Source organism: Schistocerca cancellata, chromosome 3 (genome assembly GCF_023864275.1).
Source record: "Schistocerca cancellata isolate TAMUIC-IGC-003103 chromosome 3, iqSchCanc2.1, whole genome shotgun sequence".
Classification (NCBI taxonomy): domain Eukaryota; kingdom Metazoa; phylum Arthropoda; class Insecta; order Orthoptera; family Acrididae; genus Schistocerca; species Schistocerca cancellata.
Window position 1 is genome coordinate 20,854,076 of NC_064628.1, and position 288,358 is coordinate 21,142,433.

A 288,358-nucleotide genomic window follows, 5' to 3' on the forward strand; every position below is an offset into this window, starting at 1 on the left:
AGGTCTGGTGGTCGACCAGGCCAAGGCAACATGTCGACACTCTGTAAAGCATGTTAGGTTACAACAGCGGTATGTGGGCGAGCATTATCCTGTTGGAAAACACTGCCTGCACTGCTGTTCATTAATGTCAGCACAACGGGTCGAATCACCAGACTGACGTGCAGACTTGCAGTCAGGGTGCGTGTGTAACAATTCTGCTACTAAATGTAACTGGGTTTTCTCTTTTGATGCTAGTCAATTGTCAGGATGAGCATTCTAAAGCATTATGTCAGGGTGAAAATACTAAATTAATTAATTTTTCTCTCTTAACAACATGTGGGCTGGGTGGGTTCTTCCTTGGCTCGGGTATGAGGTAGAATGAAACAGCATTTTTACATAAGATAACTTTTATTGAAGATTTGTAGAACTGTTTCCTTACTCGATGTTCTGGCTCAGAGAGCGGCAGCCGTGTCCTTTGCGGAGCCTTCTGCTGCGGCAGCGGCAGCGGCGGCGTCTGATTACACGTGGCAGTGTGTATCTCGTGTCGCCGTCTCGCCCAGCTGACCTGAGACGCGCAGCGCGAGGTGGTCCGTTTAATTACTGCGAGCGAAGTAGTGCATCAGATGGTGATACCTTGGATGTGGCGTCCCAGTGTTTCTCTTCTCTAAGCGGCCGCGTGTGTTGTGCGTCGGCCAGCGGAGCGGCGCGGCGGGGGAAGGCCAGTGTCGCGAACTCGAACCACGGACTCCCGCTTGCCAGTCTTCGGCTGTCAGGTCTTCATCCCAGCTCACAGGTGACTGCTGATGTGAGGCCGTCTCCTTCCCGTCCTCACGAGTCACCTGGGTATGTAAAAATCAGTCTTCAAATACCTTTTAACTTCTTCTGTCTTCTGGCGCCAAGGCTGCTGCTTGCTATTCCATTACAGCGGCGGACTTGGTGTGTCTGTGCATGATGTAGTCTCTTCTTGCATGACGGTCTTCAGCACCGAATCTGACTGAAAACTACTGCTACTCTCCTTCACTTCTTTCCCTTCGTCTGTCGGGCCCACTGCGTCTCGCGTATTTATTCACTTCAGTTCACTGGAGGTGAACGACTTCACGGTCATTGCCTCTTCTGTCACGTTGAGAAGCTTCTCAAAGAATCTTCTTAACGTCGGTCATTGGCTCTTGGAATGTAGGCGAGGGCCTTTGATCACATGCGACAACTGAGGAACACGTGAGCCGGTCGGGCGATGCCCTGACGGCTGAATCGACAGTGTCCGCTTATGTGGAACTTGCTGACTTCACGGTCATTGTCTCTTCTGCTCTGCTGTTCTGCCCACTGTTTGCCAGTGTGTAATTCTTCTAAACTAAACTAAGTTTTTCATTTATATTCTAATTTCTACTCCACTTTGATTTCACTAATTTATTTACTTACAGGGTGTTTCAAAAATGATCAGTATATTTGAAACGGCAATAAAAACTAAACGAGCAGCGATAGAAATACACCGTTTGTTGCAATATGCTTCGCACAACAGTACATTTTCAAGCGGACTAACTTTCGAAATTACAGTAGTTACAATTTTCAACAACAGATGGCGCTGCAAGTGATGTGAAAGATATAGAAGACAACGCAGTCTGTGGGTGCGCCATTCTGTACGTCGTCTTTCTGCTGTAAGCGTGTGCTGTTCACAACGTGCAAGTGTGCTGTAGACAACATGGTTTATTCCTTAGAACAGAGGATTTTTCTGGTGTTGGAATTCCACCGCCTAGAACACAGTGTTGTTGCAACAAGACGAAGTTTTCAACGGAGGTTGAATGTAACCAAAGGACCGAAAAGCGATACAATAAAGGATCTGTTTGAAAAATTACAACGGACTGGGAACGTGACGGATGAACGTGCTGGAAAGGTAGGGCGACCGCGTACAGCAACCACAGAGGGCAACGCGCAGCTAGTGCAACAGATGATCCGACAGCGGCCTCGGGTTTCCGTTCGCCGTGTTGCAACTGCGGTCCAAATGACGCCAACGTCCACGTATCGTCTCGTGCGCCAGAGTTTACACCTCTATCCGTACAAAATTCAAACGCGGCAACCCCTCAGCGCCGCTACCATTGCTGCACGAGAGACATTCGCTAACGATATAGTGCACAGGATTGATGACGGCGATACGCATGTGGGCAGCATTTGGTTTACTGACGAAGCTTATTTTTACCTGGATGGCTTCGTCAATAAACAGAACTGGCGCATATGGAGAACCGAAAAGCCCCATGTTGCAGTCCCATCGTCCCTGCATCCTCAAAAAGTACTGGTCTGGACCGCCATTTCTTCCAAAGGAATCATTGGCCCATTTTTCAGATCCGAAACGATTACTGCATCACGCTATCTGGACATTCTTCGTGAATTTGTGGCGGTACAAACTGCCTTAGACGACACTGCGAACACCTCGTGGTTTATGCAAGATGGTGCCCGGCCACATCGCACGGCCGACGTCTTTAATTTCCTGAATGAATATTTCGATGATCGTGTGATTGCTTTGGGCTATCCGAAACATACAGGAGGCGGCGTGGATTGGCCTCCCTATTCGCCAGACATGAACCCCTGTGACTTCTTTCTGTGGGGACACTTGAAAGACCAGGTGTACCGCCAGAATCCAGAAACAATTGAACAGCTGAAGCAGTACATCTCATCTGCATGTGAAGCCATTCCGCCAGACACGTTGTCAAAGGTTTCGGGTAATTTCATTCAGAGACTACGCCATATTATTGCTACGCGTGGTGGATATGTGGAAAATATCGTACTATAGAGTTTCCCAGACCGCAGCGCCATCTGTTGTTGAAAATTGTAACTACTGTAATTTCGAAAGTTTATCTGCCTGAAAATGTACTGTTGTCCCAAGCATATTGCGACAAACGGTGTATTTCTATCGCTGCTCGATTAGTTTTTATTGCCGTTTCAAATATACCGGTCATTTTTGAAACACCCTGTATAAGTTCAGTACGACGCGCGAGAGCCATACTCCAACACGATGCTCTTCCCTCTCGGTAGTTCCATATGGCCGTCCGGAGCGCAGTCTCCTTGCGACCGTACATTCTCACGACCACCGCTGCCGACAATCATGTACAGTGGCAATATTCCTGCCAAGACTTTGATTACAAGACCTCGTTGAAACCGGTGAAGTGTTGATAGTGTTGTCTTCGCCACCTTAAAGGTGTTCTTGACTAACATCAACTCACCACGTCTAGTCTCAAAGGTAACATGCTCACAACCGTTACGACGTGTATTTAAAGCAAACCTGATGCGCATCCTCATAGTGGCGCTATTAGCAGCTGTCTCTTATGCTACTGGCGCGAAATTTTAATGGGCATCATCTATCAGATGTGGAAACACGCCTACAGACGTTTGTTTATATCTCGCAGCTCCTTCCTGGTGTTATTTTTTTCCCGTCGGTGTGTGTATACCAAATGCCAATAAAATTAAATGTTGTTGTTGTGGTCTTCAGTCCTGAGACTGGTTTGATGCAGCTCTCCATGCTACTCTATCCTGTGCAAGCTTCTTCATCTCCCAGTACCTACTGCAACCTACATCCTTCTGAATCTGCTTAGTGTATTCATCTCTTGGTCTCCCTCTACGATTTTTACCCTCCACGCTGCCCTCCAATGCTAAATTGGTGATCCCTTGATGCCTCAAAACATGTCCTACCAACCGATCCCTTCTTCTAGTCAAGTTGTGCCACAAACTTCTCTTCTCCCCAATCCTATTCAATACCTCCTCATTAGTTACGTGATCTACCCACCTTATCTTCAGCATTCTTCTGTAGCACCACATTTCGAAAGCTTCTATTCTCTTCTTGTCCATACTAGTTATCGTCCATGTTTCACTTCCATACATGGCTACACTCCATACAAATACTTTCAGAAACGACTTCCTGACACCTAAATCTATATTCGATGTTAACAAATTTCTCTTCTTCAGAAACGATTCACTCGCCATTGCCAGTCTACATTTTATATCCTCTCTACTTCGACCATCATCAGTTATTTTACTCCCTAAATAGCAAAACTTCTTTACTACTTTAAGTGTCTCATTTCCTAATCTAATTCCCTCAGCATCACCCGACTTAATTCGACTACATTCCATTATCGTTGTTTTACTTTTGTTGATGTTCATCTTATATCCTCCTTTCAAGACACTGTCCATTCCATTCAACTGTTCTTCCAAGTCCTTTGCTGTCTCTGACAGAATTACAATGTCATCGGCGAACCTCAAAGTTTTTACTTCTTCTCCATGAATTTTAATACCTACTCCGAATTTTTCTTTTGTTTCCTTTACTGCTTGCTCATTATACAGATTGAATAACATCGGGGAGAGGCTACAGCCTGTCTCACTCCTTTCCCAACCACTGCTTCCCTTTCATGCCCCTCGACTCTTATAACTGCCATCTGGTTTCTGTACAAATTGTAAATAGCCTTTCGCTCCCTGTATTTTACCCTTGCCACCTTTAGATGTGGAAGAGAGTATTCCAGTGAACATTGTCAAAAGCTTTCTCTAAGTCTACAAATGCTAGAAACGTAGGTTTGCCTTTTCTTTAAATTAAATAAAAGTGTTAAATAAATGTCAGACTGTGGGCTTGAGCTTTCCGTTGGAGTCATCCATCCCTGTGAGCCTCTCGCTTTGGGTCACTGGCGGCCAGCGGGTTATCGACGGCAGGGTCAGGGACGCCTCAGCTGGACACACAGATAATGTCGAGTCCTGCATTCGCCGTGTTGTGTCACACGCGATCAGTGCTGTGCGGGTTGTCGAGTGCGTGTTACTTTGTGTACCAAAGAGCATCTGTAAGTACTGCGATTTTTCATAAGCTTTTTTTCCGTGACTTTTATTTAAAACTCGTGTTTATATTTGGAGAAAAGAGCTAGCGACAGTGGAGTGTGTCCATTCGCATTCAAATATGCGCACAGTATCCAGACGAAAGTATACAACAACAAAGCGTAAATGAAAAATACAGGGTGTTTCAAAAATGACCGGTATATTTGAAACGGCAATAAAAACTAAACGAGCAGCGATACAAATACACCGTTTGTTGCAATATGCTTGGGACAACAGTACATTTTCAGGCGGACAAACTTTCGAAATTACAGTAGTTACAATTTTCAACAACAGATGGCGCTGCGGTCTGGGAAACTCTATAGTACGATATTTTCCACATATCCACCATGCGTAGCAATAATATGACGTAGTCTCTGAATGAAATTACGCGAAACCTTTGACAACGTGTCTGGCGGAATGGCTTCACATGCAGATGAGATGTACTGCTTCAGCTGTTCAATTGTTTCTGGATTCTGGCGGTACACCTGGTCTTTCAAGTGTCCCCACAGAAAGAAGTCACAGGGGTTCATGTCTGGCGAATAGGGAGGCCAATCCACGCCGCCTCCTGTATGTTTCGGATAGCCCAAAGCAATCACACGATCATCGAAATATTCATTCAGGAAATTAAAGACGTCGGCCGTGCGATGTGGCCGGGCACCATCTTGCATAAGCCACGAGGTGTTAGCAGTGTCGTCTAAGGCAGTTTGTACCGCCACAAATTCACGAAAAATTTCCAGATAGCGTGATGCAGTAATCGTTTCGGATCTGAAAAATGGGCCAATGATTGCTTTGGAAGAAATTGCGGTCCAGACCAGTACTTTTTGAGGATGCAGGGACGATGGGACTGCAACATGGGGCTTTTCGGTTCCCCATATGCTCCAGTTCTGTTTATTGACGAAGCCATCCAGGTAAAAATAAGCTTCGTCAGTAAACCAAATGCTGCCCACATGCATATCGCCGTCATCAATCCTGTGCACTATATCGTTAGCGAATGTCTCTCGTGCAGCAATGGTAGCGGCGCTGAGGGTTGCTGCGTTTGAATTTTGTATGGATAGAGGTGTGAACTCTGGCGCACGAGACGATACGTGGACGTTGGCGTCATTTGGACCGCAGCTGCAACACGGCGAACGGAAACCCGAGGCCGCTGTCGGATCACCTGCTGCACTAGCTGCGCGTTGCCCTCTGTGGTTGCTGTACGCGGTCGCCCTACCTTTCCGGCACGTTCATCCGTCACGTTCCCAGTCCGTTGAAATTTTTCAAACAGATCCTTTATTGTATCGCTTTTCGGTCCTTTGGTTACATTCAACCTCCGTTGAAAACTTCGTCTTGTTGCAACAACACTGTGTTCTAGGCGGTGGAATTCCAACACCAGAAAAATCCTCTGTTCTAAGGAATAAACCATGTTGTCTACAGCACACTTGCACGTTGTGAACAGCACACGCTTACAGCAGAAAGACGACGTACAGAATGGCGCACCCACAGACTGCGTTGTCTTCTATATCTTTCACATCACTTGCAGCGGCATCTGTTGTTGAAAATTGTAACTACTGTAATTTCGAAAGTTTGTCCGCCTGAAAATGTACTGTTGTCCCAAGCATATTGCAACAAACTGTGTATTTCTATCGCTGCTCGTTTAGTTTTTATTGCCGTTTCAAATATACCGGTCATTTTTGAAACACCCTGTATGAAAGAGTTAGAAAAAGGTGTCGAATATTTTGAGAGATGGTAGTAACCATCAAAGCAAGAAAAGAGTCCAGTATATGTGGGCTCTAAAAGAGATATGAGAACTTATTTATCTTCGGTACTGTGAAACAATCTCTCTCTCCGTTAGCACTTTGCTTTCCAAAACTTGGGAGGAGGTAGTGTGGACCAAAATAAGAAAAAATGTCCAGTAAACATAGGTTCCAAAATGCATACCTTAAGAGCTATGAGCAGTTGTTCATCTTCTATTGCTTTCTTCTTCTTTCGATGGTTACTACCACGTCTCAAAATACTCGACTTTTTTTTTTTTTAACATCCAGTGTTTCAGCCCGAAATCGATAGATTTGACAGTCGTAGAACGAACTATAGTACTGCTTTATTTTCTTTCCTTTTTTTTCGAATGAACGAAAGGAGCAGCTAGAAGCTATGTACAAGAGTACTATCGTGCTGAATTAAGCAGGCAAAGCATAGCTGTTTGGAGTTTGTTACGGCATAATCTTACTTACTATTTCCATCAGTGGCGTGACGTTATATAGGGTGTCCCAGGAGGAGTGGTCAATATTCAGGGATATGATGGGAACGATGATTTGAAACAACAAGCTTCATATGGACATATACTCCACTCCGAATGGATTCCGAAATAGGACACATTTAAGGTATATTGTCAGGTTTACGGAACCACACATGTCCAATAGTTAGTAAACATTACAATAGACGTTTTGCAAAATCTCAATTGAGAAATATGCTTTTTAAGACATTCACCTCTAAGCATCATCATACACATGACGTTACAGCTCTTGTACAATTCACAATCAATGTTCGAATATCCCAACGTCAACTTCGATGCATTTGTGCACTCTTGGGAGAACATGTTGTGTTGCTTGTGTGAGTGCATCTGCACGTTCTCTAATGAGGGCAGCAGCATCCATCATGCGCTCCACTAGCCCAGATAACTCAAATATCGAGTGAATAGGGCCTCCCGTCAGGTAGACCGTTCGCCGGGTGCAAGTCTTTCGAGTTGACGCCACTTCGGCGACTTGCTTCTTGAAGGGGATGAAATGATGATGATTAGGACAACACAACACCCAGTCCCCGAGTGGAGAAAATCTCCGACCTAGCCGGGAATCGAACCCGGGCCCTTAGGATTGACATTCTGTCGCGCTGACCACTCAACTACCGGGGGCGGACACTAGCTCAGATCAAATGTACATTAAATGTGTTCTGTCTCGGAAAACATTCGGAAAAGGGTATATTTCAAATGAGCGTTGCTGTCATATTCCTGAATGTTAATGGGACGCCGGCCGTTGTGGCCGAGCGGTTCTACATCTACATCTACATCTACATGACTACTCTGCAATTCACATTTAAGTGCTTGGCAGAGGGTTCGCCGAACCACAATCATACTATCTCCCTACCATTCCACCTCCGAACAGCGCGCGGGAAAAACGAACACCTAAACCTTTCTGTTCGAGCTCTGATTTCTCTTATTTTATTTTGATTATCATTCCTACCTATGTAGGTTGGGCTCAACAAAATATTTTCGCATTCAGAAGAGAAAGTTGGTGACTGTAATTTCGTAAATAGATCTCGCCGCGACGAAAAATGTCTTTGCTGTAATGACTTCCATCCGAATTCGCGTATCGTATCTGCCACATTCTCTCCCCTACTACGTGATAATACAAAACGAGCTGCCCTTTTTTTGCACCCTTTCGATGTCCTCCGTCAATCCCACCTGGTAAGGATCCCACACCGCGCAGCAATATTCTAACAGAGGACGAACGAGTGTAGTGTAAGCTGTCTCTGTAGTGGACTTGTTGCATCTTCTAAGTGTCCTGCCAATGAAACGCAACCTTTGGCTCGCCTTCCCCACAATATTATCTATGTGGTCCTTCCCACTGAAGTTGTTCGTAATTTTAACACCCAGGTACTTAGTTGAATTGACAGCCTTGAGAATTCCAACGGATTTATTTTGGAACTCATGTGGATCACCTCACACTTATTGTTATTTAGCGTCAACTGCCACCTGCCACACCATACAGCAATATTTTCTAAATCGCTTTGCAACTGATACTGGTCTTCGGATGACCTTACTAGACGGTAAATTACAGCATCATCTGCGAACAACCTAAGAGAACTGCTCAGATTGTCACCCAGGTCATTTATATAGATCGGGAACAGCAGAGGTCCCAGGACGCTTCCCTGGGGAAGGCGCTACAGTCTGGAACTACGCGACCGCTACTGTCGCAGGTTCGAATCCTGCCTCGGGCATGGATGTGTGATGTCCTTAGGTTAGTTAGGTTTAACTAGTTCTAAGTTCTAGGGGACTGGTGACCTCAGAAGTTAAGTCCCTACCGAGCGGGGTGGCGCAGTGGTTAGCACACTGGACTCGCATTCGGGAGGACGACGGTTCAATCCCGTCTCCGGCCATCCTGATTTAGGTTTTCCGTGATTTCCCTAAATCGTTTCAGGCAAATGCCGGGATGGTTCCTTTCAAAGGGCACGGCCGATTTCCTTCCCAATCCTTCCCTAACCCGAGCTTGCGCTCCGTCTCTAATGACCTCGTTGTCGACGGGACGTTAAACACTAACCACCACCACCACCACCACCACCACTTAAGTCCCATAGTGCTCAGAGACATTTGAACCATTAATGGGACAAGATGTATAGTCAGTGCCACAGGAAGAGGACGAATAAGGTCTGCCTTTCACTTTGGTGTTGTTTTCCATCTGCAGTCGGTTGTGGTACACTATTCTGGGTTTTCTTGTTGTATAGTGTTTCTGGGGAGTAGCTCTAGCTAGAAAGTGTTCCGGATCGAACGGCTAAAAGCGATTAAAAACGGTTTTAGAATAAGGAGGCTGTGTCTGTTCTGCCACCCAACACTTATCAGTAAAACCCTGCATTTGTGTACAACCGATGTCTGAAGGTTAACCAATCTGACGACTGCATAAGCAGAGGCATGTGGTCGATATATCATCATCCGTCTTAACTCTGTTATCTACAATCAGCTTTCTGTACTGAAATACATATCTAGCTACGAAGCTGATGTTTCTGTTGGGTCGTTTGATAGTGATGTCACTGTGGTCTTTGATATTTTACTAATGCAAAAAAAAAAAAAGTTCAAATGTGTGTGAAATCTTATGGGACTTAACTCATAAGGTCATCAGTCCCTAAGCCTACACACTACTTAACCTAAATTATCCTAAGGACAAACACACACACCCATGCCCGAGGGAGGACTCGAACCTCCGCCGGGACCAGCCGCACTGTCCATGACTGCAGCGCCCAAGACCAATCGGCTAATCCCGCGCGGCTTACTACTGCAGTAGGGACACATCGGAAATGGCGTAACACGACCAGATGTTGCTCTTCTCAAGTGTGTATACTGTTATGGTCCACTGTGTTTCAATAACTTTGCTGAAACTCCACATTAATACTCAGATGACGAACAAAGTAAGAACGAACGACAACACAGCATCTTATGTTTTGGAAAATATGACTCTGTAAATATTGTTTTTGTTAACTTAAGAAGGGCGTTCATAAATAATGCAACATTCTTTTCTGAAAGCAGGTCGGTTTTAATCAGGCTTCCAACACACCATATCATTCCCCACTCTTTTGGACACAAAACTCTGTTTTTCAACATAAACGCCGTTCTGTGCGACGGTCTTTTTCTTTGTCATCAGTCTACTGACTGGTTTGATGCGGCCCGCCACGAATTCCTCTCCTGTGCTAACCTCTTCATCTCAGAGTAGCACTTGCACCTACGTCCTCAATTATTTGCTTGACGTATTCCAATCTCTGTCTTCCTCTACAGTTTTTGCCCTCTACAGCTCCCTCTAGTACCATGGAAGTCATTCCCTCATGTCTTAGCAGATGTCCTATCATCCTGTCCCTTCTCCTTATCAGTGTTTTCCACATATTCCTTTCCTCTCCGATTCTGCGTAGAACCTCCTCATTCCTTACCTTATCAGTCCACATAATTTTCAACATTCGTCTATAGCACCACATCTCAAATGCTTCGATTCTCTTCTGTTCCGGTTTTCCCACAGTCCATGTTTCACTACCATACAATGCTGTACTCCAGACGTACATCCTCAGAAATTTCTTCCTCAAATTAAGGCCGGTATTTGATATTAGTAGACTTCTCTTGGCCAGAAATGCCTTTTTTGCCATAGCGAGTCTGCTTTTGATGTCCTCCTTGCTCCGTCCGTCATTGGTTATTTTACTGCCTAGGTAGCAGAATTCCTTAACTTCATTGACTTCGTGACCATCAATCCTGATGTTAAGTTTCTCGCTGTTCTCATTTCTACTACTTCTCATTACCTTCGTCTTTCTCCGATTTACTCTCAAACCATACTGTGTACTCATTAGACTGTTCATTCCGTTCAGCAGATCATTTAATTCTTCTTCACTTTCACTCAGGATAGCAATGTCATCAGCGAATCGTATCATTGATATCCTTTCACCTTGTATTTTAATTCCATTCCTGAACCTTTCTTTTATTTCCATCATTGCTTCCTCGACGTACAGATTGAAGAGTAGGGGCGAAAGGCTACAGCCTTGTCTTACACCCTTCTTAATACGAGCACTTCGTTCTCGATCGTCCACTCTTATTATTCCCTCTTGGTTGTTGTACATATTGTATATGACCCGTCTCTCCCTATAGCTTACCCCTACTTTTTTCAGAATCTCGAACAGCTTGCACCATTTTATATTGTCGAACGCTTTTTCCAGGTCGACAAATCCTATGAAAGTGTCTTGATTTTTCTTTAGCCTTGCTTCCATTATTAGCCGTAACGACGGTCTTGCGATGCCTTAATGGGAGGTCTTGATGCCCGCATGGCACCACTCTACTGGCTGAAGTCAGAGCCAACGACTTACTGCATCACGAATCTCCCCATCGTCCACGTACTACTTCCCGGAGTGTTTGGCCAAATACACTCCTGGAAATTGAAATAAGAACACCGTGAATTCATTGTCCCAGGAAGGGGAAACTTTATTGACACATTCCTGGGGTCAGATACATCACATGATCACACTGACAGAACCACAGGCACATAGACACAGGCAACAGAGCATGCACAATGTCGGCACTAGTACAGTGTATATCCATCCACCTTTCGCAGCAATGCAGGCTGCTATTCTCCCATGGAGACGATCGTAGAGATGCTGGATGTAGTCCTGTGGAACGGCTTGCCATGCCATTTCCACCTGGCGCTTCAGTTGGACCAGCGTTCGTGCTGGACGTGCAGACCGCGTGAGACGACGCTTCATCCAGTCCCAAACATGCTCAATGGGGGACAGATCCGGAGATCTTGCTGGCCAGGGTAGTTGACTTACACCTTCTAGAGCACGTTGGGTGGCACGGGATACATGCGGACGTGCATTGTCCTGTTGGAACAGCAAGTTCCCTTGCCGGTCTTGGAATGGTAGAACGATGGGTTCGATGACGGTTTGGATGTACCGTGCACTATTCAGTGTCCCCTCGACGATCACCAGTGGTGTACGGCCAGTGTAGGAGATCGCTCCCCACACCATGATGCCGGGTGTTGGCCCTGTGTGCCTCGGTCGTATGCAGTCCTGATTGTGGCGCTCACCTGCACGGCGCCAAACACGCATACGACCATCATTGGCACCAAGGCAGAAGCGACTCTCATCGCTGAAAACGACACGTCTCCATTCGTCCCTCCATTCACGCCTGTCGCGACACCACTGGAGGCGGGCTGCACGATGTTGGGGCGTGAGCGGAAGACGGCCTAACGGTGTGCGGGACCGTAGCCCAGATTCATGGAGACGGTTGCGAATGGTCCTCGCCGATACCCCAGAAGCAACAGTGTCCCTAATTTGCTGGGAAGAGGCGGTGAGGTCCCCTACGGCACTGCGTAGGATCCTACGGTCTTGGTGTGCATCCGTGCGTCGCTGCGGTCCGGTCCCAGGTCGACGGGCACGTGCACCTTCCGCCGACCACTGGCGACAACATCGATGTACTGTGGAGACCTCACGCCCCACGTGTTGAGCAATTCGGCGGTACGTCCACCCGGCCTCCCGCATGCCCACTATACGCCCTCGCTCAAAGTCCGTCAACTGCACATACGGTTCACGTCCACGCTGTCGCGGCATGCTACCAGTGTTAAAGACTGCGATGGAGCTCCGTATGGCACGGCAAACTGGCTGACACTGACGGCGGCGGTGCACAAATGCTGCGCAGCTAGCGCCATTCGACGGCCAACACCGCGGTTCCTGGTGTGTCCGCTGTGCCGTGCGTGTGATCATTGCTTGTACAGCCCTCTCGCAGTGTCCGGAGCAAGTATGGTGGGTCTGACACACCGGTGTCAATGTGTTCTTTTTTCCATTTCCAGGAGTGTAGATGGAAGGTCAGAGTGGGGAAGTGGCGTGGCTTCACGCTATGGATTGCCGTTACGTTTCGATTCGAAGTGATCGCCTGTGAAGGTAGCGATCAGCCTCGTAACACTCAAGCAATTCCGCACAGGGGATCCTTCGTTGTTCTTCCTGGTCTTCTGTTAGGCGGCGAGGAACCCAGCAAGTACACACCTTTGAGTACTCCAACTGATGGTAGGGTGCGTCAGCACTACTAACAGAGACGTCCAGTTGAAAAGCAGGGTGTTTGATTGTGATCCGTCGATCATCTCGAGTGAGACTGTCCTTACGTTCCAACAACGCAGGGGTCCCACACCTGTGTCTGGCCCGCCGACACGCGTGGTCTAGGGTTAGCGTCTTTGATTAGTAGTCAAAACGTACCAGGTTAGAAATCCGCCACTGCTTGTGTTTTGATTAATAATCAGCATCTGCGGCTGAAGACCGGTATAAGAAGTCAGCCTCATTCTGCCAAAGACCTTGTCAAAGAGGGCGGAGGAGCGGATAGAGGTTCAGGGCACTCTCTTGTCGTAGGGGTGGGAAATTGCCCCTAAAGGCGGAAGAATCAGCAATGATCAACGACATGAGGATGCAGAAGGCAATGGAAACCACTGCATTAAAGACACGTAACGTGTATCCACAGGACATGTGGCCTGTATTTCAAGAAGAGTCATGATGATCTCTCCATTGGCAAAAGATTCCGGAATAGTCCCTCATTCGGATCTCCGGGAGGGGACTGCCAAGGAGGAGGTGCCCATGAGAAAAAGATTGAATAAACTACGAAAGGATAACGTTCTACGAGTCGGGGCGTGGAATGTCAGAAGCTTGAACGTGGTAGGGAAGCTAGAAAATCTGAAAAGAGAAACGCAAAAGGTCAATCTACATATAGTAGGGGTCAATGAAGTGAAATGGAAAGAAGACGAGGATTTCTGGTCAGATAAGTATAGGGTAGTATCAACAGCAGCAGAAAATGGTATAACGGGAATAGGATTCGATATGAATAGAAAGCTAGGGCAAAGAGTGTGTTACAGTGAACGGTTCAGTGATAAGGTTGTTCTTGTCAGAATCGACAGCAAACCAACGCCGACAACTATAGTTCAGGTATGCATGCCGACGTCGCAAGGTGAAGATGAAGAGATAGAGAAGGTATATGACGATACGAAAAAGGTAATACAGTACATAAAGGGAGATGAAAATCTAGTAGTCGTGGGGGACTGGAATGCAGTTGTAGGGAAGGGAGAAGAAGAAAAACGTCACGGGAGACTATGGGCTTTGGACAAGGAATGAGAGAGGGCAAAGACTAATTGAGTTCTGTAATAAATTTCAGCTAGTAATAGCGAATACTCTGTTCAGGAATCACAAGAGGAGAAGGTATACCTGGAAAAGAGCAGGCGATACGGGAAGATTTCTGTTAGATTACATCATAGTCAGATAGACATTCCGAAATAAGATACTGGATTGTAATGCGTACCCAGTAGCAGATATTGACTTAGATCACAATGTATTAGTGATGAACAGTAGGCTGAAGTTTAAGACATTAGTCACGAAGAATCAACCCGCGAAGAAGTGGGATACGGAATTACTAAGGAATTATAAGATACGCCTGAAGTTCTCTAGAACAGCAATAACGAATATCTCAGTAGGCAGTATAGTAGAAGACGAATGGACATCTCTAAAAAGGGCAATCACAGAAGTTGAAAAGGAAATCATAGGTACAAAGGAGGTAACTGCAAAGAAAGGAGGGGTAACAGAAAAAATACTTAAGTTGATCGATGAAAGATGGTTCAAATGGCTCTGAGCACTATGGAACTTAACGTCTGAGGTCATTAGTCTCCTAGAACTTAGAACTACTTAAACCTAACTAACCTAAGGACATCATACACATCCACGCCCGAGGCAGGATTCGAACCTGCGACCGTAGCGGCCGTGCGGTTCCAGACTGTAGTGCCTTTAACCGCTTGGCCACCACGGCCGGCTGATCGATGAAAGAAGGAAATACAAAAATGTTCAGTGAAATTCAGGAATACAGAAATACAAGTAGCTGAGGAATGAAATAAATATTCTACAGCGAACCTAAGATGAAATGGCTGCTTAAAAAATGTGAAGAAATCTAAAAAGAAATGATTGTTGGAAGAACTGACTCAGCATACACGAAAGTCAAAACAAATTCTTCTGACATAAAAAGCAAGGGTGGTAACATTAAGAGCGCAACAGGAGGGGAAATGATGACCGTACTGCTTGAAATAAAGTCTTCAGTCCCTTCCCCCCTGCAAAATCAAAGGACGTGAATTACGTTACTATAAGTGCAGTTTATTGTTTGACGCGATTATGATGGGCTACCAGTGAAAAAAGATAAGTGACAGAGAAAGCTCGTACATGTGATCAATTATGGTGTTGGGGATTTGAACTTGTGATAGGTTTTTGTTATGGATGTAAGGAGAATGGCTTTCTCACCGAGAAAATCGGACATCTTGAATAAATAATAAATGATAATAATACATAGCAGTACAGTTTCCGAGAGAATATCGTGTTGGAATTTGAATTTGGCGCAATTTTCTAGTGGAGGTAGGCCTATAATAATAAATGATAATGAATGATGATAAATGATGATGAATGATAATAAATGACAATGAATGATAATGAATGTTAATAAATGATAATGAATAATAATAAACAAAAGTAAGGTTTTGCAGCCATTATCGTGTAGGAATTTGAATTTAGAGGGAATTTTCTAGCGGAGGCAGGTCAATAATAATATATAATAATAAATGGTAATAAATAATAAAAAATGATAATAAATGATAATGAATGATAATAAATGACAATGAATGATAATAAATGTTAATAAATGATAATGAATGATAATGAATAATAAACAAAAGTAAGGTTTTGCAGCCATTAACATGTTGGAATTTGAATTTGGAGGGAATTTTCTAGTGGAGGCAGGTCAATAATAATAAATAATAATAAATGGTAATAAATAATAATAAATGATAATGAATGTTAATAAATGATAATCAATAATAATGAATAATAATAATAATAAAGAGAAGTATGGTTTTGCATGCATTATCATGTTGGAATTCAAACTTGCTGCCATTTTTTCTTCTGGAGGCTTAGGTTAGAGGACGTAGCACAATTGGCCTATTTTCCCGCTAAAATTCAAACTTCCCGCCATTTTTTCTTGGGGTTAGGTTAGTGGACATAGCACAATTGGCCTATTTTCCCGCCAAAATCCGCCATCTTGGATGACGTCATGCGCTGTTGCCAAGTCTACATGCCGCCATCTTGATGACGCCATCGCCACCATCTTGAATAAATTTGGCAACAATGGAGAGTGTGGTGGCACGAACCTTGTCCCTCTACTTCTGGTATCTGAGAAGTGAGAGTACTCCAGATGGCAGAAGCGAGGAAAACATTTCCAACAATGAAAAACCTGTACTGGTGACCAATGTTAAGATGGCATCGAGGAAGAAGTTTGGAAATTAGAAATGCTGGGAGGGGCTTATGGGACCAATCTGCTGAGGTCATCGGTCCCTAATCCTACACACTACTTACTCTAACTTAAACTAACTTACTCTATGGACAACCCACACACCCAACCTCCGCCGGGAGAGCCGCATAGGCCGTGACAAGGCGCCCTTAGACCGCGCAGCTACCCCGCGCGGAAGAAATTTCCGAGACTGTAAACGCACTGCATTGTACAGAGCTAGGAGGGGAACTGAGAGCTATAAATAATCATAGTTCGACGCTGAGGGTCGGTCCATGAAGTTTTCTAAGTAGGTTCACACGGGAAATACTGCGTCTTTCTTCGAGTGTCTGACACTTCACATTTTTCAGCATTTGTGTTACACTGTCTCACCAGTCAAACAAGTTGTGACTATTCACAACTGCTTTCTACGTACACTTTCGATGCCCTCTGTTAGTCTGGTATGATACGGTAGCCATATACTTCATCATAATTCAAGTATGGACCGCTCGCCTTTGTATGCAACATCTTTTGTAGATACACTGCAGTTTCCCAGCATTCTACCAATGAACGAAGGACTGTCATTCGTTTCAGCTACACTTGAGCGTGCATCGTCATCCCACTCCACATATCTACATATTGTTACTCCCAAATACAGTATTTATTTGACATGTCTGACTCCTGTTGTGCCTCATCATTCCAGTAGTCTAAAGATGAGGCGGGAAGGTATCGTGATGAACTCAGCTTCGCCCTTCCTTATATTAAGAGCAAGTGTCAGTCTTTGCACCTGCCGTATGGTCGGTATCTGACTATACCGGATTCCTCATGTACAACAGAATTATCTGCGGAAATCCTCAGATAGGGACTAATAAAATCCGCTAAGTGAATAATGTATATGAATTAGCAACGTCCCTCTTAGGTTCCCTTAGTGTACACCAGACATTATTTCAGTGTTTTGGATGTCTCTCCATCCAGGATAATGTAATGCGCCCTGACCATCAGGAAATTTTCTTTAGAAGGAAACAAGACTCTGAAAATCACCCTAAATGCTAGGAAAGAACATGTCGCTGAAGAAAGCACACCGTGTAACAACTGCGACTAGCTGATTTACAAGTCACAGATGACCTATTATTTCGAAAGAAGCAAAACATTTGCTTGAAACAATATACGAGGGACCTTCAATAAGCAACGTAAAACATTTCTTTCTCGGACAGTTTCGGTTGCAGAAATGCGAAATTTGCTATCGAACATCGTGGAATAATCCCGCTTCAGCTCCTATAGTTCATTAAATTCCGGTAAGTGGCGGCGCTATTATACACCTTCAAAATGGCGTCTGTAAAGGAGATGCATTCCAGACAGAGAGCTGTCATTAAGTTTCCTTTGACGAAAAAACAGAGTATCGTAGATATTCATAGGCGCTTACAGAATGTTTACAGAGACCTGGCAGTGAAAAGAACAGTGACCGTTGGGTGAGGCGTCTGTCATCATCGCAATTTCTTTTTTTTCTTTCCTCTCCTGTGCCAACCTCTTCATCTCAGAGTTTCCCTTCCAACCTACGTCCTCAGTTATTTTCTGGGTGTATTCCAATCTCTGTCTCCCTCTACAGTTTTTGCCATCTAGAGCTCCCTCTAGTACCATGGAAGTAATTCCCTGATGTCTTAACAGATGTTCTACAATCCTGTCCCTTCTTCCTGTCAGTGTCTTCCACATATTCCTTTCCTCTCCGACTCTACGCAGAACCTCCTCATTCCTCTCCTTATCAGTCCACCTCATTTTCAACATTCGTCTATAGCACATCATCTCAAATGCTTCGATTCCCTTCTGTTCCGATTTTTCCAAGTCCATGTTTCAACACCATACAACGCCGTGCTCCAGACGTACATTCTCAGAAATTTCTTCCTCAAATTAAGGCCTATGTTTGATACTAGTAGACTTCTCTTGCACGGCAATGCTCTTTCTGTCAGGGCTAGTTTGCTTTTGATATCCTCCTTGCTCGTCCGTCATTGGTTACTTTGCTGACTGGATAGCAGAATTCCTTAACTTCATCTACTTAATGACCATGAATCCTGACGTTAAGTTTTTCGCTTTCCTCATTTCTGATACTTCTCATTACTTTCGCCTTTCTTCGATTTTCACTCAGTCCATATTCAGTACTCATTGGATCGTACATTCCATTCAGCAGATAATGTAATTCTTCTTCACTTTTACTCACGATAGCAATGTCAGCAGCGAATCGCATCATTGATTTCACTATGATTTGCAGTTCCATCCTGAACCTTACTTTTAATTCCATCATTGCTTCTTCGATGAACAGATTGAGCAGTTTAATAAGCCACAGCTGCAAAATACTAACACGAATACTTTACAGACGAATGGAAAAACTAGTAGAAGCCGACCTCGGGGAAGATCAGTTTGGATTCCGTAGAAATACTGGAACACGTGAGGCAATACTGACCTTACGACTTACCTTAGAAGAAAGATTAAGGAAAGGCAAACCTACGTTTCTAGCATTTGTAGACTTAGAGAAAGCTTTTGACAATGTTGACTGGAATACTCTCTTACAAATTCTAAAGGTGGCAGGGGTAAAATACAGGGAGCGAAAGGCTATTTACAATTTGTACAGAAACCAGATGGCAGTTATAAGAGTCGAGGGACATGAAAGGCAAGCAGTGGTTGGGAAGGGAGTAAGACAGGGTTGTAGCCTCTCCCCGATGTTATTCAATCTGTATATTGAGCAAGCAGTAAAGGAAACAAAAGAAAAATTCGGTGTAGGTATTAAAATCCATGGAGAAGAAATAAAAACTTTGAGGTTCGCCGATGACATTGTAAGGACGTGGAAGAGCAGTTGAATGGAATGGACAGTGTCTTGAAAGGAGGATATAAGATGAACATCAACAAAAGCAAAACGAGGATAATGGAATGTAGTCGAATTAAGTCGGGTGATGTTGAGGGTATTAGATTAGGAAATGAGACACATAAAGTAGTAAAGGAGTTTTGCTATTTGGGGAGCAAAATAACTGATGATGGTCGAAGTAGAGAGGATATAAAATGTAGACTGGCAATGGCAAGGAAAGCGTTTCTGAAGAAGAGAAATCTGTTAACATCGAGTATAGACTTAAGTGTCAGGAAGTCATTTCTGAAAGTATTTGTATGGAGTGTAGCCATGTATGGAAGTGAAACATGGACGGTAAATAGTTTGGACAAGAAGAGAATAGAAGCTTTCGAAATGTGGTGCTACAGAAGAATGCTGAAGATTAGATGGGTAGATCACATAACTAATGAGGAAGTATTGAATAGGATTGGGGAGAAGAGAAGTTTGTGGCACAATTTGACCAGAAGAAGGGATCGGTTGGTAGGACATGTTCTGAGGCATCAAGGGATCACCAATTTAGTATTGGAGGGCAGAGTGGAGGGTAAAAATTGTAGGGGGAGACCAAGAGATGAATACACTAAGCAGATTCAGAAGGATGTAGGTTGCAGTAGGTACTGGGAGATGAAGAAGCTTGCACAGGATAGAGTAGCATGGAGAGCTGCATCAAACCAGTCTCAGGACTGAAGACAACAACAACAACAACATTCATTATCATTCATTGTCATTTATTATCATTCATTATCATTTACTATCATTTTTTTAGTATTTATTATTATTGACCTGCCATTCATTATCATTTATTATCATTTTTTATTATTTATTATCATTTATTATTATTTATTATTATTGACCTGCCTCCACTAGAAAATTCCCTCTAAATTCAAATTCCTACACGATAATGGCTGGAAAACCTTACTTTTGTTTATTATTATTCATTATCATTTATTAACATTCATTATCATTCATTGTCATTTATTATCATTCATCATCATTTATCATCATTCATTATCATTTATTATTATAGGCCTACCTCCACTAGGAAACTGCGCCAAATTCATATTCCAACACGATATTCTCTCGAAAACTGTACTGCTATGTATTATTATAATTTATTATTTATTCAAGATGTCCGATTTTCTCGGTGAGAAAGCCATTCTCCTTACATCCATAACAAAAAGCTATCACAAGTTCAAATTCCCAACACCATAATTGATCACATGTACGAGCTTTCTCTGTCACTTATCTTTTTTCACTGGTAGCCTATCATAATCGCGTCAAATAATAAACTGCACTTATAGTAACGTAATTCACGTCCTTTGATTTTGCAGGGAGGAAGGGACTGAAGACTTTATTTCAAGCAGTACGGTCATCACTTGTTCTCCAACACAGTCAGCACACACATCTTTGATATCGCAGTGCAGTCACCACGACGTCCGCACTCCAACTGAATTAGTTCAAATCCTCGCCACCCCCTGGCTAGTGCGCGGAGACACTGGCTACGCTTATCACGTGAGGCGGGGGGCACGCCCAGCGATCGCTCCAACGTTGTAAACATATTTTTGCTGGACATGCTGGAACCTGTCGAGTTTGACGTTACAGCGGCCCCTTGTCCGCTCGCCACGGGTATTCGTCGCCTCCGCACGTTTCCCGCCAAAATTGTCTCCCTCGGAGCTGAATCACACAACGGTCAGCCATTTCCCTGCAACACTTTCGGTGCCACGTTCAAACCTGTCGATGCCGACCGCTCACCGTCCACCACGTGTCCCTGTGCGAGCGAGAACGCAGTGCTACACTTTTGGCGGCAAAGTTTGATCGACAGTGGAATCCGCCATGACTATATAACAGCACGTTTGGACCGCACTAGAAAGCCCGCTAATTGACTCGCTCTCGCGCGCGCGTAATAACTGTACAATCGCTGCGCCGCCGCCCCGCTTACGTCACACACCCTCCATACACGCGACGGACATAGCCTTCTGTAAATACCTGGAAAATGACTCTATATTTCAGACATTACGGTCATGCAGGTGTGTTCCAACTGACTTCTCCATGCTCACACAGCGAAACTCCAGAGCGCAGCTGATGTACGCGCGGCCGGCTGAGCCCACTCCATCGGCAGCTCCCTGGCCGTCTGACGTCAAGCACACCCCCTCGGCCAGCGCACCAGCTAGACGGCGAGCGCCGCCTCAGAGCCCCGCCACAGACGGTCAGCCGCGCCCGCGAGCACTTAACGCTGGACACGATGGAACCTGTCGACCACGTGCCAGACAAAGGATACGTTTGGCGCCAGAGTTTCACCGACAGTGGAATTCACCATGACCGTATAACAGCGCGTTTGCTCGTCGCGAGAACACTCGCTAATTCACTCTCACCACCCCGCTATATTAAATAATTCAATTTACAATTTCATATACGTATGCAAACGTGTTCAACTCCATAATTTCAACTACTTTTTGAGGACCAGACCGCCACCTCCTTGTGTGGTGGCGGGTGGAATAATTGTTAATGTTCCTATTATTTATTTAATGCTGTTGCTTTCCGTTCTCAACACTGGCTCTCTAACTACAATATTGGCAACCAGAAAGTGATTAGCAAAACGTGAAGCCTGTAATTAGAATTCCTAGTGCCCACTTCATCTGAGAAATACATTTATAGCTACAGCTTATTGCTCTGAGGAATTAGGAGATTGTCTAGGACTCATAACCAAAAACCATTCTCTCTAAAATGTTCACTATATTCTGAAAGTCACAGACCAAAAAGTATCCACACAATCCAATTACTAGAGCAGTTCAGAGTCTAATGCGCTGATGCAACTATAACTGTTCAAATTAAATGTGATTGCTCGCCATAATTTGATGATAATGTTCATCAAACGCCACGCTAATAATGGTAGAATGTCTGTCCTGTGGCGGCACGTGAAAATACGACATACGCAAACTAAAGATAGATCATTAACGTCATCCCAAAATTAACACTTCACTCGAAAACGATTTCATGGTTACGCGTATCCCGAGTAACTTATTACTGCATCCGAGGCTGTTTACATCAACGATACCGACGCGACGCGACTCCCGGCACAGGTGGTGTGCTAATTAGCGTCTGGGGAGAACTGGGGCCTTCCTTCTTCTCGCGCAGCGTTCTTACATATAAAGCCGCGGTGCGGACGGCTAAGGGAACGCCTGATCAAATCTGCTCTCCCGACTAGCCGCTGAGCTAGTAATGCGCCACTTTAAGTTATCGAATAAATCATTGCTTCCTTTGCTGATGGCCGATGAAGCTCTCAATTTAAATGTGCAATCAGCACACAGGTAAGTAATCATAATAAAAGTCTGACGTGGCTAAGTCAAATATTTTGGGCGAGATAATTAATTTGATTACACTACACGCAGTAGACGAGCTCTGAACTTGCCCTTTGGAGATACGCTGTCGCTATAGTTTTATAGTTATTCAGTTGAAACTTCTCACATCTTTATGATTATAGCGGATCTCCTTTCTACTTAAATACACTCCTGGAAATTGAATAAGAACACCGTGAATTCATTGTCCCAGGAAGGGGAAACTTTATTGACACATTCCTGGGGTCAGATACATCACATGATCACACTGACAGAACCACAGGCACATAGACACACGCAACAGAGCATGCACAATGTCGGCACTAGTACAGTGTATATCCACCTTTCGCAGCAATGCAGGCTGCTATTCTCCCATGGAGACGATCGTAGAGATGCTGGATGTAGTCCTGTGGAACGGCTTGCCATGCCATTTCCACCTGGCGCCTCAGTTGGACCAGCATTCGTGCTGGACGTGCAGACCGCGTGAGACGACGCTTCATCCAGTCCCAAACATGCTCAATGGGGGACAGATCCGGAGATCTTGCTGGCCAGGGTAGTTGACTTACACCTTCTAGAGCACGTTGGGTGGCACGGGATACATGCGGACGTGCATTGTCCTGTTGGAACAGCAAGTTCCCTTGCCGGTCTAGGAATGGTAGAACGATGGGTTCGATGACGGTTTGGATGTACCGTGCACTATTCAGTGTCCCCTCGACGATCACCAGTGGTGTACGGCCAGTGTAGGAGATCGCTCCCCACACCACGATGCCGGGTGTTGGCCCTGTGTGCCTCGGTCGTATGCAGTCCTGATTGTGGCGCTCACCTACACGGCGCCAAACACGCATACGACCATCATTGGCACCAAGGCAGAAGCGACTCTCATCGTTGAAGACGACACATCTCCATTCGTCCCTCCATTCACGCCTGTCGCGACACCACTGGAGGCGGGCTGCACGATGTTGGGGCGTGAGCGGAAGACGGCATAACGGTGTGCGGGACCGTAGCCCAGCTTCATGGAGACGGTTGCGAATGGTCCTCGCCGATACCCCAGGAGCAACAGTGTCCCTAATTTGCTGGGAAGTGGCGGTGCGGTCCCCTACGGCACTGCGTAGGATCCTACGGTCTTGGCGTGCATCCGTGCGTCGCTGCGGTCCGGTCCCAGGTCGATGGGCACGTGTACCTTCCGCCGACCACTGGCGACAACATCGATGTACTGTGGAGACCTCACGCCCCACGTGTTGAGCAATTCGGCGGTACGTCCACCTGTCCTCCCGCATGCCCACTATACGCCCTCGCTCAAAGTCCGTCAACTGCACATACGGTTCACGTCCACGCTGTCGCGGCATGCTACCAGTGTTAAAGACTGCGATGGAGCTCCGTATGCCACGGCAAACTGGCTGACACTGACGGCGGCGGTGCACAAATGCTGCGCAGCTAGCGCCATTCGACGGCCAACACCGCGGTTCCTGGTGTGTCCGCTGTGCCGTGCGTGTGATCATTGCTTGTACAGCCCTCTCGCAGTGTCCGGAGCAAGTATGGTGGGTCTGACACACCGGTGTCAATGTGTTCTTTTTTCCATTTCCAGGGGTGTATAAACATCCTAGCTTTATTTATTCGCCTACTTAACCTTCTTGTTTCCTTAATTTTTAAGATAAAAACCAGAAAATCATGAATTTCAACTGATATTTTAATTTGATAGATCCAGAATACTGTTTGTACTAAATTCTTGTGCAAAAGGAATCTAAATATAAATTTTTAAGTTTCCATCTCTTTCTGTTGCGCCAATGATTTTTACAGAAAAAAGTCCAAGTTTCGAAAATGGTTAAAGTTATTGAACTGATATTCAACACATATTGATTTAGTATTACTCCTGACATACTAGAAACGTTTCAGGTAATTTACTTGATTTTTAAAGTATTGCGCAACATTTATGACGTCAGAGTTAGTTACAGCGGACTGGTTGGCACACAATGGAAAGACTGATGTGAATTTTATAAGGCGTGAGTAGGCTACATCACCCTATACTTAATTTTTTTGAATGTAAATGAAAAAAAATAATTACAAGAAGTGAAGCAAGAGTACAGCTTAACTCCCTATGAAAAATTAAAATTGAAATATAAACATAAAGAAATATTAAAAGAAAACTTATTACCTACTACAATTAGTTAAATTGCTGGCATGTTCACTGCCTCTTAAGCAACATTATCACTCAAAATTTAAGCAAACTCAATGAAACACTTTGGCATACATATTGCCTTAGACAGATAAACACATAAAAATATGTAAAATTATGATAATCTTAAATCCATTAAACTGTCTGTAAATATTTTTACATACATAAATTCAAAGAAAATAACACAGTTATTCATGATACATAAACAGATAATTATATCTTAGCAGTCTTTTCTAAACCTGAAAGAAAATTTCACAAATCATGACAATTTCATTTTTACACACGTGGTTGTAGCCGCTTTGGCTGGCGTTCTACACTTCCATTCACAAGGGTAGAGGAGGGGAAGTTGCTATGGTGTGCGTCCCTCACATTCACTCTAAACTACATGGGGAAAGGGGAGGGGTCACTGTGAGTTGTGTCCAAGTCACTCCACGCTTTCACGCAGCTACCAGGCTTCCATTATCTGGTTTGTCCTGTAGAACAAACAAAAAGAGTGCCTCAGACTCTGTTCACTTAATATCTAAGGGTGGGTCACAATGAAATGGGGATATATACATTTTATCTTTCAATATGTTACTGGAACAAAGTTAACAGAACTTTTTCAATTTTACTCTCGCGGTTACTTAACTGTCATAAAATCGGTAAAAAAATGGCTCAAAACGCCGTTAGTCACGTACTAGAGAAAATTTATGCTCAAGGCATACAATCATAAATCATATTTAATCTCAATTTATTATTTCTGGGCCGGAACCTGAACCAATGCTCGGTGCATTCCTGAAAAATCTGTATTTTATTTACTTAACTGACTCATCTTTGAATTCCTTATTCTCAGAGATAGTATGAGTGTATTTGATTGGCAGTTGTCTTCTCAGCCTCTTTGTACATGTGAGTAACTTGTGGTAATAGTACAGTTCTGAATGTTCAAAACATACTACGTTTAGTTGACTACTAAATCCACTTATTGGTCCTCTGCTGCTGTGTCAGTTCCACATCTGCAATTATGTACTTACTTCATCGAAGTGTATTTATGCTGAGCTATAAATAATGTTCACGTCTGCCATTATGTTACTCAATTATGTTGCTAGTGTATGTACTTATTTAACACTCACTCTATTAACATTTAACGCATAGGATAGCACATTTATTTCATAATAGAGTATTGCAGCTGATCAGTTTGCTCACGTTGCAATCCATTTCCACTTGATTGGATGCTGAAACCATAGGTAGTCTCTCTCGACCAACCACTAAAATGCACACCATGAGCTGCTCTGTCTCATCTAACATAAGGGTACCTATGGTCGCATTCACGCCTCCAACTCATAACCTCAATACGTGTAGGTGTGTCCTGTCACACACTACACCAAACAACGGTCAGCTCCAACATTATAAATATTTCAAGGACGTGTCCTTCACGTCTCAACCACAAACACTGTTCAATTCTATTACACTGCCATTCCTTGCTACACAAGGTGAGTTCATTCTTACAACTTATCTGCATATTTTTTATAACACTAAGCAATCTCTTTTACTATTAATTAGTTAAATCTACAGCATACAAAAGGTTTCACTGCCACTTCAGATCCTGCTTGTACACGAATTTGTATATCTTTTTAAATTACTGTTGGTAGACCATTTCCAATAAAATAACAACTTTGTACTTATAATATTACCAGGGTTCTATACATACTTGTTACTCAAATACCTTTGTATCTTTATTACATCATACTTCTCTGTTGTTTATGTCACTGTTAGATTTGTCACATTAGGTATTTTCTTCACTAATCGGTGGATAGAATGGTTACAGAACTCATGGCTTGATAGCCATGACGGAAAATTTTTGTATTGCAAAGAAGGAGTCGAAACTTTGGTGGATAGGAAAGATGAAGAATGAGTGAGACCTGAGAAGGAAAGAAGATCTCACACAGCTGGGACTGCACAGCTGCCACACTGTGTAGAGGTTACAGAACAACCTCCTCCCTACAGAATTCATTCGCTACCTATGAACTCCTTTAGGTCGATCACGTTCCTGAGACCTAATATCTTTTTACTCTTAGGGTACTCTAGCCTATATGCATTGGCATGTGGTTTTCCTATGATCCTGAAAGGTCCTTGGTATACGAACATGAATTTCTTTGTTTCTGCATTTATTTTCTTTGATTTTTCCTTGGTTTTGACAAGGACTTACTGACCTATTTCAAAACTAGTGGGTACAGCTTTTGCGTCATGACGCTTCTTCCTTTCCAATTCTCTTTTTCTTATATTTGCCCTAGCCTTTAACTTCTTCTCGTCTGTGGATATCTGCGTTAGAATAGGGAATTCTACCATATCTGCAATCACATTGTGCGGTTCTTGGCCAAACATCAATTCGCAAGGCGCAAAACCAGTTGCATCATGCCTTAAGTTGTTAATTACATTCTCAAAATACTTCATGTGCCCTGCCCAACTTGAGTGTTTCCGAGCACAATAAGTCCTGCAGAGCCTATTCAGTTCTCTCATAATACGTTTACTCATATTTCCTTGGAGGAAATACGCAGATATTTTTAGGTGTTTCACTCCGGCCTTATCTAGACATTCCTTAAATCTATCAGAAGTAAATTGAGGCCCATTGTCTGACAGCAAATTCTTCGGAACGCCAACGGTTACGAAGAAATCTTTTTCCAACTTTTCTACCAACGTTTTTGCATTTGCTCTTTTAATTGGGTATTGCTTAACATATTTACTGAATCCATCCACAACAACAAAAACATGGGTGCACCCACCTCTCGAAGCAGGAAGAGGGCCAAACAAATCACAAGCCAGTAATTCTAGGGTTTCAGTTGGCTCTACTGAATGCATATCCCCTTGTATTCTTGTGTTAGCAGCACGGACTTTCTGGCACACTACACAAGATGCTAGACGCTTGGCAACACGGCGGTACATGTTGTCAAACACAACCTTCTCTTTTAATTTTGAAATGCACTTCTTTGCACCATAGTGCCCATACCTCAGGTGTACATAGTCGATTAGTAAGTCTACATGTTGTGAGGGAAAGCACAGCTTCCATTCAGAAACACCTACCTTTTTCCTCCTAAACAGAATACCTTTATGCAGACAATAGTATTGCGAAACCTTAGGATAGTTCGCATTTCCTAAATAGTTCTTCACTAATTACAGCTGGTCATCTGCATTCTGCTCACGTCTCAAGTTCTTAATCACCCACTTTAATGCACTTTCTTCCTTTACTTCGTGCAACGCAAACATTCGTACTTCACTTAGGTCAGTTGCTATAATTCCCGCGTCATCACAGAGCTCCGCACTTCTAGATAACCCATCAGCTACCAGATTGTCTTTCCCTTGAATATATCTAACCTCAAGGTCAAACTGCCGGAGATACAATGACCATCTTACCAAACGAGCATTCCTCAACTTACAGGTCTTTAAAAAGGTCAACGCCTTATGGTCACTGTAAACAATTGTCTTGTGACCTAATAGATACTGCTCAAACTTCTGTACCCCAAATACAATTGCCAATGCTTCCAGTTCTGAGATGCCATAATTTCTCTCTGCTACCTGTAACGATCGACTTGCGAAAGCTATAGTCTTGTGCACTTCTTGTTCCTTCTCTATTTCTACTTGGAATACCTCCACAGCTATACCATAGCCACTAGCATCAACAGACATACAGAATGGTTTTTCAAAATCAGAATGATGTAAAATAGGACTATTAATTAAAGATTGTTTAAGCACCTCAAACGCCTGTTGACATTCTGCTGTCCAAACCCAAGGGGTATTCTTTTTCAGCAGGAGGTGAAGACAGGGTGCATTAAAAGCCTGATCACTAACAAAACGCCTATAGAAGCCGAAAAGACCGAACATCGATCTCAACTGCTTCTTGTTTCTGGGAGCCTCAAAGTTTTCAATGACTGCTAGCTTGCCTGGGTCAAGCAGAATACCTTTTCCACTTATCATATATCCCAAGAAACCTATTTCCTCTTTAACGCACTCTGTCTTTTCAATCTTTAGTTTCATGCCACCTCTCTCAATAGCCTCTAACACTTCCTCTAATAAAGCTATGTGTTCTTCCCAGGTAGGAGTTGCTATTAACAGATCATCTACGTAGACTGTTATTTTATTACTTAAGGCTGGTCCTAAAACATGGCACATCACACGTACGAAGGTACAAACAGAGATATTAAGTCCGAAAGGTACCACACGATCTTGGCAAGAAACTCCTTCGTACAAGAAAGCTGTGTACTACCTTGAACTTTCCGCCAATGGCAAATTCCAATATCCACACGTGATGTTCATAGAAGTTAAGAATTTTACTCCCCAGAACTTTTGCAATAACTCGTCCATGTTCTGCGGTCTATCACTTTTCCTAACCACTATTTCATTCAACCAACGAGCGTCCAAGACCAATCTGACACTCCCGTCTCTTTTTGGTACAACAACAAGAGGATTATTGTACTCACTGACCGCTTTTTCAATCACATCCCACTCTAGCATTCTCTGTATCTCCTTTCGAACCGCCTCCTTCCTAGCTACATGTATTTGGTATGGCTTTCTGAAAAACACTTGGCCAGGTTTCACCTTTAATTGACATTCATAATCTTTGACCACGTCAGGTCGATTTGAAAATACCTTATGATGCCTTTTTAAAACCTGTCTCAGTTCTTCCTTCTGATTAGCTGAAATTTTATCGATTTCCTGCAATTTAGCTTCTATCTTGTCCAAAATAATTGCTTCTTCTTCTTCTTCTTCTTCTTCTTCTTCTTCTGTGTTTAGCTTACTTTTACTAAGATTAACACCTTCGTCCCAATATCTCCTATTTTTCAGAACTCGTATAGGCAGATCCCAAGTTTCATCATTACTTACTACATGTTTATCAATAAAATGTACTGTAATTACTCCGGTTATCGGCAAGACCATTTTCAACTGGCTTCTTTCAAGATCAACAACACTCTGATATTTTGACAAGAAATCTATGTCAATTAAAACCTCAATACTGAGATTATTTACAATTAAGCATGGATGATCAATTAAATTACCATTAATGTTAAAGGGCAGTAAAGCTTCTTGTTTTACCGTTTTTGACACCTTGCCAGTAGCACCAATTATTCTTAGTCCTGATACCCTCATTACTGTAAGCTTGTCTTTACCAGGTAATGCATCAAAGAAGGACTGAGATATTGCACTCACCTCACTTCCACTGTCTAAGAGACAACGTACATTGACACCCAACATATTCACTATTATTATAGGGTGGCTTATTCTAGGTTGTACAGGTGGTTCCTCAAACTCATCCAATAGTTCCTTTTGGATTTGTATCCAACTAAAGTGATCGACATCTGTCTTCATTACATTTAGGTCAAAGTGTGTAAGGGTTTCCTGAATCACATTTTCAGCTGCCTTTTCCAGTCGGTCTATTAATTTTAAATCGAAACACCGCACGACTTCATTACATTTAGTTTGCTGAACATGACCCTAATTACTGTAGTCTGAGCGATTCTGCGCCTCCAGCTAGTTACAGCTAAACCACTTTCACTATTATCGTCGGGTTCCTTCTCCAGTGACAACTGGTCACAGCTTCTGGGTTCATCTACTCCCAACAGGCTATCCTCTACATTCTCACTTACCTCCTGTCCTAAATCTATTAGTACAGTACCAACATCCTGCACAGGCACTTTAGATAAGAGCACATCATCCTCATCGTAAATATAAGCATGAATTTCTTCTGCTTCTTCACGTGACAATTCAGTATTTTGTAGCTCTTCCCTACCGTTACACTGCTGCGCCTTCTGTTTCTCTTCCCACTTAGAAAGCGTCTTTGACACGGTATCTATCAAATACTGTGAGTGGTTTAATATTTCTGCAGTATCATTGGACGCTACCGACCCATCATCCGAATCCTCAGTTTGAATATTCTGATCTGTCTTACCAATTACTGTAATTACTGGCTTAGGAAAAGCAACCGCCTGGTGAGCGCCAGTATCCTCATAGACGGGAACTAGTTTTCCAGCCTCTGCCTACTATTGTTACCTTTATTTCCATTATAGTTAACTGGCACAGAATTGCTTTCAACACTGTTGTTTACTTGCACATTTTTGTTAGGAACAAAATTACTATCATTTGGATACCATTGTTGGTTCTGGTAATTATTTCTCCAATTCCTACCTTCCTTAGGATGGCGAACACCTACTGTTCTGATGTTTACATTGCCATTCTGCTCGTTCTTTAAATTACTACTAGTGTTATTAGCATTTCTGTTATTACGTGCTTGCTCCTCATTGGCAGCCACACGCTCTACACGTTCCAAATATTCAATGAAACGATCCAGATTGTCTCTAGGGGCAGATATAATTCTAGTTTACCAATACCATGGCAGTTTGGCTTCAAGACCTAATATTATCATTTCAGGTTTCAGCTTTTCCGCCAAATGTGACAAACGTGAGATCTATGACCTGGCAAATTCTTTAATACATTCCTTGCCTGCATTGAAGCGTTTTCCACTCCAAATTTCTCTCAACACTTCATTTTGCTTATTACTAGACCAATACTCATTAATGAAAGCTGTTTTAAATTCTGCTAATGTTTTACACTTCAACATAACATCAGCTGACCAACGCATGGCGTCAGTTGGTAAATGGCTTCTAATAAATGAGATTTCCTCTCGTTCAGACCAAGTTGGTGGAATCACATCTTCATAATCGTTCCAGAAATCTAGCGGGTGGATATTTTTATCTGGATCGAAATGCAAGAACTGCCGACACCCGATAAAAGCGGCGTTTGCAGCTACAACTTGTTGCATACTACCATTACCAGAAGTTACTGAAGCTACTTTATTCTCAATGTTTGCAATGTTAGTACTAATATTTTCTACTCTCATTTCAACATTATCTACTCTTTGCACAATATGAGTAGTATCAGTTTTGATTGCATCTACTTCTGCTTGACATATGTTTACTTTTATATTAACATCTTTAAATCTATCTGAGCACAGGTCAGATTCCGCCTCGATCTTTTCAGTTAATTTGTGCTCCAGCTTCGCATCTTCCATTTGGAAGTCTTTGCGAACCTCAGCAACTTCGGATTTTACTGTCTTATACATTTCAGAAAATTGTTGAGCAACCTTTTTCTTAATATCCTCATGATTGTAATCAATTTTATAATTCAAACTGTCCAGATCCTCTTTCAACTTATTGCAACCAGCCTTGAAGGTATCTTCCAATACCTCCAATCGTTTATTAAAATTAGTTTGGCTGGCCAAAGTCTCATACTTTCATTCAGCTGTCATTTTAGCATTACTGGTAGCTATTGCTTGTAATATAGCATTTAAATCAATAGCCTCAGTATCTTTGGGTTGCTCACTAGCTGGTTTTTTATCACACTCAGGTGACAAAAAACTAACTCCAATACCATAATCATCAAAACGAAATGAAACATCTGAATGATTAGTCATATCTAACGTATCCTTTTTAAACTCTGATGACTGTTTCGTTTTTAACTCATCAGATAAACTATCATCCAATAAATTAACAATTTCTGATTTCTGCTTTACTACAGGGGTCTCTATTATTGAATCATTGCCCCTTTTCACACTACTGTCGGGAGACAATACTTCATATTTCACTTTAACATTACTATTTTCATGCATATTTACATTTGAACCGTTGTCTGGATTTACAGTTCCCTCAACAGACATAGGTTCTGATTTAAGTTTAACCTCAGTTTCTTCTGGCAGTTACGTCGCCGACAGTCTTTTAGTGCAGGTAAGTAAAATTTTTAACAGCTTTTCACTTAACTTAGTTCCTTCTGCACGACGTATGGCGTTGCCGGCGCGGCGTACCAGGATTACTGTTGCGACGCGGCGCGCTGAACTGCAGACGGCACTTCGACGGCTGCTGTGTGTTTGCTTGCGTGGCCCACAACTGCAGGCGCGGCTCCGGTTGCTCCGGTGGACGACTGCGGTGAGGCGAAACTGGCTTCTCGTGATGTCGGCAGTGCTGTTAGACTCAGTGCCAGCTCCGTTAATCCAAATGCGTTGTTAATCCAATTGCGTCGTCCACATGCACACGTAACACTACCACTGTTCTATTACTCAGTTGCGTGTTGCATTTCACTCCCGAATACGAATATTTAAAAATCACTTTCACTTTTACTCAGTTTCTTTCCCGGCCGATGCACCATACGTGGGGCGACGGGTGGAATAATTGTTAATGTTCCTATTATTTATTTAGTGCTGTTGTTTGCCGTTCTCAACACTGGCTCTCTAACTACAATATTGGCAACCAGAAAGCGATTAGCAAAACGTGAAGACTGTAATTAGAATTCCTAGTGCCCACTTCATCTGAGAAATACATTTATAGCTACAGCTTATTGCTCTGAGCAATTAGGAGATTGTCTGGGATTCATAATCAAAAACCATTCTCTAAAAATGTTCACTATATTCTGAAAGGCACAGAACAAAAAGAATCCACACAATCCAACTACCAGAGCAGTTCAGAGTCTAATGCGCTGATGCAACTATAACTGTTCAAGTTAAATGTTTAAGTGAATGCTCGCCATAATTTGATGATAATGTTCATCAAACGCCACGCTAATAATGGTAGAATGTCTGTCCTGCGGCGGCACGTGAAAATACGACATACGCAAACTAAAGATAGATCATTAACATCATCCTAAAATTAACACTTCACTCGAAAACGATTTCATGGTTACGCGTATCCCGAGTAACTTATTACTGCATCCGAGGCTGTTTATATCAACCATACCGACGCGACGCGACTCCTGGCACAGGTGGTGCGCTAATCAGCATCTGGAGAGAACTGGGGCCTTCCTTCCTCTCGCGCAGCGTTCTTATATATGAAGCCGCGGTGCTGACGGCTAAGGGAAAACCTGATGAAATCTGCTCTCCCGAGTAGCCGCTGGGCTAGTAATGCGCCACTTTCAGTTATCGAATAAATCATTGCTTCCTTTGCTGATGGCCGATGAAGCTCTCAATTTAAATGTGCAATCAGCACACAGGTAAGTAATCATAATAAAAGTCTGACGTGGCTAAGTCAAATATTTTGGGCGAGATAATTAATTTGATTACACTACACGCAGTAGACGAGCTCTGAACTTGCCCTTTGGAGATACGCTATCGCTATAGTTTTATAGTTATTCAGTTGAAACTTCTCACATCTTTATGATTATAGCGGATCTCCTTTTTAATTAAATTTAAACATTATAGCTTTATTTATTCGCCTACTTAATCTATCTTGCTATCTTAATTTTTAAGATAAAAACCAGAAAATCATGAATTTCAACTAAAATTTTAATTTGTGAGATCCAGAATACTGACTGTACTAAATTATTATGCAAAAGGAATCTAAATGTAAATTTTTAAGTTTCTAGCTCTTTTCTGTTGCGCCAGTGATTTTTACAGAAAAACGTCCAAATTTCGAAAATGGTTAAAGTTATTGAAGTGATATTCAACACCTATTGGTTTTGTATTACTCCTGATATGCTAGAAACTTTTCAGGTTATTCACTTGATTTTTAAAGTATTGTGCAACATTTATGACATCAGAGCTAGTTACAGCGGACTAGGCTGGCACACAATGGAAAGACTGATGAGAATTTTATAAGGCGTGAGTAGGCTGCTTCCCTACATCCTCCTCCTCCTAGGAACCAGCGCCAAGTTTCAAATCTGCCAGTAAACAAAGCTCACTTGCGCTTCCGCCACCAACCTAAGAAAATTGTTTCAAACTAAGCCACCAGCACTCAACCTCTCCCTACACGCTTCTGGTAAAACGGACTCACCCTGCATTAAGTCCATGGATGGAAGAACGAATTTACTTTATTTAGGATTGGAGTATATCTATCACACCGACATGTCCCCACATCACAAAGACCTGCAAAACACTCCTACATAACTCATTTATAATGTTCTACACACACGATTGCTAATTGTAAACAGTTAAAAATAAGTCATAGCACAGCCTACAGACATGCGAACCGCTCGTAAATAATGCAAATCATTTACCTCCAAATAGCCAAACAACTGCTAATTTTCGAAAATAATTTCAGTTCATAGGCTGATGGAATGAGGAACGAGTGTACTTTATTAATTTGCAACATATCTTTTTGAAACTTTTACTTCTCATAGGTTTCGATATGTAAGGCTGACATAAGGCAGTTTCTGAACTCCAGTAGTGCACTACACTTGGCAACACAACCACACCCATCAAGATATTCATTCCAATCCAGACCTGTAACTCCTCTACAGATAAATGCGTCCAGTTATTTGTCTGCTCACTCACATTCTGACCAGATTGCTGTTATTGCGCAAAAACAGCTCAGACTGCGCTGTGCTGCTTGGGGAAGTAAGGGAGGGCTGCACTCTATTTATTTGGAGCCCTTTTATTTAGTCGTGGAGTATATTTGTCACAAAACACCCGCACCGATCCCACTGTGGTCATCTGACGCAGGCCACAAACACGTAAACAACTCCTAAGTTCACCACACAATACCAAACAGCTCTTAAATAGTGCAGTACACAATATCAGCAGATGAGCTCTGTACTCTTAAACTCTCCAAATAAAGCACCGCACAGTGCACAGACATGCTCGCAAAATAGTGCAACAGACGCGCCCAAACACCACCAGCTGCCAAATCGACCAAACGTCTCTGCTCGGCCTCCTCCAAACATGGCCTCAACACAGTCGCATTAGGATTGTATGTGTGTTTATGTTCTCTCTCTCTCTCTCTCTCTCTTTCTCTCTCTATCTCTCTCTCCTACCGGAACCTTCGATGCACCGATCATGGACTCTAGAACAATACTTTACACATGATAGGTTGGATGATTTGCTTATAACTCTATCGAACTACATTGTGTATAAATATCGCTACGTTCCTGTTCTTCTTAACTGTATGCTATTCTCCAAGACTTGGTTACATTTCGAGAAATGGGTTAGGACTAGGAAAGCTCTATTCAGTCAAGAGAGGTGGAATGTAGCTGTATTCGTCTGCTCGGTTCAGGTATAATTGGTTAGCGATGTTGCGGGGTAGGTAGGTCAATCAATGCCGAGGTGAGGATGGTCTTTTAACATAAGAGGACTAGATAGCTATGTGACCGCCATACGCAGAGAGATTGATCGAGTACTATGCGCGAGGTCTTAGAAATATGCATAGCGTTGTCTGGTATAATTCGATCGTCTTTATGTGTTCGAGAATTAAGTGTGAATGGACGTGCTGAGCAGTCATCTATGAATGGTCGCAATGATACTTGCAAAGTAGAGGATGTATGGTTTAGCTATGATACTGAAATTAAGAAAAACAACCTGTCACATGATTGGCCAGTGTTGGAATTACTGTAAAATTTTTCGCGATATCAGCTGTGATGGATAATATTACAGTAGATCGGTGGTATCTTATCCATCGCATCTGTGCATTGGGTACGACATATGATTGACTGACAATGCTTGCTTGAGTTGGGGGAGAAATTTTGGTTGATGGACAGCGACTTCCAGGGTTGCTAGCACCGAAAACGGTGATCCTGTACTTGGGTGCAAAAATGACCAGTCACTAGAAGTTGAATGCAGAGTTATAAACTATTCGGTCACTGCGACATATGGGTTTAAATGTAAAGGTGGTCAATCACTTTCGAGGGAAGTGGCTACAACGCCAGCAGGTTCTTCTATTTTCCTTGTGTTGTGGGTGTTCTTTCTTTAAAATCATTCAATGTTATGCTATCGACTGTAAGAATATGATTTACAAGGTGGAAGGTATAGTTTCCTGTGAGAGACCGTGCATCAGTCCGTGTTAATGTCTGTTTAGAATCAGATAATGACTTTGAAGTCGCGGCAGAAAGACGAAATGCTCGGCAGTGTGCAAAAGCGTGTTAGAAAACACTGTTGGAACAAGGGCCATAGGCAGCTTCTCATTCGCTTAGAGTATGGATGATCAAACTTTAAAGGGGTCTCTGCAGCGTCTGTGTATATTTAATATGATCTTGTTCATATAGACATTTGTAGTTTGAGGTGTTGGATTTGGTGAGCTGTTAGGAATTCTTGGATGGTTGCACTTTGAGTTATTCGGGGGGAGTATTGTGAATTCCGTTTGTCCGTGCTGGAGGTGGATTGCATTGGTGCATTCGTGATTTTTTCACTGTTTGATGGTAGAGGATAAAGATGATACGGTGTTGAGGATCTGTTGTACGTGTACGTAGTTTGAGGTGTACAACATTGCGCGCATTCCGGCGAGTGGTCAAAACGAGGTCCTGTTGTAGTAACTGAGATCGTTCTGTTTATAGACCGGTTGCAGAAGGTAATAGATATGTCTTTCTCCAACTTAAAATGCAGAGATAAGATGAGTGGAGTTAATGCATACTCATCTATGCTTGGAAAGGGAGAATGCTTTTTTATTATTAAGTGAGTTTTGGCAGGATTGAATATGGTTTTATATATGTGAGTGGAAATTGTGAGTGATATGTGAATGACGTCAGGTTCGCTGGCTGGGAGAGACACTGTTTACGTGTCCTGTTGGAGATGCAAGGGGGAGATAGAGATCTGCGCTGTTCAGGAATCCATTTGTGCACTGTATGTCGTTAGACAATAGCTGGAGAGCAGGTATAGGGAGAGCCCACTTCAGCATTCTGGTCCTGGGGCTGCGTGGACGGCTGTTTAGATGGACAGCTATGTGGCTTTGACATGCCGGCGGCGGCGCTCGGACACGCGCTTTGTAAGGCGCTATGGGATTAGTTTGAGCATTTAGTACTTGTTTCGGTGGTTATTGGATTAAGAAGTGTAATATTGAAGGTCATGTCCTCAGCGGGACCGCTGTGTAATTGAGTAAGTGTGTTTACGTATTTGAAGATATGTTTAGCGAATGGTGATGTTAAGTTGATGGCTCAGTTTAGCTACCACTGTAAAATAAATAGCTGTCTGCTGCTGAAAGAAAGAAAAGAAGGAAAGAAAGGGATAACCTTGCCCCCAGACCTGATGGATGAGTTATTAGATAAGAGCAAGTGATAGTTGAATGACGCTATGTGCTTGGATATAGGAGTCTCTAAACGGCGGGGCGAGATTTTTTTTTATGTGGAAATTTATGCAATCTATAGATAGTGGTATTCGACCGCTAGTGACAACAGTTAAGAGCGGAAAAATAGGTACAAATCGAGCGCTGGCAGAATGTTGGGGCAATGGTAATAATATTTAATTGAAGGTGGAGGTGGTAAATATGGACCGGGCTTTGAATATTGTCGTATGTGCTTGATGATCTGCATAAAAGTTTGACTCTTTAATTGCGTTTGGTATTTCTGGGTGTGTGTAAAATTAATTTTACTGTTGAAAGTGCGAGAAAGATGAGTTGATTGGTGTTTAGATAGAGGCTACGTTTGTAATTCGAAAAGAGGGGATGAGAATGGTAAATTGATTGATAGGCATGCTTTGTTGGGTGATATATGAGTGTCAAGATAGGGTTGAGGACGTTTGAGTATGTTGATGGTGGGTTGGGTGTGAGGTTAGGTGTGGTGGGAGGTGTAAATTACATCTTATTTTTTTTAAAAAAATGTTGTGAAGTAAGAATAATATTGAGAAGGTTTTTAGATGGCTGGTCACGCGACTAGGCGAGAGCAGGGATTAGTTAAAGGGCCGTGTAGTGTCATGTGAGGAGCAATGTGCAGTGTGCTACAGTGTCATAGGAGGTAAAGACACGTGCTGCTATGATGTGTCTAGCGTATGGAGGCTGCGCTTTGGAATTATGCTACGTTGTGAAACGTCCCCTTTGAATAATTTATACAAGACTGTGCTTAAACTGACACACAATATTTTTAGCGCAACGCAATCTGACTTTCAAAAATCCCTACAAAAGAATGGCCCTGACTAACATTAATCTATACCTTTCACAAATCACTTACCTCACAAAAATCTTCGTTACTCGAACTACTGCAATACGGCGAGCGCCACTACTGCCAGCTAAATAAAAGATTCAAACTACTGAAGGCACTAACTACTGATAGGCATAGTTAGCAAATGAAAGATTTTAATAGAGAACAAACAATGTATTTACCTTAATAGTCATAATATATATAGCAGTTCATACATCCATTCTGTACTCAAAAATCCGCCATCTCTCTCCCCACATCCACCACTGCTGGCGGCTCACCTCCAACTGCCCAACGCTATGCGCTGTTCACATCCAGCTGCCACTGCGCAACACTACAATGGCAGACAACAATGCAAACTAGCCACAGACTGCACACAGCACAGCCAGTGATTTTCATACAGAGCGCTACGTAACGTTGCCAATAAGAAAACATAAACAGCCTACTTACATAGCCCCCATGCTCCCCACAAAAAATTTTACAAATTGTTTTGGGCAGTGGCCAATAATGATTTGATAAAATTTTTCATAATTACAATAACAAAGATATCAAATGCATACACTTATTGATACAGTGTTGGTCAAAGGTAAAATTTTTTCACAGTCCATAAAGACATCACAGTAAAATTGCAGTGTTTTTCTCAAAGTCTGAGCAGTAAAAGAAAATGCACACGGAAGTAGTGGATTTCCATGCAGTCCTAAAGAAGTAGTGTTGTCCTTCCAACGAAAAGACAGTGCTGACTCTTGACATGCAGACAGGTAATGGGCCACATCAGAGCAAACCCACCGCATAGTCTGTCGAAGTTTTGAAGAATATTGGTAGGTAGGTCATCACAGAGCAGACCAACTGTACTCCTGGTAGAGATTACGGTATTGGTGGGCCACCAGAGGTGCAGACCCACTGCAGTCCTTAATAGTGTTGGAAAGTCATAATATATGTAGCAGTTCATGACATCCGTTATTACAAATGTACTGTTTCTGATGGACACACGTCCAGATCATCCGCTTTCAAAACTCCGCCATCTCACCTCCCTACATCCACCACTGCTGGCGGCTCACCTCCAACTGCACAGCGCTACGCGCTGTTAACATCCAGCTGCCGCTGCCCAACACTACAATGGCAGACAACAATGCAAACTAGCCACAGACTGCACACAGCACAGCCAGTGATTTTCATACAGAGCGCTACGTAACGTTGCCAATAAGAAAACATAAACAGCCTACTTACAGTTGATATAAAGTTGACTTTCACTCGCGTTGGGTGGTCGCGGCTCGGGATCGCGGTCCTGGACAGACGTATGTGTGTGCTTTGACCGCTGACGAGCGTGTTGACCGCGCCAACTCACGCTTGCGGAAGCCGAGGAGGGGCTGTGCGAGGTCTGAAATCAGACGGATGTGTGACTTCACGATCCTGTGGGCAGGGTGCAGAGTGGGGGCACCTGCGCACGTTTGCTGAGTTATTTTGCGAGCGGATCTGCAGGCTCTGCTATGCGTTATTAGGATAGTTTACGAGTACTGAGCGTATCTACATATCTGTGTGATGTATTATTTAGTAGCAGTTTGCTATAGTGTGTACTGAAATTATGATTGGATGCGTGTCTGTGGGCTGTGCAACATGACAAAGGGCACATCTGGGATTGGTGTTTTGTGATAGTGTGATAGATACACTGTATGGTTAAATAAGTTGTTAAAAAATAAATAGAATGTTCTCAATGATTACACGCACCTGCAGCGCAGATCAGAGTGATTGGTTTTCCGTCACCATCTCGGTTGCATGTGAGTAGTAAATGTTTTCCCGGCCGCGTTAATCGAGTGTGTCAACGAGCTATGAGCTATTCTGAGAATAGACGTGAAGGCAGGTCCAGACCTGAGACGCCGGCGGTATACATGAGAAGAACAATGCAGCTTTCACACGTGTCGGCTGTCACGAGCGCTCGGAAGCTGAACTTGGCTGGAGACTCTGGAATCCCCTTCCCCACCGACCGCACGCGCGCGAGGCCTGCCTTGGAGCGTAATCAAAGGTGCATAGGCGATATCAGTTCCTCCGGTGATAGGTGCGAATGCGAGTGTGTTGAGGTCATGTTTGGGGGAGGCCGAGCAGAGACTTTTGGTCGGTTTGGCAGCTGGTGGTGTTTGGGCGCGTCTGTTGCACTATTTTACGAGCATGTCTGTGCACTGTGCGGTGCTTTATTTGGAGAGTTTAAGAGTACAGAGCTCATCTGCTGATATTGTGTACTCCATTATTTAAGAGCTGTTTGGTATTGTGTGGTGAACTTAGGAGTTGTTTACGTGTTTGTGGCCTGTGTCAGATGACCACAGGCGGATCAGTGCGGGTGTTTTGTGACAAATATACTCCACGACTAAATAAAAGGGCTCCAAATAAATAGATCACAGCAGCACAGCGCAGACTGAGCAGTTTTTGCGCAATAACGGCAATCTGGTCAGAATGTGAGTGAGTAGACAAAAAATGGATTGGAATGAATATCTTGATGGGTGTGGTTGTGTTGCCAAGTGTAGTGCACTACTGGAGTTCAGAAACTGCTTTATGTCAGCCTTACATATCGAAACCTATGAGAAGTAAAAGTTTCAAAAAGATATGTTGCAAATTAATAAAGTGCACTCGTTCCTCATTCCATCAGCCTATGAACTGAAATTATTTTCGAAAATTAGCAGTTGTTTGGCTATTTGGAGGTAAATGTTTTGCATTATTTACGAGCGGTTCGCATGTCTGTAGGCTGTGCTATGAGTTATTTTTAACTGTGTACATATAGCAAGCGTGTGTGTAGAACATTATAAATGAGTTATATAGGAGTGTTTTGCAGGTCTTTATGATGTGGGACATGTCAGTGTGATAGATATACTCCAACCCTAAATAAAGTAAATTCGTTCCTCCATCCATGAACTTACTGCAGGGTGAGTCCGTTTTACCAGAAACGTGTAGGGAGAGGTTGAGTGCTGGTGGCTTAGTTTGAAACAATTTTCTTAGGTTGGTGGCGGAAGCGCAGGGGAGCTTTGTTTACTGGCAGATTTGAAACTTGGCGCTGGTTCCTAGGAGGAGGAGGATGTAGGGAAGCAGCCTACTCACGCCTTATAAAATTCACATCAGTCTTTCCATTGTGTGCCAGCCAGTCCGCTGCAACTAGCTCTGACGTCATAAATGTTGCGCAATACTTTAAAAATCAAGTAAATAACCTGAAACGTTTCTAGCATATCAGGAGTAATACAAAATCAATATGAGTTGAATATCAGTTCAATAACTTTAACCATTTTCGAAATTTGGACGTTTTTCTGTAAAAATCATTGGCGCAACAGAAAAGAGCTAGAAACTTAAAAATTTATATTTATATTCCTTTTGCATAATAATTTAGTACAGACAGTATTCTGGATCTCTCAAATTAAAATTTTAGTTGAAATTCGTGATTTTCTGGTTTTTATCTTAAAAATTAAGGAAGCAAGATAGATTAAGTAGGCGAATAAATAAAGCTAGGATGTTTAAATTTAAGTAGAAAGGAGATCCGCTATAATCACAAAGATGTGAGACGTTTCAACTGAATAACTATAAAACTATAGCGATAGCGTATCTCCAAAGGGCAAGTTCAGAGCTCGTCTACTGTGTGCAGTGTAATCAAATTAATTATCTCGCCCAAAATATTTGACTTAGCCACGTGAGACTTTTATTATGATTACTTACCTGTGTGCTGATTGCACATTTAAATTGTGAGCTTCATCGGCCATCAGCAAAAGAAGCTATGATTTATTCGATAACTTAAAGTGGCGCATTACTAGCCCAGCGGCTATTCGGGAGAGCAGATTTGATCAGGCGATCCCTTAGCCGCCCGCACCGTGGCTTTATATGTAAAAACGCTGCGCGAGAGAAGGAAGGCCCCAGTTCTCTCCAGATGCTGATTAGCGCACCACCTGTGCCGGGAGTCGCGTCGCGTCGGTATCGTTGATGTAAACAGCCTCGGATGCAGTAATAAGTTACTCGGGATACGCGTAACCATGAAATCGTTTTCGAGTGAAGTGTTAATTTTGGGATGACGTTAATGATCTATCTTTAGTTTGCGTATGTCGTATTTTCACGTGCCGCCACAGGACAGACATTCTACCATTATTAGCGTGGCGTTTGATGAACATTATCATCAAATTATGGCGAGCAATCACATTTAATTTGAACAGTTATAGTTGCATCAGCGCATTAGACTCTGAACTGCTCTGGTATTTGGATTGTGAGGATCCTTTTTGGTCTGTGACTTTCAGAATATAGTGAATATTTTAGAGAGAATTGTTTTTGATTATGAATCCCAGACAATCTCCTAATTCCTCAGAGCAATAAGCTGTAGCTATAAATGTGTTTCTCAGATGAAGTGGGCACTAGGAATTCTAATTACAGGCTTCACGTTTTGCTAATCATTTTCTGGTTGCCAATATTGTAGTTAGAGAGCCAGTGTTGAGAACGGCAAACAACAGCACTAAATAAATAATAGGAATATTAACAATTATTCCACCCGCCACCACACAAGGAGGTGGCGGTCTGGTCCTCAAAAAGTAGTTGAAATTATGGAGTTGAACACGTTTGCATACGTATATGAAATTGTAAATTGAATTATTTAATATAGCGGGGCGGTGAGAGTGAATTAGCGAGCGTTCTCGCGACGAGCAAACTCGCTGTTATACAGTCATGGTGAATTCCACTGTTGGTGAAACTCTGGCGCCAAACGTATCCTTTGTCTGGCACGGGGTCGACAGGTTCCATCGTGTCCAGCGTTAAGCGCTCGCGGGCGCGGCTGACCGTTTGTGGCGGGGCCCTGAGGCGCCGCTCGCCGCCTAGCTGGCCGTAGGGGTGTGCTTGTCGTCAGACAGCCAGGGAGCTGCCGATGGAGTGGGCTCAGCCGGCCGCGCGTACATCAGCTGCGCTCTGGAGTTTCGCTGTGTGAGCATGGAGAAGTCAGTTGGAACACACCTGCACGACCGTAATGTCTGAAATAAAGAGTAATTTTCCAGGTATTTACAGAAGGCTATGTCCGTCGCGTGTATGGAGGGTGTGTGACGTAAGCGGGGCGGCGGCGCAGCGATTGTACAGTTATCACGCGCGCGCGAGAGTGAGTCAATTAGCGGGCTTTCTGGTGCGGACCAAACGTGCTGTTATATAGTCATGGCGGATTCCACTGTCGAGCAAACTTTGCTGCCAAAAGTGTAGCAATGCGTTCTCGCTCGCACATGGACACGTGCTGGACGGTGAGCGTTCGGCGTCGACAGGATTGAACGTGGCGCCGAAAGTGGTTGCAGGGAAACGGCCGACCGTTGTGCGATTCAGTTCCGAGGGAGACAATTTCGGCGAGAAACGTGTGGAGGCGACGAATACACGTGGTGAGCGGACAAGGAGCCGCTGTGACGTCAAACTCGACAAGTTCCAGCGTGTCCAGCGAAAACATGTTTACGACGTGGGAGCGATCGCTGGGCTCGCGCATCAGGACATCGCTCCTAATTGCGTCAGAATGGCCTGAGAACATTCCGTTGCCCATGAGAGAGCTTATGAGCCAGGCAGGTCAACTGACCTCAGTTTTGGTACTCTACTGTCCCCAACGTGCGCGCTTTAGACTCACCTATGACGAGCATCCCTAATTTGTGGGAATGGATCAGTGGTCGTGGATGAGGAGACTACCTCAACTCTTTTGATGCCTCGTACAGTCCATGCTAACTGCACTTCTCCACAGGATCTCTTCTTCTCTGGATTTTTGCTGAAGGTTCAGCTCTACAGGCTCTTGCCTTAGAGGATTGATGTTCATTTCAGTTCTTCTTTCCTCTTCGACGGACCTTTTTGGGGTCGATTTGAAACACGAGAAAAAATTCTACGTTAATATTTTTAAAAGATGTATATTCTGTTAATAAGTGTGGCCACCTGGTGTCGTTATGGCGCTGCCCCCATTTGCCCTCGCTGGGGTGTGTCGGTTCTGTGACGTCCTATATTTCTTCCAGTACTCACCGGGCGATCACCTAAACGTCTTCTAGAGGTAAGGTATTCCGACTAACTGAGGGAATTCCTCCATCGTGGAATGCCGAGGTAGGTGCAAGATGAGCGTGATAGCTCCATTTTACGCCCCCTGTTGTTGTTGCTGTGGTCTTCAGTCTGAGACAGGTTTGATGCAGCTCTCAATGCTACTCTATGCTGTGCAAGCTTCTTCATCTCCCAGTATCTGCTGCAACCTACATGGTTCTGAATCTGTTTAGTGTATTCATCTCTCGGTCTCCCTCTACGATTTTTACCCTCCACGCTGCCATCCAATACTAAATTGGTAATCCCTTGATGCCTCAGAATATGTAATACCAAGTGATCCCTACGTCTAGTCAATGTATGCCACAAATTTATCTTTTCCCCAATTCTATTCAATACCTCCTCATCAGTTATGTGATCTACTCATCTAATCTTCAGCATTCTTCTGTAGCATCACATTTCGAAAGCTTCTATTTTTTCTTGTCTAAATTATTTATCGTCCACGTTTCACTTCCATACATGGCTACATTCCATACAAATACTTTCAGAAACGACTTCCTGACACTTCAATCTATACTCGATGTTAACAAATTTCTCTTTTTCAGAAACGCTTTCCTTGCCATTACCAGTCTACATTTTATATCCTCTTTACTTCGACCGTCATCAGTTATTTTGCTCCCCAAACAGCAAAACTCATTTACTAATTTAAGCGTCTCATTTCCTAATCTAATTCTCTCAGCATCACCCGATTTAATTCCACTACATTCCATTATCCACGTTTTGCTTTTGTTGATGTTCATCTTATATCCTGCGTTCAGCTACTCTTCCAGGTCCTTTGCTGTCTCTGACAGAATTGCAATGTCATCGGCGAACCTCAAAATTTTTATTTCTTCTCCATGGATTTTAATACCTACCCCGAATTTTTCTTTTGTTTCCTTTACTGCTTGCTCAATATACAGATTGAATAACATCGGGGAGAGGCTACAACCCTGTCTCACCCCAAAACCACTGCTTCCCTTAGATGCCCCTCGACTCGTGTAACTGCCATCTGGTTTCTGTACAAATTGTAAATAGCCTTTCGCTTCCTGTATTTGACACCTGCCACCTTTATAATTTGAAAGAGAGTATTCCAGTCAACATTGTCAAAAGCTTTCTCTAAGTCTACAAATGCTAGAAACGTAGGTTTGCCTGTCCTTAATCTATTTTCTAAGATAAGTCGTAGGGTCAGTATTGCCTTACGTGTTCCAACATTTCTACAGAACCCAAACTGATCTTCCCCGAGGTCGGCGCCTACCAGTTTTTCCATTCGTCGGTAAAGAATTCGTGCTAGTATTTTGCATCCGTGGCTTATAAAACTGACAGTTCTGTAATTTTCACATCTGTCAACACCTGCTTTCTTTGGGATTGGAATTATTATATTCTTCCTAAAGTCTGAGGTTATTTCACCTGTCTCTCACATCTTGCTTACCAGATGGTATAGTTTTGTCAGGGCTGGCTCTCCCAAGGCTATCAGTAGTTCTAACGGAATGTTGTCTACTCCCGGGGCCTTGTTTCGTCTTAGGTCTTTCAGTGCTCTGTCAAACTCTTCACGCAGTATCATATCTCTCATTTCATCTTCATCTACATCCTCTTCCATTTCCATAATATTGTCCTCAAGAACATTGCTCTTGTATAGACCCTCTCTATATACTTCTTCCACCTTTCTGCTTTCCCTTCTATGCTTAGAACTGGGTTTCCATCTGAGCTCTTGATATTCATGCAAGTGGTTCTCTTGTCTCCAAAGGTCTCTTTAATTTTCATGTAGGTAGTATCTATCTTACACCTAGTGATTTACGCCTCTACATCCTTATATTTGTCCTCTAGCCATCCCTTCTTAGCCATTTTGCACTTCCTGTCGATCTCATTTTTGAGACGTTTGTGTTACTTTTTTATTTTCTTCTTTACTCAATTAAATTCAATATCTCTTCTGTTACCCAAGGATTTCTACTAGTCCTCGACTTTTTACCTACTTGATCCTCTGCTACCTTCACTATTTCATCTCTCAAAGCTACCCATTCATCTTCTACTGTATTTCTTTCCCCAATTCTTGTCAATCCTCCCCTAATGCTCTCTCTGAAACTCTCTACAACTTCTGGTTCTTTCAGTTTATCCAGGTCCCATCTCCTTAAATTCCTACCTTTTTGCAGTTTCTTCAGTTTTAATCTACAGTTCATAACCAATAGGTTGTGGTCAGAGCCCACATCTGCCCCTGGAAATGTCTTACAATTTAAAACCTGGTTCCTAAATCTCTGTCTTACCATCATATAATCTATCTGAAACCTTCCAATATCTCCAGGTTTCTTCCATGTATACAACTTTCTTTCATGATTCTTGAACCAAGTCTTAGCTATGATTAAGTTATGCCCTGTACAAAATTCTACCAGACGGCTTCCTCTTGCATTCCTTACACCCATTCCATATTCACCTACATCTACATCTACATCTACATCCATACTCCGCAAGCCACCTGACGGTGTGTGGCGGAGGGTACCTTGAGTACCTCTATCGGTTCTCCCTTCTATTCCAGTCTCGTATTGTTCGTGGAAAGAAGGATTGTCGGTATGCCTCTGTGTGGGCTCTAATTTCTCTGATTTTATCCTCATGCTCTCTTCGCCAGATATACATAGGAGGGAGCAATATACTGCTTGACTCTTCGGTGAAGGTATGTTCTCGAAACTTTAACGAAAGCCCGTACCGAGCTACTGAGCATCTCTCCTGCAGAGTCTTCCACTGGAGTTTATCTATCATCTCCGTAACGCTTTCGCGATTACTAAATGATCCTGTAACGAAGCGCGCTGCTCGCCGTAGGATCTTCTCTATCTCTTCTATCAACCCTATCTGGTACGGATCCCACACTGCTGAGCAGTATTCAAGCAGTGGGCGAACAAGCGTACTGTAACCTACTTCCTTTGTTTTCGGATTGCATTTCCTTAGGATTCTTCCAATGAATCTCAGTCTGGCATCTGCTTTACCGACGATCAACATTATATGATCATCCATTGTAAATCACTCTTAATGTGTACTCCCAGATAATTTATGGAATTAACTGTTTCCAGTTGCTGACTTGCTATTTTGTAGCTAAATGATAAGGGATCTATCTTTCCATGTATTCGCAGCACATTACACTTGTCTACATTGAGATTCAATTGCCATTCCCTGCACCATGCGTCAATTCGCTGCAGATCCTCCTGCATTTCAGTACAATTTTCCATTGTTACAACCTCTCGATACACCACAGCATCATCTGCAAAAAGCCTCAGTGAACTTCCGATGTCATCCACAAGGTCATTTATATATATTGTGAATAGCAACGGTCCTATGACACTCCCCTGCGGCACACCTGAAATCACTCTTACTTCGGAAGACTTCTCTCCATTGAGGATGGCATGCTGCGTTCTGTTATCTAGGAACTCTTCAATCCAATGACACAATTGGTCTGATAGTCCATATGCTCTTACTTTGTTCATTAAACGACTGTGGGGAACTGTATCGAACGCCTTGCGGAAGTCAAGAAACAGGGCATCTACCTGTGAACCCGTGTCTATGGCCCTCTGAGTCTCGTGGACGAATAGCGCGAGCTGGGTTTCACACGACCGTCTTTTTCGAAACCCATGCTGATTCCTACAGAGTAGATTTCTAGTCTCCAGAAAAGTCATTATACTCAAACATAATACGTGTTACAAAATTCTACAACTAACAACTACGTTTCCTTCTCTTCCTTTTCCTACTATCGAATTCCGGTCACCCATGACTATTAAATTTTCGTCTCCCTTCACTATCTGAATAATTTATTTTATCTCATCATACATTTCATCAATCTCTTCGTCATCTGCGGAGCTATTTGGCATGTAAACTTGTACTACTGTGGTAGGCGTGGGCTTCATATCTATCCTGGCCACAATAATGCGTTCACTATGCTGTTTGTAGTAGCTTACCCGGATTCCTATTTTTTTAAATTCATTATTAAACCTACCCCTGCATGACCCCTATCTGATTTTGTATTTATAGCCCTGTATTCACCTGACCAGATGTCTTTTTCCTCCTCCCACCAAACTTCACTAATTCCCACTATATCTATCAGAAGATTCCAGGTTCGTATCCTGGCAGGGTCGCCATATGAAACGTCCCCTTAGAATAATTTATACAAGACTGTGCTTAACCTGACACACAATATTTTTAGCGTGACGCAATCTGACTATCAAAAATCCCTGCAAAAGAATGGCCCTGAGTAACATTAAACTATACCTTTCACAAATCACTTACCTCACAAAAATCTTCGTTACTGGAACTACTGCAATACAGCGAGCGCCACTATTGCCAGCTAAATAAAAGATTCAAACTACTGAAGGCACTAACTACTGATAGGGATAGTTAGCAAATGAAAGATATTATTAGAGAACAAACAATGTATTTACCTTAATAGTCATAATATATATAGCAGTTCATGACATCAATTTTTACAAATTTCAAACTCCGCCATCTCTCTCCTCACATCCACCACTGCTGGCGGCTCAAAAAAGGAGGCCTATACCCCCGCTAATGACATCTCCTTGTTGAAAGCATACTGTGGAGCTCGTAATTTATGATATTTACTGAAATGCCTAATGAAACGATGAGAAACATTTCACAGCTATTGTCTTGCTAGTTGAGAAAAATGCCATATGGCTTGCTTTATGTATTTATTTACACATTTTGTTTAATATCAAGTTTCTAGCTGTACTGCAGCATTGGTTAAAATAAAATTTAATATATGTACTAACATAAATATTTTCTGCCTACAGATCCAGTAAATAATTTTATGATCTATTCAAAAAAAAAGGAGGGAGCACAAAAAGACATTTCCCTTCACAGGAATTGCATAAATAATTTTTTTACGATTTGGTAACTTATCTACTAGCGTTGCGCAGTTGGAGGTGAGCCGCCAGCAGTGGTGGATGTGAGGAGAGAGATGGCGGAGTTTGAAATTTGTAAAAATTGATGTCATGAACTGCTATATATATTATGACTATTAAGGTAAATACATTGTTTGTTCTCTAATAATATCTTTCATTTGCTAACTATCCCTATCAGTAGTTAGTGCCTTCAGTAGTTTGAATCTTTTATTTAGCTGGCAATAGTGGCGCTCGCTGTATTGTATTTGTGAGGTAAGTGATTTGTGAAAGGTATAGTTTAATGTTACTCAGGGCCATTCTTTTGCAGGGATTTTTGATAGTCAGATTGCGTTGCGCTAAAAATATTGTGTGTCAGGTTAAGCACAGTCTTGTATAAATTATTCTAAGGGGACGTTTCACCACCAAACTTCACTAATTCCCACTATATCTAACTTTAACCTATCCATTTCCCTTTTTAAATTTTCTATTCTACCAGCCCGATGAAGGGATCTGACATTCCACGCTCCGACCTGTAGAACGCCAGTTTTCTTTCTCCTGATTACAACGTCCTCCTGAGTAGTCCCCGCCCGGAGATCCGAATTGGGGACTATTTTACCTCCTTCTGTAAATGATAGATATGAGCATAGGCCGCATGCTCCCAGACAACAGCTACGTACTCTAGAACTGGATGCAGTAGCGTTTAGTACAGAATAACCCCAAGATCCTGTTGGAGTGTGGACGTCGAGTTTAACAAGGAGTATGGGTTGTGCAGCCGGTACTCTGATGACAAAAAATTTGTAACCATTGACGTGAAGCAAAGGAAATTTATTCTGTATTCGGGTCACTGTGCAATACAAGACCACGTCGCAGCTCGTAAAAGTACGTAGTTTTTGTCGTATAGATTTAGACTTTAAGATGGCAAGGAAACTCTGGGACGCATAGTCCTGTCTGTAGGAATCGGTTTTAAAAATATGCTTAGATTTTACGAAAAATGTCCTTAGATTTTACGAAAAATGAAGCGTCAGTGTTAAAGTGAGCAGTGATTTATTCACATTATTCACAGGAAGCGTGTATTATTTCGTATTACATTCTGTATAAATATTGTTCACAGTCATAGTATATGAGGTGTATTGCCAAACACAGGAACCAGTCAGTGTTTAATTGTACTATGTAGGGCAATGGCGTGGCCACGCTCCACTTGTGAGAACACGGGTTGCGTACGTTATTACTGCCTTTCCTCCCTATTTATTTCGTGTCTACACAACAGTGTTGGCCAGATCTACAATTTTCTTTGCCGAGTAATACTTGGACGGTCGTGGTAGATGCGCGAAGCAGCTGTGAAGGGCAACACCATCTCTATGTGGCTTTTGTAAAGCCCACTAGGAGCAGCACACCGCATATTATAAGACAGAGAAAACAGCCGCCAAAGACATCACCACCTCTTGATGGCTTTGGCAAATCCCACTGCGGACAGCCTACAGTGGATCAAAAGACACAGGAAGCAGCCCCAAAAGACCACATCACCTCTAGATGGAGGAATACACCGCCGTTTGACTGTATATTTCTGTATGTTTCCTGGGTACATTCTAGATTTCGGCTTCCAAGCCATTATCGAGTATGATGATTTTAGACTATTGATGTATTTTGGTGTGTACTGTACACTATGACATATCATTTCAGACCATTATCGATTACAGTGTTCTTAGACCATTAACATCACTTTGCTGTGTACTGTGCCGTATGACATATACATAATGCAACACATTTGCTTAACGTGATATGAATGGCACAAAATAAACATCTTGTAGGAATGCAGCACATTGTTATACAATCATATCATAGCTGGGAAAATCCATCCAAATCAGGCAAACACAAGAATAGCACTGCCTTTAAGAAATAACTGCGAAAGTGATGTCAAAGAATGAAATATTCGGAGGTATGAAAGACATTTGTAGTACAGTGGTGAACATTTTGAGCATAATTTAAGCAATGAAGTATTTCGTCCACTGTATTCAAAGTTTACTAACACGATATGAAAGTGTGTAGCATCCTATCTTGCAGGGAGCATGTGTGCAATGGAGATACAGACTCCACATTGTATAATGTCATCTTCATAAAATGCGTTAATTACATTAGTCACTCTCAACATATTCGGAATCAGGATGAGTCTCAAAGCTCTCTGCAGCTTAGAACTACCTTATTCTTGATGTAATATCCGTGCTAAGAAGTAACTGTATAATATGCTGATGGGAGCTTGTACACAATTCCACTGAAGGAAGTATGGATTCAACTAAATGTACTCCCATCGGTTATCACTCTAGACAAAGAGTAAATGAACACATGGGAGCTGACTAACAAAGCATAATGAATTATGTTTTTGGAATGAGAAGTAATTAAAGAGAAACAAGTATAATTGTTATAATAATGGATCACATATTGTCATGAGAGACCCAGAAACTGTTCAGATTTTGTATAATGATTATTACTAGCCTCCTCCCCATGACTTCACTTGTGTATTAGTTCGGTGCATATACGGGACACATATCATCCTTCCCCTCTCTGTCCATCTCCTCTTTCTCACTCTCTCTGTCCATGTCATCTTCCCCCTTCCTCTCTGTCCATTCCCTACTTCCCCATCCTTCCTCATTACCTTGTCCCACCTCTCTGCTCATCTCTGCCTCACCTCCTCTTCTCCCTCTTTCTGTCCATACCCTCTTCCTTCCCCTTGTCTCTTTGTCCATCTCCTTCTCCCCCATTCTCTGTCCATCTCCTCTGGTCCCCTCACCCTTTCCATGTCCTCCTGCCTCCCTCTCTCTGTCCATCTCCTCCTTCCAATCTCTCACTATTCATCTCTTCCTGCCTCCTCTCTCTGTCTGCCTCCTTCTCCCCACATTTCCCTATTCATCTCCTCTGACCCCTCTCTCTACCCATCTCTTCCTGCACTCACTCCCTATCCATGCCATCCAGCCCCTCTCTGCATCCCCTCCCTCCCTTTCTCTCTCTATCCATCCCCTTCTGCCACAACTCTCTCCATCAACTCCTCTATCTATCTCAACTTGTGCCCCTCCACAGGTGTTGGCTGTCTTGCAAAGCAGGTCAATAAGCTGAGCTGATTCTACTTCCACACAACATGCCAGTTGTGCAGGGCAGTCTACATATCAGGAGATGAAAAAACCTTTATTTGACTATTTCTCTGCTTCTATGAGAGCTAGGAGGTTCTTACCCCATAGTGCTGTGTGACAAGCACTTCTTTTTTTGTCATCAGTCTACTGACTGGTTTGATGTGGCCCGCCACGAATTCCTTTCCTGTGCTAACCTCTTTATCTCAGAGTAGCACTTGCAACCTACTTCCTCAATTATTTGCTTGACGTATTCCAATCTCTGTCTTCCTCTACAGTTTTTGCCCTTCTACAGCTCCCTCTAGTACCATGGAAGTCATTCCCACATGTCTTAGCAGATGTCCTATCATCCTGTCCCTTCTCCGTATCAGTGTTTTCCACATATTCCTTTCCTCTCCGATTCTGCATAGAACCTCCTCATTCCTTACCTTATCAGTCCACCTCATTTTCAACATTCGTCTATAGCACCACATCTCAGATGCTTCGATTCTCTTCTGTTCCGGTTTTCCCACAGTCCATGTTTCACTACCATACAATGCTGTACTCCAGACGTACATCCCCAGAAATTTCTTCCTCAAATTAAGGCCGGTATTTGATATTAGTAGACTTCTCTTGGCCAGAAATGCCTTTTTTGCCATAGCGAGTCTGCTTTTGATGTCCTCCTTGCTCCGTCCGTCATTGGTTATTTTACTGCGTAGGTAGCAGAATTCCTTAACTTCTTGACTTCGTGACCATCAATTCTGATGTTAAGTTTCTCGCTGTTCTCATTTCTACTACTTCTCATTACCTTCGTCTTTCTCCAATTTACTCTCAAACCATACTGTGTACTCATTAGACTGTTCATTCCGTTCAGCAGATCATTTAATTCTTCTTCGCTTTCTCTCAGGATAGCAATGTCATCAGCAAATCGTATCATTGATATCCTTTCACCTTGTATTTTAATTCCACTCCTGAACCCTTCTTTTATTTCCATCATTGCTTCCTCGATGTACAGATTGAAGAGTAGGGGCGAAAGGCTACAGCCTTGTCTTGCACCCTTCTTAATACGAGCACTTCGTTCTCGATCGTCCACTCTTATTATTCCCTGTTGGTTGTTGTACATATTGTATATGACCCGTCTCTCCCTATAGCTTACCCCTACATTTTTCAGAATCTCGAACAGCTCGCACCATTTTATATTGTCGAACGCTTTTTCCAGGTCGACAAATCCTATGAAAGTGTCTTGATTTTTCTTTAGCCTTGCTTCCATCAGAATTGCCTCTCTCGTCCCTTTACTTTTCCTAAAGCCAAACTGATCGTCAACTATCGCATTCTCAATTTTCTTTTCTATTCTTCTGTATATTATTCTTGTAAGCAGCTTCGATGCATGAGCTGTTAAGCTGATTGTGCGATAATTCTCGCACTTGTCAGCTCTTGCCGTCTTCGGAATTGTGTGGATGATGCTTTTCCGAAAGTCAGATGGTATATTGCCAGACTCATATATTCTATACACCAACGTGAATAGTCGTTTTGTTGCCACTTCTCCCAATGATTTTAGAAATTCTGATGGAATGTTATCTATCCCTTCTGCCTTATTTGACCGTAAGTCCTCCAAAGCTCTTTTAAATTCCGATTCTAATACTCGATCCCCTATCTCTTCTAAATCGACTCCTGTTTCTTCTTCTATCACATCAGACAAATCTTCACCCTCATAGAGGCTTTCAATGTATTCTTTCCACCTATCTGCTCTCTCCTCTGCATTTAACAGTGGAATTCCCGTTGCCCTCTTAATGTTACCACCGTTGCTTTTAATGTCACCAAAGGTTGTTTTGACTTTCCTGTTGCTGAGTCTGTCCTTCCGACAATCATATCTTTTTCAATGTCTTCACATTTTTCCTGCAGCCATTTCGTCTTAGCTTACCTGCACTTCCTATTTATTTCATTCCTCAGCGACTTGTATTTCTGTATTCCTGATTTTCCCGGAACATGTTTGTACTTCCTCCTTTCATCAATCAACTGAAGTATTTCTTCTGTTACCCATGGTTTCTTCGCAGCTACCTTCTTTGTACCTATGTTTTCCTTCCCAACTTCTGTGATGGCCCTTTTTAGAGATGTCCATTCCTCTTCAACTGTACTGCCTACTGCGCTATTCCCTATTGCTGTATCTATAACGTTAGAGACCTTCAAACGTATCTCGTCATTCCTTAGTACTTCCGTATCCCACTTCTTTGCGTATTGATTCTTCCTGACTAATGTCTTGAACTTCAGCCTACTCTTCATCACTACTATATTGTGATCTGAGTCTATATCTGCTCCTGGGTACGCCTTACAATCCAGTATCTGATTTCGAAATCTCTGTAATCTAATTGAAATCTTCCCGTATCTCCCGGCCTCCTCCTCTTGTGATTCTTGAACTGGGTATTCGCTATTACTAGCTGAAACGTGTTACAGAACTCAATTAGTCTTTCTCCTCTTTCATTCCTTGTCCCAATCCCATATTCTCCTGTAACCTTTTCTTCTACTCCTTCCCCTACAACTGCATTCCAGTGGCCCATGACTATTAGATTTTCGTCCCCCTTTACATACTGCATTATCCTTTCAATATCCTCATACACTTTCTCTATCTGTTCATCTTCAGCTTGCGGCGTCGGCATGTATACCTGAACTATCGTTGTCGGTGTTGGTCTGCTGTCGATTCTGAATAGAACAACCCGGCCACTGAACTGTTCACAGTAACACACCCTCTGCCATACCTTCCTATTCATAACGAATCCTACACCTGTTATACCATTTTCTGCTGCTGTTGATATTACCCGATACTCATCTGACCAGAAATCCTTGTCTTCCTTCCATTTCACTTCACTGTTGCACTATGTTTGTCAAATTTGGTTGAAAATGATGCAATAATTTGGGAGGAGATGCTGCACCCACTTATATGTTTGATGTGTTGCACACATTTTTTCCTCTCCACTCTCTTGACCTATCTCCTTAACTACCTTCTGTCCGTCTCCTCCTCTTTCCATCTCTCAGTCATCTTTTTACCTCTCTCTGTCCATCTCCTTATCCTCCTCTCTTCATTCATTCCTGCCCTGAGCTCTCTGTCCATCTGCTCCTGTCCTCTCTCCCTGTCCATTTCCTTTTGACCCCCCTCTGCCCATCGACCTTCATCCCCTCCTCTCCTCCACCTTTTAAAGAATTTAAAGAATTTTCGCTTCTCACAAGTGGTGATTAATCATACCTGAAGGTAATCATTAAATATTATTGAAACTCGTCACCAAGTATAATATTTGCTGCTGACACTGTTACAATAAATATTTTAAAAAGGGAATAATGGTTTTTTTTATCATTCAAGAAAAGCAACACGATAACTCCGCAACAAAATTGCAGAAGCTCTCCATGGGACCACGTGGAATACAGTGACCATAAATCATCAAAATCACAGCAAAAGAAACCCCGCTCCCCATAGCTTTTAATCTCCGTAGTAATATTAAATGAGGAGGGTTCTTACGTGAGCCTTTGATACATTCAGGGATTAGTTAATGAAAGACCGATATGTATCCTTGAACATGGAAAAAAGTGTTTTACTCTGAATAACGGATTTGGCCTTAGTCACGAAGAAAGCAAATCTATAAATCTCAAACATAAGTAGAACATTACGCAAAGCGCACTAGCAGTGAAAGTTATAAACACAGATTCATGTAATTTGCAGCTCAGAAATGGTCATCGATGTGAAAAACTGGACAAAGTCGTCGAATATGAACCAGTAGGAGCACGCAACACTTTTCAGCACGATCACGCATATGGAAGAGTCATTGACAATTAGAATAAATCATTGCTTCAGTCACATAAATATAGTTTTCACGTCTAGTTTCGGCCAAGTGTTCAGAAAGCATTTAAAACAACAGGAGTTGTCAGTTCATCAGTATTCGGGACACACTTGTGTTCACAACAAAACTTCAGCTGTTTAGAGGGTTCCTGAATGCTTGAGAAAATGGTTGTGGCGAAAAGCATACACTACTGGCCATTGTAAGTGAAATGTCGAAACGATGATTAAGTTTGTGGGTGCTTTAGTCCGTATAGAGGGTGCAAAGTTAATATACCAGCTGCCCCCTCCGAGTGCAAAAGTGCTTCTAATCTCCCTGGGCATCGAGTCAAACTGAGACTGGATGTCAGGTAAGAGTACGTTATCTCATGCTGCTACAACTCAATGCCGGAGTTCATCAGTCATAATGGCTGGTGAGTGGTGGCATGTCAGTCTCTCGGCAACCCGTGATCGGACGTTTTCAGTCAGTGAGAGGTATGGAGAACGTGCTGACCAAGGCAACAGTCGCACACCACCTGTATCGAGGTAGGTCAGCGCAGTTCAGGCAACATGAGGTTTAGCTTTGTCTTCTAAGAAGATGATGTAACTGAGGTGTCAAAGATAGGAGACATTAACACGTGAAGAATGTAATGCAAGCAAAATCATGCTCGTGTCCTGGCCCAGTTGGTCCAATCTAGACCGACCGATCGCCGTGTCATCCTCTGCCAACCGTGTCATTGGATGCGGCATGGAGAGGTGTAGTCGGGTGAAACGTCCCCTTAGAACATTTATACATGACTGTGCTTAAACTGACACACAATATTTTTTTAGCGCAACGCAATCTGACTTTCAATAATCCCAACAAAAGAATGGCCCTGACTAACATTAACATATACCTTTCACAAATCACTTACCTCACAAAAATCTTCGTTACTCGAACTACTGCAAATACAGCGAGCGCCACTACTGCCAGCTAAATAAAAGATTCAAACTACGGAAGGCACTAACTACTGATAGGCATAGTTAGCAAATGAAAGATTTTAATAGAGAACAAACAATGTATTTACCCTAATAGTGTTGAAAAACCATAATATACATGTTCATGACATCCAGTCTTACAAATTTCCAAACTCCGCCATCTCTCTCCCCACATCCACCACTGCTGGCGGCTCACCTCAAACTGCCCAACGCTACGCGCTATTCACATCCAGCTGCCGCTGCCCAACACTACAATGGCAGACAACAATGCAAACTAGCCACAGACTGCACACAGCACAGCCAGTGATTTTCATATAGAGCGCTACGTAACGTTGCCAATAAGAAAACATAAACAGCCTACTTACATAAAGAAAACACAAACAGCCTACTTACACGGGTACACGCCTCCTCCGGCCGTTCTCGGCTTTGTTGACCACGGAACCCCTACATCGCACTCAATTAGCTCCTCAGTTGGCATCACTAGCGTGAGTGCACGCCTTGCAGTCCTACCACCAAGGAAAAAAACATTGACGTTACAACGAATCGAACCCAGACCCACCTCACATCAAGCAGAGACGCTGAGCACTGAGCTACAGCGGCGGGCAGCACTGTAACAGCTGCTGTCGAAATTACCGGCTGTGCTTACCAGAGGTGATCATGTTGTGTACCCAAAGACGCTCCATACCATTGTGCTAGGTCTGGTCCTGTGTGATGAAGGCAGTCTGGCAACCCTCGTTCTCCTTGGACCCTCCACACTTGGGTAAGCCCACTGTGATGGTGTACGTATAAGAGGCGTTAAAAAAGTTTCTGTTCGAGGACGTTCCTGCGGCTCTTATACAACGCAGAGCGTGCATATACAGGGTGTTTCAAAAATGACCGGTATATTTGAAACGGCAATACAAACTAAACGAGCAGCGATAGAAATACACCGTTTGTTGCAATATGCTTGGGACAACAGTACATTTTCAGGCGGACAAACTTTCGAAATTACAGTAGTTACAATTTTCAACAACAGATGGCGCTGCGGTCTGGGGAACTCTGTAGTACGATATTTTCCACATATCCACCATGCGTAGCAATAATATGGCGTAGTCTCTGAATGAAATTACCCGAAACCTTTGACAACGTGTCTGGCGGAATGGCTTCACATGCAGATGAGATGTACTGCTTCAGCTGTTCAATTGTTTCTGGATTCTGGCGGTACACCTGGTCTTTCACGTGTCCCCACAGAAAGAAGTCACAGGGGTTCATGTCTGGCGAATAGGGGGGCCAATCCACGCCGCCTTCTGTATGTTTCGGATAGCCCAAAGCAATCACACGATCATCGAAATATTCATTCAGGAAATTAAAGACGTCGGCCGTGCGATGTGGCCGGGCACCATCTTGCATAAACCACGAGGTGTTCGCAGTGTCGTCTAAGGCAGTTTGTACCGCCACAAATTCACGAAGAATGTCCAGATAGCGTGATGCAGTAATCGTTTCGGATCTGAAAAATGGGCCAATGATTCCTTTGGAAGAAATGGCAGCCCAGACCAGTACTTTTTGAGGATGCAGGGACGATGGGACTGCAACATGGGGCATTTCGGTTCCCCATATGCGCCAGTTCTGTTTATTGACGAAGCCGTCCAGGTAAAAATAAGCTTCGTCAGTAAACCAAATGCTGCCCACATGCATATCGCCGTCATCAATCCTGTGCACTATATCGTTAGCGAATGTCTCTCGTGCAGCAATGGTAGTGGCGCTGAGGAGTTGCCGCGTTTGAATTTTGTACGGATAGAGGTGTAAACTCTGGCGCACGAGACGATACGTGGACGTTGGCGTCATTTGGACCGCAGCTGCAACACGGCGAACGGAAACCCGAGGCCACTGTCGGATCACCTGCTGCACTAGCTGCGCGTTGCCCTCTGTGGTTGCCGTATGCGGTCGCCCTACCTTTCCAGCACGTTCATCCGTCACGTTCCCAGTCCGTTGAAATTTTTCAAACAGATCCTTTATTGTATCGCTTTTCGGTCCTTTGGTTACATTAAACCTCCGTTGAAAACTTCGTCTTGTTGCAACAACACTGTGTTCTAGGCGGTGGAATTCCAACACCAGAAAAATCCTCTGTTCTAAGGAATAAACCATGTTGTCTACAGCACACTTGCACGTTGTGAACAGCACACGCTTACAGCAGAAAGACGACGTACAGAATGGCGCACCCACAGACTGCGTTGTCTTCTATATCTTTCACATCACTTGCAGCGCCATCTGTTGTTGAAAATTGTAACTACTGTAATTTCGAAAGTTTGTCCGCCTGAAAATGTACTGTTGTCCCAAGCATATTGCAACAAACGGTGTAGTTCTATCGCTGCTCGTTTAGTTTTTATTGCCGTTTCAAATATACCGGTCATTTTTGAAACACCCTGTAAGTACCGATATGTTCTAAAGGAGCTAGTGTGGCATTCTTGTCTTTCCGACGTGCGCGCGGTAAATGCCGAAATGTGAGCTATGGTGAAGTTATTATTAAATGCACCCAAACAGGGCCAACGTGCTGTTTGCTGTTATTATTCTTTTGACTGTAGACATCCATCTGGGAATGAAGAATGTGTAAGGAGCAGAATGTCTATTGAAAACCATCGTTATGAAATGGTGAGCGAAATTTCGTGTTGGTTGATATTCTACACAAGACGCTGGTCGATCTTGGAGGCCAGAATCGTCCATTGCCTATAGATTTCAAGGAATCTGGTGTCTCCATCACTGGAGGATGATAGTGCGCAACGCAGGAGAAATTACGGCTCGCATTCAAGGAGAAACGTCCAGAAAAACTGCGAGAAGGAGTGCTGCTGCTTCATGATAACGCACGTCCCAATAGATGTAGATATTGTCAGAGTAGTGAAGCAACTTAAATCACTTAATAAAAACAAGTCTTCCGGTCCAGACTGTATGAGTATGCTGATGCAATAGCTCCATACTTAACAATCTTATACAACCGCTCGATCGAAGAAAGATCCGTACCCAAAGGCCGGAAGGTTGCACAGGTCACACCAATATTCAATAAAGGTAGTAGGAGTAATCCACTAAATTACATGCCCATGTCATCAACGTCGATATGCAGCAGGATTTTGGAACGTATATTGTGTTCTAACGTTATGAATTACCTCGAAGAGAACGGTCTATTGACACACAGTCAACACGGATTTAGAAAACATCGTTCTTGTGAAACACAACTAGCTCTTTACTCACACGAAGTGTTGAGTGCTGTTGATAAGGGATTTCAAATTGATTCCGTATTTCTGGATTTCCAGAAGATTTTTGACACTATGCTACACAGGCGGCTTGTAATCAAATTGTAGGCTCATGCAATATCGTCTCAGTTATGTGACCGGCTTCGTGATTTCTTGTCAGACAGGTCACAGTTCGTAGTAATTGTTGGAATGTCATTGAGTAAAACAGAAGTGATTTCTGGCGTTCCCCAGGGTAGTGTTGTAGGCCCTCTGCTGTTCCATATCTATATAAGCGATTTAGGAGGCAATCAGAGCAGCCGTCTTTGTAGATGGCTCATTTAATGTCTCTGAGCACTATGCGACTTAACTTCAGAGGGTATTAGTCGCCTAGAACTTAGAACTAATTAAACCTAACTAATCTAAGGACATCACACACATCCATGCCCGAGGCAGGATTCGAACCTGCGACCGTAGCGGTCACGCGGTTCCAAACTGAAGCGCGTAAAACCGCACGGCCACACCGGCCGGCCTTTGCATATGATGCTGTCATTTACAGTCCAGTAAACTCATCGGAAGATCAAAACAAATTACAAAACGATTTAGAAAAGATATCTGTAAGGTGCAAAATGTTGACCCTAAATAACGAAAAGTGCAAGGTCTTCCACATGAGTGCTAAAAGGAATCCGTTAAACTTTGGTTAGACGATAAATCAAATCTAAAGGGCGTAAATTGAACTGAATACCTAGGAAGTACAATTACGAACAACTTAAATTAGAAGTAACACATAGAAAGTGTTATGAGAAAGACGAACAAAGACTGCGTTTTATTGGCAGAACACTTACAAAATGTAACAGATCTACTAAATAGAATGCCTACACTACGTTTGTCCGTCACTTTTGGAGTACTGCTGCGCGGTGTGGGATCCTTCCCAGATAGGATTAACGGAATACATCGAGAAAATTCAAAGAAGGGCAGCACGTTTTGTATTATCGCGAAATAGGGGACAGATTGCCACTGACATGATACGGGATTTGTGGTGGATATTGTTGTGGATTGGCAAGAGAGCCAACCCACTATGAGAGGAAGCCGAAAGGCACGCGTTTTAGCGCACGCAGGCTGGCGTGAGGTCTGGAACAGGTCAAGGAAATGAGACTAGCAAGAAACGTATGTTGTTGTTGTTGTTGTGGTCTTCAGTCCTGAGACTGGTTTGATGCAGCTCTCCATGCTACTCTATCCTGTGCAAGCTTCTTCATCTCCCAGTATCTACTGCAACCTACATCCTTCTGAATCTGCTTAGTGTAGTCATCTCTTGGTCTCCCTCTACGATTTTTACCCTCCACACTGCCCTCAAATGCTAAATTTGTGATCCCTTGATGCCTCAAAACATGTCCTACCAACCGATCCCTTCTTCTAGTCAAGTTGTGCCACAAACTTCTCTTCTCCCCAATCCTATTCAATACCTCCTCATTAGTTACGTGATCTACCCACCTTATCTTCAGCATTCTTCTGTAGCACCACATTTCGAAAGCTTCTATTCTCTTCTTGTCCAAACTAGTTATCGTCCATGTTTCACTTCCATACATGGCTACACTCCATACAAATACTTTCAGAAACGACTTCCTGACACTTAAATCTATACTCGATGTTAACAAATTCCTCTTCTTGAGAAACGCTTTCCTTGCCATTGCCAGTCTACATTTTATATCCTCTCTACTTCGACCATCATCGGTTATTTTACTCCCTAAATAGCAAAACTCCTTTACTACTTTAAGTGTCTCATTTCCTAATCTAATTCCCTCAGCATCACCCGACTTAATTTGACTACATTCCATTATCCTCGTTTTGCTTTTGTTGATGTTCATCTTATATCCTCCTTTCAAGACACTGTCCATTCCGTTCAACTGCTCTTCCAAGTCCTTTGCTGTCTCTGACAGAATTACAATGTCATCGGCGAACCTCAAAGTTTTTATTTCTTCTCCATGGATTTTAATACCTACTCCGAATTTTTCTTTTGTTTCCTTTACTGCTTGCTCAATATACAGACTGAATAACATCGGGGAGAGGCTACAACCCTGTCTTACTCCTTTCCCAACCACTGCTTCCCTTTCATGCCCCTCGACTCTTATAACTGCCATCTGGTTTCTGTACAAACTGTAAATAGCCTTTCGCTCCCTGTATTTTACCCCTGCCACCTTCAGAATTTGAAAGAGAGTATTCCAGTTAACATTGTCAAAAGCTTTCTCTAAGTCTACAAATGGTAGAAACGTAGGTTTGCCTTTTCTTAATCTTTCTTCTAAGATAAGTCGTAAGGTCAGTATTGCCTCACGTGTTCCAACATTTCTACGGAATCCAAACTAATCTTCCCCGAGGTCGGCTTCTACAAGTTTTTCCATTCTTCTGTAAAGAATTCGCGTTAGTATTTTGCAGCTGTGACTTATTAAACTGATAGTTCGGTAATTTTCACATCTGTCAACACCTGCTTTCTTTGGGATTGGAATTATTATATTCTTCTTGAAGTCTGAGGGTATTTCGCCTGTCTCATACATCGTGCTCACCAGATGGTAGAGTTTTGTCATGACTGGCTCTCCCGAGGCCATCAGTAGTTCAAATGGAATGTTGTCTACTCCCGGGGCCTTGTTTCGACTCAGGTCTTTCAGTGCTCTGTCAAACTCTTCACGCAGTATCTTATCTCCCATTTCGTCTTCATCTACATCCTCTTCCATTTCCATAATATTGTCCTCAAGTACATCGCCCTTGTATAAACCCTCTATATACTCCTTCCACCTTTCTGCCTTCCCTTCTTTGCTTAGAACTGGGTTTCCATCTGAGCTCTTGATATTCATACAAGTGGTTCTCTTCTCTCCAAAGGTCTCTTTAATTTTCCTGTAGGCAGTATCTATCTTGCCCCTAGTGAGATAAGCCTCTACATCCTTACATTTGTCCTCTAGCCATCCCTGCTTAGCCATTTTGCACTTCCTGTCGATATCATTTTTGAGACGTTTGTATTCCTTTTTGCCTGCTTCATTTACTGCAGTTTTATATTTCCTCCTTTCATCAATTAAATTCAATATTTCTTCTGTTACCCAAGGATTTCTATTAGCCCTCGTCTTTTTACCTACTTGATCCTCTGCTGCCTTCACTACTTCATCCCTCAGAGCTACCCATTCTTCTTCTACTGTATTTCTTTCCCCCATTCCTGTCAATTGTTCCCTTATGCTCTCCCTGAAACTCTCTACAACCTTTGGTTCTTTCAGTTTATCCAGGTCCCATCTCCTTAAATTCCCACCTTTTTGCAGTTTCTTCAGTTTCAATCTGCAGTTCATAACCAATAGATTGTGGTCGGAATCCACATCTGCCCCAGGAAATGTCTTACAATTTAAAACCTGGTTCCTAAATCTCTGTCTTACCATTATATAATCTATCTGATACCTTTTAGTATCTCCAGGATTCTTCCAGGTATACAACCTTCTTTTATGATTCTTGAACCAAGTGTTGGCTATGATTAAGTTATGCTCTGTGCAAAATTCTACAAGGCGGCTTCCTCTTTCATTCCTTCCCCCCAATCCATATTCACCTACTATGTTTCCTTCTCTCCCTTTTCCTACTGACGAATTCCAGTCACCCATGACTATTAAATTTTCGTCTCCCTTCACTACCTGAATAATTTCTTTTATCTCGTCATACATTTCATCTATTTCTTCATCATCTGCAGAGGTAGTTGGCATATAAACTTGTACTACTGTGGTAGGCATGGGCTTTGTGTCTATCTTGGCCACAATAATGCGTTCACTATGCTGTTTGTAGTAGCTAACCCGCACTCCTATTTTTTTATTCATTATTAAACCTACTCCTGCATTACCCCTATTTGATTTTGTATTTATAACCCTGTAATCACCTGACCAAAAGTCTTGTTCCTCCTGCCACCGAACTTCACTAATTCCCACTATATCTAACTTTAACCTATCCATTTCCCTTTTTAAATTTTCTAACCTACCTGCCCGATTAAGGGATCTGACATTCCACGCTCCGATCTGTAGAACGCCAGTTTTCTTTCTCCTGCTAATGACGTCCTCCTGAGTAGTCCCCGCCCGGAGATCCGAATGGGGGACTATTTTACCTCCGGAATATTTTACCCAAGAGGACGCCATCATCATTTAATCATACAGTAGAGCTGCATGTCCTCGGGAAAAATTACGGCTGTAGTTTCCCTTTGCTTTCAGCCGTTCGCAGTACCAGCACAGCGAGGCCGTTTTGGTTTATGTTACAAGGCCAGATCAGTCAATCATCCAGACTGTTGCCCCTGCAACTACTGAAAAGGCTGCTGCCCCTCTTCAGGAACCACATGTTTGTCTGGCCTCTCAACAGATACCCCTCCGTTGTGGTTGCACCTACGGTACGGCCATCTGTATCGCTGAGGCACGCAAGCCTCCCCACCAACGGCAAGGTCCATAGTTCATGGGGGGGAAACGTATGTAGCTGCTGGAATACTTAACTTTAATCCATAATTGGTGAACATCGCTCTTGACGGTACATGTTTTACAGCATCAATAGTAACTGGTAATGGCGCCTTGCTAGGTCGTAGCAAATGACGTAGCTGAAGGCTAGGCTAACTATCGTCTCGGCAAATGAGAGCGTAATTTGTCAGTGAACCATCGCTAGCAAAGTCGGCTGTACAACTGGGGCGAGTGCTAGGAAGTCTCTCTAGACCTGCCGTGTGACGGCGCTCGGTCTGCAATCACTGATAGTGGCGACACGCGGGTCCGACGTATACTAACGGATCGCGGCAGATTTAAAGGCTACCACATGGCAAGTGTGGTGTCTGGCGGTGACACGACGGACATCATTAAAACAAAGACGTTTTTTGTTTCGGCGGAATCCTTACGAAATTTCTATCACCAACTTTCTTCTCCGAATGCGAAAATATTTTTTTTTGACGCTAACCTACGCAAAGAGGAGCGATCATCATTATAAAATAAGGGAAATCAGAGCTCTCACGGGAAGATATAGGTGTTCGTTTTCTCCGCTCGCTGTTCGAGAGTGGAATAATAGAGAATTATTGTGAATGTGGTTCGATGATCTCTTTGCCAGGCACGTAAGTGTGATTTGCAGAGTATTCATGTAGATGTAGATCGCAAATGTTGTAACGGAGGAGTTACGCCAACTCAAGTGGGAGTGACTCGAGCATAATCCGCCCTATAGCCCTGATCATCTCCCTATGCAATTACCACTCCTTCGGTACCTTAAAAAAGACCTCGAAGGGCCGACGATTCCTGTCGGACGGGAATGTGCAGCAGGCATTTACGGACTTCTTCACACAGCAGGACACGGGTTTTAACTAAACGGCTCTCTTCAATCCGGTGCGTCAGTGGAATGACTGCCTCAGTGCTCACGGCAAATTTTCCTGAATGGCTTACCGATTCTGGAGTGTGCGGCCTTCGAACGGAGACTTTTTGATTTCCCATTATAGAACTGGTACTCGTCTGAAAAGACTACGTGCTAGCACTCGTGTGCCCGGTGTGGATACGTCATTGTCGACACGCCTCTCTTTGCAATGCAAGCTGCAACAGTAGTCGTCATGCTGAGGGTCCGTGATACTCCAAATGTCGACGCACCGCCCAGGTGGATATTTGTATTGCGCGAACAGCCATTTCTTCTGGCTCAATCTTTTCTCTCGGGCGCTACCCACGTTGGCCGTTAAGGACCAGCATGGCGTTGAGTATGGGCCTGCTAAACGCATAGACTGCAAATTCGCACTACAATCGAGGAATCCCTGCCAACACGAACAGCGTTGTTACAGAACCATAAACCCCAGTGTTGTTGCGATTAGGAACCGAGCAACTTCATTCTACACTACTGGCCATTAAAATTGCTACACCACGCAGATGACATGCTACAGACGCGAAATTTAACCGACAGGAAGAAGATGCTGTGATATGCATTCACACAAGGTTAGCGCCGGTGGCGACACCTACAACGTGCTGACATGAGGAAAGTTTTCAACCGATTTCTCATACACAAACAGCAGTTGACCGGCGTTGCCTGGTAAAACGTTGTTGTGATGCCTCGTGCAAGGAGAAGAAATGCGTACCATCACGTTTCCGACTTTGATAAAAGTCGGATTGTAGCCTATCGCGAATGCGGTTTATCGTATCGCGACATTGCTGCTCGCTTTGGTCGATATCCAATGACTGTTAGCAGAATATGGAATCGGTGGGTTCAGGAGGGTAATACGGAACGCCGTGCTGGATCCCAACAGCCTCGTATCACTAGTAATCGAGATGACAGGCATCTTATCCGCATGGCTGTAACGGATCGTGCAGCCACGTCTCGATACCTGAGTCAACAGATGGAGATGTTTGCAAGACAACAACCATCTGCACGAACAGTTCGACGACGTTTGCAGCACCATGGACTGTCAGCTCACAGACCATGGTTGCGGTTACCCTTGACACTGCATCACAGACAGGAGCGCCTGCAATGGTGTACTCAACGACGAACCAGATTGCACGAATGGCGAAACGTCATTTTTTCGGATTAATCTAGGTTCTGTTCACAGCATCATGATGGTCGCATCCTTGTTTGGCGACATCGCGGTGAACGCACATTGGAAGCGTGTATTTGTCATCGCCGTACTGGCGTATCACCTGGCGCGATGGTATGGGGTGCCATTGGTTACACGTCTCGGTCACCTCTTGTTGGCATTGACGACACTTTGAACAGTGGACGTTACATTTCAGATGTGTTACGACCCGTGGCTCTACCCTTCATTCGATCCCTGCGAAACCCTACATTTCAGCAGGATAATGCACGACCGCATGTTGCAGGTCCTGTACGGGCCTTTCTGCATACAGAAAATGTTCGACTGCTGCCCTGGCCAGCACATTCTCCACATCTCTCACCAATTGAAAACGTTTGGTCAATGGTGGCCGAGCAACTGGGTCGTCACAATACGCGAGTCACTACTCTTGATGAACTGTGGTATCGTGTTGAAGCTGAATGGGCAGCTGTACCTGTACGCGCAATCCAAGCTCTGACTCAATGCCCAGGCGTATCAAGGCCGTTATTGCGGCGAGAGGTGGTTGTTCTGGGCTCTGATTTCTCAGGATGTATGAACCCAAATTGTGTGAAAATCAAATCACATGTCAGTTCTAGTATAATATTTTTGTCCAATGAATACCCGTTTATCATCTGCATTTCTTCTTGGTGTAGCAAGTTTAATCGCCAGTACTGTACATTATACACTCCTGGAAATTGAAATAAGAACACCGTGAATTCATTGTCCCAGGAAGGGGAAACTTTATTGACACATTCCTGGGGTCAGATACATCACATGATCACACTGACAGAACCACAGGCACATAGACACAGGCAACAGAGCATGCACAATGTCGGCACTAGTACAGTGTATATCCACCTTTCGCAACAATGCAGGCTGCTATTCTCCCATGGAGACGATCGTAGAGATGCTGGATGTAGTCCTGTGGAACGGCTTGCCATGCCATTTCCACCTGGCGCCTCAGTTGGACCAGCGTTCGTGCTGGACGTGCAGACCGCCTGAGACGACGCTTCATCCAGTCCCAAACATGCTCAATGGGGGACAGATCCGGAGATCTTGCTGGCCAGGGTAGTTGACTTACACCTTCTAGAGCACGTTGGGTGGCACGGGATACATGCGGACGTGCATTGTCCTGTTGGAACAGCAAGTTCCCTTGCCGGTCTAGGAATGGTAGAACGATGGGTTCGATGACGGTTTGGATGTACCGTGCACTATTCAGTGTCCCCTCGACGATCACCAGTGGTGTACGGCCAGTGTAGGAGATCGCTCCCCACACCACGATGCCGGGTGTTGGCCCTGTGTGCCTCGGTCGTATGCAGTCCTGATTGTGGCGCTCACCTGCACGGCGCCAAACACGCATACGACCATCATTGGCACCAAGGCAGAAGCGACTCTCATCGCTGAAGACGACACGTCTCCATTCGTCCCTCCATTCACGCCTGTCGCGACACCACTGGAGGCGGGCTGCACGATGTTGGGGCGTGAGCGGAAGACGGCCTAACGGTGTGCGGGACCGTAGCCCAGCTTCATGGAGACGGTTGCGAATGGTCCTCGCCGATACCCCAGGAGCAACAGTGTCCCTAATTTGCTGGGAAGTGGCGGTGCGGTCCCCTACGGCACTGCGTAGGATCCTACGGTCTTGGCGTGCATCCGTGCGTCGCTGCGGTCCGGTCCCAGGTCGACGGGCACGTGCACCTTCCGCCGACCACTGGCGACAACATCGATGTACTGTGGAGACCTCACGCCCCACGTGTTGAGCAATTCGGCGGTACGTCCACCCGGCCTCCCGCATGCCCACTATACGCCCTCGCTCAAAGTCCGTCAACTGCACATACGGTTCACGTCCACGCTGTCGCGGCATGCTACCAGTGTTAAAGACTGCGATGGAGCTCCGTATGCCACGGCAAACTGGCTGACACTGACGGCGGCGGTGCACAAATGCTGCGCAGCTAGCGCCATTCGACGGCCAACACCGCGGTTCCTGGTGTGTCCGCTGTGCCGTGCGTGTGATCATTGCTTGTACAGCCCTCTCGCAGTGTCCGGAGAAAGTATGGTGGGTCTGACACACCGGTGTCAATGTGTTCTTTTTTCCATTTCCAGGAGTGTATTTACGATGTATAAATATATGCCTTTGTGTTCTGTTGGTTGGCGTTGATTTCAGACGTTACTCGAGCTCTACAAATGTGATTTTACAGTACAAATAATATGGTTAGACACTGAAATTTCAGCTACTAGTATGGTAATGTAGTTTTCTGTTCAATACGGAGCTGATTGTGGTGAGTACCCAAACTATCGGAATGCTTGATTTCGGTGGCCACCCTCGAGCCCTACCATAAGGAGACGGATCTATGTGTGTTTATCCACCTAACCGCCTTAACTCTGGTGCTGGCAGCCACGCTGCTGCCGGCGGAATGGAAACCACGGCCACTGTAGTAAGGAAAAAAGTAAATGAACTTATTGCGACAGATGCACGTGTCATAGATACTCACCGAAATCAAGCACACACCATGGTGAACGGCAAGGGGACTTCCTGATATCAAGCATCCAGACGGGAACCGAAAACTATTCATCCATGTCGTTGTTCCTGGATCACACTAAAAGTAGTTTCTAACCAGACGTTGAAACAGCTATACAATCAAATGTGCAACAATACAGTAAATTTCGAACATAAAATCAATCGTTAGAACACAAAGGTTTACATTTACATTGTAAATGAAATGTAGAATAAAATGCGTCGGTTCTTAATTGTAAAAAGGGCGCATTTTTTATTGGTCAATTACAACTATATATTTCACGAATAGAAAACAATAGCTTGAGTAAACCGTACCTATTTTTTGGCGTAGAATCCTAATGTGCAATTAATATGGGGTTCCCATTTGAAAATACAAATTCGACCCCCGCACGGAGGAATTGGAGCACAGACAAATGTCCCCTTTACTAATATTAACTTTTCATTTAGAACATTTTTTTTCGTGCGATGCGTCGTTTTCGAGAAATTTCGTTGTCTCAGTTTAAAGCAAACACGCTGTGTATGAAAAGTAGATGCACGTAAATGCTAAAACTCTGCAGTTACAAACCTGTAGGACATTTTATGTCAGTTTAACGTTGGATACACACCGAGTTTACGGTGGTGCAAATTTAATCGTCAGCAGTGTACTTATGCAAATGCTCCTATGATTTGTCCCCATAAAGAGGATTCATGTGAGCTGTGCAGTTGTAAGTGCGACCCATAAGAGGCGTAGTCACGATTCTTTAATTACCAGCTCGGAAAAGCAAAGTTACGTATTTATTTTGTTATTGTTTGTACTTCTTTAGCCGTCTGGATTTGCCTGACTCAGTTGCAACATTTCCGCTGTTGCCGCAAGCTAATTACCGCAGGATATTCCACTCTGTAAACAGCCAGTAACATTTTGTTTCGGAATCAATAGTGGCGCGCCACAATACTGAGGCGCAGGTATTTGAAAGTGTACCACAACTGCTGACATGTACCTCCAGACTTTCAAAAATTATTTATGAGGATATAATTGGAACTTCGTGAGCATTACTCATTTTCGTCGGTAACTGGGGTCATATTCCTTATCCGGCTATATCGATTTTGGTGTTCGACACTTTCCCAATGTCACTTAAGTTCAAATTAACGACGTGGTTAGTATAAAAAGGTCCCCAACGATTTTGCGCCACATCCTTGTACAACCTGTGTTCGTGTGGTGACAGGGACTGGACTATGTACACCGCTTACAGTTCCTACAACACCTTCTGCTAGCTTCTAAGAAATTCCGCCGATAATCTCCACATAAGAATACATTTCGCCAGCAATAAGAGAAGAGTCGCACAAAAATATCGCTTATAAATTCCCACTGGAAGTAATACAATTTACTGGCTTCTAAAACAACTTAGTACATCTTTCACTAAAACACGTCTACATCTACATCTACATCTACATCCCTACTCGGCAAGCCACCTGACGGTGTGTGGCGGAGGGTACCTTGAGTACCTCTATCAGTTCTTCCTTCTATTCCAGTCTGGTATTGTTCGTGGAAAGAAGGATTGTCGGTATGCCTCTGTGTGGGCTCTAATTTCTCTGATTTTATCCTCATGGTCTCTTCGCGAGATATACGTAGGAGGGAGCAATATACTGCTTGACTCCTCGGTGAAGGTATGTTCTTGAAACTTCAACAAAAGCCCGTACCGAGCTACTGAGCGTCTCTCCTGCAGAGTCTTCCACTGAAGTTTATCTATCATCTCTGTAACGCTTTCGTGATTACTAAATGATCCTGTAACGAAGCGCGCTGCTCTCCGTTGGATCTTCTCTATCTCTTCTATCAACCCTATCTGGTACGGATCCCACACTGCTGAGCAGTATTCAAGCAGTGGGCGAACAAGCGTAGTGTAACCTACTTCCTTTGTTTTCGGATTGTATTTCCTTAGGATTCTTCCAATGAATCTCAGTCTGGCATCTGCTTTACCGACGATCAACTTTATATGATCAATCCATTTTAATTCACTCCTAAAGCCTACTCCCAGATAATTTATGGAATTAACTGCTGCCAGTTGCTGACCTGCTATATTGTAGATAAATGATAAAGGATCTTTCTTTCTATGTATTCGCAGCACATTACACTTGTCTACATTGAGATTCAGTTGCCATTCCCTGCACCATGCGTCAATTCGTTGCAGGTCCTCCTGCATTTCAGTACAATCTTCCGTTGTTACAACCTCTCGATATACCACAACATCATCCGCAAAAAGCGTCAGTGAACTTCCGATGTTATCCACAAGGTCATTTATGTATATTGTGAATAGCAACGGCCCTACGACACTCCCCTGCGGCACACCTGAAATCACTCTTACTTCGGAAGACTTCTCTCCATTGAGAATGACGTGCTGCGTTCTGTCATCTACGAACTCTTCAATCCAATCACACAACTGGTCTGATATTCCATATGCTCTTACTTTGTTCATTAAACGACTGTGGGGAACTGTATCGAACGCCTTGCGGAAGTCAAGAAACACGGCATCTACCTCTGAACCCGTGTCTATGGCCCTCTGAGTCTCGTGGACGAATAGCGCGAGGTGGGTTTCACACGATCGTCTTTTTCGAAACCCACGCTGATTCCTACAGAGTAGATTTCTAGTCTCCAGAAAAGTCATAATAAGTGTTCCAATATTCTACAACTGATCGACGTTAGAGATATAGGTCTATAGTTCTGCACATCTGTTCGACGATCCCTTCTTGAAGACGGGGATGACCTGTGCTCTTTTCCAATCCTTTGGAACGCTACGCTCTTCTAGAGCGTACTCTTCCTAACACCTGAAGCCAGGGAGAAACAAAACAGTCCAGCCAAAATATACATTTTAAGGCTATAGCATGATTATTTCGATGAGTGCTCCGAAAGAGTCTTCACTAGAAGAAACAGTTGGTACAAAGTCCAGTTACATTAATGTGATCAGCTTCGAAATGCGTGAATAACCACCTTTTGCAGCTCAGATGTGGAAGAAGAGTGTCAGTGAGGTTCTGGAAGGTGCCGACAGGGATGTGCAGCCGTGTCGACTCCAGTGCCGCGGTCAGCTTTCTCGGTTGAGTATCTATGGCACGGGCAGCCCAGTCGCCATGTTACCACAGATTCCCGATTGGGTTTGAATCCGGTGAGTCTGGTGGCCAGGGGAACACAGTAACGTCATCCTGGTGCTCTTCGAACCACGCACGTACACTGTGAACTGTGACGTGTGGCATTTGTAACCTCCCCCTCACTTATCGACCTTAATGACAGTGAAAAATTAATTTGCGTGTACCTAATGGAAATTTGGGAATAGCAATCGTCACCGAAGTTAATCTGTCGGTAAAGAGGGAGGAAAGGGTTACATCTAAATGAAAGGAAAAATGCAAGTGAAACTGGTGGAAATTAATTTTGAAAAGGGGTAAAGTTAATAAAGAAAGTAAATGTGCGGCCGTTACGTCAACAATTAACTAGCGGTAATTAGATATTTGAGATTTGGGGGAAATTACGGTCGCCAGTCCTAAGGACAATTACTATAGTAACTGAAAAAGAAAGGTTATTACACATATAATTAGCACTAGAAGTGTGGCAACTGAAGGTTGACACGTGTAGTGTGAAAACTGAAAGTTTATCAGAAGTAATAAATTTCGCTACACTCTGACTTCATTTAGCAAAAGAATTAATAAAACAGGAAAATCAAAAGTTAATTTAGTGACTGAAGTTAATAGTGAGCTTTCTTTCTGAAGCACATCGAAATTCAGTAAAACACGGTTAGTCTTGGACTACCTCAACAATCATTTCAAAAGCTACTTTAAGCTAACAATTTAGAAATAAGAGATTTAACTTTGAACTTGAATTAAATGATTCTGAACAATTAACAATAGTAAAATTTAGTATGTACCAAGCTGAGCTGCAGTCACAGGTAAGCTAAAATACGGTAACAAAACTCGCACTCTTAATTTGTGCTAGTGTAATCTAAATATTGTAGCCAGCTATGAATACCTTAATTGAAATTTGAAATTAAAGCGGTGAAATATAATGATGCTAGCGTTTGAATTTCGACACTCGGGTTCATTTCGGTAAAGGAAGGGACCCTGCTTGGTAATGCAATTGGGACAATGAGCAACAAATGTTCATGCTAAGTTGCTGTAATTATAGTTACGAAAATGGTACAGTTTGAAAAGCTGAGGTCTGCCATACAGTTCTAAAACTTTACGTGCTCCCAGTCTTCCTTGTTGGTTGATTGAAGGTTTGAAGCCGTCGATCGAGGAGGTGGCGACAGTCACTCATTGTCGGCCGTCGCTGTTGCAGAAGCTGGATGTTGGCGCGCCTTCTTCTCGACACGGTCACCAGACGAAACGGGCTCTTGATGTCCTCCGGCTAATGCTTCCCGTCCGCGACACCATGTCAGAAACTATCATCGCAAGTCGAGCGCAATTACATACTGCCAAACCCCGAAAGCGCGGCAACTCGCGGGAGCGTCACACAACACACCTGCTCAACCGCACTACTCCAGCCAGACTCTGTCTGCTCAGCCCGCGCTCCACGCGGCAGAGTTAACACTACCAAAGATCCTACACACTTTGATTCTTCACACGACCTATCGACGTAATCGTTCGATAGCAGTCTTCCCTAGGCAAGACCCAGCGTAAAAATACAAATAATATTTACGAAACAAACCAATTATACATCGACATAAATGTATAAATATAAATATATATATATATATATATATATATATATATACAAACAGTAAAACAATTACAATATACAAAGAGACAGAAATGTCATATCTTGAGGTAACAAAGCAAGGAAAAAAAATAATAGTACAATAGATGGAAATAGGAGGATATGCATTTCCGGCGTTACACATTGACCTGTTGGTAGATGCCATTGTGCCGAGGAAAAACAAACAGCATGTAAGGGTGGACACTGTCCCCAACCATAGATGCTCACTTTTGTTGATGCATTGTGCCTTCCAGAACGACGAGATCACCCACGGAATGCCACGAAAACATTCCGCAGACCATAACGCTCCCTGCTCTGGTCTAGACCCTTCCAACGATTGTTGCCAGGCCGGACACGCCAACAGCCACCTGTCCAATGAAGCATAAAACGTGACTCATCTGGAAAGTCCATCTGTCGCCACTGAGTGGACGTCCAACAGCGATACTGGCGTGTAAATACCGTCGTTCGTTGACGATGAACAGCAGTCGGCATGGGAAAATGAACCAGGCACCTGCTGCTGAGGCCCGTATACAGCAACTTCGCTGAACAGCCGTTAAGCAGAGACTGCTGGTTGCCCCTTGGTCCATCTGGGCAGTCAGTTGCTCAACAGCTGAACATCTAGAGACGAGATACTGGCGGAATTAAAAGCTGCGAGGACGGGGCGTGAGTCGTGCTTGGGTAGCTCAGTTGGTAGAGCACTTGCCCGCCAAAGGCAAAGGTCCCGAGTTCGAGTCTCGTTCCGGCACACAGTTTTAATCTGCCAGGAAGTTTCAGCTGAACATCTATTCGTCAGCTGCATGCTGAAGATAAGGTGGGTAGATCACGTAACTAATGAGGAGGTATTGAATAGGATTGGGGAGAAGAGAAGTTTGTGGCACAACTTGACTAGAAGAAGGGATCGGTTGGTAGGACATGTTTTGAGGCATCAAGGGATCACCAATTTAGTATTGGAGGGCAGCGTGGAGGGTAAAAATCGTAGAGGGAGACCAAGAGATGAATACACTAAGCAGATTCAGAAGGATGTAGGTTGCAGTAGATACTGGGAGATGAAGAAGCTTGCACAGGATAGAGTAGCATGGAGAGCTGCATCAAACCAGTCTCAGGACTGAATACCACAACAACAACAACATCTATTCGTCTGTGCACATCTTCGCAACTGTCGTTGAACCCTCTCATCTATAACCCATAGTGCACCACAGTTGCCCTGGCGAATGTTTTGAATTGTATCATATTTCCATAGCTGCCTTAGCGATTGTATTGGATGGCATAACATTTCCGTGCATGGTATACCTCAACCACGGCAGCAAGCGAACAGTATACAAATTATCCGCTTCAGAAATGCTTCCTCCCCTAGCACAAAAGTCAATGATTATGCGAGTTTGGACATCAATAAGAGAAAAGTCACACAATAATATCGCTTATAAATTTCCATTCGAAGATAAATAATTTACTAGTTTCTAAAAGAACTTAGTGTCTCTTCCACTAAAACACTTCTGTCCCTTTAGGTATTTGCTCCATGATTGGCGATCTGGTACAAGGAGTCTGCCTGATGGCCACACACATTCGCCTAGGAAATCGGAATGTGCCTAAGCAGAATTCGAAATTGTCTCACTGGAACACACTTTTGATTACCAGTAGATTTTCCATACTGGAAAAGAAGTTGACCACTCAAGATCACCAACTACTAACTTCAGTTTTAAACACCAAGTCTACTCCAGAGGCCCCACTACATCACATACACCTGGGAGGGCTGTCAGCCGATGCCCAGATTTCTTGAGCTCCAGTCCGCTTCACGAAGTTGCTTAACATGTAGCCCTCCCAACCACTCAGAACCAGGAGCATAATGTAGGCGGTTCCTGCTCCAATTTATAATGCTTCTGCAAGGTGCTCCTTCCTAATTTCTATATTTCCGCCACTGCTAGTGGTGCTACCTGCCATCTGTGAATGGCTATTGGTTGTTGACGTCAACACAGGTGGTGGTGCCGGCCGGTGTGGCCGTACGGTTCTAGGCGCTTCAGTCTGGAACCGCGTGACCGCTACGGTCGCAGGTTCGAATCCTGCCTCGGGCATGGATTTGTGTGATGTCCTCAGGTTAGCTAGGTTTAAGTAGTTCTAAGTTCTAGGGGACTGATGACCACAGATGTTAAGTCCCATAGTGCTCAGAGCCATTTGAACAGGCGGTGGTCACATTAATATGACTGGACCGCGCAATATCAGGACTGTAAAGACTGTAAGCTTTGTAAGTGTACATTTTATGTTGATGATGTCTGGATACGAATAATCGCGTAGGCAGCGCTTTTAGTTAGTGTTTTGAAGTTGTATTTTTATTGTGACAATAGCTACAGACTTACACATTGGAAGTGTAAATGAACAATGCTTACGTAAATTCATTACATGTCTCACCCTGTTGTTTGCTAAGTGGGATGACGCGTATTATGTAGCTGTCCGTTTTCTGAGTGGTGTAATCAGATCGTCGCTGATGTGGTCGCGATTGTGGGGTAGACTGTTTTTCATCTTGGAGAATGTAGTGAGACTTATTGTTAAGCAGGTCCAAAACTACCTGGAACTGAGTTTCCAAGTTCCGTGTAGCAGCAACAGTGTTCTTGTAATTTTATACTGGAGTCGCTATTTAGATAAAGTTAGATATGTCTTGTAAGTTGGAATTAGAATCTGCCGTATAAGCTCCACGAATTCTGATGAATGTCACTCGTAGCTTTGAGCGTAAGTTGTAACTAATGTACAGCAAACACATTGGTAGGTACAGGGCCGCAAAAATATATCACAATTTTACTAGATTAGCTCGTTACCAGGAAACTTTCTTCTCCCCTCCCCCCACCAGCAAGTTTTTAAGGAATCGAGCTGTCATGTGTAAAACAATTTGAACGTCTGATTACTTTGCAAATGAGTTAATGATCGAAAATACACGGTTGCTATGAACTACTGTGTGTTTCCCAGAGCTTCTCGTAGAGAAGGTGTGATTCTTACGGTTGAGACGACGATTATCGCATTCACAGATCTGACCTCATATCGTGTAAACGGTGTAGTCTTACACTTTTAAAAAATGAATGCTGTGACGCCAACAGTGAAAATAGTCGATGTAGTACTACAATCAATGAAATCTCCAGGTAAATAAACGTAAACTCACTCTCATGGTGTGAACTTTGAAACGTTGAAACGTCCCCTTTGAAAAATTATACATGACTATGTTTAAACTGACACACAATATTTTTTTAGCGCAACGCAATCTGACTTTCAGAAATCCCTACAAAGGAATGGCCCTGACTAACATTAACCTATACCTTTCACAGATCACTTACCTCACCAAAAATCTTCGTTACTCCAACTACAGCAATACAGCGAGCGCCACTACTGCCAGCTAAGTAAAAGATTCAAACTACGGAAGGCACAAACTACTGATAGGCATAGTTAGCAAATGAAAGATTTTAATAGAGAACAAACATTGTATTTACCTTAATAGTCATAATATATATAGCAGTTCATAACATCCATTCTTACAAATATCAAAACTCCGCCATTTCTCTCCCCACATCCACCACTGCTGGCGGCTCACCTCCAACTGCGCAACGCTATGCGCTGTTAACATCCAGCTGCCCAACACTACAATGGCAGACAACAATGCAAACTAGCCACAGACTGCACACAGCACAGCCAGTGATTTTCATACAGAGCGCTACGTAACGTTGCCAATAAGAAAACATAAACAGCCTACTTACAACTTGTGCTTGATACAATAAATGTTGCAGCGAGAACATTGAATCTTGTGTTGAATATACAACAAAATTAGCACTTAAAACCATCAAAAACTCCTTAAACATACATCTAGCTAGCAAATTTTACACACTATGGTTAATAGAAGACTTCGCCAATAACATAATGCTGGTAGGACCAAACAACAAAACGATAACCAATATTGAGCGAATGTTCCGGAATGGATAGACGTGTTTTTCTTGTGACTGGTACCAGTGAGTCTTAGGAGGAGAGAAATGTAGTCCTCTTATACATGAGCGACTATAAAAAAAAAAAAAAGAACACGCACATACAATAGCAATGACTATATTATGCTATGTGTGCACCCTGGCCTTGTTCCTACAGGAAGACAAAACATTGTAATAACATCACACAATTATCAGAAAAAGAACCTTACAGCAGAACAATGCATGTGTCTTTACCTCGAAGTGTGGATGCAACTACGCAGTTTAGAACCAGTCTTACTTCCCCCTTACCTCCCCTCCTCCCTCTCTCTCCTACTCCTATACATAGGGATTCTGGTTTACAAGGCTTGTTCTGACCTGTCGCTGATGGTACACAAAGAGGTCCATCCACTACAGGTGCTCTGCTTTGGCAGGTGCTGGGGTTGACAGTGATGTATCATTTCAGCTCTGCAGAAATCAAACGTATTTCTAGGAAATGCCAATCTCTGGAACAATAGTGAAATACTTGACTATTCATCATAGGTGAAGAATTGAACAGCCAACAGCATGCTGTGGCCCTCGGCTACGTCTTGTGGTGGGCAGAGGCAGCTCCACCAGGGAGTCAGGCAGTGTGACCAAAGACAATTGTGATCACTGCAGGTTGTTGGTTGGTTGGTTTGGGGAAGGAGACCAGACAGCGTGGTCATCGGTCTCATCGGATTAGGGAAGGATTGGGAAGGAAGTCGGCCGTGCCCTTTCAGAGGAACCATCCCGGCATTTGCCTGGAGTGATTTAGGGAAATCACGGAAAACCTAAATCAGGATGGCCGGACGCGGGATTGAACCGTCGTCCTCCCGAATGTGAGTCCAGTGTCTAACCACTGCGCCACCCCGCTCGGTCACTGCAGGTGGTCGCTATTCAATATGCTGGAGCCGATCACCTCCCCTTGCTGCTGACAGCTTCAGGTGTCAGTGGAATGAGGGAGAGAGGGTGTGAGAAGTCCCAGCTTCGGGACCCAACACACGAACTAGCGTAACTGTGATCTGCTATCTGTGTATTTACAACGGAATAAGGTCAGCGCCCTGTCTCACCACAGAAATCCATTTGTGTGTGTGTGGATTGTATGATTACAAATAGCAAGCCACACTCAGTAAGCAATAAGTGTATATAATATCGATAAATATCGAAAGTAGACTTAGAGAAAGCTTTTGACAACGTTAACTGGAATACTCTCTTTCAAATTCTGAAGGTGGCAGGGGTAAAATACAGGAAGCGAAAGGCTATTTACAATTTGTACAGAAACCAGATGGCAGTTATAAGAGTCGAGGGGCATGAAAGGGAAGCAGTGGTTGGGAAAGGATTGAGACAGGGTTGTAGCCTCTCCCCGATGTTATTCAATCTGTATATTGAGCAAGCAGTAAAGGAAACAAAAGAAAAATTCGGAGTAGGTATTAAAATTCATGGAGAAGAAGTAAAAATTTTGAGGTTCGCCGATGACATTGTAATTCTGTCAGAGACAGCAAAGGACTTGGAAGAGCAGTTGAACGGAATGGACAGTGTCTTGAAAGGAGGATATAAGATGAACATCAACAAAAGCAAAACGAGGATAATGGAATGTAGTCGAATTAAATCGGGTGATGCTGAGGGGATTAGATTAGAAAATGAGACACTTAAAGTAGTAAAGGAGTTTTGATATTTAGGGAGTAAAATAACTGATGATGGTCGAAGTAGAGAGGATATAAAATGTAGACTGGCAATGGCAAGGAAAGCGTTTCTGAAGAAGAGAAATTTGTTAACATCGAGTATAGATTGAAGTGTCAGGAAGTCGTTTCTGAAAGTATTTGTATGGAGTGTAGCCATGTATGGAAGTGAAACATGGACGATAACCAGTTTGGACACGAAGAGAATAGAAGCTTTCGAAATGTGGTGCTACAGAAAGAATGCTGAAGATAAGGTGGGTAGATCACGTAACTAATGAGGAGGTATTCAATAGGATTGGGGAGAAGAGAAGTTTGTGGCACAACTTGACTAGAAGAAGGGATCGGTTGGTAGGACATCTTTTGAGGCATCAAGGGATCACAAATTTAGCATTGGAGGGCAGCGTGGAGGGTAAAAATCGTAGAGGGAGACCAAGAGATCAATACACTAAGCAGATTCAGAAGGATGTAGGCTGCGGTAGGTACTGGGAGATGAAGAAGCTTGCACAGGATAGAGTAGCATGGAGAGCTGCATCAAACCAGTCTCAGGACTGAAGACCACAACAACAACATCGAAAGTATCGAAAAATGTCACAAAATCAGTAAAATTCTGCTACGACATATTCTTGCTGGATATCTGTATTTATACACTCCTGGAAATTGAAATAAGAACACCGTGAATTCATTGTCCCAGGAAGGGGAAACTTTATTGACACATTCCTGGGGTCAGATACATCACATGATCACACTGACAGAACCACAGGCACATAGACACAGGCAACAGAGCATGCACAATGTCGGCACTAGTACAGTGTATATCCACCTTTCGCAGCAATGCAGGCTGCTATTCTCCCATGGAGACGATCGTAGAGATGCTGGATGTAGTCCTGTGGAACGGCTTGCCATGCCATTTCCACCTGGCGCCTCAGTTGGACCAGCGTTCGTGCTGGACGTGCAGACCGCGTGAGACGACGCTTCATCCAGTCCCAAACATGCTCAATGGGGGACAGATCCGGAGATCTTGCTGGCCAGGGTAATTGACTTACACCTTCTAGAGCACGTTGGGTGGCACGGGATACATGCGGACGTGCATTGTCCTGTTGGAACAGCAAGTTCCCTTGCCGGTATAGGAATGGTAGAACGATGGGTTCGATGACGGTTTGGATGTACCGTGCACTATTCAGTGTCCCCTCGACGATCAGCAGTGGTGTACGGCCAGTGTAGGAGATCGCTCCCCACACCACGATGCCGGGTGTTGGCCCTGTGTGCCTCGGTCGTATGCAGTCCTGATTGTGGCGCTCACCTGCACGGCGCCAAACACGCATACGACCATCATTGCCACCAAGGCAGAAGCGACTCTCATCGCTGAAGACGACACGTCTCCATTCGTCCCTCCATTCACGCCTGTCGCGACACCACTGGAGGCGGGCTGCACGATGTTGAGGCGTGAGCGGAAGACGGCCTAACGGTGTGCGGGACCGTAGCCCAGCTTCATGGAGACGGTTGCGAATGGTCCTCGCCGATACCCCAGGAGCAACAGTGTCCCTAATTTGCTGGGAAGTGGCGGTGCGGTCCCCTACGGCCTGCGTAGGATCCTACGGTCTTGGCGTGCATCCGTGCGTCGCTACGGTCCGGTCCCAGGTCGACGGGCACGTGCACCTTCCGCCGACCACTGGCGACAACATCGATGTACTGTGGAGACCTCACGCCCCACGTGTTGAGCAATTCGGCGGTACGTCCACCCGGCCTCCCGCATGCCCACTATACGCCCTCGCTCAAAGTCCGTCAACTGCACATACGGTTCACGTCCACGCTGTCGCGGCATGCTACCAGTGTTAAAGACTGCGATGGAGCTCCGTATGCCACGGCAAACTGGCTGACACTGACGGCGGCGGTGCACAAATGCTGCGCAGCTAGCGCCATTCGACGGCCAACACCGGGGTTCCTGGTGTGTCCGCTGTGCCGTGCGTGTGATCATTGCTTGTACAGCCCTCTCGCAGTGTCCGGAGCAAGTATGGTGGGTCTGACACACCGGTGTCAATGTGTTATTTTTTTCCATTTCCAGAAGTGTATTTAGTTTAGTGGAAATGCATCAGTTCACAGAATAACTGCCTGGGATTTTAGCTACCGTTCTGTATGTATGGGTCTGTTATCGAAGTCGTTTCCATAGACGTATCGTAGACCTGTGTTACATTTCATCACATGTACTGGAGAAAAGCCAATTTAGTAAGTGGCGTTCTTGTGAGGTGGAGGAACTGAGAGTTGTCATGATGGATGTTGTAGTTTTGGAAACCGTTTATTGGAGTTTGGATATATTTGGTAGACGTTTTGATGGTGTTTGGGAACATTTTGACATAATGTCAACCTCTCAAACACTCAAGACCGAGAGAAACTTATAAATTATGCTCTATCGCATTTAGTTTTAAGTATCCACCTGTAAACTGCCTGGAGATTCGTAACAGCGACTGCAGAAAATCTTTATTTTAAAGTAGGAGAAACATATTTTCCTCAATCTAGGACAGTGTTCTCCACCATACCATCGCATACAGATATTACTGAATTAGAATTGGTCCTCGCAAACGATGTTTTTCCCACAGGTATTAAGTAAAAGAACCAATGTATCGAACAGACTTAAGCCATTCCTTATTAAGGAAATTACTCCTCTAAGTACAGTTAATGTACTATGTGTTCAGAATGAAGCTACACAACATCAGGGTAACGAAAGGAGAACGCGTCTGTATGGTAAAGACAACTGTAACTAGAAAAAGAGGAAAATGCAGATGTGCTAGCAGGATTTATGTATGACTTTAAACACTGTGTATGGGGGAAATTTTGTATTGGGGGACTATTAGCATTTACAGTAAACAGTAACAGAAACTGGGCATATATTGGAGTACTGGTGGAAATGAATACAACTGCTTGTTCTGGAGTGAGAGTTGACTGATTTATATACGAGGGTTGGAACTTAAATAGTGGCAACCATTTATTCACAACCGATACAAAAGAGTTACATGTTTGCACCTGTTACTGTTCTTCAAAGTAGTCACCAGCGTTGTGTAGAACCCGTTGCCAGCGATTTGGTAGGCGTAGTATACCTGTTCTTTTGATGGTGCGAAGACCAGTAAGGAAGTCATCTGTATCGTTTACTCGTAATGCTGTCTGCCCCTCTTCTTGTATGTTTCCACCTGTCTCCTCCTTCACCATGCCCCATATTGTGTTTATTTTGTTATCTGATGTGATTATTTTTCTCGCGTAGTGCATTTCCTATGATGTCCGTATTACTATCATCAATATTTTGCAGCGTGTCTTGTAACGTGCTATAGTGTCAACAACAGATCTGTTCCTAACTGACAGATGCAGTTTACTTTTTTATTTTGCGAGAAACCTTTCGTCCATGATTAGTCCATGACTTAGTAGACTGGTCCCATCTGCGCTAGTTTAGGGGGAAATCAGTATCATAATAAGGCAAATACTTTATTAATAAAAGTGCTATTTTTTCATTCACTTTATGAGCACTGTGTACATCACTGCAGCTCATGTCTTTGAGGAGTGTCTTAAAACACTCATTTTTTGGCTTCACTGACTAGCCTATTGAATTAAGGTTTTATAGGTTTTATATCCTTTTCCGTATCAATGTTTAACAAAAAGAACTGCATGTCATAGTCTGGGAGGCCTTGACTTCTGCTTTTCAGATGTCTACAAGGAGTTACAGAAACTGGTAAATGGCAGGAAGTCCTACTACTGCTTGATAGTCATAGGTGATTCTGACGCAAAAGTACGAGGAAAGCCAAATAAATGATTTTCGGTGGAGAACTTCAGATATAACGCCACAATTGACAGTGCGCGTACGTTAATAGAAGTAGCCGAGAACAACATGCTCGTCCTTAAAATGCCCTTCCAAAAGAAAAATAAGACAATAAAAGAATGCCCAGAATACTACGGTCCTACCTTTCTGATGCAATTTAACCATTTTCCACTACGTCGTCTTCTAAGTGTTTTCTTATGGATCTTAAACAAGCAAACAATTTACTTGGTTCAAAATGGTTCAAATGGCTCTGAGCACTATGGGACTTAACTTCCGAGGGCATCAGTCCCCTATAACTTAGAACTACTTAAACCTAACTAACCTGAGGACATCACACACACCCATGCCCGAGGCAGGATTCGAACCTGCGACCGTAGCGGTCGCGCGGTTCCAGACTGTAGCGCCTAGAACTAGCCTTGGTCGAGCTTTTATCTATTACCCTTGCTTCATGTCTCATCCATCTCAATTTCATTATCATTATATTCATAATTCCGTCTTCCACTCCGTGCTGCCTTCTGTTCTACTTGTCCGTTTCCCTGTCTCTTCTACTAACTCGTCTCTCTGTCGCTCGTTGAGTCTCTGTAATATTTCGAATCGTTTTCGCTTGGGAATACTACGGATCTCCACCTTAAGTCAAAACTGGTAATAAACAATTATCGGAGATGTTCCCTTTAAGACAGGTAGGAAACGTACTCAGGAACAGATATAGACTCAGATTACAACATAGTAATGATGAAGCTGAAGTTTAAGAGACTAGCCAGGAAGAAACATACGCAAAGAAGTAAGATACGAAAGTGCTAACAAGGGAACCTCCCCATCGCACCCCCCTCAGATTTATTTATAAGTTGGCACAGTGGATAGGCCTTAAAAAACTGAACACAGATCAATCGAGAAAACAGGAAGAAGTTGTACGGAACTATGAAAAAAATAAGCAAAATATACAAACTGAGTAGTCCATGTGTAAGATAGGCAACATCAAGGATAGTCTGATCTCAGGAGCGCCGTCGTCCCGTGGTTAGCGTGAGCAGATGCGGAACGAGAGGGCCTTGGTTCAAGCCTTCCCTCGAGCGAAAAGTTTACTTTCTTTGTTTTCGCAAAGTAATGATCTGTCCGTTCGTTCATTGACGTCTCTGTTCACTGTAATAAGTTTAGTGTCTGTGTTTTGCGACCGCACCGCAAAACCGTGTGATTAGTAGACGAAAGGACGTGCCTCTCCAATGGGAACCGAAAACATTTGATAGCAAGGTCATAGGTCAACCGATTCCTCCACAGGAAAACACGTCTGATATATTCTATACGACACTGGTGACGGCATGTGCGTCACATGACGGGAATATGTTGTCGACCCACCTAACTTGTACACTTGGTGAATGGGTAAAAAGATTCTTCTGCTTTGCCCGATTTAGGTTTTCTTGTGGATGTGATAATCACTCCCAAAAAAGTGATGAAAACATAAGAGTTTGTCACGTAAACTGCAACAAATGAATGCAACAGTTCCACAGTCGCACAGTTTTCCATGTTCTCTGTCAAAACATATGTTTTTAACGTTTTCAAATTTTTCCGTGTGTAGACCGTCAAATCCTGCATATGTCCAAGTAAATCTGAAAATGTCCTGGAATTTTTGAGAGCGAAGTTGATTATGTGTGAGTGCCTGAACTTTAATAATTGTCTGAAAATAAAGGAAAATAAACTTTTCACTCGAGGGAATACTTGAACCACAGACCTCTCGTTTCGCAACTGCTCACGCTAACCACAGGACCACGGCGCTCCTGAGCTCACACTATCCTTGATGTTGCCTATGTTACACATGGACTACTCAGTTTGTATATTTTGCCTATTTTTTTTATTGTTCCACACAACTTCTTCCCGTTTTCTCGATTGATATGTGTTCAGTTTTTCAAGGCCTATCCACTGTGCCAACTTATAACTAAATCTGAGGGGGGTGCGATGGGGAGGTTCCCTTGTAAGAAATGCCGGGACACGCTTGAAGTTCTCTAAGGCTGTAGGAACAGCAATAAGGAATAGCTCAGTAAGCAGTATAGTTGAAGAGGAATGGACATCTCTAAAAAGGACAATCACAAAAGTTGGAAAGAAAAACATGGGTACAAAGAAGGTAACTGCGAAGGAACCATGGGTAACAGAAGAAATATTTCAGTTCATTGATGAAAGAAGGAAGTAGAAATATGTTAAGGGGTGTTCACGAATACAGAAATACAAGCCGCTGAGAAATGAAATAAATAGGAAGTGCAGGTAAGCTAAGACGAAATGTCTGTATGCAAAATGTGAAGAAACCGGAAAAGATATGATTGTCAGAAGGACTGACTCAGCATATAAAAAGTCAAAACGACCTTCGGTGTAATTAAAAGCAAGGGTGATAACATTAAAAGTGGAAATAGAATTCCACTGTTAAATACAGAGGAGAGAGCGAATAGGGGGAAAGAGTACATTGACGACCTCTATAAGTGGGAAGTTTTTTCAGATCTGATACAAGAAGAAACAGGAGTCGATTTACGTGAGACAGAGGATCCAGTTTTGGAATAAGAATTTCAAAGAACTTTGCAGCGCTTAAGATGAAATAAGGCGGAAGGGATAGATATCATCCCATCAGAATTTCTAAAATCATTGGGGGAAGTAGCAACAAAACGACTATTCACGTTGGTGTGTAGAATGTATGAGTCTGGTGACATACCATCTGACTTTTGGAAAAATATCATCCACACAATTCCGAAGACTGCAAGAGCTGACAAGTGCGAGAATTATCGCACAATCAGCTTAACAACTCATGCATCTAAGTTGCTGACAAGTATAATGTTCAGAAAAATGAGGATGAGCTATATGACGTTGAGTTTCGCTTTAGGAAAGGTAAAGGCATCAGAGAGGCAATTCTTAAGTAGCGGTTGATAATGGGAGCAAGACTAAAGACAAATCAAGACTCGTTCATAGGATTCGCGGACCTGGAAAAAGCGTTCGACAATATAAAGGTGCAAGATGTTCGAAATTCTGAGAAAAATAGCGGTAGGCTATAGGGAGAGAGGGAATAGTAAGAGTCGATGACAAAGAACTAAGTGCTCGGATTAGAAAGGATGTAAGCCAGGGATGTAATCTTACCGCCCTACTGTTCAATCTATACGTCGAAGACGCGTTAATGGAAATAAAAAAAATGTTCAAATGGCTCTGAGCACTATGGGACTTAACTTCCGAGGTCATCAGTCCCTTAGAACTACTTAAACCTAAGTAACCTAAGGACGTCACACACACCCATGCCCGAGGCAGGATTCGAACCTGCGACCGTGGCGGTCGCGCGGTTCCAGACTGTAGCGCCTAGAACCGCTCGGCCACTATGACCGGCTGCAAATAAAAATAAGGATCAGAAGTGGAATTACAATTCGAGGGGAAATGATATCAATGATATGATTCGGTGCTGACATTGATATCCTGAGTGAAAGTGAAGTATAATTACATGATCTGCTGAATGGAATGAACGATCCAATGAGTACAGAATATGGACTGAGTGTAAATCGAAGCAAGACGAAAGTAATGAGAAGTATCAGAAATGAGGACAGCGAAAAAATTTAACATCAGTATTCATGGTCACGAAGTAGATGAAGATAAGGAATTCTGCTACCTGGACTGTGCGGCTGGTCCCGGCGGAGGTTCGAGTCCTCCCTCGGGCATGGGTGTGTGCGTTTGTCCTTAGGATAATTTAGGTTAAGTAGTGTGTAAGCTTAGGGACTGATGACCTTAGCAGTTAAGTCCCATAAGATTTCACACCCGTCATCTGCTACCTGGGCAGCAAAATAACCAATGATGGACAGAGCAAGGAGGACAACAAAGGCAGACTAGCAATGACAAAAAGGGCATTCCTGGCCAAGAGAAATCTACTAGTACCAAACATAGGCCTTAATTTGAGGAAGAAATTTCTAATCGTGTACGTCTGGGGCACAGTTTTGTATGGTAGTGAAACATGGACTGTGGAAAAACCGGAACAGAAGAGAAGCGAAGCATTTGAGATGTGGTGCTATAGACGAATGTTGAAAATTAGATGGACTGATAAGGTAAGGAATGAGGAGGTTCTACGCAGAATCGGAGAGGAAAGGAATATGTGGAAAACACTGATAAGGAGAAGGGACAGGATGATAGGACATCTGCTAAGACATGTGGGAATGACTTCCATGGTACTAGAGGGAGCTTTAGAAGGGCAAAAGCTGTAGAGGAAGACAGAGATTGGAATACGTCAAGCAAATAATTGAGGACGTAGGTTGCAAGTGCTACTCTGAGATGAAGAGGTTAGCACAGGAAAGGAATTCGTGGTGGGCCGCATCAAACCAGTCAGTAGACCGATGACAAAAAAAAAAAAAAAAAAAAAGTGCTTGTCACACAGGAGTCAGCACTATGGGGTAAGAACCTCCTAGCTCTCATAGAAGCAGAGAAATAAGCAAATAAAGGTTTTTTCATCTCCTGATATGTAGACTGGGATGTACGTCTGGAGTACACCATTGTATGGTAGTGAAACATGGACTGTGGGAAAACCGGAACAGAAGAGAAGCGAAGCATTTGAGATGTGGTGCTATAGACGAATGTCGAAAACTAGGTGGACTGACAAGGTGAGAAATGAGGAGGTTCTACGCAGAATCGGAGAGGAAAGGAATATGTGGAAAACACTGATAAGGAGAAGGGACAGGATGACAGGACATCTGCTAAGACATGAGGGAATGACTTCCATGGTTCTAGAAGGAGCTGTAGAGGGCAAAAACTGTAGAGGAAGACAGAGGTTGGGATACATCCAGCAAATAATTGAGGACGTAGGTCGCAAGAGCTGTTCTGCGATGAAGAGGTTGCACAGGAGAGGAATTGTGGCGTACGGCCTCAATTTGGTTAACGCGTTTATTTGTTTACGTTCTGAAGTAATCATGCGTTCCTGTGTCAGTTGGCAAATATGAGTATAATCTAATCTCCCTAACACGGATAGTGGCCAAGTTCCATGAAAAGCATACCATGGAAATTCGGCTAAGGCTTCAAGCTGCAAGAAAATGCTATAATTTTGTATGTAATTTATATAGTTTTCTCAGTAATAGCGGAGCACGGAAAAGGTAATTTTCGTATTGCAGACTCTTTGGACATGCAAGCCATAGCGGAGACGTTGTCGCCTCCAAAGGAAGTATCGATGAGGCCGTAACCTGAGTGGAAGGAGGCGGTCAGAGTTGATGTTTCCTCCGCAGCGTGCGACGTAAACCTATTGGACGATAGGGAAGTGTCCTGGTGGCAAACGTTTCGGCAGGCGACAGCAGTTGGCGGTAACAGCATCAGCCAAGCGCGCAAGTGAGTTTGTGTTCCTCGAGCGTACAGCGAGCGGCGAGCCATGGCACTTGAGGAAACTATCACAGCGGTACACGAAACGCCAGAAATTTAGAAATCTAGTCATTCTTAGTTTAAAACCAGGTCGATTGGAAAGGAGGATATGGAGTGAAATAGCCGGCCAGTGTGGCCGAGCGGTTCTAGGCGCTACAGTCTGGAACCGCGCGATCGCTACGGTCGCAGGTTCGAATCCTGCCTCGGTCATGGATGTGTGTGATGTCCTTAGGTTAGTTAGGTTTAAGTAGTTCTAAGTTCTAGGGGACTGATGACCTCAGATGTTAAGTCCCATAGTGCTCAGAGCCATTTGAACCATTTGAACCATGGATGTGTGTGATGTCCTTAGATTAGTTAGGTTTAAGTAGTTCTAAGTTCTAGGGGACTGATGACCTCAGAAGTTAAGTCCCATAGTGCTCAGAGCCATTTGAACCATTTTGAACCATGGATGTGTGTGATGTCCTTAGGTTAGTTAGGTTTAAGTAGTTCTAAGTTCTAGGGGACTGATGACCTCAGAAGTTAAGTCCCATAGTGCTCAGAGCCATTTGAACCATTTTGAACCATGGATGTGTGTGATGTCCTTAGGTTAGTTAGGTTAAAGTAGATCTAAGTTCTAGGGGACTGATGACCTCAGAAGTTAAGTCCCGTAGTGCTCAGAGCCATTTGGAGCGAAATAGCAATGAAGCGTAACGTTGTTCTGGCAACACTAATTTACAAGCATGTCTCGGAAATTTCTTGGCGCTAGTGATGTTAGATGGAATTGTTTGAATTGTATAATACTATTTTCGTTCATATAAAATTAAAAAAAATGAACTGACGTTTACTTAAACCGAGGTCACTGTAAGTTTTCCCTCTGGCGATATACTTGAATAAAAATTGGTTCAGGGTACTCTCGAGCGTGCATCGATCTTTTTTATAACGTAATCAAATGTAGACACACACATTTTCGTGCATTCATGGGATTTACTAGGATCTTATAGTAAAGCCTTGTACAATGTATTAAACTATTGAAACGATTCTCTCCGTTTCAATTGAATACTTGGACATTTCCTTATACAGAATAAATCGACTTTCAGAAACGTATTTACCTCTAGTTTCAAATCAGGTAACAAAACGTCCGTTTGTGTGTCTCTGCACAGCGCCACTACGCACCGCTGAACAAAGAACTGCTACTCAGGACACAACAGCATCGGCTCGCATTCTATCGTAATCGGGAAGTCAGTTACTCCGACGTCGTCGGGAAGTAAGTTACTCTGTAGGTATTGATACGTGGGTTTGCAGCTATCAAAATATGTTACATAAATAGCCTTACCTACACTCCTGGAAATGGAAAAAAGAACACATTGACACCGGTGTGTCAGACCCACCATACTTGCTCCGGACACTGCGAGAGGGCTGTACAAGCAATGATCACACGCACGGCACAGCGGACACACCAGGAACCGCGGTGTTGGCCGTCGAATGGCGCTAGCTGCGCAGCATTTGTGCACCGCCGCCGTCAGTGTCAGCCAGTTTGCCGTGGCATACGGAGCTCCATCGCAGTCTTTAACACTGGTAGCATGCCGCGACAGCGTGGACGTGAACCGTATGTGCAGTTGACGGACTTTGAGCGAGGGCGTATAGTGGGCATGCGGGAGGCCGGGTGGACGTACCGCCGAATTGCTCAACACGTGGGGCGTGAGGTCTCCACAGTACATCGATGTTGTCGCCAGTGGTCGGCGGAAGGTGCACGTGCCCGTCGACCTGGGACCGGACCGCAGCGACGCACGGATGCACGCCAAGACCGTAGGATCCTACGCAGTGCCGTAGGGGACCGCACCGCCACTTCCCAGCAAATTAGGGACACTGTTGCTCCTGGGGTATCGGCGAGGACCATTCGCAACCGTCTCCATGAAGCTGGGCTACGGTCCCGCACACCGTTAGGCCGTCTTCCGCTCACGCCCCAACATCGTGCAGCCCGCCTCCAGTGGTGTCGCGACAGGCGTGAATGGAGGGACGAATGAAGACGTGTCGTCTTCAGCGATGAGAGTCGCTTCTGCCTTGGTGCCAATGATGGTCGTATGCGTGTTTGGCGCCGTGCAGGTGAGCGCCACAATCAAGACTGCATACGACCGAGGCACACAGGGCCAACACCCGGCATCATGGTGTGGGGAGCGATCTCCTACACTGGACGTACACCACTGGTGATCGTCGAGGGGACACTGAATAGTGCACGGTACATCCAAACCGTCATCGAACCCATCGTTCTACCATTCCTAGACCGGCAAGGGAACTTGCTGTTCCAACAGGACAATGCACGTCCGCATGTATCCCGTGCCACCCAACGTGCTCTAGAAGGTGTAAGTCAACTACCCTGGCCAGCAAGATCTCCGGATCTGTCCCCCACTGAGCATGTTTGGGACTGGATGAAGCGTCGTCTCACGCGGTCTGCACGTCCAGCACGAACGCTGGTCCAACTGAGGCGCCAGGTGGAAATGGCATGGCAAGCCGTTCCACAGGACTACATCCAGCATCTCTACGATCGTCTCCATGGGAGGATAGCAGCCTGCATTGCTGCGAAAGGTGGATATACACTGTACTAGTGCCGACATTGTGCATGCTCTGTTGCCTGTGTCTATGTGCCTGTGGTTCTGTCAGTGTGATCATGTGATGTATCTGACCCCAGGAATGTGTCAATAAAGTTTCCCCTTCCTGGGACAATGAATTCACGGTGTTCTTATTTCAATTTCCAGGAGTGTATTTATTGTACTGTCTTAGAAGCTAACGTTTATTACACCGCCAAGGGACTGTAGACCTTTTAGTATGCCACGTAAGTTTAAACTTGATACATGTACCAGTTCCTGACTAAAATAGGTCTTAAAAGAGGGATGCACAACAGTCAGTCAGATAACAAATGAAAATTTTTTTTCGTCACATACACGACTGGCCATTAAAATTGGTACACCACGAAGATGACGTGCTAATGACGCGAAATTTAACCGACAGGAAGAAGATGCTGTGATATGCATATGATTAGCTTTTCAGAGCATTCACACAAGGTGGGCGCCAGTGGCGACACCTACAACGTGCTGACATGAGGAAAGTTTCCAGTCGATTTCTCATACACAAACAGCAGTTGACCGGCGTTGCCCGGTAAAACGTTGTTGTGATGCCTCATGTTAGGAGGAGAAATGCGTACAATGACGTTTCCGACTTTGATAAAGGTTGATTGTAGCCTATCGCGAATGCGGTTTATCGTATCGCAACATTGCTGCTCGTGTTGGTCGAGATCCAATGACTGTTAGCAGAATATGGAATCTGTCGGTTCTGGAGGGTAATGCGGAACGCCATTCTGGATCCCAACTGCCTCGTATCACTAGCAGTCGAGATGACAGGCATCTTATCCGCAAGGCTGTAACGAATCGTGCAGCCACGTATCGATCCCTGAGTCAACAGGTGGGGACGTTTGCAAGACAACAATCATCTGCAACAACAGTTCGACGACGTTTGCAGCACCATGGACTATCAGCTCGGAGACCATGGCTGCTGTTACCCTTGACGCTGCACCACAGACAGGAGCGCCTGCGATGGTGTGCTCAACGACGAACCTGGGTGCACGAATGGCAAAACGTCATTTTTTCGGATGAATCTAGGTTATGTTTACAGCATCACGATGGTCGCATCCGTGTTTGGCGACATCGCGGTGAACGCACATAGGAAGCGTGTATTCGTCATCACCATTCTGGCGTATCACCCGGCGTGATGGTATGGCGTGCCATTGGTTACACGTCTCTTGTTCGCATTGACGGCACTTTGAACAGTGGACGTTACATTTCAGATGTGTTACGACCCGTGGCTCTACCCTTCATTCGATCCCTGCGAAACGCTACATTTCAGCAGGCTAATGCACGACCGCATGTTGGAGGTCCTGTACGGGCCTTTCTGCATACAGCACATTCTCCAGATCTCTCACCAATTGAAAACGTCTGGTCAACGGTGGCCCAGCAACTGGCTCGTCACAATACGCCAGTCACTACTCTTGATGAACTGTGGTATCGTGCTGAAGCTGCATGGGCAGCTGTACCTGTACACGCCATCCAAGCTCTGATTGACTCAATGCCCAGGCGTATCAAGGCCGTTATTAAGGCCAGAGGTGGTTGTTCTGGGTACTGATTTTTCGGGATCTATGCACCCAAATTGCGTGAAAATGTAATCACATGTCAGTTCTAGTATAATATATTTGTCCAATGAATACCCGTTTATCATCTGCATTTCTTCTTCGTGTAGCAATTTTAATGGCCAGTAGTGTATAATCACAAATTCACAATTTTCTCATTTTTCCTTTTGTTTTACTGTAAAACTTTGCTTCTTGCCAAATTTCATGAGTCTAGTCCAACGGGAAGTATCCTACAGGATGTAATGAGTGCGTTTGCGAGTATCAAAATGTGTGACGTAATTGCCCGTGTCTTTTGACAGCATTGACTTAGGATTTCAATTTTTCAAAATGCCAGTGGACCTTAGGCTTTAGTATGTAACGTAAATCTTAAGTCGATACATATATCAGGTCCTAAGAAAAAGGAGTCTTAACAGACGAACAGACAGACGTACAACAAAGTGATCCTATAAGATCCTGTCACTGTTCAGTTTTTACCGACTGAGGCATGGAACTATAATTAATTATGTAACACAATTTTTTCGAGGTGTTAATTAAACTTTTTGACTACGTCTTGCGCAGTTCAAGAGTCTAATGAAAGGTCAACGCCTACCAATTGATGCCGGACGTCACCTCAGTTCTATGCGAGTTGCTAGGGCTTTGTTGCAGCCTCACATCAAACTAACAGTTTCAGAACCGAGAGCACACATTCAAAGCCGGACGCCGACCTGTCCTACAGTTTTCCACTTTGGCGCGCCCAAAACGAACCGGCTCAACCCGCTACCCACCGTACGCCAGCCGCCCTTTATTACAGATCAGAGACAGATCCTTTGTCTGGAAAGCTATATTTTACGTGAAACGGCATCGGGGGTCCGCACATTTCCTATCGTCTCGACTAAAGTGGCCTGTTCTTTTCAAGTGGGAAGGGCTTGTCGCACAAAGGAAATTCACTCTACAGTTTCGCAATTTCTGCCAGGGGCGTAGTTAGAGGGCTTCCCCGGCACCATTCGCCAGCTAACGGGTGCTCCTTTTCTAGGCGATAGCGTCTCAGTCTAAGGCTTGCATGTTCTAAAAGTCGGGAACACGAAAATTAGCATTTCCATCCGCGGCTGTTATTGAGAAAACTATAAATAATAATACAGGTTCAAATGGCTCTGAGCACTATGGGACTCAACTGCTGTGGTCATAAGTCCCCTAGAACTTAGAACTACTTAAACCTAACTAACCTAAGGACATCACACACATCCATGCCCGAGACAGGATTCGAACCTGCGACCGTAGCGGTCACGCGGTTCCAGACTGAAGCGCCTAGAACCGCACAGTCACACCGGCCGGCGAAATATGTTAACCAAATTAACCTTTCGTCGCAGTGGCTTTTTAAAGAAGTAAATAGCAGCGTAAAAATGGACTGGAACACACTTTAAAACAAAATAGGCTTTTCAAAGCCAGGCTTCCTACGTGTGTGAAAAAGAACATTTCCAATGAGTGTTTACTACTAGTTTTGTCTGAGGATGGAGATCCATGATGTTTACCAACAAAATTATTCGAAATCAGATAGTGACTCAACGAGCAATAGACTGATGAGTTAGTATTGGACTCAGGAAAATAGACAAATAAATCAGAGTGCAGAATGGAGTGAAAGATAGAATTATGACTAATAAAAAATGAAATGGAGATGGTTGGGACATATAACCAGTAAACAGACGAGAGGATGGAAGATGGGCAAGGAATTTCTTCGCTTGATTTCGATCGACAAGAAAAGACCTAGAAGATGACGTAATGGAAGATGGATTAATAGCATTAGAAACAGAGGATCTTCACGCCTTGTTCAGTTTTTATTCTTTCGCTTTTCTATATATTTTCTCTTGGATCGGTATGTGAGGGACAAAAGTACCGTTTCCGACAAACTGTAGTACTGCAAGTTCTCTGTCATTTCTGGTGATCAAGTTCTCCACTGAAAAATCTTTATTTGGTTTTCATACTACTTGCCTGTCAGAAACCTCCAATATTATCAAGCAGCAGGAGGACTTCGTGCCAGTTCTCAGTTCCTGTAACCCTTCTTAGAGATCTTCTGTTTCCCCATACTAATGTAAGCCCATTGGTGCACAGACTTGTATGATTACTACGTAATATATTTCGCTCTATTTTTTGAAGCATGTCTTGTTATTCAGCCTGAGATTCCGTCAGTTAATATTCTTGTAATTTTTTTGTTTCTAATAAAGTGTACAGTAGAGTTTCCTCCCTAGTCTTTAGTTCTGTAATAAAAACATTTGACCAAATTTTTGTTTAATTTAGTTTTCATTTCATCGTCGCACGTATAACAACCATTTTACATCACTGCTGTTAACTTCTTTTGACCTGTGTCTGCGTGAAACAATGTGAGATTGTGGGTCCGCCTTGTAACTTCCCCTTAGAAAAATTGTACAGGACTGTGCTTAAACTGACACATAATATTTTTAGCGCAACGCAATCTGACTTTCAAAAATCCCTACAAAAGAATGGCCCTGACTAACATTCACCTATACGTTTCACAAATCACTTATCTCACAAAAATCTTGGTTACTCGAACTACTGCAATACAGCGAGCGCCACTACTGCCAGCTAAATAAAAGATTCAAACTACAGAAGGCACTAACTACTGATAGGCATAGTTAGCAAATGAAAGATTTTAATAGGGAACAAACAATGTATTTACCTCAATAGTGTTCAAAAGTCATAATGTATATAGCAGTTCATGATATCCAATCTTACAAATTTCAAAACTCCGCCATCTCTCTCCCCACATCCACCACTGCTGGCGGCTCACCTCCAACTGTGCAACGCTACGCGCTGTTCACATCCAGCTGCCGCTACCCAATACTACAATGGCAGACAACAATGCAAACTAGCCACAGACTGCACACAGCACAGCCAGTGATTTTCATACAGAGCGCTACGTAACGTTGCCGATAAGAAAACATAAACAGCCTACTTACAGCCTTAATGGAAACACTTTTTGTTTATTTTTATTTTGTTTTATTATATCCCTTTTGTTCTTATTTAATTACTCTTCCTAATCCACTAACCTAATTTTGGACCATAAAGTCATGCAATTTACTGTCAGTAAGCAATAGGTGACCCTACTGATAAAACCGAGCGAGGTTGCGCAGTGCTTAGCATACTGGACTCGCATTCGGGAGGACGACGGTTCAATCCCACGTCTGGCCATCCTGATTTAGGTTTACCGTGATTTCGCTAAATCGCTTCAGGCAAATGCTGGGATGGTTCCTTTGAAAGGGCACGGCCGACTTCCTTCCCCATCTTTCCCTAATCCGACGAGACCGATGACCTTGCAATGTGGTCTTCTCCCCCAATTCAACCAACCACCCTACTGAGAAATACAGGGTGATTCAAAAAGAATACCACAACTTTAAAAATGTTTATTTAATGAAAGAAACATAATATAACCTTCTGTTATACATCATTACAAAGAGTATTTAAAAAGGTTTTTTCTCACTCAAAAACAAGTTCAGAGATGTTCAATATGGCCCCCTCCAGACACTCGAGCAATATCAACCCGATACTCCAACTCGTTCCACACTCTCTGTAGCATATCAGGCGTAACAGTTTGGATAGCTGCTGTTATTTCTCGTTTCAAATCATCAATGGTGGCTGGGAGAGGTGGCCGAAACACCATATCCTTAACATACCCCCATAAGAAAAAATCGCAGGGGGTATAAGATCAGGGCTTATTGGAGGCCAGTGATGAAGTGCTCTGTCACGGGCTGCCTGGCGGCCGATGCATCGCCTCGGGTAGTTGACGTTCAGGTAGTTGCGGACATATAAGTGCCAATGTGGTGGCGCTCCATCCTGCTGAAATATGAATTGTTGTGCTTCTTGTTCGAGCTGAGGGAACAGCCAATTCTCTAACATCTCCAGATACTGTAGTCCAGTTACAGTAGCACCTTCGAAGAAAAAGGGACCAAAAACTTTATTGGCTGAAATGGCACAGAAAACGTTCACCTTAGGCGAGTCACGTTCATATTGAGTTGTTTCCCGCGGATTCTCAGTGCCCCATATACAGACATTGTGACGGTTGACTTTCCCGTTAGTGTGGAAAATTGCTTCATCACTAAACACAATCTTCGAAACGAAAGATTCATCTGTTTCCATTTGAGCAAGGACAAAATCACAGAAATCGATTCTTTTAATCTTATCAGCTGCAGACAGTGCTTGAACCAATTTCAGACGATAAGGTTTCATAACTAACCTTTTTCGTAGGACTCTCCATACAGTTGATTGTGGAATTTGCAGCTCTCTGCTAGCTCTGCGAGTCGATTTTCCTGGGCTGCGAACAAATGCTTGCTGGATGCATGCTACATTTTCATCACTCTTTCTCGGCCGTCCAGAACTTTTCCCTTTGCACAAACACCCATTCTCTGTAAACTGTTTATACCAACGTTTAATACACCACCTATCATGAGGTTTAACACCATACTTCGTTCGAAATGCACGCTGAACAACTGTCGTCGATTCACTTCTGCCGTACTCAATAACACAAAAAGCTTTCTGTTGAGCGGTCGCCATCTTAGCATCAACTGACGCTGACGCCTAGTCAACAGCGCCTCAAGCGAACAAATGTACAACTAAATGAAACTTTATAGCTCCCTTAATTCGCCGACAGATAGTGCTTAGCTCTGCCTTTTGTCGTTGCAGAGTTTTAAATTGCTAAAGTTGTGGTATTCTTTTTGAATCACCCTGTATAAGGATAGGTGCCAATGGGCTGGGGAGTGGGAGGGGGGTGCGATCCGACTAGAGAAGTTCCAGTGATAAATACGGAAATCCAAGCTACGCAGCTGGTGATACCCATGTGGTAACCATCAGAAAGAAGTATGTGAGCGTGTGGGGTTGCTATTCTGTCATTATGCGCAACGGATTAATCTGAGATGTATCCTTTACCCTGTGGTTCCTGCAAGATGCAATTTCCACACCAACACAGACTACAGAAGTCAGACAGACGCTCCTAACGTTCTAAAGCGGAATGCCTGAAAAACTTCTGGAGTCGTCGGCTGTAAGGAAATGACACAAAAATTCACAAAATTTCTTACGTAACTGGTGGGATACTTGGATACTGGAGTAGTGCTAGTTAGTGTAAGAAAAACATGAAACTGACGAAAATTATTATTTATTTTGCAAAAATTCTGAGAAATCACAGTGGCACTTTTAGTTATGAATTGAACAAGTTATATCCTGGTTCTTTTCGGAATGTGAAGTTACCTCTCAAGGATAGGATTCGCTAATGAAATTGCTGTAGAAAGTTTAAAGTTGTTATTGACTTGGCAGAATGGCTGAGAGCCGAGCCTACTCAACTTGAATAAATATCCGTTACAATGTTTCTAGGTACAGTTGAGGCTGTCGCGTGTGAAATGCAGTGAAGTGTGCTGTTGTGGAGGAAATGTGGGGCTCGCAAGAGCTGTAGCGCGCAATACCATAAGCTGCGATGACTGCTGTCTGCGCCGCTCGCTGCTGATAAATAAGGTAACTCTTGTTCTATCTGGATTGACCTTCGCCAATCAAACTCTCCCTACGCCTTCATGAAGTCAAGGGCTCCTATTCGCCCCTAGTCTAACTATTGGCGTGGTACACCAGTCAGATAACCAGTCCACCATGATGCCACTCAAAAATTCGCTCGCAGGCGTTTAACTATAACTCTGTCCGTTCACACCGCACAATAATTGTGTCTGCATTGTGTCTGCCAACACAGTAAACAACGCTTAATCGCAAGGACTCAATATAGAGTCACACTCCGATTCGCTCTCCCAGTGAAGTACTGAGGAGAGACTTGTTCCTCGCTCTTTGAGTACACGTACGAGCGCACACGCTCTTGTTACGTGTTCTCGCTCCATGAGCGACAACGGAACGGCCCCTCTCCATGCCAGATGTGAAGGGGTATATCATTCAGTCTCTTCCATTACTCTTTCAGCTCAAGGCGTCAGAAATATCGTCTGCCAATCAGCATTGCTCTTCTAAAACGGGAGAATGAAGTTTCGTTTAAGGTGACCAATACGGAAATCCGTAGCATTGGCGTATGGCGTTTGCTGTCTCCCTGTGAAAATCTCTGAAACTGCATGCTATGTGTAAAGAGTGTGTACGCTGGCCACTCCCACACAATGTAGCGGAATTTGCTTTTAAGCTGAAAATGGGGTCATTCCTCCTTTCCCACGGGCACACGCTGTCTGCTCCGTGGGCAGTCACCGGCCGATGTAGATAGGCTGGGTCGTCCTCTGAAGGGACCAGCATCCCGTTGTGCAGTTTCTCTCCTGAACTAAAAGCTCCTGTGACCGTTGTGTCTCGAATGTATGTGTGTACGCCAGCCTCGAGTATTTCAACCCCAGTGCGCTTGCTTGTTATTTGCATATCGTTTACATGAATTCATACAACTTGACTTTATCTTATCGAGTTTGGCTTCGATTGAATCGTCTTGATGTGCGGTTGTGATTGTGAGGGCGGAATATGTAAGCAATACGACATCTTACAAGTACACGTGGCCTGGTCACTACCCCCCCCCCACCCCCCTCCCGCATTGCTAAAAGCTCGGAGAGTGTGGGTTTATTACGCTCAGGACTTCGTGGATGTTACTGAAGCTGGCAGGTTACTGAATGACAACTCAAACACAAGATATCTTCTGGAACGTAAATAGGAAACAATCTGGTAACGAAGATTCAAGGTTCTGAGATTTATAAACACAGCCGGCTGCTGGTGGCTGAGTGGTTCTAGGCGCTTCAGTCTGGAACCGCGCGACCGCTACGGTCGCAGGTTCGAATCCTGCCTCGGGCATGGACCTGTGAGATGTTCTTGGGTCAGTTAGGTTTAAGTAGTTCTAAGTTCTAGGGGACTGATGGCCTGAGATGTTAAGTCCCATAGTGCTCAGAGCCATTTGAACCATTTAGAAATACTGAGACCTGGACTGAGAAAGCAGTGTGCACAGCTCTTCAGAAGTTCAGTACAGTTCAAGTATTATTGCGACCTGAAAAAGAGAGAGAGGATGATGTTTGGTTTGTGGGGCGCTCAACTGCGTGGTTATCAGCGCCAGTACAATTACCCAATCTTTGCTCAGTCCAATTTCGCCACTTTCCTGGATGATGATGAAATGATGAGGACAACACAAACACCCAGTCATCTCGAGGCAGGTGAAAATCCCTGACCCCGCCGGGAAATCAGAAAAAGAGAGAGTGATGAGAGGGAGAGAGGGGGTGCCTATGGTAAACCCCTTCCCTCCAAAATATTTCTCTTCTTCATACCCCATCTGTATTACCACAAATGGAGTGTCACAGATCTCAGCCGACCGGTGTGGCGGCCGAGTGGTTCTAGGCGCTACAGTCCGGAACCGCGGGACTGCTACGGTCGCAGGTTCGAATCCTGCCTCGGGCATGGGTGTGTATGATGTCCTTAGGTTAGTTAGGTTTAAGTAGTTCTATGTTCTAGGGGACTGATGACCTCAGAAGTTAAGTCCCATAGTGCTCAGAGCCATTTGAACCATTTTGAACTGATCTCATTTGTACTAAGATTGCAGTACACGCTAGGTGCCTATTTGCTTCCTCCACCCTTAGTGGAATGGACAAGTTCTATTGAATCTTCACTAACCTATAATCTTCTATAGTTGTTGTCCCCTGCACAGAAAACAGCACGCAGGTCGTGGATCCGTTATCTTGAGGCTCTGCAAGAACTTTTTAGCGAGGAACCGTTATTTTAGAAATAAATAAATTTCTAAACAGTATGTTTATGCGGGATACCACTCGCCTTTTATTGGCATAACAAAAGAAATTGCACGTTACATTCCACTTTAGAGTCACAAATAATTTATATTCTTCAACAAGTTAATGACCTGCGCATTTCCGTAATTACCTTCACACTGCCCTCCACTATCTGTTTCAAATAACCATACATCGCTAATAAAGTCTTAACTAACACTGACTGCGGCAAACAACACGTTTGTCCTCCGTTGCTTCCCAACCAGCTCTGATCTTATAGCCGAACCACTTCGCCTGCCATCCAAATTGGGCACGATCCGATCACCGAAGTGCTTCGTCTGCGTTTTCGTTTAGCAGTTGTTTATTATTCTGCTGATTATTAATACTTGTGAAATAATGGAATGATAGCACGCTGTTGAGAGATGCTTTAATTGGTTCAGATGGTTCAAATGGCTCTGAGCACTATGGGACTTAACTTCTGTGGTCATCAGTCGCCTAGAACTTAGAACTACTTAAACCTAACTAACCTAAGGACATCACACACATCCATGCCCGAGGGCTTTAATTGGAAATTCAAGGAAATACGCAGTATAATTTGTCTAATATTAATAACGGAAAATTATCATTTGGCGCACAATTTCCGAATGCAGCAGCCAATCGCCGAATAGACCACGATTTAGGCAGTGTTTCTTACTATACCCATACCGAACAAAGTATCTGTCATTGGTACCTCACACTACATTACGTCATCTTACCAGTTCTGCCTACTCAATTGCTCTAAGAAGAGCTTCTTGTAGCTGAATATGATGGCTGCAAAGCCAGAAATATTACAGTATCTCATCAAATTTCCGCAAATATTCTATGTTGACTGGCGTTGGTGTGATACTGAGACAAATGCTTTTCGGAAGTTAATAAATAGTGCATCTACTTGGCTGCTTTGATCCATGGATTCAGGGTGTCACGCGAGAAAAGCACGAGTTTGGTTTTGCGTGATTGATGTTTCTGGAATCCATATTCTTTGGAGTGGAGGACGTCAATCTGTTCTAGAAACTTTATTACGTTTGAGCTCAGAATATAATCTTAAGTTTATACAGCAGATGGATGAAACAGACATTGGACGCCAGTTTGTGGATCACTTATACTAAGCTTCATGTAGACGATGTAAGTAGGCTGTTTAGTTTTTATGTTGGTGACGCCACGTAGCCCTCTGTATGAAAATCACTGACTGTGCTGTCTGGCTGATTTGCATTGTTGGAATATTTGGTATTGTAGTGTTGGGCAGTTGGATGTGAACAGCGCGTGGCGTTGTGCAGTTGGATGTTATCCGCCAGCAGTGCTGGAAGTGGGGAGAGAGATGGCGGAGTTTTGAGAGCGGACGATCTGGACGCGTGTCCGTCAGAAAAAGGAAATTTGTAAGACTGGATATATATATATATATATATAATGCATTTTGAACATTATTAAGGTAAATACATTGTTTATTCTCTATCAAAATCTTTCATTTGCTAACTGTGCCTCCCGCTGCATTGCAGTAGTTTGTTGTTCAAATGTGTGTGAAATCTTATGGGACTTAACTGCTAAGCTCATCAGTCCCTAAGCTTACACAGTACTTAACCTAAATTATCCTAAGGACAAACACACACACCCATGCCCGAGGGAGGACTCGAATCTCCGCCGGGACCAGCCGCACAGTCCATGACTGCAGCGCCTCAGACCGCTCGTCTAATCCCGCGCGGCGCAGCAGTTTGAGTAACGAAGATTTTTGCGAGGTTAGTGATTCGTGAAAGGTATAGCTTATTGTTAGTCAGGGCCATTCTTTTGTAGGGATTGTTGAAAGTCAGATTGCGTTGCGCTAAAAAAAAAAATATTGTATCAGTTTAGTGATGATCAGAATAAGTAAAGAGAGAAATGTCTGAGTACGTTCAGTTTTACTGAGCTGTTTGAATATCAAGTAACGTAAGAAGTTTACCAGCACAGTAATTCATAATTTTTCTAATGGGACGTTTAACGAGAGTGAAATGAGTATTCTTCCAACTATTGGAAAAATTTTTTTCTTTGGGGTTGAGATTCATACCAGTATGCTGTAAGTTTTCAGGCAGTGTCAATTTGAATAACATCCATGGAGTGTAAGGACGCATCATTTTAAACACTGAAACAACTATACCAACGACGCATCGACCGTCTTTGCAGTGGTCATGTGCGGAGTTACCGACTGCTAGGTTCTGGGGATGATCAGTTGTCAGGTTACTTTCGACGACACATTCTGGAATGCCATTAGAGAGTGTACTGGGAAGACCATCTCCAGAATCTAGCAGTTGGTCGCTCTGATGATGAGCTCTACGAGGACGGTCATAAATCAGTGAAATAGCCGTATTAGTGTGAGACCTTAACTTTTCCCGGCGAACTGAATGTTCAAATAACTTACGGGTTTGCTGCCGGGTGACGTCGTCGACCACCGCCGATATTTTGACAGGAGCACACCCCGCCATTCTATTTATTTTATTTTTTAAATTTTTTTATTTATTGTTCCGTGTGACCAAATTAAGGAGAAGTCTCCATGGTCATGGAACGAGTCAATACATGAAATTATAACACGATATTAGAAACAGATAAAATGAAATATAAAAAAAAAAACATATTCAGGTGACAAGTCGTAAGTTTAAATGAAGACAATCAACAATGTAACATTGGAATTTGCTTAATTTTTTAGCTCTTCCAGGAGCTCCTCGACAGAATAGAAGGAGTGAGCCATGAGGAAACTCTTCAGTTTAGACTTAAAAGAGTTTGGGCTACTGCTAAGATTTTTGAGTTCTTGTGGTAGCTTATTGAAAATGGATGCAGCAGAATACTGCACTCCTTTCTGCACAAGAGTCAAGGAAGTGCATTCTACATGCAGATTTGATTTCTGCCTAATATTAACTGAGTGAAAGCTGCTGACTCTTGGGAATAGGCTAATATTGCTAACAACAAACGACATTAAAGAAAATATATACTGTGAGGGCAATGTCAGAATTCCCAGATTTTTGAATAGGTGTCGACAAGAGGTTCTCGAACTGACACCACATATAGCTCGAACAGCCCGTTTTTGAGCCAAAAATACCCGTTTTGAATCAGAAGAATTACCCCAAAAAATAATACCATACGACATAAGCGTATGAAAATATGCGAAGTAGACTACTTTTCGTGTTGAAGTGTCACTTATTTCAGATACTGTTCTAATGGTAAATAAAGCAGCATTTAGCTTCTGAACAAGATCCTGGACATGGGCTTTCCACAACAGCTTACTATCTATCCGAACGCCTAGGAATTTGAACTGTTCCGTCTCGCTTATAATATGCCCATTCTGTCTGATCAAAATATCGGTTCTTGTTGAATTGTGAGTTAGAAACTGTAAAAACTGAGTCTTATTGTGATTTAGCATAAAATTATTTTCCACAAGCCACGAACTTAGTTCATGAACCACATTATTTGTTACTGTTTCAATATTACACACAAGATCCTTCACTATCAAGCTGGTGTAATCAGCAAACAGAAATATTTTTGAATCACCTGTAATACTAGAAGGCATATCATTTATATAAATAAGAAACAGCAGTGGCCCCAGCACCGACCCTTGGGGAACGCCCCACTTAACAGTGCCCCATTGGGACTGAACATCACTACCACTCTCGATATTGCGGAGAACTACCCTCTGCTTTCTGTTCTTAAATAAGAGGCGAACCAATTGTAAGCATAAATTCAAAGAGGAAGAAATGTGCAAGGGAATGTTATACCTCGGTTCACAGAGGAGAAACAAGTGTCAACACAAACAAAAATAACCAATATCAGAAATATCGTTCCTCAAGGTCCTCCATAAACAAATTGGCCACAATAGGTGACAACGGGCTTCCCATTACAATTCCATTAGTCTGTTCGTAGTAATGACCATTTAATAAAAAGTAAGTGGAAGTCAGCACATGTCGAAACAAATTTGTTAACTCGACACCAAACTTAACCTCAATTATCTGCAACGAATGAGAGAGAGGAACGCAAGTGAAAAGAGAAACCACATCAAAACTGACTTTAATATCAGAGTCATTCAAACGCAATCCCTGCAATCACCTTTCGTCAGAATGGTTATAGTGAGAGGCAGATCAAACGTGCGTTACGCTATCAGCCTTTTGTGCAACGGGTGAGTGACGATAGCAACGAAGTGGCACCTAAGTCTACGGCCTTTTTGCCTTACGCAGGAAGCATTTCCAACAGGATTGGCCGTATTTTGCGGAAATATGATGTGAAATGTGTTTCTCGACCACCTTCTAAGATTAAGGCCCTGTTGGCGTCCGTAAAAGATGACCTTAGTTTGCGTAAGGCTGGTGTCTGTCGTATTCCTTGCAGCTGTGGCATGTCATATATTGGTCAGACAATCAGGACTGTGGAAGACCGGCGTACTGAACATAAGCGTCACACACGCTTACAACAGCCGAGCAAATCCGCTATTGAAGAATATTGCCTTGACACCGGTCATCCTATGGAATACAACAACACAGAGATTCTGGCTTGCACGTCCAGCTATTGGGATAGTGTTATTAAGGAAGCTGTTGAAATCAAACTATCAAGCAATCTTATAAATAGAGATGGTGGATTTTGTTTAAATGCTGCTTGGAATCCGGCTCTGTCTCTGATCAAAAAACAGAGGGACAGAATTAGTGCTACCTCACCTGTTGATTAATAGTCACTATCGATACATCTACATTTACACACATACGCCGCAATCCACCACACGGTGCGTGGCGGAGGGTACCTCGTACCGCACTAGCATCTTCCCTCCCTGTTCCACTCCCAAACAGAACGAGGGAAAAATGACTGCCTATATGCCTCTGTACGAGCCCTAATCTCTCTTATCTTATCTTTGTGGTCTTTCCACGAAGTGTAAGTTGGCGGCAGTAAAATTGTACTGCAGTCAGCCTCAAATGCTGGTTCTCTAAATTTCCTCAGTAGCGATTCACGAAAAGAACTCCTCCTTTCCTCTAGAGAATCTCACCCGAGTTCCTGAAGCATTTCCGTAACACTCGCGTGATGATCAAACCTACCAGTAACAAATCTAGCAGCCCGCCTCTGAATTGCTTCTATGTCCTCCCTCAGTCCGACCTGATAGCGATCCCAAACGCTCGAGCAGTACTCAAGAATAGGTCGTATTAGTGTTTTATAAGCGGTCTCCTTTACAGATGAACCACATCTTCCCAAAATTCAACCAAAGAACCGAAGACGACTATCCGCCTTTCCCACAACTGCCATTACATGCTTGTCCCACTTCATATCGCTCTGCAATGTTACGCCCAAATATTTAATCGACGTGACTGTGTCAAGCGCTACACTACTAATGGAGTATTCAAACATTACAGGATTCTTTTTTCTATTCATTTGCATTAATTTACATTTATGTATATTTAGAGTTAGCTGCCATTCTTTACACCAATCACAAATCCTGTCCAAGTCATCTTGTATCCTTCTACATTCACTCAACGACGACACCTTCCCGTACACCACAGCATCATCAGCAAACAGCCGCACATTGCTATCCACCCTATCCAAAAGATCATTTATGTAGATAGAGAACAACAGCGGACCTACCACACTTCCCTGGGGCACTCCAGATGATACCCTCACCTCCGATGAACACTCACCATCGAGGACAACGTACTGGGTTCTATTACTTAAGAAGTCTTCGAGCCACTCACATATTTGGGAACCAATCCCATATGCTCGTACCTTAATTAGGAGTCTGCAGTGGGGCACCGAGTCAAACGCTTTCCGGAAGTCAAGGAATATGGCATCCGTCTGATACCCTTCATCCATGGTTCGCAAGATATCATGTGAAAAAAGATCGAGTTGCGTTTCGCAGGAGCGATGCTTTCTAAAGCCGTGCTGATCCATGGACACGAACTGAGAATATGTTCGAGAATCCTGCAACAAACCGATGTTAAGGATATTGGTCTGTAATTTTGAGGATCCACACTTCTACCCTTCTTATATACAGGCGTCACCTGCGCTTTTTTCCAGTCGCTCGGGACTTTACGTTGGGCAAGAGATTCGCGATAAATGCAAGCTAAGTAAGGAGCCAGTGCAGTAGAGTACTCTCTGTAAAACCGAATTGGAATCCCATCAGCACCTGGCGATTTATTTATTTTCAACCTAATCAGCTGATTCACAACCCCAGGGATGTCTATCACTATGTCCTCCATACGGGAATCTGTACGATACTCAAATGGCGGTATGTTTTACGATCCTCCTGCGTGAAAGATTTCTCAAATGCTAAATTTAAAATTTCAGCTTTGGTTTTGCTGTCTTCCGTTGCCAGGCCAGACTGATCAGTGAGTGACTGGATGGAAGCCTTCGACCCGCTTACCGATTTCTGATGTTGGTTATCTTTGTTTGTGTTGACACTTGTTCTGTGTGAGGAATCTTCCTTGTTTCTCCCTACATCTACATCTACATCTACATCCATACTCCGCAAGCCACCTGACGGTGTGTGGCGGAGTGTACCTTGAGTACCTCTATCGGTTCTCCCATCTATTACAGTCTCGTATTGTTCGTGGAAAGAAGGATTGTTGGTATGCCTCTGTGTGCGCTCTAATCTCTCTGATTTTATGCTCATTGTCTCTTCGCGAGATATACGTAGGAGAGAGCAATATACTGGTTGACTCCTCGGTGAAGGTATGTTCCCGAAACTTCAACAAAAGCCCGTACCGAGCTACTGAGCGTCTCTCCTGCAGAGTCTTCCACTGGAGTTTATGTATCATCTCCGTAACGCTTTCGCGATTACTAAATGATCCTGTAACGACACGCGCTGCTCTGTGTTGGATCTTCTCTATCTCTTCTGTCAACCTTATCTGGTACGGATCCCACACTGCTGAGCAGTATTCAAGCAGTGGGTGAACAAGCGTACTGTAACCTACTTCCTTTGTTTTCGGATTGCATTTCCTTAGGATTCTTCCAATGAATCTCAGTCTGGCATCTGCTTTACCGACGATCAACTTTATATGATCATTCAATTGTAAATCACTCCTAATGCGTACTCCCAGATAATTTACGGAATTAACTGCTTCCAGTTGCTGACCTGCTATATTGTAGCTAAATGATAAGGGATCTTTCTTTCTATGTATTCGCAGCACATTACACTTGTCTACATTGAGATTCAATTGCCATTCCCTGCACCATGCGTCAATTCGCTGCAGATCCTCCTGCATTTTAGTACAATTTTCCGTTGTTACAACATCTCGATATACTACAGCATTAGCCGCAAAAAGCCTCAGTGAACTTGCAATGTTATCCACGAGGTCATTTATATGTATTGTGAATAGCAACGGTCTTACGACACTCCCCTGCGGCACACCTGAAATCACTCTTACTTCGGAAGACTTCTCTCCATTGAGAATGACATGCTGCGTTCTGTTATCTAGTAACTCTTCAGTCCAATCACACAATGGTCTGATAGTTCATATGCCCTTACTTTTTTTTGTAACCTCCCCACAAAATTTTGAAAAAACAATAATGTTAATAGTAATCGTGTTAAACGTAACCTCCCAGCAAATTCTTACAAGACAATACAAATTTTAATGTGAACAGAGCCAAGTGTGATTGCCCAGCAAAAATAAAAAGAAAAGCCTATGATAATGAAAACGTGCCAAAAGTTATTTGCCCACGAGATTACTGAATAATAATGACCCAAATGTTGTTGAGCTCCCACAAAACATCGTTAAATTGAAATAAAAGCGACTGTACCTTCGCTACAAAAATATTGAAAAATAATGGCCCAATGTAAACTCGACACAAAAATTGAGAAATGGACATTCAAGTGTAATGATTTTCTTTTTTTTTTAATAACGATTGCTTTGAAAACAGAATTATTATTGGGGCATTTCTTCAACAAATTAATTACAATTACAATACATTATTAGCTGAGCGCAATGCTGCTTCATTACCTTATTTAACAATATACCTCGTCCTGAATCGTGACCAGAGACCCATGTCGACCCCCGCCGACTCCTCACACACTACAGTACTGAGTACAACTCGCAACTGCTAACTCGCAATTGAACTACATGCTCTCGCGACTCGCTACGTACCACAACTGCGTCCAACTCGGAACACGCAACTGAACTGAACTCTCGCGCAGTCAAGCGCAGACTAGCAACGATAAATAACTCTCTGGTCAGAGATTCTGTCATGCCTCGCCATCACTGTACTGAATACATACGTGTTTCATTTTATTAAACGACTGTGGGGAACTGTATCCAACGCCTTGCGGAAGTCAAGAAACACGGCATCTACCTGGGAACTCGTGTCTATAACCCTCTGAGTCTCGCGGACGAATAGCGCGAGCTGTGTTCCACACGATCGTCTTTTTCGAAACCCATGGTGATTCCTACAGAGTAGACTTCTAGTCTCCAGAAAAGTGATTATACTCGAACATAATACGTGTTCCAAAATTCTACAACTGATCGACGTTGGAGATATAGGTCTATATTTCTGCACATCTGTTCGACGTCCCTTCTTGAAAACGCGGATGACCTGTGCCCTTTTCCAATCTTTTGGAACACTACGCTGTTCTAGAGACCTATGGTACACCGCTGCAAGAAGGGGGGCAAGTTGTTTCGCGTACTCTGTGTAAAATCGAACTGGTATCCCATCAGGTCCAGCGGCCTTTGGTTCAAATGGCTCTGAGCACTATGGGACTTAACATCTATGGTCATCAGTCCCCTAGAACTTACAGGGTGTTTCAAAAATGACCGGTATATTTGAAACGGCAATAAAAACTAAACGAGCAGCGATAGAAATACACCGTTTGTTTCAATATGTTTGGGACAACAGTACATTTTCAGGCGGACAAACTTTCGAAATTACAGTAGTTACAATTTTCAACAACAGATGGCGCTGCAAGTGATGTGAAAGATATAGAAGACAACGCAGTCTGTGGGTGCGCCATTCTGTACGTCGTCTTTCTGCTGTAAGCGTGTGCTGTTCACAACGTGCAAGTGTGCTGTGGACAACACGGTTTATTCCTTAGAACAGAGGATTTTTCTGGTGTTGGAATTCCACCGCCTAGAACACAGTGTTGTTGCAACAAGACGAAGCTTTCAACGGAGGTTTAATGTAACCAAAGGACCGAAAAGCAATACAATAAAGGATCTGTTTGAAAAATTTCAACGGACAGGGAATGTGACGGATGAACGTGCCGGAAAGGTAGGGCGACCGCGTACGGCAACCACAGAGGGCAACGCGCAGCTAGTGCAGCAGGTGATCCGACAGCGGCCTCGGGTTTCCGTTCGCCGTGTTGCAGCTGCGGTCCAAATGACGCCAACGTCCACGTATCGTCTCGTGCGCCAGAGTTTACACGTCTATCCTTACAAAATTCAACGCGGCAACCCCTCAGCGCCGCTACCATTGCTGCACGAGAGACATTCGCTAACTATATAGTGCACAGGATTGATGACGGCGATATGCATGTGGGCAGCATTTGGTTTACTGACGAAGCTTATTTTTACCTGGACGGCTTCGTCAATAAACAGAACTGGCGCATATGGGGAACCAAAAAGCCCCATGTTGCAGTCCCATCGTCCCTGCATCCTCAAAACGTACTGGTCTGGGCCGCCATTTCTTCCAAAGGAATCATTGGCCCATTTTTCAGATCCGAAACGATTACTGCGTCACGCTATCTGGACATTCTTCGTGAATTTGTGGCGGTACAAACTGCCTTAGACGACACTGCGAACACCTCGTGGTTTATGTAAGATGGTGCCCGGCCACATAGCACGGCCGACGTCTTTAATTTCCTGAATGAATATTTCGATGATGGTGTGATTGCTTTGGGCTATCCGAAACATACAGAAGGTGGCGTGGATTGGCCTCCCTATTCGCCAGACATGAACCCCTGTGACTTCTTTCTGTGGGGACACTTGAAAGACCAGGTGTACCGCCAGAATCCAGAAACAATTGAACAGCTGAAGCAGTACATCTCATGTGCATGTGAAGCCATTCCGCCAGACACGTTGTCAAAGGTTTCGGGTAATTTCATTCAGAGACTACGCCATATTAAGGCTACGCATGGTGGATATGTGGAAAATATCGTACTATAGAGTTTCGCAGACCGCAGCGCCATCTGTTGTTGACAATTGTAACTACTGTAATTTCGAAAGTTTGTCTGCCTGAAAATGTACTGTTGTCCCAAGCATATTGCAACAAACGGTGTATTTCTATCGCTGCTCGTTTAGTTTTTATTACCGTTTCAAATATACCGGTTATTTTTGAAACACCTTGTAGAACTACTTAAGCCTAACTAACCTAAGGACATCGCACAACACCCAGCCATCACGAGGCAGAAAAAATCCCTGACCCCGCCGGGAATCGAACCCGGGAACCCGGGCGTGGGAAGCGAGAACGCTACCGCACGACCACGAGATGCGGGCCCCAGGGGCCTTTTCTCTTAATTGTTTTTCTATCCCTAGTCGTGTTAGTGTTTATATTGACACGGTCTAACATCCAAACTGGTGATTGTCAAGTGCGCTGTGAGTTTCTAACCAGATACGCGAACCTCCTCGCGTACAGGGAGGATGCCGTCCCGCTGGCCTCCGCTGAGCCTCCAGCTGCTGGTGCTGGTTTCGCTGTCCTCTGCGGGCGCCGCCATCAGGTGCCCGGAGGCCTGCCGCTGCGGCCAGTCTCGCACGCGCACCGCCGCCGACTGCTCCAGTTCGTCGCTGAGCAGCCCCCCGGCCGGCCTGGACTCCGCCACCACCATCCTGGACCTGTCCTACAACCGGCTGGCGGCGCTGCGCAACGGCTCCCTCAGCCGGGTGTCCTCCAGCCTCCAGAAGCTGGTGCTGCTGGAGAACGTCATAGGCGAGGTCGAGTCGGGCGCCTTCCAGGGTTTCTCGCAGCTGTGGTGGCTCAGCCTGGAGAACAATGCCCTGCACAGCCTGCACCCGTACACGTTTTCGGGCGCGCCGAAGCTGTGGAAGCTGATCCTCAGTGGGAACCCTCTGCACCTCCCACTGGACGGTGAGCGACATCTCTGCTTTCATTACAGATTTGCTAAATCTTGCTACACATCTTCGACCATAAATATAATAGACTGGCCCTGACGTCATTTTCGTGGCTCCAACATCTCAGGGCTAAATTCACGTGAATGTTGGCAAAACATGGTTGTTTCGTGTTGCGCTTACGGCTGTACTCAGCGTTTTTTCGATGGGAAGTGGCATTACATTTCACGTGTAAGTGTTCCTATGATGGTGCAGATGCGTTTATGGAAATCTGCTGAAGTGACTTTTATGTTTTTTACACTTGAAATAGAGTATCACGTAAATTAAAGTGTTGAAAGTGATACCCGTAAAGTCAGACTCATATCCCATTTTCTACAGTATCTGTGATAATTCGGTTACAGAAGTAAGTATAACTGTTTCTCGTTCCTACTCATAGGTTCCCTAAGGATGAAAACCGAAGGCAGCTTTGGATACAGGCCCTGAAATGGAAAAACTTAAGCCATCAGCACATTCGCGCCTTTTTGTATATACAAGTGAGATTATAATAAGGTAAGAGCACCTATAGTCGACACATGAAGAGAATTTCTTTCTACCTTCTGATACTATTAAATAAATGTAGGCTCCAAAATTATTTTCTGAAACTTCAAAGTCTCACCTTTCATCTAAAATATCATTTTTTTTAAACTGATAGTTTAAACTTTTTTAAAAATAGTAGGAACTGAACCTTTACAGTGCACCTAAAATTGATACTCTAAAATGAACATGCTCCTAAAGTCGACAATTTTGGCACCTATAGTTGACGTAATTCCCATATCCCATTTTCTTTTATAAGTGACTAGAGCTCAAAACGCGGCGAATCCAATGTTAGAAGTTTTGACACGAGCCCACTCTTACCGTTTAAAAGAATTTTAACGACATTTTACTTTAATTGATAGTTTATAGTAATTTCGTCCCGCTGGCCACCAGAGGGGCGTTCGATGTATTTGTTAGATTTTATAAATTGTACTGTGAACAAATCCAGGTCAAATTTAGTTCTGACATAATTTTTCGCAAATAAAAAAGTAATTTTTGTTGGAAGCGTTTGGCAGTCAACTGAGAAATGTGGGTAAAATACGATACAAAAGTAGGATGCCAGACCGCTGATTTGAAATCCCGCCACGTTTTGCCAACAGTCACGTGGTTTATGTTGGAGCCACACCAGCCCAATAGCTTCTGCACAGCAAGGCCAGTCTACTAGTATCTATGGTCGAAGCTACACATTGAAAACATCACTGTTTTATGGCATTTGGATTCAGCCTGTTTATACAACCCGCTTAATCATTTTATCTGATCAAAAGTATCTGGCTATTACATCTACATCTACAACTACATGGATACTCTGCAAATCACATTTAAGTGCCTGGCAGAGGGTTCATCGAACCACCTTCACAATTCTCTATTCGTCTAGCGAGCGGGAAGAATGAACACCTATATCTTTCCGTACGAGCTCTGATTTTCCTTATTTTGTCGTGGTGATCGTTTCTCCCTAAGTAGGTCGGTGTCAACAAAGTATTTCCGCATTCGGAGGAGAAAGTCGGTGATTGGAATTCCGTGAGAAGATTCCGTCGCAACGAAAAACGCCTTTCTTTTAATGATTTCCAGCCCAAATCCTGTGGCATTTCTGTGACACTCTCTCCCATATTTCGCGATAATACAAAACCTGGTAAGGATCCCACACCGCGCAGCAGTATTCTAAAAGAGGACGGACAAGCGAAGTGAAGACAGTCTCCTTAGTACCTCTGTTACATTTTGTTAGTGTCCTGCCAATAAAACACAGCTTTTGGTTACCCTTCCCCACAACATTTTCTATGTGTTCTTTGCAATTTAAGTTGTTCATAATTGTAATACCTAGGTATTTAGTTGAATTTACAGCTTTTAGATTAGGCTGATTTACCGTGTAACCGACGTTTGGGTACCTTTTAGCACTCATGTGGATGACCTCACACTTTTTGTTATTTAGGGTCAACTGCCATTTTTCGCACCATTCAGATATTTTTTCTAAATCGTTTTGCAGTTTGTTTTGATCTTCTGATGACTTTACCAGTCGATAAACGACAGCGTCATCTTCAAACAACTGGAGACGGCTGCTCAGGTTATCTCCAAAATCGTTTATATAGATAAGGAACAGCAAAGGGCCTATAACACTACGTTGGGGAACGATTGACATCATTTAGTGTTACTTAAACATCGATAGTTGGCACATCCAATACTATGGATAGTACTTGTGAAAGCTGTTGACGTATCGATTAAATACCGATTGTTTTGGGCAGGCATTACAAATGAAAAATAACTTTCCAAAACATTTATTGCTTAAAATACAACAATACAAGACATGCGAGTTTTATGTAAAGTAAGGTAAAGTATTTTAATTCTTCTTCTTTAGTCTGTTGTTTAAAATACAACATTAAAAGATACACTTAAGGTGTTTAAATTCTTCTCCTTTAGTCTGTTGCGTTTTTAAGCAACTATTTATCCTGCCTTGGAGAATACCCCCTGTGCACGAACTCAATTCGCCGGACACCACAAAAATTTAAATACGGATATGAAGCTGGTACCTGTACAGATACCATTGGCGATCTTGCAGCTCTCGAAGAATGAAATTATGATGAAATCCGGACCTATGTTCTTTACACGCAACATACTATTAGATTTTGCACAGTATTCTAATACAGAAGCATGCTTGTCTATTACAGGTTTTTCAAAATATTGACGTAGGTCAGTTATGGAATCACTGACTGGTGTAACGCGTAAGGGATCCGTGATTCCACGAACATACACTCCTGGAAATTGAAATAAGAACACCGTGAATTCATTGTCCCAGGAAGGGGAAACTTTATTGACACATTCCTGGGGTCAGATACATCATATGATCACACTGACAGAACCACAGGCACATAGACACAGGCAACAGAGCATGCACAATGTCGGCACTAGTACAGTGTATATCCACCTTTCGCAGCAATGCAGGCTGCTATTCTCCCATGGAGACGATCGTAGAGATGCTGGATGTAGTCCTGTGGAACGGCTTGCCATGCCATTTCCACCTGGCGCCTCAGTTGGACCAGCGTTCTTGCTGGACGTGCAGACCGCGTGAGACGACGCTTCATCCAGTCCCACACATGCTCAATGGGGGACAGATCCGGAGATCTTGCTGGCCAGGGTAGTTGACTTACACCTTCTAGAGCACGTTGGGTGGCACGGGATACATGCGGACGTGCATTGTCCTGTTGGAACAGCAAGTTCCCTTGCCGGTCTAGGAATGGTAGAACGATGGGTTCGATGACGGTTTGGATGTACCGTGCACTATTCAGTGTCCCCTCGACGATCACCAGTGGTGTACGGCCAGTGTAGGAGATTGCTCCCCACACCATGATGCCGGGTGTTGGCCCTGTGTGCCTCGGTCGTATGCAGTCCTGATTGTGGCGCTCACCTGCACGGCGCCAAACACGCATACGACCATCATTGGCACCGAGGCAGAAGCGACTCTCGTCGCTGAAGACGACACGTCTCCATTCGTCCCTCCATTCACGCCTGTCGTGACACCACTGGAGGCGGGCTGCACGATGTTGGAGCGTGAGCGGAAGACGGCCTAACGGTGTGCGGGACCGTAGCCCAGCTTCATGGAGACGGTTGCGAATGGTCCTCGCCGATACCCCAGGAGCAACAGTGTCCCTAATTTGCTGGGAAGTGGCGGTGCGGTCCCCTACGGCACTGCGTAGGATCCTACGGTCTTGGCGTGCATCCGTGCGTCGCTGCGGTCCGGTCCCAGGTCGACGGGCACGTGCACCTTCCGCCGACCACTGGCGACAACATCGATGTACTGTGGAGACCTCACGCCCCACGTGTTGAGCAATTCGGCGGTACGTCCACCCGGCCTCCCGCATGCCCACTATACGCCCTCGCTCAAAGTCCGTCAACTGCACATACGGTTCACGTCCACGCTGTCGCGGCATGCTACCATGTTAAAGACTGCGATGGAGCTCCGTATGCCACGGCAAACTGGCTGACACTGACGGCGGCGGTGCACAAATGCTGCGCAGCTAGCGCCATTCGACGGCCAACACCGCGGTTCCTGGTGTGTCCGCTGTGCCGTGCGTGTGATCATTGCTTGTACAGCCCTCTCGCAGTGTCCGGAGCAAGTATGGTGGGTCTGACACACCGGTGTCAATGTGTTCTTTTTTCCATTTCCAGGAGTGTATATATTAGTACCCAACACGCAGGTCGATAGCAGACAGGAGTCGATTGTCGAGCGCTGCAGTAGGCAGTGAGATGAGTATGGAGTGAAAGCAGTACTGGGAAGACGGGCAAGAATGGTGATAGAGCCGAGTACAGCGTCAATGGCGGATGTGCCGAGTGAGAAGTAAATTGAAAATTCACCGGAGTGTGACAAATGAGCGCGGCACCCTAATCGTCGTGGGGCTGGCCCTCATCAATACCGATTCGCGAGTGATATAAAACCAAATGTGAGAAGCGCCGAATTATGTGTTTTGCGTCAACCGCGTCGTCCAACAACAACCATAGATTGCAGTGAGGATTGTTGTGAATGTTAACCAATTGCGCGTGACGAAGTACTTAAAATCAGCAATCATTAAAAGATATAACCATAATTAAACGCGTAAGGCGAAGGCAGCAACTGCCTCAGAATTTGTGTGTTAATTGAAATACATATCAGTTTCCAGAATGAGATTTTCACTCTGCAGCGGAGTGTGCGCTGATATGAAACTTCCTGGAAGATTAAAACTGTGTGCCCGACTGAGAATCGAACTCGCGACCTTTGCCTTTCGCGGGCAAGTGCTCTACCATCTTTTTTTTTTTATCCTGCCAGATTAAAACTGTGTACCCGACCGAGACTCGCGGGCAAGTGCTCTACCAACTGAGCTACCGAAGCACGACTCACGCCCGGTACTCACAGCTTTACTTCTGCCAGTACCTCGACTCCTACCTTCCAAACTTTACAGAAGCTCTCCTGCGAACCTTGCAGAACTAGCACTCCTGAAAGAAAGTATATTGCGGAGACATGGCTTAACCATAGCCTGGGGGATGTTTCCAGAATGAGATTTTCACTCTGCAGCGGAGTGTGCGCTGATATGAAACTTCCTGGCAGATTGAAACTGTGTGCCCGACCGAGACTCGAACTCGGGACCTTTGCCTTTCGCGGGCAAGTGCTCTACCATCTGAGCTACCGAAGCACGACTCACGCCCGGTACTCACAGCTTTACTTCTGCCAGTACCTCGTCTCCTACCTTCCAAATTTTACAGAAGCTCTCCTGCGAACCTTGCAGAACTAGCAGTCCTGAAAGAAAGGATATTGCGGAGACATGGCAGGAGAGCTTCTGTAAAGTTTGGAAGGTAGGAGACGAGGTACTGGCAGAAGTAAAGCTGTGAGTACGGGGCGTGAGTAGTGCTTCGGTAGCTCAGATGGTAGAGCACTTGCGCGCGAAAGGCAAAGGTCCCGAGTTCGAGTCTCGGTGGGGCACACAGTTTTAATCTGCCAGGAAGTTTCACATATCAGTTCGTATATCGCAATCTTTGTGGCCTATAATAATAGAAAAACTTTCGGGCATCAACTATTCCGTCTCAGAACAGCCGCACTCGGCTGAAATACCCCCGAAACCACAGCAGAAAAACCGATGGTCTTTCATCCATTAAGTACACGGTCATATAATCATAATAATTAACTGTTTGGCCGCTTCGGTAAATTACACAAAACCCAATAAAGGACATAACGGGGGTGTTTCAAACGACATCGACGTTACACTGTTTCTAATTCGGCAAAAAAAGTAGATCATCGGATTTCAAATTGTTACACTATCGACGTATTAGCACTGCTCATGGATGTTCCTGTTTCAGATATCATTCTTGTAGCTTATGTGATAATAGCACCATATTCTTTCTGAAGTACTTGTGCAGCGTTTTCTGCCTTCTGGAATGTCCTGAAACAAATTTTTAAGACCTACGATCTAATAATGTCACAAGCATATTAGCAGTCAATGTGTTAAATGGTATCACTCTTTCATTGACTAATTTAATCAAGGAATCCAGAACAATTCGTCCTTCATTAGTTTTTAAGGTGCTTTACTAGTCTGAAAACTTTGCAGCAATACCTCGTACAAGAAGTACAATTTTGTAAGCAATGATGTATGATTTCCCTGAGATTGTTGTTGTTGCTAGTTCAAAAAATTCAAGAAGATCTATTTTCTCCTGTATAGCCAAGTAATTTTCTGCTCTGGGGGTAGGCAGTGCTTTTGAACTTTCACTGATCGCAATCTCAAGCTCACTTCGTACTTCCAAAATTATTTTAAGCTATTCCATCGAGTCGGCACCTCTTGTCTCCCTCTCAGTTCTTTTTTGTTTGCTCTTTTCTGAACATTGCCCAGTTTGTCACTGGCTAGTGTAGAGCTATGAAAGAAACTCACTAATGGCCTTTGTTTTCAAAGATATTTTGGCAAATATTTCTGCTTTGAAACAATATTGTACTGTTAAATTGACACAGTGGGCAAAACAGGGTGAATTTAGAATCCTTAAGATTTGGGCAGCTCTTTCGTAACTGTAGCGTTGTCTGTAACCACTGCTATTGTCTTATCACGGATATTGTATTCTAATAAGATCTGATTGCTGACCTGAAAAAAATTTTATGTTTAAGTAACCTGCCAGTATCTCCGAAATTTTGTGTAGTACAGGGTGATTCAAAAAGAATACCACAACTTTAAAAATGTGTATTTAATGAAAGAAACATAATATGACCTTCTGTTATACATCATTACAAAGAGTATTTAAAAAGGTTTTTTTTCACTCAAAAACAAGTTCAGAGATGTTCAATATGGCCCCCTCCAGACACTCGAGCAATATCAACCCGATACTCCAACTCGTTCCACACTCTCTGTAGCATATCAGGCGTAACAGTTTGGATAGCTGCTGTTATTTCTCGTTTCAAATCATCAATGGTGGCTGGGAGAGGTGGCCGAAACACCATATCCTTAACATACCCCCATAAGAAAAAATCGCAGGGGTAAGATCAGGGCTTCTTGGAGGCCAGTGATGAAGTGCTCTGTCACGGGCTGCCTGGCGGCCGATCCATCGCCTCGGGTAGTTGACGTTCAAGTAGTTACGGACAGATAAGTTCGTAGGACTCTCCATACTGTTGATTGTGGAATTTGCAGCTCTCTGCTAGCTCTGCGAGTCGAATTTCCTGGGCTGCGAACAAATGCTTGCTGGATGCGTGCTACATTTTCATCACTCGTTCTCGGCCGTCCAGAACTTTTCCCTTTGCACAAACACCTATTCTCTGTAAACTGTTTATACCAACGTTTAATACACCACCTATCAGGAGGTTTAACACCATACTTCGTTCGAAATGCACGCTGAACAACTGTCGTCGATTCACTTCTGCCGTACTCAATAACACAAAAAGCTTTCTGTTGAGCGGTCGCCATCTTAGCATCAACTGACGCTGACGCCTAGTCAACAGCACCTAAAGCGAACAAATGTACAACTAAATGAAACATTATAGCTCCCTTAATTTGCCGACAGATAGTGCTTAGCTCTGCCTTTTGTCGTTGCAGAGTTTTAAATTCCTAAAGTTGTGGTATTCTTTTTGAATCACCCTGTATTGTCAAAAAATTTCTTTTTTTCAACGTTTTATTATCTGAAAAATTGCTTTAATGTATATAAAAATAATTCTCATAAAAATTGGGCGACTGTATTTACTGTCGTTGTTACGTTGAGCTTCAGCGTCTTAGAAGCACGGGGAAAGGAGGAAGAGGAAGACGAAGGAGAAGAAGGTCACAATAAGGAATAGGGACGCGAGAGGGGAAGTGTTTACTGGTCTGCCATGCAGTGCTGCTACCTTAGGTGTACATGCATGCTGATGAACTGAAGCCCATACGGTATAAACTGCACACGCGAATAATAAGACTGAAACTGCGTTGAAGAGATCAAGGGTGGCTTTTGCCGTTAACTGAATTTAATGTAATTTTGTTAATTTTTATTTATTGACTGCAAAGCCAGGCTCGAGAGAATTTCGATTGTTGCCATGGAGCGGCCAAGATAAAACTTACTGAACTCATGGAATCAGTATAGTTTAAAAACTGAACTTTAACGTAAATTAATTATCTGTTGCAATTTAAAAAGGTTCTTATAACGAAATCTCTCGCATTTACAGTTACTGTTAACACTTTGAAAAATAAGTTAATACTTCGGCGCGTAGTGGCCGACCAGAGGCTGCATCGGAAGATGAGCTTCTCGCAGCGCAAATTACTGAAAAAAAGCTTATTAAAAATAGTTAGCCACTGCGAGCATTTGAGGTGGCAACTATTACAAAGAAATTCATTTTGTGATAATAATAACAATTTTATTGTATCAGAAACAAATACGAATAACTTACATGTGTAGCCGCTCAATGGCTGCGTTCCGTATAGCGAAACAAAACAGTGTGTGTCCAGTAAAATACGTCCTTCTTCCTCGGCCGTACAATCGCGTCTCTTTCGATCCTTTTTTATTTTCATAGACATTAAATAAAGATACTACCTTCGACCATAGATACTAGTAGACTGGCCTTGCTGTGCAGAAGCTATGGGGCTAGTGTGGCTCCAACATAAACCACGTGACTGTTGGCAAAACGTGGCGGGATTTCAAATCAGCGGTCTGCCATCCTATGTTTGTATCGGATTTTCCCCACATTTCTCAATTGACTGCCAAACGCTTCCAACAAAAACTACTTTTTTATTTGTGAAAAATTATGCCAGAACTACATTTGATCTGGATTTGTTCAAAGTACCATTTATAAAATCTAACAAATACATCGAACGCCACTCTGGTGGGCAGCGGGACGAAATTACTATTAACTATCAATTATAGTAAAATGTCGTTAAAATTCTTTTAAACAGTAAGAGTGGGCTCGTGTCAAAACTTTAAACATTGTATTCGCCACGTTTCGAGCTCTAGTCACTTATAAAAGAAAATGGGCTATGGGAATTATGTCAACTATAGGTGTCAAAATTGTTTACTTTAGGAACAGGTCCATTTTAGAGTATCAATTTTAGGTGCACTTCAAAGGTTCAGTTCCCACTATTTTTACAAAAGTTTAAACTATCAGTTAAAAAAAAAATGATATTTTAGATGAAAGGTGAGACTTTGAAGTTTCAGAAAATAATTTTGGAGTCTAGATTTAAAAATGACAGACACTGTAAATACAAATAATAGATATACATTGTAAATAATAACTAACCCATCAAAACACTTCTCCGCGAAGTGCTTCGAGCAAAGGCGCGTATGTGCAAATGGCTTAAAGTTTTTCCGTTTCAGGGCCTGTATCCAAAGCTGCCTTCGGTTTTCATCCTTTCGGAACCTATGAGTAGGAACGAGAAACGATTATACTTACTTCTGTAACCGAATTATCACAGATACTTTCCAAAATGTAATATGAGTCTGACTTTACAGGCATCACTTTCAACACTTTAATTTACGTGATACTCTATTTCAAGTGTAAAAAACATATAAAAGTCACTTCAGCAGATTTCAATAAACGCATCTGCACCATCATAGAAACACTTACACGTGAAATGTAATGCCATGTCCCCCGACAAAACGCTGAGTACAGCCATAAGCGCAATACGAAACAACCATGTTTAGCCAACATTCACGTGACTTCAGCCCAGAGATGTTGGAGCCACGAAAGTGACGTCAGGGCCAGTCTATTATATTTATGGTCGAAGGATACTACTCTTAAATAATCGCTGCATATCAGTTGTTTCAAGAACATTAATTATATCTTTTACACTAATTATGTTCATAAAATACTTTAACTGCGGTTTACAACTGATAAAAATGTCAATATTTATGTGACGTACCGTCACACGATACAGCAGCTTCCATTACACAACAGCTAGAGTTTTCCATTATCATTGTTTACAACTTGCCAGGGTTACCTGTTTTTGGTAAACATATGCATTAATATTGACGCTGTTTTATAAGCCCCAAAAGTTTTAATTCTGTTCCCATTCGCTGTAACAATGGAAGCACTTCCGCATAAATCGCCACAAAAGCGAGTTGTTTATATACTCGGAATTCAGGATCACAATAATTGTAACGCCACTGCCAGCTGATTTTGCTAAGCTGTACTAATTTTGGTTCAGACGTGTTGGGGTTCGCGTTCGTTTCTCGTTTGTTAGCCTGCTATCGCACAAACTCGCAAGAGAAAACTTTGGGAGCAGAAGTAATGATGTTTTGAGAAAGCGCATTATAGAGTCATCTATGTTCAAATGTGTTGCTTATTTGTAGTAATGAATAGGAAAATATATTAAGCCTGTAGTAACGCAATTGTTCAATGATTTCTTACAGTTGGCAGTGTCCGTAAACAGAACATAAATGACACGACTGTTTCGGGTTTCTGTCGGCAACAGGGGTGAGGATAAGTGTGGGGGTGAAGATGGGAGGTCTCAAACTGCCAAGAAATACCTTACGAGTTACGCCGATGTCACTTACACCGACATGTACCAATCACAAGAATGAATCGAAACTCAGTACGGCACTGACGCATTAAAGAAAGAAACATTTTAAAAAATGTTAGTTACATGTGCATAGATTCTGCGTCGCAGTTTTTGTCAGTTTTAATATGGGTGAAACAAATTTTTCGTCTATAATAAAGTGATAAGTCAATGGCAGTATGCCTTCATTCGCGTTGATTCTCCACAAGTCCGTTGTAACGCTAAAAAATTTACATTTTGTAAGGGCTTTTTCTAATTTATTTTTATCTCTTCCTACAGTTTCGAGATCAGTAAACAATTAAGTGTGGTTTTATCTGGCAACTCATGTCTACTGTGTAAGGCATAAACATTTTTTTTTTTCGAACCTTGATGGTCGGAAGTTCTGTACGGCAGCATACCGATGGCAATTATTTATGCATAAAGAGAATCAAGTTCTTTTTTTACTTTTAAAGTGGCATCGTACAACTGACTTCTGTTAAAATAATCTTTTATAGAGCTTCTCGATTCTTTTGGTTACACCTCTTGCACTTGGTCTAGCTCACAAGTTGATCCCTCACCTTTCAATTCTGTTGATTCCTAGTTTTTCACCATGCTTTCCTTGTAGTGGTCTCTTAAATTAGTCGTATTGTCTGATCATGTTTATAATCTTTAATGCAATGGTACAGTTTACAAACTGACTATTATCGCCCACATCTCACACTTTCTTAAAAATTCCACACAGATGATTGATTTTTACAGATCATTTTCATAATAACAACAAAAAAGCTCTATTTACGCACCTCTTACATAAGCAAAATAATCTTGGAAGCGCCAGCCAACAGAGACTACCGGTGGCGTGCGAAAAGCACTGATCGTTTCATGTCGTCTCCATCCGGAACACTTCTTCGCTGCTGTACTCTTTGTCTCACTGCTGCCAATGACAGAGAGATTCGGCAGTTGTGGCACTATAGTTGCGTGATGAAGAATAATCGTGTTGTTGTGTGGCGTTTAAATAACGAAATGAGTGACGAAGAAGTCATTGTTGGCACATTGAAGTCACCTCCTACGATATCCCGTAGAGCTTGGGGCAGACTCGAAAAATTGCAGAATAATGTAATCTCGAAAAAATGAAAAAAAATAAAATTAATGTTGTGCTTATTCGCCTGCTGCACAAGTTTCAAACAAGTGGAATCAGCATTAACGGGCAAGGTCTTAAGAAATACCCACAAGATTTGGAGTTTTGCAGAAACATTCCTGACCATTCACAGTCAACTCTTGGCAAGAAGAGATTAGTTTTGTCTCACACATCCACTGAAACGTTCAATTTTCGCCCGAATTGCTTATGAATATGCACTGCGATGTTGTGAAAGCAGATAGCATGTAAATACGGCTGTATATTTTGATTATTACGTCCAGCCACAACACAAATAAGAAAACTTGACTCTCGACGGGTTGTGCTTTTGGTACATTCAGTTTTGCGGGAGCTGGTGTGTCCTTGAAGAAACAAGCTCCGCTAATCGACCACAATATGGGCAACCAACATGTGAATTATATTTGTGCTCCTGCAAAAGCAGAAGTGACACAGGGGCATTAGGATTACGTCAGCATTTTGTATTTTCGAATCAATTTACATATTAACATGTACAACTGAAAACACTTGTCAGTACAATGAGCACTCAGAAACAGAAGAGGACAGTTGCAGGTGTGTTTAATTAATAACGACAATAATTGTATTTACTTTAAGATGCATTATACAGTACAGAAAGAAATCTTTAAAATGTCGCCGGCCGCTGTGGTCGAGAGGTTCTAGGTGCTTCAGTCCGGAACCGCACTGCTGCTACGGTCGCAGGCTCGAATCCTGCATCGGGCATCGATGTGTGTGATGTCCTTAGGTTCGTTAAGTTAAAATAGTTCTAAGTCTAGGGGACTGATGACCTCAGATGTTAAGTCCCATAGTGCTTAGAGCCATTTCAACCATTTTAAAATGTCATTTTTTCCTCTACTACCTGCGTTGTATTACAACAGCCTTATTTACATTTGCATTCCTTGCTACAAGTAAGCAAGCTCGCACATTTGAAGATGGAAATCAGTATAAAGCGCAATCACGAATCCATGTTATTTGCGTGAGTAGTTTCTACCCTAAGCATGTGATCGGTTCGAGATGCGCACGGCCGTGAGTTGTCATCGCTGGAAGACAAACGAGAAAATTCTCTTTTTCATGACCGCTCCCCCACAGCGACCAATCTATTAACAACATAGTTTATAAACAAAAGCGCCACCATATTCGTTGTTGATTAAATACCTCCACACAATCTACTTTACCTCTACACTCCAAACGCCATAGAAGTAATAGGAACCGAACATTTTTCAAGTGCCATTTTAAAAAGAATTACAAAATAAACGATAGGACTATCGATAGTTAAATCAGCCTACCGATAGTGACGATAGTGGAGATACTATCGATTAACCGGTAGTTAATCGATGTTTAAGTAACACTACTGGACGTCTATTAGTGGACGTTAATGTGAGGTGTGTCCACCCTTCACACTTGTGATGGCTTGAACTCTGCTGGGGACACTTTCAGCCCTGAATATCTGTGGAGCACTGGCGCCCATACTTCTTCGAGAGCCGAAACTGGAAAAGGTAGTGATGTACGACACTTGGGTCTGCAGCAAGGTCGATGTTCAAACTGATTCCAAAGGTGTTTCATTAATGTCCAGGGCGTGACTCTGGGCAGGCAAATCGATTTCAAAAAAGTCATAATTAATTGAAACCCTCAGCTGCCGACAGGTTTTGTTGATATACCTCGATGGGGACAGCTGAAAATGTGTGCCCAGACCGGGTCTCGAACCTGAGATCTCCTGCTTACATGGCAGACGCTCTTTCCATCTTTTCTTTTTCTTTTTCTTTTTCTTTTTTAAAAAATCTCATTTTGTTCGTTGTTGTTCGTTGCATCTGCTCGGGGCGGACTTCGTAAGACTTCCGTTTAAGTTCGTCGTTGATCGTTGATCCATTAACTCCGTTCTTTTATTACAGAGGGCAGCTAACCACCCTTTTTTTTTACTCATTTTGTTCGATATACACTCCTGGAAATGGAAAAAAGAACACATTGACACCGGTGTGTCAGACCCACCATACTTGCTCCGGACACTGCGAGAGGGCTGTACAAGCAATGATCACACGCACGGCACAGCGGACACACCAGGAACCGCGGTGTTGGCCGTCGAATGGCGCTAGCTGCGCAGCATTTGTGCACCGCCGCCGTCAGTGTCAGCCAGTTTGCCGTGGCATACGGAGCTCCATCGCAGCCTTTAACACTGGTAGTATGCCGCGACAGCGTGGACGTGAACCGTATGTGCAGTTGACGGACTTTGAGCGAGGGCGTATAGTGGGCATGCGGGAGGCCGGGTGGACGTACCGCCGAATTGCTCAACACGTGGGGCGTGAGGTCTCCACAGTACATCGATGTTGTCGCCAGTGGTCGGCGGAAGGTGCACGTGCCCGTCGACCTGGGACCGGACCGCAGCGACGCACGGATGCACGCCAAGACCGTAGGATCCTACGCAGTGCCTAGGGGACCGCACCGCCACTTCCCAGCAAATTAGGGACACTGTTGCTCCTGGGGTATCGGCGAGGACCATTCGCAACCGTCTCCATGAAGCTGGGCTACGGTCCCGCACACCGTTAGGCCGTCTTCCGCTCACGCCCCAACATCGTGCAGCCCGCCTCCAGTGGTGTCGCGACAGGCGTGAATGGAGGGACGAATGGAGACGTGTCGTCTTCAGCGATGAGAGTCGCTTCTGCCTTGGTGCCAATGATGGTCGTATGCGTGTTTGGCGCCGTGCAGGTGAGCGCCACAATCAGGACTGCATACGACCGAGGCACACAGGGCCAACACCCGGCATCATGGTGTGGGGAGCGATCTCCTACACTGGCCGTACACCACTGGTGATCGTCGAGGGGACACTGAATAGTGCACGGTACATCCAAACCGTCCTCGAACCCATCGTTCTACCATTCCTAGACCGGCAAGGGAACTTGCTGTTCCAACAGGACAATGCACGTCCGCATGTATCCCGTGCCACCCAACGTGCTCTAGAAGGTGTAAGTCAACTACCCTGGCCAGCAAGATCTCCGGATCTGTCCCCCATTGAGCATGTTTGGGACTGGATGAAGCGTCGTCTCACGCGGTCTGCACGTCCAGCACGAACGCTGGTCCAACTGAGGCGCCAGGTGGAAATGGCATGGCAAGCCGTTCCACAGGACTACATCCAGCATCTCTACGATCGTCTCCATGGGAGAATAGCAGCCTGCATTGCTGCGAAAGGTGGATATACACTGTACTAGTGGCGACATTGTGCATGCTCTGTTGCCTGTGTCTATGTGCCGGTGGTTCTGTCAGTGTGATCATGTGATGTATCTGACCCCAGGAATGTGTCAATAAAGTTTCCCCTTCCTGGGACAATTTCAATTTCCAGGAGTGTAGTTCGTTGCGTTTGGTCGGGGCGGACGTCACAAGACATCCGTTCAAATTGATCGTTGGTTCCTTGACTCAGTTTTTTAATTACAGAGAAGCCGTTAACCGTGCCGGCTGTCCTCTGACTGAACACACTGAGCTACCGTGCCGGCGTCCTCTATCCATCTGAGCCACCGAGGACACAGATGAATAGCGGGACTGTATGGACTTATCCCTTGCACGCCTCCCGTGAGTCCCACATTCCCAACTGTCCACAATCTACATACGTAATCTCCCTAATAGATATTTGCCCATCCACTCACTACTCGCGCCAACTAACGTGGCGATTGCCGTAAGAGTTCGGGCAACCTGTGCCCATTCGCACAGACGAAGGTCAATGGCCGGGTAGCCTTTAACTATATATGAAGATAGTAACTGCTCTCGAAAGAACAGATACGTATGTAGATTGTGGATAGTTGGGAATGTGCGTCTCACGGGAGGCGTGCAAGGGATAAGTCACTGCAGTAGGCGCTATTCATCTGTGTCCTCGGTGGCTCAGATGGGTAGCCGGCACGGTAGCTCAGCGTGTTGGCTCAGAGGGTTAGGTTCAAATGGCTGTCAGCACTATCGGACTTAACTGCTGAGGTCATCACTCCCCTAGAACTTAGAACTACTTAAACCTAACTAACCTAAGGAAATCACACACATCCATGCCCGAGGCAGGATTCGAACCTGCGACCGTAGCGGTCGCGCGGTTCCAGACTGTAGCGCCTAGAACCTCTCGGCCACCCCGGCCGGCCAAGAGGGTTAGCTACCCTCTGTAATAAAAAAAAACTGAGTTCATCGATCAACAACGAACTAAAACGGGTGTCTTACGACGTCCGCCCCGAGAGGATACAACGAACGAAAGCGAACAAAATGAGATTAAAAATAAAAAATAAAATAAAAAACCATTTGAACTAAATCTGATCTGCAAATTCATCAAGCAGTGATTACAGCTCTCAAAATTAAAAAAAAAAGATGGATAGGGCATCTGCCATGTAAGCACGAGATCCCGGGTCGAGACCCGGTCTGGGCACACATTTTCAGCTGTCCCCATCGAGGTATATCAACAAAACCTGTCGGCAGCTGAGGGTTTCAATTAATTATGGTTTATTCTAGAGAAGCTGCACGATCATCAGTGGTATCTGTTCTTTCGAAAACAGTTACTATCTTCATAGATTTCAGAAAAGTTATTTTCCACGGTCTATATCCTCACAAATTCTTCTTTATGACGTGTTGGATAGTCATGCTGACACAATCATCGTCTCCGAAGTGTTCCTGTTCTAAATGCAGTACACGTTGCTGTAAAAAGTTTAATGTCTTCCGTATTTGGCGTTTCCTTAAGCGCGATAAAGGAATCACACCCTAACCGCGAAAAACATTCTCATATCATAACACCACCTCCTCCACACTCCACTGTTGTCAGTACACGTGATGACAGGTACCATTCTCCAGGCATTCACCAAGCCCAGACCCTTCCCTTAGACTGCCAAGATTGCCACAGGAAACAGCGTGACTCGTCACTCCAAATCACTTGTTCCAGTCGTCGCTCTTTACACTACATCAAGAGTCGTTCCACATTGAGTACAGAAACGTGTGGTTCACAAGGAGCTGCTCGATCACTGTACGTCATTATCCCTACAGACCGTGTTCTGTCTGGACTGCTGGTAGCACTCTGGAACTCCTTCCGTTGATTTCAGGCGATTTTTTACAGCCACTCTTCGCAGTGTTCGACGGTTCGTGTCCGTCGTGCTTGAGGTCTCCCTGGTATAATTTTATCTGTGGTTGTTCCTTCAGTTCTCCACAGTCACTTTTCCAAACGGTCGACCTGAGTAATCTTAGAACGGTTTAAATGTCCATGATGGATCTGTTACTCAAGTGACATCCAGTGACAAGTCCACATTGGAATCCACTGAGCTCTCGCGACCGACCCCTTTTGCAGTTACTGCGTCTCTTCTGACAACACAATATTCCCCACATCCTTTTATAACAGGATATCCACGTCTCTTGACATCTAGCGATCAATACCGCAGTACCTAGGGCTGTGCCGTTACTTTTGATCAAATAGTGTATTTTTCTTGGCCAAACCTCTTTCATCACACTTGTGCCATCGTCAGTGGGGTTTAAAGATGTAGCATATCATGTGTATTTCGTTACTGAGTAACGGGTACGCGACGAGACTCAAAGTACCTTTTCGTTACTGTCCGAAGCGTTTATTTACTTGTCTGTAATACGCAGAAGTTGAAATAAGCAGTTCATACAATATGCAAAAAACTGTTGATTTCTCAAACTGGGGAACAATCAAGAATGGGGTGCCGCAAGGTTCGGTCTTGGGTCCCCTGCTGTTCTTAATATATATTAATGACTTGCCATTCTATATTCACGAAGATACAAAGCTGGTACTTTTTGCAGATGATACAAGTATAGCTACCACACCCAATAGACAAGAATTAACTGATGAAATTGCAAACGATGTTTTTCAGAAAATCATTAAGTGGTTCTCTGCAAATGGGCTCTCATTAAACTTTGACAAAACACAGTATATACAGTTCCACACATTAAATGGAATGGCACCATTAGTAAATATAGACTTCGATCAGAAATCGTTAGCTAAGGTAGAATATTCAAAATTTCTAAGTGTATGCGTTGATGAGGGGTTGAACTGGAAAAACACACTGAAGATCTGCTGAAACGTTTGAATTCAGCAACTTATGCTATTAGGGTCATTGCAAACTTTGGCGATATACATCTCAGTAAATTAACTTACCACGCCTATTTTCATTCTCTGCTTTCGTATGACATCATATTCTGGGGTAACTTATCATTGCGTAAAAAAGAGTGTTCGTTGCAGAAAAGCGTGTAATCAGAATAATTGCTGCAGCTCATCCAAGATCATCCTGTAGGCACTTATTTAAAGAGCTAGGGATCTTCACTGTAGCCTCACAATATATATATTCACTTATGAAATTTGTTATTAACAATCCGAACGAATTCAAAAGTAATAGCAGTGTACATGCCTACAATCACGCTTGCAACTGGAGCATCAAACAACCGCCGCGCGGGGTAGCCGACGGTGTAGGGCGCTTTGTCACGGTCCGTGCGGCTCCCCCCGTCGGACTTTCGAGTCCTCCCTCAGGCATAGTGCGTGTGTTGTTCATAGCGTAACTTAGTTTAAGTTAGATTAAGTAGTGTGCACGCTTAGGGATCGATGACCTCAGCAGTTTGGTCTCACAAGACCTTACCAAAAATTCCCAAAAAGAATCAAACAGGGATCGATGACCTCAGCAGTTTGGTCCCACAAGACCTTACCACAAATTTCCAAAAATAATCAAACAACCAAAGGATGACCTTCTGTATAGTAGCTGAAACTGGCCATGAAAGTGTTGACTAGTGTACTGGACGAAGCTCACTTAGTGTTATCGCAGCGCACCAGGATCGAGACCTGCAAAATTAAATCGTATAGCTGTAACACGAGCCCTTTTTAAGGATTTAAAATTTGAGGAAAATTAATAGACGACAGTCCGCAGTGGCATAGTCTGTTTTGAAATAACTGGCAATAAGCGTACATTTTGTTCACCTCTGTTGTTGTTGTTGTGGTCTTCAGTCCTGAGACTGGTTTGATGCAGCTCTCCATGCTACTCTATCCTGTGCAAGCTTCTTCATCTCCCAGTACCTACTGTAACCTACATCCTTCTGAATCTGCTTAGTGTATTCATCTCTTGGTCTCCCTCTACGATTTTTACCCTCCACGCTGCCCTCCAATACTAAATTGGTGATCCGTTGATGCCTCAGAACATGTCCTACCAACCGATCCCTTCTTCTGGTCAAGTTGTGCCACAAACTCCTCTTCTCCCCAATTCTATTCAATACCTCCTCATTAGTTATGTGATCTACCCATCTAATCTAGAGCATTCTTCTGTAGCACCACATTTCGAAAGCTTCTATTCTCTTCTTGTCCAAACTATTTACCCTCCATGTTTCACTTCCATACATGGCTACACTCCATGCAAATACTTTCAGAAACGACTTCCTGACACTTAAATCTATATCCGATGTTAACAAATTTCTCTTCTTCAGAAACGCTTTCCTTGCCATTGCCAGTCTACATTTTATATCCTCTCTACTTCGACCATCATCAGTTATTTTGCTCCCCAAATAGCAAAACTCCTTTACTACTTTAAGTGTCTCATTTCCTAATCTAATTCCCTCAGCATCACCCGACTTAATTCGACTACATTCCATTATCCTCGGTTTGCTTTTGTTGATGTTCATCTTATATTCTCCCTTCAAGACACCATCCATTCCGTTCAACTGCTCTTCCAAGTCCTTTGCTGCCTCTGACAGAATTACAATGTCATCGGCGAACCTCAAAGTTTTTATTTCTTCTCCATGGATTTTAATACCTACTCCGAATTTTTCTTTTGTTTCCTTTACTGCTTGCTCAATATACAGATTGAATAACATCGGGTAGAGGCTACAACCCTGTCTTACTCCTTTCCCAACCACTGCTTCCCTTTCATGTCCCTCGACTCTTATAACTGCCATTTGGTTTCTGTACAAATTGTAAATAGCCTTTCGCTCCATGTATTTTACCCCTGCCACCTTTAGAATTTGAAAGAGAGTATTCCAGTCAACATTGTCAAAAGCTTTCTCTAAGTCTACAAATGCTATAAACGTAGGTTTGCCTTTCCTTAATCTTTCTTCTAAGATAAGTCGTAAGGTCAGTATTGCCTCACGTCTAACTTTATTTCTACGGAATCCAAACTGATCTTCCCCGAGGTCGGCTTCTACTAGTTTTTCCATTCGTCTGTAAAGAATTCGCGTTAATATTTTGCAGCTGTGGCTTATTAAACTGATTGTTCGGTAATTTCCACATCTGTCAACACCTGCTTTCTTTGGGATTGGAATTATTATATTCTTCTTGAAGTCTGAGGGTATTTCGCCTGTTTCATACATCTTGCTCACCAGATGGTAGAGTTTTGTCAGGACTGGCTCTCCCAAGGCCGTCAGTAGTTCCAATGGAATGTTTTCTACTCCGGGGGCCTAGTTTCGACTCAGGTCTTTCAGTGCTCTATCAAACTCTTCACGCAGTATCGTATCTCCCATTTCATCTTCATCTACATCCTCTTCCATTTCCATAATATTGTCCTCAAGTACATCGCCCTTGTTTAGATCCTCTATATACTCCTTCCACCTTTGTGCTTTCCCTTCTTTGCTTAGAATTGGGTTTCCATCTGAGCTCTTGATGTTCATACAAGTGGTCCTCTTATCTCCAAAGGTCTCTTTAATTTTCCTGTAGGCAGTATCTATCTTACCCCTAGTGAGATAAGCCTCTACATCCTTACATTTGTCCTCTAGCCATCCCTGCTTAGCCATTTTGCACTTCCTGTCGATCTCATTTTTGAGACGTTTGTATTCCTTTTTGCCTGATTCATTTACTGCATTTTTATATTTTCTCCTTTCATCAATTAAATTCAATATTTCTTCTGTTACCCAAGGATTTCTACTAGCCCTCGTCTTTTTACCTACTTGATCCTCTGCTGCCTTCACTACTTCATCCCTCAAAGCTACCCATTCTTCTTCTACTGTATTTCTTTCCCCCATTCCTGTCAATTGTTCCCTTATGCTCTCCCTGAAACTCTGTACAACCTCTGGTTCTTTCGATTTATCCAGGTCCCATCTCCTTAAATTCCAACCTGTTTGCAGTTTCTTCAGTTTTAATCTACAGGTCATAACCAATAGATTGTGGTCAGAGTCCACATCTGCCCCAGGAAATGTCTTACAATTTAAAACCTGGTTCCTAAATCTCTGTCTTACAATTATATAATCTATCTGATACCTTTTAGTATCTCCAGGGTTCTTCCATGTATACAACCTTCTATCATGATTCTTAAACCAAGTGTTAGCTATGATGAAGTTGTGCTCTGTGCAAAATTCTACCAGGCGGCTTCCTCTTTCATTTCTTAGCCCCAGTCCATATTCACCTACTACGTTTCCTTCTCTCCCTTTTCCTACACTCGAATTCCAGTCACCCATGACTATTAAATTTTCGTCTCCCTTCACTATCTGAATAATTTGTTTTATATCAACATACATTTCTTCAATTTCTTCGTCATCTGCAGAGCTAGTTGGCATATAAACTTGTACTACTGTAGTAGGCGTGGGCTTCGTGTCTATCTTGGCCACTATAATGCGTTCACTATGCTGTTTGTAGTAGGTTACCCGCATTCCTATTTTCCTATTCTTTATTAAACCTACTCCTGCATTACCCCTATTTGACTTTGTGTTTATAACCCTGTAGTCACCTGACCAGAAGTCTTGTTCCTCCTGCCACCGAACTTCACTAATTCCCACTATATCTAACTTTAACCTATCCATTTCCCTTTTTAAATTTTCTAACCTACCTGCCCGATTAATGGATCTGACATTCCACGCTCCGATCCGTAGAACGCGTTTTCTTTCTCGTGATAACGACATCCTCTTGAGTAGTCCCCGCCCGGAGATCCGAATGGGGAACTATTTTACCTCCGGAATATTTTACCCAAGAGGACGCCATCATCATTTAATCATACAGTAAAGCTGCATGCCCTCGGGAAAAATTACGGCCGTAGTTTCCCCTTGCTTTCAGCCGTTCGCAGTACCAGCACAGCAAGGCCGTTTTGGTTATTGTTACAAGGCCAGATCAATCAATCATTCAGACTGTTGCCCCTGCAACTACTGAAAAGGCTGCTGCCCCTCTTCAGGAACCACATGTTTGTCTGGCCTCTCAACAGATACCCCTCCGTTGTGGTTGCACCTACGGTACGGCTATCTGTATCGCTGAGGCACGCAAGCCTCCCCACCAACGGCAAGGTTCATGGTTCATGGAGGGGTGTTCACCTCTAAAGCACAAAATATGATCTAAACTACAACATGCAGTGCTCTAACTGACCTGAATTTTCAATATTCGTCCACTACACCAGTACCCGTTAGACGAATTGTGATTTATTATTAATTTTAACATTTATGAAACAATAGTATGTGATGAGACTTGAATCACTGGAAGAGTTGGTTTGAAACATCTCTGTTACTTCCTGTTGTGTTTGAGGTTGATTTGATTAAGCCCTTTTGGTGATAAAATTAAACAAATTGGTTTACAATCAAGATACCATAAACAAACTGCCTATAACAGGAATCGGAAGTCTAACAGGGGTCAGTGATTCAATTTAATCTCGGGCCTACCTGTTGGTACTTCGTCTCTGAAGACCATCCACACGTCCTCCACCTGTTCAACTTACCTGCCCTCACCTGCAGTGCAACTGCTAGTAGGTTGTGCTCCAACATACGAACTCTGATAATAGGAGGGGTTGGTACATCCACAAGTGAGTAGTAGACAAATCTGGTAAAATCTGACTATACAGTCAAGATCCAGTGTCTCATGACTTTTGCAATTTTTAAACGGCATCGGTACTTAATCCGTTCAGAATTCATACACAATCAATTCTTATACTCATCACATTTTCTTTGTACGCGGCAGCGATGACCATCGTTGAGAAAACACGGCTTCCCTTTCGCTGTTGTAGTTATTTCCGGTACTCAAGTATGGAACTGCATAGGAACGACGCTGCCGAGGAGGGCACTACCTGACTGACGGTGAAACAACGCCCGCTGCTGTTGAACGACTGACGTAAATCAGTAGTGGCGGGCAGCCTCTGGTCGGAGATACCACGGTGGAAAACCGACTGGTCGGAAGTCCCACTGTACCTGAGTGGCTACAACAGGTTCGAAACGCCAAGGCCGTAGCTCCTAGCGCATCAAGCAATACCAACTGTGCCCTGAAGTCACTACCCAGTGGCTCCCCACACTATGACTGTAGAAGTAACACCATTTTGCCTCTCTAGAAGACTGGAGGAATGAGATGTCTCCGAGGTCGCCGCCATTCTCGCCGACGATGGTTATGCGGGGTAGTGCCGAATCACAACTTATTACTGAAGAAAATGTGAAGCCATCATCGGCAGTCCATGCTTCCCCATTGCAGCACCTCTCCAAATGCAGCCGCTTGTGGTGCGGCGTTAACGGCAGCCTATGCATAGCATAGTAACTCCTTAGTCCAGCTGGTTCTAGTCCCTGACCAATGGTGCGGGATGACGCAGAATGTTACACATTGTCCATTACATATTCTCGAATGGCAGGCACAGATGTGAAGTGGTTACGATGTGCTTGGTGCACAACATGGGCATCCTCCCTTGCGGTGCTTAGGCAGTATCGACTGGAATCTGCCTGCCCTCTCGTCCCCAAGCTACCCATTGGGCCACTGTCACATGCGAGCGCCACACAAATCTGGATATCGACAGCCTTCATTTCTGTGCAATTTTGTACGCTACTTGCGTCCTACACACTGTGAGTACGAGAAATACACTGAAGCTCCAAAGAAACTGGTATAGACATGCGTATTCAAATACAGAGATATGTAAACAGGCACAATATGGCGTTTAGGACGGCAAAGCCTGTCTGGCGCAGTTGTTAGATCAGTTACTGCTGCTGAAATGGCAGGTTATCAAGATTTAAGAGAGTTTGAACGCCATGGTATAGTCGGCGCACGAGCGATGGAACACAGCATCTCCAGCGATGAAGTGGGGATTTTCCCGTACGACTTTTTCACGAGTTTACCGTGAATATCAGGAATCCGGTAAAACATCGTATCACCGACATCGCTACGGCCGGAAAAGGATCCTGCAAGAACGGGACCAACGACGATTGAAGAGAATCGTTCAGCGTGACAGAAGTGAAATCCTTCTGCAGATTTCTCCAGATTTCAGTGCTGGGCCACCAACAAGTGTCAGCGTACGAACCATTCAACGAAACATCATCGATATGGTCTTTCGGACACGAAGGCCCACTCGTGTACCCTTGATGACTGCACGACACAAAGCTTTACACCTCGCCTGGGCCCGTCAACACCGGCGTTGGATTGTTGATGATTGTAAACATGTTGCCTGGTCGGACGAGTCTCGTTTCAGATTGTATCGAGCGGATGGACGTGTACGGGTATGGAGACAACCTCATGAATACATGGACGCTGCATGTCAGCAGGGGACTGTTCAAGCCGATGGAGGCTCTATAATGGTGTGGGTCAGGTGTAGTTGGAGTATATGGAACCCTGATACATCTAGATACGATTCTGACAGGTGACACGTACGTAAGGATCCTGTCTGATCACTTGCATCCGTTCATGTCCATTGTGCATTCCGACGGACCTGGGCAATTCCAGCAGGACAATGCGACACCCCACGTCCAGAACTGCTACAGAGTGGGTGCAGAAATACTCTTCTGGTCACCAAACTCCCCATACACGAACATTATTGAGCATATCTGGGGTACCTTGCAACGCGTAGTTAACGGAAAGTCATCGAGTAAAACAGAAGTGATTTCTGGCGTTCCCCAAGGTAGTGTAATAGGCCTTTTGCTGTTCCTTATCTATATAGGCCTAAACGATTTGGGAGACAATCTGAGCAGCCGTCTTAGGTTGTTTGCAGACGACGCTGTCGTTTATCGACTAATAAAGTCATCAGAAGATCAAAATAAACTGCAAAACGATTTAGAAAAGATACCTGAATGGTGCGAAAAGTGGGAGTTGGCCCTAAATAACGAAAAGTGTGAGGTCATCCACATGAGTGCTAAAAGGTACCCAAACGTCGGTTACACGGTAAATCAGTATAATCTAAAAGCTGTAAATTCAACTAAATACCTAGGTATTACAATTATGAACAACTTAAATTGGAAAGAACACATAGAAAATGTTGTGGGGAAGGGTAACCAAAAGCTGTGTTTTATTGGCAGGACACTAAGAAAATGTAACAGAGGTACTAAGGAGACTGTCTTCACTTCGCTTGTCCGTCCTCTTTTAGAATACTGCTGCGCGGTGTGGGATCCTTACCAGATTTTGTACTATCGCGAAATATGGGAGAGAGTGTCACAGAAATGATACAGGATTTGGGCTGGAAATCATTGAAAGAATGGCGTTTTTCGTTGCGACAGAATCTTGTCACGAAATTTCCAATCACCAGCTTTCTCCTCCGAATGCGAAAATATTTTGTTGACACCGAACGACATAGGGAGGAACGATCACCACGATAAAATAAGGGAAATCAGAGCTCGTACGGAAAGATATAGGTGTTCATTCTTTCCTCGCGCTATACGAGATTGGAATAATAGAGAATTGTGAAGGTGGTTCGATGAACCCTCTGCCAGGCACTGAATGCGATTTGCAGAGTATCGATGTAGATGTAGATGTAAACGTGCTTTTCAGAAGAGATCTCCACCCTCTCGTACTCTTACGAATTTATGGACAGCCCTGCAGGATTCATGGCATCAGTTCCCTCCAGCACTGCTTCAAACGTTAGTCGAGTCGGTGCCAGGTCGTGTCGTGGCACTTCTACGTGCTCGCGGGGACCCTACACGTTATTATGCAGTTGTACCAGTTTGTTTGGATCTTCAGTGTAACTACAACAAGGAAAGGGAAGCCGTGTTTTCTCGAGGATGGTAATTGCTGCCTGGTGCAAGGAAAATGAGATAAGAACTGACTGTAAATGAATTCCGAGTGGAGTAAGTGCCGAAACCGTTTAAAAATTACGAGGGTCTGAATCATGGCTGAACAGCGAGCAACCAGTCTGCGAAATGGAGACCCACAATGAGGTCCCTTTCAAACTCTGCCAGATGCTGACAGCAATGTCTGTCTCGTGGTAGCTCCGTCTCCTTCACAGTGATTAGTCAACTTCTCACCCTTTCATGCCCCTTCTACACCGAATCCTGGTAACGAGATCTAAACACGAGTAATACACGTGCACTTTGGTGGCCATTGTGCCAGGCACATAAATTTGCAACTCTGATCATTTATAGAGCCACCAGTGGTGTGTACGTGTACGGAATTACATTGACATCCTACCATGTCTTCTGGGTGCTTCAATTTTTTTATCAGGCAGTGCACATTCTACTGTTATAATAACAACCTTTCACAAACTTGATATAATCTCAAATACCAAACAGAAATCAACCACTTAAAAGGCAAACATTCTTGCAGGAGGAACATCCTCAACTGAGCATTATAGGAGAGTTTGAAAATACCGCTTCAGTTGTAAGGTTTTTTTTTTTATTTTCCAATGCTTAGATCACGACCACTTTCGGGCTATTACGTGACTATCATCATGTGTGATACATGTGTATGTTCATTTAGTTCATGACTACGACACCTTATTCTGCGTCGCCTTATGCGTCTCCACTTAATAAAAATCTGCATGCTATCATGGAAAAGGGGGAAAACATTAATTTAGTTCTACGTTTTATGCATAAGCTTTAAGTCGCCGGCTTCCAGTTAGTTTTAATATGGTTCTGTACTGCCCCTGTTCCAATATGTTTCTTTACCTCTCATAATGTACTCTTAGCGCTTTTCAGCAACTTTTTTGTAATGTTTTTCCGTTCTGTATGTAAATCACCAATTCAAACTGTGAACGGCCGGGTTAGTTGGTCCCGCGTTCGCTTCCCGTCAACAGATGGCAGTGCTACTGCCAATCTACACTCCTGGAAATGGAAAAAAGAACACATTGACACCGGTGTGTCAGACCCACCATACTTGCTCCGGACACTGCGAGAGGGCTGTACAAGCAATGATCACACGCACGGCACAGCGGACACACCAGGAACCGCGGTGTTGGCCGTCGAATGGCGCTAGCTGCGCAGCATTTGTGCACCGCCGACGTCAGTGTCAGCCAGTTTGCCGTGGCATACGGAGCTCCATCGCAGTCTTTAACACTGGTAGCATGCCGCGACAGCGTGGACGTGAACCGTATGTGCAGTTGACGGACTTTGAGCGAGGGCGTATAGTGGGCATGCGGGAGGCCGGGTGGACGTACCGCCGAATTGCTCAACACGTGGGGCGTGAGGTCTCCACAGTACATCGATGTTGTCGCCAATGGTCGGCGGAAGGTGCACGTGCCCGTCGACCTGGGACCGGACCGCAGCGACGCACGGATGCACGCCAAGACCGTAGGATCCTACGCAGTGCCGTAGGGGACCGCACCGCCACTTCCCAGCAAATTAGGGACACTGTTGCTCCTGGGGTATCGGCGAGGACCATTCGCAACCGTCTCCATGAAGCTGGGCTACGGTCCCGCACACCGTTAGGCCGTCTTCCGCTCACGCCCCAACATCGTGCAGCCCGCCTCCAGTGGTGTCGCGACAGGCGTGAATGGAGGGACGAATGGAGACGTGTCGTCTTCAGCGATGAGAGTCGCTTCTGCCTCGGTGCCAATGATGGTCGTATGCGTGTTTGGCGCAGTGCAGGTGAGCGCCACAATCAGGACTGCATACGACCGAGGCACACAGGGCCAACACCCGGCATCATGGTGTGGGGAGCGATCTCCTACACTGGCCGTACACCACTGGTGATCGTCGAGGGGACACTGAATAGTGCACGGTACATCCAAACCGTCATCGAACCCATCGCTCTACCATTCCTAGACCGGCAAGGGAACTTGCTGTTCCAACAGGACAATGCACGTCCGCATGTATCCCGTGCCACCCAACGTGCTCTAGAAGGTGTAAGTCAACTACCCTGGCCAGCAAGATCTCCGGATCTGTCCCCCATTGAGCATGTTTGGGACTGGATGAAGTGTCGTCTCACGCGGTCTGCACGTCCAGCACGAACGCTGGTCCAACTGAGGCGCCAGGTGGAAATGGCATGGCAAGCCGTTCCACAGGACTACATCCAGCATCTCTACGATCGTCTCCATGGGAGAATAGCAGCCTGCATTGCTGCGAAAGGTGGATATACACTGTACTAGTGCCGACATTGTGCATGCTCTGTTGCCTGTATCTATGTGCCTGTGGTTCTGTCAGTGTGATCATGTGATGTATCTGACCCCAGGAATGTGTCAATAAAGTTTCCCCTTCCTGGGACAATGAATTCACGGTGTTCTTATTTCAATTTCCAGGAGTGTAGTTTACCAGTTTACTTCCCCCACTGTTTACACTACTCCATACTCTGCGCTCGCTGGTGGTACACAGCGTGGTTTACTCTACACTGCGGCTCTCGGGGTCGCAGCAAAGAATGCGAGTGTCCTGGTGTTCATTTCATACTTTTTTACGCAGGCAGTCGTCCATCGTATTGTCTGGTGTCGCTTTGGTACTGACGTACCACACCTAGCCCGACCGCTGTTTTCTAAAATGTTATATGGTGCTCCTTTTTTGTTTTCTCTCGTGTACTAATGCACGTGAAAAAATATCATTGGGTTCGGTCTCTTGTTTATTTCCAGTATCACATCTGACGATGGTCGTGGAAAATAGCTCGAAATCGATCGTGGTCCAAGCAATGAAAAATAAAAAAAACCTTACAACTGAAACGGTATTTTACACTCTTAGAAGAGTATATTGATTTCTTTTGGAGCTCTGTAAACTGTGAAGAACTGGTACAACGTAGTCACGTGGCTCTCGAACACTGACGTAAATGTGGCAGTGAAGTGGTTGTATGTGTCAATTCTATGGGACCACCGCTGTAAGATGGCTTGAAATGGCAACGTGTCACAGTGACAGAAAGGAACTATCGCGTTTGGAGTTACCCATACCCATACCGTCAATGAAGATACCAGAGTTATTGACGAATCAGCGTCGCAGTCCAATTTTTCAACAGTTACTGGTGTACCACTCCTGACGGTGTAACATGAACTTAGAGCGTTGACCGTAAAAATATCCTAACCGCCACGGAGCAGATACGAATGTCAGTGACAATGGGTTTCAAACCCGACAGTAATCGCTGCTGTCAGTGAATTCAGATCCATCTCAACAAGTTTGCAACCGAACATTGCTTCCAGTGGACGTTCGGAGTCGGTTACCTCGTAAAACGCTATTACTGATAATAATGCTGTTGCTGACAGTAATGCCTAAAGCCGCACGTCTTCATTGGGACATGCAATACGGAAACTAGACAGTAGATGGTTGTAGGCGCTTAAAGCGCACCAACGAGTCGCACTTAGGCGTCTTTTCAAACAGTGCAAAACGTCGAGTGCACTGACGACTCCATGGAGCGTTTAATCTACAGTGTGTGGGTGGTATAGTTAAGGCCGGAGCTGGAGTTGTGATACTTTGGGAGTCTTGGGCTCACTCATTTACGTAACAATAAATACGACACAGGCTGTGAAACCTGAGCTTATCGCGGCCCCTATGACGTTCAAATAACTTACGGTTATGCAGCCGGGTGACGTCGTCGAAAATCGCCGATATATCGGCAGGTGACCACCCAGTCATTTTCGAGGCAAAACTATAGCAAGTAAGGGTTGACCAAGGGATTTGAAACCTACATTTTTTTCAGATACCCTGAGGAAAAAAGTTATGGTCATATACACTCCTGGAAATTGAAATAAGAACACCGTGAATTCATTGTCCCAGGAAGGGGAAACTTTATTGACACATTCCTGGGGTCAGATACATCACATGATCACACTGACAAAACCACAGCCACATAGACACAGGCAACAGAGCATGCACAATGTCGGCACTAGTAGAGTGTATATCCACCTTTCGCAGCAATGCAGGCTGCTATTCTCCCATGGAGACGATCGTAGAGATGCTGGATGTAGTCCTGTGGAACGGCTTGCCATGCCATTTCCACCTGGCGCCTCAGTTGGACCAGCGTTCGTGCTGGACGTGCAGACCGCGTGAGACGACGCTTCATCCAGTCCCAAACATGCTCAATGGGGGACAGATCCGGAGATCTTGCTGGCCAGGGTAGTTGACTTACACCTTCTAGAGCACGTTGGGTGGCACGGGATACATGCGGACATGCATTGTCCTGTTGGAACAGCAAGTTCCCTTGCCGGTCTAGGAATGGTAGTACGATGGGTTCGATGACGGTTTGGATGTACGGTGCACTATTCAGTGTCCCCTCGACGATCACCAGTGGTGTACGGCCAGTGTAGGAGATCGCTCCCCACACCATGATGCCGGGTGTTGGCCCTGTGTGCCTCAGTCGTATGCAGTCCTGATTGTGGCGCTCACCTGCACGGCGCCAAACACGCATACGACCATCATTGGCACCAAGGCAGAAGCGACTCTCATCGCTGAAGACGACACGTCTCCATTCGTCCCTCCATTCACGCCTGTCGCGACACCACTGGAGGCGGGCTGCACGATGTTGGGGCGTGAGCGGAAGACGGCCTAACGGTGTGCGGGACCGTAGCCCAGCTTCATGGAGACGGTTGCGAATGGTCCTCGCTGATACCCCAGGAGCAACAGTGTCCCTAATTTGCTGGGAAGTGGCGGTGCGGTCCCCTACGGCACTGCGTAGGATCCTACGGTCTTGGCGTGCATCTGTGCGTCGCTGCGGTCCGGTCCCAGGTCGACGGGCACGTGCACCTTCCGCCGACCACTGGCGACAACATCGATGTACTGTGGAGACCTCACGCCCCACGTGTTGAGCAATTCGGCGGTACGTCCACCCGGCCTCCCGCATGCCCACTATACGCCCTCGCTCAAAGTCCGTCAACTGCACATACGGTTGACGTCCACGCTGTCGCGGATTGTTACCAGTGTTAAAGACTGCGATGGAGCTCCGTATGCCACGGCAAACTGGCTGACACTGACGGCGGCGGTGCACAAATGCTGCGCAGCTAGCGCCATTCGACGGCCAACACCGCGGTTCCTGGTGTGTCCGCTGTGCCGTGCGTGTGATCATTGCTTGTACAGCCCTCTCGCAGTGTCCGGAGCAAGTATGGTGGGTCTGACACACCGGTGTCAATGTGTTCTTTTTTCCATTTCCAGGAGTGTACAAACAAATGATTACAGTTGAAGAAAAAATTTGATGGTTTATTCAAGAGAAAGAGCTTCATAAATTCAGCAACTCAATAATGCATTGTTCCACCACTGGCCCTTATGCAAGCAGTTATTCGGCTGTGCATTGGTTGACGGAGTTATTGCATGTTCTCCTGAGGAATATTGTGATTCTGTCCAATTGGAGCGTTAGCTCTGCAAAATCCCGAGATGATTGGACGGCCCTGCCTACAATGCTCCAAACGTTGTCGACTGGGGAGTGATCCAGTGACCTTGTTGGCCAAGGTAGGGTTGGGCAAGCAAGAGGACAAGTAGTAGAAATTCTCGACGTATGCGGGCGAGCATTATCCTGCTTCAATATATCTCCAGAATGACTTGCCGTGAAGGGCAACAAAATGGGGCGCAGAATATCGTCGACGTACTGCAATGCTGCAAGGGTGTCGCGGGAGGCAACGAAGGGGGTCCTGCCGTGAAAAATAATGGCACCCCAGAACAATGATTGGCAAAGTTTTACAGAAGTTCGAAATATGGCGCGTACTTCAATGCGAGATGCTTTTAATAATTTCCACAACAAAATTCTGTCTCGAAATCATTCAGAAAACCCAAAGAGATTCTGGTCATATACAGGGTGGTCCATTGATAGTGACCAGGCCAAATATCTCACGAAATAAGCATCAAACGAAAAAACTACAAAGAACGAAACTTGTCTATCTTGAAGGGGGAAACCAGATGGCGCTATGGTTGGCCCGCTAGATGGCGGTGCCATAGGTCAAACGGATATCAACTGCGTTTTTTTTTAAAATAGGAACCCTCTTTTTATTACATATTCGTGTAGTACGTAAGGAAATACGAATGTTTTAGTTGACCACTTTTTTCGCTTTGTGATAGTGGCGCTGTAATAGTCACAAACGTATAAATACGTGGTATCACGTAACATTCCGCCAGTGCGGACGGTATTTGCTTCGTGGTACATTACCCGTGTTAAAATGGACCGTTTACCAATTGCGGTTCTAGGCGCTACAGTCCGGTACCGAGGGACTGCTACGGTCGCAGGTTCGAATCCTGCCTCGGGCATGAATGTGTCTGATGTCCTTAGGTTAGTTAGGTTTAAGTAGTTCTAAGTTCTATGGGACTGATGACCTAAGATGTTAAGTCCCATAGTGCTCAGAGCCATTTGAACCATTTGAACCAATTGCGGAAAAGGTCGATATCGTGTTGATGTATGGCTATTGTGATCAAAATGCCCAATGGGCGTGTGCTATGTGTGCTGCTCGGTATCCTGGACGACATCATCCAAGTGCCCGGACCGTCCGCCGGATAGTTACGTTATTTAAGGAAACAGGAAGTGTTCAGCCACATGTGAAATGTCAATCGCGACCTGCACCAAATTATGATGACCAAGTAGGTGTTTTGGCTGCTGTCAGGGCTAATCCGCACATCAGTAGCAGACAAATTGCGCGAGAATCCGGAATCTCTAAAACGTCGGTGTTGAGAATGCTACATCAACATCGATTGCACACGTACCATATTTCTATGCACCAGGAATTGCATGGCGACGAATTTGAACGTCCTGTACAGTTCTGCCACTGGGCGCAAGAGAAATTACGGGACGATGACAGATTTTTTGCACGCGTTCTATTTAGCGACAAAGCGTCATTCACCAACAGCGGTAACGTAAACCGGCATAATATGCACTATTGGGCAACGGAAAATTCACGATGGCTGCGACAAGTGGAACATCAGCGACCTTGGCGGGTTAATATATGGTCCGACATTATGGGAGGAAGGATAATTGGCCCCCATTTTATCGATGGCAGTCCAAATGGTGCAATGTTTGCTGATTTCCTACCTAATGTTCTACCGATGTTACTACAAGATGTTTCACTGCATGACAGAATGGCGATGTACTTCCACCATGATGGATGTACGGCACATAGCTCGCGTGCGGTTGAAGCGGTATTGAATCGCATATTTCCTGACAGGTGGATTGGTCGTCGAAGCACCATACCATGGCCCGCACATTCACCGGATCTGACGTCCCCGGATTTCTTTCTGTGGGGAAAGTTGAAGGATATTTGCTATCGTGATCCAGCGACAACGCCTGACAACATGCGTCAGCGCATTGTCAGTGGATGTGCGAACATTACGGAAGGCGAATTACTCGCTGTTGAGAGGAATGTCGCTACACGTATTGCAAAATGCGTGGAGGTTGACGGACATCATTTGGAGCATTTATTGCATTAACGTGGTATTTACAGGTAATCACGCTGTAACAGCATTCGTTCTCAGAAATGATACGTTCACAAAGGCACGTGTATCACATTGGAACAACCGAAATAAAATGTTCAAACGTACCTACGTTCTGTACTTTAATTTAAAAAACCTGCCTGTTACCAACTGTTTGTCTAAAATTGTGAGCCATATGTTTGTGACTATTACAGCGCCATCTATCACAAAGCGAAAAAAGTGGTCCAACTAAAACATTCATATTTCTTTACGCACTACACGGATATGGGGTTTCCTATTTTTAAAAAAACGCATTTGGTATACGTTTGACATATGGCAGCGCCATCGAGCGGGCCTACCATAGCGGCATCTGGTTTCCCTCTTCAAGCTAGACAAGTTTCGTTCTTTGTAGTTTTTTCGTTTGACGCTGTATAAAGCACACCAGTGGCAGGACGCAATCTATACCTTCACTGCTCGATAACAACGGAGAAGTCACTGATGACAGTGCCACTAAAGCAGAGTTATTAAACACGGTTTTCCGAAACTCCTTCGCCAAAGAAGACGAAGTAAACATTCCTGAATTACAATCAAGAACAACTGCCAAGATGAAAAACATAGAAGTAGATATCTTCGGAGTAACGAAGCAGCTTAAATCACTTAATAAAGTCAAGGCCTCATGTCCAGATTGTATACCAGTCAGGTTCCTCTCAGAGTATGCTGATAAAATAGCTCCATATTTAGCATTTACATACAATCACTCGCTCTCAGAAAGATCCGTACCTAAAGAGTGGAAAATTGTTCAGGTCACACCAATACCAAAAAAGGGAAGTAGGAGTAATCCACTGAATTACAGGCCTATATCACTAACGTCGATTTGCAGTAGGATTTTGGAACATATACTGTATTCGAACATTTTGAAGTACCTCGAAGAAAACGATTTATTGACACATAGTCAGCACGGTTTCAGAAAATATCGTTCTTGTGAAACGCAACTAGCTCTTTCTACTCATGAAGTAATAAGTGCTTTTGACAGGGGATGTCAAATTGATTCCATATTTTTAGATTTCCAGAAGGCTTTCGACACCGTTCCTCACAAGCGTCTTCTAATCAAACTTCGTGCCTACGGAGTATCGCCTCAGTTGTGCGACTGGATTCGTGATTTCTGTCAGAAAGGTCACAGTTCGAAATAATAGACGGTAAGTCATCGAGTAAAACAGAAGTAATATCCGGCGTTCCCCAAGGAAGTGTTATAGGCCCTCTATTGTTCCTCCCTCATCTATGTTAACGACATAGGAGACAATCTGAGTAGCCGTCTTAGATTGTTTGCAGAAGATGCTGTCATTTACCGTCTTGAAAAGTCATCGCATTACCAAAACGACTTGGAAAATGATTTAGATGAGATATCTGTATGGTGCGAAAAAACCCACCAGGTTGGCCGAGAGCGCTAATCCGCTGCTTCCTGGACTCGGCTAGGCGCACCGGCCCCGGATCGAATCCGCCCAGCGGATTACCGACGTCGGTCGGTGTGCCGGCCAGCCCGAATGTGGTTTTTAGGCAGTTTTCCACGTCCCGCTAGGTGAATACCGGGCTGGTCCCAACGTTCCGCCTCAGTTACACGACTCGCAGACATCTGCACACATGCGCACTCTTCGATGGATTACACTCGACAAAGACAGCAGGGGTGCCCTAATTCTGTCCCGGGGGGTATGGGGTGGCTGCAGGAAGGGCATCTGGCCATCCCTTTCCACTAACCTTGCCACATCCGTTCCTAACAATGCCGACCCTGCGTCAGCGCGGGACGTGGCACCAGTGAAAGAAAGAAAGAAAGAAAGATCTGTATGGTGTGAGAAGTGGCAATTGACCCTGAATAAGGAAAAGTGTGAAGCTATTCACAAGAGTACTAAAAGAAATCAGCTAAATTTCGATTACGCGATGTTGTTGTTGTGGTCTTCAGTCCTGAGACTGGTTTGATGCAGCTCTCCATGCTACTCTATCCTGTGCAAGCTTCTTCATCTCGCAGTACCTACTGCAACCTACATCCTTCTGAATCTGCTTAGTGTATTCATCTCTTGGTCTCCCCCTACAATTTTTACCCTCCACGCTGCCCTCCAATACTAAATTGGTGATCCCTTGATGCCTCAGAACATGTCCTACTAACCGATTCCTTCTTCTGGTCAAGTTGTGCCACAAACTTCTCTTCTCCCCAATCCTATTCAATACTTCCTCATTAGTTATGTGATCTACCCATCTAATCTTCAGCATTCTTCTGTAGCACCACATTTCGAAAGCTTCTATTGTCTTCTTGTCCAAACTATTTACCGTCCATGTTTCACTTCCACACATGGCTACACTCCATACAAATACACTCCTGGAAATTGAAATAAGAACACCGTGAATTCATTGTCCCAGGAAGGGGAAACTTTATTGACACATTCCTGGGGTCAGATACATCACATGATCACACTGACAGAACCACAGGCACATAGACACAGGCAACAGAGCATGCAAAATGTCGGCACTAGTACAGTGTATATCCACCTTTCGCAGCAATGCAGGCTGCTATTCTCCCATGGAGACGACCGTAGAGATGCTGGATGTAGTCCTGTGGAACGGCTTGCCATGCCATTTCCACCTGGCGCCTCAGTTGGACCAGCGTTCGTGCTGGACGTGCAGACCGCGTGAGACGACGCTTCATCCAGTCCCAAACATGCTCAATGGGGGACAGATCCGGAGATCTTGCTGGCCAGGGTAGTTGACTTACACCTTCTAGAGCACGTTGGGTGGCACGGCATACATGCGGACGTGCATTGTCCTGTTGGAACAGCAAGTTCCCTTGCCGGTCTAGGAATGGTAGAACGATGGGTTCGATGACGGTTTGGATGTACCGTGCACTCTTCAGTGTCCCCTCGACGATCACCAGTGGTGTACGGCCAGTGTAGGAGATCGCTCCCCACACCATGATGCCGGGTGTTGGCCCTGTGTGCCTCGGTCGTATGCAGTCCTGATTGTGGCGCTCACCTGCACGGCGCCAAACACGCATACGACCATCATTGGCACCAAGGCAGAAGCGACACTCATCGCTGAAGACGACACGTCTCCATTCGTCCCTCCATTCACGCCTGTCGTGACACCACTGGAGGCGGGCTGCACGATGTTGGGGCGTGAGCGGAAGACAGCCTAACGGTGTGCGGGACCGTAGCCCAGCTTCATGGAGACGGTTGCGAATGGTCCTCGCCGATACCCCAGGAGCAACAGTGTCCCTAATTTGCTGGGAAGTGGCGGTGCGGTCCCCTACGGCACTGCGTAGGATCCTACGGTCTTGGCGTGCATCCGTGCGTCGCTGCGGTCCGGTCCCAGGTCGACGGGCACGTGCACCTTCCGCCGACCACTGGCGACAACATCGATGTACTGTGGAGACCTCACGCCCCACGTGTTGAGCAATTCGGCGGTACGTCCACCCGGCCTCCCGCATGCCCACTATACGCCCTCGCTCAAAGTCCGTCAACTGCACATACGGTTCACGTCCACGCTGTCGCGGCATGCTACCAGTGTTAAAGACTGCGATGGAGCTCCGTATGCCACGGCAAACTGGCTGACACCGACGGCGGCGGTGCACAAATGCTGCGCAGCTAGCGCCATTCGACGGCCAACACCGCGGTTCCTGGTGTGTCCGCTGTGCCGTGCGTGTGATCATTGCTTGTACAGCCCTCTCGCAGTGTCCGGAGCAAGTATGGTGGGTCTGACACACCGGTGTCAATGTGTTCTTTTTTCCATTTCCAGGAGTGTACTTTCAGAAACGACTTCCTGACACTTAAATCTATACTCGATGTTAACAAATTTCTCTTCTTCAGAAACGCTTTCCTTGCCATTGCCAGTCTACATTTTATATCCTCTCTACTTCGGCCATCATCAGTTATTTTGCTCCCCAAATAGCAAAACTCCTTTACTACTTTAAGCGTCTCATTTCCTAATCTAATTCCCTCAGCATCATCCAATTTAATTCGACTACATTCCATTATCCTCGTTTTGCTTTTGTTGATGTTCATCTTATATCCTCCTTTCAAGACACTGTCCATTCCGTTCAACTGTTCTTCCAAGTCCTTTGCTGTCTCTGACAGAATTACAATGTCATCGGCGAACCTCAAAGTTTTTATTTCTTCTCCCTGGATTTTAATACCTACTCCGAATTTTTCTTTTGTTTCCTTTACTGCTTGCTCGATATACAGATTGAATAACATCGGGGAGAGGCTACAACCCTGTCTTACTCCCTTCCCAACCACTGCTTCCCTTTCATGTCCCTCGACTCTTATAACTGCCATCTGGTTTCTGTACAAATTGTAAATAGCCTTTCGCTCCCTGTATTTTACCCCTGCCACCTTTAGAATTTGAAAGAGAGTATTCCAGTCAACATTGTCAAAAGCTTTCTCTAAGTCTACAAATGCTAGAAATGTAGGTTTGCCTTTCCTTAATCTTTCTTCTAAGATAAGTCGTAGGGTCAGTATTGCCTCACGTGTTCCAGTATTTCTACGGAATCCAAACTGATCTTCCCCGAGGTCGGCTTCTACTAGTTTTTCCATTCGTCTGTAAAGAATTCGTGTTAGTATTTTGCAGCTGTGACTTATTAAACTAATTTGTTCGGATAGTTTTCACATCTGTCAACACCTGCTTTCTTTGGGATTGGAATTATTATATTCTTCTTGAAGTCTGAGGGTATTTCGCCTGTTTCATACATCTTGCTCACCAGATGGTAGAGTTTTGTCAGGACTGGCTCTCCCAAGGCCGTCAGTAGTTCCAATGGAATGTTGTCTACTCCGGGGTCCTTGTTTCGACTCAGGTCTTTCAGTGCTCTGTCAAACTCTTCACGCAGTATCGTATCTCCCATTTCATCTACATCTACATCCTCTTCCATTTCCATAATACTGTCCTCAAGTACATCGCCCTTGTATAGACCCTCTATATACTGCTTCCACCTTTCTGCTTTCCCTTCTTTGCTTAGAACTGGGTTGCCATCTGAGCTCTTGATGTTCATACAAGTGGTTCTCTTATCTCCAAAGGTCTCTTTAATTTTCCTGTAGGCAGTATCTATCTTACCCCTAGTGAAATAAGCCTCTACATCCTGACATTTGTCCTCTAGCCATCCCTGCTTAGCCATTTTGCACTTCCTGTCGATCTCATTTTTGAGACGTTTGTATTCCCTTTTGCCTGCTTCATTTACTGCATTTTTATATTTTCTCCTTTCATCAATTAAATTCAATATTTCTTCTGTTACCCAAGGATTTCTAAGAGCCCTGGTCTTTTTACCTACTTGATCCTCTGCTGCCTTCACTACTTCATCCCTCAAAGCTACCCATTCTTCTTCTACTGTATTTCTTTCCCCCATTCCTGTCAATTGTTCCCTTATGCTCTCCCTAAAACTCTGTACAACCTCTGGTTCTTTCAGTTTATCCAGGTCCCATCTCCTTAAATTCCCACCTTTTTGCAGTTTCTTCAGTTTTAATCTACAGGTCATAACCAATAGATTGTGGTCAGAGTCCACATCTGCCCCTGGAAATGTCTTACAATTTAAAACCTGGTTCCTAAACCTCTGTCTTACCATTATATAATCTATCTGATACCTTTTAGTATCTCCAGGGTTCTTCCATGTATACAACCTTCTATCATGATTCTTAAACCAAGTGTTCGCTATAATTAAGTTGTGCTCTGTGCAAAATTCGACCAGGCGGCTTCCTCTTTCATTTCTTAGCCCCAATCCATATTCACCTACTACGTTTCCTTCTCTCCCTTTTCCTACACTCGAATTCCCTTCACTACCTGAATAATTTCTTTTATACCATCATACATTTCTTCGTCATCTGCAGAGCTAGTTGGCATATAAACTTGTACTACTGTAGTAGGCGTGGGCTTCGTGTCTATCTTGGCCACAATAATGCGTTCACTATGCTGTTTGTAGTAGCTTACCCGCTTTCCTATTTTCCTATTCATTATTAAACCTACTCCTGCATTGCCCCTATTTGACTTTGTGTTTATAACCCTGTAGTCACCTGACCAGAAGTCTTGTTCCTCCTGCCACCGAACTTCACTAATTCCCACTATATCTAACTTTAACCTATCCATTTCCCTTTTTAAATTTTCTAACCTACCTGCCCGATTAAGGGATCTGACATTCCACGCTCCGATCCGTAGGACGCCAGTTTTCTTTCTCCTGATAACGACATCCTCTTGAGTAGTCCCCGCCCGGAGATCCGAATGGGGGACTATTTTACGTCCGGAATATTTTACCCAAGAGGACGCCATCATCATTTAATCATACAGTAAAGCTGCATGCCCTCGGGAAAAATTACGGCCGTAGTTTCCCCTTGCTTTCAGCCGTTCGCAGTACCAGCACAGCAATGCCGTTTTGGTTATTGTTACAAGGCCAGATCAGTCAATCATCCAGACTGTTGCCCTTGCAACTATTGAAAAGGCTGCTGCCCCTCTTCAGGAACCACACGTTTGTCTGGCCTCTCAACAGATACCCCTCCGTTGTGGTTGTACCTACGGTACGGCCATCTGTATCGCTGAGGCACGCAAGCCTCTCCACCAACGGCAAGGTCTATGGTTCATGGGTCCATGGGTTCCATGGTCCATGGTTCACACAAATCTGAAAGCTGTAAATTCAACTAAATACTTAGGGATTAGAATTACAGATAACCTAAATTGGAACGATCACATAGATAATATTGTGGGTAGAGCAAACCGAAGACTGCGATTCATTGGCAGAACACTTAGAAGGTGCAACAGGTCTACTAAAGAGACTGCTTACACCACGCTTGTCCGCCTTATTTTGGAGTACTGCTGTGCGGTGTGGGATCCGCATCAGGTGGGACTGACTGAGCACTATGAGACTTCTGAGTTCATCAGTCCCCTAGAACTTAGAACTACTTAAACCTAACTAACCTATGGACATCACACACATCCTTGCCCGAGGCAGGATTCGAACCTGCGACCGTAGTGGTCGCGCGATTCCAGACTGTGGCGCCTAGAACCGCTCGGCCGCCCCGGCCGGCCTGACGGATGACATCGAAAAAGTGCAAAGAGGGCAGCTCGCTTTGTATTATCGCGAAATAGGGGAGATAGTGTCACAGACATGATACGTGAATTGGAGTGGCAATCATTAAAACAAAGGCGTTTTTCGTTGCGACGGTATCTTTTCATGAAATTTCAATCACCAGTTTTCTCCTCCGATTGCGAAAACATTCTGTCGGTACCCAACTACATAGGGAGAAATGATCATCACGATAAAATAAGAGAAATTAGGGCTCGCATAGAAAAATTTAAGTGCTCGTTTTTCCCGCGTGCCGTTCGAGAGTGGAACGGTAGAGAGACAGCATGAAGGTGTTTCTTTGAACCCTCTGCCAGGCACTTTATTGCGTGAATAGCAGAGTAATCACGCAGATGTAGATGCAGAACATCACGCCTGGTTGTCGCTCCGTATAGTGAACGAAAAGCGGGTTGGCATCCCACCGCTGTCTGGGGAGTATTCAGACACTGTTCGGCATGGAATCTGATTGACTGGAGTAGAATTGTCTTCAGTGATGAGTCACACTTGGGACTGAGCCCTAAAGACCAGCCAAGACGTGTCTTGGAGGCGTCCCAGACAGTGATGGGATACCAGTCTGACTGTCATCCGTCATACGGCTCAACAACCAGGAGCGATGGTGTGGGGTGCAGTTTCTGTCCAGAGCAAGACCACTTCATTGTCATCCGCGCCACCCTTGCAGCGCAGCGATACGTCAACGGTATTGTACTCCCCGTTTCGATGCCTTTCATGGCAAACCATCACGGACTTACATTTCAGCAAGATAATGCCCACCCACTCACGGCGAGTGTTTCTACTGCTTGCCTTCGTGCTTGCCACTCCATACCTTGGCCACCAAGGTCACTTTTTTTTTTATTAATTACACGTTCCTTGGCATTTTAGAAAAAAGAAAAAAAAACAAAAAAAAAATCCAAGTCTAAACCAGATAGTGATGTTCGTCACTTGATCGTATTTGTTTTTCAAAGATCAAATTGTCTCTCGTTTCTTCATGTTCTGAATCGCATCATCGAAAATGGAGTTCACATGACTGTTCTTCTGAGGAAGTTGGCGTATGTATCATAATAATTATTCATGCGTATTACCGAGCGAGGTGGCGCAGTGGTTAGACACTGAACTCGCATTCGGGAGGACGACGGTTCAATCCCGCGTCCGGCCATCCTGATTTAGGTTTTCTGTGATTTCCCTAAATCACTCCAGGCAAATGCCGGGATGGTTCCTCTGAAAGGGCACGGCCGACTTCCTTCCCCATCCTTCCCTAATTCGATGAGACCGATGACCGCGCTGTCTGGTCTCCTTCCCCAAACAACCAACCAACCAAATTCATGCGTAGTAGCTTGTGATGCTGGTCGGAAATGTGCGTCCAAAAATCTCCTTCGCTCCTTTCTTTACTGGACAGCAGGTAAAATACCGCGCGTCCCTTCAACCAGTTGACGGCATTTCTCTTCCAGGTGGGGTATAGCTCTTCTTGCGGGTATAAAAGGCACGCTGGCGTTATCAAATACGGCGGTTTTCTCTGCATAGTTGCTAATTTTTTTCTGATTGACAACCATATATTATTCGCATTTCCACAGACAAATTGATATTCATCTGTATCAATCAGGTTGCAAGTGGTACACAAAGGGGAATCAGCCAGGTGAATGGAATGTAGTCTCGAGTTCGTTGGAAATTTCCTATTCACAAAGTAGTACCACAATGACCGCACTTTTGTTGGTAAATACGGGTGGTGTATGTTCCTCCAGATATCATGCCAAGAGTGACCGACGTATTTTTGTTCTATGATGTTCTTGGTCTGAAAGTTCATTAAGTTTTGGTATATTTTCTTGACTTTGATGACATCTTTCTCGGGTGTTCCCAGTCCAATGTAGCTATATTCTACGAAGAAATATTTTAGGTGGTAAAGTTCATTTGGGATGTGGTGAACGTCTATTGGGGCGTCCTGGCTGGCCGGCGCTATTTCATTTAACAAGAATGCGGTGACACTGTCGACTGACCGCTTCCACAGTTTATATGTTTTACAGACGTACAACGCTTGTACTTTATTGTACACGTCTGTGAGATTCAATCCTCCGTTCTCAATCGATAGAGTCAATGTTTGGTACTTGACTTTGAAGATGTGGCCGCGGCTGACGAAGTGGCCAAAAGCAGCCAAAATCCGGTTCGCCACTTCCCTCGGCATTGGCAGGGCTTGCGCCACGTAATTTAATTTAGAGGACAAATAGATGTTGACGAGAGCCACTCTTTGTATCTCATCAAGAGTACGGAGATTGCGCTGACGTATACAAGCACGGATGGTGTTGAGGATTCTTCTGTAATTAACTGCGATGGTCTGCCGAATATTCCTTGTATACTCCACCCCGAGACATGTCATGGTGACAATTTCCTTTATTGGCCCATGAATGGGAACTCCTAATCCGCTTCCAATATTCATTATGCCAGACTTATTTGTATTCAGTTTCGCACCAGATACTTGTTCATATTTGTTTATTATGTCGAGTGCTTTCTCTATCTCGTCGTTGTCTTTGACAAAAAATGCAACGTCATCGGCATATGCCCTGCAGACAATCCTACGGCCGCGTGTAGTGAATCCTTGTAGGTTGTGGCTCAGGCGAAAAAGCAACGGCTCGATTGCTATTGCAAAGAGTGACATAGACATCGGGCACCCTTGTCGCACCGAACTTTTCATTACAATGGGCCTACTGGACTGCTCCAAAATTTATGATGTTTTGAGCTTCAGGGGCAGGGCCGTACAACCTTCTCGGGATTTGACGATCTAATGCGCCATTTGGACGGAATCTGACACTATATTCCTGAGGAGGATATCTAACTAGTCTATCAATCAATGCGAAGCCGAATAACTGTTTGCATAAGAGCCCGACGTGGAGCAAAGATTTATTGACTTGATCAATTTGTGGAACTTTTTCTCTTGAATAAATCACCCAATATTTCTGAAAATGTAATCAGTTGTTTTTCTATACATGTAAATAACATCTACCGATTTCCGTCCCATTCGGATAATTGCCGTGTGGTGCGTAGTTTTCATTGTCTTAAAGTCTATTTAGATGATACTTTTGTTGTTTGGTCTCGTGATAGAGATAATTTGAATGTCTGTTTAGAACACCTGGTTGCAATCGACCCGATTCTTCATTTCACGATGGAGGTCGAAAAGAATGGCTGCTTTCCCTTCCTTGATGTGTTGGTTAAGAGGAAGGCTGTTTATAGGAAGCCTACTCACACTGACTTGCATCTGTGGGCTGATAGTTGTCACAGTCCGGCTCAGTGGGAAGAGGTAATTCGTACTTTGGTTCAAAGGTCTACGACATTTCAGACCCTGAGAGTTTGTCATCTAAGTTAAGACATCTTGAAATCAACGTTCGTCAGAATGCATATAGTGAAAGATGGATTAGACGTGCGTTGTAGTATCGACCAAAGGTGCACAGAGTGATTGACGATAGTACTTTCTACCTCACTCAGGGATCATTTCCAACAAGACTGGTTTTATTTTGCGGAAACATGGTGTAAAATGTATTTTCCGACCTCAGTGTAAGATTAGAGTCCTTTTAGGTTCCGTTAAATATGATTTTGCTTTGCGTAAGGAGGGTATGTACCGTATTCCATGCAGTTGTGGCATATCATATGTTGATCTGACTATCATGACCGATGAAGGACCGGGGTACTGAACATAATCGTCAGACAATTACAACAACCAAGCAAATAGACTATTGCAGAACATTGTCGTATGGATACAATTTTTTTTACTGTTACTATTTCATATCTAAAAATTCATATATTGAGTAGAAGTAGTTGTCATACAGAAATTCTTTTAATTTGATTATAAGTGTTAGTTGGCTATCTGTCAGACTTTTAATACTATTTGGCAAATGACCAAAGATTTTCGTGGCAGTATAGTTCACCCCTGTCTGTGCCAAAGTCAGATTTAGTGAATAGTGAAGATCATCCTTTCTTCTAGTGTTGTAGCTATGCACCTCGCTTTTATTTTTGAATTGGGGTAGGGTATTAATAACAAATTTCATAAGTGAATGTATGTATTGTGAAGGTACCGTGAATATCTCGAGTTCCTTAATTAAAAGTCTGCAAGGTGATCTTGGGTGGGCACCAGCTATTATTCTGATTACACGCTTTTGTGCAATAAATACTTTTTCTCTTAATGATGAATTATCTCAAAATATGATGCCACATGAAAGCAGTGACTGAAAATAGGCATAGTAGGTTAATTTCCTGAAATGTTTATCACCAAAATTAACAATAACCCAGACAGTGTAAGTAGCTGAAGCCAACAGTTTCAGCTTCTTCCAATTCAGTTTCTCATCAATGCACACATCAAGAAATGTTGAATATTCTGCCTTAGCAACAGACTTCTGTTAATATTCTATATTTATCAATGGTGTTATGCCATTTACTGTACGGATTTGTATATACTGTGTTTTCTCAAAATTTCGTGAGAGTGCGTTTGCAGAGAACCACTTAATAATTTTCTAGAAGGTATTATTTACAATTTTCTCAGCTGATTCTTGTTCGTTGGGTGTGATTACTATACTTGTATCATCAGCAAAAAGAACTAGCTTTGCATTTTCATAAATATAGAGTGGCATGTCATTAATATATATTAAGAACAATAAGGGACCCAAGACTAAACTCTATGGGACACCATTCTTGATACCTCTCCAGTTAGAGGACTTTGCTGATTTTTGCAGACTATCTGTAATCTTAATTTCAACCTTCTGATTTCTTCCAGTTAAATATGAATTAAACAGTTTGTGCACTGTCCCACTCGTTCCACAAAACTTAAGCTTATCTAGAAGAATTTCATGATTCACACACTCACAAACCTTTGAAAGATCTCAAAATATCCCAATAGGTGATGTTCGGTTATTCAGTGCATTTAATACTTGATCAGTGAAAGCATATATAGCATTTTCTGTTGAAAAGCCTTTCTGAAAAGAAAACTGACGTTTTGTTAGTACTTCATTTTTACAAATATGTGATGCTGTTTCTGAATACATCACTTTTTCAAGAATTTTAGATAAAGCTGTCAGAAGTGAGATGGGTGGTAGTTCATAGCATCAGACCTACCCCTTTTTTACGCAATGGTTTAACAACAGTGTATTTCCCTCTATCTGGAAAAAAATGGTGCAAATGGCTCTGAGCACTATGCGACTTAACTTCTGAGGTCATCAGTCGCCTAGAACTTAGAACTAATGAAACCTAACTAACCTAAGGACATCACACACATCCATGCCCGAGGCAGGATTCGAACCTGCGACCGCAGCGGTCGCTCGGCTCCAGACTGTAGCGCCTAGAACCGCACGGCCACTCCGGCCGGCTATCTGGAAAAATGCCCTGTTTCAGTGAGCTACTGCATATGTGGCTGAGAATCTTACTTGTCTGTTGGGAACAAGCTTTTAGTACTCTTTTGGAAATGCCATCCATTCCATGTGAGCTTTTACTTTTAAGTGAATTTACTGTTTTCCTAATTTCAGTAGAAGAGGTGGGTTGAATTTCAGTATAATTAGATTGCATAGGTATCGCCTCTTCCGTATACTGCCTTGCATTGTATAATGAATAGCTGGATCCTATTTTCTCTACAACACTAAAAAAATGATTTCTACTTCTGACTTCTTGTTAACAGTCTTCTTGTGCTCCTGGTTGCCCTGTTTCCCTTTTAACAATATTCCACATTGTTTTAATTTTATTATCAGATGTGCTAATCTCAAACATAATGCACATACTTCTGGATTTTTTAATAACTTTTCTTAATACAGTGCAGTAGTTTTTATAATGTTTCACTGTTTCTGGATCATTGCTCCTCTTAGCTTTAAGATACATTTCCCTTTCTTACAATTATATTTAATTTTTTCTTAGGGAAACTGTTTTCAAATATATTCATAAAGGTTAAATTAGCATCGGGTTCCCCGTACACCTCATCCCAGTCTAACTGTTGCAAGCTTTCCCTAAAATTATCGATTGTTAAATCATTAATTGAATGCACTATTCTGGAAGACTGTTTTGCACTACTCTGTGGAACTTCATATGGCTGTGAGCACTATGGGACTTAACATCTGTGGTCATTAGTCCCCTAGAACTTAGAACTACTTAAACCTAACTAACCTAAGGACATCACACACATCCATGCCCGAGGCAGGATTCGAACCTGCGACCGTAGCGGTCACGCGGTTCCAGACTGAAGCGCCTAGACCGCACGGCCACACCGGCCGGCTCTGTGGAATACTGTCATATACTGTAACTAGCTGTGCATCATGAGCAGACAGACCATTCTTAACAGGAAACGTTTTTATTTGATTAAATTTATCTTGGTCTATAAAAACCTCTACCAGTGTGCTGTTTTCATGTACCATCTGAGTAATACATCAAGGCCAATCTCCACAAACAATAATTTGCTTCCCTCTGCACGACAGATAGCGCAACAAAGAATCCAAGGTTTTGAAAAATAGTTGAAAATTTCCCATTGGGGACCTATAACCGGCTCCAGTTATAAACTTTAAACTTTGTGTTCTGCCTTACGGCAGGTCTTGTCATGGGGGAAGCCCCATCAGAGAGGTCCACCGCATGAGCGTCTAGGGAAGTGATTCCAGTGGTGGTTTCCCGTTGCCTTCCTACAGTTGTAAAAGTACCATTATTTACTTTAAGCTCACACTACCCTCTACACAAAATTTTTTAGTTTTCCAAATTTTTCACACTTTTTAACATACGTGTGTAAGGCAACTACTCTCTACATAGTGTCTCTACTTACAAGTGCTGAAAGCTTATATCTACCTACATTTACCATTTCCATACCTGTGACTATATGATGTCCAGACAGGCATAGTACATCTACTCCATCCCGTTTCTAAATCTTCTAAACAAAGAAGAAGCTCGTCTAGTGCGTTTATGAGAAACTTTTTCACTGTACTGTTATGAGGAACTTGTGATACTTTAACATCTCTTGTACCTGCCTGTCTGAGCTTCTCTTTAAGCTTAATTTCAATCAATGTAGAATGATTGGACATTGATCTTAGCCTAAAAAAGAAGTACTCCCATAAGTCTCAGTCGTCGTCCCCCCCTTAAAGGTTTTGATATCATCCCATTGAGATGCAGGCCATGTCTTGTGAAGTCCCGCCTACCAATACCATCAACAGGAACCAAACCAATGCCTGACAAGGTAGCTGCCTGAAGCAGCTGATCTAGCTCCATATTGACCCTCCTGACAGAACTGTTCAATTGAGGCCGATCACACTGCATAGAAGCAGGAACCAAGACAATATTTGTATGGTTTCCCTTAAGTTCTGCGTGGAATCCGTCTTCCTTGTCAAAAATAGAAGTACGAGTTAATCCCTATCTCAGTAATTTTCATTATCAATAACTTTTAGCGCTGGATATTTTTGGTTATGATGGCGCTAATGTTCATAGTTCGTGTGTATGTTTGTTTCATCTTTCCGGAACTGATCTGTTAATTGCTGCAGTTTTGTCAAGAAAACGACAGGGTAGTCACCTGTCGAAATATCGAAGGTTGTCGAAGACGTCACCCGACTGCATTCCTGTAAGTTAGTTGAACATGAATCAGGAGGTTTATTTCAACATTTTCGATGATCAGATGTTGCCCTTTCTTCTACGCATTGCTGATGAATATGACGTGGACACTTCCGTCTTCCAAGTTGACATCATTGTTCACAGGGTTGCACGCAAACATTCTTGATGTGACGAGCATTTACTCTATCGCACCTCGATTAGCCCGCTAAATCGCCCAATCTTATTCCCATAAAAAATATGTGCAACCATGGAACAGCTGGTGAAAAGCAGCAATTAACATCTTCACAATTTAGTGCCTCTACAGTATCTAGATATTAATGAGTCGCTTCAGACAGATAAGGTATGCCCGAAGAAGCTTTCGGATTCTTGCCGAACGAAGACCATTATCAAGGCTACAAGTGGTGCTACACAGTATTAACCTGAGTCATGTCCTGAGAGGGAGAAGAAGAACACTTTGCGGATGTCAGGAGTCCTACCTCTATCGATGCAATCGATGAGGGACAATAGCGTGGACAGCTTGCAGAACTCTTATTGCGATTCACCTACAAGCTGAAAAATGTTCTCAGGGATACAAAACTCGGTGTAATTGTCAATGAAGCCCAGGGTAAATTAAAGTCATAATAATGTCATAACTGTGGAAGTCTAATCCTGACACTATTGACTGACAGCCTCTGTATCAGTGATTCCTGTCACGAACTCCGACTTCGTAGCACTTCAAGCGAGCTGCCAGCAAACCCGCGCCTATCTCCTTCTTGATGGCACTACGCCGGTATCTCTAACTATCCTAAGTCTGCAGCGTGGCAACAAGCTACACACGGGTAGCGTCACAGATGCCTACTGTACCGACCTCCAACTTGGTGGCGGGTCCACCCTTTTATACCCGTCACCCCTGTATCATCCCAGATTGGGGATGCCCTGGAAAATAGTGGTCACTTGTTTGAACCATACCATATTTGGGGGGACATCACGCTGAGTGTGTCGGGATAATTGTGGAGCGCTCGATGAACACTGCCCTTCTCGTATGCGCAGAGTCTGTCTGCACGGCGCCAGCCAGAGGCCAGTTGAGTACACGAGTACGTATTGCTTCCGCTTCTTTCAGAAGACATCTTTTCGCTACAACTTGGAATTAATGACTATGTTTGATCCCGGTTTCATCTCTCGATATCGTACTTCACGAAATATGAGGGCAGTTCAATAAGTAATGCAACACATTATTTTTCTCGGCCAATTTTGGTTGAAAAAACCGGAAATTTCTTGTGGAATATTTTCAAACATTCCCGCTTCGTCTCGTATAGTTTCATTGACTTGCGACAGGTGGCAGCGCTGTACGGAGCTGTTAAAATTGCGTCTGTAACGGATGTGCGTTGCAAACAACGGGCAGTGATCGAGTTTCTTTTGGCGGAAGACCAGGGCATCTCAGATATTCATAGGCGCTTGCAGAATGTCTACGGTGATCTGGCAGTGGACAAAAGCACGGTGAGTCGTTGGGCAAAGCGTGTGTCATCATCGCCGCAAGGTCAAGCAAGACTGTCTGATCTCCCGCGTGCGGGGCGGCCGTGCACAGCTGTGACTCCTGCAATGGCGGAGCGTGCGGACACACACTCGTTCGAGATAATCGACGGATCATCATCAAACAACTCAGTGCTCAACTTGACATCTCTGTTGGTAGTGCTGTCACAATTGTTCACCAGTTGGGATATTCAAAGGTTTGTTCCCGCTGGGTCCCTCGTTGTCTAACCGAACACCATAAAGAGCAAACGAGAACCGTCTGTGCGGAATTGCTTGCTCGTCATGTGGCTGAGGGTGACAATTTCTTGTCAAAGATTGTTACAGGCGATGAAACATGGGTTCATCACTTCGAACCTGAAACAAAACGGCAATCAATGGAGTGGCGCCGCACGCACTCCCCTACCAAGAAAAAGTTTAAAGCCATATCCTCAGCCGGTAAAGTCATGGTTACAGTCTTCTGGGACGCTGAAGGGGTTATTCTGTTCGATGTCCTTCCCCATGGTTAAACGATCAACTCTGAAGTGTGTTGTGCTACTCTTCAGAAATTGAAGAAACGACTTCAGCGTGTTCGTAGGCACAAAAATCTGAACGAACTTCTTCTTCTTCATGACAACGCAAAACCTCACACAAGTCTTCGCACCCGAGAGGAGCTCACAAAACTTCTGTGGACTGTTCTTCCTCATGCACCCTACAGCCCCGATCTCGCGCCGTCGGATTTCCATATGTTTGGCCCAATGAAGGACGCAATCCGTGGGAGGCACTACGCGGATGATGAAGAAGTTATTGATGCAGTACGACGTTGGCTCCGACATCGACCAGTGGAATGGTACCGTGCAGGCATACAGGCCCTCATTTCAAGGTGGCGTAAGGCCGTAGCATTGAATGGAGATTACGTTGAAAAATAGTGTTGTGTAGCTAAAAGATTGGGGAATAACCTGGTGTATTTCAATGCTGAGTAAAACAACCGCTGTTTCAGAAAAAAAATGTGTTGCATTACTTATTGAACTGCCCTCGTATCTCCTGGAGTGACTAACAAACATTTACATTATCATTGATGATAGGGACTCAAAGAAAAAAAAATCATACTTGTCGTGTTTGCTTAGGAGTGTGTTACATGTGTCACAGGTGGGCCATTTCTGGTGGCCCCAGACCTGAGGATTCTGGAACTCAGCCGGTGTGGCATCGCTACCGTGCCGCCTGCTACCTTCCGGAACCTCACCGGCCTCTGGACGCTGCGTCTCAAGGAGAACCGCCTGCGCGCAGTGGACGGCCTCACGGACCTCCCGGAGCTGGAAGTTCTCGATCTCCACGGGAATGAGATCGTCTCCATCCGACCGGAAGCGTTCGTCACTGTGCCCAAGTTGAAGCAGCTGAATGTGAGCAGCAACCCACTGCTGGTGCCGTCCAGCGGCACATTTCTGAACGCGGCCCACCTGTCCTTTCTGGATCTGAGTCGTACTAACGTGACGCGTCTGGGTCCCGATGTCTTCACCGGAACGCCAGCACTCACTGTCCTCAGGTCTGTACTCTCACTCGAGTCACTGGTTGAAGTGGCCAGCTTGGGACGACAGGGTCACGTCTGTCTTGCGTGGCATCACCCAGTTAATCACTGTAGTAATACCAACAGTTTAAATTTAATAATTATTTACGCATTTTGTAAGATCGTGTTTATCCATCGCTAGTGTCACCAAGCGTCCAGAAAATCGAAGATTTGCGCAAGTTTGGAACGTTCCTCCCAGCGGCGCCTGAGAAATTTAAGAATAATCTCTGATGTCATCGATTTCGAGGAATTTTATTATGATTATTCTTATTGTCATTAATGTTATTGCAATCTTGGAACAGAATTGAATATTTATTACAACATTTTATGGTGATTCTACGTTCAGCCCAAGTGTATAGCCGTGTGTATACCATTCCCTGTGGCTTTACTGAAAGCTGATAGCCTTTCAGTGTCTCGAGAGTAGTAGGAAGGGAAAGCACTTGATATCTGCTCGGAAAATACAAAAAAAAAGCCAGAAATCGGTAGATGAGACGTACATGTACAGACAAATGATTACAATTACAGAAATATTGGATGATTTGTTCAAGAGAAAGCCCTCCACAAATTGAGCAAGTAAATAAAGCTTCGGTCCCCCTTTGCCCCTTATGCAAGCAGCTATTCGTTTTGGCATTGATACATAGTCTCGTTGGATATGCTCCTGAGGGATGCAGTGCCAAATTCTATCCAATTGGCGCATTAGATAGTCAATCCAGAGGTGTTTAGAGGGCCCTGCCAGTAATGCTCGAAACGTTCCCAGTTGGAAAGAGATCATGCGGCATTACTGGCCAATGTTGTGTTTGGCAAGCATGAAGACAGGTAATAGATACTCCAGCTGTTTGCGGGCAGGCATTATTTTGCTGAAATGTAAGCCTATGATGAACTGCCATGAAGGGCAACAAAACGGGGCTTAGAATATCGCCGACGTACCGTTGGCTGTAAGCGTACTTCAGATGACACTGTAAGGTATCCTGCTATGAAAAGAAATGGCATCCCGGACCACCATTCCTGGTTGTCGGGCTATATGGCAGGCGACATTCAGGTTGATATCCTACCGCTGTCCATTGCGTCTTCAGACACGTCTTCAGACTGGAATCTCATTGACTGGAGTAGAATTGTCGTTAGTGATGAGTCCCGCTTCGAACTGCGCCCCGATGACTAGTAAAGACCAATTTTCGAAGCTTTTTCTCTCGAAAAAATACTCAAACTTTTCTGAAATTGTAATGATTTGTCTATATGGGTGCATCACATATATCGATTTCCGTCCCTTTCGGATAATTTCCTCGTAGTGCGTTTTTTTTTTTTTTTTTTTTTTTTTTTTTTTTTTTTTGCTCGTAAAGTGTGTGTGGTAATTCTGGAACACTTCATTCCCAGTCAGCGTGCTAAAATTCTGAAAGGAAAATTAATGTTGGATATGTTTCAACTTGCCTCAGACAAGAAGAAACGAACTTGAAGGCCAATTATAATTTAACCTGTGGGGACATAAGTTTCGAAATTGTAGTTATATTGATAAGTGGGTGTGATATTTCAGCGTCAGAAAGGATAAAATTGCTGTAAACTGCTGGAAACTTCTGCGCTCTTTCGACGGCTGATGCAGGTGTTGAATGTATTTTTCACTAATTTTGGCACAGTGGACAAATGAAAGAAACAGATTCAAGAATGGAACTTGCTTAGAATTTTATTATTATGCTAGCTGGCAAACCCGTCAGTTTTCGAGTATTCATTTTGGCAATTTTCTATTAGAAACGAAAACATACACTACTGGCCATTAAAATTGCTACACCAAGAAGAAATGCAGGTGATAAACGAGTATTCATTGGACAAATATATTATACTATAACTGACATGTGATTACATTTTCACGCAATTTGGGTGCATAGATTCTGAGAAATCAGTACACAGAACAACCACCTCTGGCTGTAGTTACGGCCTTGAAACGCCTGGGCATTGACTCAAACAGAGCTTGGATGGCGTGTACAGGTACAGCTGCCCATGCAGCTTCAACACGATACCACAGTTCATCAAGAGTAGTGACTGGCCTATTGTGACGAGCCAGTTGCTCGGCCACCATTGACCAGACGTTTTCAATTGGTGAGAGATCTGGAGAATGTGCTGGCCAGGGCAGCAGTCGAACATTTTCTGTATCCAGAAAGGCCCGTACAGGACCTGCAACATGCGGTCGTGCATTATCCTGCTGAAATGTAGGGTGTCGCAGGGATCGAATGAAGGGTAGAACCACGGGTCGTAACACATCTGAAATGTAACGTCCACTGTTCACAGTGTCGTCAATGCGAACAGGAGGTGACCGAGACATGTAACCAGTGGCACCCCATACCATCACGCCGTGTGGTACGCCAGTATGGCGATGATGAATGTTCATCGCGATGTCGCCAAACACGGATGCGACCATCATGATGGTGTAAACAGAACCTGGGTTCATACGAAAAAATGACGTTTTGCCATTCGTGCACCCAGGTTCGTCACTGAGTACATCACCGCAGGCGCTCCTGTCTGCGATGCAGCACCAAGGGTAGCACCAGCCATGGTCTCCGAACCGATAGTCCATGCTGCTGCAAACGTCGTCGAACTGTTCGTGCAGATAGTTGTTGTCTTGCAAACGTCCCCATCTGTTGACTCAGGGATCGAGACGTGGCTGCACGATCCGTTACAGCCATGCGGATAAGATAACTGTCATCTCGACTGCTAGTGATACGAGGCCGTTGGGATCCAGCACGGCGTTCCGTATTACCCTCCTGAACCCACAGATTCCATATTCTGCTAACAGTCATTGGATCCCGACCAACGCAAGCAGCAATGTCGCGATACGATAAACCGCAATCACGATAGGCTACAATCCGACCTTTATCAAAGTCGGAAACGTGATGGTATGCATTTCTCCTCCTTACACGAGGCACCACAACAACGTTTCACCAGGCAACGCTGATCAGCTACTGTTTGTGTATGAGAAAACGGCTGGAAACTTTCCTCATGTCAGCACGTTGTAGGTGTCGCCACCGGCGCCAACCTTGTGTGAATGCTCTGAAAAGCTAATCATTTGCATATCACAGCATCTTCTTCCTGTCGGTTAAATTTCCCGTCTGTAGCACGTCATCTTCGTGGTGTAGCAATTTTATTGGCCAGTAGTGTAAAATGAAATGTATTTGTAGCGCAATATCGAAAAAATTAATTCCATGTATTTGTGAAAACACCTTTGAAATTATGATACAGTGTCTGTACGATAGGCGCATCTACATCGCGTGTCTACTACGCAATTTTTGTAAACGTTTCTATGGCAACGTCTCTTCATTGCTCTATAGACGGCTATTGTTCTCGCCTACAGACGTTTGCGGTTCGCAGCTGAAAACCATCAAAAGCGCTGTGAGGTATCAAGGATTTGCTTAAAATGACTCGATTGTAGGAGTGTCTTGGTAGTAAACAATAAATGACATACAGAAAATGCATGCATGATGCGACATTTTTTCACGTGTCTCAGTGTTTACGACTTGTGTCTCTTGTACTATGTAGTGTACAATGACATACTTGTGCAGCTACATTCAGCGAGATATGTAGATACTGTCTGCGAAATATGTTGCGAATAGAGTTAGTAGCAAAGAAGTAACAAATTTAAACGTCATGAACAATGCAGCACTTCTTCATTCATCTCAATACTATGTTATATCTCCTGAATTGTGTGTGGTAGCTATGGTATAATCTTTTGGTGCATTTAGCGACATATGCAGATACTGTCTGCGAAATTTATTGCGAATATTCAGTAGCACGGAAGCAATAAATTTAAACGTCATGAAAGTTGCGGCTTTTTATCACGCAGATAGTTGTTTATGGCGTCATATCTCCTGAATCCTGATAGGTGGGTAGTTCCTACCATACAGTGAGTGTTTCAGACAGTTAAGGGATATGTATACCAAGTTTGGTTTAAGTCGGTCCACTCGTTTAGGAGGAGGAGGTATTGAACATAAACGTACAACCATTTTTATAATATGTATGGCTTTCAGAGCTAGCAGAGATTTTAAATATGGTTTGCTGATAAATAAAACTCAAAGGAAATTATCAACGTCCTCATATACGGTATGTAAAGTACTTACATTTTAAAATAATAAAATAATTTTAGCTTCCAACATTTGATATTCTGCTTTGTAATGGCTTTCTATGTTATGTTCAACAGTTTGAATCTTCATGTTCTAGATATCTTTAAAGCGATCTTGCAACCTTAACAGCCACCTATTAAAGTAAGTATATCACTTTAACGTTTCAAAATTATAAAAAATACTACCGGTTTTATTTTAAGTTTCATGTAAAAGGTGCGAATCATTGATCTTCATGTTTTTCTTCTTCTGCACTTCATGGGTTAGGCATTGAGCTTTTTTTTGCCTTCTGAAATTGTCTATCCATTTTTCCGTACGACTCCTAACGTTCTTTCTGTTGGTTTGTAAGCTACTATTAGTTTGGAAAGCTTTTTACTCTCCATTCTTTGTACGTGTTCGTACCAGATATTGTAGAATTTTGGTTAGTCTGCTTTCAATTGGTTCCTACTTTTAGCTCTGTTACTTTCTTTTATGTGGTCCCTTCTTGAGTGGCATTTTATCCTCGCACCCCGCATTTTACTGTTCCTTTTGTAGGTAAGCAGCAACCGAGAAGTGCTGCAAAGAGTATAAGTCTATAAAATTTTACTGTCGTTTCCCGTCTGACCTTATTTTTACACACATTATCAGCAGAATCACAAATATTCCCAAATGTAGCCAATTTTCCATCTAGATCTTTAATATTGTCTAGGCCCATTTTAACATCCTAAATAAGTGATAGATGACTCTTGTTTTAAATCATATTATCTGCTATAATTTTTTTATCGGACGGGATCTTTTCCCCAAAAACCATCACCATAGTATTGGTTTTAGAAATATCAACATCGTATTGCTTACGAAGGTGATTCAGTTGGTAAAGTACACGTTGTAAGTCGTCGTCTTTTTCTTGCAATATCTTGACAGCAGCAGCACAGAGTAAAAATTTAACAAGGTACGTAATATGCGGCTATCTCGACGTATATACCGCTTCCAAGATTCTCGGATGTACTGCCTGATTCAAACGTCTAAGGTCCACGATATTTCGGCGAGGAAACGTTTCGCCATCGTCATGTGGTGCTGATGGAATGACGTACCTATTGCGTACTGGCGGTATTTATATTTGCCGGTCCTCGGATCGGCTCTAGTTGGACCCGGAAAAAACATATTTGACCAACTGCCCGCACAATTGAAGATCGGTGTACAGAACATGAGCACCACACGCGCTTAAAGCGGCCCAACAAATCTGTGAAAGCGGAACGCTGCATCGTAAAAGGGGCATAAAATGAATTACCTACAAACGAAAGTCCTGGCTACCACCGATAAATTTTGGGACTGCGTTTTAAAAGAAGCAACTGAAATCCGGCTGTCGGATTATTTAATGAATAAGGGCACCATCTTCCAAGTGAGCAACGCATGGGGGCTAATACTAAGGTCTTTCAAAAGAGAACGTGACATCCGGACGCGAAAAGCGATAGAGGCAACGAGCAACTGAGACCCTCCCCGAAATTCGCAGCCGCATGCTCTTTCATCACCTATCACGGTGCTGGTCCGGATTGACCCGAACTCTAGACAGTCAGGTATACATTGGGGAGACAAAAGTCAGGGGATGCCTCCTAATATCGTGTCGGACCTTCTTTTGCCCGATGTAGTGCAGCAATTCGACGTGGCATGGACTCAAAAAGTCGTTGGAAGTTCCCTGCAGAAATACGAGGGCAGTTCAATAAGTAATGCAACACATTTTTTTTCTCGGCCAATTTTGGTTGAAAAAACCGGAAATTTCTTGTGGAATATTTTCATACATTACCGCTCCGTCTCGTATAGTTTCATTGACTTCCGACAGGTGGCAGCGCTGTACGGAGCTGTTAAAATGGCGTCTGTAACGGATGTGAGTTGCAAAACAACGGGCAGTGATCGAGTTTCTTTTGGCGGAAAACCAGGGCATCTCAGATATTCATAGGCGCTTGCAGAATGTCCACGGTGATCTGGCAGTGGACAAAAGCACGGTGAGTCGTTGGGCAAAGCGTGTGTCATCATCGCCGCAAGGTCAAGCGAGACTGTCTGATCTCCCGCGTGCGGGCCGGCCGTGCACAGCTGTGACTCCTGCAATGGCGGAGCGTGCGAACACACTCGTCCGAGATGATCGACGGATCACCATCAAACAACTCAGTGCTCAGCTTGACATCTCTGTTGGTAGTGCTGTCACAATTGTTCACCAGTTGGGATATTCAAAGGTTTGTTCCCGCTGGGTCCCTCGTTGTCTAACCGAACACCATAAAGAGCAAAGGAGAACCATCTGTGCGGAATTGCTTGCTCGTCATGTGGCTGAGGGTGACAATTTCTTGTCAAAGATTGTTACAGGCGATGAAACATGGGTTCATCACTTCGAACCCGAAACAAAACGGTAATTAATGGAGTGGCGCCACACCCACTCCCCTACCAAGAAAAAGTTTAAAGCCATACCCTCAGCCGGTAAAGTCATGGTTACAGTCTTCTGGGACGCTGAAGGGGTTATTCTGTGCGATGTCCTTCCCCATGGTCAAACGATCAACCCTGAAGTGTATTGTGCTACTCTTCAGAAATTGAAGAAACGACTTCAGCGTGTTTGTAGGCACAAAAATCTGAACGAACTTCTCCTTCTTCATGACAACGCAAGATCTCACACAAGTGTTCGCACCCGAGAGGAGCTCACAAAACTTCAGTGCACTGTTCTTCCTCATGCACCCTACAGCCCCGATCTCGCACCGTCGGATTTCCATATGTTTGACCCAATGAAGGACGCAATCCGTGGGAGGCACTACGCGGATGATGAAGAAGTTATTGATGCAGTACGACGTTGGCTCCGACATCGACCAGTGGAATGGTACCGTGCAGGCATACAGGCCCTCATTTCAAGGTGGCGTAAGGCCGTAGCATTGAATGGAAAAATAGTGTCGTGTAGCTAAAAGATTGGGGAATAACCTGGTGTATTTCAATGCTGAATAAAACAACCCCTGTTTAAAAAAAAAAATGTGTTGCATTACTTATTCAACTGCCCTCGTATTAAGTCATGCTGCCTCTATAGCCGTTCATAACTGCAAAACTGTTGCCGGTGCAGGGTTTTGTGGATGAACTGAGCTCTCGATTATGTACCATTAATGTCGTATAGAATTCATGTCGGGTGACCTGGGTGGCCAAACAGTTAGCCCGAATTGTCCGGGATGTTCTCCAAACCAATCGCCAACAGTTGTGACCCAGTGACATGGTGCAGTATCATCCATAAAAATTCCATCGTATTTTGGGAACATGAAGTCCATTATTATGGCTGCAAATGACCTCCAAGTAATCGAACATAACCGTTTCCAATGATCGATTCAGTTGGATCAAAGGACTCGGTTCATTCTATGTAAACAAAACCCACACAATTACGGCGCTACCAGTAACTTGCACAGTGCCTCGTTGAGAACTTGGGTTCGTGGCTTCGCGGGCTCTGCGTCACACGTGAACCATACCATCAGCTCTTACCAACTGAAATCGGGGACTGATTTGACCAGACCACGGTTGTCCAGTCGTCTAGTGTCCAACCGATGTGGTCAAGAGCCTAGAAGAGGCTCTGCAGGCCATGTCATGCTCTTAGCAACAGCGCTCATGTCGTTCGCCTGCTACCACAGCCCATTAACACCGAATTTTGCCGCACCGTCCTAACGGATACGTTAGGTTGCTCGTCTGTTTCTGATGTTGCTTGTCTGTTAGCACCGTCAACGACACCGACAAACGACGCTGCTCTCGGTCGTTAAGTGAAGGCCGTCGGCGACCGTGTTGTCTGTGGTGTGAGGTAATACCTGAAATTTAGTATTCTCGGCACACTCTTGACATTGTGGATCTCGGAATGTTGAATTCCCTAACGATTTACAAAATGAAATGTCTCGTGCGTCTAGATCCAACTACCATTCCTTGTTCAAAGTCTGTTAACACCTACCATAGCCACGTCGGAAACCTTTTCACATGAATTACCTGAGTGCAAATGACGGCTCCGCCAATGCACTGTCCTTTTGCACCTTGTGTACTCAGTACTGCCGCCATCTGTATATATTCAGATCGCTATCCAATGACTTTTGTCACCTCAATGTACAGGGCTATTACAAATGATTGAAGCGATTTCATAAATTCACTGTAGCTCCATTCATTGACATATGGTCACGACACACTACAGATACGTAGAAAAACTCATAAAGTTTTGTTCGGCTGAAGCCGCACTTCAGGTTTCTGCCGCCAGAGCGCTCGAGAGCGCAGTGAGACAAAATGGCGACAGGAGGCGAGAAAGCGTATATCGTGCTTGAAATGCACTCACATCAGTCAGTCATAACATTGCAACGACACTTCAGGACGAAGTTCAACAAAGATCCACCAACTGCTAACTCCATTCGGCGATGGTATGCGCAGTTTAAAGCTTCTGGATGCCTCTGTAAGGGGAAATCAACGGGTCGGCCTGCAGTGAACGAAGAAACGGTTGAACGCGTGCGGGCAAGTTTCACGCGTAGCCCGCGGAAGTCGACGATTAAAGCAAGCAGGGAGCTAAACGTACCACAGCCGACGGTTTGGAAAATCTTACGGAAAAGGCTAAAGCAGAAGCCTTACCGTTTACAACTGCTACAAGCCCTGACACCCGATGACAAAGTCAAACGCTTTGAATTTTCTGCGCGGTTGCAAAAGCTCATGGAAGAGGATGCGTTCAGTGCGAAACTTGTTTTCATTGATGAAGCAACATTTTTTCTTAATGGTGAAGTGAACAGACACAATGTGCAAATCTGGGCGGTAGAGAATCCTCACGCAATCGTGCAGCAAATTCGCAATTCACCAAAAGTTAACGTGTTTTGTGCAATCTCACGGTTTAAAGTTTACGGCCCCTTTTTCTTCTGCGAAAAAAAACGTTACAGGACACGTGTATCTAGACATGCTGGAAAATTGGCTCATGCCACAACTGGAGACCGACAGCGCCGACTTCATCTTTCAACAGGATGGTGCTCCACCGCACTTACATCATGATGTTCGTCATTTCTTAAACAGGAGATTGGAAAACCGATGGATCGGTCGTGGTGGAGATCATGATCAGCAATTCATGTCATGGCCTCCACGCTCTCCCGACTTAACCCCATGCGATTTCTTTCTGTGGGATTATGTGAAATATTCAGTGTTTAAACCTCCTCTACCAAGAAACGTGCCAGAACTGCGAGCTCGCATCAACGATGCTTTCGAACTCATTGATGGGGACATGCTGCGCCGAGTGTGGGAGGAACTTGATTATCGGCTTGATGTCTGCCAAATCACTAAAGGGGCACATATCGAACATTTGTGAATGCCTAAAAAAACTTTTTGAGTTTTTGTATGTGTGTGCAAAGCATTGTGAAAATATCTCAAACAATAAAGTTATTGTAGAGCTGTGAAATCGCTTCAATCATTTGTAATAACCCTGTAAATACCACCTGGTGATGGCGGAACGGTCGTTCGCCGAAATATCGTGGACTTTTGATGACTGGCTCCAACAGTACATCCGAGAACCTTGGAAGCATTTTACACGATGTCTTTTCGTATTTTAAATACCTTCCTGTATGTGCCGCCCCCCATGCAGGATAATGTCATTAAAGTAATTGTTATAAAGAATAGTTGATATTCGACACTCTTGTCCTACTCCTTTATTTATTAAAAATTTCTTCTGTTCTTCTTGTATTTTGTATAAGCTTCTTGTCAAATATGGACAATGTATTCGTTCTGCAATAAGTAATAGAGAAAATACGAGAATAAAACCTACAACACACATCGTAATTAAGGTTTGGTCAAAGTATTTGACAATGTGAACAGAAACAAGATGTGAGGGTGCAAACAGGGTCAATTTACGGCCTAAGCGACACAGGCTGCTACTTGGGGCGCCAAGATAAGAGGTGCGTATGATGCGTCACAAATCTTAACATATTGCTAAGTTACCCGATATACAGGGTGATTCAAAAAGAATACCACAACTTTAGGAATTTAAAACTCTGCAACGACAAAAGGCAGAGCTAAGCACTATCTGTCGGCAGATTAAGGGAGCTATAAAGTTTCATTTAGTTGTACATTTGTTCGCTTGAGGCGCTGTTGACTAGGCGTCAGCGTCAGTTGATGCTAAGATGGCGATCGCTCAACAGAAAGTTTTTTGTGTTATTGAGTACGGCAGAAATGAATCGACGACAGTTCTTCAGCGTGCATTTCGAACGACGTATGGTGTTAAACCTCCTGATAGGTGGTGTATCAAACGTTGGTATAAACAGTCAACTATCCGAGGCGATGGATCGGCCGCCAGGCAGCCCGTGACAGAGCACTTCATCACTGGCCTCCAAGAAGCCCTGATCTTACCCCCTGCGATTTTTTCTTATGGGGGTATGTTAAGGATATGGTGTTTCGGCCACCTCTCCCAGCCACCATTGATGATTTGAAACGAGAAATAACAGCAGCTATCCAAACTGTTACGCCTGATATGCTACAGAGAGTGTGGAACGAGTTGGAGTATCGGGTTGATATTGCTCGAGTGTCTGGAGGGGGGCATATTGAACATCTCTGAACTTGTTTTTGAGTGAAAAAAAAACCTTTTTAAATACTCTTTGTAATGATGTATAACAGAAGGTTATATTATGTTTCTTTCATTAAATACACATTTTTAAATTGTGGTATTCTTTTTGAATCACCCTGTATAATAAGACAGAAGTTAAAGTTCAGCATAAGGTTGTGACTAATAAGAGACGAGATATTTTACTGCACACGTGAGAAAAAGTTACGACGTTCTTTCATTTTATTTTGTTCCTTGTAAATTCGTTCGCAACTATACTTTTAAGTTTGCTGGAAATTGAAAATTTGTGGGAAGATCTTATGGGACCAAACTGCTGAGGTCATCGGTCCCTAAGCTTACACACTATTCAGTCTAACGTAAACTGACTTATGCTAAGGACAACAAACACACCCATGCCCGAGGGAGGACTCGAACCTCCTACGGAGGGAGCCGCGCGGACCGTGACAAGGCGGCTTAGACCACGCGGCTACCCAGTGCTGCTAAGTTTGTTGGAGTTGTCGCAGAGCATTTCTAAAGATGTCCCGTAGTATTCTCAGAGTCTTAGCAATGGTACTGTAACTTTGTTTGGAATCTATAGACTGAAAAATGAAATGATGGTATGGCATTGTTGGCCGGGAGGCCCCATTCGGAGGAGTTGCCTGAACATTGCTCACAATTTGTTCTTGTCATATCAGGTACTACATCTTCTCAAATCCATTAAAGAATTCTTGGTATATTGACTGTGGTCTTCATAGACCACCCGGAATCCACCTGCGCTCTAGTACGGCATTTTCTATGGAAAGTGGGCGACGGGCGACAGTCGTCTAATTGTCGTAGATAATAAAATGTTCGTAAAGATAAAAATATTTTCCAAAGAACGATGGTTGTAAGTTTTAACTCTACATCCATTCTTTATAGATCCAAGTGATCTGTGAATCGCCGAACGACATGCCACCCGTGAATTTGTGCCTTGTTCAAGTAAAACACCAATGTGTATTATGAATACTAAGCGAATTATATTCTCAAATGAGCTGTACACTTCTTCCACACATGATTTTCCTCTTACGTATTAAAATCGTCATTTCTAGGAGTAAACGCCGCAGTCCAAAGGCTGCTGAGCTCTCTTGCAGGCGTATTGTTGAAGCTCACTTTTTATATGTTATGGATAATTTATAGGCGCGCTATATTACATGGCAATGGAATCAAGATATCACGATTGTCAATCATAAATACATTAATATGTACGTGGCATGCTAATGTGCATTCTCGGTGTACGTTATTTGTCTTTGGAAACTAGTGAAATTATTGATACAGTCAATATACAAAGAATTCTTTAAAGGATTTGAGAAGATATAGTAGCCTGATGTGACAAGAACAAATTGTGAGCAATGTTCAGGCAACTCCCACAAAAAAGACAATATCCTCTACATCGACCAGATTTTCAAGATTATCATCTTCTACAGAATTAGACGAATATTTTCTACATCAAAAAAATTCCAAGATAGCGACACAGCGTCATCAAGACCACTGAATAACATGAAGATATATAAACCGAACTGCAGGCAATCTTATATGAAATTAAAAACCCAACAAAATGAAATAAGCACCCACTTGTCATGAATAATTGTTGTCACAACAGCACAAGCTACAACTATTGGCGGAAAAGAGCTGTGCTTTCGTACGGCCCACTGTCTCCTTCAGAGGTAGAATGAAAGATTTACAAAAAATGTTTTTGGTAAATACCCCTCAGAATGAGGGGAACAATACAAATATCGATCACATTACACACTTTGCCACTCTCGTAAGATGTTTATGCAGGATGTATCATAATTTGTAGTTGTCACGTTGAGAGGGGCGCCTAAGTGCTGGAATGTATACAGTGCATATCACAGTTAACACTGAAAACTGTAACCGATGAAAGTGTTCGAGGGATAAAGGGGAAAGAGGGCGCTAAATGATACTTCGCTTATGTTAAAAAAAATTCTCGGATCGGCCCTGGGTATAATGGAAAGCAACGGATATCGAGCAAATTACTAACTCCTCGAGTTTAGAAATAATTAAAAGATAGTGAAAACAATCATTCACGCAATTAAAATACACCTAACGGTCTCTATATCAATGTTTTTAAGCACTATGTTACCTAGTGAGATCTCCAATTGCTGATGTGGTTGTCGAGTTCCTCTCGGATGTTTTCCATACTACTGCTAGTCATTTTGGGCGGAGTAAGGCCGCTTCCCCATCTTCAGAAATGTAACTGTTTGGGCTGATTAGTTCATCGGGAAACAATGGGCGTAAGTGTATGACACAAAATCACGGGAAATCATTGAAAATACCTGGTCCGGACAAGGAGACAACGCATTTCGTTTTAGTACTGAGGCAATATTGCTCCATCCAAAATTAAAAGTTATGCAATTAATACTCTTCCATAATTTTAGGGAAGATTTCTCAAATCAAAATAAGGAAAAATGTCCATTTTAATTTACCTCCGAATATATGAGATGAGCATGGAGCGTGCATTTTTCACCTGTGCAGATCTGCCTGCTGCGGCAGTTGAAAAGCATTATCACGGTGAACCATAACAACCGTAGTAAGTCCCGCACTGCGTAATCCGTTGATAGAAGGGGGCCGTGAGTTCAAAGTTATTTGGCTACAATCCTTGCACACAAGGTTTACGGTATGTGTATAACTGCCACTCCACTTGCACTCTTTAAACTATATCCAGCCTTTTTTGCGTGCTTAGTGAAGTAAACAGTTACGATGTTCTGAAGTCAGAAACTCATTACAGATGTTCAAAATGTTTGGAATAGCTCCATTCAGAACATTGCCCCAGACTTGTAACAGGATATGGCCTCGCTAAAAAGAGAAGTCGATTTTTCTTTTTTCTTTCGTATTAGGTCTCCTGCACTATTTGAGTCACAATGTTCGGTGGACAAAGGATATCTCCTGCGTCATACTTGTGGGTAAGGGAGGACCATTTCTATGGCTCACACGTCTACCCAACCTTATTCCTACGACTTTTTATATGTAGGGCAAGCTGAAACAACTGGTTTATACAGCACACATTCGTAATACAGAGACATTTCGTTAGGTATCGTTTCACAGAAGCTGGTGAAATTCTTCGACACCCTCTATTATCTTCATTACCTTTCCACTTTCGAACAACAACTAAATCTTTCCCAGCGAGTCTGCTTTACCTTATTTTATGGCAATGGTCGTATCTCACCCATTGAGAACATTTGGAGCATTGTGTACAGGGCACTCGAACCAGCTCGGAATTCTGACGATCTAACGCACCAGCTGGACAGAATTTGGTACGATATCGCTCACGAGGACATCCACTAACTCTATCAATGTCAGGCGAATAACTGCTTGCATAAGGGCCAAAAGTGGACGAATGCATCACTGACTTGCTGAATTTATGAAGCGCTTTCCCTTGAATAAATCATGCAAATTTTCTGAAACTGTAATCGTTTGTTTGTCTGTACATGTACGTCACATGTACCGATTTCTGTCCCATTCAGATGACTCTTTAATGGTGCGACATTTTTTTTTTTGTCATAGTGTATGGTCATTTGCAAACAGCTGTAGTTTACAGGTTATACGAGATACACGTTCGTGCATAGGCTTCCACTGCCTATCTGCAACTGGGCGATGATTGTTCACAACAGATACCCCACAACTACGTTGTCGCCTCCTCTACAACACCATCTCCGTAAACACAGGCAAAGTTACACAGTCTGAGAAACAAAAGTGAAGCATGCAGGAGGGGAGGAGGAAACGAAACGGAACTTCACAAGTTGAGAGAGTATGCGATGTTAGTACAGCGACTGCAAAATAGAGCCAATTTTGCGAAGAACTTGGCAGTATAAGTCCACTTATCACTATGACACCTGGCCGCTTCTTGCGTGGATGCGTATACTGATTCAGTTGCAAAAGTTGTCGTAAATCCACTGTATCTTCTTGCGAGGCAGCCCAACCTACAACTGTCATAAATGGTCATTAATATTCTGGACACTGCATTGGGACAGCTGCCCCACACATACGATGGGCGTTTGAAAAGTCAGTACAAAGTCCGAGAGATGGCACCATCGGCGCGTATCGAGGTCATGTTTAGTTAGTAGCATCTTTGTAAAGAACGCACGCCAAGTTTCAGCCATATTGGTCTACTTCTTTGTGTTTGGCATTCGTGTGAATCAAGGAAGTCGAATGATTGTCAAAAAATGGACGAAAAAGAATTTCGTGTGGTGTTTAAACATTCCTTTATGAGGCAAAACGCCTCAGGAGACTAAAGAGAAGCTTGATAAACATTACAGTGACTCTGCACCTTCGATTAGAGCAGTTTATAAGTGGTTTCAAAATTTTCGGAATAGCAATATGGGGACAAGTGATGCTGAACTTTCTGGACGCCCTGTGGAGGTTACGACTCTAGAAATCATTAATAAAATCCATGATATGGTGGTGGATGACAGAAGAGTTAAGGTGCGTGGGGTTGCTAGCGCTGTGGGCATCTCGAATAAACGGGTAGAAAATATTTTGCGTAAACATTTAGAAATGAGAAAGCTATCCGCAAGATGGGTTCCGCGATTGCTCATGCTTGACCAAAAACGGAACCGTGTGAAGTGTTGCAAGGATGGTTTGCAGCTGTTCAGGAAGAATCCGCAGGACTTTAAGCGTCGTTTCGTACTGTGGATGAAACATGGATACATTACGATACTCCTGAGACCAAATAACAATCTAATGATTGGGTTAACAAGGGAGACTCTGCACCAAAAAAGGCGAAGACCATTCCTTCGGCCGGAAAGATTATGGCGTCTGTGTTTTGGAATTCGCAAGGGATAATCCTCATCGATTATCTGGAAAAGGGTAAAACTATTACAGGTGAATATTATTCACAGTTATTGGACTGTTTGAAAACCGAGCTGCAAGGAAAACGCCGGCGACTGGACCGCAAAAAAGTCCTTTTCCATCACAACAATGCACGAGCATACAACTCAGCAGTTGTGGTCGCAAAATTAATGGAAATAGGATCCCAACTCGTTCCACATCTCCCCTATTCTCCAGACTTGGCTCTCTCGGACTACTATTTGTTCCCTAACTTGAAGAAATGGCTGGTGAGACAAAGATTTTATTCAAACAGGGAGCTGATTGCAGCAACTAATAGCTATTTTGCAGACTTGGACAATTCCTATTATTCGGAAGGGATCGATAAATTAGAACAGGGTTGGACGAAGTATATAAGTCTGAAAGGAGACTATGTCGAAAAATAAAAAAGGTTTACCCCAAACACATAAGTAGTTTTTATTTTTGCACGGACTTTTCAAACGTCCTTCGTATTCTATGGGGGAATAGATCTGAGGATGTTACTGGCCACAGCAGTACGACATCATGCAGATAGTTCACAGAGACACGTAGCATATGTGACCAAGCATTGTCCTGTCGAAAAATGGCACCAAAAACTGTCCCATGAGGGGTAGAACGTGGGAACGTAGGGTGTCTGTGACATATCATTGTGTAATGGCAGCCTAAGCATTGGACAGTAATTCCCTGGTCTCACTGCTGTTAGTTTCTGAATGTGGTGAGAGATGACACTGAATGTTGCATCAAGTCCATTACCTGTTCTCAGATGGCTGACAGATTTGTAAAGAGGTTACAATGTGCTTGGTGCACAATATGCCCGATTCTCCTTTGTGATTATATATTGGCGACTGGAATCTTTACAATGCATATGCCTGCCATCACATTCCCATACAGTCCAACACTATAGTGTGCGTCATTTACGATGGCGGCCGAGTTTAGGTTCGTTCTGCGCACCTGACGTCACAAAACAGTCAGCCAATGAACAGAGAACGACGTTGCCAGAGCTCGACGGCAGTGCAGAGCACGGACGAGTGTCTTCAGTTTTAGAAACGTTCAGTCATAAATAGAGTAATTGAACAAAAGCAATATCTTGATAGCAGACTTTCTTTTACAGTAAGTTTGGTAAAAGCATTCTTTACACCAATTCCTTCATATTCTATTAATTAATTAAACCAAACAAGCAAAAAGCCTCCTTATTCAGGCGATAGCAAGGAAAGGTGTTTGTATCATTCTCACGAACCGCTTTTTCACAATAAAGAACAGCGGTAATTCTTTATTTCCTATTGTACTTCGACGAGACGTGAGTAATACCAACAGTATTTGTCGGTATTGTGCGTGATGTTTTAGAGTCCTCAAGGAGTTCTAATGAATGTTGAACTGCGTTAGCGTAATGGTTAAAGTGCTTTGGCTGCTAAGTGAACGGTACTGAGTTCAAACCTTGTTCGGTGCTTAATATTGTTTTCTTTATTTAGAAACAATATCGAAGTGTCTTACTTCATGAATTTTATTCGTTTGAATGTAATTTTTTGAAATTTCTAGTGCTTTTGTAACAACGACGACGTTGTACTATTAAACTTGTGTAATTGATATTCTGATTTCATCTGTTTTTGTTTTGTTTCATGCCATTGTGTTAAGAAAACTGCAAACAAGTTTCAATGTGAAGTTTAATGTTTATGTCAAATGTCAAGCAATATTGTAATAGAATTGAAATGTAACAAATGTTGAGACTGTAGTAAGATGTTTAAAATTGTAACTGTGCGTCTGGTCCATACGTAGGCAATGTGTTAGGATATGTAGAACGCAAAATCTCGGGTGAATACCCGGCCTGTCAGGGAGCGGTAAAAGGTGGATGGCAGGCGAGCGCGGGAAAATGCGCGCGGGCACTGCACGGCACAACGGGCGCAGCAGCAGTGGTAGTTGGAGTTTGGCACTGGTCTGAGCAACACCTTCTGGAGCGAGGAGGCTCTCCTGGAAGACGTAGATTCATTGAGCCTCGGGTATGCCGTTCCAACGCCCATACAGCATGGCAAAATTCCTTAGGCACTAAATGGAAAAGTATTGCGGCGCTAAGAAGAATTAAAGTGCCGATACGTCAAGAGCCATAGCTGTGGTTGTATGTGCGCTCTGTGCCTCGCCATCTCGCCACCTGCCAACCGCCGCATCGATACAAGCAGGTTGAAACTTTTAGTACTATGTTCGTATGGACTAGAAAGTGAACTGTTCAATAATAACCTAAATTTTACCAGAACTTTCCCATCATTTAATTATCCTCACAACTAACATAGATAGGTTCCTTTCCAAATGTTGTGCAATCCGAGTGTCCCGAAATGAAAAATTAAATTTTGTGTTAATAATAATTACTTGCAGACCTAACTATATTAGAATGGTGTCTAAAGAACTGTTTTGTTAATGAACCAGTAAATGAATAACGAAGGTCTAACGAAGCTGAAAGATAACTTTAATATTGATATAGTAATGAAGGTTAATTATTTCGAGACAGATATAAAGGTATTTAAATGAGCAGTAAATAAGATGAAAAGAGTCGTAACTCATATACTGGAAATCTTGAACGCATAATAATTTCAGTAATCAATTTTTTTAATACAGTGATTTTAACAGTTTCAGGTCCCTCTACCGTATCTTCCTTCGCCGTCGGCGTTGTCGTCGTTACCGTGAGACACCGTTATACCAAGAGGAAAGGCGCGTCGATCTTAGAGCATGAGATATGATGACCTTAAGCCATTGACAACACACAACGGTCACGGTAGCACCTGATTCCAGAATAGCTGCAGTAGTTAAGATCTACGAACTATCCCCTGTTGACCAGGTCCCCAAAACTTAACTCGTGACGAGATCCCTTCAAAGCAAATTGTCATAACGATCGTCTATAAAGGCTTCGTACAACGAGAAGAAATGTTACGGTTGATGGAACAATAACAGATACGACCAAACTGTCTTGTCTCTTCTGCTTTATTTAACATAACTTCGTTCACAGTTTCATTTCACACTCACCACTCATTCACCGAAACCCTTTGATGAACAGATTTGGTTGCTTAACACCAACAGTCAATGATAATGATACATCTTTTCTCCTTTTTATAAATTGAAGCCCGCTCTCCGTCATATAATTTAAAAAAAAAAACCGGTCTCAATACCGCGTCCCTCGTGAGATGCGAATAGACTTATCCCGGAATTTACCGCCCTGTAGGTGTACTCAATTTAATGACCACACTTCGCTGTCCGCTATTTCGCGTAACTGAATGTCCATTTGTTAGTCTGATTATACACTGTAGCTATTTAAAATTCGCCCCTATATTTTTCACAACGCACAATTAGCACTTCCTTACTTGTTTTTTTTTTTTTCTAAGAGTAAACGGAAAAAAAGACGCCGTATAATCGGCTTAGTCGACATAAAGCAAAACACCTTAATATGCCCAATTTCACCTCTTCTTATAGGATCGGCTACCTTACTCATTAATTTACTACATATTATTTCCAATAACACTAAGCAGGTATCGCCGTTATATTTTAATTGTATTCAAAAGCATGTTACTACTATTATGACCAACCAAATCGTCACAAATCGCGCGGCGTGCGTTTTTAATGATAACTTTACGCTATTCAATTAAATCGCGCGGCGTGCGTTTTTAATGATAACTTTACGCTATTCAATTTCCGTTACAGCTATCTTGACTCGTAATGTTACAATCCCCCCCCCCCCCCCCTTTTTATTCATTTGAATTCTGAAGTGTTCTAAATTGGTTTGACCAGCAAAAGTTGAAGTCCATATAAAAGCCAAAATTTATCAGTGTTTTATCTTTATCGAAACTGACATTTTGTGTGCCGCTCGAAAGTGCTATTTCTAGGGTAACCTATGTCCCATTTTAATCAGATCAATAGACAGTACGAACTTTTGTAGTATAAATTATAGTATAGTGTTATGTATTCATGGTTTTTCCATATCAGTACAGAAAGTGAAACTATCAGTTCAATAGATGTTCTGGTTCTAAAATTTTACTATATTATGCAGTGTTACTACGTGTTGTTTTGCACGAATATACACCAACTTGTACAGGGAAGAAACTCAGTTAATGCCTAATTAGGCTGGCGACCGTATTATTATCATATTGGTAGCATCTTCAGTGTTACGTTTGGTCCATCTTGACGTGTAATTGCATTTTGGACTTACTTGACGGATCATTGTTATTACAGAGTGGGTGTGAGTCTGATTTGCCACCATTCAGGTACACGCGGTCGATATCTGTAAGAAAATCCTTTCTCATAAGGTGAACCCCGATCAATTACCATAGCACAGGCTTTAACGAGTATTGTGTGTCCCATGCGCACGTTACACTTTGTCTCTTCATTATAATCATAATAAGTTTTCGGTTTTTCTAATTTTGTCCTCCAATATTTCTTTCCACAGAAATTAAAAACAATGAGAAGGCACACATACAATATTCATGTTATCTGTTTTGTTTGTATATCTTCTCTTCCGCAGTCGCTGCTTTATTATTCATATTGAGATATATTCTTTTGCGACAGTATTAAAAGTATTATTCAGAGCAGAATGTCGGCTCGTACGTTGCCGAGCTACTTGATTGTCTGACGCAATTCTTTGCTTCGCTGCTTTGGCAACATCATCATATTCAATGTTTTCGTCGACCGATCTATGTTTTGGTTCAAATGGCTCTGAGCACTATGGGACTCAACTACTGAGGTCATTAGTCCCCTAGAACTTAGAACTAGTTAAACCTAACTAACCTAAGGACATCACAGACACCCATGCCCGAGGCAGGATTCGAACCTGCGACCGTAGCGGTCTCGCGGTTCCAGACTGCAGCGCCTAGAACCGCACGGCCACATCGGCCGGCGATCTATGTTTTGACAAGTATTTGCTGTCAAACACAAATTGTTTGCACACTGCGCCTCACGACAAAATATTTTAGTTTCTATGTTTTATTACTTCCACAATTCAGTTTTGTGTACTTCGCCAACTTTGTTTTAATCAGAACTTTTTAGAAAAAAGCGAAGACTCTGGTATAAATAAAACTTTTATTACAGTCGCGAAAGACGGAATATTTCTCAATATTACATACGACACCTATCTGGTACTTAAATGAGACATTGTTATGCAGTATATTTTTTATGAAATTTGGGTATCTTGTCCACATTTCATTCTCAACATTGTGGCAACTAAAATCGACCATACGGAAAGTATACGCTATGGACTTTTACCTCTGCAAACTCTTCAGAATTTCGTGCAATGGTTTACTACATTTAATGCTGCACAATAACTGCGTTGAACGTCGAAACAAAATTAAGTCATTTATGGGGGAAAGGTATCAGTCAAGAAGATGTGTAAACATCAGATTTTTGGGCCAAATAGTTTTTGTGAAATCGAATGATAAGTGTGTCAAAGCAGTCGGAACACCGTGTGTCTGCACAGGCGAGCAGTGCAGTGATGACAAAATCGGGGAGTGCGGGGAGCACGTCTCTGTAGCAGCGAAAGGGTCAATGCGGCCGTAGTGGCTTTACTTCATAAACTGCGCGCTCCCCCCTAAACGTAAGTTTGCGAACTATACTATACAGGGTGATTCAAAAAGAATACCACAACTTTAGGAATTTAAAACTCTGCAACGATAAAAGGCAGAGCTAAGCACTATCTGTCGGCAAATTAAGGGAGCTATAAAGTTTCATTTAGTTGTACATTTGTTCGCTTGAGGCGCTGTTGACTAGGCGTCAGCGTCAGTTGATGCTAAGGTGGCGACCGCTCAACAGAAAGCTTTTTGTGTTATTGAGTATGGCAGAAGTGAATCGACGACAGTTGTTCAGCGTGCATTTCGAACGAAGTATGGTGTTAAACCTCCTGATAGGTGGTGTATTAAACGTTGGTATAAACAGTTTACAGAGAATGGGTGTTTGTGCAAAGGGAAAAGTTCTGGACGGCCGAGAATGAGTGATGAAAATGTAGCACGCATCCAGCAAGCATTTGTTCGCAGCCCAGGAAAATCGACTCGCAGAGCTAGCAGAGAGCTGCAAATTCCACAATCAACTGTATGGAGAGTCCTACGAAAAAAGTTAGTTATGAAACCTCATCGTCTGAAATTGGTTCAAGCACTGTCTGCAGCTGATAAGATTAAAAGAATCGATTTCTGTGATTTTATCACAGATGAATCTTTCGTTTCAAAGATTGTGTTTAGTGATGAAGTTTAGTGGTGTTTCGACCACCTCTCCCAGCCACCATTGATGATTTGAAACGAGAGCTATCCAAACTGTTACGCCTGATATGCTACAGAGAGTGTGGAACGAGTTGGAGTATCGGGTTGATATTGTTCGAGTGTCTGGAGGGGGCCATATTGAACATCTCTGAACTTTTTTTTGAGTGAAAAAAAAAACCTTTTTAAATACTCTTTGTAATGATGTATAACAGAAGGTTATATTATGTTTCTTTCATTAAATACACATTTTTAAAGTTGTGGTATTCTTTTTGAATCACCCTGTACTATGGCGCTGGTTCTCCTGGTGTGTGCGTCGTTTGCAACTGGCAACGCAGTAATCTCCCGCGTCTGGGCGGGCATGCGCGAGCCGCCAAGATAAAAGAATTGGACTATAGGCCATTGTCAAATCTGAACACTCCAAAAACCTGATTGTCACGGATTCCACCAGCCGGCCGAATGGAGACCAACAATGAAGCCCCTTCCCAACTCTGGCAGGTGCTGGTGACACTGTCTCATATGTGTACATGGCATCTCTATATCCTTAACAGTAATGAGTCAGCATCTACCCGCCAGGGCAGCCGAGAGCGGTAATGCGCTGCTTCCTGGACTCAGGTAGGTGCGCCAGCCCCAGATCGAACCCGCCCAGCGGGTTAATGACGAGGGCTGGTCCTCCGGCCAGCCTGGATGTGGTTTTTAGGCGGTTTTCCACATCCCGCTAGGTGAATAATGGGCTTGTCCCCAAGTTCAGCTTCAGTTACACGACTCACAGACATCTGAAAATGTTTGCACTCTTTCCTGACTCCCACTAGACGCAGACAGCTGGGGTACACTGATTCCGTCCTGGGGGGTACGGGGTGGCGGCAGGAAGGGCATCCGGCCACCCCTTTCCATTAACCATCCCAAATCCGTTGTAACTATGCTGACCCTGCGAAAACTGCGGGAAAAGGCGTAAGCGAAAGAAAGAAAGAATGGGTCAGCATCTGATGCTGTGTTGTGTACATAGTTCCCGCGTAGTCAGCGCGTACACAACTTTCCCAATAGAGCGCACCCCACTAAACACAACAGCGCAGGCGCAGCGCTCGTCCGTCTCCGCACTACGAGATGGCGCTGTCATAGAGACGGACCAAATTCTGCTTCCGCCGATCCGCGTATTAATATGTAACGCAGCCAGTGAGATTGCTGCTAATGTAGAACCTTTTCTCCTCGCGGATCACACTCGCACAGTGATACCTGAACGCGCGAGGTATTATAACGAGTGTAGAGACCTCCGATTAGCCAGTCTGCGTTAGTCTGCACCTGCCTTTACCAGTCTGCATTTGTCTGCACCAGTCTACAGTCAAGTGTCAGTCTGCGCCTAATAAGATTATCATATTCCTGTACATAGCCATGAAGGTAAATGAATAGACACCTTGTCAAGTATCAGAGATATGTGAGAATAAGACTAACGTACCAAGACCAAAGGACCTTCAGATCGTCAATTGTAAACAGCATCCAGAACCAAGTTAAGTTATTTTTATGCTTGTTATTATTTTAATAAATGTGTGTAAAAATTAATCGAGTTCTGTTTAAAGTTGGTTACCGTCAATCTGCTACTCTAAGCGTGCAAGTGGCATTTCTATCGTCTGACCTAACGGCAGAAGATAAACACGCCACAATAAGACCACGAGACATATTGGTGACACTCGCCTACTTCATTAGAGCGACAAGTCAAGTAATCTGACGGTGTGTGTACCGAAGGTCTTACAGTACGCACACCACATGCTGTTCTATTCCCTCAGATACGGTGCGGTACCTTACGAGGTGCGGTAATAACAGTAATCACTAATATCACTAATGCACTCTGGTGGCCGTTCTGCCTGTCATAGAGAATCGCTTGTCAGGTACACACCTACTAGTAGTGTTTTATGTGTACGAAGTTAGTTGATGTACGACGGCAGTTCAATAAGTAATGCAACGCATTTTTTTTCTCGGCCAATTTTAGTTGAAAAAACCGGAAATTTCTTGTGGAATATTTCCAAACATTCCCGCTTCGTCTGGTATAGTTTCATTGACTTCCGAGAGGTGGCAGCGCTGTACGGAGCTGTTAAAATGGCGTCTGTAATGGATGTGCGTTGCAGACAACGGGCAGTGATCGAGTTTCTTTTGGCGGAAAACCAGGGCATCTCAGATATTCATAGGCGCTTGCAGAATGTCTACGGTGATCTGGCAGTGGACAAAAGCACGGTGAGTCGTTGGGCAAAGCGTGTGTCATCATCGCCGGAAGGTGAAGCAAGACTGTCTGATCTCCCGCGTGCGCGCCGGCCGTGCACAGCTGTGACTCCTGCAATGACGGAGCGTGCGAACACACTCGTTCGAGATGATCGACGGATCACCATCAAACAACTCAGTGCTCAACTTCGACATCTCTGTTGGTAGTGCTGTCACAATTGTTCGCCAGTTGGGATATTCAAAGGTTTGTTCCCGCTGGGTCCATCGTTGTCTAACCGAAGACCATAAAGAGGAAAGGAGAACCATCTGTGCGGAATTGCTTGCTCGTCATGTGGCTGAGGGTGACAATTTCTTGTCAAAGATTGTTACAGGCGATGAAACATGGGTTCATCACTTCGAACCTGAAACAAAACAGCAATCAATGGAGTGGCGCCACACCCACTCCCCTACCAAGAAAAAGTTTAAAGCCATACCCTCAGCCGGTAAAGTCACGGTTACAGTCTTCTGGGACGCTGAAGGGGTTATTCTGTTCGATGTCCTTCCCCATGGTCAAACGATCAACTCTGAACTGTGTTGTGCTACTCTTCAGAAATTGAAGAAACGACTTCAGCGTGTTCGTAGGCACAAAAATCTGTACGAACTTCTCCTTCTTCATGACAACGCAAGACCTCACACAAGTCTTCGCACCCGAGAGGAGCTCACAAAACTTCAGTGGACTGTTCTTCCTCATGCACCCTACAGCCCCGATCTCGCGCCGTCGGATTTCCATATGTTTGGCCCAATGGAGGACGCAATCCGTGGGAGGCACTACGCGGATGATGAAGAAGTTATTGATGGAGTACGACGTTGGCTCCGACATCGACCAGTGGAATGGTACCGTGCAGGCATACAGGCCCTCATTTCAAGGTGGCGTAAGGCCGTAGCATTGAATGGAGATTACGTTGAAAAATAGTGTTGTGTAGCTAAAAGATTGGGGAATAACCTGGTGTATTTCAATGCTGAATAAAACAACCCCTGTTTCAGAAAAAAAATGTGTTGCATTACTTATTGAACTGCCCTCGTATGATCACGTATTCTGCATGCTTCAGCTTTTTCGACAGATGGTGCATTTTGTGCACACTCGATTCGCAACCGTGTCAGGAGCTTTCGGATGCCACTTCGTACTTTTTCGGTTGCAGGATAAGCAAGACGCCGCTGAGCTGGATCGACTCACGAGCGTTCTCCAACCTGTCCCAGTTGGAGAGGGCCGCCCTCGACAACAACGCCATCTCGACGCTGGACGCGAGTACGTTCGCGAGCAACAGCCAGCTGCTCGAGCTGGACCTGAGCGGCAACGGGCTGGAGGTGGGGGCGCGGAGCGCGCTGCTGCGGGCGGCGGCGCTGACGCGGCTGGAGGTGGGCGGCGCGCGCATGCCCGCGCTGGGGGCCGACACCTTCCGGGGACTGCCCGCGCTCAGCGTGCTGGGCGCGCCCGCCTGCGGGCTGGCCAGCCTCGCCGACGACGCCCTCGCCGCGCTGCCCGACCTGTACGAGCTGCACCTGCAGGACAACCTGCTGGCCGCGCTGCCGCACGCCGCCTTCAGCCGCTGCCACCGGCTCGCCGAGGTAGGCCTGCTGACTAGAGATGGGGGATCCGCTCTTGAACTAATTCTTAGAGTTCAATCTTTCAAAGGCGTCAACAATCAGTAATTGAGAAAAAAAGAACGGTAGCTCCAAACGTTTCCCACGGCAGAGAGAGAGAGAGAGAGAGAGAGAGAGAGAGAGAGAGAGATACGGAGCATATCAGCAGCGCCTCTGCTGGTCAGAGCACAGTGCACGCCACACAACACAGCCAGCGCCGGCCTCTGCCCTGCTTCTACCTTGGCTGCCTGCATTGTGCAGTGCCCCATTGGATTTTGTGTTTCACATATGCCGTGCCGTCTCTGTGCGTCGTCTGCCGTGTGCACTCTGCAGTGTCTGGCGCAGCTTAACTTCGCATCGCACTCTGTCGGCGATCGTTTCAGTCGCACGTCCTGCCCTCTGGGCAGTTGATGCGAGCAACAGGACAGAGAGCCACCTAGCGGATAACATAGGAACTACTTGCAAAAACCTGCTCACAAGGGAACGGACGATTTGTCTCGGAGCGGGTGAGTTCACCACTCCCCCCACCCTCGGAACTCGCCCGCTCAATGCTCACCCCACCGTCTCGACTCTAGCCAGAGCGTCGAGCAAAGCGACTCAGGTGTCACTCTGGTCTCTGCGGTCTCAGCTCACGCAGTAATACAGCTCGCGGCTCGACCTGCTCGACTCAGCGCCTCTGCATCGGAGTTCGTCCCCACTGGATATTGTTCTTCGTAGTAATACCGCTATGTATATTACATTATTATGTTATGTATACATCAATTGTTTTTATTTTATTTTTATTTGTTTAAACTGATTAGATTAGGTTCCTGACGACTCCTCTTACTATAGGATTTTTATTATGGACACTCGAATTTACGCTTTAATTACGAGCGAACCGATAAACGTATCGCAAAATGTGATACACCAATATTTTCCTTGTTTTATTCTGCGTAAGGCTATATGCAGCACTTTCGTTTTACAGTCAAATTTATATTTTTTTTTCTTATTCTGGTACGGATTTTGCGATTTTAGGCGTCTTCGAAAGGAAACGTTCACTTTAAAAATATATGGCTTGCGATGTATTTGTATGAGGTTAATGAAATTTTAATACATTATAGCCAAATATATTGTTAATGTAAATCTCAAGTTACAACATTTTCCGATCACCCAAAAAACCACGATAGTGCAAAATAAATCAATAATCAAAAACTTTGTCATATCGTGGAAATTTCAATAAACAATACAAAATTCTTACTCATTATCTGTGTTACTTCAAAATAGGATCAAATAAGATCAAAATACAGGTATAGTACTGGAATAAACCAAGTTTAAAGGGCAATGTGCCTTCCATTTATTTTCTATTGTAAATGAGTGGTGAGCCATAAAAAAGAGCTAATTCATTTCAGGGAGTGAACAGTTCTGATCCAATCTCTGAAAAGAACAGTTTTGCCCATCTCTAGTAGGCAGCGAATGCCGGACGTTTGCCACACTTGCCCCTTCACCAGGTATGGTCTGTCGGTAAACTGAAGAGCGAGCTAGCGAGTCCCCACTCTGCCAACCCAGCTACGTCACAGGGCGCTTCTACAGGCCGTTTCACAACGCAGTACCGGCCCTGCCGCGGCGCGCGATGTAAATCTGTGGCGACGCCGTGTACAGATACGTCTCTGCTGCGTCCATTTTTAGACAAATGTATTAAGACCATAAGGAATACAAAAAACGGTACCTTCTTCCGAAATACAATATTATAGAGTAAATAATATTAAGATAAGAATGGAAGTCAGGATTATACCACAAACATAGAACCGAATGCCTGTTCATGTGAACGTATTGTATGTTCCTCTATTGCTATTCGTAAAACGAACCCCGTATAATGCAATCAATCTGTAGCATTTGAGGCTTGTTCTTACTTTGTGTTTCTACTAAAAGGTAGATATTTTCTTTGAAGGACTGCATTGAAACTTAACAATTTTCGCAACACGAAGAGTGTTTAAAAAGTAAGCAGAAATTTATAATTTTGCGTGTTGTATTGTCCGATTTTCACTACTTTTTGGCACTATCTTCGTAAACATGTGTCAAAAGTATGTGTACAATGTTATGCATATTGGGTATTTACTCTGTTGTCAGCTGTCAAGAGGTTACACGTGTTTTGGTAGCATCAATGAGTATTTGTGTTGTATAAAAATAGCTTAGAGAATCTGTACTAAATTTTGTTGTATGAATGGAATGAAGTGTATGAAATTTTTAGAAATGTTAAATATTGCTTTTGGTGAGCCTGTTATAAGTGAACCAACGGCATACAAGTGGTATAAACATTTCAAAGCAGGCCTTAAAGGACAGCGGTTTTACAAGCATGGATGAGATTAAAAATGCACAGTTAAGAGACCTATGAACTACCCCGAAGAAACAGTCCCTAAAGAATTTCGGAAATTGGAAAAAGCACTGGCACAAGTGTATAGTATGTAATGGGAAATATTTTGAAGAAGATAACATTGCTGTAGATTAACAAATAAAGTTCTTACCAAAACATAAAAATTAATACGTGAACGCATCTCGTATGTCAAGCTTTTTGAATCCCAGAACCCACGTACATGTTTCGAAGAAAATTTCAGCAGTGTTTAGAATAGGTATTGCGCATAAATTTCAAACAATATGTCTCAGAATTAGGTGAAGAGTGACCGAGATAGAGATTTAGTGTTCCATAAGCATCTTAGGTTTTACGTGATTTAGAAACTGTCTATAACGATCAGTTTCCTCCCAAGATTATTAGTATTCCTTCGTGGCAATTCCACTAAACCATGCAGCTTATTTTCGCCTTCCTTCCTTATGCGTCCTATTGGACGCGGCTGACGTTTGCATAAATTGCAGCCCTTTGATTGGGACTGGTAATATTAGCGAACAGTTCGCCTCTTTAATACACGATGTAATAACATTAGAGACGATCGAACGCTCGTTACTCAGCAAGTACCTCCTCTTCCTCGTATTCTGCACATTTTCTTGCAATCCTAGACGATTATCCATCACTTCCGGAAATCGAAGTATATCAGTAAGTATACAAAGTTAACTGACTGACACTGGCAACTAAGATCATACGAACAGAAACGACGTATATCACAGCACGCCGATCTACACCTCTAAACGGGTAACGGGCAACAGATTTTGGGTGCCCCTGTACGCCGGTGGCAGCGTTCTTCCGGGAAAGGCCACTTCCCCCACCAAAAGCGCTGCTCGCTCTTTAGTTTACAGACAGACTATAAATACCTCAGGCAAGGGACGCCCGTCCTCGTGATTCTTCTGTCCTCTTTCAAACCGACGTCTCCACATCTTACTCGGTACAATCAGTACGTAAGGGACCTACTATCTTCGACATCGTGCCCAAATACTGAGCTTCTTTTCCGAAATCAAATTATTTATAACTATTGGGAAACGAAAACAATACCGACGATTATGTCAGTATGTAATTAGTTCTGCCAAGAATACTCACTGGTCAAACCGGACTCGAGAGTCCATTACCGCAGCAACGTATTTTCTCCATTTGTCCCTGTCTTGGGCTATTTCCTTCCATTCCCCTTCAATACCTAGGCTCCTCAAATCAGCCTTCACATTGTCCTCCGATCTACGCGTCGGTCTCTCCACAGGACGTTTTGCCTCTAGGTGCCCTACCAGTATTCTGCGTGCTGTCCTGCCCTCGTCCATTCGAGCTACGTGACCCGCCCATTGCGGCCTACGTGATTTAATATTACTGATTATGTCAAGTCTTGAATAGAGACCGTGAACCTCTTCGTTATGCAGTTGTCGCCACTCTCCGCTAATTTCATCCCTTTTTGCTCCGAAAATTTTCCTCAAAATTTTGTTTTCAAATACTCGAAACGGCTTTTCATTTTGCACAGTGAGAGACCAAGTCTCACACCAATAAAGCATTAATGGTAGAATAATAGTTCTGTGTATTCTAAACTTTAAATTCCTAGACAATATCCGTGATGAAAGTAATCTATTCAGTGAGAAGTAGCACGAATTTCCCGCCCGTAATCTCTTCTTCAGTTCGGATTCAGTCTCATTTCTCGAAGTGATGTCCACGCCTAGATACTTAAATATGATCACTTTTTCAAACTGCATGTCTCCAACTCTTAACATTTCCTGATCTATTGCTGTTGGCATTCTACTAGTAACCAGGTATTTAGTTTTGTCTTCACTTATCCTTAGACCCATATCGTCACTAGCCTCGATTAACGCATTCGCATTTGCTGTTACAGATTCTTTCTTATCGCTGATGACGTTTAGATCATCTGCATACCCTAATATCTTAATATTTCCATTTAACTCCACACCCTCTGAATTATCTGCTGCCATTCGTACAATATATTCTAGGACTAAATTAAAAAGTAGCGGAGACAGGGCATCTCCCTGCTTAAGTCCGTTCTTTATTACAAATTCTTCTGACTCCAATTTCCCCACACGTACTCTACCTTTTGTGTTTTTCGAACTCACTTCTATAAGTCTAACATTCTTCTTTGGTATACCAAGTTCCAAAAGAATTCTGTACAATTTGGATTGCAATACTGAATCATATGCTTTTGTAAAATCTATGAAAAGATTATGAACTGGTTTATTGTATTCCCATTTCTTTTCCAAAATTTGACGCAGGGTGAATATTCGGTCTATTGTTGATCTGTTCCTCTGAAAGCCGGGTTCCCCCCCGGTAGCTGAGTGGTCGCCGGCACGGTAACTCAGCGTGTTCGGTCAGTGGGCTTAGCTACCCTTTATAATAAAAAAAACTGAGTGAACGGCTCAACGAACAACCTGGACGGGTGTCATGAGACGTCCGCCCCGATCATATACAACGAACAAAATGAGATCAACATCATCATCATCATCATCATCATCTTGGACAGTTTCCAGCCACTGGCTGGGTCTGTCGGGAACACAAGCCTCTCAATCGCCTTCTGTCTTTCCACCATTCCCACTCTTCCACTTTCGTCCAGTTCTCTCCTCTTCTCACCACACATTCCTTCACTCCCTTCACCCATCTATCCCTTGGTCTTCCTCTGGGCCTCTTCCCCTTCAGTTGCAGATCAAACATCCTCTTTAGAATTCTTCCCTCATCCATTCTCTTCATGCGTCCATACCACTGCAGTCTTGATTTTTCTATCCTGTCCTGTACTGGTTCCTCCTTTAGTCTTTCCCTCACACACACATTTCGCAATCTGTCTCGTCTTGTTACACCCAACCTGCTCCTCTGGAACTTCATTTCACTAGCTTGTATTCTACTTTTGTCGCTTTTGTGCATTACCCATGTCTCACTTCCGTATGCCAATATGGGGACAAAGTAGGTTCGGTATATAATTCCCTTGGATTTCTGTGGCACCTCCTTGCTCCAAATAAGCCCCCTAATACATTTGTAGAACTGCCCTGATTTTCTGCACCTTTCATTTATTTCCATTGCGTTTCCCCCCTTACTTTCAATCACGCTTCCCAGGTACTTGTGAAACGTCCCCTTAGAACAAATTATACACGACTGTGCTTAAACTGACACACAATAATTTTAGCGCAACGCAATCTGACTATCAAAAATCCATACAAAAGAATGGCCCAGACAAACATTAAACTATACCTTTCACAAATCACTTACCTCACAAAAATCTTCGTTACTCGAACTACTGCAATACAGCGAGCGCCACTATTGCCAGCTAAATCAAAGATTCAAACTACAGAAGGCACTAACTACTGATAGGCATAGTTAGCAATTGAAAGATGATAATAGAGAACAAACAATGTATTTACCTTAACAGTCATAATATATATAGTAGTTCATAATATCCAGTATTACAAATTATCAAAACTCCGCCATCTCTCTCCCCACATCCACCACTGCTGGCGGCTCACCTCCAACTGCGCAACGCTACGCGCTGTTCACATCCAGCTGCCGCTGCCCAACACTACAATGGCAGACAACAATGCAAACTAGCCACAGACTGCACACAGCACAGCCAGTGATTTTCATACAGAGAGCGCTACGTGGCGGCGGCGTTACCAATATAAGAACCTAAACAGCCTACTTAATATAAGAACCTAAACGGCCTACTTACACTTGAAGTTCTCTACCACTTGTAGTTTTTCCCCTCCACAAGTTATATCCACATTTGGCCTATTCTTCTTCCTTGTTGTGACGATTATTTCACTTTTCTTTGCAGAGAAATGCATTCCATATTGTGCTGCCGTTGCCTCCCATGCATCTAACTGCTCTTGCACCTCCTTCTCGCAATTTCCCCATAACATCAGGTCATCGGCAAAAAGGACTGCTTTCATTTTATGATCTCCAATTGCATCTGATACTTGCTGTAGGATTTCATCCATAACAATAATAAACGATAAAGGCGAAAGTGCACTTCCCTGTCGCAGCCCATTTTCCAGCTTGAACCATGCAGTACGTTCCCTCCCCACTTTCACACAACTCTCACTTCCCTCATACATTTTTCTGACCTTTCGTGTTATCTCTTCATCTATCCCTTTTGCGTTCAGCACATCCCAGAGCTTGTCCCTACAGATACTGTCATACGCCTTCTCAGTATCCAAAAAGGCCATGATTAAGTCCTTCCCGTACTCATAGTGCCTCTCCTGCAGTTGCCTTACCGCAAATATGAGGTCCGTTGTTGATCTTCCCGATCTGTAACCGTACTGCTCCTCTTGCAGTCTACTTTCAATACTGCTTCTTATTCTCTTCCCCAGGATCTTTTCATAGATTTTACCACAGTGGCATAGTAGGGTGATTCCTCTGTAGTTCTCAAATGAGATCAACAAAGAATAAAAAAATAAAAAGTGGTCAGCGCGACAGACTGTCAATCCAAAGGGCCCGGGTTCGATTCCGAGCTGGGTCGGAGATTTTCTCCGTTCAGGGACTGGGTGTTGTGTTGTCCTAATCATCATCATTTTATCCCCACTGACGCGCAAATCGCCGAAGTGGCGTCAAATCGAAAGACTTGCACCAGGTGAACGGTCTACCCGACGGGAGGCCATCGTCACATGACATTTCATTTTTTCCGAAAGCTGGCTTGGTAATCCCCCACAATTTCATCTGCATATGGTGTAAGCCTGCTTAGCAGAATATTCGAGAAAATTTTGGAACATACTGGTAATATCGATATCCCTCTATAATTAATACAATCCATTTTGTCGCCATTCTTAAAAATTGGGATCAGAATCGACTCCTGCCACTCTAGATATAGATTCCTCTGTCTGTTCGGTAGCTTCCTTTCACGTTTACTGATTGCTATAGAAACAGTCCATCGCCATGGGAGCGACAAGAAAGGAACCATGTAAAGAGAATGCGAATGTACGCTAATCATTTCTTTTTGATCACTGCATTTGTGCCTACTTTAATTACTACAACTGCATGCCCAAAATACAACAAGGAAAGAAGAAATGGGTATGTGACTGTTTGAAAAGAAGAACGACATACTCCATATTAATTTACTCTCTAAAATGCGATATCCCTTGCGGCGAAACATTAGTTAATAAAGTGTAGCAGGACAATGTTCAAAACATGACTGAAAATACGTTCACTAAATAGAGATAAGAACAGCTATGAATGACATGTCATCTAAAGTCGACGTAAAATTTTAAAATGTTAGAAATAAAGAAATGAAGTAATACAGAATGCTGTGCTTGTAACGTACGTTGTTGTTCTACATTGTTTAGCTCTGGTATTTACAGGGTCACAGGAAACCATCCTAGGTTTTGGAGGGAAAAGCCGTAATTGTAATGATCTGCTCTGCAACAGAAACAAGAAGCACAACTTCAGGAACAATAATGTAATGTGTGTTCCAGCTCACAAGCGACATTGAAGCAGATAGTTCCTGTGACTTAGTATGGGCAGAGGTTATATTCGACAACCGGAATAAATTAATAACTGGCTCATTTTACCGACCCCCGGTCTCAGATGCAACAATTGCTGAACTGTTCAAAGAAAACCTGAGTCCAATCATAAATAGGTACCCTACTCATACAATTATAGTTGGCAGTGACTTCAATCTACCTTCCGTATGTTGACAAAAATACATTTTGAGATCATATTGTAGATAGAAAACAACTTCCGTAATTCTTCTAAATGCTTTTTATAAAATTATTTTGAAAAATTAGTTCTCGACGCCATTCAAATTGTAAATGGTTACGAAAACACACTTGACCTCTTAGCCATAGATAATTCTGAGCATCACTACGGACCCAGGGATTAGTGAACACACAGTCGCAGCGAGGCGTATCAAAGAAGGCGTATCAAAGAAATTCACCAAAACTAAACGTGAAATATATTTATTTATAAAAGCAACTAAAAATTCGGTTGACGTCTTTCTAAGAGACAGTCTCCAACCCTTCTAAACTATGTAAGTGAAGTTCAAAGAAATAGTATCAACAGCACTCGAGAGATTCATACCAAATAAATTAACAAGAGACAGAACTGATCTCCCATGGCACACAAAACACGACAGAAAGCTGCTGCAGGAGCACCGAAAAAGGCAAGTACAATTTAGACGAACGCAAAATCTCCAAGATTGGCGAAGTTTTACTGACGCTCCAAATTTAGAGCGGATTTCAATGCGAGATGCATTTAATAGTTTCCACATGGAAACCCTCTCTAGACATGAGGCGGGAAATCTAGACAGATTCTGGTCCTACATTAAGTAAACCAACGGAAAGGCTCAGTAAGCGATGGGGAGGAGGAGGAGGAGGAGGGGTAGACAAGGGACCCAACCCTTCAGAGCAGGTGAAGCGATGGGGTGGAGGAGGAGGAGGAGGAGGGGTAGACAAGGGACCCAACCCTTCGGAGCAGGTGAAGTGATGGGGAGGAGGAGGAGGAGGAGGGGTAGACAAGGGACCCAACCCTTCGGAGCAGGTGAAGCGATGGGGAGGAGGAGGAGGAGGAGGGGTAGACAAGGGACCCAACCCTTCGGAGCAGGTGAAGCGATGGGTAGGAGGAGGAGGAGGAGGGGTAGACAAGGGACCCAACCCTTCAGAGCAGGTAAAATCGTGGCAAATGTCTGGCGTGGCAAATGTCCACACACCGACGGCAGCGAGGGAACTCGAGCAGTACAGAATCGAGAACGTGCTACTTTGTTAGTTACATCTTCCAGAGATCATTTGAACCATTCTTTTATCGAAACGATATGAAATGAGTCAGTTTACAGGATTAGTGTTGACATTAATCAATACATTATGATGTTTAGCCCTACTTATGCAGCTACACTTATTTTGTATCCAAGGTTCTCGGCTGTCCAGCCGGATCCGAAGGTCGAAGTTTCACAATATTTCGGCGAATAACCGTTCCCCCATCATCAGGTGGTGCTGATGGAACGATCTGTCTGCTGCTCTCATCTGTTACTTTCCCCTCTTTGGGGAAGTGTGAGGGGGAGTTTGTAGCCTTTCGGCTTTTACTCCCCTGTGTACGTGTGTGTGTGATTATATCTGTAGTTTTTTGGTGTCTGTGAAATGTGATGACTGTTCTGTTTGTGTCTGGTATTTGCCTGAGGTTGGCGAGATGTTTGGTGTTATATGGGAAGGAGCAGGATTAGGGATTGGATAGTGGGATTTTCACTTCGACTTAATCGTCGAAGATCGTCATGGGGCGCTTGTGATTGTCGCGGGACATGTCATTCCGACCTAGGGAGTGGATGAGGGCGTTTCCTGATTTGGAAGAACCCTCATCGAAGGCCCTTGCCAGATCTTGGAAACGCTCTGTCAGGAGTAGGATTTCAGCTGCGGCGTGCAGATCATCTGTGGGCAATCCAAGAGGTAAATGCAATACCCTCCTGAGGGCGCGGTTCTGCAGCCTCTGGAGTTTGCCCAGGTGCTGCTTTGCCGCGTATCCCCAGACAGGGCACGCATATTCCATTACTGGCCGGATCAGGGCCAGGTAAACATTTACTGCTACAGGGCAGGGAAGGGAGCTGGTTGTGTTCAGGATTGGGTATAGGATGGACATTCTGGCGCAGACCTTCCTGTGGACCTCGTCTATGTGGGGTTTCCAAGTAAGACGAGAGTCCAGATTACGCCAAGGTACTTCGCAGTTCTGCGCCAGGGGAGTTGGGTTCCGTATAGGTGAAGGTGGAGGGGGGGGGGGACGTTGTGGAGGTTGGCGCCTTCCGAGCCTGCGGGTAATCAGCATAGCCTGCGTCTTTTCAGAGTTGATGGTAATGCGCCAGTGACGGGCCCAGGTTTCTGTGTCGTCTAAAACCCTTTGTAGCATATGAATGACCAGGTCCTTGTTCGCATTTCTCGTGTAGAAGGCTGTGTCGTCCGCGTACTGTGCAGTGTGCACCAGGGGGATGATCTGTCTGCGCTGTGTCCGTGGTATTTATGTCCGCGGGGTCCCGAGTCGTACCCCGGCGCGGGCGGCCGGCTGGGCGCCGCGGGGGGGGGGGGGGAGGGGGAGGGGGGGGGGGTAGCTGCCGCCACGCCCGGTGGTAGCACCACCAACTAAAGAGAAGGCCGCGGCGCGCTCTTGTGACGCCACGCAAAGCGGGCCAGGGTTGGATTGGCGCTGCGCTTAAAGAATCGAGACGCACGGCCTGCAAATCTTTGTCAAACGGTTTTACAGAACCTATTCCGTAAAAAATAATTAATTTCTGAAATTCTTTTAGCTTTATATGGCAGCTTCATGATGAAGTGCCAATCATTTCGATAATGGTCATTAACTATTGTGGTATTTCACAGATGAGTATCAAATTTGAGAACGTTGCCATCAAAAATAGAGGTCGCTATGAATTTGTGTTTGATGCATATTACACATTCTATTGCTGAGTATGAAATACAGATGAGGTTTTGAAATTTTCGTAAAACTTTGGATCAATATCTGCTTCCAATCTCGAAAAAATTGAGCATCTGCAGCAACTTCACTTCCGATCGCAACGCGCGGGAATTAAATATTCATAACGCCTGTCATATCTCGTAAACCGCTGGAGATAACGAAACGAGATCTTGGCAAATGATACCACGCAAAGAGGAGAGTACTTTGCCGAATGGTTAAAATAAGTAACTTTATCAATCGCGATATAGCAGAAACTATAGTTTATAATTCTTTTTTACCGGTAATGTAATTGCATAAGACTTATCAATAGCCAGTGAAAACGTACGAGTGCGGGATGTAAATAATTGCGATATACATGATAACACAAGGTACAATTGTGAACAATGCACTGTGATAAAGTACATTCTTTCTGGACCAGACAACTATTATTTACACTCACTTGAAAAATTCTGCACTAATACAGTGCCTTCAGTATCATAAATAAATATTGTGTAGCTGTTTATAGAGCTCCCTCAGGAAAGCTGAGTACATTCCCCAAGCAAACAATCACTTTTAACTCACCTCACAAAAACAATTATGCATTGTTATTGTAATGTAAATTTTCTTTCCTGTAAAAATATGGCAGATTTTGAGCATAAGTCAACAGTGAAAATCTACAAACCTTCAGCAGACATTTGCAGCAGTTGGAATGAGACAATGTGTCAAGCTAAAAACGTCAATAATAAATTTAACCTATTTCTAGATTAATTTGTTCCATTGTTTGACACATCGAAAAATAACACAGATATGCTTCATACAGAGAGATCGCTTTTTAAACATGAAAACAGCAGTTTCAACATTCGTTAGCACTCATGCTAACTAATGCGAGAGTGAAAAACAACACCCACTCACAAATAGAGAATAAAACGTATCGGTAATGCGTAACAAAATACGAACTGCAGAGAAATTTAAACAAGAATAAAAAGTAACACGAGCCACAAATTTATATTTCGTTTTCAAAATCAAAATAAAGCCACTTGATAACGAATACTAGGCCTACTTACTGCGAACTTTTGCCCACAATTTTAGTCAAATGTATCCAAACTGCAAGATATTCCACCAGAAAAAATAACAATTGTACTAGGTATATAGTTTTTACATACCTTCGTGTGCTAAGTGGGTTGGAAATTGTCCCGATGAATCGCTGAAAGACATTTCCAACACAGATTCGCATCTTTCGGAAAGGAAAACAACATTACTTTCGGTCGAGTTCCGTAATTCCCACGACACCTTGGCACACAGCACTTGTAAACCATGTTCACAGTAGCTTCACTACAGGCAAACACTGTAATCGCTAGTTTTAAGCACGAATATAGCACTCGATCCAACAAACGTGTAGATAAACAAACTCTTCGAAACACAACATGGTGGCCCGCTTGGAGTGACGTCACGACCTGCTATGAATTTCGCGCCGCGGCCTTGTCTCTAGGTGGTGGTGGTGGTAGGCGCAGTTCATCTCCGTCCGCCGGGGCGGAAGGATCTCGCCTCCGCTCGCGCCGTTGCCCTTTGATGGTGTTTAATAATGGTTTCCAGGCCTTGCTAAGTTGAAACACGGTGTCCCTGTTGATGAGGTTATCTGTTACCCGAATTTCTATGGCCTCCTTGTAGGTGCTGTCCCAGTAGGCACTTGTAGCCGTCAGGATTTTTGTCTCTTCGAATATCGCTGTGTGTCCGGTTTCAATGCAGTGTTCTGCTAGGGCCGAATGACTGGGTTGGCGTAAGCGGGTGTGACGTTCGTGTTCCTCGCATCGGTCCTCGACCGTGCGAACTGTTTGGCCGATGTAGGATTTGCCGCAGCCGCACGGGATTTTGTATACGCCCGCTTTCTTAAGGCCTACGTCATCTATTGCCGTTCCTAGTAGGTCACGAATCTGCTGGTGGTCGGAAGACTGTGTCAATCTTGTATCGCCTTAACAGTCTCCCTATTTTTGACGACACGTTGCCAGCGAACGGCAGAAAGGCCAGAGCTTGCTTCTCTTCTTCGGGCTGTTCTTCATCTCGGTTCTTGCTGCACTTCTGTTGTCGGAAGGCTCTTTGGATTTGGCGGTTGCCATACCCATTCTTGCGGACCACGGTCTCCAGGTGTTTGAGTACCGTTGGCAAGCTCTGTTCATCAACTTATTCGCCGAAATATCGTGGAACTTCGACGATCGGATCCGGCTGGACACCCGAGAACCTTGGATACAGCACATTCGCCGGAAAAACCTCAGATCACATACACTTATTTTATTTTTGGTTATCTCCAAGAATGTTTGCGTATCGAAGCCGCGGGCTCCGAAAGATAGAACTCGAACGTGCGACGATAGATATCGAACGTGCGGTTCTAAATCGATCACGCGACAGTGGTGGCGGGCGTCATGACGGTAGTGGGTGGGATGTCTAGGGTAGAATGAGATTTTCACTCTGCAGCGGAGTGTTCGCTGATATGAAACTTCCTGGCAGATTAAAACTGTGTGCCCGACCGAGACTCGAACTCGGGACCTTTGCCTTTCGCGGGCAAGTGCTCTACCAACTGAGCTACCGAAGCACGACTCACGCCCGGTACTCACAACTTTACTTCTGCCATTACCTCGTCTCCTACCTTCCAAACTTCACAGAAGCTCTCCTGCGAACCTTGCAGGAGAGCACTTGCCCGCGAAAGGCAAAGGTCCCGAGTTCGAGTCTCGGTCGGGCACACAGTTTTAATCTGCCAGGAAGTTTCATGTCTAGGGTAATTTCCAAGAATGATTGCCTATCGAAGTCGCGGGATCCAAACGACACATATCGAAAGTGCGATCGTAAATCGATCATGCTACTCTGCTGGCGGGCGTTATGAGTATGTTTACGGTGCTCAGTACAGCAACGATAAAAGAAGAGCGTTACAAAAATGCTTGTAATTGCTAAGGAGACGACTTACCTTATTCGTCATCGCTGTTGTCGTCATGTGAAAATTCCTTACGGTGGTCTGGATGGATGATTTTGATGAGTCGAACCATGTATTCTTCCTGATACTCGTTCGCTTCCCGCACTGTCCGCAATGAAATTGTAACGGTATTTCATCATCGAAACTGTTCTTACGACGTTTTACACACTTCACACCACCACAGTCTACACTGTCCCTCCTTTCCTCGTCCGGTAGTATTCCATATTTGTGACAAAAAGTCGAACAATTTTCTAGGCTGGATAAACGTGGAATTAGATTTTCCCATGTGAGAGAATCCGCCGAAGAAACGTCAAGAACACCAGACATCCCACTCAATAACGACATAAATCGTCTAGGATTCCCTAGCAACTCACAGATAATTCGCGGAAGTATGTAATTTAGAGCAACTAAGGGAACGACGGAAAACAGATAAAAATGACGATCACAAATAATTGATCACAATGCCCGCCACCAGAGTCGCATGATCGATTTACGATCCCACGTTCGATATGTATCGTTTGGACCCCGCAACTTCGATATGCAATCATCCTTGGAAATTACTATGTCTAGTACTGCAGACGTTTCTTCGGCCGATTGCCTCACGTGGAAGAAACTAATTCCATGCTTATGCAATGTAGAAAGTTGTTAGAATTATTATCGGAAATATGGACTAACACTGAATGACGGAAGGAGGGAATGCGTAGACTGCGGTGGGGCGAAGTCTGTAAAAATTCGTAAGAAGAGTTCTGATAGTGAAATACCTTTACGATTTCATTGCGGAAACTGTGGTAAACGAACGACTATTCCAAATTATCGATCCAGACCAGCATAATTCTTGTATCTTGCTGGATTAGGGACTACACCCTGCAAGCAACAGCATCGGAAACTGACTTATCTACCAATACCGTGTACGACTACTTCGGGTTTCGCAGAGAAATGTGTTATGTAATAGTGACGAACGACAAGTGTACCGATCGGTGGACCAAATAAAGTTGTTGAAGTGGACGAATCGCATATAGCAAGAAGGAAACTACACTTATGTGTGAAATCAAACATATTTGGGTATTAGGTGGTATAGAAAGAGTGTTCTAGCAGTAGTGGACACCAAAAGATCCTGAGGAAGATCCCAGCAGAGGGGTGAAAACGTCGAACATTTTAGAAGAAACATTACGCGGCCTAATAACCCAGAAGATTTTAACTTCAGTGACAACGGCCACGAAAGGCTGCAGTCTTATATAGAAAGAGAGTCCAGAAAGTGCTTTGTGGTAAGAGTGTTCTCCAGAGACAAGGTAACGTTAATCGGTTTGATAAAGCACATTGTACTGCCCGGTAGCAAAGTGATTACAGACGGCTCTCAGTCCTACAAGACACTGAAAGCAGAAGGATTCAATCACGAGTTCGTCAACCTCTCTGTAGAGTTCGTGTCTTCCGAGGATCCCAGTGTACACTTGCAGAATACAGAACATCGAGAGGCTGTGGAAATCAGTGAAATCTTCCACTGAAAGAGTAGAGCGTCCGGGAGAAAAAGACGAACTCTACTTTTAATAAAATTATAAACAGCCGACCAGTTGCAATGGATACAGAAATCTTTACCTAGGTTTCAACAAATTTAAATTTGTCTTCTTCAGAAGGTGGCAATTTTACATTAGTATAGACTGATGTATCATCGTCGTTTTTACAAATATCTGCATAGATCCATTTGTCCAAATTAAAATATAGCCCTGAAAATAGGGTTTGTCATATAATTTGGACAAATGGATCTATGCAGATATTTGTAAAAACGACGGTGATACATCAGTCTATACTAATGTAAAATTGCCACCTTCTGAAGAAGACAAATTTAAATTTGTTGAAACCTAGGTAAAGATTTCTTTATCCATTGCAACTGGTCGGCTGTTTATAATTTTATTACGTGGAACCGTTGCTGTTGTGCAGCCATGTTTAAAATACTGAAACTCTACTTTTTTTTCAGTATCTGTATTTCCATAACTTGCGGTTGCAAGGAAAAGTTGACGCATGTGACACTCTACCTATATTTTTGCGTGACATTAGCAGAGTATACACAGGTTACGGCAAAAAGGGAATGCTTCCCGTAGCATACATATCAAATGGACTTTCTCATGACGACGACGTCAGCGACGAGTGAGGTAAGTTGTTTCCTTTGTAATTACAAATATGTTAGTAACGCTATTCTTTTGTCGTTCCTGTAGTGACCACTATAGACATGCTCATAACGCCCCCTGCCCCTCCCCCCCTCCCCCCCACAGTAGTCGCGTTATCGAGTTAGAATCGCACGCTCGATATCCATCGTTTGGAGTCCATGGCTTCGATAGGCAAACACATAATATCTTTGAGTAACGTATGACGTCATTGGTCAAAGCCGACGGGTTATATCCTGTGATTCAGTAGGGTCTACTGAAGCACGGGATACAATCTATCCCGTGGGGTCTACTTAAGCACGGGATACAACCGGTCGGCTTTGACCAATGACGTCACAGCTTACTCATAGATACTATGTGTTTAGTTTCGAGCCATAGATAATAAATGGGTTGTCTGCCGTGGATAAGTGTAATCATTGTACACTGAAAAAAAAATGAATGTGGTTTTAAAAGATAGCGTTAGACATCGTGTAATTTTTTTTCGTGTGCATTGTTTTAAATAATTGCTTGTTTCCAATTCATTCGGTACTTAATTTCATTCTTACTGAGTTCGAGATAATTTGGACGAACAGTTTTTTTTTATTTTAGAAGAATTTTTAGTTTTTCATTTTCGTTTGTAGGTATGGATTTATCTGTTACAATGAATATGGATGACTTAAAGGAGGCTACTAGCGTAGACATGATGGCAACCATTCGATTTTCACAAATGTCTGGTCTTGTTGCCGCTTACGTTTGATGTCGTGAGTGCGGCGAACATATGTGCCTGATAAGTATGTCTGCTCGTCGTACTCCCGACTTATTCGTATGGAGGTTTAGCAAGTATAGGTTATGGCGCTCAATGAGACGAGGAACATGGTTCGAGAAATCTAAGCTCGCTTTGAGGGATGTCATAAAAATTACATACTGTTGGTGTTTGAGGTGTCCTGTGTGTCTGTGTGTGCATGAATGTCGTGTGAGTGAGCGTACCGTTGTAGACTGGTATTATTTTTGTAGGGAAGTTTGTGTGGAATATATATAAAGTATAGGGGGCCTTTCGGGGGGGGGGGGGAGGGGGAGGGCGGGGATGGTATAGTCGAAATCGATGAGTCTAATGTTGGCAAAAGGAAGTACACAGGGACAAACCTGCAGTAGGTTTATGGGTTGGGGTGGCGGGGGGGGGGGGGGGGGGGGGCTGTAATTTCAGGTCCAGAATGTGACGATGTAGTTTTTAAAGTAGTTCCTAATTGAACGAAGGAAGTTTTGGTGAAATTAATTGAAGATCATGTTGCAGAGGGTTCCGTAGTTATTTCCGATGGTTTTTCTTCATATAGAGATTTGGGGAATAGGGGTTTTCATCATCTTGTTATTAATCATAATATTGAATTCAGATCTTCATCAACTGAGGCTTGTACCAATAGCATAGAAGGTTCTTGGTCAGTCATAAAATTTGTTGTAGGGAGGGGGAAACGACGGATTTCTACATTACAGAGTCACTTAGATGAATATTCACGGAGGCGTAGTGTACCCGATACATATTGCCCGTTTAAATGTTTCCTTAAACGAGTTGGGCAAATGTATCGTCCAAAATTTGTTAGTTAATTTCAGATTGGGATTGGGGGGGGGGTGGAGGGTAACATAATTAAGGAGAAGGGTGGGGTTGGTCTAGACGGTTAAAATATTGATTTGGATTTTTTGTGGTTTATCCGTCATTCTTCATTTCCTTATGTTAAGCGTTAATCTTCTTCTGTGGATTTTTTTTACTTAATTTCGTTGATGTGAATGTGTGTGTGTGTGTGTGTGTGTGTGTGTGTGTGTGTGTGTGTATGTGCTTTTTCCTAATGTTGTGTTTTTTGTGTATGTGGGTATGTGATTTTTGTTGATGTCTTTTTAGGCGAGCTTCGGCTTTTTGCGAGGGAGTTTGCGTGTGATAAGTTTATTTTTTTACTCTTTTGTTGAACTGAATTGGTCTATTTTGATGTATTTCATTCTTGTGTTACAATGGTTTGCGTTCGTCAGGTGCAGAACGTAATACAACTTTTACAGCTGTTGCTCTTTTTCTCTTCGCCAGCACTAGTATCACTACGATTTTTTCGAGTCTATACTAGCACTACTAAAGGCGAAAAGACGACACACGTAAAATTTGTATCCCGTACTTCAGTTGACGTATACAGTTCAACTGAAGTACTGGAGACTGGTGGTAGCTAGACAAAAAAAGCGATATTTGTAACATTGATGTGATTTATCTACATTGGTCAACTGAAGAGCAGGATACAAATGTTACATATGGCGCTATTTTTCGCCTTCGATAGCACTAGTATCCTGTTCTTCAGCTGACGTACATAGGTCAGTTTAAGTACAGAATACGCATGTTATAAATGTTGTTATTTCCCATTCAGTAGTGCTAGTATTCTATTCTTCAGTTGATCTCTATAGCTCAACTAAAGAATGGGATACAAATTTCACTGCTGTTGGTTTTCTTGTCGTCGCTAGCAAGACTATGATAACTTTCAGTCGATACTATTAGTATCGAAGGCAAAAAAATAAAATTGTATCCCATACTTCAGTTGACCTATATAGGTCCAATAACGTACGGGATACAAATTTTATGTGTGTTGTCTTCTTCCACCTTCGCGTAGTTGAAGTGAGGTACAGGTTGCCAATGTAACGTACGTCCATTTCCTCGTTTTCCTTAGCAGTATTATCCTATTCTTCAGTTGACCTATATAGGTCAACTGCAGTATGGGGTACAAATATCATGTATGTAGATCTTTCCGCCTTCGGTGGTAATACTATCTACGTAAGAACAGACTATTAGAGGTAGCGCAGGCGAAAGAAACAACACCTGTAAAATTTGTGTCCCGTACTTCAGTTGACCTATATAGTTCAACTGAACAATAGAATACTACTGCTAACGAAAACGAAGAAATCGACGTCCGTTAAATTTGTTTTGCTGTTTAATCTGTGTAACAAATGATCTCTGGCAAATTCTGACGTCGTTGGTCAAAGCCGATGGGTTGTATCCCGTTCTTCAGTATTCCCTAATTTTCTTCTGACATCCAGTTTTTCAGTAGAAATTCGTCATTGGAATAGAAGCAGTTGACCAGGAGAAATGATTTTAAATTAGATTTAAAACTTACTTCGCTATCTGGTCAGATATTTTACGTTTTTGGGCAAATGATCAAAAATATTTCTTGTTGCGTATTGAACTCCTTTCTGAGCCACTGACAGCTTGAACAATGAGTAATAAAGATCATTTTTCCCTCTAGTTTTGGATGTATGTACATCACTGTTTTACTCAAATTGTGATGGATAATTTATGACGAATTTCATTTGCAAATATATGTATTGCGGCGGCGCTGTTAAAATGCCTAGCTCCTTGAAGCGGAACCTAGATGAGGTACATGGGTGAACATATATTATTCTTATCGCCTGTTTTCATGAAATCGACACTTTCTTTCTAAGTGATGAGGTGCCCCAGTAAATTATTCTGTAAGACGTTGTTAAGTGGAAACAGGCAAAAATGTCAGGACGCTGGTACGTTTCTTTCCAAGATTAGCAATTATATGAAGAGCAAAAACAGATGAACTTAATTGTTTGAGAAGCTCAGTTCAAGTTTTCATTAATGTGTACACCCGAAAATTTGGGACATTCTATGCTATTTACTGACTCCTACTCACATGCTACTTAAATTATTGGTATGGCTCTATGTGTTGTTCAGAACTAAATATAGTGTGATTTTTTTCAAAATTTAGGAAGATTCCGTTTTCCAGAGAACCTCTTAATACTTCTTTGGAAAATATAACACTAGTATCGTCTACAAAATGCACCATTTTTTCTTGTAGCTAAGTGTAAAGTAATTCACATATGTAACGAATAAGAGTGGACCCAAAATTGAACCCTGTGGAGGTCCCTTTGTGATTTTTTTTCCCTAGTCATCTCTGACATTGTCTGACTTATTCAGCATAGCTCTTTATATTCTGTTTGTTATGTATGATGTGAATCAGTTCTGCGTAAAGCCATCAGTTCCATAAAACTTGAGCTTCTCTAAGAGAGTAACATGATCTATACAATCAAACGCCTTGGAAAAGTCAAAAAATGTACCAACTTTCTCGACCTGGGTAATATACCTCATAAGTGTTGCAATATCATTTCGTTTTGACCTGAAGACCATACAACCATCTCTCAGTGTTTCACGAATTTTCTAGGATTTTACAGGGTAATCTGGATGATCGAACGAGGATTTGAACCCTCTTCGGCTCGAATGCAAGGCCAGTGTGCTAACCACTGCGCCACCTCCATTACAAGTGGAATAGTTATCTTCAGAAGACTGCTGCCTGCATATCTTGGAACAAGGTTCTACAGTACGTTAAAATAATAATAAAAAAATACTCTGAGCTTCTGCAAGTGATGCAAAGCTGCAAGTATAGCTGTGGCTTCTAGAAAAAAAAATACACGTTTCAAAGGGAAGCGAAATCAGTTTCCTGTAACCTGAGCATGGACACGGGAGCTTGCAACCTACTCTGTCATTACCTGCGGTTTTGGAGTTGTCAGTTTACTTCTCGAAATACTCTGGGAAATAATCACCAATACAGTTTTTTACTAATTGATCTGTTCAGTAGATCTTCTTCTGCCGCTAACTTGCTGATGATTTTTAAGTGCTTTAAAAAGTTATCAAATAAATTAACACAGCACTGTCGTGTTTACTATTCATCTCCTTCCCATTTCCTGGTGCAACACACACACACACACACACACACACACACACACACAATAATCAGTTTGCCTGTGATAAATAGACTTCACAACACAGATCGGTAAGGTACATATGCTATGAGTAGTCTATCAAAAGTTCGCAAGTGATTTTTCATAATTACAGAGTTGACTGACTAATAAGCAAATATACAGTGTCATAACTCGATGCAACATAATTTAAGTACTCAAACTAACTAACGTACTGACTGCTATTTTTGGATACTAGCTTACGACAGACTTGTAACTGTACATTTTGAATACTGAATACATATTGCTTTAACAGTCTCCTTCCGCTGACTGTGGCTTTGCGCGTAATTATCGTTACTATTTAAAGACGCACGTGGGATTGATATTACAAAATGTTAAAATACACACTAATTAAATATTTAAAATTAAAATAAAACATTGAAAATGGTAATGCGTATACAGATTAGGCAATGGAATAATTCTGCTCAAATAGGAGGTGTAGCCTATTAAACTAGTAAAAAATATGATTCTGTTTTATGAGGCAGAGTTTTGCCACTACGCACTTGGATTTACAAAAGCCCTCTATAAATTTTCTAGGAAGTTAAAATTTCGGATTTGATTATTTCTTTAATTAAGATATTATATTAGTAAAACTTAATATTTTGCTAACAGAAAAATTGGGGATACAGAACTATAACATAGGATTTTTGAAAGGATTACATTTTAATATACGATAATTTTGAATGACAATAACTTTAGAAATGTCACGTTTTCAGACAAAATAAAATGTTCGTTTGACAGAGGGGAATGAGGACCTTTCAGTAAAGTACGTTAACACTAAAGAAATAATTATTAAATTGGTCGAATTTTGAAGTGCGCCTTGTTATAGTGAACCTTAAATTTTAAATATTTTTCTAAATAAATTATCTCTACATAACTATTTATACTATTGTTATCAGCAGACTGTAAATTATGTACTGAGTAATAAGGTTTAGTCAAATACAGTGCGGACAAGAATTTAGAGTTTTAATTTGTCATGACAAACTGACTCTGTGGTTGAATGGTTGCTGATACGGGCGTTCAACGTTTTTGGGCAAGGGGCTGTCGATCGTCTGTAATAAAGCTGAGTAAGGTTCTCGTCGTTGGAAACTGTGAGATGTCATGCGATATCTGCACAGAACTGCAGAAGAGCGACGACGAAGAAACAGATAGAAAAGAAAAAAGGAAAGTGATTAGCATCGCTGCATTTGATGCAGAAGGACCCGGTTCGACTCTCGCCACCTCCACAGATTTTCGGCTGAGGTAATTAGGTCTGGTGAGGGGTCCACTCTTGAGCCCATATGAGGAGCTGATTCAATAAAGCAGTGCGGTCATCAGGATTCATTTACTGGCACTAGTTGCTAGAGGGACTAGCGATATGCTGATCACACATGTCCCATGATCTTAGATCCCTCCTCGTACTGCCTTGAAGGCAGGAGGAAGTCAGTCGGAACAGGCTTAAGGGCTTATACACTATTGTCCATTAAAATTGCTACACCAAGAAGAAATGCAGATGATAAACGGGTACTCATTGGACAAATATATTATACTAGAACTGACATGTGATTACATTTTCACGCAATTTGGGTGCATAGCTCCTGAGAAATCAGTACCCAGAACAACCACCTCTGGCCGTAATAACGCCCTTGATACGCCTGGGCATTGAGTCAAACAGAGCTTGGATGGTGTGTACAGGTACAGCTGCCCGTGCAGCTTCATCACGATACCACAGTTAATCAAGAGTAGTGACTCGCGTATTGTGACGAGTCAGTTGCTCGGCCACCATTGACCAGAAGTTTTCAATTGGTGAGAAATCTGGAGAATGTGCTGGCCAGGGCAGCAGTCGAACATTTTCTTTATCCAGAACGGCCCGTACAGGACCTGCAACATGCGATCGTGCATTATCCTGCTGAAATGTAGGGTTTCGAAGGGATCGAATGAAGGTTAGAGCCACGGGTCGTAACACACCTAAAATGTATTGTCCACTGTTCAAAGTGCCGTCAATGCGAACAAGAGGTGACCGAGACCATGGTACCCCATACCATCACCCTGGGTGATATGCCAGTATGGCGATGACGAATACACGCTTCCAATGTGCGTTCACCGCGATGTTGCAAAACACGGATGCGACCATCATGATGCTGTAAACAGAACTTGGATTCATCCGAAAAAATGACGTTTTGCCATTCGTGCACCCAGGTTCGTCGTTGAGTACACCATCGCAGGCGCTCCTGTCTCTGATGCAGCGTCAAGGGTAACCACAGCCATGGTCTCCGAGCTGATAGTCCATGCTGCTGCAAACGTCGTCGAACTGTTCGTGCAGATGGTTGTGGTCTTGCAAACGTCCCCATCTGTTGACTCAAGGATCGAGACGTGGCTGCACGATCCGTTACAGCCATGCGGATAAGATATCTGTCATCTCGATTGCTAGTGATACGAGGGCCTTGGGATCCAGCACGGCGTACCGTATTACCCTCCTGAACCCAAAGATTCCATATTCTGCTAACAGTCATTGGATCCCGACCAACGCAAGCAGCAATGTCGCGATACGATAAACCGCAATCGCGATAGGCTAAAATCCGACCTTTATCAAAGTTGGAAACGTGATGGTACGCTTTTCTCCTCCTTACATGAGGCATCACAACAACGTTTCACCAGGCAACGCCGGTCAATTGCTGTTTGAGTATGAGAAATCGGTTGGAAACTTTCCTCATGTCAGCGAGTTGTAGGTGTCGCCATGGGCGCCAACCTTGTGTGAATGCTCTGAAAAGCTAGTCATTTGCATATCACAGCATCTTCTTCCTGTCGGTTAAATTTCGCGTCTCTAGTACGTCGTCTTCGTGGTGTAGCAATTTTAATGGCCAGTAGTGTAACTGAGTGGTGTTTACGTTTACGCAATCGTAATAGTTGGCTTTGTTTTTAGTCATCAGTCCTCTGTCTTGCCACCGGTTCCAGTCAGATCACCTGTGGCGATTTTTGTGTATCATCAACATCGACAAGTGCAATGAATATGGATGATACGATACTCTATGGTATTCTGCGGTTTGAATTCACTCTGGTTTTTCTTAGCAGTTGCATTGATTTGATTTTGTAAATGATACTGACAATATTATACACATGTATAATGCATTATTCAAACTACATCTTCTCCCGGATAATTATTTCGTTCAAATTGCACAAAAATTCCACCTGACGTAGTGTAATAATATTTACTGTAAGCTGTGTTCATATCACTAAAATTACAGATCATACATCAGAGCTTTTATAATTTTTTTTGTCTTCGATGGATTTAATTATTCTTAGCAAATTGATCAAGAAAAGGAACCACAGAATACCACCCGCACACAACACTGACGTGTGCTACCAGAAATATTTTTCTCTGTGATTCGTGCGTAGTTTAATTTTGGCCACATACATCAGCAATGAAAACTTGTTCAACAATAAATACAATCAGCACTGTTCTTAGAAAATGCAGTCTGATTCGATTAATTTTTTCTTTTATAAATGGAGTTCAATACCACCGGTGCACATTTATTTCTTACACATCGGAAAACTGAAAGTTTGCAGTTTCAAGTAATTTAAATTTGCCGCTGTGATAAAAGTTAATATGGCGGCCAACAAAAGATAGAGGATTTCTTTTTTAATTAAGATTTTCCTTTTCCCAATAAATCATTTAAATCATTTAAATTGATGTTACCAATAAGAAAAATGAATAAATTGTTTTTCAAATTAGTTTAACACAAACCCATGCTATTTTCAACTAGAAGTGCAGACGAAGTTGCTATATAATCGCAACTAACAATGGCTGCGCTTCTTGCAGCTATGATAAAACAATTAATACAAAATTATAATTAAAACAGGAAGTGAATTTTCAATAATTAATCATAAATAGTTTTAACGTATTTGGCTCTATTTGTTCTTATCAGTAAATGAACATAAAAGTGCAATAATTTTACATTAAATATTTTTCATTTAACAGACCTCAAATCGATTCGCGTTTTGCGATGTACATCAGAAGAAGACGACAAAAGGGTACAAAACAAAAGAAAAGAATGACATAGATTAACAAAGAATGTGAGACAAATATTGTCTCTGTTTTACATAATTATCATCTTTTTAAGAAATAATTACATAATTGAATGAATATTATCCACACGTTCATATTCCACTCGTAATAATATATATATATATATATATATATATATATATATATATATATATATATATATATATATATACTCCTGGAAATTGAAATAAGAACACCGTGAATTCATTGAATTCATTGTCCCAGGAAGGGGAAACTTTATTGACACATTCCTGGGGTCAGATACATCACATGATCACACTGACAGAACCACAGGCACATAGACACAGGCAACAGAGCATGCACAATGTCGGCACTAGTACAGTGTATATCCACCTTTCGCAGCAATGCAGGCTGCTATTCTCCCATGGAGACGATCGTAGAGATGCTGGATGTAGTGCTGTGGAACGGCTTGCCATGCCATTTCCACCTGGCGCCTCAGTTGGACCAGCGTTCGTGCTGGACGTGCAGACCGCGTGAGACGACGCTTCATCCAGTCCCAAACATGCTCAATGGGGGACAGATCCGGAGATCTTGCTGGCCAGGGTAGTTGACTTACACCTTCTAGAGCACGTTGGGTGGCACGGGATACATGCGGACGTGCATTGTCCTGGTGGCACAGCAAGTTCCCTTGCCTGTCTAGGAATGGTAGAACGATGGGTTCGATGACGGTTTGGATGTACCGTGCACTATTCAGTGTCCCCTCGACGATCACCAGTGGTGTACGGCCAGTGTAGGATATCGCTCCCCACACCATGATGCCGGGTGTTGGCCCTGTGTGCCTCGGTCGTATGCAGTCCTGATTGTGGCGCTCACCTGCACGGCGCCAACCACGCATACGACCATCATTGCCACCAAGGCAGAAGCGACTCTCATCGCTGAAGACGACACGTCTCCATTCGTCCCTCCATTCACGCCTGTCACGACACCACTGGAGGCGGGCTGCACGATGTTGGGGCGTGAGCGGAAGACGGCCTAACGGTGTGCGGGACCGTAGCCCAGCTTCATGGAGACGGTTGGGAATTGTGCTCGCCGATACCCCAGGAGCAAGTGTCCCTAATTTGCTCGGAAGTGGCGGTGCGGTCCCCTACGGCACTGCGTAGGATCCTACGGTCTTGGCGTGCATCCGTGCGTCGCTGCGGTCCGGTCCCAGGTCGACGGGCACGTGCACCTTCCGCCGACCACTGGCGACAACATCGATGTACTGTGGAGACCTCACGCCCCACGTGTTGAGCAATTCGGCGGTACGTCCACCCGGCCTCCCGCATGCCCACTATACGCCCTCGCTCCAAGTCCGTCAACTGCACATACGGTTCACGTCCACGCTGTCGCGGCATGCTACCAGTGTTAAAGACTGCGATGGAGCTCCGTATGCCACGGCAAATGGCTGACCCTGACGGCGGCGGTGCACAAATGCTGCGCAGCTAGCGCCATTCGACGGCCAACACCGCGGTTCCTGGTGTGTCCGCTGTGCCGTGCGTGTGATCATTGCTTGTACAGCCCTCTCGCAGTGTCCGGAGCAAGTATGGTGGGTCTGACACACCGGTGTCAATGTGTTCTTTTTTCCATTTCCAGGAGTGTATTTCCTTTACGTTTTCGTGATGATGATGATGATGTTTGGTTTGCGGGGCGCTCAACTGCGTGGTTATCAGCGCCCGTACAATTTCCCAACCTTTGCTCAGTCCAATTTCGCCACTTTCCTGGATGATGATGAAATGATGAGGACAACACAAACACCCAGTCATCTCGAGGCAGGTGAAAATCCCTGACCCCGCCGGGAATCGAACCCGGGACCCCGTGCTCGGGAAGCGAGAACGCTACCGCGAGACCACGAGCGGCGGACTTTACGTTTTCGTCTTCTTTAAAGGCAAAGAGAGAAGATGAAGCGGTAACCCATCATAGAGCCTATGCCTACCGTCATGTATTTTTGACTTTCAGTTGTTCAAAAAGAGAGGAGATTTTCTTGTACCAGTAGGAGGAAGGAAGGATTCGCGCTCAGCTAGTGACCGAGTGAGAAGAGAGAGTAATGGTAGACCATCAGTTTGGGGTCGCTATGAATAAGTGGGGAGTATTTCATATGTGCACCGTTTAGAAAAATACAGTATTGTTTTATTAACAGAAAGGTCGTGTGAGTTGTTATTTCAAATAGTACGATAATGGCAAGAACTGAAGCCCACCTGTGTACTTTGGAAAATTACGGAGATCCGATAAGCTTAATGGGAACACGGTCAAGACTTCAGAGATGAACACGGCGACCAAACGTAGTATTATAAAGAATGGTAAGCACAAATCTACAGCGGAGAAGTAAACTAATACGAACTTATTTCCAGGCATAGCTCAGCTTATTGTGCTTGTCGTTCATACCGAAAAATTAATCTCATTAATTCAATACATTTTAAAAAGCCACGCATTTCAACATTTTATTACCATCTATTCCATTATTTTATTATACTATAAGTGAGAAGCATTGGGGTAAGCTTAGCACATAGATAATTTGCGGTGTGAGAGAAATTACAGATTCGCGGTAGGACAGAGAAAAACTGTTGGGATGTGTCGAGAAGGAAGCTATACCGATGATAACAAATTAAGATTTAATTATCTGTTGAATGCAGAGTGGTTTTGGATAAACCGAGGGTTAGGAGTAAATTTTCGGCGATAAAGAGATTAAGGAAGATTTATTGTTTGGAAAGGTGCAGCCGAGATGGTGGGCGTGACCGATCTGGTATTGCGGTTAAGGAACGACGAGAGGTATTTGATACGGGAGGACAGGTAGTGAGGGGACCAGTGACTAAGGACCCGATGAGATGGGCAGAGCGTGTGAAAATCACGTCACCTACGCTCTCGCATTCAACCTGATTGAGAGCTGGAAGAGCTGATGCAATTATACAGCCGAATATTGGACGCATATCTCATGCAAGCATTCGTAGCTAGCTCAAGTCGTCTGGAGTTTTCACTATTTGTACCGTTTTGAACTATACTGTGAAACGTCCCCTTAGAAAAATTTATACAAGACTGTGCTTAAACTGACATACAATATTTTTAGCGCAACGCAATCTGACTTTCAGAAATCCGTACAAAGGAATGGCCCTGATTAACATTAACCTGTACCTTTCACAAATCACTTACCTCACAAAAATCTTCGTTACTCGAACTACTGCAATGCAGCGAGCGCCACTACTGCCAGCTAAATAAAAGATTCAAACTACAGAAGGCACTAACTACTGATAGGGATAGTTAGCAAATGAAAGATTTTAATAGAGAACAAACAATGTATTTACCTTAATAGTCATAATATATAGCAGTTCATAATATCCAGTATAACAAATTTCAAAACTCCGCCATCTCTCTCCCCACATCCACCACTGCTGGCGGCTCACCTCCAACTGCGCAGCGCTACGCGCTGTTCACATCCACCTGCCGCTGCCCAACACTACAATGGCAGACAACAATGCAAACTAGCCACAGACTGCACACAGCACAGCCAGTGATTTTCATATAGAGCGCTACGTAACGTTGCCGATAAGAAAACATAAACAGCCTACTTACATAAAGAAAACATAAACAGCCTACTTACATAAAGAAAACATAAACAGCCTACTTACATAGAGAAAACATAAACAGCCTACTTACATAGCCCCCATGCTCCCCACAAAAATTTTACAAATTGTTTTGGGCAGTGGCCAATAATGATTTGAAAAAATTTTTCTTAATTACAATAACAAAGATATCAAATGCACACACTTATTTATACAATGTTGCCGATAAGAAAACATAAACGGCATACTTACATCAAGAAAACATAAACAGCCTACTTACATAAAGAAAACATAAACAGCCTACTTACATAGAGAAAACATAAACAGCCTACTTACAACTGGTGAACAAAGAATAAGGATGAAGGTAACTTTCGCATGGTGTGTCACTGCCAATAACATAGCCAGATGAAACTCGGACCATGCATAGAGCGAAATGCTACAGCATACCACAGTACAGAAATCAACTGAAAGAAATACACAATGAGAAGAACAAAAATGACGCTTTTATTCAAAGACCATAATTACACCAAAGACTCAGAGATTTCTGCTGGTTCCCTGGACATTACAAAAGGTGGGACGTGGTTCTTAGTACAGTGTGTGTCCACCGCAGATAGCAGTGCGTGCTGCGCAACGTACCCCCATACTGACCACAACGCTGGCAGCGCTTTCCATTCCTCCAAAAGCGCTGTTGACAACCAGTGAATGGTCCGTGGTGAATGTGGACGTGCTGCAGTACTCTCCCTAATGCATCCCTCAAGTGCTCGATGGGATTAAAGACAATGGAACGGGCAGTTCAGTCCATTCGCCGAAGAGCTTCTCATTCCAAGTGTTCCCACCAGCGCTGTTCGAAGCGGTCGTGCGTTGTCATCCATAAGAAAAAAAAAAAAAAAGGTCAGGGCCGAACGTACCCCCGAAAAGATGCATGTGGGGTAGGAGAACAGTCTCACAATAAGGTTGACAGGTGAGTCTAGCGTGTTCAGAGGTTTGAAGGTCAGTACTCCCGTCCAGCATTATGCCTTCCCACACCCTGGAGATACTAAAAGGTATCAGATAGATTATATAATGGTAAGACAGAGATTTAGGAACCAGGTTTTAAATTGTAAGACATTTCCAGGGGCAGATGTGGACTCTGACCACAATCTATTGGTTATGACCTGTAGATTAAAACTGAAGAAACTGCAAAAAGATGGGAATTTAAGGAGATGGGACCTGGATAAACTGAAAGAACCAGAGGTTGTACAGAGTTTCAGGGAGAGCATAAGGGAACAATTGACAGGAATGGGGGAAAGAAATACAGTAGAAGAAGAATGGGTAGCTTTGAGGGATGAAGTAGTGAGGGCAGCAGAGGATCAAGTAGGTAAAAAGACGAGGGCTAGTAGAAATCCTTGGTTAACAGAAGAAATATTGAATTTAATTGATGAAAGGAGAAAATATAAAAATGCAGTAAATGAAGCAGGCAAAAAGGAATACAAACGTCTCAAAAATGAGATCGACAGGAAGTGCAAAATGGCTAAGCAGGGATGGCTAGAGGACAAATGTAAAGATGTAGAAGCTTATCTCACTAGGGGTAAGATAGATACTGCCTACAGGAAAATTAAAGAGACTTTTGGAGATAAGAGAACCACTTGTATGAACATCAGGAGCTCAGATGGAAACCCAGTTCTAAGCAAAGAAGGGAAAGCAGAAAGGTGGAAGGAGTATATAGAGGGTCTATACAAGGGCGATGCACTTGAGGACAATATTATGGAAATGGAAGAGGATGTAGATGAAGATGAAATGGGAGATACGATACTGCGTGAAGAGTTTGACAGAGCACTGAAAGACCTGAGTCGAAACAAGGCCCCCGGAGTAGACAAGATTCCATTGGAACTACTGACGGTCTTGGGAGAGCCAGTCCTGACAAAACTCTACCATCTGGTGAGCAAGATGTATGAAACAGGCGAAATACCCTCAGACTTCAAGAAGAATATAATAATTCCAATCCCAAAGAAAGCAGGTGTTGACAGATGTGAAAATTACCGAACAATCAGTTTAATAAGCCACAGCTGCAAAGTACTGACACGAATTCTTTACAGACGAATGGAAAAACTAGTAGAAGCCGACCTCGGGGAAGATCAGTTTGGATTCCGTAGAAATACTGGAACACGTGAGGCAATACTGACCTTACGACTTATCTTAGAAGAAAGATTAAGGAAAGGCAAACCTACGTTTGTAGCATTTGTAGACTTAGAGAAAGCTTTTGACAATGTTAACTGGAATACTCTCTTTCATATTCTGAAGGTGGCAGGGGTAAAATACAGGGAGCGAAAGGCTATTTACAGTTTGTACAGAAACCAGATGGCAGTTATAAGAGTCGAGGGGCATGAAAGGGAAGCAGTGGTTGGGAAAGGAGTAAGACAGGGTTGTAGCCTCTCCCCGATGTTATTCAATCTGTATATTGAGCAAGCAGTAAAGGAAACAAAAGAAAAAATTGGCGTAGGAATTATAATCCATGGAGAAGAAATAAAAACTTTGAGCTTCGCCGATGACATTGTAATTCTGTCAGAGACAGCAAAGGACTTGGAAGAGCAGTTGAACGGAATGGATGGTGTCTTGAAGGGAGGATATAAGATGAACATCAACAAAAGCAAAACGAGGATAATGGAATGTAGTCGAATTAAGTCGGGTGATGTTGAGGGTATTAGATTAGGAAATGAGACACTTAAAGTAGTAAAGGAGTTTTGCTATTTGGGGAGCAAAATAACTGATGATGGTCGAAGTAGAGAGGATATAAAATGCAGACTGGCAATGGCAAGGAAAGCGTTTCTGAGGAAGAGAAATTTGTTAACATCGAGCATAGATTTAAGTGTCAGGAAGTCATTTCTGAAAGTATTTGTATGGAGTGTAGCCATGTATGTAAGTGAAACATGGACGGTAAATAGTTTGGACAAGAAGAGAATAGAAGCTTTTGAAATGTGGTGCTACAGAAGAATGCTGAAGATTAGATGGGTAGATCACGTAACTAATGAGGAGGTATTGAATAGGATTGGGGAGAAGAGAAGCTTGTGGCACAACTTGACCAGAAGAAGGGATCGATTGGTAGGACATGTTCTGAGGCATCAAGGGATCACCAATTTAGTATTGGAGGGCAGCGTGGAGGGTAAAAATCGTAGGGGGAGACCAGGAGATGAATACACTAAGCAGATTCAGAAGGGTGTAGGTTGCAGTAGGTACTGGGAGATGAAGAAGCTTGCACAGGATAGAGTAGCATGGAGAGCTGCATCAAAGCAGTCTCAGGACTGAAGACCACGACAACAACAACAACACCATAACGCATGGACCGCCAAAACGATCATGTTCGACAATGTTCCTGGGAGAATTACGTGTTCCCATCTCTCGCCATGTGAGGGTACGTTCAGTAATACTAGTCGGACTGCACCGCTCTCTTTCGAGAAGAGGACGCGGACCCCACTCCTCCTTGGTCCAGTCTCTACCCTCTTGGCATCGTCGCAGAAGGTGCCGCTGCTGTACGGTTGTAAACGCAACAGAACGAACTGGTCGTCCGACAAAGATACTATCCCGATACAGTCGCTGTGCCATTCTGGAGCATGAGATTGCTTGCTTTTCAGTCCTGTTAAATTTGGTCGCAAATGACTCGCTGTTTGACTTGGGTACCTTCCTGCCTGTTGTACGAGTAGCGGCCATCTGCTGTTGCAGTTGACCGTGGTTGACGACATCCTCTCTTTACCAAAGCAGTACCTCCGTTTCGGAATGCCTGTGTTTCGGAACACTCCCCATGCACGTCAAACAATGCTGAGAGGAATTCTAAACTCATGGGCTACGCTCGCCACAGTAAGATCTTATTCCAGTATCCCGATGATTCTTCCCCGTGTTAAGTTATCCAGATGTTGTCTCTGAGCCATTTTGGAAAGAACACCACCACACTACAACGTACCTGCTCGCTGATTGATACACGCTGTCTTTTCCTGTTCCTCCAACTACCTCGTGTTGCTGGGCCAGCCCTACTTGACGCTTCATCTTAGGTCTTCAACCATCAAATTGGTTAGCAGCGGTTCGCATTCGTTTCTTTCTTCAGCCTTCATCTTGAGTGCAATATACAGGGTGTAAATTTTTAGTTGACAAACCAGAATAACTCGAAAAATAAGCTTCACATGAAAAAATGTGTAGAATCCAAAGTTGATTATTTTTGAGGGGGACATCTGCTGGTACTAAAATTAGCCCGCCACCCCAGCCCCCTCGGGATCGGGCGGGAGGCAACTGTAATATTTCAAATGGGAATCCCCGATTGTTATTGCAGATTCAGATACTACATAAAAAAACTACGTCCCTTTTGTATTAAAAATTTGTTTCGATTTTTGGTAGTTGGCGCTGTAATGCAAGAAAATCCATGTTCTCATTTTTCCGTGGAAAAAAAAAATAAATAAAAAATACTTATTTACTTCGTAAATTTTGTTCGCTGAAACTAAAACTGTCCCTCTCTCCCCATAGGGTGGGGTTAGAGAGAGAGGAATTAGAGTTTTACAGATGTTGACCCAAATATTAATTTTTTCCGCAGATTTGGATAAGTTTCGTTTGTTTCGTGGGCATGAGGCCACACAAATCTCTCAAAAATGAGAACATGGATTTTATTTAATTAAAGTGCCAACTACCAATAATCAGAACAAATGTTTAAGACAAAATGTACGTAGTTTCTTATGTAGAATCTGATTCTGCAATAAAAAATGGGGTTCCCATTTGAAATTTTAAAGTTGCCTCCCGCTTCACCCCCCAGGGGGCTGGGGTGGCGGGCTAACTTTAGCACCAGCAGATGCCCCCTCGAAAATAGTCAACTTTGGATGCTACACAGTTTTTCGTGTGAAGCTTATTTTTCGAGTTATTCTGGTTTGTCAACTTAAAATTTACACCCTGTAGGTGGTGCAGCTGGTATGCTCCATGATCTGGTTAATGTATCCTAGTTTCGGTGTGCCTCTTGTATTTTTCCTTTCTACTGTCCCTTCGACGATTTTTTTAATGTCTCAGTAGACGGTTGACCTATGTTTTCCTCCTGTGTTCGATTATCTTAGGGAGACAAGGCTTCTTTTCCTCCGCTCTGTGGAGCTCCTCTCCGTTTGGTGTCTTGTCTACCAAGGAAATATTGAGCATTATGCGGTAACACCACATCTCTAAGGCTGTTATTTTATGATTTTCTGCTTCTCCGAGTGCCCATGTTTCATTTTCGTGCAGCAGCACACTCCAAGCAAATGTCTTTATGAGCTTTTGCTTAAAAAAAAAAAAACGCCTTTTCTTGCTGCACTGTCTTTTATTTCTCCCAGACTAGTTTAGCCTTTTTCCCTTTAAAGGCATCTTCAGTGGGATCTACAATGTTACATTTTTGTTTTGATATGTATTATTTATTGCTTATAAATCAGTTCACGTCTCACTTTTTACCTAAATAAGTAATTACTTACACTTCTTCGCGTTTTATGTTGGCGTCTGCGTTTTATCTCATCTGGTCGCATGCCGGAGGTGCGCTATAACTTCATTTATGAGACATCAGCACGTAAGAACGTAAATGAAATTATAGTGCGACCTCCACAATGTGATTGGATGAGAGAAAACGCAGATGCCGACCAAAAACGTGAATAACTGCAAGCAATCACTTATTCACATAAAAACGAGACGTGACCTGTTTTATGATCTACAAATAAGTCATATCTAAACAAAACTGTATCGTCCCAGAACCCATTGAAGATGCCTTAAAGTGAAAAAGGCGAAGTACAGCGGAGCAAGAAAAGGCGGTTTTTATTTACAAAACAAATATTTCTGTGCGCACGATGGCCGCTCAAACAAGTTTGTCTTTGTGAGGTTTTTCCTGAGATGTTTGTCTATGCTGCTGGATGTGAAAAGATTTCTTTTCTTGTTAGTAGCACTTTTGCCTGGTGGCTTCGGCTTACGATACCCTTCCTCGACCTTCTGACGTAACTTTACTCCCCAGGGAGGCGATCTCCAGTCGCTCATTGTTATATGAGCATTGGCCAAAGATGTTTTGTCAGCTCACTCTTACCATGAATTTTAATTCTTGCTATGTATCCTAGTTTCTCCCTAACTTCATCTATTGCCCTCTGAATGTATCCATTGAACAAGACTGGAGAGAGTGAGCAGCCCTGTCGTACACCTTGCTTAATAGTAACTTCTTCTTTATGTCCTCCACACCTTATCACAGCCACCTCTTCTCTTTGGGGCAAATGATCCGGACTCCTGATGGATAACAAAGCAAAAAAATTCTTTTGGGCAACCATTTGTACATCACAGATGGATTGTTATTTAGAAATTTATTACTTTCTTCCATTACTAAATAATTTTTTACTGGCTTTACCCTCAAAACTGCATGATACTGTAAATGTTCAGCTTCACTAAAAAAGACGACAGATAAGACACAAAAACATCATAAACTTCTCTTATTCGGTAAAACTACGAATACCCAGAAAGTGTTAGATATAATTAAGCAAAAGCACTAAGGATTATTTACAAGCCGTCAAATAAATTGTAAAATGGAGCAATGACTATGAATTACTCCTTACGGGTTTTCTAGATTTTGAGAAAGCTTTTGGCTGAGATTCAACAATCTTTGATAATCAAGACATTTATTTAACTTATATTTGCGAAGTCAAGAATATATACGTCAATGCTGAATCTTTCCTTAGATCTGGGTAGTGAAAATTCAGAAGTGAATTGGCAGTCAGGCAAGGAGATACCCCCGTCACTATTCTCAGCGGCCCGTGAGAAAGTTTTCAGATCCTGAAATTAGAAAAACGGAAAAAGAATATTCGCTAATGGAACGTTCATTTCGCTGATGACGTCATACTGTTTGCCTCTACTGCAAATAAGCTACGACAACGAGTGGATGAGCTCAATCGTGCAAGTTTGAAAAAAAAAAACTTGAAAATCAATATAATACGCGTAAACATGCCTACTCGATGCATTTAAAAAGAAATAGCACGCATGATCAGTGGAGTCACAAAAAGGGTTAATGAGTTTTAGTTTTTGTGTGTAAAGCAGTTATGAAAAGTGACTGGATGGACGATGAAAGAACAGAAAAATGGTCTTTAGTGTTTCTCATAAACGTAATAGGGTTTTCGAAAGGAAGATTCAGATATGGATGAAACGAGTGCGTGTCATCAGTAGCCACTTATGACTATGAGACATCGACTTTTTAATTCGAAAACGATTAAAATCCGAGGGCTGCTCAGCCGGTAAAGGAGAGATGGTAACTGCTGTCGTAGGTTAACCAAAGATATTATTTGCTGGGATCCTAAACATAAAAACAAGACGTGTAAGGGGATATTGGAATACTTCACGTCATCCAGAGTTTTCATTGAACAGTTGCTTAATATCTCTGTACATAGCTGTATCCCGCAAAATTCCTCTTTTACTGACAATAAGTTACTTGAAACTGAACTGTGATGCAGAAAAAGGAAAAAGCGAAAAAAAAGGTTACGTAAAGTGAGTGCCAAGGCTGGAGTCAGTACTACCACACCAAGGTTCAGAATATCGTAATTACCGCAACTGTTATGTGTTCATTGCTATGTAAGTGCTGGTGCTGAGTTGTTGTTGTTGTGGTCTTCAGTCCTGAGACTGGTTTGATGCAGCTCTCCATGCTACTCTATCCTGTGCAAGCTTCTTCATCTCCCAGTATCTACTGCAACCTACATCCTTCTGAATCTGCTTAGTGTATTCATCTCTTGGTCTCCCCCTACGATTTTTACCCTCCACGCTGCCCTCCAATACTAAATTGGTGCTCCCTTGATGCCTCAGGACATGTCCTACCAACCGATCCCTTCTTCTACTCAAGTTGTGCCACAAACTTCTCTTCTCCCCAATCCTATTCAATACCTCATCATTAGTTACGTGATCTACCCACCTTATCTTCAGCATTCTTCTGTAGCACCACATTTCGAAAGCTTCTATTCTCTTCTTGTCCAAACTAGTTATCGTCCATGTTTCACTTCCATACATGGCTACACTCCATGCAAATACTTTCAGAAACGACTTCCTGACACTTAAATCTATACGCGATGTTAACAAACGCTTTCCTTGCCATTGCCAGTCTACATTTTATATCCTCTCTACTTCGACCATCATCAGTTATTTTACTCCCTAAATAGCAAAACTCCTTTACTACTTTAAGTGTCTCATTTCCTAATCTAATTCCCTCAGCATCACCCGACTTAATTTGACTGCATTCCATTATCCTCGTTTTGCTTTTGTTGATGTTCATCTTATATCCTCCTTTCAAGACACTGTCCATTCCGTTCAACTGCTCTTCCAAGTCCTTTGCTGTCTCTGACAGAATTACAATGTCATCGGCAAACCTCAAAGTTTTTACTTCTTCTCCATGAATTTTAATACCTACTCCGAATTTTTCTTTTGTTTCCTTTACTGCTTGCTCAATATACAGATTGAATAACATCGGGGAGAGGCTACAACCCTGTCTTACTCCTTTCCCAACCACTGCTTCCCTTTCATGCCCCTCGACTCTTATAACTGCCATCTGGTTTCTGTACAAATTGTAAATAGCCTTTCGCTCCCTGTATTTTACCCCTGCCACCTTCAGAATTTGAAAGAGAGTATTCCAGTTAACATTGTCAAAAGCTTTCTCTAAGTCTACAAATGCTAGAAACGTAGGTTTGCCTTTTCTTAATCTTTCTTCTAAGATAAGTCGTAAGGTCAGTATTGCCTCACGTGTTCCAACATTTCTACGGAATCCAAACTGATCTTCCCCGAGGTCGGCTTCTACCAGTTTTTCCATTCGTCTGTAAAGAATTCGCGTTAGTATTTTGCAGCTGTGACTTATTAAACTGATAGTTCGGTAATTTTCACATCTGTCAACACCTGCTTTCTTTGGGATTGAAATTATTATATTCTTCTTGAAGTCTGAGGGTATTTCGCCTGTCTCATACATCTTGCTCACCAGATGGTAGAGTTTTGTCATGACTGGCTCTCCCGAGGCCATCAGTAGTTCCAGTGGAATGTTGTCTACTCCCGGGGCCTTGTTTCGACTCAGGTCTTTCAGTGCTCTGTCAAACTCTTCACGCAGTATCTTATCTCCCATTTCGTCTTAATCTACATCCTCTTCCATTTCCATAATATTGTCCTCAAGTACATCGCCCCTGTATAGACCGTCTATATACTCCTTCCACCTTTCTGCCTTCCCTTCTTTGCTTAGAACTGGGTTGCCATCTGAGCTCTTGATGTTCATACAAGTGGTTCTCTTATCTCCAAAGGTCTCTTTAATTTTCCTGTAGGCAGTGTCTATCTTACCCCTAGTGAGACAAGCCTCTACATCCTTACATTTGTCCTCTAGCCATCCCTGCTTAGCCATTTTGCACTTCCTGTCGATATCATTTTTGAGACGTTTGTATTCCTTTTTGCCTGCTTCATTTACTGCATTTTTATATTTTCTCCTTTCATCAATTAAATTCAATATTTCTTCTGTTACCCAAGAATTTCTATTAGCCATCGTCTTTTTACCTACTTGATCCTCTGCTGCCTTCACTACTTCATCCCTCAGAGCTACCCATTCTTCTTCTACTGTAGTTCTTTCCCCCATTCCTGTCAATTGTTCCCTTATGCTCTCCCTGAAACACTCTACAACCTCTGGTTCTTTCATTTTTTCCAGGTCCCATTTCCTTAAATTCCCACCTTTTTGCAGTTTCTTCAGTTTCAATCTGCAGTTCATAACCAATAGATTGTGGTCAGAATCCACATCTGCCCCAGGAAATGTCTTACAATTTAAAACCTGGTTCCTAAATCTCTGTCTTACCATTATATAATCTATCTGATACCTTCTAGTATCTCCAGGATTCTTCCAGGTATACAACCTTCTTTTATGATTCTTGAACCAAGTGTTGGCTATGATTAATTTATGCTCTGTGCAAAATTCTACAAGGCGGCTTCCTCTTTCATTCCTTCCCCCCAATCCATATTCACCTACTATGTTTCCTTCTCTCCCTTTTCCTACTGACGAATTCCAGTCACCCATGACTATTAAATTTTCGTCTGCCTTCACTACCGGAATAATTTCTTTTATCTCGTCATACATTTCATCTATTTCTTCATCATCTGCAGAGGTAGTTGGCATATAAACTTGTACTACTGTAGTAGGCATGGGCTTTGTGTCTATCTTGGCCACAATAATGCGTTCACTATGCTGTTTGTAGTAGCTAACCCGCACTCCTATTTTTTTATTCATTATTAAACCTACTCCTGCATTACCCCTATTTGATTTTGTATTTATAACCCTGTAATCACCTGACCAAAAGTCTTGTTCCTCCTGCCACCGAACTTCACTAATTCCCACTACATCTAACTTTAACCTATCCATTTCCCTTTTTAAATTTTCTAACCTACCTGCCCGATTAAGGGATCTGACATTCCACGCTCCGATCCGTAGAACGCCAGTTTTCTTTCTCCTGATAACGATGTCCTCCTGAGTAGTCCCCGCCCGGAGATCCGAATGGGGGACTATTTTACCTCCGGAATATTTTACCCAAGAGGACGCCATCATCATTTAATCATACAGTAGAGCTGCATGTCCTCGGGAAAAATTACGGCTGTAGTTTCCCCTTGCTTTCAGCCGTTCGCAGTACCAGCACAGCAAGGCCGTTTTGGTTAATGTTACAAGGCCAGATCAGTCAATCATCCAGACTGTTGCCCCTGCAACTACTGAAAAGGCTGCTGCCCCTCTTCAGGAACCACATGTTTGTCTGGCCTCTCAACAGATACCCCTCCGTTGTGGTTGCACCTACGGTACGGCCATCTGTATCGCTGAGGCACGCAAGCCTCCCCACCAACGGCAAGGTCCATGGTTCATGGGTGCTGAGTTAAGACTGTATTACATTATTTCCGATATGAGAAGATTGAAAGAGGTTTGTACAGTGGCACTGAAATCTCATACATAGTACTTATTTGTACCAAGTTTTGTATTAAATTAAATTTTTCGTGAAAGTTAATTGTGTTTTAAATGTAATTATGTGAAACTGATTTGCAAAATAATGGCTTCACTAACGTAAGCGGTAAATCTTGACCTTGTCAGAAATGTACGTATTCTGCATTAAATTTTCTGGTACTGTTACATATTGTTATTTGTTCTGGCACTGTGGTATGAAGAATGGTGACGTTGGTATGAGAAATATCTCAAGAAAGAATAAAAATGAATTATATGCTGGTAAATATGCAGGCAGTAAATAAAAGGAAGAAACTGTTTAATTCTGTGTAAAAATTACAGTGCTAATATTAACTGAGTTTAGGTTGTGAGAGAATTGTCGCAGGAAGCAGGGTACGTATTACTGTTTCAAAGATCCAATACTCTGCAGGCTGCTGGTCAGATGAAGGTGAAATTACACTACTGGAAATAGAAAAAAGAACACATTGACACCGGTGGGTCAGACCCACCATACTTGCTCCGGACACTGCGAGAGGGCTGTACAAGCAATGATCACACGCACGGCACAGCGGACACACCAGGAACCGCGGTGTTGGCCGTCGAATGGCGCTAGCTGCGCAGCATTTGTGCACCGCCGCCGTCAGTGTCAGCCAGTTTGCCGTGGCATACGGAGCTCCATCGCAGTCTTTAACACTGGTAGCATGCCGCGACAGCGTGGACGTGAACCGTATGTGCAGTTGACGGACTTTGAGCGAGGGCGTATAGTGGGCATGCGGGAGGCCGGGTGGACGTACCGCCGAATTGCTCAACACGTGGGGCGTGAGGTCTCCACAGTACATCGATGTTGTCGCCAGTGGTCGGCGGAAGGTGCACGTGCCCGTCGACCTGGGACCGGACCGCAGCGACGCACGGATGCACGCCAAGACCGTAGGATCCTACGCAGTGCCGTAGGGGACCGCACCGCCACTTCCCAGCAAATTAGTGACACTGTTGCTCCTGGGGTATCGGCGAGGACCATTCGCAACCGTCTCCATGAAGCTGGGCTACGGTCCCGCACACCGTTAGGCCGTCTTCCGCTCACGCCCCAACATCGTGCAGCCCGCCTCCAGTGGTGTCGCGACAGGCGTGAATGGAGGGACGAATGGAGACGTGTCGTCTTCAGCGATGAGAGTCGCTTCTGCCTTGGTGGCAATGATGGTCGTATGCGTGGTTGGCGCCGTGCAGGTGAGCGCCACAATCAGGACTGCATACGACCGAGGCACACAGGGCCAACACCCGGCATCATGGTGTGGGGAGCGATCTCCTACACTGGCCGTACACCACTGGTGATCGTCGAGGGGACACTGAATAGTGCACTGTACATCCAAACCGTCATCGAACCCATCGTTCTACCATTCCTAGACCGGCAAGGGAACTTGCTGTTCCAACAGGACAATGCACGTCCGCATGTATCCCGTGCCACCCAACGTGTTCTAGAAGGTGTAAGTCAACTACCCTGGCCAGCAAGATCTCCGGATCTGTCCCCCATTGAGCATGTTTGGGACTGGATGAAGCGTCGTCTCACGCGGTCTGCACGTCCAGCACGAACGCTGGTCCAACTGAGGCGCCAGGTGGAAATGGCATGGCAAGCCGTTCCACAGGACTACATCCAGCATCTCTACGATCGTCTCCATGGGAGAATAGCAGCCTGCATTGCTGCGAAAGGTGGATATACACTGTACTAGTGCCGACATTGTGCATGCTCTGTTGCCTGTGTCTATGTGCCTGTGGTTCTGTCAGTGTGATCATGTGATGTATCTGACCCCAGGAATGTGTCAATAAAGTTTCCCCTTCCTGGGACAATGAATTCACGGTGTTCTTATTTCAATTTCCAGGAGTGTATGTTGTAGGAAGATGGAAAATGAATGCTGTTTCAGGTGTGCTTGGTGTCAGTTGTATCAAAGTGGATGTTCTTGGCAGCCCCCCAGTAAATAATCTCCTGTTTCTGTTATGTGTGTTACGTACAGCGAGCATTAAACGACTTCTTAGTTAAATGTTCTAGCCTGTAAAACATACTAAATTATGTAATTCATAGAATAATTAATCCAATACCAACAGGCTGATTAAGCAAGATGAGATGCCTACTACAGCTAGACAAACCATTTGTGAAGGAATTCATCAATATTCCTTTCAGTTGTACCATCCTGACATTGCCATGGAGGGGCACCTTAGAAATCCATCAGGATGATTGGATAGGTATTTGAAATCTGGTCCTCTGGAATGCGAATCCAATTTCTTGAACACTGTGTCATCTTTTTGCGTCTCACTTCCTCAGATACCTTAAGGCTGTTTTTGTTTACATTGCTTGTGCGTTTGAGCTCTTACTCTATCTCTAACATCCTTAAGATTTACGATATATTAAACTTCTATCTTTCTACCTTTTCAGCGCAGATTATTTCATCTTTGAATTATACCACACTTATCGTCATTGATAATCTGATCTACATGCTCTTATTTGTGTCTACTCTTGCAATTTATGCCTTCTGTCAACTATTCCGGAGCCAAGTTGTGGTTTTGTATCCCTCAGGTATCCAGTAGCATGTCCCTCTTTGTGGACAGGGTTTCCCACGAAACTGTTACTGAGACTGCCACGACTTGGCTGACAGGTGAACCTACGTGGCAACAAGCTGCTGCAGCTGTCGTCGTTCCCAGCGGCTCCAGCGCTGGAGCGCCTGGACTTGGGGCACTGCGGCCTGGAGGGTGAGCTGCCTTCGTTTGGGGCCGCGCCCAGGCTGCGCCGCCTGCTGGTCGACGGCAACCGGCTGACCAGTCTGGACGCTGAGGGCCTGACGGCTACTCTGCCCCAGCTGCGGCGGCTGGACGTGCAGGGCAACCCCTGGAGCTGCGACTGCAGGCTCAGGCCTCTGTGGCGCTGGTGCCACGCTGCGGCCGCAGTCAGGAGCCCGGCTGTGCAGGTCTTGGGGAGGCCCATCGACATTGGAGAAGGTATGCAGCTGGCGATACCCGACTGCTGTCAGGGGACAGACTGTATAAGCCTTAGATCATCATCATCATCATCATCATCATCATTTAAGACTGATTATGCCTTTCAGCGTTCAGTCTGGAGCATAGCCCCCCTTATACACTTCCTCCATGATCCCCTATTCAGTGCTAACATTGGTGCCTCTTCTGATGTTAAACCTATTACTTCAAAATCATTCTTAACCGAATCCAGGTACCTTCTCCTCGGTCTGCCCCGACTCCTCCTACCCTCTACTGCTGAATCCATGAGTCTCTTGGGTAACCTTGCTTCTCCCATGCGTGTAACATGACCCCACCATCTAAGCCTGTTCGCCCTGACTGCTACATCTATAGAGTTCATTCCCAGTTTTTCTTTGATTTCCTCATTGTGGACACCCTCCTGCCATTGTTCCCATCTACTAGTACCTGCAATCATCCTAGCTACTTTCATATCCGTAACCTCAACCTTGTTGATAAGGTAACCTGAATCCACCCAGCTTTCGCTCCCATACAACAAACTTGGTCGAAAGATTGAACGGTGCACAGATAACTTAGTCTTGGTACTGACTTCCTTCTTGCAGAAGAGAGTAGATCGTAGCTGAGCGCTCACTGCATTAGCTTTGCTACACCTCGCTTCCAGTTCTTTCACTATGTTGCCATCCTGTGAGATTATGCATCCTAAGTACTTGAAACCGTCCACCTGTTCTAACTTTGTTCCTCCTATTTGGCACTCAATCCGTTTATATCTCTTTCCCACTGCCATTACTTTCGTTTTGGAGATGCTAATCTTCATACCATAGTCCTTACATTTCTGATCTAGCTCTGAAATATTACTTTGCAAACTTTCAATCGAATCTGCCATCACAACTAAGTCATCCGCATATGCAAGACTGCTTATTTTGTGTTCACATATCTTAATCTCACCCAGCCAGTCTATTGTTTTCAACATATGATCCATAAATAATATGAACAACAGTGGAGACAGGTTGCAGCCTCGTCTTACCCCTGAAACTACTCTGAACCATGAACTCAATTTACCGTCAACTCTAACTGCTGCCTGACTATACATGTAAAGAACTTTAATTGCTTGCAAAAGTTTGCCTCCTATTTCATAATCTTGTAGAACAGACAATAACTTCCTCCTAGGAACCCGGTCATATGCCTTTTCTAGATCTATAAAGCATAGATACAATTCCCTATGCTTTATAGATCTAGAAAAGGCATATGACCGGGTTCCTAGGAGGATGGCCCACAGAAATAGAGGAGGTATATTATCTGATCAACGGTATCTGGACACCTATTATTGGCTTTTAATATGGGTCGTGTCCTCCGTTCACCTTCGCGACGGCTTTAACACTTTTGGAGCCACTTTCTGTGAAGTGTCTGAATGTCTGTGAAGGAAAGGTAAACAATTCTTCTTCATGGGCCGAAATGAGGGAAGATAGTGCGTCTTGGACGCTAGGGTCTCATACGAACCAGACATTCTAACTCTTCCCAAAGGGCTCAGGTCCGGACTGTGGGCTGGCCAGTCCATGTCAGGAGTGCATTGCCCTACTGATACAATCATCGTCTCTGAACCCTCCCCTACTGTACGCAGCACACAATGCTGTAAAATGTGTTCATATAATTCCAGATTCCGTTTTTCCTTAAGCACAGTAAGGGAATCATACTCTAGCCACGAAAAACACCCACGTACCATAACACTACCTCCTCTGTACTTCACTACACCCGATGAAAGGTAACATTCTTCAGGCATTTGCCAAACACAAACCTTTCCTTTGGATTGCCATAGAGTAAAGTATGATTCATCAGTCCAAATCTCTCTGCATCTATATCTAGATTTACATCTACATCACATCTACCTGACGGTGTGTGGCGGAAGGTACTTTGAGTACCTCTATCGGTTCTCCCTTCTATTCCAGTCTCGTATTGTCCGTGGAAAGAAAGATTGTCGGTGTGCCTCTGTGTGGGCTCAAATCTCTCTGATTTTATCCTCACGGTCTCTTCGTAAGATATACGTAGGAGGGAGCAATATACTGCTTGACTCCTCGGTGAAGGTATGTTCTCGAGCTACTGAGCGTCTCTCTTGCTAAGTCTTCCACTGGAGTTTCTCTATCATTTGCGTAACGCTTTCGCTATTACTAAATGATCCTGTAACGAAGCGCTCTGCTCTCCGCTGGTTCTTCTCTATCTTTCTATCAACTCTATCTGGAATGGATCTCACACCGGTCAGCAGTATTCAAGCAGTGGGGGAACAAGTGTACTATAACCTACTTCCTTTGTTTTCGGACTGCATTTCCTTAGGATTCTTCCAATGAATCTCAGTCTGGCATCTGCTTTACCGACAATTAATTTTATATGGTCATTCCATTTTAAATCACTCCTAATGCGTACTCCCAGATAATTTATGGTATTAACTGCTTCCAGTTGCTGACCTGCTATTTTGTAGCTAAATGATAAAGGATCTATCTTTCTGTGTATTCGCAGCACATTACACTTGTCTACATTGAGATTCAATTGCCATTCCCTGCACCATGCGTCAATTCGTTGCAGATCCTCCTGCATTTCAGTACAATTTTTCATTGTTACAATCTCTCGATATACTACAGCATCATCCTCAAAAAGCCTCAGTGAACTTCCGATGTTATCCACCAGGTCATTTATATATATTGTGAATAGCAACGGTCTTACGTCGGTCTCCTGCGGCACACCTGAAATCAGTCTTACTTCGGAAGACTTCACTCCATTGAGAATGACATGCTGCGTTCTGTTACCTAGGAACTCTTCAATCCAATCACACAATTGGCCTGATAGTCCATATGCTCGTACTTTGTTCATTAAACAACTGTGGGGAACTGTATCAAACCCCTTGCGGAAGTCAAGAAACACGGCATCTACCTGGGAACCCGTTTCTATGGCCCTCTGAGTGTCGTGGACGAATAGCGCGAGCTGGGTTTCACACGATCGTCTTTTTCGAAACCGATGCTCATTCCTACAGAGTAAATTTCTAGTCTCCAGAAAAGTCACTGTACTCGAACATAATACGTGTTCCACAATTATACAACTGATCGACGTTAGAGATATAGGTGTATAGTTCTGCACATCTGTTCGACGTCCTTTCTTGAAAACGGGGATGACTTGTGCCCTTTTTCAATCTTTTGGAACGCTACGCTCTTCTAGAGACCTCGTTACCAGTCATCCACTGTACGATACAACTGACACCAAGCACACATGAAAAGCATTCCTTTTCCCTCTTTCTACAGTACAGATTCGCTTTCATCCGCTGTTCACCTTTATGACAGCCCTCTTCTTGGGACACTTTCAATGAAGTGTCTGAATGTCCGTCGAGGAACAGCAGCCGATTCTTCCTCAAGAGCCAAAATCAAATTTTCGTTACCACTTCTGTGTAGAATTTATACCTGCTCTGACTTGGTGTAATTGGAGCTGTATTACTGCAGATGCCCTTCAAGTGTGTTAGAAGCAATCATACAGCAGTTGGTCTCCCAGTGACCTAATATTGTATCGAAACACATCATTTGATTTACCTATAACCAAGTTTATGTGATCAACCAACTTTATTTCACCCTATGTTGTTACTACCTGACTTCTGGGAATTTGGTAAATTACAGATGGAAATAAATGCAAGAATTTTCTCATATGATGGTATGAATAACTTAGAAACTTCTCCGTTTTCTGCACAGCAGATATCACCACTTTATCGTTGTGTGTTACTAAGGTTTCTACTAATGCTGGCAGGGCATTGTATACCTTTAGTTATGAATGAAATGATAATGAAATCAAGACCCTAAGCTGTCGACAGGCGTTGATTTACATCAACGGGGACAGTTGAAAATGTGTGCCCCCGACCGGGACTCGAAGATTTTCTGCCGCGGGCAATGAGTGTAATGGGCAGGGGAGCTACGAATGTAGTATGTGGATATTGACTTGGGAATGAAGGTATCACGGGATCGTGCAAGGGATAAATCCCTGCAGTCGAAACCGAGCGAGGTGGCGCAGTGGTTAGCACACTGGACTCGCATTCGGGAGGACGACGGTTCAATCCCGCGTCCGGCCATCCTGATTTAGGTTTTCCGTGATTTCCCTAAATCGCTCCAGGCAAATGCCGGGATGGTTCCTTTGAAAGGGCACGGCCGACTTCCTTCCCCGTCCTTCCCTGAGACCGATGACCTCGCAGTTTAGTCTCTTCCCCCAAAAACAACAACCCTGCAGTCGCACTATCCTCTGTGCCCTTGGTGGCTCAGATGGATAGAGCATCTGCCATGTAAGCAGAAGATCCCGGGTTCGAGTACAGGTCGGGGCACACATTTTCAACTGTCCCCTTTGATGTATATCAACGCCTGACGACAGATTAAGGTCTTGATTTCATTGTCGTTTCATTCTAAGAGAGCTGCATGGTCACCGATGGTATCTGTTCTCTCGGACACGTCCGAAAGAACCGATCCCATCTTCATATATTTAATAAGGGAGGTGTGTGTTCTGAGGTTGCATGTGGGTCTTCACAGACGCAACTCGCTGTCCAGAGGACGTGATGTGCGGACAAGCACAGCACGAGCACTGGGACCTGCTGGAGACTCTGCGCTGCCCAGGAGACCCGGAGTCTGGAGAGGCCCTCGCTGAACACGACCCTAACCTGGACGTGGAGATGATCAGCATGTCAGGGCGACAGCGCTCTGCACGGCGCGCCTGAGCTCCCAAGGGATGCTGTTTGGCTTTCTGTAAATGCCATTTGTGGGAATCACAAGTTACACTGTGCTGCTACCCTATGCTCTGGCTGGCTCTACTGAAACTGATGTCATGCATAATGTACCAAGCTATTGCTCTGAGAATTACAGAAGAATGGACAGGGATTTTAATCTCTACTCTACAGTTCAGTTCACCGAAGTTCTAAGGGCCAAGATGAGAGACAGACCAAGCGGTAGTTCTAAGGATGATTGACATAGATCACGATCCTCTGGCTTGCTGTGGTCTTGAGGGACGCCCTGTCTGCCCTAAGAACTAGTTAATCTGAGGTCGATGGGTACAAAGCGATGGGATGGGTACATAAATCTGTTGGAAGACCCAAGGACTCTGATGCTCATATAACAAATTTTATCTCTAGTTATGTTGAACTTGCTATGCTGGAACAGGTATCTATACCCCTTCGATGTGTGATTTCCTCAGGGAAATGATGCATTACATTCCGAGCAGTGTATGTCGAGGCGATGGAAAACTGTGCTGTATCAGAGTTGCTCCTCCTGTGGGAACAGTGACTCACATTGAAAGGAAATCATTTTGTAGTCGGTCACAACAGTAACAGAAAATAATACCGTTTTTGCCACGAAGATGGACTGTTGACACGACCGCTCACGATAAATGCTTTCTGATACCTCAAAGAGCGTTGTAAACACCAGTTGGTAAGAAAACTACTTTCATCTATGGTAGGAAGCCAAGGTTGAAACTTCTCGACTTAGCAAAGGAAGATTTTCTTTATTATGAATAAAATGCTCTTTTCTGTTTAAATGTAGGCCACTTTTCAATCAACCCATATTATGCATAATTTTTCCAGTCAGCAGATCCCATTACTGAAATGCAGTTTTGGAAGGGACTGCAAAAAAAACACTATGTATGTACCCTAATCGCTTCGTTAAAATACTAAAGACAAAGGTTTTTCTTTTTATCGATTTGATACAGGTGTAAATGAGGGTATCAGACATGTTAGAATGAATGTTTCAAAGTTTCGTACTTCAGGTCACTCAGTTTTCCAACTGCCAAAGAACAATGCGGGAAAGAATATCTGTTGTGGTGAAAGACGATTTTTTTGTTTTGCAGCCCAGGTCTCCTGTCATCATTTTTTCTTACATTTAATCTAGGAAACTTGAGTATTTTGAAACTTAAAAGTTGTCTTTTTAACCTCTACAAGGCTCCCTTTTGAATTCTAAACCATAACCTTCCTGACATCGACTCTGACACTGGAATTAATTCACTACTTTGATTTGTGTTATGTTTCTTGCTTCAAGTGTTGGACCTCTCTCTACCACAGTAGCATATTTGTATACGAAATCAGGTGAAATATTGTTAACATTGCTGAGATATTCGTTCTTACTTTTGCTTTTGGCTAGCGTTCTATTGCATAATGCATAAATATTTCTCATAGTTATTTATTCAATTCAAATGTACTGTACAGTTTTTTCGGATATTACTTTGCTGGAAGCTGTGACAATAGATTAATCTCCGCAGCCTGTCTCGTAATATTATTAATTCACATGCTTTTATTGTTCGAATGAGCACATGAGCACAGGATTTAGCAGACGATAAATCCTGTGCTCTTACGACCAATAAAAGCATGTGAATTAATAATATTACGATATATATATATATATATATATATATATATATATATATATATATATATATGTGTGTGTGTGTGTGTGTGTGTGTGTGTGTGTGTGTGTGTGTGTAAATTAAATAAGATCTATCCTAAACTAATGTATCGCAGCAATCTGTTTGCTGTTTGCTGTTGCTTTTCTGTTTCCCTGCGTCTGCATTGCTACAGCTGATGCTTCTGAGGCCTTTGGGTATCAGCCACAAGGAATCTCATATGATGACCTGCCATAGGGCTGTAGAAACCTGTGGTTGATGAAATACGCCGATAGAGATTCGTTTCAGTCTGACGGGGTTTGCAAGAATGGTCACGATTTGAGCGTCTAGTAGATGTGTCTGAGTGAAGCAAAGAGAGCTCAAAGTACCACGATGCTGCTGGATTCAAATCGCTACTTTTGTAGACAGCTTCCACTAAGGAACTTGTTGTTTTTCAGTCGCCATGTCTCTGACCTTGCCTTGGTTGTAAACGATTTTTACGCAGATACTAGTTCATTAAACTCAAAAAAAGCTTTATATAAGAGGACTTTGTTTGGCGTGACGTACTTGTGAAAGGAAAGATTGTGACAATGGCTGAATGTTCGCAATTCCTTTGTAAATTAATTTATTATGCTTCAAATTAACCATTGCAAATGAATTGTTTATTAATATGAAATAAAAACTCTCCACTCATCTTTTCATTCATTCATGTTCTACACATTCCATCATGAAAGAAAACTGTCAAAAAAGTGGAATATGTTATTCGTTTATCATGTTCTGTAGATTACATCAAGAAGAGAACCTTAAGCTATGCAGAACTAGTTAACATACATTAAAAAAGTGTCTGTATTAACAATAAACTATTACTGTACGGGTTAATATCATTTTGTTTACGCTAGCTAAATGTAACTTAGTAAGTTGGCAGGAAATTTGCTACTTTGAAAAAAGAAACGTTGCTCTATCTTCAGTTGGCATACACAATAACATCACTCTGAACACTGGATGCAGTGGTAAAGTACGCAAGAAAATTGTTTTTGTGTTTGGTATTGTGATTCTGATAATCGCACTTCACGTAAAAATAATGTTGATTGTCAGCAATAAAAATAGTTAAGCAGTTGCCTACTTTACTCAATATTATTACATCTTGCTTGTGCTGACTAAACACTTCATTTACTCTAGTTGCGTTGTTTATAAGATATTTCATAAGATGATAGAGAGCGGAAATATGCAGAATAAGTCAAAACCCTTGTCCCTATGTTAGCACAAAGAAATATGTTGCTAAATGCAAAACCTGCCGAACTTAGCTTCCTGATTATTTATATGCGGACACAATTTCTAACTTTTAATGCAGAAAGACAAGAAAGAATTTAACACAAATATTTGATTAATATATGGAAATTACCGTCTACCTGTGGTACAGGTGTTTACGATTTTTTGGCTGCTTATTTACGGTTCTGTGTAGAGTTCAGTATTTTGATGCAAATGTCTTCAACAAACTCCCATCTGGCATTAATTTAGAAACTGGGAAACGTATTCATATCGCTACAAATTCTAAAGAAAATTAGGAACTTTACTGTTCATGACACATACAAAACTATTTTTCTATGCCCTACACTAAATAGCAGTGTGCATATCAGAAAAACAAAAGCTAAATAATGTAATTAACAAAGTTGTATCGCTTTTCAAATCGGGTGATTGTAGTGTTCTAGCAGTAGTGTACACCAGAAGATCCTGAGGAAGATCCCAACAGAGGCGTCGAAACGTCGATCATTTTAGTAGAAATATGACGCGGCTTGATAACCCATAAGATTTTAACTTCAGTGACAACGGCCTCGAAAGCCTGCAGAATTACGTACATACATTTTTTACAGTCATTTCTAAGGGTCTAGGTCATTTTGAATACCCATGTGTTAGGAAATGAGATACTAAAAGTACTAGATTAGTGTTGTTATTTGGTCAGCAAAATAACTGACGTTGGCCAAGGTGGAGAGGATATAAAATGCTAACTAACAATACCAAGTAAGGCATTTCTAACAAATGGACCTTATTGTTTGTTATAAATTTAAGTGTTAGGAAGCCTTTTCTGTGGGTATTTGTCTGACGGGTACCTTGCACATGAATGAAACATGAACGATAAGCAGTTCGGACAGGAAGAGAATACAAGGGTTTGAAATGTGGTACTAGAGAAGACTACTGAAGGTTATATGCGCAAATCGCGTAACAGATGAGGAGGTACGACTGCGGCGTGTAACGTGCTACGCTATACAGCTACAATTTTACTGGCAGTTGCCAGATTTATGTCAGTTTCGGTGTCTTTAATATTATGTGGTTTTAGTATTAACTTCTTAATTAATATTTTATATGACGTCAGCATTATTTCTCTTAAATTCGTTAGACTGTTATTAAATGTAATTGTGAATTTTCTATGAAGACCCTCGTATTCGGGGTCGAAATATGGTAAAAGTAAAATTTTGTTGCAACCTGTTGGCTGTTTTATACCCTCCACATTTCTAGGTGTCTACATAATTTTGAATAATCCTTTGTTACGAAATGAGGTACAAAAAGTACTAGATGAGTTTTGTTATTTTGGCAACAAAATAAAGGGTATTGGCCGAAGTAGAGTAATGTGGAATGTGTAAATGCTTTATAAATTTAAATCTTAAGAAGCCTATGGTGAGTATTTGTCTGTCATGTACCTTGTACGCAAGCGACATATGAAAGACGAGCGGTTCACATAGGGAGGAAATACAAGGTTTTGAAATGTGGAACTATAGACGAATACTGAGGATTACATGGATAGGTCGAATAACGCATGAGTAAGTACTTAACGGAATCGGGGTAAAAATATCTTTGGGTCCCAACTTGACTGAAAGAAGGGATCGTTTGATAGGATACATCCTGAGACTTCAAGGAATAATCAGCTTGGTAATGAAAAGAAGCGTGACCGATAGAAGTGTAGAGAGAACCACAGCATGAATGTATTAATCAGATCAACTGGACAACGGGTGCAGTAGTTATTCAGAGATGAAAAGGATTGCTCAGGTTAAAGAGGATGAAGAGCTGTATCAAACCAGTCTTCAGACTGTCAGACTGAAGGCTACCACTACCACCACCACCACCAGAACGACAACAACAACAATGAATATTTACTTTACGCCATCTGCGAACAGCATAGGGTATTTTGAGAATATTAAATAAAGAAGGGTTTTAGATTGTGGGCAGAAGAATACATCTGCTGCAAAAATTGGATGTTTTTATTGTCGGGCTTAAATAGTTACAGATTTGGCATTAAAAGACTGAAGTGCAAGCAAGGTAGGATAATTTCATTAACATAAGTACAAACGTTTTTATATAGTACATCAAACACTTTATTTTTATGATCTGTTGCTATTACAGCCGTTCTTCCTCTTCTTTATTTATGACAACGAGAATGCCCTCCTGTTTTGCATTTGTATATATCGTTTTTTTTCTCAGCTTGTGTCTTAAAAAATGTTTAAGTTAGATGTAGGTTTTTGTAATAGACAACAGGATTACAGTATAGTTAATGGTTTATTTTCATGTGCTTTTGGATTTCAGAGAGAAAATTGATCAAGATTCGAAGGTTTATTTTCTAATATGAATGTAGGCCTACTGTTACCATTTCAGTTTATCGGTGCAGCTACACTCGTATGCTATGACATTGTATTCAATGCAAATGTCAACCTGTGTAGAATTTAGATACACTCAAAGGGGGGTCATTCTTTAGTCAGCATTCCATTATGAAAATACTAATGAAATTATAATTGAAGCAGCTACACAATTATATTATTTGCATTTCTGCATTTTATATTCAGTTTATTGCGTTGGAAGTGAAGTTGTTTTGATTAACGTAATTCTTGACTACATACGAAGTTAGTAACGCATTCAGTGCATTTCTTTAAAGAACCATGAAATTAAAAAAAAGTAAAAATATAATAACGTATTCTGAAAAGACGTTGCCACTTACGAAAATGTGCTTCTTTTTATATTCTGTTATCAGTTTTATTATTATATTGATCTCTATCAAAGCTAAATAAGGCAATAATAATTTCTCTTAGCATCAAAGCCCCGAATTACAATGTGCAACAGAACCGCCACAGTTTAACCAGAAGCGTTAAGACTTCATTTTAAATTTGAATTAAGACTTCGTTTTAAATTTTAAATAAGTAAAACAAGGGCGCTAACTGGAATATCAGGAGCACTTAATTTATATTCAAACAAAGAGCTACGAGAGCCTACAACCGACGTTACGATGTAGAGTATAAATTGTAATAGCTGTTGACAGAGCTCTTATTATCCTTGGCATATCTCAGATTCCATGGAATGCATGGCAAACAGCGAAAATGCGTAAAACGAACCATCGTTCGAAAATACAAAAAATCATTAGAACTAATAGGAATAAGAATTCTCTCAGCTTTCATATCGGTTCACCGATATAAATTCATCTGATAGTTAATAAATTTAACACTGTAGTTACGCTGGCTACGTAATCTCTGATTCCCCTATCAGATACCGGTTAAATATAATCGCAGGGTTATAACGAGAGAGCAGTAAATAGTCCTGTCTCTATTAAATACGCAGCCAGTAGACGTAAGCTAATAAAATGGGATCTTATACCAGTAAATTTCATGGAAAAGTGCTTCAATATTAAACTGCAACGAGCAGTTACAGTACTTCTTTCTTATGAAGCAAGAACGGCAATCTGGGCTTAAAAGACTATCCTTTCAGTACATATTAGTGGCAGTTAAAGTCAACTCCTAGTGTTTACTTCACTTTTCTGAGTATGTGATTGCAATTTGGTTTGAGCGTATTGTTTGCTTGGTGTGCTATCTTCTGTGTTTGAGTCCACGTAACGAGCAAATAGTATGAATAAACAATAATGAAATGAGTAAATTCATTCATCGAACGTTCTATGAGTAAACTTTACTGAGAAATGACGCGTTTCCATTGTTAAAATGAATGCCCCATACATCACTATTTTGAAAGCTAATTATCACAAAATTTCATCTGTAGTAGTTTGTGATATAAATGTTTTTCAGCTAAAAGCAAATGTCTTCTAAATTTTTGTGATTTGTTGACCTATTGTATTGCATCGTTTAAGCTTGCTGCACGTATTTACAAATGCTGAGTATGCCGATATGATATTTATTTTATTTTATGTGATGGAAACCCCGACGATGCTTGTATGCTTGTAGAGAATGCGATAAAGTATTTCCTAACCGCAGAGTGCTAGACTGATGTGTATCTACTCGTGTTTTCAGTAAACTGCGTGAGAATGGTGCTGGGCTTAGCAGTCATATTCCATCTGAATGTGCAAATGAAAAGAGTGTGGATAGGGCAGAAGTCGTTTAGCTAGTAGGTTCCTTAGGCGCCGAGGGAAGTATGTTCTTCCAGCGCAATTGGGCTCTGCACATTCTGGCTGCCAGATGACACATCATTTAAATTTAACATTCTCCAAAACATGGACTGGCAGAAAGAGCCACGTTTCCTGGCCACCAGGGTCCGGGTCTCCGAGAGTGGTTGAAACTCAAAATCTAGAAAGAAAAAATAAACCCAAGGGACGAATTGATCGAATGGATTATGAATACTGTCTCCCCCCAAAGGAGAACCCCAAGGCGACCATAGAAAACATGATGTTGCCAAGAGAATTTGAGAGTACATTGAAGTAGGAAATGCAAGTTATAAAAATTGACTTTCAACTTAATAATTTGCTTTCGCTTAAGAATTTCTGTGTGTATCTGTTTGGGTTACATTCTTTGTCTCTGCTAATTTTGATGTCTTCAGTTTGATGACTGGTTTGATGCAGCTCTCCATGCCGCTCTGTCTTATGCGAGGGTCTTCACCTCCGAGTAACTACTGCAACCTCCATACTTCTGAATCTGCCTACTGTATTCAATCGCTCCCTTCTACGACTTTACCCCCCCGCCCCGCACACTTTCCTCCAATACTAAACTGATGATACCTTGATGTGTCCGAGTGTGTCCTATCAACCGATTCCTACTTTCACTCAAGTTGAGCCACAAATTTCTTCTCTCCCTAGTTCTATTTAGTGTCTCCTCATTAGTTATGTGACCTACCCATCTAATCCTCAGCATTATTCTGTAGTAGCACATTTCAAAACCTTCTATGCTCTTTTTGTCTAAACTGTTTATCGTCCATGTTTCACTTCCATAAATGGCTACACTCCATACAAATGCTTTCAGAAAAGACGTCCTGACACTTAAATCCATTCTCGATGCTAACAAATTCCTCTTCTTTAGAAATGTCTTTCTTGCCACTGCCAGTCTACATTTTATGTCCTCTTTACTTCGGCCATCATCACTTAATTTGATTAGAAAAACTCATCTGCTACTTAAAGTGTCTCGTTTCCTAGTCTAATTCCCTCAGCATCACCTGATTTAATTCAACTACATTCCATTATCAATTTTTTGCTTTTGTTGATATTCATCTTGCGTCCTCCTTTCAAGACAGAGTCATTCCGTTCAACTGCTGTTCTGTGTCCTTTGCTGTCTCTCACAAAATTACAATGCCATCGGCAATTCTCAAAGTTTTTAGTTCTTCTCCTTGAACTTTAATTCCTACTGCAAATTTTTATTTTGTTTTCTTACTGCTTGCTCAAAGTACAGATTGAATAATATTGGCGATAGGCTACAACACTCTCTCACTCTCTTCTCTATCACTATTTCCCTTTCATGCCTCTCGATTCTTAGAACTGCCGTTTGGTTTCTGTACAAGTTGTAAATAGCTTCTCTGTCCCTGTAGTTTACTCCAGCTGCCTTCAGAATAGCAAATAAAATTTAGATACATGTTATGCGGAATGTTTCATTTGAATTAGGGTATACTACCACTCCAGAAAATATTTACTATTCCTCCTGGAATTCCCTTTATATGAAGTCATAATGTTGCTAGTTGTAATCAATGATCTGCATTAACTCTATGTGTGCAGATACGGTAATGTCGTAACTTAGTGAAGTATAGAAGGACAGCTATTTTCAGTGGTGTCATGAACCAATATTTTGTACAGCTTCTTGCCAACAAACGTGTTCATTTGTATAATGTTCGACTTGCTGAATGTCACAGATCTAGAAAATGTCGCAGTTTCTTTATTGTAGCTCTACTGGCTGCCACCAAATATTGTAGGAATAACGTATCTGATGGTAATGATCGTCTCATCTTTAACATCATTATAGCCATATACTGCCTTCATTCTTCGATCAATTACGACTGGAGCCACTTTGTGTTGCTTCTACTGCAACCGTGAGCTACTAGTGGCTCTATAAACAATGTTAACTGGTAAATGTTGCTAAAATCGGATACCTTCAGATGGTATACATGGTATATTGTTCTTACAAGAGACCCTCCCCATCGCACCCCCCTCAGATTTAGTTATAAGTTGGCACCGTGGACAGGCCTTGAAATACTGAACACAGATCAATCGAGAAAACAGGAAGAAGTTGTGTGGAACTATGAAAAAAAATAAGCAAAATATACAAATTGAGTAGTCCATATGCAAGATAGGCAAAATCAAGGACATTGTAAGCGCAGGAGCGCTGTGGTCCCGTGGTTAGCGGGAGCAGCTGCGGAACGAGAGGTCCTTGGTTTAAGTCTTCCCTCGAGTGAAAAGTTTACTTTCTTTATTTTCGCAAAGTTATGATCTGTCCGTTCGTTCATGGACGTCTCTGTTCACTGTAGTAAGTTTAGTGTCTGTGTTTTGCACCCGCACCGCAAAACCGTGCGATTAGTAGACGAAAGGACGTGCCTCTCCAATGGGAACCGAAAACATTTGATCGCAAGGTCATAGGTCAACCGATTTCTCCACAGGAAAACACATCTGATATATTCTATACGACACTGGTGACGGCATGTGCGTCACATGACAGGAATATGTTGTCGACCCACCTAACTTGTACACTTGGCGAATGGGTAAAAAGATTCTTCTACCTTGCCCGATTTAGGTTTTCTTGTGGATGTGATAATCACTCCCAAAAAAGTGATGAAAACATAAGACTTTGTCACATAAACTGCAACAAATGAATGCAACAGTTTCACAGTCGCACAGTTTTCGCTGTGCTCTGTCAAAACATATGTTTTTAACGTTTTCAAATTTTTCCGCGTGTAGACCGTCAAATCCTGCATATGTCCAAGCAAATCTGAACATGTCCTGGAATTTTGGAGAGCGAAGTTGATTATGTGTGAGTGCTTGAACTTTGATAATTGACACACGATCACGTAAACAATACTGCTCTGTGTACCTGTGCAGCTTCGCAAAATCATAGAATCTTTTCACAAAGTATTTCACTTGCCGAAAAAAAATACATCTAACGGTTGCACAAGAGGTGTACAACCTGGAGGAATGGTAATCACGTCTACTCCCACACTAAAATTGTCTGAAAATAAAAAATTAATCTTTTCACACGAGGGAAGACTTGAACCATGGACCGCTCATTCCGCAGCTGCTCACGCTAACCACGGGACCACGGCACTCTTGTGCTCACATTCTCCTTGATGTTGCCTATCATGCGCATGGACTACTCAGTTTGTGTTGTGTTGGCAGAAGAGCCAACACTGTGTTACTAGAGGAGGCCGAAATGCACGCGTTTTGCTCACGCAGGCTGGCGTGAGGATGAGTGGTTGTTGGGATGTTTAAGGGGGGACTAAACAGCTAAGGTCATCAGTCCCCCATTCCAAAAACAGGCGAGACATAAATGCACGAAGCAGGTAAAACCCCAAGGGGAAGGAGACTTCCCCAGGCCCTAAAAGACCACAAATGTGGTAACGGGAAGGACTATACTGACGTGAGGTCTGGAACATGATAAGGAATTGGAATTCAGAAAGCGGACGTAATTTGTTTGATACTTAACTTTAAGCCATTAATGATGAACGTCGCTCTTGACGGTACATGAGTCACAATATTATCTGTTCAGATTATAGTAACTGAACATGGCGCCTTGCTAGGTCGTAGCAAATGACCTAGCTGAAGGCTATGCTAAACTGTAGTCTCTGCAAATGAGAGCTTATGTAGACAGTGAACCATCGCTAGCGAAGTCGGCTGTACAACTGGCGCGAGTGCTAGGGAGTCTCTCTAGACTAGACCTGCCGTGTGGCGGCGCTCGGTCTGCAATCACTGATAGTGGCGACACGCGGGTCCGACGTATACTAACGGATCGCGGCCGATTTAAAGGCTACCACCTAGCAAGTGTGGTGTCTGGTTTTATTTTGCTTATTTTTTTCATACTTCCACACAACTTCTTCCTGTTTTCTCGATTGATCTGTGTTCAGTTTTTCAAGACCTATCCACTGTGCCAACTTATAACTAAATCTGAGGGGGTGCGATGGGGAGGTTCCCTTGTTAGTACTACACCTTGCTTTCCTGTATACTTCATAGATATTGAATAGAATTAAATTCTCATTAAACTAATGGTGTAAGACTATGATTTTCGCGAACAAAATTCGCTATGTTTCTTACGATACCATGAAACTATGAAATAATTGGCATCAGCGTATCGAAACGACAGTATTACCATCATTAATATAGTAAAGTTCTTACCTACAGGTAACAGAATTTCCAGCAGAGACTCCATAGAAGGTGTTGAAATCAGAGAGCCACTGAAAAAAATAATTCTTATATTACCAGTATACTCAAATATTTAAATATTAAAACTATATGAATGTATAAGCCACATAATACATATAGATTTAATATTTGAATGTACTTTAATATAAGATTTATTGGTTCATAGTCTTTTTGTGCTTTGTTTCGATACAGTCACGTATCTTTGCACAACAATCTTTGTACGGCTATGAACTCTCCTTGGTGTTGTGTGGACTATCTGTTCAATGTTATGTGACGATGCCCTAAGAAGCCGAAAGCCAGTTCATAACAAACTATTAAATAAATATTATTGTGGAACATTATTTATTTTTATTTATTTACACGTCAAGTTCCGTAGGACCAAATTGAGGAGCAAATCTCCAAGGTCATAGAACGTGTCAGTACATGAAATTACAACATAAAAGTAATAACAGATAAAAATAAATGTATATGAACCCGAGAAAAGACAATCCATAAGTTAAAGTAAACGCAATCAACAATACAACAAGAATCAGCTTACTTTTTCAAGGAAGCCCTCGACAGTATAGAAGGAGTGACTCAAGAGAAAACGCTTCAGTTTCGATTTGAAAGTGTATGGGTTACTGCTAAGATATTTGAATTCTAGTGGTATCTTATTGAAAATTGATGCAGCAGTATACTGCACACCTTTTTGCACAAGACTTATGGAAGTCGCATCCAAATGTAGGTTTGATTTCTGCCGAGTACGGTATCAACTGAGTGAGAGCTGCTTATTCTTGGGAATAAGCTAATAATGTTAACAAGAAATGACAGTAAGGTATATGTATATATATTGGGAGGCCAATGCCAAAATACCCAGACTCGTGAACAGGGGACGACAAGAGGTTCGTGTACTTATACAACTTATTGCCCGAACCGCCCGTTTCTGAGCCAAAAAGCCGGCCGTTGTGGACGAGTGGTTCTAGGCGCTTCAGTCCGGAACGGCGCTACTGCTACGGTCGCAGGTTCGAATCCTGCCTCGGGCATGGATGTGTGTGATGTCCTTAGGTTACTTAGGTTTAGGTAGTTCTAAGTCTAGGGGACTGGTGACCTCAGATGGTAAGCCCCATAGTCCTTAGAGCCATTTGAACCATTTTCTAAGCCAAAAATATCCTTTTAGAATAGGAAGAGTTACCCCAAAATATAATACCATACGACATAGACGAATGAAAATAAGCAAAGTAGACTAATTTTCGTGTCGAAGACCACTCACTTCAGATATCATTCGAATAGTAAAAATGGCAACATTAAGTCTTTGTACAAGATCCTGAACGTGGGCTTTCCACGATAGCTTACTATCTATCTGAACACCTAGAAATTAGAACTATTCAGTTTCACTCGTCATATGCCCATTCTGTGAAATTAAAACGTCAGGTTTTGTTGAATTGTATGTTAGAAACTGTAAATAGTGAGCCTTACTGTGATTTAGCGATAGTTTATGTTCTACAAGCCATGAACTTAGGTCATGAACTGCACTATTTGAAACGGAGCCGATGTTGCACACAACATACTTCCAAGCTAGTGTCAACAGCAAAAATAAATATTTTAGAATTAAGAGGGCATATCATTTATATAAATAAGGAACGGATTCAGCAGTAGAGGGTAGGAGGAGTCGGGGCAGACCGAGGAGAAGGTACCTGGATTCGGTTAAGAATGATTTTGAAGTAATAGGTTTAACATCAGAAGAGGCACCAATGTTAGCACTGAATAGGGGATCATGGAGGAACTGTATAAGGGGGGCTATGCTCCAGACTGAACGCTGAAAGGCATAATCAGTCTTAAATGATGATGATGATGATGATGATGATGATGAGGAACAGGAGTGGCCCCACCACTGGTTCCTGGTGTACTCCCCACTTGACCGTAACCCACTCAGACCCCACATCAATGTCATTCTCAACATTGTGAATAATGACCTTTTGCTGTCTGTTGCTAAAGCAAGAGGTGAAGCAACTGTGAGCTACTCCCCGTATTCTGTAATGGTCCAACTTCTGGAGCAATATTTTGTGATCAACACAATCAAATGCCTAGCGTTCTAGACCAAACAGTACCTCACAGAGAAAAGAGAATATAGTATTTTTAGTTGTTAAACAACTTCTAAAGCCGATCTGTACATTTGATAGCAAATCATGTGATATAAAATGATCAATTATCCTTACATATTCAGCCTTTCCAATAACTTTAGCAAACACTGATGGCATAGGAATAGGTCTAAAATTATCTACGTTATCCCTTTCTTCCTTTTTATAAAGCGGCTTTACTACTGAGTACTTTAATTGTTCAGGAAACGGTCCATTCCTAAAGGAAAAATTACAAATATGGCTAAATACAGGGCTAACATTTGCAGCAAAGTATTTTGTTATTCTGCTAGGCACTCCATCATAGCCATGAGAGTCCTTAGTCTTCAATGATTTAATTATTGATTCAATCTCCCTCTTGTCTGTATCACAGAGGAGTATTTCAGACATTAATCTCGAAAAAGGCATTTGCCAAGAAGACACTGTAAGAACTAAATTTTTATTTAATTCACCAGCAATGCTCAGAAAATGATTGTTAAACACGGTACGTATACCTGGTTTTTCAGTAACAAAAATATTTTTACTGTGGACTGACTTTATGTTGTCGACGTTGTGCTGCTGACCAGACACTTACTTCACAACTGTTCATGTGGTTTTAATTGTATCCTGTGAATTAGCTATTCTATTTGCTACCACATGCTCTAAGCCTTCCTAATAACATTTATAAGCACCTTACAATACAGTGTGATCTCTGAGGTTTTCCCGGCGTACAGAAATCTTGAAAATTTCTCGGGTATTCAGCCGGGTAGCGTCGTCCAAAAGGCGCGTTATTTCGGCAAGGCGACTTTTTGCCATCTTCAGGAGTTCTTGGAGTCTGATTGCTCTCTGATGGATACCGACTTTATACAATCTCCACCCTTCTCCCACAGCCTCCGTCTGGGCGCTTCCGAGCGGTCTGCGGCCTGTGGTGGGGGAAGGGCGGTGCCGTGTGGTGGGGGAAGCCCGCAGTCCTTCCGCGACCACGGCCGTTTGCAGAACTCTGCCGTCGTGGTGACAATGCTTCTTCTTCTTCTTCTTCTTCTTCTTCAGGTGTCCTGACAGGAGTGGATTTCCGTCTAGACTGTCGTTGTGTTTTAATCATACTCAAAGCTGGATCCCAGGCTTTGCTTAACTGGAAACCGCTGTCTTTATTTATTTGTTCGTCATGCAGCCGGATATCCACTGCCTCTTTAAAGATACAATCGAACACCTTCTGGGATTGTATCATTAAGAGGCAGTGGGGATCCGGCTGCATGACGAACTAATAAATAAACACAGCGGTTTCCAGTTAAACAACGCCTGGGTTCCAGCTTTGAGTGTGAATAAAACACAACGATAGTCTACACGTCATTCTGCTCCTGTCAGGCACCTGAAGAAGAAGAAGATGAAGATGAAGAAGAAGAAGCATAGTCACCACGACGGCAGAGTTCGGCAAACCGCCGTGGCCGTGGAAGGACTGCGGGCTTCCCCCACCACACAGCACCGCCCTTCCCCCACCACCGGCCGCAGACCGCTCGGAAGCGCCCAGACGGAGGCTGCGGGAGAAGGGTGGAGACTGTATCAAGTCGGTATCCATCAGAGATCAATCAGACTCCAAGAACGCCTGAAGATGGCAAAAAGTCGCCTTACCCAAATATCGACCCTTTTTTGGACGACGCTACCGGCTGAATCCTCGAGAAATTTTCAACACCTTACAGTACTGTTTCTAATGGGCTACTTTTGACATAATTCCCACTTTTTTCTACATGCTATCCTTATCCCACTAGTCAGCCACCTGGGCTGCCTATTACGGCTAGTACCCTGTCTAGAACGTTCTAATGGGAACCAACTCTCAAAGAGCATGAGAAATGTGTTAAGGAAAGAATTATATTTATTATGTTATCGGCACTACAAACGTCCTGCCACTCTTGTTCCTTGTCAAGGTTTAAAAAACTCTCTATTGTTGTCGGATTACCTTTCGTATATAGTTTCTAATTAAATGTGACATTTCTTTGAGTACTAAAGCGTTTTAGTGATAAAATTTGTGCATTATGGTCTGAAAGGCCACTCATCCTTTTGCTAACATGATGCCCATGTAGTAATGAAGAACGAATAAAAATATTGTCTTTGGCTGTGATACTGTTCCCCTGCACCTCAGTTGGAAAAAAAACACAGTCTGCATCAGATCATATGAATTTATGAGAGCTACCAACATTCTTTTTCGTGCAGCACCATATGAAAAATTTATATTGAAATCGCCACGTCTAATTTATGGTACTTACTACAAAGTTAATCTAGAACCCTCTCTCTAGCTTGAGCAGAAATGCTTTGAAGTCAGAGTTAGGGGGACCTATAAACAACAACAATTAGTAGTTTAGTTTCACTAAATTCAACTGCCCATGCACAACACTAAAATATCTGTTCAGTGGTCATTAAGGGGCTCCGGAACGCCCTATACTTGCAACGTTAAAATAACGCTTATAAATTACATCTTTCCTCACAAAGTATTTGAGGTAGGAAGTTGAACTTTTTACAGATTATTTATTGGAATATGGGCTACAACTTAACACAGGGATTTTACAAAATTTTAGTTCAGTTATTAAAGATGATTTTTTTTCAGTTGTAATGAAAATTCACAACATTTTTTTGCAATTTTTTATTTATATATTCAAAAATATACAGTTTTTTGGAAAAAGGCTGTGTTAAATTATGCAGAAGGTACTGTGTAACATTTACCGAAAGTTTTAAACAAATATGTTTGGAAGATCCTTAGAAAACATGTAAATAGTATGAGAAAATAAAAGATTTGGGAATCGAGCAAACAAAGATTGGATTAACTTTTTAGTTCATTCCAGGTCCATAGGATGGATTATCTTCATCCTCTGCAAACTCCTCCTCCAGCTTCCTCTTGTTCCTCCTCCTGTTTACTCTTGCTTGTATTTCTAGACTCTTTACAGCCCTGTCTGCAGCCCGAAGGCGTTCCTTGTCTAAAGCAAGCATCGCTCGTACCATGTTAGAACCTATCTTCATTCCCATATTTCTAAATACCTTGCACCTTACAATGTTGCCATCACTGAAAGTCGCAACAGCAACTTTACTTTTACTCATTATTATACTTCAACAAAACAGAGACTCAAGAAACAAAATTAATTACGAATATTTTAGAGATAACGACAGAGTAAATAAACATGAAACAATCGACAATTACACCAGCGATATATATTGAACCATCACAGGTTAGCCACAACACATACTTTATCTCACATCACTAAAATGTACCTGATGAACACGGACGTTAATAATAACACCATTTGACAGCAGTTTAACAGCGCCACAGTGGGTCACGCCCATGTAGAACACATTTAAAAAAAAATTTAAAAATAGTTGTAGTCTTCGGAATTGAATAAATTATACATCTATTAAAAGGTAATAGTCTGCAGATTCAGAAAACGCAAAAAAGTAAAAATTGAACTTTTCATGATTTTGAGCCTTTCCGGAGCCCCTTAACACCTTGTATTCAAGTTTTTAATCATTTGTCGTCTCTACTCCTGTTATTATGACTTTTTTGTCGATTATTTTCACGAAATTAGTGTAGAAAACCGTTACTGAGAAAAAGTACAATCTCTCTGTAAATGGTGCATACTAATAAATATCGGCTGTCGGGGTAAGACATTGTTTCACATCACACTCTCGACAGGCTTTGCGACGGTAGGAGAGCGCCATATTGGACGACTAGCGTGCCGATTTTATGGAGGTCGAGCCCCTGGAGTGCATCGAGCGGTAGTGTTCACGTGTCGGGGCGCGCGCTAATTTCCGTCTGATTGCGTCCCTCGTTTATCGCTCGCTGCTCACGCCGCAGTACACCGCCAGTTGGCACTGCCTGTTCCCGTCGCTCACTTGTTCCCGCGGGCCTTGTCCGGAAACTACCCAGCCCGTCTGTCTCTTCGCAAAATGACGGTTGTGGCAGGTCTAGTTTTGTTGCAGGGCTGTTAAATGACAGTTAAATGGGACAGTTAGATGCGGCAGCTGCCTCGTGTCGCGAATGACGTCACTCTGCAGTTGCTGGCAAGAACAGGTTTCAGGGAGACACCAGAATTCTACAGTATGATCCACTGCACTACGCTTCTAAACTAGCAGACGAAATGGTTTTTGATATTGTCAGATGCAGGAAGTGTATCGTAGTCGGTTGAGTAATAAAACTAAACGAAACGTACCTGTAGATATTTGGAAGGATAAATGGGTTTATTACACAGAACGAAAAGGAATAATTTCTTTTGTCCCTGTCACAGTACATAGAGGAATAGACAACAATGAAATTGTGAATGAGTTGACAACGAATGGCTAATAGTCTATATTGTAACCACTCGCTCATTTCGGTGGGCAGTTAACAGACAGTTTTAATTCATCCCTTCTTCTGACAAAATGTTTCAGAAAGGTGAAGAATAATATTTCAATAAAAATTATTCAAAAGGAGAAGTATGGTAACTAAAAAAAAAGGTGCTAAAACAAATTGAAGCTTAGCGCCATAGCTCGTTTTATGTCATAAAGCCCGAAACGTTCACTGTATGCTCTTTTAACCGACTACAGCTTATTTCTGTCTGCTAAAGAGATCCAAGGAAGTAGTCAGGCAATAGCTTTTCATTCCTAAAAGCTTGAACATCAATCAACACAAAAATCTAAGTAAATATAAAGAAAAATTAATAAAAACCAAAGAGTAAAGCAGATTGTCCGTGCACTCGTTGCTACAGAATGGTTCTGCGCTTCACTGTGCGTTCTCTAGTATGATAAAAAAATTATTATTATTATTATTATTACGTTAAATATATTTCAGTTATATCAATTTAAATCGGTATTTCATACTAGAATGTCGTGTTTCCAGTCTGGCACTGCTTTGCCACAGGAGACACGAAAGCGGTCGAAGACGTCCGTCTTCTGGTCGGCTCCTGATCGTTGTCAGAAGGAGGCTAGGTTTTGATTACGCAAAGACTTCTATTATTTGGAAAAGAACAACCCGGATTTCTTTACGTAATTAGTACGAATTTTATAATTACCTAAGGGACCTTTAATAGTGAACAATAAAATTGCATTTGCAGAGGAAATCATTAATAAATGGGTCAGCTATGAGTTGTATAGAAGACAAAGAGCGGCCTTCTGTCTACGACCAGGATGCCGCAGTATTCTCTGCTGTAGTAAAGGCTGTTTGACATTTATAAAAATAATATGGCATGGAGGATAAAAAAGTATAAAGGAAAAGAACAGAATAAGAAGTCTGGTAAACACTAAATATATTCAAACAATTCTCACTAGCAAAATTAGGGCTTATTTATAAACAATACAATTTACATAATTACTTTTCTAACAGTATGGTGCGATCAGATTTCAGCCTGTCCTGTGCTGTCTCCTTGGTTCACGTTTTTTTTGTCACAAATTATAGTCACTACTTTTCTCCTTTCGTTGAAGACAATTCTTGCACTGTTCAACACCTCCGATAACAATAACTTGCTGATTTACAGTTTCGAACATGAATTACCTTAATTTTATTAATTAATAATGTTGTCTGCACGCTAGCAAGACCTTTCACTTTTTTAACTTAAAGTCGACCTCCTTTACGTTTTCACATAACAAGCAGAAGCACATTAAAATCTGAAGATCTACAAAAGTTTTCTACCGTCATCTTTTATTTAGATCGAAGCGGAACGACAGTTCAGCTTCTGTTAAAATGTTTCTTTGACTGCGCAATCGATGTATTAGCGTCCGCGCTAGATGCGCATCTTTACAGTTATGTAAACTATACAAAACAAATGTCTTTCAAAGGGTACTCAAAGCTTTCGTAGGACGGAAATACCAATAATATTACAGTTCACAGATGAACTTCTGGCAACTACCACATTCTATGCGTTTTCAGTTCTGATCTGTAAGAACCTTTTCCATCAGCACTAGCGGTTTCGATGTGATGCGTAATTGTGAATTGGAAGTTGAAACTATTTATTCCAAAAAGTGAATTCGCCGTATGGTCGGCAATGATTTCAGAGGTCACCATTTTTCCCAAGTCAGACAAATCAGTCAAAGAAATATAAAGACTGTTTTTCAGAGATAGTTATAGACACTGCAATTATTACCATATAAAGAATATGGACAGAGAACAGCATTGAACTGATAATACTTGATATTCACTTCTCGAAATTTTAACGTAGCGAACGTTACGCTAACCGGTAGTCAGTTGCCTAAGTGATTCTCGAAGGGAATTACAGCTAGAATCTCTGGCGCCTCCGCCATTCTAGCTAGCTGGGGTACACGTTATTACATTTCATACGATCGTTAATCATCCTGGACTTCATGCCGAAGACGTGGACGGTCTCAAATAAAGTCACGTTACTCGTGCAGTACTTGCACACATAATCGTTGTTACACATTTTCCCTATTTTAGTAATGTCATTTATTACGTTTTTGATGCCCAATGTGGTGCCATACTGTTACACTTGAATACTCCTTATTTACTATAGCATTCATATTACACTCCTGGAAATTGAAATAAGAACACTGTGAATTCATTGTCCCAGGAAGGGGAAACTTTATTGACACATTCCTGGGGTCAGATACATCACATGATCACACTGACAGAACCACAGGCACATAGACACAGGCAACAGAGCATGCACAATGTCGGCACTAGTACAGTGTATATCCACCTTTCGCAGCAATGCAGGCTGCTATTCTCCCATGGAGACGATCGTACAGATGCTGGATGTAGTCCTGTGGAACGGCTTGCCATGTCATTTCCACCTGGCGCCTCAGTTGGACCAGCGTTCGTGCTGGACGTGCAGACCGCGTGAGACGACGCTTCATCCAGTCCCAAACATGCTCAATGGGGGACAGATCCGGAGGCCTTGCTGGCCAGGGTAGTTGACTTACACCTTCTAGAGCACGTTGGGTGGCACGGGATACATGCGGACGTGCATTGTCCTGTTGGAACAGCAAGTTCCCTTGCCGGTCTAGGAATGGTAGAACGATGGGTTCGATGACGGTTTGGATGTACCGTGCACTATTCAGTGTCCCCTCGACGATCACCAGTGGTGTACGGCCAGTGTAGGAGATCGCTCCCCACACCATGATGCTGGGTGTTGGCCCTGTGTGCCTCGGTCGTATGCAGTCCTGATTGTGGCGCTCACCTGCACGGCGCCAAACACGCATACGACCATCATTGGCACCAAGGCAGAAGCGACTCTCATCGCTGAAGACGACACGTCTCCATTCGTCCCTCCATTCACGCCTGTCGCGACACCACTGGAGGCGGGCTGCACGATGTTGGGGCGTGAGCGGAAGACGGCCTAACGGTGTGCGGGACCGTAGCCCAGCTTCATGGAGACGGTTGCGAATGGTCCTCGCCGATACCCCAGGAGCAACAGTGTCCCTAATTTGCTGGGAAGTGGCGGTGCGGTCCCCTACGGCACTGCGTAGGATCCTACGGTCTTGGCGTGCATCCGTGCGTCGCTGCGGTCCGGTCCAAGGTCGACGGGCACGTGCACCTTCCGCCGACCACTGGCGACAACATCGATGTACTGTGGAGACCTCACGCCCCACGTGTTGAGCAATTCGGCGGTACGTCCACCCGGCCTCCCGCATGCCCACTATACGCCCTCGCTCAAAGTCCGTCAACTGCACATACGGTTCACGTCCACGCTGTCGCGGCATGCTACCAGTGTTAAAGACTGCGATGGAGCTCCGTATGCCACGGCAAACTGGCTGACACTGACGGCGGCGGTGCACAAATGCTGCGCAGCTAGCGCCATTCGACGGCCAACACCGCGGTTCCTGGTGTGTCCGCTGTGCCGTGCGTGTGATCATTGCTTGTACAGCCCTCTCGCAGTGTCCGGAGCAAGTATGGTGGGTCTGACACACCGGTGTCAATGTGTTCTTTTTTCCATTTCCAGGAGTGTATTTTATCATTGAATGACACATGCATGTTCTTCTTTTTACAAGCCCAGTTCAATCAATCAATTATAAATGCTGAATCCAAACCAAGTGCCACATGACGCAGAGAAATAAAGTCAAATGAATTTACCCAAGAAAAGATAACTAGGCCCAAATCATCAATAAGAAATACAAATCATAACAAGACACTTAGCTTAATCCATGAAAAAAGACGAAATAAAAAAAAGGAACAAATAGAAATAAAACAAAAATCAGTGTATTTCCAAGACATTTACTGATTTCTTTCTTCTTTTTTTTTTACAACTTCCGAGAGAAATTTTCTTGAGTCCCCTAATGATGCAGCTGCGAGGAGGATGAGTAGCAGTGGCGGCATTTTACAGAGTAAAAGCATCACATGTCTTGTTGTGGTTTAGGTTTGTCACCGATTATAGTGAGAAAGAGTGGGAATGTGTGATTAGTGAACTGTGCTTGTGACTTGAGTGCACTGCTAAGATGGCCAAACAAGGCACCGTTTGCATGATAGCTCTCATATCAGCTCTTTTTCTAGAGCAGCATGCTCGATATTCTTAGGAAAAATTCATCTACTCACTTGCACAAATAACACAGGTGTATAAGTACTTCTGTGGACTGTCATGGATGTAGCGTTCCCCATCAAAGGCACACAGAGACGTAATCGAACGAAAAATAGCAGAAAATGAACATTCGCACTTCAGTCTCATTACAGTTCTCTACAAAGTTGACATAAACAACCTCTGGCAAATGTTGAACATGTTAATGGTAACTTCAGCTGGTGCAATAACTACAGGGTTATTACGAATGATTGAAGCGGTTTCACAGCTCTACAATAACTTTATTATTTGAGATATTTTCACAATGCTTTGCACACACATACAAAAACTCAAAAAGTTTTTTTAGGCATTCACAAATGTTCGATATGTGCCCCTTTAGTGATTCGGCAGACATCAAGCCGATAATCAAGTTCCTCCCACACTCGGCGCAGCATGTCCCCATCAATGAGTTCGAAAGCATCGTTGATGCGAGCTCGCAGTTCTGGCACGTTTCTTGGTAGAGGAGGTTTAAACACTGAATCTTTCACATAACACCACAGAAAGAAATCGCATGGTGTTAAGTCGGGAGAGCGTGGAGGCCATGACATGAATTGCTGATCATGATCTCCACCACGACCGATTTATCGGTTTTCCCATCTCATGTTTAAGAAATGCCGAACATCATGATGGAAGTGCGGTGGAGCACCATCCGGTTGAAAGATGAAGTTGGCGCTGTCGGCCTCCAGTTGTGGCATGAGCCAATTTTCCAGCATGTCCAGATACACGTGTCCTGTAATGTTTTTTTTCGCAGAAGAAAAAGGGGCCGTAAACTTTAAACCGTGAGATTGCACAAAACACGTTAACTTTTGGTGAATTGCGAATTTGCTGCACGAATGCGTGAGGATTCTCTACCGCCCAGATTCGCACATTGTGTCTGTTCACTTCAGCATTAAGAAAAAAGGTTGCTTCATCACTGAAAACAAGTTTCGCACTGAACGCATCCTCTTCCATGAGCTGTTGCAACCGCGCCGAAAATTCAAAGCGTTTGACTTTGTCATCGGGTGTCAGGGCTTGTAGCAATTGTAAACGGCAAGGCTTCTGCTTTAGCCTTTTCCGTAAGATTTTCCAAACCGTCGGCTGTGGTACGTTTAGCTCCCTGCTTGCTTTATTCGTCGACTTCCGCGGGCTACGCGTGAAACTTGCCCGCACGCGTTCAACCGTTTCTTCGCTCACTGCAGGCCGACCCGTTGATTTCCCCTTACAGAGACATCCAGAAGCTTTAAACTGCGCATACCATCGCCGAATGGAGTTAGCAGTTGGTGGATCTTTGTTGAACTTCGTCCTGAAGTGTCGTTGCACTGTTATGACTGACTGATGTGAGTGCATTTCAAGCACGACATACGCTTTCTCGGCTCCTGTCGCCATTTTGTCTCACTGCGCTCTCGAGCGCTCTGGCCGCAGAAACCTGAAGTGCGGCTTCAGCCGAACAAAACTTTATGAGTTTTTCTACGTATCTGTAGTCTGTCGTGACCATATGTCAATGAATGGAGCTACAGTGAATTTATGAAATCGCTTCAATCATTTGTAATAGCCCAGTATATAACCTGTGTACAACTTAAATAGGGCGTAACAGTGTTCATATTCAAGGTATCTCAAATCTTTAGCGTCGAAAGTATGTAGGTGCATTGTAAAGGTTCTCATACTGAGTACTTTGAGATAGAATCTGATGGTCGGAAATGAATAATTAGTTTATGCAAAGAACTTGCACCTTGTAACAACAACTCCAACTAACAGCAACTATTCAAAGTGTCGATCACCTATTCCAATGCACGAATTTTAGCTGTGTGTAAAATTTTGATGCTCGCTTCCAAATACGCACGTTGTCTGTTGTAAAACGAAGGAGTCTTGTACGACCTTTTTCACTGGTTTTAACCTGCAACCAAAAATTATTTCCTCGATGCAGGATCTGATTTATCATGTTTCAAACAATACAAAAGAGTGTAACTTCCCTGAGTCAAAGGGCATTTCGGACTCAAAGACAACGAAACAGTCCACCAGTTAGCAATGAGAAGTATAACAGAGTTGATATTTTCCCTTTTGCATCTACTGTATTTGTTTCCCGTTACAATAAAAGTAATTTTAAAGCTGAATTTAGCGTGCCCGATCTATAGAGCGGTCCCAACTTAGTGTAGTGCGACATTTGTTTCATAGATATGTGTTAACATGGACAGTAAAACACGGAGAATAACCAGTTCTCCAACAGCGATTGAGCAGCGGTGCTGCATGGCGGTTGCAGTCAGTGCAGACCACGGTGAAGCGCGAGTGGTTGGTTATTCATTCGTTTTAATGTCCCTGTTAATAAATATCGACAAAACGAATATCACACTAGACTAATGACAATGTCAAATTCTTCCTTAAAAACCATTTTGTTCGTAATGGAAAAAAAAAAAAAACTGATGCTTCCGTCTGGTGTCGCATGAGAGACGTGATGAATAGTATTTGTTTGGGCTGAGTCCAGCTACACATTCCAAAAACGAAACTTCGAATATCTACCTAAACTTCAGAGAAAACGATCCTAGCCGGCCGTTGTGGCCGAGCGGTTCTAGGCACTACAGTCTGGAGCCGCGCGACCGCTACGGTCGCAGGTTCGAGTCCTGCCTCGGGCATGGATGTGTGTTGTCCTTAGGTTAGTTAGGCTTAAGTAGTTCTAAGTTCTAGTGGACTGATGACCTCAGATGTTAAGTACCATACTGCTCAGAGCCATTTGAACCAAAACGAACCTAATTACTCACAGGAGGGACACCCTATATATGTAGATCTGGAAGAACGACTGATGGCAAAGACCCGTATGAGCCCGATTTTCTCTAATTTTGTCATCGTGGTCATCTCGAGAGAAACGTATTTGGCGAAGTATTACGTTCCTTACACCTCTTGAAACGCACGCTCTCGCAATTTGAGCAGTGAACCCCTGTATGGCGAATAACGCCTTTGTTGCGGCGTTTGCCACTGGAGTTTGATGAGGCTCTGTGAACGGTGTTGCACGAAGCCATGACCAACATGCCAATGTTCTTTGGGTGTTCTCTATCCCCTCTATTGATACTACGTGGTACGGGCTCGAAGTGTTCAGCATTAGCCTACTCAACAATTGACCGAACGAGATTTTTGTCAGCTACCTCTTTCGTGGGTGGATGTGATGGTTCCACTTTACGTCACTCCAAAATCAATGGTTTGTCTTTAAAAGGCTCCAGATATTCGTACTGCATTTTATTACCAGCACTCAACAAATGCAGCATCAAGTTAGCAATCAACTTACGTTACTGGATAACATGTGCCAAGATATGCGTATGCGGTACTGCAGTCGAGATAATTTGATATATATTCGGGACAGGTGCCATCTAAACACATTTTTATCTCATTACTACTTTTCTCCTAAAGTAAAATTTCACAGTTGTATATTAAGACTAGGTTACGCTGCCAGCTGCTTCCTTTAAGTCATTGTCAGAGGTCGTCTGCAAACATTAAGGTACTCATCATCATCATCATCTATAGTTTACAGTCACTGTCTAGGCCTGGATGGAATTTAAGTCTCTGCATCTTTTCCTGTCCTCGCACCTCATCTGTGTCTCCATGCCGCCTGCTTTGACCGAGCAGTTCTAGGCGCTTCAATGTGGAACCGCGCGACCGCTACGGTCGCAGGTTCGAATCCTGCCTCGGGCATGGATGTGTGTGATGTCCTTAGGTTAGTTAGGCTTAAGTAGTTCTAAGTTATAGGGGACTGATGACCTCAGATGTTAACTGAAATGATGGTGGGCTGACAGTAATTTGGAGCCCGCGCGTCGGAAACGGGCGCGCTTGTGTGAGACTGCCAGGGAGTGCACCCTGATGCCATCTATTGGCGAAACTGGGAATTAGCGCTACCTGTCAGGCAATGCACTAAGCTCTCGGAGTCAAATGTATTCTTTTTCTTGGTAATTATAAGTTATTACTGTATAATTTAATGTTGTAAAGCGCTAGTAGTAAATCATTATGACTGGTATGAACTCCAGGGTAATAAATATAAATATTCTTAAATACTAAATGATTTCGGTAAAAAGGTGGTAGGGGAACGCCCCCACTCTTGGTGATACGAGTGTAGCTAGAGGTAGCTGGAGACACAGGGACTGAACAATGGAATGGCCTGGGGAGTGTTGACGTGATCGGACGTGCGTAACTGTGCTCATGCAAAAGTGATTGTGCAACAGAGAAGAGGCGAATATCGTCGCCGTTTTTGGAGTAAAACGCGACGAATGGTCGTTGAAGCCGGCTCTATGCCACTGGGGCTGATTGTAAGAGTTCCTGCGCCCAGATTTTATGGCGGACGTGCAGTAGCTTATACGAGTGCTACAGCTCGTAGTTCCAGCCGCCATTAAGGGCATGAGGCGTGAAGAGCTGCGTTAGCCACATGCATCTCACCACCAGCACCGACACGTCTACCCAAGGCAAGACTGCTTGCAATTGTTAAGTCGAACTTTGTATACATGTAAAAGGAGAATACCAGTTTTCTTTTATGCAAGTGCAGAGGACAGAATATAGTAATGAGTAAAATTACGATGCATGTTGTTCATTGTAAAGTGTAGTAACCTCAAACATAGTATAGTAAAATCAGACTGAGGCCACCATCGCCTCTTTCATTTACAATTCTTTTGGTTGTAGAATACTTTAGCGTATAAGAATGTTGAAAAGAGCAATGGTCACACCAGAATGAGTCGCCTATTTATAGTTACTTAAATTTTTCTGGGTAACCTTTCAAGTAAAGTCACTTAACTAATTCTGTATCAATTGTCCAAAGAGTAATATCCAAAATCATTAAATAAGTTGAAGGATAGAAATTTGTTAACCCAAGTTGCATAAACTGTCTTGGTAGTAATTACCAAGCCAACTCACAGAAATTGAGAGAGTATTTGCTTTGTAGAATCATCTAGAATGATCAGAAATAGTAATATTCAGAATTAAGTTTAAATTCAACTCAAGCCATTTCACTTTGAAACGAGCCAAAAATTGATTTATTCTTTTGCTCCTTCAGAGCTGGCGACCGTAGTTATAAGTATTTTCAGGAGGATTCGACGGTAAGTCTGCTGCTCTCGTCGTGCTGATAGGATTATCCACTGCTGCTAGCAGTGGTGATTGGATACATAAGCTCACTACCAAATTAAGTGGGTCAGGTAGGCAGTGTTACCGTGTGAACTGTAGGGCACTGTAGGCCGTGGATCGAACCCGTTCAATCATCACAGCTCTTAGGGAAATAGTCCGGTTAGGAGTGTACTAATCATTAGGTAAATACTGGCGAGTAACGGTCAAAAATGTATACGCAAGTGAATTTAGCAAGGTCCACGTAGCACCTAGTTAATGTGGTGCAATGGCGAGGGTAGGAGTGGAGTAAAAGTGAGCTGAGCTTGTGGCAGCTGTGCTGTATTCAAATATTAACAACGTGAGTTCACTACTACCTCTTACCATTAGGACTGAGCTATTTACAGTTAAAATACGTAGCAGTAAGCGCAAAGGCGTGACAGCTACAAGTCCGTATTAGTTTTATACATACGGAATTAGGAAGCGGGTCATTCCGTCAGTGGAGGGGATTAAAACAACCGAGTCAGTTGAGAACATACCCCATTTACTGATGGAAAGATTACCAAATTTGTAGAATAATGGCTGCAATAAAAGTGTTTTATATAAACTTGTAGTTTCAAGAAAATTTTAAATTTAAAATTCTGTTGTAGACAAATATACCACAATTGGTAAGTTCAAGACGACAACCTGCAAAGCAGCAAAAGAAAGTCCAATAGTAGGAGTTAAACAAGTAATACTTGGTTTAATAAACATTTCTATTAGGCACGAAATACAGCAGCATAAGATGGAGTCGAATAGTAACAAGCAAGAGGAAAACATTACAAGGTCAGACCCAGAATTAGGGACCATAGATACTGTTGTAGGGTTGGAAAATCTTATAGGTGAATCCACACACATAAGACAGGAGGAACGGGAAGTGAAACCAAAGGTAGTGAAAAGTGAACCCAATGTATCTGTGGATGCAAGTCACAAGGGAGAGGATATGGAATTAACAAGTTTGTTGAATAGGATGATGGCGCAAATTCGAGAAGGGAATGCTAGTTTGAAAGCAGAAATGGCTAGTCATATATCCCAATTGAATGAAAACCTATCTGGTAAAATAAAAGCCAATTTAGATATTTTCAATACGCAAAGCCAACGTATCACAGAGGTAAACAAATCAGTAAATAGCATTAGGGCTGAAATAACAAATGTTCAGAGAAAAGTCACCGAAATAGAGAAAAGATTTGATACCGAAATTCAGAGAATAGAGAAATCAGTGGAACCTTTGGTTAGTGAAAAATTAGAACCGATAATTGAAAGTAAATTACAGGTGATAGTACCAGTTGTAAAGAAAGAGATTGTTAAAGAAACGGCAGCTGATATTGAAACACTGCGCAATACCATGTTGAGTTTTGATGCATGTGTGCAGGAGCAGGAAAATACACTGCGTAATGAGACAAAATTGTTAAGTCAGCAAGTTGAGAATCAGACGTTTCTTAACTGTAGTGGTATCCCATTGGTAATGCAAAAATCGGAAATACTGAGTAGGGAGGAAAAATACGATCCTCAAAAGAAACAAGGTGGATGGCATCCAATGGATTTTATAAAAAATTGTGAACGTGTCTTCCCAACAGACATGTCGGATAAAGAAAAAATTAATTTAGTAATAGACGCTTTAGCAGGTCATGCTAAACGTTGGGGATTGAATTTGGATATCGACAATTTGAAGTTTACAGACTTCAAAGAAAAGTTCCTTGAGGAATTCTGGAGCGCACAACAGAGAGATAGGTTGTGGAGAGAATTCGTTGTCGCCAGAATGCCAGAACATGGGCGTGGGCTCATGAAAGAATACTGTGAAGGATGGTTCAAGCGTTTGGAGTATCTTAAATATCGTAGATCAGAATCGGAGATAGTGTGGGAGTTGTGGAAAAAGCTACCTGACGATTCAAAGCGTTATGTAGGAGGCACTCATCGAACATTCGATGAATTTTTAGAAACATCGAGAATGAAGATAGGTGGCGTGAAACTAGAGAATTTCGAGGTTTCAGAAATCAGAATGGAATAGTAAAAGGTGGTAGGAATGAACCGCAAATTAACATGATGAGAGGAAGAGGTCAAGGAGGTAACTCTCAGCGAGGGAGAGGACACTATCAGGGAAACAGGATGCATTATCAAAATCAGGAAAACTAAATACCGCGCAGGTCAAGGGCCTAACGCGCGCGGAAAGAAAGAAATGGCCCAAATATAGGGAAGATCGGAGTAGTCAGTACTATAGTAGGATAGTGCGTCGTTCGCCTGAAGAGCAGTTACATAAACGAAACTTTGCGAAGTATAATGCAGGGATACAAACAGAGGAGAGAGAGCAGGGAGGAATTATTAAGGGAAATGAAGTAGAAAAAGAATATCGGTCGGATGTGAAGGCTCACGGGAATGAAATAAGTACAATTCGAGGTCAGAGTGACGAATTGATGAAGGAAGAGTCAGAGAAGGCGTTGTTTGTCGGTAGGGATGGCAACTGTGCAGAGAGGCAGGGGCAAGGGAGGAGTGATGTGACTTATGGTAAAAGGTTCGTACGAATAGTCGACGAATCGCATCGAGATGTAATTAAAGAGGAAAGGGTGGGTAAGAAAAAGGGGCATAGTTCAGAGACGCATGCCGCTTCAGAAATTACCTCGTATGCAGAATATGTACATCAGCTCAAAAGCCAGCCAGCACAATTAGAAAGATCTTCCACTCAAGTGATTAATTTGGACCCGAATATGACAGTGTTAGAGAGCCATACCGATTATGATGTGTACCTAGTGACAGCAAGAGTACATGACTGTGATGAAGATTCTTTTAAAGAAATTAGAGAAAGTGTATCTAACCAAGAGAAAGAGTGTTGTGATCCCTGTAGTACTGAAGCAAATGAGTTGAATGAGATTGGAATTCCATTAGTAGGGGAAAATAATGAAAGTAAGAGTGGCGAATGCACTATCCAACAAAGGGAAAGTAGGGAAATGGATTATAATTTGCGAGAATTATTTGAACCCAAAGAAGGTCATATTTCTAAGGAGGAGGAATTATCGTCAGAATCATCAGAAAGCATCCAGGGAGAAAAAGAAGTAGAGGAAGTTTCCGATTCCGCAACCAAGAGTTCAGGCATGACAGATTCGAATGAGAACGAGATGGCATTAAAGAGCCTAGACGAAGGGCTATTGGAAAAAGTGGTGAAAGAATTTAGGATGAAAAGGAGAAAGAAACCTCCAGATGGAATGGTCAGTATAAAAACCGAAAAAATAATATGGCAAGACTTGGCGGTGGAAAAGGATTTATTATGGGAAGATAAAGAAAGTATGAAAGAGGACAATAGGATGCAAACAATCCTACCCATTAATGTATGTGGGTACGATTTATATGTATTGTTGGATACGGGTGCTCAAATAAGTGCTATTTCGCACGCATTTTTTGAGATGATCAAAGAGCAACGAGGAGTAGTCATGATGCCAGTAACGGATGTTAAAGTGATAGGGGCGACAGGGAAATGTAGTAAACCTGTTAAACATCAAGTGATGATGGAATTTAAGATAAAAAACAAGCTATTTTCGAATGCATTTTTAGTAGTTCCAGAGCTCAGTGCCGAGATCATTTTAGGCATTGACTGGTTAATAAAACAGAAAGTAATTATAGATTGTGACAAAGGGATAATAGTTTGTAAAGTTGATAGCGCGGTATTAGAAATACCATTTGAATCATCTAGAGTAATGGAAGAGAACCAGCTGAGATGGGTAGAATTTAGAGATGATCATGATTCAGGAATAGGTCAAAAATTCGATTGGTTTCTGGTGAGGCAGATAGTTGAAGATGGAAATAAGGAGACACTCCTTCGAAATGTAGTGGATAAAACGGAAGGACTATCTGATGCCCAAAGGGAGGATCTATGGCAAATTCTGAAAGAAAATCAGGAGGTATTTTCGGACAAACCGGGACGAGTGATAAATTATGAGTACTGCATGGAGGTAGAGGAGCATGAACCTTTCTTTAAACCACCATATAATGTACCCTTGTCTAAAAAAGAAGCAGTTCAAAAAGAAATAGATAAAATGGTTTCATGTGGGGTCATTGAACGGAGTTCTAGCCCATATAATAACCCATTGGTGATAGTAGGTAAGAAGGATGGAAGTGTACGAATAGTGATAGATGCTCGTACTCTGAATAAAGTAGTGAAGAGGGAGTTGGATCGTCCAGAGAACATAGATAATTTATTGCAGAAGTTTAATGGTGCAAAGTACATGACTAGTTTAGACCTAACTGCAGGATACTGGCAAATCCCATTAAGTGAGGAGTCTAGGAAGTACACGGCATTTTTATTCAATGGCAAATGCTACTATTTCACAGTGGTACCATTTGGCCTAAATACTTCCGTTTCAGTGTTCATTCGGGCTTTAGAAAAAATTTTGGGGAGTGAACTTAGTTCGCTAATCACGGTTTATGTAGATGATCTGTTAATTGCTACAAGGACATGGGAAGAGCACATGGAGTTATGCGACAGGGTGTTCAAAGCTTTAATTAAAGGAGGATTGACCCTGAACCTGAAAAAATGCGAGTTTGTGAAGAAAGAAATAAAGTTTTTAGGTCACATAGTAACACCAGAGGGAATTGAAAAAGATCCCAATAAAGTCAAAGCAATAAGAAATTGTCCGGCTCCCAAGAATAAAAAACAACTAAAGTCGTTTATAGGACTTTGTTCCTTTTATCGTAAGTATGTGGATGATCAGGTGTTCAATAGCCCACATCTGAACAACCTACTTAAGAAGAACAGTGTGTATATATGGCCTGAGAAATGTGAAACAGCATTCAACCAGCTAAAAGACAATTTGGCTAAAAACATAAAGTTATGGCACCCTGACCTGTGTGAACCATTCCACATGGCAACAGATAGTTCAGATTATGGATTGGGAGTATCCATATTCCAGGAGGTAATGATAGATGGGGAAAAAACTCATAGACAAATAGCATTTGCGAGTAGAACCATGTCTAAGTATGAAAGAAACTATACAGTTTCAGAGAAGGAGGCTTTAGCTATAGTATGGGGTTTTAGGAAATTTCAACTTTTCTTATGGGGACATAAGACTGTGGTCCATACAGACCACAAAGCTTTAATATTTTTGAAGGACTGCAGATTGTTACATAACAGGTTGACCAGATGGGCGCTGTTTTTACAACAATTTGATATAAAGATCAAGTATGTTAAAGGGAAAGAACATGCAGTACCGGATGCTTTGTCGAGATTACCGGAAGGATGTGAGACACTAGAAAGTGTAAAGAATAGGGAAGATGTTTTTGAGGTGAATTACTTCAAAAAAGCGGAAGGAAGAGAAAAAATTAGGGAAATATGTCGGAATATGCGAAGATATCAAAGTGATGATGATGCACTCAAGTCGGTAAAGGTCAAGGTTGGCAATCCGGACGCAACTAACATAAGGGCTTCATATAAAATACATAAAGGTGTACTGTATCTTCAAAGATTAAATAATCCAGGGAAGTGGAGAGTATGTTGGCCGGAACAACACACTGAAGTGCTGATAGATTATGTTCACTTGGTATATGGCTATTGTGTTGCACGGAAGTGTACCGATAAGTTAGATGACTGCATTACCTTTAACAACATGGCACGAAGGGTAGCACAGAGAATAAGATCTTGTGATCTATGCCAAAAGGCGAAAGTAACAAATGCAACTAATCAAGGGCCCATGCAATCAACAAAACCTGATGAAGTATTAAAAATAGTAGCAGTAGATATCTTTGGACCATTACCGAAAACCATGGGGGGTTTTGTGTACATATCTGTAGCAGTTGAACTTTTCTCAAAGTATATAAAGCTATATCCCTTGAGAAAAGCTACTGCCAGAGCTGTGTATGATAAAATGGTGTGTGATTATTTTGTGAAAGTAGGGAAGCCAAAGAGAATACTATCAGATAATGGTGTTCAGTTTTGCTCAAAAATGTGGAAGGATGGGATAACTGAGAAACAGGTAGAGGTGGTACATATCTCAGCTTATCACCCGTCAAGCAATCCGGCAGAAAGATATATGCGTGAGATAGGTCGGTTATTTAGGACGTACTGCCATAGTAACCACAAGAAGTGGGGCATGTATATGAGTGAATTCGAAGAAATCATGAATTCATTAACAAACGAGAGCACTGGATTTACTCCAGAAGAAATCCTGAAAAAGACAAGAAGTAAAAGTCTAGTAGAAGACCTACTAGAATTTCCAGATAGAGTTGAATTAGATTATGATAGTAAAAAGAACTTAGTAAAAGACAAGATGAGAAAACAAGCAGATGCGAAAGTTCGTCGTCACGACGAAAAAGTAAGGAATCCTAAATTCAAAATAGGTGATCTCGTTCTTGTAAAAACACATGAAAAGTCAAGTGAAATTAATAATGAGATCAGCAAATTTGAATATATATATATAATGGACCATTTAAAATAGTGTCCATACCCAATGTGAATGCTTATTATTTAGAGTACCCATTAACAGGCAAACGCCTGGGAGTAAGAAACATAGTGGATGTCAAAAGGTATGAACCACAAATTCTACCAGATTGAAAATAAATATATAAATAAATATTAATCCAATATGTAAATAGTTTTGTTTCTTTTGTTCTATGTGAAAGGTAAATGCTCACTAAAATATATTGCAGTATTCTAATGAAACTTCTAGTTTAAGTAGAGACTAAACAGACTGGGAACGACTGAGCTTCTAAGAAAGCCTTAATAGATGTGTAAATAAGTGTTGTGGAAGAGGTAGAAAAGTGAGGAGGTAAAGTGAAAAGGACGGGCTACAAAGTAATAGGCGCATAACGTGTGTTTTACTTGCCTGAGATAAAAGAAGTGTATTTAAAACTTTGTAAAAAAGATGTTTAAAGTGTACTGTGTTTAGAAGTAAGAAAATTGGAAAGAATGTATGTAAATCATTTATGTAATGTTTAGCAGGAAAGAGAGAAAGAATTGGTGTTTAATTTTAAATATGTAATATAAGTATCGAGGTGTATCAGTAAGAAAGGGAAAACCCTTGGTAAAAAAGCTTAACGAACATTTCAGATCCATTATAGGAGAGACTTCTTATTGAATTATCACTATAAGATCCTTCAATAAGAAGTGGGGCATGTGTAACGGAACTGAAACAATGGTGGGCTGACAGTAATTTGGAGCCCGCGCGTCGGAAACGGGCGCGCTTGTGTGAGACTGCCAGGGAGTGCACCCTGATGCCATCTATTGGCGAAACTGGGAATTAGCGCTACCTGTCAGGCAATGCACTAAGCTCTCGGAGTCAAATGTATTCTTTTTCTTGGTAATTATAAGTTATTACTGTATAATTTAATGTTGTAAAGCGCTAGTAGTAAATCATTATGACTGGTATGAACTCCAGGGTAATAAATATAAATATTCTTAAATACTAAATGATTTCGGTAAAAAGGTGGTAGGGGAACGCCCCCACTCTTGGTGATACGAGTGTAGCTAGAGGTAGCTGGAGACACAGGGACTGAACAATGGAATGGCCTGGGGAGTGTTGACGTGATCGGACGTGCGTAACTGTGCTCATGCAAAAGTGATTGTGCAACAGAGAAGAGGCGAATATCGTCGCCGTTTTTGGAGTAAAACGCGACGAATGGTCGTTGAAGCCGGCTCTATGCCACTGGGGCTGATTGTAAGAGTTCCTGCGCCCAGATTTTATGGCGGACGTGCAGTAGCTTATACGAGTGCTACAGCTCGTAGTTCCAGCCGCCATTAAGGGCATGAGGCGTGAAGAGCTGCGTTAGCCACATGCATCTCACCACCAGCACCGACACGTCTACCCAAGGCAAGACTGCTTGCAATTGTTAAGTCGAACTTTGTATACATGTAAAAGGAGAATACCAGTTTTCTTTTATGCAAGTGCAGAGGACAGAATATAGTAATGAGTAAAATTACGATGCATGTTGTTCATTGTAAAGTGTAGTAACCTCAAACATAGTATAGTAAAATCAGACTGAGGCCACCATCGCCTCTTTCATTTACAATTCTTTTGGTTGTAGAATACTTTAGCGTATAAGAATGTTGAAAAGAGCAATGGTCACACCAGAATGAGTCGCCTATTTATAGTTACTTAAATTTTTCTGGGTAACCTTTCAAGTAAAGTCACTTAACTAATTCTGTATCAATTGTCCAAAGAGTAATATCCAAAATCATTAAATAAGTTGAAGGATAGAAATTTGTTAACCCAAGTTGCATAAACTGTCTTGGTAGTAATTACCAAGCCAACTCACAGAAATTGAGAGAGTATTTGCTTTGTAGAATCATCTAGAATGATCAGAAATAGTAATATTCAGAATTAAGTTTAAATTCAACTCAAGCCATTTCACTTTGAAACGAGCCAAAAATTGATTTATTCTTTTGCTCCTTCAGAGCTGGCGACCGTAGTTATAAGTATTTTCAGGAGGATTCGACGGTACGTCTGCTGCTCTCGTCGTGCTGATAGGATTATCCACTGCTGCTAGCAGTGGTGATTGGATACATAAGCTCACTACCAAATTAAGTGGGTCAGGTAGGCAGTGTTACCGTGTGAACTGTAGGGCACTGTAGGCCGTGGATCGAACCCGTTCAATCATCACAGCTCTTAGGGAAATAGTCTGGTTTGGAGTGTACTAATCATTAAGTAAATACTGGCGAGTAACGGTCAAAAATGTATACGCAAGTGAATTTAGCAAGGTCCACGTAGCACCTAGTTAATGTGGTGCAATGGCGAGGGTAGGAGTGGAGTAAAAGTGAGCTGAGCTTGTGGCAGCTGTGCTGTATTCAAATATTAACAACGTGAGTTCACTACTACCTCTTACCATTAGGACTGAGCTATTTACAGTTAAAATACGTAGCAGTAAGCGCAAAGGCGTGACAGCTACAAGTCCGTATTAGTTTTATACATACGGAATTAGGAAGCGGGTCATTCCGTCAGTGGAGGGGATTAAAACAACCGAGTCAGTTGAGAACATACCCCATTTACTGATGGAAAGATTCGGCGGTTCGGTCGCAACCTCTTCATGGAGAGCAGCCTGAAAGGAGTCTTCGGACTGAAGTCCATAGGAACAATGGCGTCCTCTAAACAGCAGGGCTGCTAGTACCTATGGAAAACTAATTTTTAAGAACTAATTCTACTAACGTTTCAGATTATTTTATGTTCCTATTTTATTATATTTTAATTTAATTAATTTATTTATTTAAGAAATTTGCTTAAGAAAATTCTTTGCTTCTTATTTATTTTTGGTATTTTTAGTTATGATTTCCAGTGGTTTTATTTAGGTTTTAGCTTCAATGTTTTAAAAGCTGAAGAATATAAGTCTTTGGTTTTAAATACAACAGGAGAGCTAGATGTATGTCTCGCTGATACTCCTCGTCGGATCTGCTCCCCCTGAAATCTCTAATATGTTTATTTCGCTACGAAAATCGTTCAGCACAACTAGGTGCCATGTTGTATGATGGGTATGGACTGACGTGCCTAACTTCTCTATCAATGAAAAGTTTATTGATTCTGAGATATTCAGTCGAAGAATATTGACCACGAAAAGAAGCAGGCTCGCACTATCATTCCACACTGCAACTCCGATCGATCTAGCCGGCCGCGGTGGTCTAGCGGTTCTAGGCGCTCAGTCCGGAACCGCGCGACTGCTACGGTCGCAGGTTCGAATCCTGCCTCGGGCATGGATGTGTGTGATGTCCTTAGGTTAGTTAGGTTTAAGTAGTTCTAAGTTCTAGGGGACTGATGACCACAGATGTTAAGTCCCATAGTGCTCAGAGCCATTTGAACCATTTTTCGATCGATCTACGTCACGTGATATCTAAAGAATGTTTGTCAAATCTTTTATAAATTGATAAATACACACCCTGACTGTGTATTATTTTCTTGAATTTGTTTATTGTGCCATCGACTAACTAAACATTCACAATGGAGCTTAATAGCGTAGCACAACAATAGAAAAATCTCTCCAACATAAAACACGTCCGATATCTGTAATAGCTTCACACCGAGTCCTCAAATATACATCTTTGGTTACTTATTCCAGTGAGATGCGTCCGTAGTACGGAACATCCAATTCTCGCAGGCAGTTTATTCTACTCGCGGCATTAATTATGCGCCGCATTTATCTAAGTTGTTCAATATTTACGATCCATTACACTACAGCTCAGTGTAGTTTTATAAGAGAGCACGACAAGTAATTAACAGTTTAAATGCCTTCAGGATGATTATTTACAATACATGCACCTTGACCACTCAGAGAAAAAGACGAAAATATAGCATTATAGAGTCTGTAATTAATTGCAGGACACTAATACAACTCTATGACTTAATTAAGATCGCCATACCGCATGCGGCAAAACATCAGCCTATGACTCATTCCATCACCAGCTAGTCACTACGATAAGCTACTACCAACTATCTATAGAACTATATACACACATCAAAAAAAATTTTGCATCACCTCGGTTACGAGAGTTCCGGAACCTCTACAGAAAATTGGAATAGATATCAACATAAACATCATTTCCGCCCTTTTTATTGCTCACGAAAACCACACATTGCATGTTGTACCACCATACAGAGAGACCTTCAAAGGTGGTGGTCCAGTTTGCTGTACACACCGGTACCTCTAATACCCAGTAGCACATCTTCTTGCATTGATGCATGCCTGTATTCGTCGTGGCATATTATCCACAAGTTCATCAAGGTCCAGATTGTCCCACTGCTCAACGGCGATTCGGCGTAGATCTCTCACAGTGGTTGGCGGGTCACGTCGTCCATAAGCAGCCCTTTTCAATCTATCCCAGACATGTTCGATAGGGTTCATGTCTGGAGAACATGCTGGCCACTGTAGTCGAGCGATGTTATCCTGAAGGAAGTAATTCACAAGATGTGCACGATGGGGCGCGAAATGTCGTCCATGAAGACGAATGGCTCGCCAATATGCTGCCGATATTGTTGCGCTGTCGGTCGGAGGATGGCATTCACGTATCGTACAGCCATTGCGACGCCTTCCATGACCACTAGCGGTGTACGTCGGCCCCACATAATGCCACCCCAAAACACCACGGAATCTCCACTTTGCTGCCTTCGCTGGGCAATTCGGGTTGCTTCCTAACACGTCTCCGACGATTGTCTCGTCGAAGGCATATGCGACACTCATCTGGGAAGAGAACGTGATGACAATCCTGAGCGGTCCATTCGGCATGCTGTTGGGCCCCGCTGCATGGTGTCGTGGTTGCAAATGTGGACGTCGGGTGTGAAGTTGCGCATCATGCAGCCTACTGCTCACTGTTTGAGTCGTAACACTACGTCCTGTGGCAGCACGAAAAGCATTATTCAACATGGTGGCGTTGCTGTCAGGTTTCCTCCGAGCCATAATCTGTAGGTAGCGGTCACGCACTGCAGTAGTAGCCCTAGGGCGGCCTGAGCGAGGTACGCCTGTCTCTCTGTATCTCCTCTATGTCCGAACAGCATCGCTTTGGTTCACTCCGAGATGCCTGGACACTTCCCTTGTTGAGGGCCCTTTCTGTCAAAAAAAATAACAACGCAGACGCGATCGAACCGCGGTATTGACCATCTAGGCATGGTTGAGCTACAGACAACACGAGCCGTGTACCTGCTTCTTGGTAGAGTGACTAAAACTGATCGGCTGCCGTACCCACTCCATCTAATAGACGCTGCTCATGCATGGTTGTTTACATCTTTGGGCGGGTTTAGTGACATCTCTGAACAGTCAAAGGGACTGTGTCTGCGATACAATATCCATAGTCAACGTCTATCTGCAGGAGTTGTGGGAGTCGGGGTGACGCAAAACTTTATGGATGTATGTATATCAATAGTCTTTTGTATAATAAAACGTTTTAATTAAGCACTTTCACAGAGTAAAATAACAAGGTAAATTTCTTTACAGAAATGGCGTACTCACAGCGTAAGAAAAAGATCACCTCCTTTACAAAACAAACATACAAATTAGTCGCTCTCAGGCATATAATTAACAAATTAAAAATGGCTCTTGTCTTTACAGAACACATTTTCATACCGAACGTGCCATCACACAACAACCATCATACTTCACACTATATGCACAGTCTTTCTGCGCGTAATATTTTAGTCAACCAATATACTTAAGGAACTATATGGATCACTCAACCACATAGTTTCAACCTTAAGCTACTAGAGCACGTATGTAGTCTCCCTCTTGAAATGAAGCCTTTTTCTCTGCCTCCACTGGAATCTCAGTTCTTTGACCCTGCAAAAGACATCAAGAACTCTGCAGGGTTGTTTGTGTTGTCATGCTGGCCATGTCCTACACTGACATTTAGAGATTTCCTGTTGCTAGTTCCTCAGCATACCACCTTGGAGAAGGCTTCTTATTCCTGGCCGTGAAATAGAAGGCTTCTTGTTCTTGGCCATGCAACAACTGACCTATAGGCCCAGCCAGCCATTGCAGACACCTCAGCCTCTGGGCCAGTCCGGCTGCTGGCGTCGCGCCACAGGCTTCTCCGCCCATTACACCTCGGCGATCGTGCTGGCCCCCAGATGATGTTGTTGGTTCCTCTTGGTGCCTGACCTCCCCTCGTCTGTTCTGCTCCACCACAGCAGTTCTAGAGGCAATCACCTGCATGTAAGACCCTTCATATCACAGCGCTAACACAACATGCCGCCAAGCATAACAATCTGGCTGCGGGAAGACAAATATGTCGCTCGACACGGCACAGGCGTAATACGAGGTGCATTCCAGTTCTAAGGCCTCCGATTTTTTTTCTCCGGACTGGAAAGAGATAGAAACATGCGCATTGTTTTAAAACAAGGCCGCGTTCATTGTCAATACGTCCCAGAGATGGCAGCACCGTACGGCAGATGGAATTTTACCGCCAGTGGCGAGAATGAGAACTGTTTTAAATACTTAAAATGGCGACGTTTTGTTTACTTGAACAGCGTGCAATCCTTCGTTTTCTGAATTTGCGTGGTGTGAAACCAATTAAAATTCATCGACAGTTGAAGGAGACATGTGGTGATGGAGTTATGGATGTGTCGAAAGTGCGTTCGTGGGTGCGACAGTTTAATGAAGGCAGAACATAGTTGTGACAACAAACCGAAACAACCTCGGGCTCGCACAAGCCGGTCTGACGACATGATCGAGAAAGTGGAGAGAATTATTTTGGGGGATCGCCGAATGACTGTTGAACAGATCGCCTCCAGAGTTGGCATTTCTGTGGGTTCTGTGCACACAATCCTGCATGACGACCTGAAAATGCGAAAAGTGTCATCCAGGTGTGTGCCACGAACGCTGACGGTCGACCACACAGCTGCCCGTGTGGCACATTGCCGAGCAATGTTGACGCAAAACGACAGCACGAATGGGACTTTCTTTTCGTCGGTTGTGACAATGGATGAGACGTGGATGCCATTTTTCAATCCAGAAACAAAGCGCCAGTCAGCTCAATGGAAGCACACAGATTCACCGCCACCAAAAAAATTTCGGGTAACCGCCAGTGCTGAAAAAATGATGGTGTCCATGTTCTGGGACCGCGAGGGCGTAATCCTTACCCATTGCGTTCCAAAGGACACTACGGTAACAGGTGGATCCTACGAAAATGTTTTGAAGAACAAATTCCTTCCTGCACTGCAACAAAAACGTCCAGGAAGGGCTGCCCGTGTGCTGTTTCACAGAGACAACGCACCCGCACATCGAGCTAACGTTACGCAACAGTTTCTTCGTGATAACAACTTTGAAGTGATTCCTCACGCTCCCTACTCACCTGACCTGGCTCCTAGTGACTTTTGGCTTTTTCCAACAATGAAAGACACTCTCCGTGGCCGCACATTCACCAGCCGTGCTGCTATTGCCTCAGCGATTTTCCAGTGGTCAAAACACACTCTTAAAGAAGCCTTAGCCGCTGCCATGGAATCATGGCGTCAGCGTTGTGAAAAATGTGTACGTCTGCAGGGCGACTACGTCGAGAAGTAACGCCAGTTTCATCGATTTCGGGTGAGTAGTTAATTAGAAAAAAAAATCGGAGGTCTTAGAACTTGAATGAACCTCATACCTTGACATGACAAAAGTCATGGGAAACTTTGTAATATCGTGTCGGACTCTTTTTTTCTCGGCGTAGCGCAGCAACTCGAAATGGCATGGAATCTGCAACTCGTTAGAAGTCCCCTGGATAACTATTGAGCCATGATACCTCTGTAACCGTGCATACTTTCGAAAGTGTTGCCGGTGCAACATTTTGTGCAAGAACTGACCTCTCGATTATGTCTCATAGATGTTCGATGGGATACATCTTGGGTGATCTGGGTAACTAAATTTTTAGCTCGAACTGTCCACATTGTTCTTCAAACCCGTCGTGGACAACTGCAGCCTGGTGACATGTTGCACTGTCATCCATAAAAATTCTGTCGTTGTTTGGGAACAAGAAGTCCATGACTGCCTACATTGGTCTCCAAGTAACCAGACATAACCATTTCCAGTCAAAGATCGATTAAGATGGATCAGAGAACCCAGTGAATTGTACGAAAATACAGCTCACACCACTATGGAACAAACACCAGCTGGCACAATACTTTAATGACAACTCGAGTCAAATCGGGACTCATCTGACCAGGCCACGGTTTTCCAGTCGTCTGGAGTCCAACCAATGCGGTCACGACCCCAGGAGAGGCACTCGCATCGGTCGTCTTCTACCATAGCCCATTAACGCCAAATTTCGCGGCGCTATCCTAATGGACAAGTGCGTCACACATTGATTTCTGAGGTTATATTACGCCGTGTTCCTTCTATTGTAAGTAGGCTGTTTAGGTTTTTGGTAACATCACCTAGCGCTCTGTATGTAAATCACTGGCTGTGCTGTGTACAGTCTGTGGCTGGTTGGCATTGTTGGAATATTCGCCATTGTAGTGTTGGGCAGTTGGATGTTAACAGCGCGTAGCGTTGCGCAGTTGGAGGTGAGCCGCCAGCAGTGGTGGATGTGGGGAGAGAGATGGCAGAATTTTGAGAGCGGACGTGTGTCCATCAGAAAGAGTAAATTTGTGATATTGGATATCATGAACTGATATATATATAAGATGACTTTGGAACATTATTAAGGTAAATACATTGTTTGTTCTCTATCAAAATCTTTCATTTGCTAACTATGCCTATCAGTAGTTAGTGCCTTCAGTAGTTAGAATCTTTTATTTAGTTGGCAGTAGTGGCGCTCGCTGTATTGGAGTACTTCGAGTAACGAAGATTTTTGTGAGGTAAGAGATTCATGAAAGGTATAGGTTATTGTTAGTCGGGGCCATTCTTTTGTAGGGATTTTTGAAAGTCAGATTCCGTTGCGCTAAAAATGTTTTGTGTTAGTTTAGTGTTGATCAGCATAGGTAAAGAGCGAAGTGTCTGAGTACGTTCAGTTCTGTTCAGCTGTTTGAAAATGAAATGACGTTTATCAGCAGAGTAATTCATAAATTTTTCTAAGGGGACGTTTCACTATGCTAGCACTGACAACTTTATGAAAAGGCCACTTTTCACGGTGGTGAAGTGAATGCCGTCGGACACTGCTTTGTCCGTGTTGAGACATAATGCCTGAAATTTGGTATTCTCCGCACGCTCTTGACGCTGTGGTTTTCTAAACGTGGAATTTCCCAAAGGTTCTAAAATGAAATGTCCAATGTATCTCTACCTACCATACAGTGTTAAAATCTGTTGATCCATGTCGCGCGGCCACAATCCCATCAGAAATCGTTTCACATTACTCACCTGAGTACAAATGGCAGGTCCACCGATCTTCTGCCCTTTTATACACTGAAGAGCCACTAGAAGTGGGACACCTGTCTAGCCGCGCGGGATTAGCCGAGCGGACTAGGCGACGCAGTCATGGACTGTGCGGCTGATCCCGGCGGAGGTTCGAGTCCTCCCTCGGGCATGGGTGTGTGTGTTTGTCCTTAGGATAATTTAGGTTAAGTAGTGTGTACGTTTAGGGACTGATGACCTTAGTAGTTAAGTCCCATAAGATTTCATACTAGAGATGGGCAAACTGAAACACGTAAATGTTTCGAAAGAAATGAAACAGTACAATGTAATGTTTCGATACGGTGTTTCGAAACAGTGAAACAGTTTGTTTTGTAATCTAATAAACCTACACATTTTGTCATCTTGAATGTCTACTGTATAAGTATGTCCGTATTAACACAAACGAGGTGCGAGAGCGCTAATCATATCGCAGAAACTATGAAACTATCACTTAGGCGTCTTGGCAGTTTCCTATTTCCTGCAGCAAATGCGCTGCTTTTGTGTCATGTGACTTTCATACTTTTCAATTGGCTGAGGAAAGGCTTAGCTGAAGACAGAAGAACCACCGCGAACGGAACTGGAGGTGTGACTAACTGCAGAAACAACAGATATGCTACTGGGATTCCCACATTCCATTAGTATGGCTAATATACCCATCCTGCTAATTTCCATGCACACAAAGGGAATCATTGTGGATAATAGACACAGTGACTATAGACTCACAAATAACGCCAAATAATTCGAATAAATAACAAAATATAACAGAAAAAAATTGTGTTTCAAGGTGTTTGGAACCGTTACTATGAATTTACGATGCTTCCCGTTCACCATTACACTATCAGTGATACGTCAAACAGATTGCTTGCAATTATACCTACATCAAATTTATATACATTTCTAATAACTGTCACTCTACGCCTTTTTTTATTTAAAATGTTGTAGTCTTACTTGCGTTTCTTAATATGATTACTGTACATGAACAGAGAAGCGTATGTTATAAAAAAAGTGTAATTTAACTGAATGATATTCACATATTTATTATTTTGAATGCGAATAGTATGCGTTGTTTTATTGTTTGGTTAGTGTTTATAAAGCAGATGTTACGCCATTTCGGAATAGGACAGTCAGCTAGAAACGAAGCTTTATTTTCGGATATCTTGAGCTTCATGCTATTGCTTGTCAAAAGATTTCGACACCCTTGAAAGTGTTTCATGAAGTGGTATGTTGTGTTTCAGTACCTGTGCCGAGCCCGAATCTCGTCCGACACAGAGCGGAATGAAACATCACTGTTTCGATACAATTAGTCCGTTCCAGGCGCAGGTGGACTGAAACAGTCTTATTTTGAAACAACGATACACTTTCTGTGTCTGGCTCGAGATCCGAGACAAGGGCGGAATGAAACACCACTGTTTCGAAACAGTGAACCATAGCCGTTCCGAAACACTGAAACAGTTCCAGGTATCGATACACTGTATCGAAACATAGAAACAGTGGCCAAGTCTATTTCACACACACACACACACACCTGTCTAATATCGTGTGGGGCCCCCGTGAGCCCTGAGAAGTGCAGCAACACGACGTGGCATGGAGTCGACTAATGTCTGACTGCAGAGCTGTCCATAAATCCGCAAGAGTACGAGAGGGTGGAGATCTCTTCTGAACAGCACGTTGCAAGGCATCCCATATATGCTCAGTAATGTTCATGCCTGGGGAGATTGGTGGCCAGCGGAAGTGTTTAAACTCAGAAGAGTGTTCCTGGAGCCACTCTGTAGGAATTCTGGACGTGTGGGGTGCCGCATTGCCCTGCTGGAAGTGTCCAAGTCCGTCGGAATGCACAAATGGACATGAATGGATGCAGGTTATCGGACACGATGCTTACGTACGTGACACCTGTCAGAGTCGTATCTAGACGTATCAGGGGTCCCACATCACCCCAACTGCAGACACCCCACAGCATTACAGAGTCTCCACCGGCTTGAACAGTCTCCCTGACATGCAGGTACATGCATTAATGAGGTTGTCTCCATAGCCGTACACGTCTATCCGCTCGATCCAATTTGAAACTAGACTTGTACGGCCAGCAACATGTTTCCAGCCATCAACAAACGTTCAAATGTGTGTGAAATCTTACGGCACTTAACTGCTAAGGTCATCAGTCCCTAATCTTACACACTACTTAACCTAAATTATCCAAAGGACAAACACACACACCCATGCCCGAGGGAGGACTCGAACCTCCGCCGGGATCAGCCCCACTGTTCACGACTGCAGCGCCTTAGACCGCTCGGCTAATCCCGCGCGGCAGCCATCAACAGTCCAGTGTTGGTGATGACAGGCTCAGACGAGGCGTAAAGCTTTGCGTCAGGCAGTCATCGAGGGATCACGAGTGGGCCTACGGATCCAAAAAGCCCATATCGATGATGTTTCGTTGAACGGTTCGCACGCTGACGCTTCTTATGGCCCAGCATTGAAATCTGCAGCAGTTGGCGTAAGGATTGCACTTCTGTCACGTTGAACGATTCTCTCGAGTTGTCGTTGGTCCCGTTCTTGAAGGATCTTTTTCCGTCCGCAGCGATGTCGGAGATTTGATGTATTACGGGATTCCTGATGTTTACGGTACACTCGTGAAATGGTCGTACGGGAAAATCGCGACTTCATCGCTATCTCGAAAGTGCTGTATCCCATCGTTCGTGCGCTGACTATAACACCACGTTAAGACTCACTTAAATCTTGATAGGCTGCCATTGTAGCACGAGACACTTTTTGTCTTAAATAGGCGTTGCCGACCGCAGCGCCGTATTCTGTCCGTTTACGTAACTCTGTATTTGAATACCCATGCCTATACCCAGTTTCTTTGGCGCTTCAGTGTAGCTTGCTTTGCAAGTTACAAGGTGAAAACCGATAAGAAACGTTTTTTATGGTTTCTTGATGTTTTCTGATATTTGAGGGGAAAATTTTTGTTAGACAGCTTCAGATTCGTGTTCAGCACCGCAAAAAACATGAAACATATAACTAAAAACAATTACATCAAAATTTTCCACTTCAAGCCCATTTTGTGCACCATTTGACTGGACTATCATGGGATCACAACCAACGCGAGCAGCAAAACCGCAGAACGATAATCCACAGTAGAGGTAGGCAATGTTGCTGCACTTTTTAGTACTGTCACATGCAGGTGGGATTTTCTTCTTCTTACGTGAGACATAACAAAATCTTCTCACGAGTTACCGACATTCGAATTCAATTTCTGGATGAGAATCCGACTGCGTAATGTTTACTTATGCAAGATGTATCAAAATTAATGGCGTAATCTCATAGATTTGCAAATATACGATACTAGAAGCAAAAACGTCGGAGAAAACATGGACTTGCAGCCCTCAACGTATGGTTGTAAGGTGTTTTAGCGTGTCTATTTGCGCTATACTGACCGTACATGAGGGGATACTGTCTAGAGATGGGCAAAACTGTTCTTTTCAGAGATCGGATCAGAACTGTTCACTCCCTGAAATGAACTAGCTCTTTTTCATGACTCACCACTCATTCACAATAGAAAATAAATCGAAGGCACATTGCCTTTTAAAGTTGGTTTATTCCAGTACCATACCTGTATTTTGATCTTATTTGATCCTATTTTGAAGTAACACAGATAATGAGTAAGAATTTTGTATTGTTTATTGAAATTTCCACAATATGACAAAGTTTTTGATTATTGATTTATTTTGCACTATCGTGGTTTTTTGGGTGATCGGAAAATGTTGTAACTTGAGATTTACATTAACAATATATTTGGCTATAATGTATTAAAATTTCATTAACCTCGTACAAATACATCGCAAGCCATATATTTTTAAAGTGAACGTTTCCTTCCGAAGACGCCTAAAATCGCAAAATCCGTACCAGAATAAGAAAAAAATATATATAAATTTGACTGTAAGACTTAAGTGCTGCATATAGACTTACGCAGAATAAAACAAGGAAAATATTGGTGTATCACATTTTGCGATACGTTTATCGGTTCCCTCGTAATTGAAGCGTTAATTCGAGTCTCCATAATAAAAATCCTATAGTAAGAGGAGTCGTCAGGGACCTAATCTGATCAGTTTAAACAAATAAAAATAAAATAAAAACAAATGATGTATACATAAGATAATAATGTAATATACATAGCAGTATTACTATGAAGAACAATATCCAGTAGAGACGAACTCCGATGCAGAGGTGCTGAGTCAAGCAGGTCGAGCCGCGAGCTGTATTACTGCGTGAGCTAAGACTGCAGAGACCAGAGTGACACCTGAGTTGCTTTGCTAGAGTCGAGAACGGTGGGGTGAGCGTTGAGCGGGCGAGTTCCGAGGGTGGGGGGAGCGGTGAACGGCCACCAGTCACCCGCTCCGAGACAAATCGTCCGTTCCCTTGCAAGCAGGTTGTTGCAAGTGGTTCCTATGTTATCCGCTAGGTGGTTCTCTGTCCTGTTGCTCGCATCAACTGCCCAGAGGGCAGTACGTGCGACTGAAACGACTGCCGACAGAGTGCGATGCGAAGTTAAGCTGCGCCAGACACTGCACGCGGCAGACGACGCACAGAGACGGCACGGCATATGTGAAACACAAAATCCAATGGGGCACTGCACAATGCAGGCAGCCAAGGTAGAAGCAGGGCACAGGCCGGCGCCGGCTGTGTTGTGTGGCGTGCACTGTGCTGTGACCAGCAGAGGCGCTGCTGATATGCTCCGTCTCTCTCTCTCTCTCTCTCTCTCTCTCTCTCTGCTGTGGGAAACGTTTGGAGCTACCGTTCGTTTTTTCTGAATCCTGATTGTTCACGCCTTTGAAAGATTCAACTCTATGAATCAGTTCACGAGCGGATCCCCCATCTCTAGTACTGTCTAGATGAGTGCAAGACCGTCACACTTAGCATACAGCGTCACTACGTAAGTTCCTAGATAGAATCTTCTATAGATTTTCGTCCCTCCATCGCAGCAGATAGCGCAGGTCGTTGGCTCATGGCGCTGATTCTGCTGCAAGTTGTAAAAAGTTGTACCAGAAGGAATCTGGCAAGTAACTAAATATTCTTTAATCAATAACGTCACCCAGTAACTTTTCGAATGCCACACATTTATTGCTGGGTACTAATCCAAGTGTACGCCAGACTTGACTGTATACATATGTTGCCCAATACACAGTAATCTAACACTTGGCTTAAAAAGCAAATTACAGCCAAATAATTATCAATGTACACTCGCGACTTAGTCTCCCGACATTATCGCTAATCAAGTGCGTTATATCGCAGATTGTTTTAGTATTTTACTGTAATTTAGCATCATTTCTTACGTATGTAACGACCGCGTTCGACAAACGTCCCTTTGAGTTTGACGTCACCACGAGACTGCCTCCACCACCCAACTGGGTTCTAAGAGTTTCCCGACGCTAAAAATCCTTTCGATTAAGTCTTCGGTTCGCTTTCCGCGTGACATCTCCTATGTGATCGTTCCAGTTTAAGTTATTCGTTATTGTAATCCCCAAATACTTCGTTGAATTCACACATTTTGATGTGATTTATGTGATTTATGGTAAAACTAAAAATAAATACTTATGTCCGTGACTTCACTCTTTTCATTATTTAGAGTCCTGTGCCACTTTTCGTACCATACAGATATATGGTCTAAATAATTTTGCAATTGGTTTTGATCATCTGATGGCTTTACAAGGTAAATGACAGCATCATTTGCAAAGAATCTAAGTGAGCTGAACAGATTGTCTCCTAAATCGTTTATATAGAACAGGAACAGCGGAAGAGCTATAACGCTTCCTTAGGGAACGCCAGATATTACTTCCGTTTGACTGTTAGCGATAAGAAGGACATCAGCAAATGGTAACGTTGTTCCATTGGCATTCTTGCTCTTACGTGAGGGATAACGACGACCTTCTCACAAATAACCAACAGTCGAATTCGTTTTTTGCACGAGAATTTCGCTGTGTAATATTTCTTTATACAGGGTGGTCCATTGATAGTGACCGGTCCAAATATCTCACGAAAGAAGCATCAAACGAAAAGCTACAAAGAACGAAACTCGTCTAGCTTGAAGGGGGAAACCAGATGGCGCTATGGTTGGCCCGCTAGATGGCGCTGCCGTAGGTCAAACGGATATCAACTGCGTTTTTTTAAAATAGGAACCCCCATTTTTTATTACACAATCGTGTAGTACGTAAAGAAATATGAATGTTTTAGTTGGACTATTTTCGCTTTGTGATAGATGGTGCTATAATAGTCACAAACGTATAAGTATGTGGTATCGCGTAACATTCCGCCAGTGCGGACGGTATTTGCTTCGTGATACATTACCCGTGTTACAATGGACCGTTTACCAATTGCGGAAAAGGTCGATATTGTGTTGATGTGTCGCTGTTGTGATAAAAATGCCCAACGGGCGTGTGCTATGTATGCTGATCGGTATCCTGGACGACATCATCCAAGTGACCGGACTTTTCGCCGGATAGTTACGTTATTTAAGGAAACAGGAAGTGTTCAGCCACATGTGAAACGTCAACCACGACCTGCAACAAATGATCATACCCAAGTAGGTGTTTTAGCTGCTGTCGCGGCTAATCCGCACATCAGTAGCAGACAAATTGCGCGAGAATCCGGAATCTCAAAAACGTCGGTGTTGAGAACGCTACATCAACATCGATTACACCCGTACCATATTTCTATGTATCAGGAATTGAATGGCGACGAATTTGAACGTCCTGTACAGTTCTGCCACTGGGCGCAAGAGAAATTACGGGACGATGACAGATTTTTTGCACGCGTTCTGTTTAGCGACGAAGCGTCATTCACCAACAGCGGTAACGTAAACCGGCATAATATGCACTATTGGGCAACAGAAAATCCACGATGGCTGCGACAAGTGAAACATCAGCGACCTTGACGGGTTAATGCATGGTGCGGCATTATAGGAGGAAGGATAATTGGCCCCCATTTTATCGATGGCAATCTAAATGGTACAATGTATGCTGATTTCCTACGTAATATTCTACTGATGTTACTATAAGATATTTCACTGCATGACAGAATGGGGATGTACTTCCAACATGATGGATGTCCGGCACATAGCTCGCGTGCGGTTGAAGCGGTATTGACTAGCACATTTCATGACAGGTGGATTGGTCGTCGAAGCACGTTCACCGGATCTGACGTCCCCGGGTTTCTTTCTGTGGAGAAAGTTGAAGGATATTTGCTATCGTGATCGAGCGACAACGCCTGACAACATGCGTCAGTGCATTGTCAATGCATGTGCGAACATTACGGAAGGCGAACTACTCGCTGTTGAGAGGAATGTCGTCACTCCTATTGCCAAATGCATTGAGGTTGACGGACATCATTTCGAACATTTATTGCATTAAAGTGGTATTTACAGGTAATCACGCAGTAACAGCATTCGTTCTCAGAAATGATAAGTTCACAAAGGTGCATGTATCACATTGGAACAACCGAAATAAAATGTTCAAACGTACCTACGTTCTGTACTTTAATTTAAAAAACCTGCCTGTTACCAACTGTTCGTCTAAAATTGTGAGCCATATGTTTGTGACTATTACAGCGCCATCTGTCACAAAGTGAAAGAAGTGGTCCAACTAAAACATTCATATTTCTTTACGTACTACACGAATATGTAATGAAAAATGGGGGTTCCTATTTAAAAAAAAAACGCAGTTGCTATCCGTTTGACCTATGGCAACTCCATCTACCGGGACAACCATAGCGCCATCTGGTTTCCCCCTTCAAGCTAGACAAGTGTCGTTCTTTGTAGTTTTTCGTTTGACGCTTATTTCGTGAGATATTTGGCCCGGTCACGATCAGTGGCCCACCGTGTATACAGTATGTAAAGGGAATGGACAAATGCAGGGTAGGAAACCTGTTGGGATTCAAAACAGCTCCCAGTTGTCTTGAAATGGATAGCTGCAGGTCCTGTATGGTTTTCAAGGGTATCTTACACCAGTCTCCCTGTAAAATAGTGATAAGTTCAGGTAATGATGATCGTAGTGGACAGCGATCACGCGCCCTTCTTTCCAGAGTGGACCAGCAGTTTTAGATCTGGTGCCTGTGGTGGCGAGCGGTTCTAGGCGCTTCAGTCTGGAATCGCGCGACTGCTACAGTCGCAGGTTCGAATCCTGCCTCGGGCATGGACGTGTGTGATGTGCTTAGGTTAGTTAGGTTTAAGTAGTTCTTAGTTCTAGGGGACTGATGACCTTAGAAGTTAAGTCCCATAGTGCTCAGAGCCATTTGAACGATTTGACCCTGTGGTGGGCAGTGGACATGCACAACTCATTCTCGTACTCACGAGACCGGTCATGGATGACTGAGCTATGTGAACAGGAGTCACGTCGCCTTACAGCACAGGATCAGCACTGGCGAAAAAAGTTTTACCATGGTGTTGTATCGTACTTTTCATACAACCACGGACGGAGATTCTACTCACCACCATCCTCAGCTATTTATAGTGCGCTGCGGGAAACACTATCAGAGGAGGACGAGGAGAACTCGGAAGCAATGATAATGATTAGTGACAAAACACACAAATTTATTGACGAATACTCAACTTTGTACATGAGCTGTGCACGGCTTGTGTTTATCCAATTTATTGTTTGTCATCTTCTATTACGGTACTGTCGCCTCGTTTTCTTATTCCATTTACTGGCATCACTAATTTCCTGCCTTACCTGCCCGTGAGCGGCAGCAGCAGCGCGTATCGGTAAGTGCACTATTGTACCATCTCTGAAGCGACCGATAGTATTTCCGGCTCGTCCTGTGTCTGGCACTCAGTTCACGATGGACCAGCAGTTCGTGGACTGTGCGGTTGGTCCCGACGGAGGTTCGAGTCCTCCCTCGGGCATGGCTGTGTGTGTGTTTGTCCTTAGGGTGATTTAGGTTAAGTAGTGTGTAAGCTTAGGGACTGATGACCTCAGCAGTTAAGACGCATAAGATTTCACACACATCTGAAGATTTTGAACCAGCAGTTCAGTCGGGACGCAGTAGCAGTGAAGTCGGCGACGGAGCGCTTGGAGGCGCCGACAGCCAGTGCTCGCCGACCGCTGGTGACACACATGAACTGTCCGACGGAGGGAGATTGGAGCGGGACGACAGTTGGTTGCTCGTTCGGTTGGATGTCTCATCGGCCGACGTATATTTGGTCCTTTCACCGTTTCCGGGCCTGGGCAGTTGGTCGGTTTGTAACGCTGGAAATGCATATCTTCCCATTTCCATCTATGGTACTATAATTTTTTCTACTTGCTTTGTTACCTCAAGATATGACATTTCTGTCTCTTTATATATTGTAATTGTTTTACTGTTTGTATATATATATTTATGCATTTATGTTTGTTTGTTTTGTGAATATTATTTGTATTCATACGCTGGGTCTGGCCTAGGGAAAACTATGCTATCGAACGGATACATCGATAGGTCGTGTGGAGAACCAAAGTGTTGAGGATCTTTGGTAGTGTTAACTCTGTCGCGTGGAGCGCGGGCAGAGAGGGAGTTTGGCTGGAGGAGTGCAGTGGAGCAGGTGTGTTGTGTGACGCTCCCACGAGTTGCCGCGCTTTCGGGGTTTGGCAGCATGTAATTGCGCTCGACTTGCGATGATAGTTTCTGACTTGGTGTCGCGGACGGGAAGCATTAGCTGGCGCACATCAAGAGCCAGTTTCGTCTGGTGACCGTGTCGAGAAGAAGGCGCGCCAACATCCAGCTTCTGCAACAGCGACGGCCGACAATGAGTGACTGTCACCACCTCCTCGATCGACAGCTTCAAACCTTCAATCAACCAACAAGGAAGACTGGAAGCACGTAAAGTTTTAGAACTGTATGGCAGACCTCAGCTTTTCAAACTTTTAAAATTGTTGCATCAAAATTACAGCAACTTAGCATGAACCTTTGTTGCTCATTGTCCCAATTGCATTACCAAGCAGGGTCCCTTCCTTTTCCGGAATGAACCCGAGTGTCGTTGAAATTCAAATGCCAGCATTAAAGCAACATTATTCTATTTCACTGCTTTAATTTCAAAGTTCAGTTAAAGTATTCATAGCTGGCTACAATATTCAGATTACACAAGCACAAATTAAGAGTGCTAGTTTTGTTACCGTATTTTAGTTTACCTGTGACTGCAGCTCAGCTTGGTACGTACTAAATTTTACTATTGTTAATTGTTCAGAATCATTTAATTCAAGTTCAAAGTTAAATCCCTTATTTCTAAATTGCATAGATTCAAGTAGTTTTTGAAATGATTGTTGAGGTAGTCCAAGACTAACCGTATTTTACTGAATTTCGATGTGCTTCAGAAAGAAAGCTCACTATTAACTTCAGTCACTAAATTAACTTTCGATTTTCCGGTTTTATTAATTCTTTTGCTAAATTAAGTCAGAGTGTAGCGAAATTGATTACTTCTGACAAACTTTCAGTTTTCACACTACACTTGTCAACCTTCAGTTGCCACACTTCTAGTGCTAATTATATGTGTAATAATCTTTCTTTTTCAGTTACTATAGTAATTGTCCTT

The 288,358-nt window shown here is 43.3% G+C and overlaps 1 protein-coding gene across 2 annotated transcripts; it reads left to right on the forward strand.

Annotated features, from left to right (window-relative positions):
* Positions 1–4,715: 4,715 nt before the first annotated feature.
* Positions 4,716–237,889, forward strand: LOC126176814 (insulin-like growth factor-binding protein complex acid labile subunit). 2 transcript variants are annotated; one of them, XR_007535664.1, is made up of 7 exons: positions 4,716–4,790; positions 111,588–112,037; positions 162,300–162,693; positions 187,811–188,237; positions 230,056–230,395; positions 234,934–236,124; positions 236,159–237,889. XR_007535664.1 is itself a non-coding variant. In XM_049923996.1 (6 exons), the coding sequence occupies exons 2-6, from the start codon at positions 111,593–111,595 to the stop codon at positions 235,116–235,118; spliced, it is 1,791 nt and encodes a 596-aa protein (XP_049779953.1). In that variant the 5' UTR covers positions 4,716–4,790; positions 111,588–111,592; the 3' UTR covers positions 235,119–237,889. The 2 variants fall into 2 exon arrangements, 1 of the variants encoding a protein (XP_049779953.1); XM_049923996.1 differs by having other exon boundaries at positions 234,934–237,889.
* Positions 237,890–288,358: the final 50,469 nt, after the last annotated feature.

Excerpts from the sequence above, each read along its gene's own strand:
- LOC126176814 (XM_049923996.1), top strand. The coding sequence starts at position 111,593 with ATGCCGTCCCGCTGGCCTCCGCTGAGCCTCCAGCTGCTGGTGCTGGTT. Across the intron at positions 162,694-187,810 it reads CCAGCACTCACTGTCCTCAG|GATAAGCAAGACGCCGCTGA; the intron begins GTCTGTACTCTC and ends TTTCGGTTGCAG. Across the intron at positions 230,396-234,933 it reads GCCCATCGACATTGGAGAAG|ACGCAACTCGCTGTCCAGAG; the intron begins GTATGCAGCTGG and ends GGGTCTTCACAG.